Here is a 282,428-nt window from a genome sequence, read left to right on the forward strand (position 1 = left end):
AACTTGACCACATCGCAGCGGCTGCCCTGCGCCTCACGTTGTGCTGCTGTGGAAGGAGTCGTCCCTGGTTGAGGACCTAGCGAGACCATCGTGTGAGGCCCTGGGAAGCTTCCCATATGGGACATGCACTGGCTTCACGAGTGAGTCACACACCCTAACTGTCTTCCCTTTGACACATCACAAGGGAATTAAATGTTCTTCCCCCAGAATATCCAACTGTGTCTTCCTGAGAATTCATGTATAATGACATGAGGGACACCCTGGGGTCCACTCGGTTTTGCATCTACTTCCCTGATGATGGGAATGTTGGTCTGAGGGCCATGGTGGGTAGAGAAGGTAGTCGGGGCCCATGGACCCTCATGCAGGGATTTCCCCAGACAGACAGACCTCTTAAGCCTCAGAGGACACAGTGGGTGATGGGAGTCCATTCTCACTGCCAAGACCCATGAGGTAAACGTCATAGTTTCCGTGGCTGCAACGGCTCACACATCGTTGATGACATCACGTTGGCCAAAGGCGCAGGACGCCCTGCAGGAATAGGAAAAGAAGAGTGTGGGTGTCCTGTGAATGCCCAGGGACGCACGGGGCCGTGGGTTGTAGCTGGTGACGGATTCGTCCACAAGCAAGAGTTGGGCAGGGCTTCAGGGCACAGGGGTTGGGGGAACCTTAGGCTCCCATCTCCTGGGACTGAAGACAGAGGCCTATCCTGTGACCTCGCTGGGATAAGTAGCCCGGAGATAGCACAGGAAAGGAAGGTGAGCTATAGGGGACACAGGGCAGGGAGGGCGAGGGAGGAGGGGGGTGTGGGACCAGGACCTCCTTGTGACAACGATATCTATACTGCCGATTACCTGAGCTTTCCCAAATCACCTGGCCTCTGGGCGAGTAGACACCTGGTAGGTGGCATCCTTTGTTCTGCGACCCAGTGAGGGCGGAGAAATGAGGGCCTGCGCCCAAGTCGGTCCTGGTAGCGCCCCCCACAGGAAGCCCACCGCGCTGCCGTGGGCAGAGCCGCCTCGGGAGCCTGCGGGACTGCCCCCTGCTCTGCGCCGCAGGCCTGCTTCGAGGAGACACACTCAGAGCCCACTGGACGCAGCCGGTGGGGTGGGGGGACCCGTGAGCTTTCGACGAAGCAGGGCCAGCCTCCTAAAGCTGCTCTGGGTTTCCTCTCGCTGCTCTCAGCTCTCAGTTCTATGTCAAAAGGGTAGGAAGTGGGCCTTGTGCCTCCTCTGGGCCTCACCATTTCCAGGCCAGCGTGGACGGGCCCCTGGGCCCCCATGGCCGTGTCCCCAGCGGTGTGAGTGCGAGCATGCACAGGCACGTGCGCCAGCTGGGGGTCCCCAGGGCCATGCTGTGGTGGCGAGTCCTCCCATGGGGTTTCCCTTTCTTCCTGGAGGCTATGGACCAAATGTGTCCCCTCAAATGTACATGCTGAAGCTCTGCCCTTTACCGTGACGTTAGGAGGTGAGTAGGGTTGGACGAGGTTCTGAGCTGGGCCTGCACGGCGGGATCATGTCCTCACAAGAAGAAGAGTGATCAGAGATCTCTCTCCGCTACCCTAGGACACACAGCAAGGTGCCATCTATGAGCCGGGAAGGGGCCCTCAGCAGACTCTGATCTGCCAGCGCCTTCATTTGGATGGACTTTCAGCCTCTGGAACTGTGAGCCATGGATGGTGTTTAAGCCCCAGTCCGTGCTGTTTGCTATGGCGACTCAAGATGACCAAGCCCTTGGGACCGTCCCCCAAGGGACCAAGGAGAGGCCCTGGGTGAGGTGGGGTGCAGGGGGCCTAGCAGGTGATGTGGGCGGTCTTAGGAAGGCTGCCTTCTCCCTGTCTCCATGGCCCTGACCCAGGGACAAGTGTGGTCAGGGTGCCAGGCTGCCTGGGGAGGCAGGTGGGCTCGGCCTAGAGTCGGGGGGGCCACCGGTGGGAGTCCTGGGCCTCTCCTGGGAAGAGGCCAACCGCTGCCCTGAGGGGCCCATGTCTGAAAGAAGAGGCCCTCCCTGCAAGGAGCCTCCTCTAGGGCAGAGCCAAGGCAGGGCCCTGAGGCAGCCCCTGCACCCTGCCCGGGCCCAGGGCCTTCCCTGCAAGGGCGACCATGGGTTAGGCCCCACCACGGGTGCTGATCTGTTCCCTACCTGCGCCCCGCCCCCACCCCTGCCCGGGCGTGTGTCCCAGCCCGCACGCAGCCCGGGGCCGCCACCCCTGCGGTCCCTCCGCACAGGGTGGGTGGGGAGGGTAACCGCGGTCTGAGCGCACAGGAGTCATCCAGGTGCCTGGTGTCTCAGCTCAGCCAGCGGTTTGCCCCTGGATGGTCCCTGATCCCCTGGGCGTGACCCTGGGTTCCCCCCGGGGACGGTCCTTGCTCTCCTGGGTGCCTTCCCAGTCTTCACTCCAAGATGCTGGTCTGAGGAGGGGTCTCGACCAGTGGCGGCCCCCGCCCTACCCGCACCAGCGCTCCCCCTTCCCCCAGCCACCCCGAGCCTCTGCCCTTTGCCTACCTAGGGCCCGGGGTGAAACCCAATCAGGGCAGTGACAGCCAGGCTATTTTGAAGCTGGGCTGGGCTGCCTGGCCACTGGTGGGGGCAGGGTAGGGGCGGGCCCAGCCTTCTCCAGCTGACAGCGTCCGCCTGTCCTCTGTCCCTGTCCAGTCTGAGGACCGGCCAGAGTGCAGGTTGCTGGGCAGGAGCCGTGCCGGTCCTGGGCCCTGAGAGGGAGGGAGACCCGGTGGCCGCTGCCCCACCGTCTGAGCCCTTGGCCTGGGCGCCACTCCGAGTCCGCGGTTGAGACCGGTGAGAAGGCAGAGCGGGCAGGGGCACGGGCCATCCCGTGCGCCCTCCCAGCAGGGTAGCTTGGTTGAAGGTCACAGCTCTGGGGACAGAGGGGCCTGGGGCAGGGTCTTGCTGCTTGGTGCTGCTCTCGGTCGGGGGCCTGGGTCCCAGCCCAGGCCCCATCAGCGACCTGAGCTGGGCCCTCACTGCACGGAGGAGCGGCCAGGCCGGGAGGTTGCGGCTCTGCACCCCATCTCGATCCAGGGTGGCCTGGGGGGTCTACCTAGCCCTGCCCCCAGCTTGGCTGAGATGGATGCCCGCTGACAGCTGGGGCTATTTTGGGCCTGTTGGCTCAGTAGTGGGGACAGCCAGAGGGGCAGTGACACCTGACTCCAGGAAAGAATTTCCCCGTGGTGAGCAGGAAGCCCGGCTCAGGGGTCTGGGGGCGCAGATCCAGGAACTGCCCTTGAAGCCTTTTCTGGAAGGGCATGGGGGCGGCAGGGAGGCGAGAGCCGGGAGGGCTCCGCTGTCAGGCCGGCGCGGCGGGAGGTCCTGGGCGTCCAGGCCCCGCGAGGCGTGAGGGATGGCGCCCGGGGGGCTCCGCTCTGGGGCGGGCTGTCACCACTGTCTGCTGGGGCCTCTGGGATCCACGGGAAACCCCCTTTCCAGGCAGGTGACGGAGGGAGGAGGGGCATCCTGGGAGGCTGGGGCTGAGGCCCTGCAGGGCCCCTCCTGAGGCCTGTGTCTGCCCGCGTGGCAAGGGAAGGAGGAGGCCTCTGCATGCGTCCCTGTGCCCGGGGGCTGCCTCATGTGGTCCCTCCCCTAGTGGACCTGAGCGCGGGCTGCGGAGCCCTTGGGTACGCGCTCGGGGCCCTTGGCCCCGCTTGCTGGTGGGGTCGCCTGCCCTGCAGGGTTGCCGTGGGGCTCTGAGGTGGTCGTGCCTTCGTGTGCTCCTCAGACCCTGCAGGGCCTGCCGCTTCGCGTCGTGGGTAGGGAACGCAGGTCCTGGGTGGGGAGCGGGGCATCGGCATCGTCCCCAGCGGCCTGAGAGAACCTCAGGGTCTCTGCCCACCCTTGTCTGGCCAGGGTAGCTTGCACATCTGCCGAGGCTGGGGCGGGCTCCCACTAAACACGTGAGAGATGGGTGCGTTCTCCCTGACCTTCTGGCCCCAGAGGCCCGGGGGGGGGGTGGCTCCCTGTCCCCCACCCCCGCATGCTCTCTCAGGAGCCGGGAGCAGCTTCTCTGGCACCTGCCCCGGGTGTGTGGGGTGGGGGAGGTGCCGCGTCCTGCCTTGGGGAACCCACACACTGACTGTGTGATTTGGGGTCGCCACTTGGAATAGCTCAGGGTTCCAGGAGACCTGGTATCAAAGTGACCCTTCCCCAGAGGAGTGCTGAGGCCGGGGCGTCCATGGGGGCGGGGTTTCAGCGGCGCCGGCCCAGGTCCTCCCAGGCCCTCAAGGCCAGGCGTGCGGGGGGTGGCTGGAGGGGTGGGGGACGGCCGTGCTGACTGCACAGTGAGTCAGCAGGCCGGTCTGGGCTCAGCCACCTCGAGGGGGATTAGGGGATTAGGTCCCGAATCACAGGGCCAGGGGCAGAGGGCCCGCAGACACCCCCTCTCCTCCAGGGTGAGCGGCCCACGCCCGGAGGCTGGGAGGCTCAGCTCCCGGGATGGAGGGGGTCAGAGTGCTTGGGGCCGGCTGGGGCCTGCCGAGGCCCACTGTGCTGGCTGTTCTTACAGAAGCCCCTGCAGGAAGGGCCCTGTCTCACCTCACTGCCGTGCTGGGAGGAGGGGGCGACCCCGGGTAGGTGGATGCCAGCATCACCCGGGGCCTTCCACACTGATGGTGCCAGCCCTGCCCACGTAGGGTACCCGGGAGGTGAAGCCAGAGTCAAGGGTCGCCTGCCGTCGCGGTCACCGGGCTCGCTGACTCCAGGTTGCGTCCGGCTAGCCAGCCTGGCTGTCTCAGCCTGGAGCTCCCTGGCTCTTCCTGGGGGCGCCTCCACTGTCCGCTGCAGGCGGACTCCGACTGCGCTGCCCGACAGTCCCGCTGCGAGCTCCAAAGGGAGGAGAAAGGGGCTCACAGCGAGGGGCCCGGCAGCCGGCCCGCTGGGGGCGCTGTCTTGTTAGGAGGAGCTCGCCTGGCTGCAGTGTTTCCATTTCTTCCCTGCTCACGAATGGGCACAATCCCCCTGGGGTTGAGGGGGTGGGGGACCCCAGAAGAGGTGAGGTGCCCCCTGGCCCAGGGTGGCTGCAGGTGGGGCAGACCTGTGTATAAGGCTCCCTGTTGTGGGCACCACTGGGCAAGGGGGCCGGAGTGGCCCATAGCCCCATGTGGGGCCCAAGGTCTCGGGGGGATGGAGGACAGGGGCAAGAGCAGGTGAAGGTGGCATGCTGGGCCCAGGGCTTGAGGAAAGCCCGTGACCTCTGGTGGGCCACAGCCGGGGAGCGGGGACGGGCCAGCGGTGGGCGCCCGCGGCGGGCCTCCCGCAGTCGCGCCCACAGGCGCGTTGCAGTTTCTGGCCCCAGGAGGCAGCAGTGTGTGTAGGGGGAGGAGACAGGACAGTTGGAATGGCTGGAGGGGACGCAGCAGGTCTGCGTGGCAGGTGCAGGAGGAGGCTGGTGCCACAGCAAGATGCCGCGCGGGGAGCGGGCAGCCTGGATGTTGGTGTGGTGTCCTGGGACAGGTGCTCAGCCAGACCTGGGGGCGGGGCAGAGAGACTGAAGGGGGGAGAGGCTGGAGATGCTCACCTATTAGGAGAACCCATTTGGGGTGCAGCTAGACCCCAAGGGCTCAGAAAGAGGTAAACCTGCACTTCTGAACCGTGGTGCCTTCTGATGATGCCGCCTGTGCTGCGGGGAGGGGTGTGTGCAGGCGCCTGCTTGGGCTAAACTGGGTTCTCCAAGCGGCGCTGGGTGGGTGAAGTAGGCGGGTAGAACAAAGGTGATGGGTTGAGAGCGCGCCAGGGGCTCATCTCACCGTGACCTTTCGCACCCATCTCTGTAGGTCACCGCCCTCCCCCGCCCCTTCCACCATGGATCACTCCTCATTCAGCGGCGCACCCCGATTCCTGACCAGGCCTAAGGCCTTTGTGGTGTCTGTGGGCAAGGACGCCACGCTGAGCTGCCAGATCGTGGGCAACCCCACGCCACAGGTGAGCTGGGAAAAGGACCAGCAGCTGGTGGAGGCGGGCTCTCGCTTCCGCCTGGCCCAGGACGGCGACCAGTACCGCCTCACTATCCTGGACCTGGCCCTCGGCGACAGCGGACAGTACGTGTGCCGCGCGCGCAACGCCATCGGCGAGGCCTTCGCAGCCGTGGGCCTTCAGGTGAATGCAGAGGCTGCGTGCGCGGAGCAGGCGCCCCACTTCTTGCTGCGGCCCACGTCCATCCGCGTGCGCGAGGGGGCAGAGGCCACCTTCCGCTGCCGCGTGCGGGGCTCACCTCCTATGGCAGTGAGCTGGGCCAAGGACGGGAGGCGCCTGGGAACGCCTGACGCCCCACGAATGACTGTGGAGGCCAGTGGCGAGGCGAGCGCGCTGCGCATCCAGGATGCGCGGCCGCGCGACGGCGGCACCTATACAGTGCGCGCCGAGAACCCACTGGGCACCGCCAGCGCTGACGCCGCGCTTACGGTGGATGCGGACGCTGACTCGGCAGGCCCACCCGGAGCCTCTACAGCCGCGCTCTTGGCGCACCTGCAGCGGCGGCGCGAAGCCATGCGGGCTGAGGGAGCGCCAGCCTCGCCACCAAGCTCTGGCATGCGCACCTGCACCGTGACTGAGGGCAAGCACGCGCGCCTCAGCTGCTATGTGACGGGTGAGCCCAAGCCCGAGACGGTGTGGAAGAAGGATGGGCAGCTGATAGTCGAGGGCCGGCGACACGTGGTGTACGAGGATGCGCAGGAAAACTTTGTGCTCAAGATTCTCTTCTGCAAGCAGTCAGACCGTGGCCTCTACACCTGCACAGCATCCAACCTCGTGGGCCAAACCTACAGCTCTGTGCTGGTCGTTGTTCGAGGTGAGCTGGGGCACCGTGCACCTCTGCCGTAGCAGGGAGTGGATGCGGAGCTGGAAGCCCTGGCGGCTCTCCCTTTAACCAGCCCATGAAATGCGGGTTGCTGGGGTTGACCCTCATCCCATCCCCCTGTCTTTGTGAGTAAAAAGAGTGGAGGAGAAGAGGAGAATGAGCTTTGTCACCAGCACTCCCTCCCGGGGAGACAGTCAGGATGCCCGGGAGCTGAGCCTGCCCTGGATGCTAACGGGATCTCCCTGTAGAAGCGTGAAGGAGAGCGGAGTTCGCGCGGCGGGGGCCGCCGGGCAGCGGGAGGCGGCTCTGGTCGATTTGCAGGCTCTCGTCCAGCCCGGCAGGCGTGGGCAGCAGGGCCCGGTTTTGTCGGGAGGCCAGTTTATTCTTTGCTCTTAAAACACACCGGCCTCTCTCGGGGTGGAAGTCCTGCCTCCACCTAACAGGCAGCACCACTGCAGGATCTCTAGCGCGGAGGAGGGTGCATTGATCTTGCCTGAGTTTCCTCATTCTTGAGGGGTAAATGCCCCCCCAAGGGTCTCTGGGAAGCTGCACCGGGAGCAGGCATGTGGTGGCAGGGCCTCGGCCTGAAGCCGGTGGCCGGAGAAGGAGCGATTTCGCGGAGGGTCTTGGCCCTGCTGTGCGGCTCCTGGGCTGGAGGCCGGTCTGCCCCAGGGGCTGCAGGCCTCACCGCTTCTTTTCTCTTCGATTTCATATGTTTTAGGGGGAAGGGCTCTTTCCTTTAATTTCTGACCCCTCTCCCTGTCCTCCTCAGCTCTCCCACTCACTCCCTGCCCTGCAGCCCCTCCAACACCTGCCTCCGGCCCCCACCGCAGCCCCTGCTTGCCCTCAGCCTGCCCGCCCCTTTCCCTCTCCCAGCCCCACCCACCACACTCCAGGCACCCCCTTCCCTGCCCAGCCCACCCGCCGGCCCTGTCCATCCTCTCCCCACAGAACCCGTGGTGCCCTTTAAGACCCGGCTGCAGGACCTGGAGGTGCCGGAGAAGGGGTCGGCCACGTTCCGCTGCGAGGTGCCGCAGCTGGCCACGCAGGCCCTGTGGTACAAGGAGGATGTGAGGCTGTGGGCCAGCGCCAAGTACGCCATTGAGGAGGAGGGCACAGAGCGCCGGCTGACTGTGCACAGCGTCTCTGCCGACGACGACGCCGTGTACATCTGCGAGACGGCCGAGGGCAGCCGCACGGTGGCGGAGCTCGCGGTGCGAGGTGGGCGGGCAGGCCGCCTGGGAGGGGTGTGGGCTGCGGGCAGGGCCCACGCGTTTGCAGGGGGTGGGCAGGCACAGTCGGCTCTGACCAGCCCCTGGCTCTGCCCCGCCCTAGGCAACCTCACCCGAAAGCTCCCGAGAAAGACAGTGGTGCGAGTAGGGGACACGGCCCTGTTCTGTGTGGAGCTGGCCAAGCCAGAGGGCCCTGTGCACTGGCTCCGGAACCAGGAAGAGGTGGTGGCCGGGGGCCGCGTGGCTATCACCACCGAAGGCACGCGCCACACGCTGACCATCGCCCAGTGCAGCCCGGAAGACGTGGGTGAGGTGGCCTTTGTGGCTGGGGACTGCCGGACGTCCACACAGTTCTCCGTGTCGGGTAAGGGCCTGGGCAGCACCGCGCTGAGGAAGGGCCCGGGGCACGCTGAGTCAGGCTGTGGCCCTCGGTCCGCAGACCCTGAGCTGTTTGCAGCCTCCCTTTGCTGTGGCCTCCCCAGATGCCGGCGAAGTGGGTGTCTTGGTAGCCCCTCATTCCACCAACCGCATTAGAAGGTGCAGATTGTTCTAGAAGCACAGTGTATGTGTGTGTGGCAGGAGGCTGTCCTGTGTGAGCATGTTTTCCTTCTGTGGCCTCGGTGTCTTCATTGTGGACTGGGTGGCAGCTCCCTGCTCTGCCGGTCCCGCAGGGTCAGTACTTGGCAGGGGCAGAGTGTGCCCCGCCCCCCACGGCCTCAGCACCCTGCCTCAGTCACTGTCCAGCCAGGACCCCAGTGAACTCTTGGGGTCAAGGCTGTGCACTGGAAGGTGTCTGTCCCCAGGCCACCCGGGCAGCTCATGCTGGCCATGGGCCAAACGTGGCTGCTGGAGCCAGGGTGCCCCTTCTGCTTCAAGTTCAGGAGAAAGGGCCACAGGGTGGGGCCGAGCGTCACGGGCCCCCAGCGTCCGCTCAGGCCAGCCTTCTACCTCAAGCCATCGGAGCAGTGCTCCCTAGTGGGATTGGGGGTTCTTTCACTCCTCCCTCCTCCGAAATGATCGCGGCCCTCGGGCTGGGGGAGGGCTCCGGCCGGTGATGTGGGCCTGCATGCTGCTCAGTCCCCAGGAAGCCGCCACTGCACCCCCCGGAGGCCCCTGTGGTGAAGGCCAAGACAGAGAGTTCCGTGACCCTCAGCTGGTCCCCGCCCCCCCTCGGGGACCGCCCCGTCACCATTGATGGCTACCTGGTGGAGAAGAAGCGACTGGGCACCTACACCTGGAGCCGGTGCCACGAGGCTGAGTGGGTGGCCACCCCTGAGGTGACCGTGGCCGGCATGACCGAGGAGGGCGACTTCCAGTTCCGGGTGTCGGCTGTGAACAGCTTCGGCCAGAGCGCCCACCTTGAGTTCCCAGGGACGATCCACCTGGGTGAGTGCAGCAGGCCTGTCCCCAGGGCTGCCAGGGCCTGGCCTGCGGGCCCCGCCCCAGACGCACCCACGCCTAGAGCCCGGCCCAGCCTTGGTGAGGCCACAGTGACTCAGGGAGCCTCTTTCCCGGGGGTGGGGTGCCCGGAGTCCGGATGCTGTTGGAGCCTGTGTGGGAAGGGGCTCTGAGACAGAACTTAGGTCCCATAGGGACCTGTCTGTGTCCTCCAGCCCCAGGGGGCCAGGCTGCCCAGCTGCACCCTCCAGCCCTGGGTCTGTGAGATCCGGAGGGGATCTCGGGTGCTCTCACCTGACCCCACACAGTCCCGAGCCCTGCGATCTCTCGTGGTTGTTGTGTACCTGTCTGAGGGGCTTCCTGGAGGAGGGGGCATTTGGGCTCAGGCTCTGGGGGAGGAGGTAGGGGGGGAGGTCAGGTGCCCTGCTCCTCCCTGAAGCCCCCACCCTGCAGCTCCCCAGCTAGCCGTGAAGACACCCTTGAAGGCGGTGGAGGCAGTGGAGGGCAGTGAGGTGACCTTCTCCGTGGACCTTACTTTGGCCTCGGCGGGCGAGTGGTTCCTGGACGGGCAGGCCCTGAAGGCCGGTAGCGCGTACGTGATCCGCTGCGATGGCACCCGGCACACCCTCACCATCCGCGCGGTGCCCGCCAGCTTGCACGGTGCTGAGCTCAAGTTCGTGGCCAATGGCATTGAGAGCAGTGTCCGCATGGAGGTCCGAGGTATGGGACCGGGCCCCTGACCCTGGGGCCTCTCCAGTTCTGCTTCCCTTGGGGGTGAAGAGCGGGGCAGAACCTGGGCCCCAGGCCCCAGAGCTCCTGGAGAGCGCTGGGGGCCGCCGGGAGGCAGCCCCGCCCAGCAGGGCCGGGTGGTGGGGTGGGCGAGTGCAGCAGCACCCGGCCTGGCCGCGGTCCCCAGCCTCAGTGTGTGTGTGGATGAGGGGCCGGGGGCTGCTGAGGACACTCACCACATGTCTCCGTCTGTCTGCTCCCCTTTCCCTTCTCCCCCTGCACCCTCTGCCCATGTCCCCCTCTCCCTCTGACCACACCCCCCTCCCTCCACACCCTCCCTCTCCACCTGTGGGGCCCCCAGTGGCCCCAGGGCCGACCACCAGGTGCCCAGCAGCGGTTCGGGAGGTGCTGGCCCGGCTGCACGAGGAGGCGCAGCTCCTGGCCGAGCTGTCGGACCAGGCGGCGGCTGTGACGTGGCTCAAGGATGGCCGGGCGCTACCCCCAGGCCCCAAGTACCAGGTTCAGGCTTCGGCAGGGCAACGGGCACTGCTGGTGCGGGACGTGGCGCGGGACGACGCCGGCCTGTACGAGTGTGTCAGCCGCGGGGACCGCATCGCTTACCAACTGTCGGTGCAAGGTGCGCATGTGTGTCTGTGTGTGCCTGTGTCCTCCCGGCCGCTGCTGCAGCCACAGCCTTCTGCGCCCCAGCTCCGGGCAGGCTCTGCGGGGTCAGGGCCTCGGGAGCTGATGTGCTCTGTTGGGGGATTGGTTGCGGGTAGGCTCCGGTGCCTCTGCGGGGACAGTGGGGACGGGGTTCTGTTCGGTAGCGGGAGGTACCCTGCAGGGAAGTCCTGACAGTTTGTGGGTGGTTGGAAGCCAGCAGCTGGCCCCGTGGGAAGGGACCGCTGGTCTGGGGCGAGCCAGGGCTCCATGTGGTTCCAAAGCCCTGAGTACGCGCGTGGCGAGTTGTGGGTGTGCTGGTGGCTGAAGGCCTTCCCGCGCCTGAGCCCCGCTGCCCTCGCAGGGCTCACACCCTTTCTGCACAAGGATGCGGCTGGTGGCTGCGTGGACACGGTGGCCGGGGGCCCGGCCCGCTTCGAGTGCGAGACTGTGGAGGCCCATGTGCCTGTGCGCTGGTTCAAGGATGGCGTGGAGCTCGGCCCCTCCTGCTCGCGCTTCTCACAGGAAGATGTGGGCACGCGGCACCGGCTGGTGGCCGACTCGGTCAGCAGGCAAGATGAGGGCACCTATTCATGCCGCGTGGGCGAGCACTCCGTGGATTTCCAGCTGCGCGTCTGCGGTGAGCAGGCAGCTCCCAGGCTTGGTGGGTGGGGAGCAGGCCCAGCTGCCTCTGGCGCCTGCAGGGCGGAGCTGCCCGGCTCTTCATTGCTTGTGTGAATGCTTGGGGAGGGGCCATTGCTTCAATTTGGGAAAAGAAATGACCTGTAAAACTACCATAGATATGGACGAAAGAATTTGAGATAAAAAAGAAATGTGAAGTCCTTGTTCCCCTTTTAAAGATCAGAGGAGGCTGAGAGGAGCAAGAGGCGCTGGAAGCATCCTCAGCAGCATAGATTCGGACCTCGGTGAATCTGAGGTTCAGGCTCTTACTGAAGCCATGGGGGCCTCTTGGAGAATTCCCCGAGACCTGGCCCCCAGAAGAGTCTCTGCCATCCCCTACGCCTCCCTCTCTATCCTGAGGCACCAGTCAGGACAGCTGTTCCAGGGAGGGCTGCGCTGCAGCACCTGGCCCAGAAGTTCTAGCAGGGGCCCCATGGTCGCCCGGGGTCAGAGCCTCTGTGGCGGCTTCAGTGCTCACCTCTGCAGGGCCCTGACTGTGCGTCCCTCCCTGTCCCCAGAGCCCGCGGCGGTGTTCGCCAAGGGGCAGCCGGCACGCAGTCCCGTGCAGGCCGTGGCGGGGGCCATGGCGACGCTGAGCTGCGAGGTGGCCCAGGCCGAGACGCAGGTGACGTGGTACAAGGACGGCAAGAAGCTGAGCGGGAGCTCGAAGGTGCGCGTGGAGGCCGCGGGCTGCACCCGGCGGCTGGTGCTGCCGCAGGCGGGGAAGGCGGACGGCGGGGAGTACAGCTGCGAGGCCGGGGGCCAGAGGGTCACCTTCAGCCTGGACGTCACAGGTCAGCGGCTAAAGCAGACCACCATGGGAACAGGCCTGGAGAAGTGCTTCAGTGTGGGTGGGGGACAGCGCAGCAGCCTCATCAGGGGCCTCGTCAGCTAGCTATTTGGTGCTGAGTAACAAACATTCCCGAAACCTAGAGACCCCGAAGAACAGATGAGCACTGTCACTGTTCTGTGGGGCAGGGCTGAGTGGGGGAGGTTCACCTCTTTTCATGAGGTTGGGTGGGCCAGGTGGAGGCAGCCTGGTCTCAGTCATGCATCTGATGCCCTGATTTCGGTGGCTTCTAACGATGGGGCTAGTCGGGGTACAGGCCTCTCTGTTCCGTGATGTTGGCTAGGCTGGCTCCTCTACCCGAGACCCTGTTCTCTCTTTCTGACATTTCACCGCAGGCTGGTTCCTCCACGTGGGCAGCCTGGGCCCCCTCAGGTGCAGGAGACACTTCAGGCTCATTGGTCCCTCCCTGTGTGAGCTGTCCCAGAATGTTACCTCCTCTGGGTCCTGTTGTGCAAAGCCAAGTGCAAGACCAACCCAATTCCAAGGGGGTAGCTCATGGGGGGCCACATCCGTCTATCCCAGGGATGGCCCAGGCACTCAGGCTCTCTTTGTCTCTAACCACTGCCATCCTGAGCATGTTAACTTTTTCTTTCTAATACTTACTGTGTCGTGGTCACAAGGTGGCTTTGATAGCTCCAGCGGTCGAGGGCTGTTTTTCAACTTCTGTTTTTGTTTTTTGCTTCTGTGCAAGAAATGATCACAAACTTGGAGGCTTAAAGCAATGCCTCTTGATTGGCTCACAGTTCTGCAGGCGAGAAGTCCAGGAGCGGAGCGGCGGGGTGCTCTGCCCAGGGGCTCAAGACTGGGGGAGCGGGCCTGTGGGTGAAATGTCCCCAGGCGAGGATGGCGTCTCAGTTAGAGGAGTGAGCCCAGCCAACATCTCGGAAGAAAGAGGCCTGTCACCCGTCCCTGCCACCGGCTGAGCACTCTGGGAGTCCCCTCCCAAGCTCCTCCAAGTTGTTCTTTCCCTGTGGTTCTGGGTCTGGGGCTGTTCCCTGGCTGGCTGGGGGCCACTTTTGTTCCTTTGCCCTGTGACCCCTCACATTCAGGCCAGCTGTGGAGAATCCTCCTGTGTCTAATCGCTCTCAGGATTTTGGCTAGGAGAAGCCGTTCCTTTCAGGGTTCACCTGGTTAGGTCTGGCCCCTCCCCCAGGGTCATCTCCCTTTTGATGAACTAAGAGTCAGCTGACCTGGGACCTAAATTCCTTCAGCAGAACCCCTTCACAGCAGCAGTACACACGTGGATTAGTGTGCTTGGTGGGCCAGCTGGCAGGAGCTCTGTGCACACCCTGGGATTGGGACCTTGGGGCATGTCTATGTAGCAGAGAGCTTCACCTGCTGTATCTTCTGCTTGGGAGACAAGCGCTTTCCTCCCCGGGAGTCTGGAGCAGACTTTCCCTATGTCTCCTGCCCGGTGTGGGTCCCACAGCTGCGCCCTGCTCCCGGCAGCCAGGGAAGCGAGCTTCTGGCCTTCCTGCCCCGGCACTGGGGCGTCGAGGGTGAGGGCGGCGGGTCTACTGCAAGGGCAGTGCTGCCGGCCGGCCACCTCCGTGCCGGGGTGGCCAGGCCCTTCAAGGCTGGCTGTGGAGAGGTCAGAGTGTGGATAAGGTCAGACCTCACTCGTGCCCCTTAGTCGCTGGGCGGCCTTGTGCAAGCTGTCGGTGTCGTGTCCCCTGAAATTCACACCCATCCAGAACCTCAGAATGTGGTCTTATGAGGAAGTGGGGTCTCTGTAGATAGCATCACGGTAGGGATGGAGATGAGACAACCCTGGGTTAGGTCGGCCCTGAGCCCATGGACAGAGGTCCTTATACAGCAAGAAAGCAGAGATCTGAGACACAGGGAGAGGCCCACGTGACAATAGAGACAGAGATGGGGTGATGTGGCTGCAAGCCCGGGGGTGCCAGGGGCACCAGCCACTGGAAGGGGCCGGAAGGACCTTCTCCTGGAGCCTCCAGGCGGAGCATGGCCCTGTGGCATCTTGATCTTGGACTCCCGCCCTCCAGACCTGGAGAGAATAAACGCATGTTGCTTTGAGCCCCAGCATGTGGTCACTTGTTCTAGCCGCCCAGGGCCTCTCGCAGTCCTCTCCTGCGCCTCAGTCTTCTCATCTTGCGGGGGTAGGCGGGGAGATAAGGCTTGCAGGGCTGTCCTGGGGGACTGCCCTGCCACGGCGCTGTGAGTTTTGGCTGCTGGACTGGGGTTCTGGGGGTGAGCCTGCTTGGTGGGGCAGAGGCCCGGGCAGTGGACTGTCACGCTGGGTCCTGGAGGATGAACCCGAGTGTGCTGGGCAGGTGGCACTCAGGGAGCGAGCGTGCGTCGGGGTGTCCAGGACGTTCTGGATGGCAGCGGCTGGCTCTGTGCAAGGGCCAGGCAGGAAGCTGAGCAGGACCCTGTGCTGGGCGGATGAGGCCAAGCTTCTCAAGCTGTGGCTTCTCCTTAGGACATGCTGCTCAGAACTGGGGCACAGGCCTGCGTGGTCTCAGGCCCTCCTGGCTTGGTGCTGCTGATGCACAGAGAGGTGATGCCGTCACATCTGGCCTGGAGGCTTCCCCACGGCCATGTAGAGAGGCTCCAGGAGCCCACAGGCCCCAGGCCTTCACCCCAACCAGGAGTTTTTGCATAGAGTTTTCTTTCAATTGAGTTCTTGAAAAACTTTAAGATGCTTCTTCAAACCCTCCTTAGCAAGGACTTCTATGCGGTTTGCATTTGAGAGTCTAATTCTGTTTTCTTCTGATATTCATTAAACTTCACATGCTCCTGTTAAGGTAAAAACCCCACTCTCATTCCCCTGGAGGCCTGTCACCCACTTCAGACACCTGGGCCCCTCTCTCCCGCCCAAGGAAGAGGAGTTGGGGGGGGGCCCTTGGAGACAGGAAGGCCCAAATTGCTAGTTTCCAGTAGATGAATTTGACATGTAACAAACATGACAGAGATTCTCCTGTGCTGTTAACTCTACTTCCTGCCTTTCTTTTGTCCTTAAGATTTTACTTATGAGTGCACCACGGTTTGCTCCACCCACTCGCCTTAGGGAGGTCTTTGTTAATGCAGAGTACTAGAAAATTCGGGTTTCCTATCTATAGTATCATGTCATCTGCAAATGATGACAAATTATTTCAGCATCACGCTGCATTTCAATTAAGAAAAGAAAAGAAAACCTGTAAAGGCGATGGAAAGCAGCCAGCGTGAGGGTAGACTGGGAAGCAGGGGAGTCACCTCTGTGTCTCCTCGCGGCCAGTGAGCACGGGCTGCCGTGGGCAGCTGGGCCATGTGGAGTCGAGTGTGCCAACGCCCGTGTGGGGTGCCTTTGGTCCACCTCCCCCGGTGAATCGTGAGGTGTCTACTTTAGACGATTAACATGCTAGAAAACATCAATTGTTTTTCTAGCATGTTAGTAATTCATGTGGCATAAAATTCATCCTTTCACAGTGTACAATTCTGTGGGTTTTGGTATATTCACAAGACTGTGCAACCACAGCACAGTCTAATTCTGAGCATTTTTAAGACCCTCAGAACAAACCCTGAACCCAGTAGGAATCACTCCGACTTCCTCTTCCCCAGCCCCTGGCAACTGTTGACTCCCTTTCTGCCTCTGTGGATTGGCCGTTTGTGTCTGGCTTCCCACCGAGCATGACAGTTTCGAGGTCCGTGCACACTGGCGCATGGGCCAGAGCTCCCTTCCTTTACGTGGACAAGTGGGAGTCCATTGTGTGGACAGGCCATGTTTTGTCTGTTCTTTCGTCAAGCAATGGACAGTTGACTTGTTCCCCCTTTAAAACAGTATTTATTTATTTTAAAATTTAAGTATACTTGGTATACAATGTTACCTCGGTTATATTAATTTCATGTATACAATATAATGATTCGACATTTCCGTACCTTACAATGTAATCAGCCCATTCATTCTAGTAATCATCTGTCACCAAACAAACTTATCCCAATATTATTGACTGTATTTCCCTCCACTTTTTTCACTCATTCCCCACCCCACACCTCCCTTTGGTCTCTGTTTCTATGAGTCTCTTTCTGTTTGGTTTTGCTTGTTTGTTTTGCTTGTTTGTTTTATTTATTTTTTAGGTTCCACACACAAGACTTGTGTCACTTGGCATAATATCCTCTAAGTCCATCCATGTTGTTGCAAACGGTAACATTTTTATTTTTTATCGCTGTGTAGTATTCCGTTATGTATGTGCACTGTGTCTGCTTTACCCCTTTGTAAATCGAGGGACCCCTAGGATGCTTTCATATCTTGATGACTGTGAATAATGCTGCAACGTACATGACTGTGTGTGTGTCTTCTCATGTTAGTGTTTTTGTTTTCTTCAGATAAATTACCCAGGACTGGAATTGTTGGGCTGTATGGTATATCTATTTTTAGTTTTTTGCGGAATCCCCACACTATTTTCTGTAGTGGCTGCACCATCTGCGTTCCCGTGAGGAATGCACAAGGGTTCCCTTTTCTCCACATCCTCGCCAACACATATTTGCTGGCTTTTTGATGATGGCCCTTCTGACAGGTGTGAGGTGCTATGTCACTGTGGTTTTGATTTGCATCTCTCTGATGTCCAGTGACACTGAGCATCTTTTCATGTGTCTGTTGGTCATCTGTATATCCTCTTTGGAGAAGCATCTTTTCATATCCTCTGCCAATTTTTCAATTGGATTGTTTATTTTTTTGTTATGAGTTGTATGAATTTCTTATATATTTTGGATATCAATCCCTTATCGGATGTATCATTTGTGAATATATTCTCCTATTCAGTAGGTTCCCTTTTCATTTTGTTGATGGTTTTCTTTGCTGTGCAGCTTTTTAGCTTAAGGAAATTCTATTTGTATTTTTGTTTGTTCCCTATGTATCCAAAAAGATATTACTCACGCTGATGTCAAATAGTTTACTATGTTTTTTCCTAGGATTTAAAAAAAAGATTTTATTTATTTATTTTTAGAGAGAAGGGAAGGAAGGAAGAAAGAGAGGAGAGAAATATCAATGTGTGGTTGTCTCTCACATGCCCCCTACTGGGGACCTGACCAGCAACCCAGGCTGAGCCCTGACTGGGAATAGAACCAGTGACCCTTTGGTGTCCTCAATCCACTGAGCCACAGCAGCCAGGGCTTTTCTAGGATTTTTTATGCTTTCACCTTACATTTACGTCTTTAACCCGTTTAGAGTTTATGTTTGTATATAGTGTCAGAGAGTAGTCCAGTTTCATTTTTTGCATGTATCCATCCAGTTTTCTCAAAATCATTTATTGAAGAGACTCTTGTATATTTTTACCTCCTCTGTCGTAGAGTAGTTGACCATATAAGTGAGGGTTTATTTATAGTCTCTCTGTTCTATTCCATTGATCTCTGTGTCTGTTTTTGTGCCAATGCCATACTTTTGATTTTTATAGCTTTGATTATTATAGCTTTGTAGTATAGTTTGAAATCAGGGAGTATGATACTCTGTTCTTTCTCATTCATGGTTGGCTATTCATGGTCTTTTGTGATTCCATATAAATTTTAGGATTATTTGTTCTAGTTCTAAGGAGAATGTAATTGATATTTTGATAGGAATTGCATTGAATTTGTATATTGCTTTGGGTAGTATGAACCTTTAACAGTGGTAACCCTTCCTGTCCGTAAGCATGATATGTTACTCTTTATCTGTGACTTCAATATCTTACAGTTTTCAGAGTACAGGTGTTTTACCTCCTTGGTCAAATTTATTTCTAGGTATTTTATTTTTTTGATATAATTGTAAGGGATTGTTTGCTTATTTTCTCCTTCTGATTGTTTGTTATTAGTGTATAGGAATGTGGTGCATGTCTGTATATGAATTTTATATCCTGCTCCTTTACTTAATTCTTTGATTAATTCTATTAACTTTTTAGTGGAAACTTTCAGATTTTCTATCTATAGTATCGTGTCATCTGCAAATAATGACAATTTTACTTCTTCCTTTCTAATTTGGGTGCCTTTTATTTCTTCTTGTCTGATCCCTGTGGCTAGGACTTCCAGTACTATGTTGAGTAAGAGAGGTGAAAGCAGACATTCCTATTTTGTTCCCAATCTTAGATGGAAAGCTTTCAGTTTTTTACCATTGATGAAGTTAGCCGTGGAATTGTCATATATTGCCTTTGCCAAGTTGAGGTAACTTTCTTCTATACCCACTTTGTTGAAAGTTTTTTTAATCATAAATTGATGTTGAATTTTGTCAAATGCCTTTTCTGCATCTATTGAGATAATCATATAATTTTTATCTTGGTTTTGTTAAAGAGATGAATCACATTTATCATTTTGTGGCTGTTGAACCACCCTTGTATCCCTGTTATGAATCTCACTTGATCATGGTGTATGATTCTTTTAAATTACCTTTGAATTCAGTTTGCTAGTGTTTTGTTGAGACTTGGGGCACCTATGTTCATCAGGGATATTGGCTTGTAATTTTTAAAAAATATTTTATTTATTTATTTTTAGAGAGGGGGAAGGGAGGGAGAAAGAGAGAGAAAGAAACATTAATGTGTGGTTGTCTCTTGTGCACCTCCAACGGGGGACCTGGCCTGCAACCTGGGCAAGTGTCCTGACTGGGACTCAAACTGGTGACCCTTTTGTTTGCAGGCTGGCGCTCAGTCCACTGAGCCACACCAGCCAGGGAGAAGCTTGTAATTCTTCCTTTCATACGGTGTCTTTGTCTGGTTTTGGTATCAGGGTGATGCTTGCCTTCTGGAATGAGTTTGGAAGAATTCTTCTTCAACTTGTTGGAATAGTTTGAGGATAGGTAATAATAATTTTTCAAATGTTTGATAGAATTCACCTGTGAAGCTGTCTGATCCTGGGCTTTTGTTTGTTAGGAGTTTTTAAAATTACTGCTTCAATTTCATTGCTAGTAATTGGTCTGTTCAGATTCTGTTTCTCTCTGATTGAGTCTTGGAAGGTTGTGTGTTTTCTAGAAATTTATCCGTTTCCCCTAGCTTGTCCAATTTGTTGGCATATAATTGTTTATAATATTCTTTATGACCCTTTATATTTCTGTGGTGTCAGCTGTACTCCTTCCTCTTTCATCTCTGACCCTATTAATTCACTGTCTCCCTCTTTTCTGCTTGACGAGTCTTGATGGAGGCTTGTCAGTTTTATTTATCCTTTCAAATAAACAGCTCTGTTTCATGATCTTTTCTATTATTTTCCATTTTCTATTTTATTTCTTTCTGCTCTGATTTTTATTATTTCTTTTTTTTCTTACTTTGGTTCTTGTTTGTTCCTCTTTTTATAGTTTATTTAGGTGTAAATTTAGATTGTTCATCCGGGCTTTTTCCTGCATTTTGAGGAAGACCTTTAAAGCTATAAACTTTCCTTTCATAGCTTCTTTTGCTGCATCTCATAAATTTTGTAAGGTTGTTTATTTCATTTTCATTTTTTCAAGGTAGTGTTTTATTTCCTCTTTGCTACATTGGTTGTTTAGAAGCATGTTGTTCCGTCTCCACACATTTGTGGGTATTTTTTTTTCAGTTTTCTTCTTGCAGTTGATTTTTAGTTTTGTGCCATTGTGATTAGAAATATGCTTGATATAATTTTAATCTCCTTGAGTTTATTGAGGTTTGTTTTGTTATCTCTCGTAATATTCTATGAGTACTTGAAAATATTCTATGTGTACTTGAGAAAAATGTGTACCTTCAGTTTTTGTATGAAATGCTCTATAAATGTCTATCAAGTCAAACTGGTCTAATGTGGGTTTAAGGACATTATTTTCTTATTAAATTTATGTCTGGATGATCTAGTGATTGAAGTAAGTAGAGTATTCAAGTCCCCAACTGTTAGAGCATTACTGTTAAGTTCTGTCTTTATGTTCATTAACATTTACTTTATATACTTAGGTGCTGCTGTGTTGGGTCTGTAGATGTTTGTTACACTCTCCTCTTGGACTGGCCTCTTTATAATTATATAATATCTTTGTTTGCCTTTAAAAAAAATTTTGTGTTATGTTTCTTCTCATCTCTTTCTTTTTGAATTGGTGGTTTTCCTTAGTATTTTGATTGAACGCTTTATTTTTTTGGCAGATTGTATTAAAGAGGCTCATATATACACATCTATACCTATCACAGGCTATTTTAGGCTGATAGGCATTTAAATTCAAATGTATTCTAAAAGCACTATAGTTTTACTCCCTCTCCACTCTTTATGTTTTTGATACCATGTTTTATGTCTTTTTGTTTTTCATCTCCTGATTATTTATTGTAGTTACAGTTAATTTTACTACTATTGTCTTTTGACCTTACTATTATCTTTTTAAATAGTTGATTCACAGTGATTCTTGCATATTTGCCTTTGCCAGTGAGGCTTTTTTTCTGTATTTCCTTATTTTTGGTTATGGAATTTTCTTTCCTGCATAAAGAAGACCCTTAATACATTTTTTGCAAGGCTGGTTCAGTGGTTGTGAACTCCTTTAGTGCCTTTTGTTCTTGTCTGGAAAACTTTATTTCTCCTTCAATTCTGAATGCTAACCTTGTTGGGTATAGTATTCTGGGATGTAGGGTCCTTTTTTCAGCACTTCAACTATCTCCTGCCACTCCCGTCCAGTCTGTAAAGTTGCCTCCGAGAAGCCCCTTGGTAGCCTTGTGGGTTTTCCCTGTATGTTACTTGGTTTTTCATTCTTGCTACCTTTAAGATTGCTTCTTTATGTTTAACTTTTGCCATTTTTAATTCCAATATGTCATGGTTTGGATTTCTTTGGGTTTATCTTGTTTGAGACTCGGAGTGCTTCGTGGAACTGGAGGTCTGCTTCCTTCCCCAGATTCAGAAAGTTTTCGGCCATTATTTCTTCAAGTACTCCTTCTGCCCCTTTCTCTCTTCCTTCTTTTTTGGAATATCTACAAAGCTTAATGTTGTTCCAGAGGTCCCTTATACTATCCTTATTAAATTTTTTTTTTCATTTTACTATTCTGATTGGGTGCTTTCTACTATTCTGTTTTATAGGTGGTTAATTCATTTTTCTGTATTAATTAATTTGCTGTCAGTTCCTTCTAATGTTTTCTTCATTTCAGCTGTTGTATTCTTCATCTCTGATTGGTTTAAAAATCTTTAAAAATTTACTGAGGTGACATTAGTTAATAACAATATATAAGCTTTAAGTGTATAATTCTATCATACATCATCCATATATTGCATTGTATACTCACCACCCAAAGTCTAGTCTCCTTCCGCCACCGTAGATTTTGCCCCCTTTACTCTCTTCACCCTTCCCCACTCCCTTCCCCTCTGGTAAACACACTTGTGTTCTGTCTTTCAGTTTGTCTGCTTTGTTAGTTCATTTGTTTCTTTCTGCTTTATAGATCACTTGAGCGAAAACATATAGTTCTTGTCTTTTTCCATCTGACTTATTTGCTTAGCATGATACGCTCAAGATCTCTCCAATTGTTGTAAATGGCAGTCATGTTTTATTTCTCATGGCTGAGTAGTATTTTATTGTATGTATGTACCACATATTCTTTATCCAATTATCCACTGAAGGACCCTTGGTTGTTTCCATGTCTTGGCCGTTGTGAATAATACTGGAAGGAACATAAGGATGCATATAGCTTTGTGAATAAATGCTTCCAAATTTTTCAGATAGATACCTAGAAGAAAGATTGCTGGCTCACATGGTATCTCTATTCTTAATTTTTTGAGGACCCTGCATATTGTTTTCCATAGGGACTGTGCCAATTTATATTCCCACTAGTAGTCTGTGAGGATTCCTCTTTCTCCACAGCCTCTCCAACACTTGTTATTTTTACCTTATTCATAATAGCCGTTCTAACAGGTGTGAGGTGGTGTATCATAGTGGTTTTGATTTGCAGTTCCCTTATAGCTAGTCAAGTTGAGCATCTTTTCATACATCTATTGTCCATTTATATGTCTTCTTGGGAAAAGTGTCTGTTCCAGGCCTCAGCCCATTTTTGATAGGTTTGTTTGTTCTTGTTGTTGAACTGTATGAATCCTTTATATATTTGGGATATTAGCCCCTTATTGCAAGTACTCTTCGCAATTATCTTCTCCCATGTGGTTGCTTGCCTCCTTGTTTTGTTGATGGTTTCTTTTTATGTGTAGAAACTTTTTAATTTGATGTACTCCCATTCATTTATTTTTGCTTTTACTTCTCTTGCTTTTGGGGTCAAGTTTATAAAATCCTTTCTGAGACCAAGGTCCATAAGTTTAGTACCTATGTTTTTTTCCTATGTATTTTATTCTTTCAGGTCTTATGTTTAAGTTTTTAATTAATGTTGAATTAATTTTTGTGTATAGTATAAAATAGGAGTCCAGTCTTATTCTTTTACATGTGGCTTTTCAATTTCCCTAATGCCATTTATTGCAGAGGCTTTCTTTTTTCTGTTGTATATTTTTGGCTTCTTGGTCAAAGATTAGTTGCCCGTATACGTGTGGGTTACTTCTGGGTTCTCAATTCTGTTCCATTGGTGGTCTGTGTGTCTGTTTTTCTGTCTGCCATGCTATTTTGATTATCATCACTTTGTAGTATGTATGTATACATGTATTTATCATCCTCACCTGTGGACATGCTTATTGATTTTAGAGAAGGAGGGAAGGGAGGGAGGGAGGGAGAGAGAAAGACAAACATCGATGGGAGAGAGAAACATCAACCAGCTGCTTTTCATAAGCACCCTAACTGGGGACCAGACCCACAACCCAGGCATGTGTCCTGACCGGGAATCAAACCCACAACATTTTGGTTTGCAGGATGACACCACCAACTGAGCCACACCAGCCAGGGCTGTTGTCAGGAAGTATGATACCTTCAGCTTTGTTCTTTTTTAAAATCAAGATTTCTTTTTTTTTTTTCCCCCTTTGGATTTTATTTATTTATTTTTTCTTTTTTTCTTCATTTTTTAAATTTATTTACTTTTTAAATACATTTGTCTCTGCCTCCCCCCCACCTCTTTCCTTTGCCCCCTCCCACCTTCCCTCCCTCAGCTCTTCCCCTTTGGTTTTGTCCATGAGTCCTTGCTATATGTTCCTTGACTTTCCCCTTCTCTTCCTTTCCCCGCCCCCCCCTTCCCTCTTGTCTCTGTTGATTTCTTTTCCTTTCAGTGTTGCTGGTCATATTTTCCTTGCATCTTTGCATTGTTGGTTAGGTTCTGCTTATAGGTGAGATCATATGGTATTTGTCTGTCGCCCCCTGGCTTATTTCGCTTAGCATGATTTCTTTTGCTATTTGGGGTCTTTTGTGGTTCCATACAAATTTGATGATTTTTGTTCTATTTCTTTGAAAAATGCCATTGAAATTTTGATGGGTATTGCATTAAATCTGAATATTGCTTTAGGTAACATGAAAATTTTAACTGTGCTGATTCTTTCAACCTATGAACATAGAATAAATCCATCTTTTTGTGTCTTCTACAGTTTTTTCAACAATCTTGTAATTTTCAGTGTGTAGGTCCTTAGCATCCTTTGTTTATTCCTAGGTATTTTATCCTTTTTGTTGCAAGTGCAAATAAAATTGTTTTCTTCATTTCTTCTTCTGATATTTCATTGTTAGTATATAGGAGTGTGATGAATTTTTGTATATTGACTTTTTAAAAAATTGCATCGATTAAGGTGACATTAGTTCACAAAACTGTAGCGGTTTCAAGTGCACAGCTCAATGAAGCACCATCTGCACACCGCACTGTGTGCTCATCGCCCCAGCAAGTCTCTTTCTGTCCCCGTTCCCCCTCCCATTTTGCTTTCCTCCACCTCCCCACCCTCCCTCCCTCCCTCTGAGTCCCACAGACGCCGGCCACAGTTGTCCGTGCCCATGGGTCCTGCAGATGTGCTCTTTGGCTGACGCCTTCGCCTTCTTTCATTCAGTCCTGCCCCCCTTGGACAGCTGCTTGTTTGTTCCATGTGTCTTGCCTCTGTTTCTGTTTTGTTTGTCAGTTTATTTTGTTAATTAGATCCCACATATTCTTAGTGAGATCATAAGGATTTTTGTCTTTCTATGAATGGCTTATTTCACTTAGCACAATAATCTCCAGGTCATCTGTGCTATCACAAAATGTAAGATTTTCTGTTTATGGTTGAGTAGTATTCCATTGTGTAAATGTACCACAGTTCTTTTATTCACCCATCTACCTATGGGCGCTTGGACTGTTTCCAGGTCTTGGCTATTGTAAATAATGCTTCTTTGAATATAGGGTTGCATAAGTTCTTTTGAATTAGTGTTTTGGGATTCCTAAATATATATTCCCAGAAGTGGGATTGGTGGGTCAAAGGGCAGTTCCACTTTAATGTTTTTAGGGAAACTCCACACTGGTTTCCACAGGGGCTGCACCAGGCTGCCTTCCCACCCACAGGGCACTAGGGTTCCCTTTGCTTGACAGCCTCGCCAGCAGCTGTTGTTTGTTGATTTATTAATGATGGGCATTCTGGCAGGTGTGGGGTGATATCTCATTGTGGTTTTAATTTACATCTCTCTGATGTTGAGCATCTTGTCATATGTCTATTGGCCATCTCTGTGTCCTCTTTGTAGAAGTGTCTGTTCAGGTCCTTTGCCCACTTTAAATTGGATTGTTTGTCTTTTTGGTGTTGAGTTGTGTAAGTTCTTTATATATTTTGGAGAGTAATTCCTTATCAGATGTATCATTGGTGAATATGTTCCATACAATGAGTTCATTCTTTATTTTGATGATGGTCTTCATTTCTTTTGCTGTGCAAACCTTCTTAGTTAGATGTAGCCCTATTCGTTTGGTTGTTTTCCCTACTGTTTTCCTTGCCCTGGAAATATATCGGCAAAAGTATTGCTACATGAGATGTCTGAGATTTTACTACCCATGTTTTCTTCTAGCATTTTAATGGTTTCATGACTTACATTTAAGTGTTTAATCCCTTTTGAGTTTATTTTTGTGTATGGTGTAAATTGGTGGTCTAGTTTTATTGTTTGCATGTACCTGTCCAATTTTTTCCATACCATTTATTGAAGAGACTGTCTTTACTTCATTGTATGCTCTTGCCTCCTTTGTCAAATGTTAATTGACTATGCCAATTCTTATGTCAGTACCACACTGTTTTGATTACAATGGCCTTGCAATATAATTCAATAAGAGGTAGTACGATATCTCTACTTTGTTCTTCTTTCTCAAGATTGCTGAGGCTATTTGGGGTCTTCTTAGGTTACATATCGGTTTTTGAAATATTTGTTCTAGATCTGTGAAATATGCCATTGGTATTTTAATAAGAATTGCATTGAATCTATAGATTGCTTGGGTAGTATGGACATTTTAATGATGTTAATTCTTCCAGTCCGTATGTTTCCATTTATTTGTATCTTTCTTAATTATTTTCTTCAGTGCCATATAATTTTCCAAGTACAGGTCTTTAAGTCCTTGGTTAAATTTGTTTCTAGGTATCTTAGTTTTTTTTTTTTTTTTTTTTTTGCAATCTTAAATGGGATTGTTTTCTTGATTTCTTTTTCTGCTAGTTCATCACAGATTTTTGAATTTTAATTTTGTATCCTGCCACTTTGCCGAATTCATTTATCAGATCTAGTAGTTTGTTTTTGTGGAGTCTTTAGGGTTTTCAATGTACAATATCATGTTGTCTGCTAATGACAGTTTTACTTCCTATTTTCCATTTTGGATGCCTTGTATTACTACTCCTTTTCTGATCACTGTGCCTAGAACTTTCAATACAATGTTGAATAAAAGTGGTAAAAGCAGACACCCCTGTCTTGTTCCCCGTCTTAAAGAGAAAGCTTTTAGTTTTTGCCCTTTCAGTAAGATGTTGGCTGTGGGTTTGTCATATATGGCTTTTATTATGTTGAGGTATGATCCCTCTATTCTCACTTTGCTGAGACTTTTTATAAATCAGTGCTAGATTTTATCAAATGCATTATCTGCAACTATTGAAATGATCATGTCCTTTTTATCTTTCATTTGGTTTATGTGGTGTGTCATGTTTATTGGTTTCTAAATATTGTATCAACCTTGCATCTCTGGGATGAACCCCAGTGCTCCTCCAGCTCTGCCACTCTCCCGTGTTGCAGGCCTGTGCCATGCGCTGCGCACGGCTAGTCCTGCGCCCTCCGAGCAGCACGTCTCCTGTGTGCTCAGCCGGGCCCCTCGCACTCTGCCAGGGAGCCCCACCCGTCCGCTCTGGTGCTTTAACTGTTGGCAGTCACAGCAGGTTCTAGGTGGGGTCGCTCTGCCTGTGGGAGGGACCTTTTCGAGGAGGGGCAGGCTTACGGGCGTGTACAGCCACACCTGGTTCGTTCTGCACTCTGAGGGCGGTGCAGCTGAGCGTGCACACAGCAGCACCCCGTTCACTTCCTCATGGGGAGCCCTGCACGTGGGCGCCACAGAGCTTTGCTAGCTCTGCACTTTCCGTGGGCAGAGCAGCCGCATGTGCGTGTGCAGCGGTGCCCCACTATCTCTGCACTTTCTCACAAGAGTAACTGCAGCATTTTGTTAGTGCCACACTTTCTCCAGGAAGGGAGCCCCACGTGAGCACACAGTAGCATCCAATACCTCTGTGCAGGGAAGCCCTGCAGGTGGTCACCGCAGCGTTTTGTTGCCTCTGCAGTTGCTCCAGGTCGGGGAGCCCACTGCGTGCAGCCCGGCAGGCATGTGAAGCAGCATCCTGCCTTGCCCACTGGACCGGTCTCCTGGTGGAGGGCCCCCATATACGTTCTATGGCACTCTCCTGTTTCTGCAGGGTCTCGTCCCCGGAGGACTAGCTGGGGACACGCTCCGACAGCGGTACAGGTTAGCCAGAGAGCCTGGATGGAGCTCCGCCTGCTGTGTCCATGCAGGGGACGCACGAACAGTGGCACTTGGCACTCACTCGGTCCTCTGCTCCTGGGGGGAGGCTGCAGCTCCCGGGAGCTTGAGGCTCCACGTGGTTCCTCAGCCTTCTCGAGCAGCCCCCCTCTCGCGCGCTTTTTGTACAGAAGCTGTTCAACTGGTCCTCAGCTGTCTCTCAGGAGGACTTCCTCTAAATAGAGGTGTACATTTGATGGGTTCTTGGGAAGGGGCAAGATCAGCGTCCACCTGCCCTACCACCTTGGACCTACCTCCACGTTGTTCCCACTTTTTCACTGCTGTGAACATTCTTACACAAGGTTTTCTGTGACATTCTATTTTTTTAACTCTCTCAGGAGTGCTGGGTCATAGAGTGATTTTGTGTTTAATTGCTGCGCTGTTTTCTACAACAGCCACCCCATTTTACTTCCCACCAGCAACGTGCAAGGGGTTCGTTTTCTCGACACCCTGTCAACACTTGTTATTTTCAGTTCATTTAAAAAAAATAACCATTTTAGTGGGTGTGAAGTGGTATCTCACTGTGGTTTTGGTTTGCATTTACTTAATGAAGTAAATAACATTTACTTAATGTTAAGCATCTTTTTCTTTTCTTTTTCTTGAAGATGAGAAACAGAAAACTGAAAAAGAAATGAGCAGAGGGAGATTTATTTGTGGTGAAGGATATAAAGAGCCTACACTCATATTTTCAGGAGTTTTCATAGAACATTATGACCCATAAAGTTAAGGTGTCAATATTCTCTAACAAAAGTTATTGATCTGAGTAAGAACAGTGTGGACACATTCTAATGCAGTGCAGCCCCGTAGAGTGGCCTGTGATGTTGGAAGTGCCCCATTGTCCCTTCCCTGTCTACATGGGATCCACGAGCCACATGGATACTCAAAATGTGGCGACGGTGCATTTGAAGAAATAAACTTTCAATATGACGTAAATCATTGACATATAGGTCCTTTTACCCTCTCACCTTTATGATATCACTTGTGTTATGTTATCTGTACATACATTTAAACCTCTTCAGACACTGTGATAATTTTTGCTTTCAACTATCAAACATATATTAAAATATTAAGGAGGAGAAGTATGGTCTATTTTATTTACCCAGTGTATTAGTCCATTCAGGCTGCTGTTACAAAATACCACAGATCACGTGGCTTAAACAACAGACATTTATTTTCTCAGAGCTCTGGAAGCTGGATTTCCAAGACCAAGGTGCTGGCAGGACGGGTTTCTGATGAGACTCTTCCTGGTTTGCAGATAGCTGCACCCTCACATGGCCTTTCCCGTGCGGGCACGTGGGCACAGGGAGATCTCCGGTGTCTCTTCTTTTTCTAAATCATGTTTTACTAATTATGCTATTACAGTTGTCCCAATATTTCCCCCTCTGCCCCCTCCACCCCACTGCCTACCCCCATAGGCAAGTCCCCCACCTTTGTTCATGTCCAGGGGTCATTCATGTACGTTCTTTGGCTACTCCATTCCCTGTGCTGTACTTCACATTCCTGTGGCTATTCTGTAACTACCTATTTGTGCTTCTTAATCCCCTCACCTCTTCCCACACCCCTCTCCCATCTGGCAACCATCAAAATGCTCTCTGTACCCATGATTCTGTCTCTGTTCCTCTTGTTTGCTTAGTTTGTTTTTGATTCACGTGTTGATAGATATGCATTTACTGCTATTTTATTGTTTATAGTTATGATTGTTTTCTTAAATAAGTCCTTTTAACATTTCACATAAGAATGGCTTGGTAATGAGGAAGAACTTTAGTTTTTCCTTGTCTGGGAAGCTCTTTATCTGCCCTTTGATTCTAAATGATAGCTTTGCTGGTTAGAGCAATCTTGGCTGTAGGTCCCTGTATTACATGACTATTTCTCACTAATCCCTTCTTGCCTGCAAAGTTTCTTTTGAGAAATTAGCTGACAGTCTTATAGGAGCTCTTCTGTAGGTAACTAGCTGCATTTCTCTGGCTACTTTAAAGAATCTCTCTTTATCTTTAAACTTTGACATTTTAATTATAATGTGTCTTGGTGTGGTCCTCTTTGGGTCCAACTTGTTTGGGACTCTCTGTGCTTCCTGGACTTGTATATCTATTTTCTTCACCAAGTTTGGAAAGTTTTCCTTCATTATTTTTTCAAATAAGTTTTCAATTTCTTGCTTTTCCTCTTCTCTTTCTGGCACCCCTATGATTTTGATGTTGGAATGTTTAAAATTGTCCCAGAAGTTCCTAAGCCTCTCCTCATTTTTTTTGAATTGTTGATTCTTCATTCTGTTCAGTTGAATGTTTATTTCTTCCTTCTGCTCCAAATCATTGATTTGAGTCTCGGCTTCCTTCCCATCACTGTTCATTCCCTGTATATTTTTCCTTATTTCACTTTGTATGGCCTTCGCTTCTTCCTTTATTTTGTGGCCATACTCAATCACTTCTGTGAGCGTCCTGATTGCCAGTGTTTGAACTCTGCATCTGATAGATTGGCTATCTCCTTGTTGCTTAGTTCTTTTTCTGGAGTTTTGATCTCATTTAGGCCATATTTCTTTGTCTTGGCACACCTGTTATGTTGTAAGGGGTGGAGCCTTAGGTATTCACCTGGGTGGGGCAACCCACATTGCTACATTGTGGTGCTGTCTGTGGGGGAGGGGTCAGAGAGGGAACAATGCCACTTGCTTGGCTCTCACCCTGCTTTCAGTCACTTCATCCACTACCCACCAGTGAGTTGGGCCCTTTTGATGCTAATTCCCGGGTGGGTGAGTTTGCATATTTTCTAGGACCCTGTGGGTCTCTCCAATGGACTCTCCTATGAGCCTGGCAGTTTCTCCTGTTGCTGCAACCCCCATGGTTTTTACAGCCAGAGGTTTTGAAACTTTCTTTTCCTGGTGCTGGAACCCTGGGTCATGTGGTTTGTTTTGCTCCCTAGTTGTTCTTCCCAGTTTATATGCATGTGAATGTGGGACTTCCCGGTCTGCCAGCTGCTGCCTTGTCCCATGTCCTCTCTGCTCTTGGCTGCCCATCTCTGCCCCTCCTACCAGTCTGGATGAATTTTTGTTTTTACTCCTAGGTTGTTGAACTTCCATACAGTTTGATTTTTGGCAGTCCTGCTTGTTATTTTTGTTTTAAATTGGTTGTTATCCTTCTTTTGGTTGTGCGAGGAAGTGAGGTGTAGCTACAGTTGGCTGGAAGCCCCTAATGTTTCAATTTTCTTAGTTATAATCTATTTATTAAAGTTTCTGATTCTTCCTGATTCAGTTTTAGAAGATTGTATGTTTCTAGGAATTTATCCATTTCATCCTGAGTGTCCATATTGTTGGCATATAGTTGTTCATAGTATTTTCTTATAATCCTTTGTATTTCTGTGATGCCAGTTGTAACTTCTCTTCCATTTCTGATTTTATTTATTTGAGTCCTCTGTCTTTTTTCTTGATGTGTCCGGTTAAAGGTTTGTTAATCTTGTTTTTACTTTGAAGAACCAGCTCTTATTTTCATCTTTTGTATTGTTTTTATAGGCTCCATTTCATTTATTTCTGCTCTGGTCTTTATTTCCTTTGTTGTTCTTTTTCAAGTTTTTAAAGTGTAATGTAAGATTGTTTATTTGGCATCTTTCTTGTTTCCTCAGATAGACCTGTGAAGCTATGAATTTCCCTCTTAGGATAGATTTTTGAGTTATTGTGTTCTCATTGTCATTTGTTTTAAGGTACCTTTTAATTTCTTCCTTGATCTCACGGTTGAACAATTCATTGCTTAGTAACATGTTATTTAGCTTCCATGTGTTTGTGTGTGTGTGTGTTTTACTTCCTTGTGATTGATTTCTACTTTCATACCATTATGTTGGACATGATTTCAATCTTGTGAAATTTATTGAGATTTGTTTGTGTCCTATAGTGTGGTCTATCTTCAAAAATGTTCTGTGTGCACCTGAAAATAATGTATATTTTGCTGCTTTGGGTTGAAATACCCTGAAGGTATCAATTAAATCCATCGGATATAATGTCTCATTTAAGGCCACTGTTTCCTTGTTGATTTTCTGTCTGGAAGATATATCCATTGATGTTAATGGGTTGTTAAAATCCCCTACTATGAGTATTACTGTTGATCTTTCCCTTTATGTCTACCTGTATTTGCTTTATACATTTATATGCTCCTACATTAGGTGCATAAGTCTTTATAAGAGTTATATCCTCTCGTTGGATTGATCCCTTTATCATTATGTAGTGTCTTGTCTCTTCTTATAGATTATGTTTTAACATTTATTTTGTCTGATGTAAGTATTGCTCTCCCAGTTTCTTTTTCTTTCATTTCCTTTTGCATGAAATATCTTTTTCCATCCCTTTACTTTTAGTCTATGTGCATCTTTCATTTGGAGGTGGTTCTCTTGTGGACAGCGTATATATGTATTTTGTTTTCTTATCCATTCAGCTACACTATGTCTTTTTATGGAGCATTTAAGGCACTTACATTTAAAGTCATTATTAATGGATGTGTGTTTATTGGCATTTTATCTTTATAACTAAGTTTCTCTCTCATTTTTTTGTTTCATCTTCTTAAAGAACACCCATGGATATTTCTTTTTTAATTTTTAAAATTTTTTTAATTTTTATTTTTTCCTGTGTCTCTGGGCTTGTATATGTCCTCCTTCGAGAAGTGTCTGTTCAGGTCCTTTGCCCAATTTTTAATTGGATTGTTTGTCTTCCTGGAGTGGAGTTGTGTGAGTTCTTTATATATTTTGGAGATCAAACCCTTGTCTGAGGTATCAATGGCAAATATATTTTTCCATGTGGTTGGTTCCCTTTTCATTTTGCTGGTGGGTTCCTTAGTCATGCAGAAGCTTCTTATTTTGATGAAGTCTCATTTGTTTATTCTTTCTTTTATGTCCCTTGTTCTAGGGGACATATTGGTGAAAATATTGCTGCGTGGCATATCTGAGAGTTTCTTCACTATATTTATCCTCTAGGACTTTTATGATGTTGCGACTTATATTTAAGTCTTTTATCCATCTTGAGTTTATTTTTGTGTATGGTGTAAGTTGGTGGTTAAATTTCATTTTTTTCATGTAGCTATCCAGATCTCTCAACATCATTTGCTGAAGAGGCTATTTTTACTCTATTTTAAGCTTCTGCCTCCTTTGTCTAATATTAATTGACCATAGAGACATGGGTTTATTTCTGGGCTCTGTTCTGATCTACGTGTCTGTTCTTATGCCAGTACCAGACTGTTTTGATTACAGTGACCTTGTAATATAGTTTGATGTCAGGTATTGTGATCCTTCCTACTTTGTTCCTCTTTCTCAAAATTGCTGCAGCTATTCAGGGTCATTTGTGGTTCCACCTTTTTAAAAAATATATTTTATTTATTGTGCTATTACAGTTGTCCTAATTTCCCCCTTTGCCACCCTCTGCCCAATACCCCCACTTCCTCTAGCAATCCCCCTACCCTTAGTTGATGTCTGTGGGTCCTGCATATAAGTTCTTTAGCTACTCCATTTCCTATACTATTCTTAACGTCCCCCTGTCTGTTTTGTACCCACCAGTTATGCTTCTTAATCCCTGCACCTTTTCCCTCATTCTCCCCTTTACCCCTCCTAACTGATTACCCTCTTAATTATCTCCACAACTACAATTCTGTTCCTGTTCCAGTTGTCTGCTTAGTTTGTTTTTTAGATTCAGTTGTTGACAATTGTAAATTTGTTGTCATTTTAATGTTCATAGTTTTGATTTTCTTTTTCTTAGTTAAGTCCCTTTAACATTTCATGTAATAATGGCTTGATGATCATGAACACCTTTAGTTAAATAAAAATCTACAGGGAACCAACTGTGGAGCGGAGGAAGCCGAGATTCAAATCAATGATTTAGAACATAAGAAAGAAATAAGCATTCAACTCAAACAGCAAGAAGAAAAAATAATTTTAAAAACTGAGGATAATTTAAAGAGCATCTGAGATGTCTTCAAATGTACCAAAATCCAAATCATAGGTATGCCAGAGGTAGAACAGGAAGAGCAATAAATTGAAAACTTATTTGAAAAATAATGAAAGAAAATTTCTCTAATTTGGTGAAGAAAATAGATATACAAGCCCAGGAAGTGCATAGAGTCCCAAACAAGTTGGACCCAAAGAGGACCACACTAAGACATATCATAATTAAAATGTCAAAGGTTAAAGATAAGGAGAGATTCTTAAAAGCAGCAAGAGAAAAGCAGGTAGTTACCTACAAAGGAGTCCGCATAAGACTGTTAGCTGATTTCTAAGAAGAAACTTTGCAGGCTATAATGGATTGGCAAGAAATATTGAAAGTCATGAAAAGCAGGACTGTACAGCCAAGATTGCTCTACCTAACAAAGCTATCAGTTAGAATTGAAGGGCAGATAAAGTGCTTCCCAGACAAGGTAGCATTTCTTTTAATACTGGTTTGGTGGTATTGAACTCCTTTACCTTTTTCTTGCCTGGGAAGCTCTTTAGTTCACCCTCAATTTTGAATGATAGCCTTGATAGGTAGAGTGGTTCTGGTTGTAGTTCCTTGATTTTCATCACTCTGAATATTGTATGCCAGTCCCTCCTGACCTGAAACGTTTCTGTTGAGAAATCAACTGACCGTCTTATGGAAGCTTTCTTTTAAGTAAGTGACTGTCTTTCTTTTGCTGCTTTTTAGATTTTCTGTTTTGGCCTTGGCCAGGTAGCTAAACTGAGCTGGTTAAAGCATTATCCAGATAGTTCAAGGTTGTTGGTTTGATTCCTGGTCAAGGCACATACAGGTATCAACCAGTGAATGCATAACTTACTGGAACAACAAATTGATGTTTCTCTCTCTGTCTCGTATCAGTAAAAATAAATGAATAAATAATTTTCAAAAGATTCTCTCTTTGTCTTTAACTGTTGCCATTTTAATTATGATGTGTCTTGGTGGGAGTCTTTTTGGTTTCATCTAGTTTAGGACTCTCTGTGATTCCTGCACTTGGATGTCTTTTTCCTTCATCAGATTAAGGAAATTTACAGTTACTATTTCTTCAAATAGATCCTCAGTGCCTTGCTCTCTATTGTCTCCTGGTATCCATATGGTACAGATGTTGCACTTCATTTTGTTACATAGTTTTTTTAAAACTATCCTCATTTTTTAGAGTTCCTTTTTCTTTTTGCTGCTTTGATGGGTGTTTTCTGCTACCTTGATTTCCAAATCGCTGATCAATCCACTGCTTCATCTAACCTAGAGTTCATTTTTTCTGCTTCACTCTTCATTTCAATGTTGTAGTGTTCATTTTTGACTGTTATTTTTAATGGTGTTATGTCCCTTTTCATGCCGTTGAAATTCTCACTAAGTTCTTTAAGCATCTTTATAATTACTTTTTTGAAAACTATATCTGGTAAATTGCTTGCCTCGATTTCATTTAGGCTTTTTCTGGGGATTTCTCCCGTACTTTCATTTGGAGCAGGTTTCTTCCCTCCCCATTTTGGCTGCCTCTTTGCATTTGTTTCTATGGATTAGTTAGATCTGCAATGTTGCCCAGTCTTGGTAGGGTGGCCTAATGTAGTAGGTGTCCTGTGGGACCCAGTGGCGCATTCTCCTTGATCACCTGAACTGGGTGCTCCAGGAGTGTCCCCTGTGTGGGTTTGTGAGCCCTCCCGTGGTAATTGAGTCTTGATGGCCACTGGCCCATTTGTACGTGGGGCCAACCCTCAGGTCGGCTGAGTGTGAGGATTGTCCACGACTACAGTGTGTGAGTTGCTGTGCAGGTCGTGACCACACGAGGTGGAGTTCACTTCCGCAGGGCCTGGTGCCTGCTGAGAGCTCCCTTTAGACGTGCTGTTTGTGAAGGTAATTGAGTCCCTGTTTGATGTTGTTTGGATCTCACCACCGAGTGTGTTGGTGCTGGATCCTCTTGGGAGGACTCTGGTGCAGACCAATGTCAGATGCTGCCTGTGTTGGTCCATGGGCAACCTGTTTGGAGCTATAAACTGATCCACAGTTTGTGGCTACCTGAGCTTGGCAATCTGGCGTCCATGGGAAGGACCAAGCTGCGCACCAAGGCCAGATTCTACCAGCAAGGAGCATGGAAACAGGTCAGCAAAAGGCCAAAGGCACCTGAGACCTGCCTCCACCTGCCCATGTTTGCTGGATACCTGTAGTCTCAGTCACTGAAAGAGCCTGTGGTGGGACTTAAGTTGCATGAGGTATGTTCTCAGTGAGTCACCAGGTAGGGATGAGTGGTGATCACCAGATTGATATAGGTTCAAACTTGATGCCAAGGATGGGTCTGAGGCCACTTGGCAGAAGTCCCAGGGTGTTCTAAGCCTAAGTGCCACCTGCTGGGTGCCCACAGACCTTTGTGGTGGGATGAGGTCTCAGGGGTTTGTCAGGGAGAGGGCAGCAGGGTTTATCAGGCCCAGACAGACCAAGATCTGGCTGTGCAAAGGGAGAGGTCTGCAACTCTTGGGCTTGTAATGGGAAAACGCCCTGTCCTAGAGCCATACTGCTCAGTCTGACCCAGAATCTGCTGGCAGCTTGAGCTGAGTAGAACAGAGCTGCTGAAAGCCAGGAGGATGGGGCTATTGGATCTCCCATCACTGCAGGCACTGGTCAGGCTTGGGTGAAGTTGGGGGGAGTGACCTTTGTCCCCTGTGTGGCACGTCACAGGCTCATCTGGATTTTTCCCAGGACTCTTGAGGAGCCTGAGCTTGGCTGGGTGGGCCTTCCAGATCCAGAGGGAGGGTCTAGTGGATCTTCTGTGAGGGAGAAGGGCGGCCAGGCTCCTGGGAAGCTGGGGCAGTGGCCCCCGCCCCTGTGCCACACGACTCAGTCACGGACACCCCTGCGTCTGCCCAGACCTCTGCGCCCCAGGCCCAGGCAGCTGACTCCTCTGCACGCGTTAGGGCTGCAGGGTGGGGCACCAGGGAGTCCAGACGCGGGGCTGTTGCCTCCCCAGGCTGCAGGGCAGTTCTCCACCCAAGCAAGATGGCCTCTGTGGTGTGGGAAAGGCGCTCAGCACAGGGGACCCTGCGTCTCTCCCTTCAGCCTGTCCCCAGAGCCACACATCCCAGTCAGCCTTTCCTCACACAACTCTCGTCACTCTGCCCTTCCTTCCCGGGAGCCCAGGACGAGTAGCTGTGAATGAGGCCCTGTGCACTGGCCTTTTGAGAGTGCGCCTGTGTCTCCATCAGGCTCCTGTTTCTCCCTGGCAGACAGAATTTCTGTGATTTTCACAGCCAGACGCTATGCGGGTGCCTCTTCCCGGCCGTTGGTGCTTTGGGTTGGGGAGCCCAGTGCGGGGTTGAGACGGCACACTCCTCAGTGGAAATCTTTGAAGCTGACATATCCCTCCAGATTTCAGCCACTGCCTATGGAAGTGGGGCCAACCCTTTCTGTGCCTCTGCCCTTCCCATCAGTCTTGAAGTGGACTCTTCTTTAAATCCTTGGTTATTAGACTTCTGTTCAGCTAGTCTTCAGCTGTTTCTTCTGGTTATTTTTCTGATTTTGGTGGTTTTTCTAGTTTTTTTCCTGGGAGTCGGTGAATGTAACTTCCACTTTGCCGCCATCTTGGATCTCTGCGTTTTCTTTTGACACATCATCTTTAGGTTTCTTATATTCCGTCGAGAGTTACGGCTTTTGTTTTGTCCTATTGCTTTTAAGATTTACTTTTGGTTTTGATTTAAGCAGTTTTGCTTTCACCAGGTGTAGTTTTCTTTGTACGCATACAGGGGTGGTAGAGCATCGTGAGCCTGTGGGTTTATGTCTTTCATCAGACGTATACTATGAGTTATCACCTACCTGATATGCATCTCACCTTCTCTTTTCCTCTTAATTTTTTATTCCCTCTGCTTTATCACAGATAGCGTCTTTTAGCCTGTCTTCCGATGTTCTGCCTTCTGTTCTGCTCTATCTGATCAGCTGTCAAACCCAACTTCATTGTGTTTCACTTATTTTATTTTCCAGTTCTATGATTTTCACTTCATAAATGTCTTATGTATTTTACACTCCGTAGTAAAATTCTCACATTTGATCCATTTTTCTTTCATTAAAAAAAAATATTACAGCTGTGTCATGTCTGATAACCATCAAAACCAACATCTGATATTGCATTCTCCTCTTGTATTTCTTTTTACGCCTCTCCTTGCCATGCCGGTGGGTTTTCGACTGACTGCCAGACACTGAGCGAGAAAATGTGTTAAATTGGACGCTGTTATCTCATTGCATACGGAGGACCTCTCTCCCCTTTGCTGGGCAGGGAGAGGATGAGTAAGCACTTCAGTCCCTTCGCTATCGTGCTGACTCAAGGCTGCAGTGCAGTTTTGTCCAGGGTCATCTGTGTTAGGTTTCCCCCTGTCCTGGTCATCTTCCTCGGAGGATTTCCGCAGAGACTGGGGGTGCGTCTGGGGGTCCCTTTGCCCCAGACACTCAACTCTAATGTTTGTCTCCCCGGTTATGCAAGATGCTAAAATTCTACACCCGCCGACAGAGATTTTCTGCTTGGCTCTTTAGTCTGCCACCCCCGGCAGCCTTGGAACGCATCTGATCGCTTGAGGTGAGCGCGGCCGAATGTGGGGAGCAGTGCTGCGTGGTCTCCTCTGTCTGGGACTTGGCTCCTCCATCTCTAATTTCATCGCGCTGTCTACACAAGATGGCCACAGCTTGGCTGGTTTTCCTGTGCCTTAGTAGCAACTGCGTGGCTGGGTTTCCATCGCCACTCCACTCCTCGAGGCAGAAGCGCCATAAGGGGAAAGCAGGTGGCCATGTGGCCCCATCTCTGAGCAGCTGCCTTTTGCCCTCCTCGCTCGCTTCACCCCTGCCCGGGCAGGAGAACTCTGGCCCTACTCTCACCGCCATTAGACTGTCTCCTCCAAGGTCTAATCGGGACAGCAGCCCTTTGATCGCTTAGCAGTGCCCCTAGATGTCCCTCCTAACTGAGGTCCGCTCTGACCGTCACATGCAAGTCACCAGTCCGACCCTTTTCTTGAGCCCGCCGCCTGTTTTCTTTCATCACGGCACTCAGCACAGCACTATGCCAGTGCTGTCATGGGTTATGTGTGTTTGTCTCTGTCGTCGCATTAGAAGGCAGGCCTGTGGACCGGAGGCTGTGCGGGTCACCATAGCACCCCCCCGCCACAGCGCCTGCACCCTATGGGCCATCCACTGGTTCGATCTGGGTCAGTGATCAAACGGGTGGACGAACGAATGCATGAACCTAGAGCATGAACCCCTGAGATCCTACATGTATTCCATTGAGTTTAATGGAACATATACACCTGAAAATTGACGATGTCCAGCGTGGCAAGGATGTAGAATTGGAGCTCTCAAACACGGTGGTGGGAGTGTGGATTAGTACAACGATTCTAGAAACTCCTTAGAAAAATGTGCTAAAGCCCAAATGCAGGCCTTCCTATGTCCCCGCCCAAGTGAGCCCAGAGATGAATACCATAGTATTCATAGCAGCTTAACTCCTTGTATCCCCGAATTGGAATCAACCCCAATGAACCAGAGGAGGGAGAGGAAAAATAAACGGTGGTGGGATGCAGCAGAAGCCTGACCACGCCGGCAAGGGCGCAGAGCATCGCTCCGTGGAGCGGCACGATAGAGCTCCCAGGCAGTATGCTGAGTGGAAGGAAGCCGGTCCACGGGACACATAATGTGACCCATCCATGCGAGGGCCAGGAACAGGCCACAGCGGCTGTTGGTGACAGAGGGCAGGACGGCGCTTCCTTTTGGGGGTGGGGGAGGTCGCCAGCAGACGAGGAGCTGGAAACGCTGTACGGGGTGCACGGGGAGAAGTAGGCTTGCACTTCAGTAGGCTGTACAAACGAATTCATGCTCTTTACATGCAAGGCGTACCTAGAGAAATGTAGGGAGGTGACTTTGTGGATGACATGCCACGTGGCAGGCTCTGTGCATACAAGGGTGACGGAGCCCCCGCCCGCAAGAGCCAACTGTCCTGTGGGGAAGCCAGCACCTGGCAGTGCAGGCGCTGGAACAGCCTGGGTCCTTCCTCCAGTCTTAGGGTCGCTCCTGGCCAGGAGCCTCTGAAAAGTGCACTTGAGGTTCTGTGACAGCAGACATACGTGTGTAAACACAGCTCTAACACCACGAGGCCCTATCGCCCCACCTGGCGCGTGGCTCCCAGGAGAAAATTGACTGAACGATGAGGCATTGGTGCCTGAGTCAGAATCTGGTCTCAGCATTGTGTCTCTACCTGTGCGTCCCTCCCTGTCCCCAGAGCCCGCGGCGGTGTTCGCCAAGGAGCAGCCGGCACGCAGTCCCGTGCAGGCCGTGGCGGGGGCCATGGCGACGCTGAGCTGCGAGGTGGCCCAGGCCGAGACGCAGGTGACGTGGTACAAGGACGGCAAGAAGCTGAGCGGGAGCTCGAAGGTGCGCGTGGAGGCCGCGGGCTGCACCCGGCGGCTGGTGCTGCCGCAGGCGGGGAAGGCGGACGGCGGGGAGTACAGCTGCGAGGCCGGGGGCCAGAGGGTCACCTTCAGCCTGGGCGTCACAGGTCAGTTCTTCGGTGGCACTCTCGCAGCCTTGTGTGTGGGTAATGACAGCAGCCCGATGCACTCCAGTGCTCTTGGCCCTGGTCCTCTCTCTCTGAGGCTCCGCCCTCCACCTTCCACTCCACACCCGTGGCCGGGCCAGAGGAGGCTGGACGGGCAGAGCGTGAGCAGAGGGACAGGCGTTCCTGTACAACCTGGCTTGGGCCCCACCCAGTGCTGCTCAGCCATAGTTCCCAGTCCCTGACGCGAGCCTGCCCGGGGAAGCTCGGTGTCTGGGCCCCTGGCTCTACCGTTGACTCGGAGTTGGAGGTGGACCAGGCGTGTCTCAGCTGTGCTGTGTGAATGCCCACCTCTCCATGTCTGGGGATGCCCACAGCCAGCAACGTGTGCTGTTCGCTCTAGGATAAGGGGTGGCTCCTGCCACCCAATCGTACTTGGATGTACCTCAAGACTGGACAGTGGGTTCGCAGATTTTAGTAGTTTGGGAGACTTCTTGCACGTGGATGTAGAAGTGACTGTACACTCGCATGTTGCAAAATTCTAGATGCATGAACTCTTGCCGCGTCTCGGCAAAGCAAACAAAGACGAGAGGATTGGCGCGTGTGTGTGAGGGCCGTACACCTAGGGGTCTGGAATTCTCTTTCTGAAGTGCACCTTGGTCTCGTCTTGCCTCCTGTTTCCCTTCATCTCCTGGGCTGGAATCCCCAGGAGATGACGTGTACGGTTGGACGTGGACTGGACTAAGGCAGCTGGCCCGCACTGCACGCTCTGTTGAAGACCAGTCCCTGTAGTGAGAGCCCCGACTGTAGAGACAGGGTTTATTTCACAGCGTTTCCCAGCGACTCGCGCGTGTCCGTCCCAAACTGTGTTTTCCTTTTCAGAGGGGCGTTTAACCTCGGATAAGGGTTGGCCGTGGTCGCACATCGACTCCCACGTGCCAGCGCGTGACCGCTGTGATTGGGCATGATTTGTAGGGCGTAGGCACGCCGCGCCCCTGCACGGGGCAGCGGCCGACATGCAGATGAACGTGCTCCCCGGGCTGAGAAGGCGCTGGGGCTTCGCAGGCCCCGCAGCGGGTGCAGAGCCCCGAGGGGTGTCCAGCCTCCCCGCCCCCTGCTCAGTGCCCCTTTCCCCGTGCCGTGCTCCTGACCTGGAGGAAGGCTCTGACCCCGTGCGTCCCTCCCTGTCCCCAGAGCCCGCGGCGGTGTTCGCCAAGGAGCAGCCGGCACGCAGTCCCGTGCAGGCCGTGGCGGGGGCCATGGCGACGCTGAGCTGCGAGGTGGCCCAGGCCGAGACGCAGGTGACGTGGTACAAGGACGGCAAGAAGCTGAGCGGGAGCTCGAAGGTGCGCGTGGAGGCCGCGGGCTGCACCCGACGGCTGGTGCTGCCGCAGGCGGGGAAGGCGGACGGCGGGGAGTACAGCTGCGAGGCCGGGGGCCAGAGGGTCACCTTCAGCCTGGACGTCGCAGGTAAGTCTTTGCGGTGCTCGCTCTGTCTTGTTCGGAGATGGGGAGTTGGGTATGTTCTCGGACATAGACCCTGGGGCTCTCTCATTAGAGCTGGTACCCACTTTGGCCAAGTGAGGGCAGAGGACGTTGGGCGCATGGAAGGGGGAGGGCTTTCCTGTAGACACCTGTCGTGTGTCCTTGTGCTAGAGCAGAGCAGTGCGTTCTGACGGCCTCCTTGGGACCCTTGTCATTTCCGGGTCCAGGACTGTGGCTGTGTCGGGTGCTTGTTCTGTGAGGTGGACTAGGCATCTCCGACATGGGTTATGTAGCTGTGCTTCTGCTTAAGTTACTCATCATTGTAGTTACACACAATGTCATATTAATCAGGTTTGCAGCATAGTGATAGAACACTGATACACCTCGCATAGCGACGGAAGTGCCATAGTTAAGTCGCACTTTGCATATTGATTAAGATACTCGTGACTACGTTGCGTAGGCCGTGCAGTAATCCCAGAGGCTTATATTCTAACAGGAAGTTAGCTCTTCCTCGCCCCTTCCCCTTCGCATTCATGCTTTCAGCCCCTCCTGTCTGGCGTCATCGGGTTATTCTCTGTATGTGTGAGTTTGTATCTGCTTGGTTTTTTTTTTTTGATTACTTGTGTTGTTTCTTAGATTCCACATGTGAGTGATTCCAGATGCCTTTTGTCTCTCTCTGACTTACTTCACTCAGCTTGTAGTCTCTAGGACCGTCCATGTGTTTGTAAATGGCAAGGTTTAAATTTTAATGGCCCAGTAATATTCCACTGTATAGTTTTATACATTGGAAGTATAATTTACAATTTATTACATTATATATTTAATTTTTTAATTACTCTTTATCCATTGTACCACGTCTTCTTTATCTACTCATCTCTTGATTTGCACTTAGGTTGCTTCCATATCTCAGCTATTGTTAATAATTCCGTCATAAACGTCGGGATGCATATATCCTACTGAATGTTTATTTCATATAAGCACTTATAAATTGGATTGCTGGGCCATATTTCAGTTCTATTTGTAATTCTTTGGGGGTCATCCACAGTGCTTTCCACAGTGGCTGCCCCAGTCTGCGTTGCAACCAGCAGTGCACGATGGGTCCCTTTTCTCCACAGCCTCGCCAGCACTTGTTTGTTGATTCATCAACGCTGGCCATTCTGACAGGTGTGAGGTGAGAGCTCATTGTGGTTATTACCTGCATTTTCTAATGATTAGTGATTCTGAGCATCTCTTTGTTTGCCTGCTTGCCATCTGTATGAAATGTATGTCGTTTTTGGAGAAGCATCTATTTAGATCCGCTGCCCATTTGTAAATTGGATTCTTTCGGTGTTTTTGGCTTTAAGTTGTACACGTTTTATATACTTTGTGTATTAATCTGTTATTGGATGTGTTACTTGGAAATATCTTCCCCCATTTACTAGGTTGGCTTTTCATTTTTTTTAATGGTTTCTCTCACTGTGGAAAAATACTTTTCAGTTGTTTTAGTCCCATTTGTTATATTTTCTTTTGTTGCTCTTTACCCAGGACATATATGAGAAAAATATTACTAAGAACCATGTGACAGTGTTTTCTGCCTGTGTTTTCTCTCAGAGTTTTATGGTTTCAGGTTATATGCAAGTCTGTAATCTACTTTGAATCTATTCTTGTGTGTTGTATAAGATAATGGTGTAGTTTCATTTTTTGGCATACATCTGTCACATTTTCCCAACACCATTCATCAAATAGATTGTCCGGACCCCATTGTATCTTCTTCCTTCCTTTATCATAGCTTAATTGACTGTAGAGGTGAGGGTTTATTTCTGGGCTCTCTATTCTATTCCACTGATCTGTGAGTCTGTTTTATGCCAGTACCATGCTGTTTTGACTTACATAGGCTTGTAGTATAGTTTGATATCAGGTAGCATAATACCTCAAACTTTGGTTTTCCTTGTCCTTATTACTGAGGCTATTTGGTGTCTTTTGTGGTTCTATATAAATTTTAGAATTATTTCTTCTAGTTTAAAAAAAAAGTCATTGGTTTTCTGATACAGAGTGTATTTAATGTACATATTTCTTTGGGTTATGGACATTTGAACAATGTTAATGCTTTCTAGCCATGGACATGGTGTGTCCTTCATTTATTTGTATCCTTCATTTTTTCTTTAATGCCTTATAGTTTTGTAGGCACAGGTCTTCTACGTTTTTTATTACATTTATTCCTAGGTATTTTGTTGATTAAATTATAATGGTATAGTTTCTTAATTTCTCATCCTAATTGTTTATTATTAGTGTATAGAAAGGGTACATATTTCTATATATCAATTTTGTATCCTGTTACTTTGCTGAATTCATTTACTCGTTGCAATCGATTTTAGTGAATTTTTTAGGGTTCTGTATATAAAGTATTATGTTATCTCAAAATGAGGCAATTTTAATTCTCTCTTTCCAATTTGGATGCCTTTTATTTCTTTTTCTTTCCTAATTGCTCTGGCTTGGGCTTCCAGTACAATGTTGTATAAGCATGGTGAGAGTGTCCATCCTTTTATTTTTCTGATTTTAGAGGAAAAACTTTCAGCTTTTTCCCATTGAGTATGATGCTGGCAGTGGGTTTGTCATATATGGCCTTTATTATGTTGTGGTATGTACCCTGTCTTCCCACTTTGCTGAGAGTTTTTGTCATAAATGGGTGAGGGATTTTATCAAATGCTTTTTCTTCATCTGTTGACTTGACCATATGATTATATCTTTCATTTTGTTTATGTGGTGTATAATGTTAATTGATTTGCAGATATTGAACCATCACCCTTCATCTCTGGAATAAATGCCACTGATTGTGGTGTGTCATCTTTTTTAACGTATTATTTCATTCAGTTTGATAATAATTTGTTGAGCATTGTTTTCATCTATGTTGATCAGAGATGTTGGTCTGTCATTTTCTTTTCTGGCATATTGGGACAAGCGCTCTAACCAACTGAGCTCCCTGGCCAGGGCTAATTTTTTTTCTCTGTAGTTTGTTGTTTGGTTTGCTATAGTGGTGATGGTGACCTCATAGAATAAGTTTGGAAGCTTTACCTCGGCTTCAATTTTTGGGAATAGTTTGAGATGTGTACGTATTAATTCTCTATTAAATGTTTGAAAGAATTCATCTGTGAAGCCATCTGGCCCTGTTTGCGTGGAGTTTTTTGATTATTGATCAGTTTTGTCACTACTAATGAGTTTGTTCAGATTTTTTGCTGCTTCTTCATTCAGTCTAGGAATTCGTCATTATATTCTAGATTTTCAATTCGTTGGCATATAATTTTTTATAGTAGCGTCTCATAATCCTTTTTATCTCTATGGTGTCGGTTGTCACTCATCTGTCATTTCTGATTTTATTTATTTGGGCCTTCTTTGTTTTTTTTGATGTGTGTGCCTAAAGGTTAATTTATTTTGTTTTTCTTTTAAAAGAACCCGGTCTTAGAGTCATTGTTGATTTCTATTTTTTCAGTCTCTATTTCATTTATTTCTGCTGTGGCTGTGCTCCCCAATGCCCTTTCTTAGCACCACATGGGGTTCTTGCCAGGGCTAGACATTCAAATTTCTCATATAGAGTATGTAGGGAAATTTCAGCCATATGATATACTTGGAAGTATCCCAACTAAACTTTGGATTATCAATGGTCTAGGTGTTCTGGGACACTTTTTCGCCCTTGAACGTTGATGTGGAAGTTATCTGTGCACCAAATGTAGCAAAATCTAGAAGTTTCCTTGCAGTATCTGTGCCAAGTAAATAAAAACCAGCGGATTTGTAGATATGTGTCAGGGGTGCGCACACATGATGTTGGGAGTTTTCTTTTTGAAGCGAATCTTATTTTCTTTTTGTCCCCCGTAAAACCGTTCTGTGTCACAATTCCCTTTGGAGTTTGATTTATAAATTTAGACAAGGAACAGGGGGATAAGGAGCTTAAGCTACACAGTTGTTAAAGATTAGTCCCCACTGTGACAGCTGCTGCCTGTGATAGCTTCATTTGTGTCACATCATCCGCTAGTGATCAAGGCATGTCTGTGCCCCGCTGCTGGTTCAGGAGACACCTGAGGGCTAAATTTATTTCCTTTCGTTATGGAGGTCTCAACATGAGAGGGCTTGGGTGTCGTACCAGAGTGACTCCTGAGTGCCAGTGCAGAACTGCGTGGTTGTGTATCAGTATATAATGAAGTGCGAGTGTGTGCAAATACCAAAATTATGTATCTTTCTAAAATGTTTTTAAAGAGAACATGACAAGTTATTTTATGGCAATAATTTTGAAAATTTTTGACAAATTGTTGAACTGTTAGAAAAGTGTATGAAAAAGTGACAAAAGAATGAGAAAACTCAAATAGTCCTATGACTTTTATTTTTTACTTTTTTTAGATTTTATTTATTTATTTTTAGAGAAAGGATGGGAGAAAAAAAGGGACAGAGACATCCATGTGTGGTTGCCTCTCGTGCACTGCACCCTCTACTGGGGACCCGGCCCACAACCCAGGCCTGTGTCCTGACTGGGAATCGAACCAGCGACGCTTTGGTTTGCAGGCCGGCGCACAACCCACTGAACAACTCCAGCCAGGGCAAATAGTCCTCTGACTTTTAAATAAATGACACTAGTAGTGAAAAATCTTTCCATAGAGGAAGATTTTACTCCAGTGGCTCTACTGATTTATTATATCAAATATTCTGGAAAAAAATTATTATATTTTCATGAAGATTCTTCTAGAGCAGCAATTGTCAACCGTTGTCATCTCATGGCACACATAAACTAGTTACTAACATTATGTGGCACACCAAAATATATATATATGTTTGCTGATCTGACCAAAAATAGGTGTAATTTTGATTTATCCATACCAGCTGGCTACTATTGTGTTGGCTGTTGTCATTTTTTTAATTTGACAATCTAAGTGAAAAGAGGTCAGTGCCCCTGACTAAATAGTCAGGTATTGCATGTTTTAAAAAGTCTTGTGGCACACTGGTTGAAAATTGCTGTTCTAGGGAATAAAACAAGGAGATACAGTCTGTCATTTGATTCATGTCGGTAGCATAACATTGATACAAAAATCTCACCAGGCAAGTAGGGATAAGTAAAAGTATAGGCCAAAATCTTATGGATATCAAAACGAGCATATTCAACAAAATTGGCAAAGTCATCTGAATACTCTGTCAAAATGAAGATATAAGGCCTGTCCAGAAGATATCCAGCCATGTAATATGAAAAATAGAGATATTTTTTGATGAAGATAGAAGAAACATTGTACATAAGACAATGATGCCTTAGTCTCCTTCGAAGTAGGCACCTTGGGACCTCACCCAGTTCTCCCAGTCGCCGTCAGCTGCCCCATCGTATTTTTCTGAACCTGATCAACAATCTGAAATCTCTTCCCTTTCAAAGGTGATTTTAATTTTGGGAAAAGACAGAAGTCACAGGGTGCCAAATCTGGGTTGTAGGGTGGCTGAGCCACCTGGGTGGTTTGATGTGTGACGGAAAGACTGCACGAGACATGATGTGTGAGTGGGCGTGTGGTCACGATGAAGCTGCCGATCACCAGTTGCCCAGAGCTGCTGCCTTCTGAGTCATCCAGATAGTTTCCAAGGAGGAATGTTCAAGCTTAACGCAAAATTTGATGCAGACTTGTTGCTGTACTCACTCATTTTTTTTAATTTTTAATATGTGTTAACTGTATTACAGTTGTCTCAGTTTTTCCCCCTTTGCCCTCCTCCACCCATCCCACCCCGCCCGCCTCTCCCACAGTCAGTTCCCACTCTGTTGTCCGTGTCCATGGGTCATTCATACATGTTCTTTATTTATTCCCTTCTCCTTCTTTCCACCATTGTCCTCCTCCCCCGTCCTCTCTGGTCACTTTCAGTCTGCTCCATGTTTCCACATCTGTGGTTTATTTTGTACATTAGTTTATTTTATTGAATAGATTCCACTTATAGGTGAGATCATATGGTATTTGTCTTTCACCGAGTCATTTTGAATGTGACGGCCACACAGTGCACATGCTCACTCAATGGAGTCCACCGCCCCCACTGACTAGTACAGTGGAGTCGTCACTGTTCACACATGCGCCTTCCAGTCCACTCTCCTTGGCCGCCAGGTCACATCGATGTTGTGTAAACTCTTCTCATTATATCAACAATGGCTGGACTTTTTCCAGCTAGACCTCATACACTCCAACAGAAGTCACAGTCCAGGAATGCAATGTTGGTTTAATATTCAAAATTTTAGACTATCAATATAATCCATGACCCGCTGATTGAAAGAGAAAAATATTGTGATTATTCTCAATAAATGCAGAATAAAAGTTTGATAGTGTCAACATCATAAATTCAGAATAAATGTCTGATAAAATTTGGCATCAGTTTGTCCATAAATTTTGAACCAACTATTAATAAATGAATTCTTTGTTACAGATATAAATGGTACTACAGAAAACACCTATGAGATGGGGAACAAGAGAAGGAGGCCCCTATCTCACTGCTGTTTAACACTGCCTAGCACAGGAGGGAGGAAACGTATATAAAATCATAAAACTTGGGAAAACAAAGTAGAGTTCACAGATGTCATGATTATCAATTTTAAAATTCCAAGAATAAATGATTAGACTTGGAGCATTCAGAAAGATGACTCTACAAATATCAATATACAGAAAATACTCCTATGTTTATATGCAGGCAACGAACAGTTGGAAATGAAATTTTAAAAGATTCCCAATAGTACCAGAGGTATCATGTTTCTAATTCCAAATCTAATACAAGATGCTTAGTGACCCTAGCGGGGGGGACATTATTGAGCACTTTTGAGAGAGAGAGAGACAGAGAGAGGGAGGACCCAATCCCAACCACTAGACCACCAGGGAGCGGCTTAATGAGCACTTCTGAGAGATGATTAAGAAGGTCTAAATAAATGGATAGAATCCATGGAAGAATCTCAGATATTTATTAACAACTCAAATACAAACAGATGTTCTTTGGGAAGGTGTGAGGTGTTGACAGTCAATGAGCAGATTCAGCGTGAACATTTGTTTTTACCAATGTCGAGAATTGCTGTAAGTTACAGTGATGTAGGCAGCTGGGCCTCAATGCCAGGACACGCACCAAGGCACAGAACAGGGAGCTCAGAAACTGACCTGTCTCTGAATGGACCTCTGTCACATTCCCACTTGTTTGGGGTTTTTTTTTTGTTGTTTTTTTTTTGTACATAGCACCTGTGCAAAGATTGGGAAAGGAGGGTTTCTTCATAAAATTAAACAAATTGGTAACTTACACTGTACACAAACCCAACTCAGGTGGGTTAGAGACCTCAGGGTAAGAGGTAACAACAGAAAACTCTTAGATGATGACATTGATTCCTTAAAGACTCCAGGGTAAGAAGGGCTTTCTGACAGAATGCAAGTGCACTAACCACTGTGGAACAAGGATGACATAAATGATACCGGTATAAGGAAAAACTTTCATTCCTTAGAAGACACTGTAAGAGAGTGCAAAGGCACGTCACAGGTGTGGAAGAGAAAGGCTGTAGCATGCAAATGAGCTCCTAAAAATGAATATGAAAAACGCAGACGACGTTACTGACAATCAGGCAAAACCCTTGAACAGGGACACCCCAGAAGAGCAAACAGAAATGGCCAAAAGATTGAAGCTGCTCTACTTTGTGAGCCATTAAGACCGTGCAGGGGACTGCCACAGGAGTTACAGTTCACTCCTCCAGCTGGCCAGCCGCGACACAGGGAGAGCCAGAGAGCAAACAGGAGGAGGCGCCCTAGGCACTGTCCTGCATGGAAAGAGAACACTTCCTGCACGATCTGGAAAGACCACACTCGCTGACCGGGTGCACACTGCAGAGTGTGGGGTTCCTTGCCTAGAGGGGGTGCACACGGGAGAAGTCCTCCACAATGTCTCCCCTGGAACTGCCACACAAACAGCGGCCGACGTGCAGATGAACGTGCTCCCCGGGCTGAGAAGGCGCTGGGGCTTCGCAGGCCCCGCAGCGGGTGCAGAGCCCCGAGGGGTGTCCAGCCTCCCCGCCCCCTGCTCAGTGCCCCTTTCCCCGTGCCGTGCTCCTGACCTGGAGGAAGGCTCTGACCCCGTGCGTCCCTCCCTGTCCCCAGAGCCCGCGGCGGTGTTCGCCAAGGAGCAGCCGGCACGCAGTCCCGTGCAGGCCGTGGCGGGGGCCATGGCGACGCTGAGCTGCGAGGTGGCCCAGGCCGAGACGCAGGTGACGTGGTACAAGGACGGCAAGAAGCTGAGCGGGAGCCCGAAGGTGCGCGTGGAGGCCGCGGGCTGCACCCGGCGGCTGGTGCTGCCGCAGGCGGGGAAGGCGGACGGCGGGGAGTACAGCTGCGAGGCCGGGGGCCAGAGGGTCACCTTCAGCCTGGGCGTCGCAGGTCAGTTCTCTGGGGGTAGAGGGTGCTGCTTCGTCCGTGTGGAGGCCTTGCTGTGATTGACTTAGAGCTGTGACAGCCCTTCTGCTCTTTCCGTAGACCCCACCCGTGCCTGTGTCCCACCCTCCCACTGTCTACTTTTATGCCCGTGGCTGAGTCCGGGGAGGCCGGGATGGAGGGCGCGCAGAGCGGGAGGGGCCCCCACTGGTTCCCCGGTGCACCCCGAGTGGCGTTGCCACAGAGTGATGCTGCTGGCTTTCCTTGGTACCCAGGAGCCCGGCTCTGCTGTCTCTGGGGCCGCAAGAAGCCCGGCGTCTCTCACCGCGGGCACGTGGACGTCCGTGAGGACGTGTGAGCGGCTCCCGGGGCCTCATCCAGGGCCCCACGCGGGTCTCCAGAGTTAGAGGCGTTGGGTTTCCCTGCCCTGAGAAGGCGCAATTTCAGCCCCACACTCACACACGACATTTTCTGAAGCCTGAAGTTAGGATCCGCAACCTTAGCCGTTTTGGAACCCTCTTTCTTCCTTGGGCACGGGCACAGAGGTCACCAGGGCACCCGGTTCACAGTCTAGGTCCCAGCTCTGATTCCGTGTCTGTGCAAAGCAAGCCCAGGACCGAGGGCTGGCGGACGCGCGCCTGCGATGTGCTCCTGCGAGGAGGGAGTGGGTTGTTCCCTTAGGCGCACACCTTGCCTTCCTTCTGTCTCCTGTTCGGACCTCCGGTGTCAGCGTCCCTTGGGGTCCGCCGGGTGGAGTCAGGCACAGCGAGGAAATGGGAGCAGGAGCCGAGCAGCGCGGTGTGTTAGAGACGAGTCCGTCGAGAGCAGCCCCGGACTGTAGAGACAGGGTTTATTTCACAGCGTTTCCCAGCGACTCGCGCGTGTCCGTCCCAAACTGTGTTTTCCTTTTCAGAGGGGCGTTTAACCTCCGATAAGGGTTGGCCGTGGTCGCACATCGACTCCCACGTGCCAGCGCGTGACCGCTGTGATTGGGCATGATTTGTAGGGCGTAGGCACGCCGCGCCCCTGCACGGGGCAGCGGCCGACATGCAGATGAACGTGCTCCCCGGGCTGAGAAGGCGCTGGGGCTTCGCAGGCCCCGCAGCGGGTGCAGAGCCCCGAGGGGTGTCCAGCCTCCCCGCCCCCTGCTCAGTGCCCCTTTCCCCGTGCCGTGCTCCTGACCTGGAGGAAGGCTCTGACCCCGTGCGTCCCTCCCTGTCCCCAGAGCCCGCGGCGGTGTTCGCCAAGGAGCAGCCGGCACGCAGTCCCGTGCAGGCCGTGGCGGGGGCCATGGCGACGCTGAGCTGCGAGGTGGCCCAGGCCGAGACGCAGGTGACGTGGTACAAGGACGGCAAGAAGCTGAGCGGGAGCTCGAAGGTGCGCGTGGAGGCCGCGGGCTGCACCCGGCGGCTGGTGCTGCCGCAGGCGGGGAAGGCGGACGGCGGGGAGTACAGCTGCGAGGCCGGGGGCCAGAGGGTCACCTTCAGCCTGGGCGTCACAGGTCAGTTCTTCGGTGGCACTCTCGCAGCCTTGTGTGTGGGTAATGACAGCAGCCCGATGCACTCCGGTGCTCTTGGCCCTGGTCCTCTCTCTCTGAGGCTCCGCCCTCCACCTTCCACTCCACACCCGTGGCCGGGCCAGAGGAGGCTGGACGGGCAGAGCGTGAGCAGAGGGACAGGCGTTCCTGTACAGCCTGGCTTGGGCCCCACCCAGTGCTGCTCAGCCATAGTTCCCAGTCCCTGACGCGAGCCTGCCCGGGGAAGCTCGGTGTCTGGGCCCCTGGCTCTACCGTTGACTCGGAGTTGGAGGTGGACCAGGCGTGTCTCAGCTGTGCTGTGTGAATGCCCACCTCTCCATGTCTGGGGATGCCCACAGCCAGCAACGTGTGCTGTTCGCTCTAGGATAAGGGGTGGCTCCTGCCACCCAATCGTACTTGGATGTACCTCAAGACTGGACAGTGGGTTCGCAGATTTTAGTAGTTTGGGAGACTTCTTGCACGTGGATGTAGAAGTGACTGTACACTCGCATGTTGCAAAATTCTAGATGCATGAACTCTTGCCGCGTCTCGGCAAAGCAAACAAAGACGAGAGGATTGGCGCGTGTGTGTGAGGGCCGTACACCTAGGGGTCTGGAATTCTCTTTCTGAAGTGCACCTTGGTCTCGTCTTGCCTCCTGTTTCCCTTCATCTCCTGGGCTGGAATCCCCAGGAGATGACGTGTACGGTTGGACGTGGACTGGACTAAGGCAGCTGGCCCGCACTGCACGCTCTGTTGAAGACCAGTCCCTGTAGTGAGAGCCCCGACTGTAGAGACAGGGTTTATTTCACAGCGTTTCCCAGCGACTCGCGCGTGTCCGTCCCAAACTGTGTTTTCCTTTTCAGAGGGGCGTTTAACCTCGGATAAGGGTTGGCCGTGGTCGCACATCGACTCCCACGTGCCAGCGCGTGACCGCTGTGATTGGGCATGATTTGTAGGGCGTAGGCACGCCGCGCCCCTGCACGGGGCAGCGGCCGACATGCAGATGAACGTGCTCCCCGGGCTGAGAAGGCGCTGGGGCTTCGCAGGCCCCGCAGTGGGTGCAGAGCCCCGAGGGGTGTCCAGCCTCCCCGCCCCCTGCTCAGTGCCCCTTTCCCCGTGCCGTGCTCCTGACCTGGAGGAAGGCTCTGACCCCGTGCGTCCCTCCCTGTCCCCAGAGCCCGCGGCGGTGTTCGCCAAGGAGCAGCCGGCACGCAGTCCCGTGCAGGCCGTGGCGGGGGCCATGGCGACGCTGAGCTGCGAGGTGGCCCAGGCCGAGACGCAGGTGACGTGGTACAAGGACGGCAAGAAGCTGAGCGGGAGCTCGAAGGTGCGCGTGGAGGCCGCGGGCTGCACCCGGCGGCTGGTGCTGCCGCAGGCGGGGAAGGCGGACGGCGGGGAGTACAGCTGCGAGGCCGGGGGCCAGAGGGTCACCTTCAGCCTATACGTCGCAGGTGAGTTCTCTGGGGTGGGGGGCGCTACGGAGTGTTTGGAGAAGATGATTCAGTTGACCAATAGATCCAATGGACTTCAATGCTCCTCCAGTTAGTCTTCATATCTTCAAGTCTCCCATCCCCTCGTTTCCTATTTTCATGCCCTTGGCTAAACCCAGGGATTTTGGATGCGGAGAGTATGGGTGGAAACAAAGGCCCTTCTTGTGCACTCTGAACGGTATTTTCATGTAATTATGCTTTATCCCATGTTCCTGCCAGCTGTGCAGCATCTTCCTGAGATTCCCTAGTATCCAGGACTCTTACTGTACTTTGTGCTTGGGGTCTGAGGTAGACTGCAGTACATGAGATCCTCTGTTGAGCACTTTGGCAGTGCCCCCATTCCCTCGCCAGCACCACTGGTAGATTTCGCTAGTGAGAGATGTTTGAATTTCATTGCACCCAAGTAAGGGGTAAATTTGGCCACTTAATCATTCTTGGAATTATTTCAAAACTAAAATTTGGTATATCATAGTTTTAGGCATTTAGGGAGACTCTTCTTTTTATTCCATGTATAAAACTGTAGATCTATATTTTGTTGCTATTGTGTTTCCCTTTGTCCTCAGTTAAACCAGTTTATGTCAACATTCTCCTTGGAGTTTGATTTGTAAATTCAGAAGTGGAAGAGAACAAGTATGTGATACTACATCACCACATACTGTTAATATTTAGCTCCTCCTGTAGCATCTACCACTGCCGTATGAAACGGAATTTATTTTATAGAATTTTCCTAATAGTTAGTGAGTCTGTTACTCACCAGCTGTTTTATAGAGAAATCTCATAACTAAATTTATTTCTCTCTTATTAAGACAGTGCTGGTGTTAGATAACAGTGACTGGCAGCCTGTGCTGAGTGGTGTGTGCCGACACAGGACAGTTTGGCTCATGTCAGGATATAGTGGTTGGTGGGCATGTATAGATACCTCAGAACTCACTGTGGTTTGTCAAACATTATTTTAAAAGAATATGGCAAATTATTTTATGGTAATAAATTTGAAAAGTTTTAACAATTTTAATAGTTCTTAAAACATTATCCTAAGTGACACAAAAAGAAACACCTCTATTAGTTATATAATCTTTTAAATAATGGAACCATAATAAATAATCTTTTCAGAGAGAGAAATCTAAGCTCAGTGACTCTACTAGTAAATTACATAAAATGTTCTAGAAAGAAATTATTTCATGTTCATGGGGAAATTTTTAGAGACAGAAGGAGATAGTCTCCCGATTGTTGTCTGTAGATAATATAATATGGGTATTAAAATATGATAAGGAATGAAACAGTTAAAATTACAGGCCAGTCTACTGTAGACAAATACTAGCAACCTGAATTTAGTGAGGTATCAGATAGAATGACGGGGGTCATCACTCCAGAGTGCAAATCTGCTTTAGCTTTAGAAACATACGCAGATCAATGTAAAGCATGACACTAACATACTGAATTTAAAAGTGATGTGATTATCTCAATAAATGCAGGAAAAAAAACGATAAAATTTCATGTTACAAATCCTAAAGTAATCTTTGATAAAATTTAGTATCAATTCATGGCATAAAATTCTTTAAAATCTATGAGAAAAAAATTGTCCTTAATTTGATGAATGGTGCTTCAGAAGGCAGCAGGCACTGTTCACGAGAACCTTGAAGATGTGGCCTTTGAGACAGAGGACAACACAGAAGGCCACGGACTCCACTTCCACCCATGATTTTAGAGCAGAAGAAAGAGGAAAACCAAGTCAGAGTTGTGGAAGTTGGAAGAAATAAATGCGGTCCACAGATTATATAAATGTTAATTCAGACAATCTAAAAGATTATTAGGATTACCAAGAGGCTGCAGAAAAGTTACTGTGTAAAAAATTCAGTATGCGGAAATCACTTCTATGTCCATGCATTATAATGCAGTTGGAAAATGAAATTTTAAAAGATTTACAATAGCATGAAATATATCACATTTCTTGTTTTTTAAATTTTTTATTGTTGTTCAGTTACACTTGTACCAACTTTTCCTCCTTTGCCCGCCTCTGCCCAGCCCACGCCCCGCTCCCACGGTCAGTTCTCACACTGTTGTCCAGGTCCACGGGTCATTCATACCTGCTCTTTGACTAGTCCCTTCCCCTTCTTTCCACTGTTATCCCCCTTTGGCTGCTGTTAGTCTGTTCCATTTTCTATGCGTCTGGTTTTGTTTTGCTTCTTAATTTATTTTGTTCATTAGATTCCTCTTATAAGTGAGATCAGATTTGTCTTTTACCGCCTGGCTTATTTCACTTAGCATAATAATCTCCAGTTCTCTCCATGCTGTTGCGAAGGGTAGTAGCTCCTTCTCTCTTTCTGCTGCGTAGTGTTCCATTGTGTACATGTACCATAGTTTTTGATCCTTTCATTTACTGATGGGCACTTGGGCTGTTTGCAGCACTTGCCTATTGTAAATAGTGCTGCTATGAACATAGGAGTGTATATATTCTTTCGAATTGGCATTTCAGGATTCTTAGGGTATATTCCCAGCAGTGGAATCACTGGGTCAAAAGGCAGTTCCATTTTTAATTTTTTGAGGAAATTCCATAATGTTTTCCACAGTAGCTGCACCAGTCTGTATTCTCACCAGCGGTGCACTAGGGTTCCCGTCTCTTCACATTCTCACAAGCATTTATTGTTTGTTGATTTATTAATGATGGCCATTCTGGCAGGTGTGAGGTGATATCTCATTTTGGTTTTAATTTGCATCTCTCTGATGGCTAGTGATGTTGAGCATCTTGTCATATGTCTATAGGCCACCTGTAAGTCCTTCCTGGAGAAGTGTCTATTCAGGTCTTTGCCCATTTTTTAAATGGATTATTTGTCTTCTTGGTTTTGAGTTGTATGAGTTCTTTATATATTTTGGAGATTAAATCCTTATCTGAGATACCACTGGCAAATATGTTATCATATGGTCAGTTCCATTTTCATTTTGATGATGGTTTTTTTTTTATCTGTGCAGAAGCTTTTCAACTTGATGTAGTCCCATTTGTTTTTTGTTTTTTTCCTTTATATCCCTTGCCCTAGGAGATATATTAGCAAAAATTGCTACATGGGATATCTGAAATTTTACTACCTATGTATTCCTCTGGGAGTTTTATTGTGTCATGACTTATATTTAAGTTTTCTATCCATTTTGAATTTATTGTGGTATATGGTGTAAGTTGGTGATCTAGTTTCATTTTTTTTGTACCGGTCCTGTTCTCCCAAAACCATTTGTTGAAGAGGCTCTTTTAACTCCATTGTATGCTCATGCCCTCTTTGTCAAATATTAATGGTCTGTAGAGACTTAGGTTTATTTCTGGCCCCTCTATTCTGTTACATTCATCTATTTGTCTGTTCTTATGCCAGTACCAGACTGTTTAGATTATAGTGGACTTGTAGCATAGTTTGATATCAGGAATTGTGATCCCTCCTACTTCGTTCTTCTTTATCAAGATTGCTGAGGCTATTCTGGGTCTTTTTAGGCTCCATATAAATTTTTGAAATATTTGTTCTAGATCTGTGAAATATGCCACTGGTATTTTAATAAAAATTGCATCGAATCTATAGATTGCTTTGAGTAGCATGGACATTTTAATGATGTTAATTCTTCCAGTTCATGAACATTGTCTATGCTTCCATTTATTTGTATCTTCCTCAATTTCTTCAGTGTGCTATAGTTTTCTGAGTACATACAGGTCTTTTTCCTCCTTGGTTAGGTTCATTTCTAGGTACTTTATTTTTCTTGTTGTTAGAGTTAATGGGATTTTTATCCTAGTTTCTGTTTCTGATATTTCATTTTTGGTATACAAAAATGCCTTGATTCCTGAATATTACTTTGTATCCTGGTGTTTTGCCAAATTCATTTATTGGGTCGAATAGTTTTTTTGGTGGAGACATAGGATTTTCTATGTACACTGTCATGTTGTCTGTGAATTGTGTCAGTTTTACTTCCTCCTTTCCAATTTAGATGCCTTTTATTTGTTTTTCTTGTCTGATTGTTGTGGCTAGAACTTCCAGTACTATGTTGAATATGAGTGGTGAAAGCAGATGCCCTTGTCTTGTTTCTGATCTTAAGGAAGTAGCTTTTAGTTTTTGCCTATTGAATATAATGTTGGCATTTGGTTTCTCATACGTGGTCTTTATTATGTTGAGTTATGCTCCCCCTGCTCTCACTTAGCTGAGTGTTTTTATCATAAATGGGGGCTGGATTTTATCAACTGTTTTTTCAGCCTCTACTGATACGATCATGTGATTTTTTTCCCCTTCATTTTGCTTATTTGATGTATTATGTTTATTGATTTGCAAATATCATACCACACTTGCATCCCCGGGATGAATCCCACTTGATCATGATGTATGATCTTTTTAATGTATTGCTGGATCCAGATTGCTAATATTTTGTTGAGGATTTTAGCATCTATGTTCATCAGAGATAATGACCTCTAGTTTTCTTTGTTGTGTCTTTACCTGGTTTTGGGATTAGGATGATGCTGGCCTTATAAAAAGAGTTTGGGAGCCTTCCCTTTTCTTGAATTTTTTGGAATAGTCTGAGAAGGAAAAAGAGTTAGTTCTTCTTAGAATATTTGGTAAAATTTGCCTGTAAAGCTAATGGATCCAGGGATTTTGTGTGCTGGGAATTTTTTTGATTACTGCTTCAATTTCATTAGTTGTTATCTGTCTATTCAGGTTTTCTGCTTCTTGATTCAGCTTTGGAAGATTGTATGTTTCTAGAAATTTATCCATTTCACTCAGATTGTCCAATTTCTTGGCATATAGTTGTTTGTAGTAATTTCTTACAAATCTTTGCACTTCTGTGGTATTAGATATAACTTCTCTTTCATTTCTGATTTTATTTATTTGGGTCCTCTCTCTTCTTTTCTTAATGAGTCTGGTTAAAGGTTTGTCAATTTCATTTATCTTTTCAAAGAACCAGTTCCTGGATTCACTTACCCTTTGAATTTTTTTTTCTTTTCTTTTAGTCTCTGTGTCATTTAATTCTGCTCTGATACTGATTATTTCCTTTCTTCTACTTGCTCTTGGCTTTGTTTGTTGTTGTTCCTCTACTTCTTGTAGATGTAGGGTTAGTTGTTTATTTGAGCTTTATTGCCTTTGCTGAGTCCCATAAGTTTTGGGTTGGTGTGTGTTCCTTTTCATTTGTTTTCAGATACTTTTTGATTTCATCCTTAATCTCATTGTTACCCCATTCATTATTTAACAGCATGTTATTCAGTCTCCATATGCTTGGATGTTTTTGAGTTTTTTCCTTGAGGTTGGTTTCTAGTTTCAAGCCATTGTGATCTGAGAATTCCTTGATATTATTTAAATTTTCTTGAATTTGTTGAGGCTTATTTTGTGTCCTACCAAGTGGTCTATCTTTGAAAATGATCCATGTGCATTTGAGAAGAATGTGTATTTTGCTTCTTCGGGGTGAAATGTTCTGTAAATACCACTTAGGTCTATTTGATCTGGAGTGTTGTTCAGTGCCACAATACCCTTATTGATTTTCTTTTTTGGACGATCTATGCATTGTTGACAGTGGGGTGTCAATATCCCCTATAATGACTGTGTTGCTGTCAATCTCTTTCTTGAAATCCTCCAAGATTTTCCTTATGTATTTAGGTGCTCCAATGTTGGGTGCATTTATGTTTACAAGGGCTATATTCTCTTGTTGATCTGCTCCCATAAATACTAGATAGTGACCTTCTTTGTCTCTTGTTATGGCCTTTGTTTTGAAGTCTATTTTGTGTGATATAATTATTGCTACCCTAGCTTTTTTTAATGCCCGTTTCCTTGGACTATTTTTTTCCATTCCTTCACTTTATGCCTGTGTAGATCTTTTGTTCTGAGGTGGGTTTCTTGCAGACAGTATAAATCTGGGTTTTGTTTTCTTATCCATTCTGCTACCCTATGTCTTTTCATTGGAGCATTTAATCCATTTACATTTAAGGTTCATCACCATTTTTGCCTTTTGTATCTGTGTTCCTCATCTCTCTCTCTTTCTCTTTCTTCATCTTCTTTAATGTATTCTCTAAAGTATATTTTATTGATTATGCTATTACAGTTGTCCCATTAGGTATTTTTCCCCTTTATTCCCCTCTGTCAGGTAACCCCCATTCCATCCAGCATGAACTGATCCATGGACAGTTCATGTCCATGGGTTGTACATATAAGTTCTTTGGCTTCTCTATTTCCTATACTATTCTTAATCTCCTGTCTATTTTGTACCTACCAATTATGTTTCTTACTCCTTGTACCTTTCCCCCCACTTCCCCGTTTCCCCCTCCCCACTGATAACCCTCCGTGTGATCTCCATGTCTGTGATTCTGTTCTTATTCTAGTTGTTTGCTTAGTTTGTTTTTATTTTAGGTTCAGTTGTTGATAGTTGTGAGCTTGTTGTCATTTTACTGTTCATAGTTTTTTTTTTTTAACAGTTCATAGTTTTGATCTTCTTTTTCTTACATTAGTCCCTTTAACATTTCATATAATATGGGCTTGGTGATGATGAACTGCTCTAACTTTACCTTGTCTGGGAGGCACGTTATCTGCCTTTCCATTCTAAATGATAACTTTGTTGGATAGAGTAATCTTGGATGTTAGTCCTTCCTTTTCATGACTCTTAATACTTCTTTCCAGCCTCTTCTTGCCTGTAAGATTTCTTTTGCGAAATCACCTGATAGTCTTTTGGGAACTCCTTTGAAGGTAACTTTAGTTTTTCATCTTGCTACTTTTAAGATTTTCCCCTTGTCTTTAATCTTTGGCAATTTAATTTTGATATGTCTTGGTGTGTTCCTCTTTAGGTCCAAATTGTTTGGGACACTCTGAGCTTCCGGGACTTGTACGTCTAATTCCTTTGCCAGATTGGGGAATTTTTCCTTCATTATTTTTTAAAAATAAGTTTCCAGCTTCTTGCTCTTCCTCTTCTCCTTCGGGCACCCCTACGATTCGGATGTTGGAACATTTAAAGTTGTCTCAGATGTTCCCAAGCTTCTCTTCATTTCTTTGAATACTTGTTTGTTCATTCTGTTCCAGTTGAATGTTTATTTCTTCCTTTTGTTCCAAATCGTTGATCTGAGTACCAGTTTCCTTCCCTTCACTGTTGGTTCCCTGTATATTTTTCTTTTTTTCACTTTGTATAGCCTTCACTTCTTTCTTTGTTTTGTGGCCATACTCAATCATTTCAGTGAGCATCCTGTTTACCAGTGTTTTGATCTCTGCATCTGATAGGTTGTCTATCTCCTCATCGCTTAGTTCTTTTTCTGGAGTTTGGATCCGTTCTTTCATTTGGGCTGTATTTCTTTGTCTCGGCTCACCTGTTATGTTGGAAGGGGTGGAGCCTTAACTATTCGCCAGGACAGGGTAACCCATTTTGCTGTGTTGTGGAGCTGTATGTGGGGAGGGTTCAGAGAGAGAACAATGCTGCTTGCTCAGCTCTTGCCCTGCTTTCAAGATATTGACAGTTTCTCCCACCACCACAACCCCAATGTGCTTTTACAGCCAGAAGTTCTGAGGCTTTATTTTGCCAGTGCTGGAACTTTGGATTGTGCCATCTGTCACGTTCCCCAGCTGTTCCTCCTGATTTATTCACACGCAAAAGTGGGACTGCCCAGTCTGCCAACCGCTGCCTCACCCACCTGGTCCTTTACCTTGCAGCGTGTCTTCTCCTCCCCGGCTGCCTGTCCCCACCTCTCCTACCAGTCTTGATGAATGTTTCTTCTTTAACTTTTTGGTTGTTGGACATCGACACAGTTCAATTTCCTGGCAGTTCTGGTTGTTTTTTTTTTAAACTGGTTGTCTCCTTTTTTTGGTTGTGTGAGGAAGCGAAGCCTATCTACCTATGCCTCCATCTCGGCCAAAACTCCTTTCTTCATCTTCTTAAGCAGTCCCTTTAGCATCTATTGCAATGCTGGTTTGGTTGAGATGTACTCTTTTAGTCTTCTTTTGTCTGGGAAACTATTTTGTCTTCCATTTTAAATGAGTGACTTGCTGGGTAGAGTAGTCTTGGTTGTAGGTCCTTACTTTTCATTTCCTGGAATATATCATGCCATTCCCTTCTGGCTTGTAGTGTTTTTGTTGAGAAATTAGCTGATAGCATTATTGGAGCTTCCTTGTATGTTACTATCTGTTTCTCCCTTGCTGCCTTGAGATTCTCTCTTTGTCTTTAAAATTTGCCATTTTAATTATGATGTGTCTTGGAATGGGCCTTTTTGGATTCATCTTAATTGGGACCTTCTGGGCTTCCTGGGCTTGCATGACTTTTTTCCTCACCAAGTTAGGGAAGTTTTCTGTCATTACTTTTTCAAACATTTTTCCTGTCCCTTGTTCCTTTTCTTCTCCTTCTGGTATCCTTCTGATGCAAATGTTGTTATGTTTCATGTTGTCCTGAAGCTCCCTTAAACTGTTTTTTTTTTTTCAGTCTTTTATCATCTTGTTGCTCTGACTGGGTTTTGCTACCTTTTGTTCCTACTCATTGATTTGATCCTGTTTTATCTGGCCTGCTTTTAATTCCTTCTAGTGTATTCATTTCAGATGTTGTATTTTTCATTTCGTCTTGGCTCTTATTCATAGTTCCTATGACCTTTTTTTATGCTGATATAGTTCCCACTAAGTTTCTTGTAGCTCCCATAGATTTCCTTGTAGTTCTCACTGAGTTCCTTGAGCATCTTTATAACCATTTTTAAAAAATTATATGTCTGATAGACTGCTTGCCTCAATTTCATTTAGCACTCTGTCCAGAGAGTCCTCCTTTCTTTTTGATTGAGGTTTGTTCTTTGGATCCCCATTTTGGGTGACTGACTTTGTTTCTTTCTGCATATTAGATTGATCTGTTTTGACTCTCTGTCTTCATGGGGTGGCCTTCTGTGGTAGGAGACCTGTGGGACTCAGGGGTGCAGTCTCCTTGATCTCCTGAGCTAGATGATCTTGAGATGCCTTTTATGATGTTTATGTGGGCTATCTGGTTGTCATTGGGTTTTGGATGTTGTTGGGTTGTTCTCTAGTGGCTTCTTCTCTCTGGTTGGCTGACTGAAAGTCACACCACCCACCACATCTTGTATGCTGTTGTACAGGTGTGGTCAGAAGAAGAGAAGACAATACAAGAAACAAAACCTATACCTGAAAAAATAGCCTCCAACCACAACCACGGTATCAGCAACAAATGAGCAAATATTAATAAAAGTGGAAAGAGATTAAGACTACAAGAAAGGAAAAGCAAATATGAGATAACTAATGGAATGAAAAGTGATTTTGAGAGGGTAGAGGCAGGAGAAATAATAAGAGTAAGGACTAGAAACAAGGTCAAGAAAGAAAGGAAAGAAAATTTACAACATAAGTTAAAAAGAGAGGCAAAATGGAGTAAGAATAGGGAAGAGTATAATATGAGGTTTCAAAAAATAATAAAATAAAAATAGTGTAAAAATGGAAACAGAATTGAAGAAAGACAACCTCCACAGCAATATCAATGTCCAACAAGCAAAGATTAATAAAGGTGGAAAGAGAATAAGAAAGAAAAAAGAAAGAAAAAAATTGATGAGATGTCTAAGGGAAAGAATAGTGATTTTGAGAGGATAGAGGGAGAAGAAATAATAAAAGTAAGAAATAAAAACCAGGCTAAGAGAGAGAAAAAAATAAAATTTAAAATGAAAAAAAAGAAAGGGCAGGAGGAAGACAAAATGGAGTAGGAGAGAGGAACATATTTGATGTTTGAAACAAAAAAATAGTGAATATCCAGGAATAAAATTGAAGAAATTCAACAACCACCACCATATCAACAGCAAACAAGCAAAGGTTAATAAAGGTGCAGAGAGAATAGGATATTACAAGAAAGAGAAAAAGAATGTGAGATGACTAATGGAAAGGACAGTGGTAGAGAGGGGCTGTGGGAAGGAGCAATAGTAAGAGTGAGGAATGGAAGCAAGGCATAGAGAGGGAAAAATAAAATTTAAAACAAAAATAAGAAAATGAAGGAAGCAGGCAAAATGGAGTAAGAGAGCGGAGGAGTAAAATACGAGATTTGAAATAAAACTAAAATTAAAAAAACAGTGAAATAATAGGAACAAACTTGAAGAAAAAGGAAAAAAAATGTTAAAAATCTGTGCTGGAGAAAAAGAATGCAAATAATGAAGAAGACCGAGGTGGAATTTGTTTCAGCAGAGTCCAGTGTTTGCCACTGTCTTCTGTTTTCGGATTGGCCCCTGGTGATGTCAGATGGGGTCCTGGTCTGGCCCCAGGCAGCCTGGTTGAGACTAGCGATCCCCAGTCTGTGGCTGTCTCCTTCAGGCGTGGCTGGTCCTCACTGTTCTGCCCTGTTGGTTTTCCGTCAACACAGGGCCGGGAGTGGCTCACCTACTTCCTGAGAGCACTGCTATTCCACCTTCACCTGCCCCCACAGGGGGCCTCTGGTGCACTGGGAGGTTGGAATCCCTGGGCCACCACCCAGGAGTGTTGTTGGTAGGAGTGTTTCCCCCTTCCCCACTATACTTCTTGGTCTGTCTCAGATTATTTCCGATAAAGTATGGTTTCTGATGAACCAGCTGTCTGTTTCCTGTGATGGGCCAATCTGTGTAAAAGGGTCAGCTCTTTCTTGCTTGGGGCTGATGGCAGCTCTGTGTGAGAGCTGAGGCTGGGTGGGGCCCTGAACACGCCTTGTTGTGCCCCTCTCTAATCTCTGTGCTTTGCTTATTTCAGTGGATCAGCGCCTGAGGAGCCTGTGCAGCTTGTAGTATCTGATAGAAGTTCAGAAAAGGCTCCTTTAGAGCTTCTTCTCCTTTCCCCTGTGGATATGCACTGGGCTGGGGACTCCTGAGCCTGGCCTTACTGGTCTGCAGAGCCTGCAACCCTGCAGGTGGTGGTTAGTATGCCTGCCTGTAAGGGGGCCTGCCTGGCTGCCACGAATCTCAGGTGCTCAGCTTTGGCCAGTCCAGTCCCCAGCCTGCTGCTCTCGCAGGAGACTCAGATCTGAACTCTCCACTCTGAGCAGCCCCCTGCTCACCTGCCACATTGGGTTGGGTCCCCTAGTCCCTTTGCTGGGCCACTTTCTGTTCTTCCTGCGCATCTGGACTTAGTGGGGACAAATTGTGCTTTCACTTTGGTTTCTTATTGGCAGAGTTGGTGCACATGCAAGCACGGGGTCCCTCCCAGCCATGCTTCAGCGCCTCTTTTAAAAAAGTCTCTGTGGCACCCACCCTGCAGCGCTGAGCCATGTGCGGGTTCTCCATCTCCCTCACAGCAAAAAGCCTTCCTCGGTCAGGGCTGTCCACGGCCTTCCAGTGCCTCCAGACAGTTTTAGGAGATAGTTTCTCTCTGGCACTCTCCTGGTTGGCGCGGCAGCTGTGGACATGCTGCTCACTGTGTGTGTGCAGCCTGAGTCTCTCAGACTCTGTACATCCTTCCAAGGCTCTCCCAATTAGGGCTGGGGGTTTTCCTGTGTGGGACCAGGGCCCTGCTCTGGAAGGGGAGGGAGCCGCTAAGCTACATTTTCTTTCTGGTCTCTCCTCTGCTGCAGGCACCTTTCTTACAAAATCTTACCCCTCTACTCATAAAATCTCTAACCAGATGGTGCAAAGCATCCTCTATGCTCCTTGGTTTCAAAAATTCATATCAGCTGAGATTCCATTGATTGTTCAGGTCCATGTTGGAAGATCAGCTGAAAATTAGTGCCAGCAACATGAACAAGTGGGCTCAGCTTCCACCTACTCTGCCACCATCCTCTGTCCCACATCTATCACGTATCTAATTCTCAGTGTAATAAAGATGCTCAGGGCAACAGTGGAGGAAAATTGTTAAACATTTTTGAGAGACAGCAAAGAAAATCAAAAGAAATGGGTGGAAGCCTATGGAAGACTTAAACATGTTCACATTCAATCAAACTTCAACAAATGTGTTTCCTTGGGGAGTTGAAAATTGAGAAGGAGGTTTTAAAGGCCAAGTAGAGCCAGCACGCTCTTGAAGAAGAGCCAGATGTGAACATTTATCTATCAGATATCAAGAATTATCAAAATGCTACAGCAATAAAGACAATGGGGTCATAGAGCAGGGACAGTGATCATATGGAAGGACTAGAATAGTGAGTTCAGTAGCAGACCGATGAATGAATGGACTTCCCTGTCCCCATTGTTTGTTTGGTTGTTTGTTTGTTTTTACCATTAAGCTTGCTATCATTTTTTCATAAGTGGTGATTTCAATATTTAATTAAAAATGTACAGTTGATGCTTGAACAATGTGGGAGCTAGGGACCCCCAATCTTTGTGCAGTCGAAAATTCTCATATAACTTAATTCGGCCCTTTGCCTCTGCGGATTCCCCAGCTGTAGATCAAAAATGTTTTCAGTCCTTGATTTGTTGAATATGTGGGTGTAAAACTGGGAATATGGAGAGTTGATGGTATATTTATTGAAAAAATCTGCATGTAAGTGGACTTTTGCACTTCAAACCCATACTGTTCAAAGGTTAACTGCATAGGTAATTTGCAGGACACTCAAAAGTGAAATCCAGTTGGGTGAGGGACCACAGTCCGAGAAGTAAAACCACACCCTCAGATGATGACAGAGATCATTTCAAGGCTTCAGGATAAGGAGAGGCTACTTAAACAGAGCATTGGAGTAACTTCTCATATTTTAAAAACTAGAATTGTGAGTCTTTCAAAGATACCAGATGAGTGAAAAGGCAACTTCCACAGATGAATAAGATATTTACAAGATACTTAATTGTCAAATCTTTAGCACTTAAACTTTTTTTGAGCTCCTAAAGATGAATAAGGAGGAGACACTGCTATTGAAAATTGGGCAAAATCCCTTTTACAAGACAGGAGAACTGTAAGAAAGGCACAGACGGAACCCCCTGGGCCCCAGAAGTCTTGACTATGTCCTAGAGGAAGAGCAGCTGTTCCAAGGCGCTGTGCAGAGGACATTGTGACAGTGTGCGACATCTCCAAACAGGCAGCTCAGTCATGAGAACGATGTGCTTTTAGAGCAGAAAAGAGCTCTCTGGCAGATGATACTATTGTTTGCCTTGATTATTGTGACAGAGGACTATGTCAGGAGACCAGGGGTTTTGCCCCAGCACCACCTCTAACCAGGGACAAGCCACTTAGAACCTCTGTGTTTCAGTTGCACATGTGCGAGAGCGAGCCCCCTGCCCCAGGTCCCCTTCCGACCACAAGAACACTGTCCTTCCCGGCGTTCCAGCCTCCTTGCACGCACCCCAGGCTGCCCTGGGTCTGCCAGGGAGAGAGGGGTCAAAGCAGTGAGTGAGCCATGAAACAGCCAATTCATTGGGCATTCTAACAACTGTCACCTCCGGGTGTTTCCTTGGAGTCCGAGCGGGGACTGAGGAGGTGGCTGGGGCAGGTGGCGGTGTGGCCAGCACCGACCTGTGCCGCTCTCTGGGGACACCTCCTTCTCTGGCCTCAACAACACAAGTCCTGGCACTTTTCAGTTTTTGCCTCCCGCCCAAACACCATGGAGCACCCACCCCTCTGGCTCCTGGTTACCTCAGAAGGCTCTCTATGAGGGAAGAAAGAATGAAAGAAATGCCTCCAGCCCTTAACAGCATCCTCAGTGTGTGTTGTAACAACAGGAAATGTACTGGACACGTTCTCCTGGTTTGTTCCTGTAAAAAAAATGAAGTGAGTCCACTCATCTACTGATGAGCATTTGGTTTGTTTCCAACTCTCGGCTACTATTAATAACGCTGCGATTAATGTAAGGGTGTGCATATTCTCTAGAATCACTGTTTTGGTTTCTTTGGATATATTCCCAGAAGTGGAATCACTGGACCATAAGGCAGTTCCATTTTTAACTTTTGAAGAAATTTCATACTGTTTTCCACAGTGGCTGCACCGGTCTGCATTCCCACCAACAAGGTATCAGGGCTCCCTTCTCTCCACAGCCTCGCCAGCACTTGCTGTTTGTTGATCTGTTTATGATGGCCATTCTGACCTGTGGGAAGTGGTATCTCACTGTGGTTTTAATGTGCATTTCTGTGATAATTAATGACATTGACCATGTTTTCATATGTCTCTTGGCCGTCTGTAAGTCCTCTTTGAAGAAGTGTCTGTTCAGGTCCTTTGCCCATTTTTTAATTGAATTTTTTTTTTGTGTTGAGTTGTTTCAGTTCTTTATAAATTTTGAATATCAACCCCTTATCTGTTGTATCATTGACAATTATGTTCTGCCCTTCAGTGGGCTGTCTTTTAATTTTGTTGATGGTTTCCTTTGCTGAGCAAAAACTTTTTGATTTGATGTCCCACTTGTTTATTTTTTATTCTGTTTCCCTTGCCTGTGGAGACATATCAGAAAAAACACTCCTGGGTGAATTAAAAGGGCTATGATACATTTACAGAATGGAAGACTACTCAGCCATAAAAAAGAAGGAAATCTTACCTTTTGTGACAACATGGATGGGCCTGGAGATTATTCTGCTAAGTGAAATAAGCCAGTCAGAGAAAGACAAACACCATATGATTTCACTTATATGTGGAATTTAATGAATAAAATAAACAAACAAATTAGAAACCAGACTCACAGATGCAGAGAACAGACTGACAGCTGTCAGAAGGGAGAGTGGTTGGGGGCTGGGTGAAATAGGTAAAGGAATTAAGCAAAAAAAAAAAAAAATCATAGACAAAGACAACAGTACAATGATTACCAGAGGGAAGGGCGAAGAGGAGGAGGTAGTAAAGGGTAAAAGGGGATAAATGGTGACGGAAGGAGACTTGCCTTTGGGTGGTGAACACACAACACAATGTACAGATGAGGGATCATAGAACTGTACACTTGAAACCTGTAAATTTTGTTAACTAGTGTCACCCCTATAAATTCAATACAAAATAAAATAAAAAAAATGAAGTGAGTCCCTAAAGAATCTTCCTAAAAAGTCTTTCAGGAGGCCTTGAAACTCTTCCCTGATCCCCCAGAGCAGACTTTGCTAGGGTGGTTTTCTTGCCTTTGGTGTCTGAAGTCTTTATGACCTGTCCTCTTGTCTGTTGAGACCGAAGGCCAAAAAGAGTCAAGGGGCCATTTTCACAGCGCCAGCAAGTCCAGCCACTACCTGCCATGACCACTGGGTGGAGCTGGCTTTCCTTTCCAGCTCCCTGCTCACCCCTATGAGTGGGTCCAAGCAACCCATCCTCCTAAGCATGTCTTCCAAAAGCTTCCTTTTCCCATGTAACCCATGGTTTTGATTCACATAAACTACACACATCCTCTTTCAAAGACCTTCTGTGTAAGCCCTTAATTAGACCTACTGCAGGGAAAGATTTCATTGGGCAAAATGCGATGGTACTTAGGAACCATATTATAAGCCACTCATAGTGGCACAGACAACATATAACGCAGTTCAAGGCCAGTCCTGAAGGCTGGAGGGGACCTAGATGCCACCTGGTTGCTTTCACATACAAGGGAAGAAAGCCAGGGACTGATTTCCTCCAGTTTTCTATGCTTGAGAGCTAAACAGTGTGGAAATACCAGCTGGCAGGGAAACGACATTCATGAAAGAATGCAATAACACTTCTAAAAACTCTCCATCACAGGGGAAAAATCTGAGGCCCACTAACCAGAGTACTAAGCCCAAAGGCAAAGGTCTGTTTAAATTCAGAGGAGCCCACGGGGTCCATAGGCAATGTTTTGATAAGCTTTACATCATATTGGGGACAAACTTCAAATGCTATGCTCTCACAGAATTAAATATTTTTTTGAGCTTCCGCAGGCCCCGCAGCGGGTGCAGAGCCCTGAGGGGTTTCCAGTCCCCATGCTCCCTGCTCAGTGCCCCTTTCCCCTTGCCGTGCTCCTGACCTGGAGGAAGGCTCTGACCCCGTGCATCCCTCCCTGTCCCCAGAGCCCGCGGTGGTGTTTGCCAAGGAGCAGCCGGCACGCAGTCCCGTGCAGGCCGTGGCGGGGGCCATGGCGACGCTGAGCTGCGAGGTGGCCCAGGCCGAGACGCAGGTGACGTGGTACAAGGACGGCAAGAAGCTGAGCGGGAGCTCGAAGGTGCGCGTGGAGGCCGCGGGCTGCACCCGGCGGCTGGTGCTGCCGCAGGCGGGGAAGGCGGACGGCGGGGGAGTACAGCTGCGAGGCCGGGGGCCAGAGGGTCACCTTCAGCCTGGGCGTCACAGGTCAGTTCTTCGGTGGCACTCTCGCAGCCTTGTGTGTGGGTAATGACAGCAGCCCGATGCACTCCGGTGCTCTTGGCCCTGGTCCTCTCTCTCTGAGGCTCCGCCCTCCACCTTCCACTCCACACCCGTGGCCGGGCCAGAGGAGGCTGGACGGGCAGAGCGTGAGCAGAGGGACAGGCGTTCCTGTACAACCTGGCTTGGGCCCCACCCAGTGCTGCTCAGCCATAGTTCCCAGTCCCTGACGCGAGCCTGCCCGGGGAAGCTCGGTGTCTGGGCCCCTGGCTCTACCGTTGACTCGGAGTTGGAGGTGGACCAGGCGTGTCTCAGCTGTGCTGTGTGAATGCCCACCTCTCCATGTCTGGGGATGCCCACAGCCAGCAACGTGTGCTGTTCGCTCTAGGATAAGGGGTGGCTCCTGCCACCCAATCGTACTTGGATGTACCTCAAGACTGGACAGTGGGTTCGCAGATTTTAGTAGTTTGGGAGACTTCTTGCACGTGGATGTAGAAGTGACTGTACACTCGCATGTTGCAAAATTCTAGATGCATGAACTCTTGCCGCGTCTCGGCAAAGCAAACAAAGACGAGAGGATTGGCGCGTGTGTGTGAGGGCCGTACACCTAGGGGTCTGGAATTCTCTTTCTGAAGTGCACCTTGGTCTCGTCTTGCCTCCTGTTTCCCTTCATCTCCTGGGCTGGAATCCCCAGGAGATGACGTGTACGGTTGGACGTGGACTGGACTAAGGCAGCTGGCCCGCACTGCACGCTCTGTTGAAGACCAGTCCCTGTAGTGAGAGCCCCGACTGTAGAGACAGGGTTTATTTCACAGCGTTTCCCAGCGACTCGCGCGTGTCCGTCCCAAACTGTGTTTTCCTTTTCAGAGGGGCGTTTAACCTCGGATAAGGGTTGGCCGTGGTCGCACATCGACTCCCACGTGCCAGCGCGTGACCGCTGTGATTGGGCATGATTTGTAGGGCGTAGGCACGCCGCGCCCCTGCACGGGGCAGCGGCCGACATGCAGATGAACGTGCTCCCCGGGCTGAGAAGGCGCTGGGGCTTCGCAGGCCCCGCAGCGGGTGCAGAGCCCCGAGGGGTGTCCAGCCTCCCCGCCCCCTGCTCAGTGCCCCTTTCCCCGTGCCGTGCTCCTGACCTGGAGGAAGGCTCTGACCCCGTGCGTCCCTCCCTGTCCCCAGAGCCCGCGGCGGTGTTCGCCAAGGAGCAGCCGGCACGCAGTCCCGTGCAGGCCGTGGCGGGGGCCATGGCGACGCTGAGCTGCGAGGTGGCCCAGGCCGAGACGCAGGTGACGTGGTACAAGGACGGCAAGAAGCTGAGCGGGAGCTCGAAGGTGCGCGTGGAGGCCGCGGGCTGCACCCGGCGGCTGGTGCTGCCGCAGGCGGGGAAGGCGGACGGCGGGGGAGTACAGCTGCGAGGCCGGGGGCCAGAGGGTCACCTTCAGCCTGGACGTCGCAGGTAAGTCTTTGCGGTGCTCGCTCTGTCTTGTTCGGAGATGGGGAGTTGGGTATGTTCTCGGACATAGACCCTGGGGCTCTCTCATTAGAGCTGGTACCCACTTTGGCCAAGTGAGGGCAGAGGACGTTGGGCGCATGGAAGGGGGAGGGCTTTCCTGTAGACACCTGTCGTGTGTCCTTGTGCTAGAGCAGAGCAGTGCGTTCTGACGGCCTCCTTGGGACCCTTGTCATTTCCGGGTCCAGGACTGTGGCTGTGTCGGGTGCTTGTTCTGTGAGGTGGACTAGGCATCTCCGACATGGGTTATGTAGCTGTGCTTCTGCTTAAGTTACTCATCATTGTAGTTACACACAATGTCATATTAATCAGGTTTGCAGCATAGTGATAGAACACTGATACACCTCGCATAGCGACGGAAGTGCCATAGTTAAGTCGCACTTTGCATATTGATTAAGATACTCGTGACTACGTTGCGTAGGCCGTGCAGTAAGTCCCAGAGGCTTATATTCTAACAGGAAGTTAGCTCTTCCTCGCCCCTTCCCCTTCGCATTCATGCTTTCAGCCCCTCCTGTCTGGCGTCATCGGGTTATTCTCTGTATGTGTGAGTTTGTATCTGCTTGGTTTTTTTTTTTTGATTACTTGTGTTGTTTCTTAGATTCCACATGTGAGTGATTCCAGATGCCTTTTGTCTCTCTCTGACTTACTTCACTCAGCTTGTAGTCTCTAGGACTGTCCATGTGTTTGTAAATGGCAAGGTTTAATTTTTTATGGCCCAGTAGTATTCCATTGTATATTACATCCTCTTTATCCATTGTACCACATCTTCTTTATCCACTCGTCTCTTGATTTGCACTCAGGTTGCTTCCCTATTTCAGCTATTGTTAATAATTTTGTAATGATCATTGGGGTGCATATATCCTGTTGAATTATATTTGTATTTGCAAAAACACCAGAAGTGGGTGTTTTCTGTGGAACCTCCACACTGTTTTCCACAGTGGCTGCACCAGTTTGCAATCCCCCAACAATGCATGACAGTTCCCTTTTCTCTACAGTCTCTCCAGTAGTTATTTGTTGATTTAATGATGTTAGCCATTCTGATAGGTGTGAGGTGATAGCTTATTGTGGCTTTAATTGGCATTTCCCTAATGATATTGATGTTGAGCATCTCTTTATATGCCTGCTGACCATCCGGATGATCTGTATGTTCTGTTTGTAGATGTGTCTGTTTAGATCCTTTGCCCACTTTAGTATTGAATTGTTTTTTTCTTTCTTTCTTTTTGGCATTAAGTTGTATGAGTTCTCTGTATATTTTGGACATTGACACCTTATTGGATGTGTCATTTCAAAATGTATCTTTTTCCATTCAATATTTGGTTTTTCTTTTTTCTTTTTCTAAGATTATTTATTTATTTATTTTTAGCGAGGGGAAGGGAGGGAGAAAGAGGAGAGAAACATCAATGTGTGGTTTCCTCTTGCACGCTCCCCACTGGGGACCTGACCCCATCCAGGCATGTGCCCTGACTGGGAATTGAAACAGCGACCCTTTGGTTTGCAGGCCGGCACCCAAGCCACTGAGCCACACAGCCAGGGCTTCAGTAGTTTGATTTTTCATCTTGTTAATGGTTTCTCTCAATGTGGAAAAAATTTTTAGTTTGATTACTCCCATATGTCAGTTTTTTTTCTCTTGCCCCAGGACATATATCAGAAGAAATTTTACTAAGAGCCATGTGACAACAGTCACTGCCTGTGTTTTCTCCTCAGACTTTTATGGTTTTCAGTCTTACATTTAATCCTGTAATCTATTTTGATTTTATTCTTGTGTAAGCGTAAGAAAGTGGTCTAGTTTCATTGTGGGCAGCATACACTTATCCAGTTTTCTCTAAACCATTTGTTGAATAGACAGTCTTTACCCCATTGTATATTCTTGCCTCCTTTATCATAGATTCCTTGACCATATGGGTGTGGGTTTTTCCTGGATCTCTATTCTGTGCCATTGATCATGAGTCCGTTTTTATTCTTTGTCAATATTACTGGGGCTATTGGATGTCTTCTGTGATTCCATATAAATCTTAGGATTATTTGTTGTAGTTCTGTGAAAACAGCCATTAGTATTTTAACTGAGATTGCATGAATGTGTAGATTGCTTTGGGTTATGGACATTTTTAACAATGTTAATTCTTCTTTTCTATGAACACGTTATTGCTTCCACTTATTTGTATCTTTCTTCAACTTCTTTCTTCAGTGTCTTATACTTTTCTAAGTACAGGTCTTTTACATTCTTGGTTAATTTTATTCCTAGGTACTTTTTGATGTAATTGTAAATGGAATGATTTTCCTAATTTTCCTTTCTGAGAGTTCATTATTGGTGTATAAAAATGCAACTGATTTCTGGATGCTTATTTTATATCCTGGTACTTTATTGAATTTATTTATCCGGTCTAGTAGGTTTTTTTTTTTTTTTTTGGAGTCTGTATGGTTCTCTATAAACAGTATTATGTCATCTGCAAATAATGACAGTTTTACGTCTTCTGTTCCAATTTGAATGCATTTTATTTCTTGTCTGATTGCTATGGCTAGGACTTCCAGTACTATGTTTAATAAGAGTGGTGAAAGGAGACATCACTGTCTTGTTCCTGATCTTAAGGGAAATGCTTTTAGCTTTTGCCCTTGAATGTGATGTTGGCTGTGGGTTTGTCATTTATAAAATCCAAATATGGCTTTTATTAAATTGAGGAATGTTCCCTTTATTCCCACTTTGCCAAGTGTCTTTTTTAATCATCATAAATGGGGGCTGGATTTTATCAAATGCTTTTTCTGCATCTAGTGATATGAACATGGGATTTTATATTTTCATATTGTTTATATGCTGTTTTTATTTAAATTTTGGATATTATACCAACCTTACATCCCTGGAATAAATTCCACTTGATCATAATGTATGATCTTTTAATTGCTGGGTTTGGTGAGCTAATTTTCTAGTGAGGATCTTAGTATCTATGTTCATCAAAACTATGTTCATGCAATTTTCCTTCATTGTAGAGTCTTTATCTAGTTTTGGAATTAGGATAATGCTGGCCTTCTAAAATGAGCTTGGGAGTTTTTCTTCCTATTGAGTTTTTTTGGAATAGCTTGAGAAGGATACATTTGAATGCTTGGTTAAAATCTACCTGTGAAGCCATCTGGTCCAGGATAGTGTTTGTTGGAAGTTTTTTTGTTACTATTTCAATTCAATAGTTGTAATTAGTCTACTCATATTTTCATACTCTTCCTGGTTTTGTTAAGTGGATTGTATGTTTCTAGGAGTTTATCAATTTCGTCACCATTGTCCAATCCATAGTGTTTTCTTATAATCCTTTGTATTTCTGTGGTGTCAGTTATTATTTCTCCTCTTTCATTTCAGATTTTATTTATTAGGGTCCTCTCTCTTTTATCTTGACGTGTCTGGTTAAAAGTTTGTCAATCTTGTTTATTTTTTCAAAGGCCTGGCTCTTAGTTTCATTGATCTTTTGTATTTTTTAAACTCTATTTTGTTTATTTCTGGTCTGATCTTTATTATTTTCTGTCTTCTAATCACCTTTACTTTTCTTTTTTTTTTTTCTCCTCTTTTTCTTTTAGGTGTAACGTTAGATCGTTTACTTGAGAATTTTCTTGTTTCTTGAGGTAGGCCTGTAATGCTATGAATTTCCTTCTCAGGGCAGCTTTTGCTGTGTACCAATGATTTTGGGTTGTTGTATTCTCATTTTCACTTGCTTCAAGGTATCTTTTGATTTTTTTCCTTCATCTGATTGTTAACTCATTCATTGTTTAGTAACATGTTATTTAGCCTCCATGTGTTTGTGTGCATTTCTGTTTCTTTCTTGTAACTGATTACCAGATTCATACCATTGTGGTCAGAGAAGATGCTTGATATGATTTTAATCTTGTGAAATTTACTGAGACTTGTTTTATGTCCTACCATGTGGTCTATCTTAGAAAATGTTCCATGTGCACCTGAAAAGAATGTGTATTTTTCTGCTTTGGGGTGAAATACTCTGAAGATATCAATTAAATCCATCTGATCTAGTGTCTGACTTAAGGCCACTATTTCCTTGTTGATTTTCTGTCTGGAAGATCTATCCACTGATGTTGTTGTGATGTTAAAATTCCCTACTGTAAATATCACTGTTGATCTCTTCCCTGTGCTTCTGTGTTGGTATGTAGTTGTTTACCAGGGTTAGATACTCTTGTTGGATTGATCCCTTTATCATTATGTACAGTCCTTCTTGTCTCTTCTTATAGCCTTGGTTTTAACTTCTATTTTGTCTGAAATAAGTACTGCTATCCCAGGTTATTTTTTAAAATTTCCATTTGCGTGAAATATCTTTTTCCATCCCTTTATGTTTAGTCTGTGTGAATCTTTTGTTCTGAGGTGTATCTCTTGGAGACAGCATATATATAGGTCTTGTTTTCTTATCCATTTAGTACACTGTCTTTTGAATGGAGCATTTAAGCTATTTACTTCTAATGTGATTATTGATAGGTGTGTGTTTATCAGCATTTTATTCTTTGTAACTATGTTTCCCTCTCTCTCTTTTCCTTTTCTTAAGGAGAACCCTTTAACATTTCTTATTATACTGGTTTGGTAAAAGTAATGAACTCCTTACCTTTTCTTGTCTGGGTAGCTCTTCAGTTCACCTTCAGTTTTGAATGACTGCCTTGCATGTACAGTGATCTTGGTTATAGGTCCTTGCTTTCATCATTTTGAATATTTTATTCCAATCTCTTCTGACCTGAAGTGTTTCTATTGAGAAATCACCAGGGAGTCTTATGGGAGCCCCCTTGACGGTAACTAACTGTTTTTCTCTTGCTGCTTTATATTTTTCTCTTTTGACCCTGGGAGGGTAGCTCAGTTGGTTAGAGAATCATCTGGATGTGCCAAGATTACAGGTTCGATCTTTGGTCTGGGTACCTACCCATCAATCAATGAATGCATAATTAGTGGGACAACAAAATGATATTTCTCTCTTTCTCTCAAAATCAGTAAAAATAAATAAATAATTTTAAAAAGGATTCTTTCTTTGTCTTTAAGTTTTGCCATTTTAATTATGATGTGTCTTGGTGTGGGCTTTATTGGGTTAAACTGTTGGAGACTCTCTGTGTCTCCTGGATGTGTATGTTTTTTTTCCTTCATCAGATTAAGGACATTTTCAGTTATTACTTCTTCAAAGAGTTTCTTGATTCTCTGTTCTCTTTTATCTCCTACTGGTAGTCTTACAATGCAGATGTTGTTATACTTTGTGTTGCTCCAAAGGTCCTGTAAACTATGCTTATTTTTTAAAATTCTTTTTTCTTTTTGCTGCTCTGATTGGGTGTTTTCTTCTACCTTGCTTTCCTAATTGCTGGTTCCATCCATTGCTTCCTTGAACCTACTGTTTATTTCTTCTAGTGTATTCTTCCTTTCAGATATTGTATTTTTCACTTCTGACTGTTATTTTTAATGGTTTTGAGTCCTTTATCATGCTTTTGATGCCCTGATTTCCTTAAGCATCCTTATAACCATTTCTTTTTGAACTCCATATCTGGTAAATTGCTTGCCTCCATTTCATTTATCTCTTTTTTTCTGGAAATTTCTCCTGTTACTTTATTGGGGGAAATGGTATTTTTCTCCCCATTTTGGCTGCCTCTTTGTGTTTGTCTTTTTGCTTTAGGTAGCTCTGACATGACTCTTAATCTTGGTAGGGTGGCCTATTGTAGTAGGTGTCCTGTGGGACCCAGTGGCGCATTCTCCTTGATCACCTGAACTGGGTGCTCCAGGAGTGTCCCCTGTGTGGGTTTGTGAGCCCTCCCGTGGTAATTGAGTCTTGATGGCCACTGGCCCATTTGTACGTGGGGCCAACCCTCAGGTTGGCTGAGTGTGAGGATTGTCCACGACTACAGTGTGTGAGTTGCTGTGCAGGTTGTGACCACACGAGGTGGAGTTCACCTCCACAGGGCTTGGTGCCTGCGAGGTCTCTCTTTGGACATGCTGCTGGAAGGTAATTAAATCCTCCTCTGTTGTTTTGGGAATCTCGCCACTGAGTGTGTTGGTTCAGGGGTCTATTGGGAAGTGCTCTGGTGCAGACCAATGTCAGAGGCTGCCTATGACGGTCCTGGGCAACCTGTTTGTAGCTACAAAGTGACCCTCCTTGTATGCCTGCCATTGCTGTTCCAGGGTGTGTGTGGGAAGGACCAAGCTGCACACAAGGCCAGCTTTCACCAGCACTGAGCCTGGGGACAGGTCAGCAAGAGGCCCACGGCACCGGAGATCTGCTTTCGCCTGCTTTTGGCTGTCAGATCTGTTAGGCTCAGTCACTGAAAGAGGTTCAGGTGATACTTGAATTGCATGAGATAGGTTCTCAGGGAGTCACAAAGTAGGGGTGAATAGTGATCACCAGATTGATACAGGTTCAGACTTGGTGCCAGGATGGCTCTGAGGCCGCTCAGCAGAAGTCCCGGGTGTTCCAAGCCTAGCTGCAATGGCCAGGTGCCCACAGATGTTTATGGCAGGGCCGAGTCTCAGGGATTTGTCGGGTGAGGACAGCAGAGTTTATTAGGTCCAAAGAGACCAAATTTTGACTGTGTGAATGGAGGGGTCTGCAATAGTCGAGCGTGTGATTGGAAAGGGGCTTCCATCTTAGAGCCATACAGTTCCATTTGTCCCAGATTCTGCTGGGAGCTCCAGCTCGATAAGGCGGGCTCACCAAGAGTCAGGAGCATGGGGCTAGTGGGTATCCCTTTAGGGGGAGGCACTGGCCAGGCTAGGGCGAAGGTGGGAGTACAGGACTGAGCCCTATAGTTACACAGCTCAGATGGACCAGGAATACTCCTCAACTCCTCGGTGGCCGGCGTTCTGCAGTGCAGGGCACCACGGCGCAAGTGGGTGGGATGATGGAGAATCCAGAGGGAGGGTCTAGTGGATCTTCTGTGAGGGTGAAGGGCGGCCAGGCTCCCGGGAAGCTGGGGCAGTGGCCCCCGCCCCTGTGCCACACGACTCAGTCACGGACACCCCTGCGTCTGCCCAGACCTCTGCGCCCCAGGCCCAGGCAGCTGACTCCTCTGCACGCGTTAGGGCTGCAGGGTGGGGCGCCAGGGAGTCCAGACGCGGGGCTGTTGCCTCCCCAGGCTGCAGGGCAGTTCTCCACCCAAGCAAGATGGCCTCTGTGGTGTGGGAAAGGCGCTCAGCACAGGGGACCCTGCGTCTCTCCCTTCAGCCTGTCCCCAGAGCCACACATCCCAGTCAGCCTTTCCTCACACAACTCTTGTCACTCTGCCCTTCCTTCCCGGGAGCCCAGGACGAGTGGCTGTGAATGAGGCCCTGTGCACTGGCCTTTTGAGAGTGCGCCTGTGTCTCCATCAGGCTCCTGTTTCTCCCTGGCAGACAGAATTTCTGTGATTTTCACAGCCAGACGCTATGCGGGTGCCTCTTCCCGGCCGTTGGTGCTTTGGGTTGGGGAGCCCAGTGCGGGGTTGAGACGGCACACTCCTCAGTGGAAATCTTTGAAGCTGACATATCCCTCCAGATTTCAGCCACTGCCTATGGAAGTGGGGCCAACCCTTTCCGTGCCTCTGCCCTTCCCATCAGTCTTGAAGTGGACTCTTCTTTAAATCCTTGGTTATTAGACTTCTGTTCAGCTAGTCTTCAGCTGTTTCTTCTGGTTATTTTTCTGATTTTGGTGGTTTTTCTAGTTTTTTTCCTGGGAGTCGGTGAATGTAACTTCCACTTTGCCGCCATCTTGGATCTCTGCGTTTTCTTTTGACACATCATCTTTAGGTTTCTTATATTCCGTCGAGAGTTACGGCTTTTGTTTTGTCCTATTGCTTTTAAGATTTACTTTTGGTTTTGATTTAAGCAGTTTTGCTTTCACCAGGTGTAGTTTTCTTTGTACGCATACAGGGGTGGTAGAGCATCGTGAGCCTGTGGGTTTATGTCTTTCATCAGACGTATACTATGAGTTATCACCTACCTGATATGCATCTCACCTTCTCTTTTCCTCTTAATTTTTTATTCCCTCTGCTTTATCACAGATAGCGTCTTTTAGCCTGTCTTCCGATGTTCTGCCTTCTGTTCTGCTCTATCTGATCAGCTGTCAAACCCAACTTCATTGTGTTTCACTTATTTTATTTTCCAGTTCTATGATTTTCACTTCATAAATGTCTTATGTATTTTACACTCCGTAGTAAAATTCTCACATTTGATCCATTTTTCTTTCATTAAAAAAAAATATTACAGCTGTGTCATGTCTGATAACCATCAAAACCAACATCTGATATTGCATTCTCCTCTTGTATTTCTTTTTACGCCTCTCCTTGCCATGCCGGTGGGTTTTCGACTGACTGCCAGACACTGAGCGAGAAAATGTGTTAAATTGGACGCTGTTATCTCATTGCATACGGAGGACCTCTCTCCCCTTTGCTGGGCAGGGAGAGGATGAGTAAGCACTTCAGTCCCTTCGCTATCGTGCTGACTCAAGGCTGCAGTGCAGTTTTGTCCAGGGTCATCTGTGTTAGGTTTCCCCCCTGTCCTGGTCATCTTCCTCGGAGGATTTCCGCAGAGACTGGGGGGTGCGTCTGGGGGTCCCTTTGCCCCAGACACTCAACTCTAATGTTTGTCTCCCCGGTTATGCAAGATGCTAAAATTCTACACCCGCCGACAGAGATTTTCTGCTTGGCTCTTTAGTCTGCCACCCCCGGCAGCCTTGGAACGCATCTGATCGCTTGAGGTGAGCGCGGCCGAATGTGGGGAGCAGTGCTGCGTGGTCTCCTCTGTCTGGGACTTGGCTCCTCCATCTCTAATTTCATCGCGCTGTCTACACAAGATGGCCACAGCTTGGCTGGTTTTCCTGTGCCTTAGTAGCAACTGCGTGGCTGGGTTTCCATCGCCACTCCACTCCTCGAGGCAGAAGCGCCATAAGGGGAAAGCAGGTGGCCATGTGGCCCCATCTCTGAGCAGCTGCCTTTTGCCCTCCTCGCTCGCTTCACCCCTGCCCGGGCAGGAGAACTCTGGCCCTACTCTCACCGCCATTAGACTGTCTCCTCCAAGGTCTAATCGGGACAGCAGCCCTTTGATCGCTTAGCAGTGCCCCTAGATGTCCCTCCTAACTGAGGTCCGCTCTGACCGTCACATGCAAGTCACCAGTCCGACCCTTTTCTTGAGCCCGCCGCCTGTTTTCTTTCATCACGGCACTCAGCACAGCACTATGCCAGTGCTGTCATGGGTTATGTGTGTTTGTCTCTGTCGTCGCATTAGAAGGCAGGCCTGTGGACCGGAGGCTGTGCGGGTCACCATAGCACCCCCCCGCCACAGCGCCTGCACCCTATGGGCCATCCACTGGTTCGATCTGGGTCAGTGATCAAACGGGTGGACGAACGAATGCATGAACCTAGAGCATGAACCCCTGAGATCCTACATGTATTCCATTGAGTTTAATGGAACATATACACCTGAAAATTGACGATGTCCAGCGTGGCAAGGATGTAGAATTGGAGCTCTCAAACACGGTGGTGGGAGTGTGGATTAGTACAACGATTCTAGAAACTCCTTAGAAAAATGTGCTAAAGCCCAAATGCAGGCCTTCCTATGTCCCCGCCCAAGTGAGCCCAGAGATGAATACCATAGTATTCATAGCAGCTTAACTCCTTGTATCCCCGAATTGGAATCAACCCCAATGAACCAGAGGAGGGAGAGGAAAAATAAACGGTGGTGGGATGCAGCAGAAGCCTGACCACGCCGGCAAGGGCGCAGAGCATCGCTCCGTGGAGCGGCACGATAGAGCTCCCAGGCAGTATGCTGAGTGGAAGGAAGCCGGTCCACGGGACACATAATGTGACCCATCCATGCGAGGGCCAGGAACAGGCCACAGCGGCTGTTGGTGACAGAGGGCAGGACGGCGCTTCCTTTTGGGGGTGGGGGAGGTCGCCAGCAGACGAGGAGCTGGAAACGCTGTACGGGGTGCACGGGGAGAAGTAGGCTTGCACTTCAGTAGGCTGTACAAACGAATTCATGCTCTTTACATGCAAGGCGTACCTAGAGAAATGTAGGGAGGTGACTTTGTGGATGACATGCCACGTGGCAGGCTCTGTGCATACAAGGGTGACGGAGCCCCCGCCCGCAAGAGCCAACTGTCCTGTGGGGAAGCCAGCACCTGGCAGTGCAGGCGCTGGAACAGCCTGGGTCCTTCCTCCAGTCTTAGGGTCGCTCCTGGCCAGGAGCCTCTGAAAAGTGCACTTGAGGTTCTGTGACAGCAGACATACGTGTGTAAACACAGCTCTAACACCACGAGGCCCTATCGCCCCACCTGGCGCGTGGCTCCCAGGAGAAAATTGACTGAACGATGAGGCATTGGTGCCTGAGTCAGAATCTGGTCTCAGCATTGTGTCTCTACCTGTGCGTCCCTCCCTGTCCCCAGAGCCCGCGGCGGTGTTCGCCAAGGAGCAGCCGGCACGCAGTCCCGTGCAGGCCGTGGCGGGGGCCATGGCGACGCTGAGCTGCGAGGTGGCCCAGGCCGAGACGCAGGTGACGTGGTACAAGGACGGCAAGAAGCTGAGCGGGAGCTCGAAGGTGCGCGTGGAGGCCGCGGGCTGCACCCGGCGGCTGGTGCTGCCGCAGGCGGGGAAGGCGGACGGCGGGGAGTACAGCTGCGAGGCCGGGGGCCAGAGGGTCACCTTCAGCCTGGGCGTCACAGGTCAGTTCTTCGGTGGCACTCTCGCAGCCTTGTGTGTGGGTAATGACAGCAGCCCGATGCACTCCAGTGCTCTTGGCCCTGGTCCTCTCTCTCTGAGGCTCCGCCCTCCACCTTCCACTCCACACCCGTGGCCGGGCCAGAGGAGGCTGGACGGGCAGAGCGTGAGCAGAGGGACAGGCGTTCCTGTACAACCTGGCTTGGGCCCCACCCAGTGCTGCTCAGCCATAGTTCCCAGTCCCTGACGCGAGCCTGCCCGGGGAAGCTCGGTGTCTGGGCCCCTGGCTCTACCGTTGACTCGGAGTTGGAGGTGGACCAGGCGTCTCTCAGCTGTGCTGTGTGAATGCCCACCTCTCCATGTCTGGGGATGCCCACAGCCAGCAACGTGTGCTGTTCGCTCTAGGATAAGGGGTGGCTCCTGCCACCCAATCGTACTTGGATGTACCTCAAGACTGGACAGTGGGTTCGCAGATTTTAGTAGTTTGGGAGACTTCTTGCACGTGGATGTAGAAGTGACTGTACACTCGCATGTTGCAAAATTCTAGATGCATGAACTCTTGCCGCGTCTCGGCAAAGCAAACAAAGATGAGAGGATTGGTGCGTGTGTGTGAGGGCCGTACACCTAGGGGTCTGGAATTCTCTTTCTGAAGTGCACCTTGGTCTCGTCTTGCCTCCTGTTTCCCTTCATCTCCTGGGCTGGAATCCCCAGGAGATGACGTGTACGGTTGGACGTGGACTGGACTAAGGCAGCTGGCCCGCACTGCACGCTCTGTTGAAGACCAGTCCCTGTAGTGAGAGCCCCGACTGTAGAGACAGGGTTTATTTCACAGCGTTTCCCAGCGACTCGCGCGTGTCCGTCCCAAACTGTGTTTTCCTTTTCAGAGGGGCGTTTAACCTCGGATAAGGGTTGGCCGTGGTCGCACATCGACTCCCACGTGCCAGCGCGTGACCGCTGTGATTGGGCATGATTTGTAGGGCGTAGGCACGCCGCGCCCCTGCACGGGGCAGCGGCCGACATGCAGATGAACGTGCTCCCCGGGCTGAGAAGGCGCTGGGGCTTCGCAGGCCCCGCAGCGGGTGCAGAGCCCCGAGGGGTGTCCAGCCTCCCCGCCCCCTGCTCAGTGCCCCTTTCCCCGTGCCGTGCTCCTGACCTGGAGGAAGGCTCTGACCCCGTGCGTCCCTCCCTGTCCCCAGAGCCCGCGGCGGTGTTCGCCAAGGAGCAGCCGGCACGCAGTCCCGTGCAGGCTGTGGCGGGGGCCATGGCGACGCTGAGCTGCGAGGTGGCCCAGGCCGAGACGCAGGTGACGTGGTACAAGGACGGCAAGAAGCTGAGCGGGAGCTCGAAGGTGCGCGTGGAGGCCGCGGGCTGCACCCGGCGGCTGGTGCTGCCGCAGGCGGGGAAGGCGGACGGCGGGGAGTACAGCTGCGAGGCCGGGGGCCAGAGGGTCACCTTCAGCCTGGACGTCGCAGGTAAGTCTTTGCGGTGCTCGCTCTGTCTTGTTCGGAGATGGGGAGTTGGGTATGTTCTCGGACATAGACCCTGGGGCTCTCTCATTAGAGCTGGTACCCACTTTGGCCAAGTGAGGGCAGAGGACGTTGGGCGCATGGAAGGGGGAGGGCTTTCCTGTAGACACCTGTCGTGTGTCCTTGTGCTAGAGCAGAGCAGTGCGTTCTGACGGCCTCCTTGGGACCCTTGTCATTTCCGGGTCCAGGACTGTGGCTGTGTCGGGTGCTTGTTCTGTGAGGTGGACTAGGCATCTCCGACATGGGTTATGTAGCTGTGCTTCTGCTTAAGTTACTCATCATTGTAGTTACACACAATGTCATATTAATCAGGTTTGCAGCATAGTGATAGAACACTGATACACCTCGCATAGCGACGGAAGTGCCATAGTTAAGTCGCACTTTGCATATTGATTAAGATACTCGTGACTACGTTGCGTAGGCCGTGCAGTAACCCAGAGGCTTATATTCTAACAGGAAGTTAGCTCTTCCTCGCCCCTTCCCCTTCGCATTCATGCTTTCAGCCCCTCCTGTCTGGCGTCATCGGGTTATTCTCTGTATGTGTGAGTTTGTATCTGCTTGGTTTTTTTTTTTTGATTACTTGTGTTGTTTCTTAGATTCCACATGTGAGTGATTCCAGATGCCTTTTGTCTCTCTCTGACTTACTTCACTCAGCTTGTAGTCTCTAGGACCGTCCATGTGTTTGTAAATGGCAAGGTTTAAATTTTAATGGCCCAGTAATATTCCACTGTATAGTTTTATACATTGGAAGTATAATTTACAATTTATTACATTATATATTTAATTTTTTAATTACTCTTTATCCATTGTACCACGTCTTCTTTATCTACTCATCTCTTGATTTGCACTTAGGTTGCTTCCATATCTCAGCTATTGTTAATAATTCCGTCATAAACGTCGGGATGCATATATCCTACTGAATGTTTATTTCATATAAGCACTTATAAATTGGATTGCTGGGCCATATTTCAGTTCTATTTGTAATTCTTTGGGGGTCATCCACAGTGCTTTCCACAGTGGCTGCCCCAGTCTGCGTTGCAACCAGCAGTGCACGATGGGTCCCTTTTCTCCACAGCCTCGCCAGCACTTGTTTGTTGATTCATCAACGCTGGCCATTCTGACAGGTGTGAGGTGAGAGCTCATTGTGGTTATTACCTGCATTTTCTAATGATTAGTGATTCTGAGCATCTCTTTGTTTGCCTGCTTGCCATCTGTATGAAATGTATGTCGTTTTTGGAGAAGCATCTATTTAGATCCGCTGCCCATTTGTAAATTGGATTCTTTCGGTGTTTTTGGCTTTAAGTTGTACACGTTTTATATACTTTGTGTATTAATCTGTTATTGGATGTGTTACTTGGAAATATCTTCCCCCATTTACTAGGTTGGCTTTTCATTTTTTTTAATGGTTTCTCTCACTGTGGAAAAATACTTTTCAGTTGTTTTAGTCCCATTTGTTATATTTTCTTTTGTTGCTCTTTACCCAGGACATATATGAGAAAAATATTACTAAGAACCATGTGACAGTGTTTTCTGCCTGTGTTTTCTCTCAGAGTTTTATGGTTTCAGGTTATATGCAAGTCTGTATCTACTTTGAATCTATTCTTGTGTGTTGTATAAGATAATGGTGTAGTTTCATTTTTTGGCATACATCTGTCACATTTTCCCAACACCATTCATCAAATAGATTGTCCGGACCCCATTGTATCTTCTTCCTTCCTTTATCATAGCTTAATTGACTGTAGAGGTGAGGGTTTATTTCTGGGCTCTCTATTCTATTCCACTGATCTGTGAGTCTGTTTTATGCCAGTACCATGCTGTTTTGACTTACATAGGCTTGTAGTATAGTTTGATATCAGGTAGCATAATACCTCAAACTTTGGTTTTCCTTGTCATTATTACTGAGGCTATTTGGTGTCTTTTGTGGTTCTATATAAATTTTAGAATTATTTCTTCTAGTTTAAAAAAAAAAGTCATTGGTTTTCTGATACAGAGTGTATTTAATGTACATATTTCTTTGGGTTATGGACATTTGAACAATGTTAATGCTTTCTAGCCATGGACATGGTGTGTCCTTCATTTATTTGTATCCTTCATTTTTTCTTTAATGCCTTATAGTTTTGTAGGCACAGGTCTTCTACGTTTTTTATTACATTTATTCCTAGGTATTTTGTTGATTAAATTATAATGGTATAGTTTCTTAATTTCTCATCCTAATTGTTTATTATTAGTGTATAGAAAGGGTACATATTTCTATATATCAATTTTGTATCCTGTTACTTTGCTGAATTCATTTACTCGTTGCAATCGATTTTAGTGAATTTTTTAGGGTTCTGTATATAAAGTATTATGTTATCTCAAAATGAGGCAATTTTAATTCTCTCTTTCCAATTTGGATGCCTTTTATTTCTTTTTCTTTCCTAATTGCTCTGGCTTGGGCTTCCAGTACAATGTTGTATAAGCATGGTGAGAGTGTCCATCCTTTTATTTTTCTGATTTTAGAGGAAAAACTTTCAGCTTTTTCCCATTGAGTATGATGCTGGCAGTGGGTTTGTCATATATGGCCTTTATTATGTTGTGGTATGTACCCTGTCTTCCCACTTTGCTGAGAGTTTTTGTCATAAATGGGTGAGGGATTTTATCAAATGCTTTTTCTTCATCTGTTGACTTGACCATATGATTATATCTTTCATTTTGTTTATGTGGTGTATAATGTTAATTGATTTGCAGATATTGAACCATCACCCTTCATCTCTGGAATAAATGCCACTGATTGTGGTGTGTCATCTTTTTTAACGTATTATTTCATTCAGTTTGATAATAATTTGTTGAGCATTGTTTTCATCTATGTTGATCAGAGATGTTGGTCTGTCATTTTCTTTTCTGGCATATTGGGACAAGCGCTCTAACCAACTGAGCTCCCTGGCCAGGGCTAATTTTTTTTCTCTGTAGTTTGTTGTTTGGTTTGCTATAGTGGTGATGGTGACCTCATAGAATAAGTTTGGAAGCTTTACCTCGGCTTCAATTTTTGGGAATAGTTTGAGATGTGTACGTATTAATTCTCTATTAAATGTTTGAAAGAATTCATCTGTGAAGCCATCTGGCCCTGTTTGCGTGGAGTTTTTTGATTATTGATCAGTTTTGTCACTACTAATGAGTTTGTTCAGATTTTTTGCTGCTTCTTCATTCAGTCTAGGAATTCGTCATTATATTCTAGATTTTCAATTCGTTGGCATATAATTTTTTATAGTAGCGTCTCATAATCCTTTTTATCTCTATGGTGTCGGTTGTCACTCATCTGTCATTTCTGATTTTATTTATTTGGGCCTTCTTTGTTTTTTTTTGATGTGTGTGCCTAAAGGTTAATTTATTTTGTTTTTCTTTTAAAAGAACCCGGTCTTAGAGTCATTGTTGATTTCTATTTTTTCAGTCTCTATTTCATTTATTTCTGCTGTGGCTGTGCTCCCCAATGCCCTTTCTTAGCACCACATGGGGTTCTTGCCAGGGCTAGACATTCAAATTTCTCATATAGAGTATGTAGGGAAATTTCAGCCATATGATATACTTGGAAGTATCCCAACTAAACTTTGGATTATCAATGGTCTAGGTGTTCTGGGACACTTTTTCGCCCTTGAACGTTGATGTGGAAGTTATCTGTGCACCAAATGTAGCAAAATCTAGAAGTTTCCTTGCAGTATCTGTGCCAAGTAAATAAAAACCAGCGGATTTGTAGATATGTGTCAGGGGTGCGCACACATGATGTTGGGAGTTTTCTTTTTGAAGCGAATCTTATTTTCTTTTTGTCCCCCGTAAAACCGTTCTGTGTCACAATTCCCTTTGGAGTTTGATTTATAAATTTAGACAAGGAACAGGGGGATAAGGAGCTTAAGCTACACAGTTGTTAAAGATTAGTCCCCACTGTGACAGCTGCTGCCTGTGATAGCTTCATTTGTGTCACATCATCCGCTAGTGATCAAGGCATGTCTGTGCCCCGCTGCTGGTTCAGGAGACACCTGAGGGCTAAATTTATTTCCTTTCGTTATGGAGGTCTCAACATGAGAGGGCTTGGGTGTCGTACCAGAGTGACTCCTGAGTGCCAGTGCAGAACTGCGTGGTTGTGTATCAGTATATAATGAAGTGCGAGTGTGTGCAAATACCAAAATTATGTATCTTTCTAAAATGTTTTTAAAGAGAACATGACAAGTTATTTTATGGCAATAATTTTGAAAATTTTTGACAAATTGTTGAACTGTTAGAAAAGTGTATGAAAAAGTGACAAAAGAATGAGAAAACTCAAATAGTCCTATGACTTTTATTTTTTACTTTTTTTAGATTTTATTTATTTATTTTTAGAGAAAGGATGGGAGAAAAAAAGGGACAGAGACATCCATGTGTGGTTGCCTCTCGTGCACTGCACCCTCTACTGGGGACCCGGCCCACAACCCAGGCCTGTGTCCTGACTGGGAATCGAACCAGCGACGCTTTGGTTTGCAGGCCGGCGCACAACCCACTGAACAACTCCAGCCAGGGCAAATAGTCCTCTGACTTTTAAATAAATGACACTAGTAGTGAAAAATCTTTCCATAGAGGAAGATTTTACTCCAGTGGCTCTACTGATTTATTATATCAAATATTCTGGAAAAAAATTATTATATTTTCATGAAGATTCTTCTAGAGCAGCAATTGTCAACCGTTGTCATCTCATGGCACACATAAACTAGTTACTAACATTATGTGGCACACCAAAATATATATATATGTTTGCTGATCTGACCAAAAATAGGTGTAATTTTGATTTATCCATACCAGCTGGCTACTATTGTGTTGGCTGTTGTCATTTTTTTAATTTGACAATCTAAGTGAAAAGAGGTCAGTGCCCCTGACTAAATAGTCAGGTATTGCATGTTTTAAAAAGTCTTGTGGCACACTGGTTGAAAATTGCTGTTCTAGGGAATAAAACAAGGAGATACAGTCTGTCATTTGATTCATGTCGGTAGCATAACATTGATACAAAAAATCTCACCAGGCAAGTAGGGATAAGTAAAAGTATAGGCCAAAATCTTATGGATATCAAAACGAGCATATTCAACAAAATTGGCAAAGTCATCTGAATACTCTGTCAAAATGAAGATATAAGGCCTGTCCAGAAGATATCCAGCCATGTAATATGAAAAATAGAGATATTTTTTGATGAAGATAGAAGAAACATTGTACATAAGACAATGATGCCTTAGTCTCCTTCGAAGTAGGCACCTTGGGACCTCACCCAGTTCTCCCAGTCGCCGTCAGCTGCCCCATCGTATTTTTCTGAACCTGATCAACAATCTGAAATCTCTTCCCTTTCAAAGGTGATTTTAATTTTGGGAAAAGACAGAAGTCACAGGGTGCCAAATCTGGGTTGTAGGGTGGCTGAGCCACCTGGGTGGTTTGATGTGTGACGGAAAGACTGCACGAGACATGATGTGTGAGTGGGCGTGTGGTCACGATGAAGCTGCCGATCACCAGTTGCCCAGAGCTGCTGCCTTCTGAGTCATCCAGATAGTTTCCAAGGAGGAATGTTCAAGCTTAACGCAAAATTTGATGCAGACTTGTTGCTGTACTCACTCATTTTTTTTTAATTTTTAATATGTGTTAACTGTATTACAGTTGTCTCAGTTTTTCCCCCTTTGCCCTCCTCCACCCATCCCACCCCGCCCGCCTCTCCCACAGTCAGTTCCCACTCTGTTGTCCGTGTCCATGGGTCATTCATACATGTTCTTTATTTATTCCCTTCTCCTTCTTTCCACCATTGTCCTCCTCCCCCGTCCTCTCTGGTCACTTTCAGTCTGCTCCATGTTTCCACATCTGTGGTTTATTTTGTACATTAGTTTATTTTATTGAATAGATTCCACTTATAGGTGAGATCATATGGTATTTGTCTTTCACCGAGTCATTTTGAATGTGACGGCCACACAGTGCACATGCTCACTCAATGGAGTCCACCGCCCCCACTGACTAGTACAGTGGAGTCGTCACTGTTCACACATGCGCCTTCCAGTCCACTCTCCTTGGCCGCCAGGTCACATCGATGTTGTGTAAACTCTTCTCATTATATCAACAATGGCTGGACTTTTTCCAGCTAGACCTCATACACTCCAACAGAAGTCACAGTCCAGGAATGCAATGTTGGTTTAATATTCAAAATTTTAGACTATCAATATAATCCATGACCCGCTGATTGAAAGAGAAAAATATTGTGATTATTCTCAATAAATGCAGAATAAAAGTTTGATAGTGTCAACATCATAAATTCAGAATAAATGTCTGATAAAATTTGGCATCAGTTTGTCCATAAATTTTGAACCAACTATTAATAAATGAATTCTTTGTTACAGATATAAATGGTACTACAGAAAACACCTATGAGATGGGGAACAAGAGAAGGAGGCCCCTATCTCACTGCTGTTTAACACTGCCTAGCACAGGAGGGAGGAAACGTATATAAAATCATAAAACTTGGGAAAACAAAGTAGAGTTCACAGATGTCATGATTATCAATTTTAAAATTCCAAGAATAAATGATTAGACTTGGAGCATTCAGAAAGATGACTCTACAAATATCAATATACAGAAAATACTCCTATGTTTATATGCAGGCAACGAACAGTTGGAAATGAAATTTTAAAAGATTCCCAATAGTACCAGAGGTATCATGTTTCTAATTCCAAATCTAATACAAGATGCTTAGTGACCCTAGGGGGGGGGACATTATTGAGCACTTTTGAGAGAGAGAGAGACAGAGAGAGGGAGGACCCAATCCCAACCACTAGACCACCAGGGAGCGGCTTAATGAGCACTTCTGAGAGATGATTAAGAAGGTCTAAATAAATGGATAGAATCCATGGAAGAATCTCAGATATTTATTAACAACTCAAATACAAACAGATGTTCTTTGGGAAGGTGTGAGGTGTTGACAGTCAATGAGCAGATTCAGCGTGAACATTTGTTTTTACCAATGTCGAGAATTGCTGTAAGTTACAGTGATGTAGGCAGCTGGGCCTCAATGCCAGGACACGCACCAAGGCACAGAACAGGGAGCTCAGAAACTGACCTGTCTCTGAATGGACCTCTGTCACATTCCCACTTGTTTGGGGTTTTTTTTTTTGTTGTTTTTTTTTTGTACATAGCACCTGTGCAAAGATTGGGAAAGGAGGGTTTCTTCATAAAATTAAACAAATTGGTAACTTACACTGTACACAAACCCAACTCAGGTGGGTTAGAGACCTCAGGGTAAGAGGTAACAACAGAAAACTCTTAGATGATGACATTGATTCCTTAAAGACTCCAGGGTAAGAAGGGCTTTCTGACAGAATGCAAGTGCACTAACCACTGTGGAACAAGGATGACATAAATGATACCGGTATAAGGAAAAACTTTCATTCCTTAGAAGACACTGTAAGAGAGTGCAAAGGCACGTCACAGGTGTGGAAGAGAAAGGCTGTAGCATGCAAATGAGCTCCTAAAAATGAATATGAAAAACGCAGACGACGTTACTGACAATCAGGCAAAACCCTTGAACAGGGACACCCCAGAAGAGCAAACAGAAATGGCCAAAAGATTGAAGCTGCTCTACTTTGTGAGCCATTAAGACCGTGCAGGGGACTGCCACAGGAGTTACAGTTCACTCCTCCAGCTGGCCAGCCGCGACACAGGGAGAGCCAGAGAGCAAACAGGAGGAGGCGCCCTAGGCACTGTCCTGCATGGAAAGAGAACACTTCCTACACGATCTGGAAAGACCACACTCGCTGACCGGGTGCACACTGCAGGGTGTGGGGTTCCTTGCCTAGAGGGGGTGCACACGGGAGAAGTCCTCCACAATGTCTCCCCTGGAACTGCCACACAAACAGCGGCCGACGTGCAGATGAACGTGCTCCCCGGGCTGAGAAGGCGCTGGGGCTTCGCAGGCCCCGCAGCGGGTGCAGAGCCCCGAGGGGTGTCCAGCCTCCCCGCCCCCTGCTCAGTGCCCCTTTCCCCGTGCCGTGCTCCTGACCTGGAGGAAGGCTCTGACCCCGTGCGTCCCTCCCTGTCCCCAGAGCCCGCGGCGGTGTTCGCCAAGGAGCAGCCGGCACGCAGTCCCGTGCAGGCCGTGGCGGGGGCCATGGCGACGCTGAGCTGCGAGGTGGCCCAGGCCGAGACGCAGGTGACGTGGTACAAGGACGGCAAGAAGCTGAGCGGGAGCTCGAAGGTGCGCGTGGAGGCCGCGGGCTGCACCCGGCGGCTGGTGCTGCCGCAGGCGGGGAAGGCGGACGGCGGGGAGTACAGCTGCGAGGCCGGGGGCCAGAGGGTCACCTTCAGCCTGGACGTCGCAGGTCAGTTCTCTGGGGGTAGAGGGTGCTGCTTCGTCCGTGTGGAGGCCTTGCTGTGACTGACTTAGAGCTGTGACAGCCCTTCTGCTCTTTCCGTTAGACCCCACCCGTGCCTGTGTCCCACCCTCCCACTGTCTACTTTTATCCCCGTGGCTGAGTCCGGGGAGGCCGGGATGGAGGGCGCGCAGAGCGGGAGGGGCCCCCACTGGTTCCCCGGTGCACCCCGAGTGGCGTTGCCACAGAGTGACGCTGCTGGCTTTCCTTGGTACCCAGGAGCCCGGCTCTGCTGTCTCTGGGGCCGCAAGAAGCCCGGCGTCTCTCACCGCGGGCACGTGGACGTCCGTGAGGACGTGTGAGCGGCTCCTGGGGCCTCATCCAGGGCCCCACGCGGGTCTCCAGAGTTAGAGGCGTTGGTTTTCCCTGAACCTGAGAAGGCGCAATTTCAGCCCCACACTCACACGCGACATTTGCTGAAGCCTGAAGTTAGGATCCGCAACCTTAGCCGTTTTGGAACCCTCTTTCTTCCTTGGGCACGGGCACAGAGGTCACCAGGGCACCCGGTTCACAGTCTAGGTCCCAGCTCTGATTCCGTGTCTGTGCAAAGCAAGCCCAGGACCGAGGGCTGGCGGACGCGCGCCTGCGATGTGCTCCTGCGAGGAGGGAGTGGGTTGTTCCCTTAGGCGCACACCTTGCCTTCCTTCTGTCTCCTGTTCGGACCTCCGGTGTCAGCGTCCCTTGGGGTCCGCCGGGTGGAGTCAGGCACAGCGAGGAAATGGGAGCAGGAGCCGAGCAGCGCGGTGTGTTAGAGACGAGTCCGTCGAGAGCAGCCCCGGACTGTAGAGACAGGGTTTATTTCACAGCGTTTCCCAGCGACTCGCGCGTGTCCGTCCCAAACTGTGTTTTCTTTTTCAGAGGGGCGTTTAACCTCCGATAAGGGTTGGCCGTGGTCGCACATCGACTCCCACGTGCCAGCGCGTGACCGCTGTGATTGGGCATGATTTGTAGGGCGTAGGCACGCCGCGCCCCTGCACGGGGCAGCGGCCGACGTGCAGATGAACGTGCTCCCCGGGCTGAGAAGGCGCTGGGGCTTCGCAGGCCCCGCAGCGGGTGCAGAGCCCCGAGGGGTGTCCAGCCTCCCCGCCCCCTGCTCAGTGCCCCTTTCCCCGTGCCGTGCTCCTGACCTGGAGGAAGGCTCTGACCCCGTGCGTCCCTCCCTGTCCCCAGAGCCCGCGGCGGTGTTCGCCAAGGAGCAGCCGGCACGCAGTCCCGTGCAGGCCGTGGCGGGGGCCATGGCGACGCTGAGCTGCGAGGTGGCCCAGGCCGAGACGCAGGTGACGTGGTACAAGGACGGCAAGAAGCTGAGCGGGAGCTCGAAGGTGCGCGTGGAGGCCGCGGGCTGCACCCGGCGGCTGGTGCTGCCGCAGGCGGGGAAGGCGGACGGCGGGGAGTACAGCTGCGAGGCCGGGGGCCAGAGGGTCACCTTCAGCCTGGACATCAGAGGTTGGTGCCAGCCGGGGGAGAGCAGAGAAGTGTCTGTCCAATCAAGGGATAGACTGTGTCCTGAAAGGCTTGTGCCTGTTCTGTCGGATGGTTGTCCTTGCGTGGGTTCTCTTGACATAGCCTGTCCCAGGGCTCAGCTCTCTACTGAGCTCTTGGGTTGAGAACAATGGCTGCAGACCGTAGTCCAGCATATATGAGGCTTCCTTTGTCACACATTCTGCCTTTTTGTTGTACCCATACCTTCCGCAGCATGAAACATGCCCCGAGGCTTCTGTGGGTGAGGTCTGTGGAAATGCCTGTTTGCTGTCTGTGACCGGGAGCAGGCGGCTTTCCCGGTTTATGTCCTCCTGAGCACTGTGGAGCCTAGCGTTGCTCTGGGGAACCTTGGTGGAGGGGCCTGTGGCTTTGGATGTCCTCGTCCTCAGTGGAGCTTGGGTCCTTGTCTCTGGCTCTGGGGTTCTCCCTCTCCAGCTGTTAGTCATTCAGCCCTGGGAGTTGGCTGGTGGTCAGATTCGCAACCCTGGTCTGGTGCTGGCCCTGTGGGGGCGCTGCCTGTTCTTTGCACTCCCCCAGCTGATGGCAGGGCCACTGGGTGCCAGCGTCCTGCTCCAGGTGTTTGCGCGGAGCCGTCCCAGTCTGCCCCATCCCCAGCTGCGGCCCTCGCCCACCGGTCGCCCGCTGTACAGCCAGTGCGGCGTTCGGGTGCTCACCCAGCTCACCTCTCACAGGGGCCCTCTCGGCCCCCGTCCTGCGCGTTCACCCTCCCCCACGGTGCCGCTGCGCACCCCTCCCCCTCTGTACTTAGCTGCCTGGAGCACTCGGGCTGTTTCACACTTCTCAGCCTTTGACCCCAGGGTCCTGAACCCAGGCTGCCCTCTCCAGCTACCTTCCTTGCTCTGTTCCCTGCTGTCCTTCCGGACGTGGGCTCAGCTGCCAGGGGGCTCCGCCCTCCCTGCAGCATCAGCTGACGGGTCCATGCTGCCCTGGAGGGTAGGCACCCTGGCCTCTGATTCTTGGTCAGACAGAGCCTGCGGCCCTCAGGCCTGTGGTTGCCTGCAGCTCGCTCCTCCTGGCCACTCCTCGTGGCCCTTGGGAACCTGGACGGTGGCCATCAGGTGGTGTGGGGCCCTGCTGTGTTCATCTGCGAGCCTGTTCAGTGGAGGTAGCAGCTGAAGGTGGGACAAGCAGAGCGTTGCCGAGCCGCTGGAGCTTGGGGCAGCCCCATGTTAGGTCTTTGCTTCATGGCCTGAGGGGGACTGGCTGAGGCCAGGAATGCAGAGTCCCCACTGGCTCTCTCGAGCTGACTGGGCCTCCTCTCCTTGCACCTGCGCCCCAGAGCCAGAGCCTGAGCCGCCAGCCCTGGACAGACCAGGCCGTAGGGAGCTTCTGGTGGTCCGGGAACACGAGGACATTGTCCTGACTGCCACGCTGCCCACACCCTCTGTGGCTGTGGTGACTTGGCTCAAGGACGGCGTGGAGATTCGGCGCAGCAAGCGGCATGAGACGGCCAGCCTGGGGGACACTCACACCCTGACCGTGCGTGGGGCGCAGACCCTGGACAGCGCGATCTACAGCTGCCGCGTGGGAGCTGCGGGGCAGGACTTCCCGGTGCAGGTGGAAGGTCAGCGGCATGTGCGGTCTTCCGAGAACCGCACCTGCTGGGGTCTCACGGGAGTGGGTGCAGGCCGTGTGCGGAGCGGATCCAGGTGGGGGCTCAGGGCGCAGGACCCCAAAGCGCAGACATGGTCCCCATGGCCCCTCCCGGCTGACGTTCTGCACCCCCCACAGAGGTTGCCGCTAAGTTCTGCCGGCCCCTGGAGCCCGTGAGCGGGGAGCTGGGTGGCACAGCGACGCTGACCTGTGAGCTGAGGCCCCAGCAGGCCGAGGTGCTGTGGCGCTGCGGGAGCACGCAGCTCCGGGCGGGGAAGCGCTTCCAGATGGCAGCCGAGGGGCCCCTGCGCTCGCTCACCGTGTCGGGCCTGAGGGCGGAGGACACGGGCGAGTATGTCTGCGAGAGCCGCGACGACCGCACCAGCGCCCGGCTCACAGTCTGCGGTACGGCAGCCTTGGCGCGCAGCCTGGGGCGCGGGGTGCGGGGCCGGGCGGGCAGCGGAGCCTCCCCGGCAGCATCCCGGAGGGGGCGCCCTTCTGCGGTGTCTTCCGGGAGGCTTCGCCCCTCCTGCCCACCTCTCAAACGGAGCTCCTGTCCATAGTCCCCCGCGAGGTCAAGTTCACGTCGGGGCTGAGCGCCGTGGTCGCAGAGGAGGGCCGCGAGGCCATCTTCCAGTGTGTGGTGACCCCCAGCGACGCTGCCGTCACGTGGTTGCGGGACGGTGCCCAGCTGCAGCCCTGCGAGAAGTTCCTCATGTCGCAGAGCGGCACCAGCCACAGCTTGACCATCTCGGGTCTGACCCTGGAGGACGCAGGCGAGATCACCGCGGAGGCTGAGGGCATCACATCCTCAGCTGCCCTCCGGGTCCGCGGTGCGTGTGCGTGTGCGTGCGTGCGTGCGTGTGTGTGTGTGTGTGTGTGTGTTGGGCAGGGGCAGGCAGCAGGGAGCTGGGCGGCAGGGAGCTGGGTGCCCAGGAGCTGGGCGCCCCCTGGGTGGGCTGGCTCCTGGCCGGCTCCCTGCTGCTGACCTCAGGGGGCAGGGTTTGCTGACTGCAAAGGGGAGCCTGTGATAGGACTGAAGGGCTGGGCACTGTATACCTGGTCTGAGAGGGGGGTCCCACACTGCGCTCCATAGATGGTGAGGCTGGTGGGGGTGGGGGGGCGGGGGAGTGTAATGGGCAACCAGTGCAAGAGAGACAGATGAGAATGCACTTTGCTCACTGAAGCCAGACTGTGCTGGGGAGAGCCAGGTGTTACCTGAGGGTAAGTGGGGGGCATGGCAGGCTTCCGAGTCAGAGCAATGTGGGCAGACTCACCTTCTGGGGTGGTCGTGGTCCAGCCTGGGCCTGGGAGGCCCACTCCAGCTAGACCCTCTTCCTTGCTGTGTGTGCTCCCGGGGCTTCAGTGGGGCGGAGGTGCTCATGCTGAGGGCCTGGGCTCAGAGTCCACCTGTCTCCCCAGCTCCCTGTGTCCTGAGGCTGCTGGACACCGGCCGCACCTAGGAGCTCTGGGCACTGGGCCATGGCAGGGTTGTGCACAGCGGGGCAGAAGATGTGGGAGGGTTGGGGAAGGAGAAGCCTCCTTAGTCTCCGGTTCCTCCCACAAAAGCACATTTGTGCACATGCACAGCGGGGCCTGAGCTTGGCTCAGGCCTCGCCTGGCCTGCAGTCAGAACGTGGCAGGGCCCCACCCTGCCTGCTGGGGGCTGGGGTGGATGGGGACTCTGTGCGCCTGGCTTCCCTGAGTGGCAATGGCTGCGTGACTGCCTTTTCCCTGACCCCAGAGGCTCCCGTGCTGTTCAAGAAGAAGCTGGAGCCACAGACGGTGGAGGAGTGGGGCTCTGCGACCATGGCGGTGGAGCTGACCAGGCCTTGGCCAGAGGTCAGGTGGACGCGCAATGCCGTGGCCCTGGCCCCAGGCGAGAAGGTGGAGGTCCGCGCGGAGGGCACGAGTCACTCCCTGGTCCTCCGCAGCGTCGGTTTCGCTGACCGCGGCTTCTATGGCTGTGAGACGCCAGATGACAAGACGCAGGCCAAGCTCACGGTGGAAAGTGAGCTGCAGGGCAGCTGGGCCCGGGGGCCACACCCAGGCGGGCGGAGGGAGGGCAGGGGGGCAGGCGGGGAGCGGGTTGCCCACTGGGGACCGGGCCCTAGGAAGGGGATGGGAAGGGCGGCTGGGGGCGGACCGCCAACCCCGAGGGGCCGGCTACGAGAGGGGCTGTGCGGGCAGGCGGGGCGGGCCTTCCATGGAGAGCCGTTGCCGTCCGGTGGTGGCTGGGAGTGGACCTTCCCCTCTCGGGCCGCAGGCTGGGCTGAGGCTGGGACCAGGGCCCTGGTGTGGTGGCACACCCGTCCCGCGTCTGCCCTGCAGTGCGCCAGGTCCGGCTCCTGCGGGGCCTGCAAGCGGTGGAGGTACAGGAGCGGGGCTCGGCCGTCATGGAGGTGGAGCTGTCGCATGCCAATGTGGAGGGCAGCTGGACGCGCGACGGCCTCCGGCTGCAGCCAGGGCCCGTGTGCCAACTGGCGGCGCGAGGCCCCACCCACACACTCACGCTGTCTGAGCTGCGGCCACAGGACGGCGGTCTCATCGCCTTCAAGGCCGAGGGCGTGCACACGTCTGCTCGGCTTGTGGTGACCGGTGCGTGGGGGAGGGGAGGGACCTGCTCGAGAGCACACCCGTCCCTGTCCCTGAGGTGGCCCGGGAGGCAAGTGGGTACAGGGAGGTGGAACCTGGGGATGAGGGGAGCATCCACTCCTAGAGCCCGCTGAGGGATCTGGTCCAGCTCAGTCCCCTCCGCCCCTGCCCAGGGCATATGCAGGACCTGCCTCTCATCTCCTCCTCCTGCCTCCCCAGAGCTGCCTGTGAGGTTCAGCCGCCCGCTGAAAGATGTGGTGGCCACAGAGAAGGACAAAGTGACCTTGGAGTGTGAGCTGTCCCGTCCCAATGTGGATGTGCGCTGGCTGAAGGTGCCTCTGTCCCTGGACCCTTCTGCTCCATCCCACCCCTCCCCGTGGGAGGGCTGGAGGAGGTTGGGGAGGCACCCCCAGCGCCTGACCTGGCCTCGTGCCCCTACAGGATGGCGTGGAGCTGCAGGTGGGCAAGACAGTGGGCCTGGCAGCCCAGGGCACCTGCCGGACCCTCACCATTTACCAGTGTGCCTTGGGGGACCAGGGCGTGTACGTGTGTGACGCCCACGAGGCTCAGACCACAGCCTCCCTGAAGGTGCAAGGTGAGGACCGGGTGGGGTGGGGGTCAGGGCCAGGTGCAAGGACCTCTGGGACCCTGCGTCCCCCATCGAGGTACGTGCCTTCTGGTCCTGAGCCCGTCCTGTGCTCAGCAAACTGGGAGTGGGGGCGGGGTGGGCCGTCTGTGTGTCTGAGTGTGGCGGGGCCTCCCTCCATGCCCTAGGCCGCAACGTGCAGATCCTGAGGCCCCTGGAGGATGTGGAGGTGGCAGAGAAGGAGAGCGCCACCTTCTCCTGCGAGCTCTCCCATGGTGACGTGCCAGCCCAATGGCTCCGGGAGGGCAGTAAGCTTCGGCCCAGTGACAACGTGCGCATCCGCCAGCAAGGTGTGAGGGCAGCGAGTGGCAGTGGGAGGGTCTGCCCTGCCCCGCGCCCCTCCCCCAGTGCTGAGTGGTCTGTGTCCCCAGAAAGGACATTCACACTCATCTACCGGAGGGTCCTGGTGGAAGACGCGGGAGAAATCCGATTCGTAGCTGGAAATGCAGAATCTCGAGCTCAGCTCCGAGTGAGAGGTGAAGGGAGGGTGCAGGCTGGACACCCAGTGAGAACACGCGTGTGCGCGGAGCCAGCCGGCCCGACGCGGGCCTGACAGGGCGGGTGACCCGGGAGGCAGGAAAGGGGCGTTGCCTCCAGGGAAGGAAGGCAGGGCTCTGGGGAGACAGCCCCCCTTTGTTTAAAGTGAGGGTGCCAGTGAACTCTCCCTCCTGGGACTGCAGCAGGGGCTGGAAAGGAGGGGTGTGAGGCTGGTGGACTTGACAGGAGAGAGGGGAGACCAGGCACAGGGGAGGGAGAGGGGGGCTTGCGGACCAGCAAGGCGACCACACAGGCTGCAGCGATGCGCAGGCCAGGGCGGGGCAGCTGTGGGGCAGCAAGGGGGTGCAGCAGGGCTGCAAGGGGTAAAGGTGTGTGAGCGTGCCTACCTTCTTTGTGGCCAACTGTGCAGAGGGTCCCAGCCCCGAGGGTGACACTTGGCTTAGCCTGGCTGGTTGGGGGCTGCACAGACAGAGCGCCCAGTCCCAGAGGGTTCAGGTGGCTGAGTGCCCACCCTGAGCCCTCCTGGCCTCGCCCACAGAGCTGCCAGTGTCCATCCTGCGCCCGCTGCGGGACAAGATCGCCATGGAGAAGCACCGCGGTGTGCTCGAGTGCCAGATGTCACGGGCCAGCGCCCAAGTGCGGTGGTTCAAGGGCGGTGTGGAACTGTGGCCGGGGCCCAAGTATGAGATGGTCAGCGATGGCCTCTACCGCAAGCTGGTGATCAATGACGTGCAGCCCGAGGACGAAGACACTTACACATGTGACGCTGGCAATGTGAAGACCAGCGCCCAGTTCTTCGTGGAAGGTGAGGCGGGGCCGGGGTGAGGCGACAGCTGTCTCCTTTGCCTGGGGGCGGGCCTAGGGCCCCTACCATTGGTCCTCATACTTGGAGGCATCCAGGTTGACTGGGGAGCTTTGGGGCAGGAGGGGCAGGGAGGGTGAGAAAATGAAGTGTGGGGGGAGGGTTTGTGCTCAGGAAGGAACAAGAATGGGGGTGCGGCCGTCCTCCCTTCCCCGGGAACTGCCTGGTGACACGCCCCTCCCCCACAGAGCAATCCATCAACATCGTGCGGGGCCTGCAGGACGTCACCGTGATGGAGCCCGCCCCTGCCTGGTTCGAGTGTGAGACCTCTATCCCTTCCGTTCGGCCACCCAAGTGGCTGCTGGGGAAGACGGTGCTGCAGGCCGGGGCGGACGTGAGCATGGCGCAGGAAGGCACCGTGCACCGGCTGACGCTGCGGCGCACCTGCTCCAGCATGACCGGGCCGGTGCACTTCACCATCGGCAAGTCTCGGTCCACCGCCCGCCTCGTCGTCTCAGGTGAGCTGCACAGCCGGCCGGCGGGCGGAAGGAGAGGCTGAGCGGACGGACGAGGTGCTGGACAGGGGCAGCTGATGGCGGTGTCTGGGGCTTCCGCCCGGCCCAGCCCGCCTGGCAGCGCTGCGCTCTCTCGTCCTGCTCAGACATCCCTGTGGTGCTTACGCGGCCGCTGGAGCCTAAGACTGGACGCGAGCTGCAGTCAGTGGTCCTGTCCTGCGACTTCAAGCCGCCCCCCAAGGCTGTGCAGTGGTACAAGGAGGACACGCCCCTGGTGCCATCGGACAAGTTCAAAATGAGTCTGGAGGGTCACATGGCGGAGCTGCGCGTCCTGCGGCTCACGCCGGCCGACGCTGGCGTCTACCGGTGCCAGGCGGGCAGTGCCCAGAGCAGCGCCCAAGTCACCGTGGAAGGTGCGTGGCAGGGGGTGCAGGGCCACCTGGTGGGCTCTGGTGCAGACGGCGGTGGTGTAAACTGAGCCCACCCCCCCGTGTGCTCTTGGCAGCGCGGGAAGTGACGGTGACGCAGCCGCTGCAGGACATAGAGGCCATGGAGGAGGGTCGCGCCTGCTTTTCGTTGGCGCTTTCCCACGAGGACGAGGAGGTGGAGTGGTCGCTCAATGGGACGCCCCTCTACAATGACAGCTTCCACGAAATCACCCACAAGGGCCACTGCCACACGCTGGTGCTGAAGCGGGTCAGGCGGTCCGATGCGGGCACTGTGCGCGCCTCTTCCCCCAAGGTGACGGCCTCTGCCCGCCTGGAGGTCAGAGGTGAGGCATCCCAGCGGGATCTGTGGGCGTTCCCCCAGGGGTCCCCAAATGGGAGGTGGCGGCTCTTTCGCTCACCCGCTCACACCCTGTCTTGCAGTGAAGCCAGTAGTGTTCCTGAAGGCTCTGGACGATGTGTCTGCGGAGGAGCGGGGCTCTCTAGCCCTGCAGTGTGAGGTCTCCGACCCCCAGGCCTGTGTGGTGTGGCGCAAGGACGGCGTGGAGCTGGGCCCCAGTGACAAGTACGAATTTCTGCAAACGGCGGGCACGCGCGGTCTAGTGGTGCACGACCTGAGCAGGGACGACGCAGGCCTGTACACCTGCCACCTAGGCACTGAGGAGACCCGGGCGCACGTCAGCGTGCACGGTGAGTGGGGGCGTGGCCGGGCTCTGGGGGTGGGTAGGGAGCGGCACCTCCCGAGGCCCCGCCTGCTCCTAAACCGGGGCTGCTGGGTTGCACCCCTGAGCTAGGAGAGGTCAGGCAGGCTCTGGGGGGAGTGGGCTTGACGTGGTCTTTAGGAGGCCCAGGTGCAGGCAGGTGGGCGGGGACTACGTTAATGGAGTGAAGCGTGGGAGACTCGGCGGGCCCTGCCCCATGGAGTCCCAGGTACCCGCGTTCCACCAGGGCCTGGAGACGGCCGCTGTGCGCCAGGGGTTGCATGTGGGCAGGTGTAAAGCCGGTCAAGGGAGCCCCTTGGAGGGGGAGTGACAGAGGCCTAGGTGTCAGGTGGAAGACGCCAGGTGGGTTTCAGCCTGGGTCTTGTTCCCCAGCCAGGTGGTTGCTATCCTGGCTCAGCTCCACTAGGCTTGTCCCCTTCCACATGCATGGCAGGCCTGTTCTCTATGAACCCATGGCGGGGGCGGGCGGGGGGGTCCCTGACATCTGGTGGGTTTTGAGATGAGACAGGAACGGTTGGAAGTACAGTGAGTCCCAGAGCTAGATGGCCCCTTCACTCGAGATGGCCTGTCCTTTCTCCTCCAGACCATGCGAGCTAGTGAAAACCTCTGATACTTTGTTCTCTGCCCCTTGTTCTGTAGCAGATGGGAAGGTGGCTGCCCTGGCTGGTACAGCTCTTGGTCATCCAAACACCAGGGCTGGGCCAGCTGGAGGCCAAAGGGGAATTTACTGGGGGGCCGGGGAGGGTGAGCATTTGAGCCTCTGGGACACTTTGGCGCTCAATGGTGTTGGCCTTGAGAGGCAGGCATCTGGGGTCCAGCCAGAGTGATGGCTGCCTCCCGTGGTTCACAGACCTGCACGTGGGCATCACCAAGAGGCTGAAGACGGTGGAGGTGCTAGAGGGTGAGGGCTGCAGCTTTGAGTGCGTCCTGTCCCACGAGGACACGGGCGACACCGCCGTGTGGACGGTCGGCGGGAAGACAGTGGGCCGCTCCGGCCGCTTCCGGGCCGCGCGCCAGGGCCGGAAGTTCACGCTGGCTGTGCGAGAGGCGGCGCTGGGCGACTCTGGGGAGGTGGTCTTCTCCGTGCGGGGCCTCACCTCCAGGGCCTCGCTCGTCGTCAGAGGTGAGCACCACGCGCGTGCCAGGGGCAGGCGAGGCGCCTCTGTGTGCTGAGCTTTGGGCTCCCCGCAAGGCGCTGCCAGGGGCACTCGGGCTGGGCAGCCTGCCGGGGGTGTCTCTGGGGACTGTCTCCCTCAGCCGTGGGTGGGGACCCAGAGGCTCCTGTTCGGAGGCTGGGGGTTCCTGGTTGTCCAGGGACTCAGTCTCTGGGCAGGAGCAGGGCGTCTCGTCTCCCACCCCTGGTCCAGCTACCGTGGTGGCTCCAGGGCACGTGGTCACCAAGCAGTGCAATCAGTGAGCAGGTGCCCCAGCACAGACACTGGTGCAGGTCAGTGAAGCGTGTTCACAGTGGGCACCAGCCCTGTCCACGCTCTGAGTCATGGGCTCTGAACGACGCTGGAAGCCTCTGCTCTCACGTCTGCCCCTCGAAGGCTCCTCGCTTGCACCAGCGGGGCTTCTGGCATCCCAAGGCCCCGCAGCCCCTGGGCCCGAGGTCCTAGAGCTCCAGGTGGCACGTCTGCGGCCTCGGCCCCCGGAGCCTGAGGTGCGGAGGCCGGCCCTGCCGTCACCTCCGGCATGGCCGCGCGCATGCTTCACAGGCTGTTTCTGCCCCTTCAGAACGGCCGGTGGACATCACGAAGCCGCTGGAGGACCAGCGGGCCGTGCCAGGGGCGGACGTGATACTGAGCTGTGAGCTGTCGCGGGCGGGCGCCCCGGTGCGCTGGCTGAAGGACGGGAAGGCCGTTCGCAAGAGTCAGAAGTATGACCTGCTCAGCGAGGGCGCACGGGCAGTGCTGGTGGTGCGTGCAGCCTCGCTCAAGGACTCTGGAGAGTACACGTGTGAGACAGAGGTTTCTAAGAGCACAGCGAGGCTCCACGTGGAAGGTAACGCCGCGGGAGATTCTGAAGCAGCCCCCGTGGCCTCTCCCCTCAGCACTGCGGGCCCAGCTGGGAGGGCGGGGCCCAGAGGGAGGGGCTTCCGCTCAGTCCCTGAGGTTGCGTCGGTGGGGAGGGGGGCGTGAACTGCTTGTGTCCCAAGGGTCAGAGTGCGGTTTCAGGCCTCACCCTCAGCCCTTTTTGCCTCTTCCCCCAGAAACGGCAAACCGGTTCACAGAGGAGCTGGTGGATCTGCGGGTGGAGGAGAAAGGCACGGCCGTGTTTACTTGCAAGACAGAGCGCCCTGCAACCACGGTGACCTGGCGCAAGGGCATCTCCGAGCTGCCTGCCTCGGAGAAGCACACGCCCAGCCAAGAGGGCGTGACCTTGAGGCTCACCATCAGTGCCCTGGAGAAGGCCGACAGTGACACCTACACTTGTGACATCGGCCAGGCGAGGTCGCAGGCTCGGCTCCTGGTGCAAGGTGAGGCTGGCGTGTTGCACAGCTTTCATGGCCTGTGATGTGGCCCGTGGGCTGTGGACAAGCCCAGCCTTGGTTTCCCCAACTCCTGGAGGGGTTGCCTTCGGTGCTCTTGTCTTTGTGGCCCTCCTCATAGGACCTTGTGCAAATGAGTCAGTGGCCTCCATTTATTGCTGCATGTGTGTTCCCTCCTATGTGCTGACATGTGCCCGAGCCCCTTGCATGTGCTCTGAGTATATTTGCACACACAGGTACCACCTCTGCACGTGAAGGTCCCGGGTTTGAGCAACAGCTTGTGTCTGGCAGTCAGGGTGAGGCTCATCATTGTCTCCATCGCACTGATAAGGAACTGGGGCTCTACCTGGGTCGGAGGCCGGCCCCAGGCTGTCGGGCCTGTTAGCATCTGGAGGGCTGGGCCGGGCCTTCCTGATCCCCGTGCCCGCATCCAGAGTGGGGTCAATCGGAGGCCTCTCCTAGGGTCTCTCTGCAGGAGGGCAGAATAACAGTGCCTCACTCTGGGTTTTTCTCTCCTTTCCAGTGGAAATCTGGTGAGTCTATCGAGCTCAGTGCAAACATTTAGTTAATGCAGCAGGAGCTCTGCTGGCTAATAAGGTGGATACCTAACCAGGAAGTCAGTCAGTGCAGTGCCACGTGGTAACAATACATGCTCTTTAGAAAACCTACACCACACACCGGTGAGTCTGTCTGGCGTGTGGCCAGCACCGTTACGCTGTGTGTTGGTCCTTGAATCAGAATTTCTTGTCTCTGACCAGTCAACTCCTGATGCACCATCTGCGCTTTCTGGTGCCTAGTTCCCGGTGCCCAGGGCCCAGTGTCCTGTGTCTGGTATTTGGCATTGGTGTCCGGTGTCCGGTGTCTGGCATCAGCTGTCCAGCATAGGTCAGCTTCCAGACACCTGTAACTGCAGGGAAATCTATTGCACACCTATTTCCGCAGTTCACTTTTTTCTAAGTGTCCCTGACTTAAGTTGGCGGGGGAAAAAAATGAACAATTCATGTTGTCAAACCTCCAGAGCACTGAATTTAAATATTAACACAGTCATGCCTTTTTTTTACACTGTGATATCTTTTGTTAATTCGAGATTGGTTTTGTTACATGATCCTGGGGACAGGTGCACCGGCAGGGACAGGTTGGAAGCCCAGCCTAGGGAGGAGCCCTGTGGGTCACTCTTCATGTGCTGCAGAAAGACTGAGCAGGCCTGAGGCCCCCCCCACGGACCTAAAACAAACACTCTGTCGGTTCACCTCTGACGCACTCACTGTTTCCTTAGTGTCATCATCCTGGACCTGTTACAGTCACCAGTTTGTTCGGGCCGTGAGCCCACACCAGGTCTAGGGGAGCGCCCTCTTCCCTCCGTGGGGTCCTGACATACCCACCCTGCCCCCCAGGCCAGAGAGTGCTCATCCTGGAGGAGCTCGGGGACGCCGAAGTGCAGGAGGGCTGCTCGGCCACCTTCAGCTGCCGCATCGCCCCCGCTGACTACGGGCCTGTCCACTGGTTCCTGGACAAGACTCCCCTGCACGCCAACGAGCTCAATGAGATGGAGGCGCAGCCGGGCGGCTGCCACGTGCTCACCCTGCGACAGCTTGCGCTCAAGGACTCCGGCACTGTCCATTTTGAAGCAGGCGACCAGCGGTCCTCAGCCGCTCTGCGGGTGACAGGTGCGCTATGTGCCCAGTGCCGTGGTGGGAACCAGTCCGTGTGGCTCCAGACACAGGGCGATCCTGGGCTCACAGAGAAGGTGCTGTGGGCTGGGCCTTGGATCCAGGGTGGGCTTGGGAGGCTGGGTGTGGGGGTTTCAGGATGGCTCGGTGCACGGGGTATGCAGAGGCGATCCCACGGTCAGTGTGGCCTACGCCTGGCCATGCCCCTGTGGTGGGGGAAGCCACTCCGAGCCTGGATTGTCTGTGTCCCTAGCCTGGGGTGGACAGATGGGCCCTGACCTGGGCTGTCAGCTGGGTTGCAGCAACACCTGGAGCTTCTCCTGCGGAGCCTACAAGTGCCCTGTCTTCCTCCCTTTGTCCCCAGAGAAGCCGAGTGTCTTCTCCCAGGAGCTCAAGGATGCCACAGTCACGGAGGGGGAGGATCTGACCCTGGTCTGTGAGACCACTGCCCCAGACACGCCCGTGCACTGGACAAAGGACGGGCATGCCCTGCGGGCCTCGGCCCGATGCCAGCTGAGCCGTGAAGGCCACCGCGCCGAACTGGTCATCACTGGCACCACCCTGCAGGACGGCGGGCGCTACAAGTGTGAGGCTGGGGGTGTCTGGAGCAGCTCCATTGTCAGGGTCCACGGTGAGCCCCCAGCCAGCCCGGCCAGCCCCCGCGGTGCGCCGGGTGTCTGTCCCTTTCACCGTGCTCAGCGATGGGGAGGCTCGGGACCCGCCCAGCTCCCTCTCTCTTGGCCTGGGCCCTCTCAGTGTCCGTGTGTAGAGGTGAGGGGGGTACACCCAGCTCTGTCCACCTGGTCTCTCTGAAGCTCATTCCTGTACCTGCTGCTTCCTCTCTCTGGGTCTCTGCTGCTGAGAGAGCCCCCATGTCTCTCTGTTCATCTCCTGGGGTTGGGGCTCCACTAAGTGACGGGGTCACACTATAGCTCTTGACACTCTACTTTTCTTTGTTCTTCTGTTTGGCTCCCCTTTCCGGAGGGTCCGAGGTCTCAGGTCACTGTCACCAGCCCTTGATGTAGGAGGGGTGAGGCAAGGCCGCCTGCAGAGCGCGCACGTGGCCCCAGCCCTACGCAGCTGTGGGGCAGACCCAGGGGGACGCGGGGCTGAGGACGCGCTAAGCCTGTGCCTTCCGCAGCCCGGCCGGTGCGCTTCCAGAAGGGGCTGAAGGACGTGGAGGTGCTGGAGGGCGGGGCGGCCACGCTGCGCTGCGAGCTCTCGTCTGTGGCTGCGCCTGTGGAGTGGCGCCGAGGGGATGAATCCCTGCGGTCCGGAGGCAAGTACAGCATGCGGCAGAGGGGCGCCACCCTGGAGCTCGTGGTCCAGGACCTGCAGCCCAACGACAGCGGCCAGTACTCCTGCTGTTTCGGGGACCAGAGGACCACAGCCACGCTCACAGTGAGGGGTAAGACAAGCCCTGCCAGACATAGACACATGGGGGGCCTACATCCTCGATGGAGGAGGAAAAGATATGTCCTGGTTTTGATGTTCCACAGCCCAGCCAGCGGAGTTCATAGGACGATTGAGAAACAAGGAGGCGACGGAAGGGGCCACGGCGACGCTGCGCTGCGAGCTGAGCAAGGCGGCCCCCGTGGAGTGGCGGAAGGGGCCCGAGGCCCTCGGAGCCGGGGACAGGGTCCGCCTGCGGCAGGACGGGGCCGCGTGCGAGCTGGAGATCCGGGACCTGGCCCCGGGCGACTCTGGGGAGTACTCGTGCGTGTGCGGGCAGGAGAGGACGTCGGCCACGCTCACCGTCCGGGGTAAAGACCACGTGTGGCCCAGCGGAACGGCGTGTTGGTGTCCGGGTCGTCCCCGTCGTGGCCGCTGTGTGCACCTGTGCCGTAGCCCACGGAGGGCCCCCTCCCCCTCGGGCTGTTGTTGGAGCCACGGGGAGCCAGCACCTGGGCCCCCGGACACCGTCCTGTCCCCGCTGGCTCTGTCCTGTCGTCCTCTCGGAGTCCGTGTCGTGTCCTCCGTCCAGTCGTGTCCTGCCGCGAACTTCCCCGCAGAACCTGCCTCCCGCGCCTGTCCCAGCCTCCCCAGCCGCGGCCGCCAGGTTCCCGGGACGCCCGAGGCGGAGGCGTCCGTGACGGGGGGCCTCGGTCGCTCTGTTCGGAGGCTGCGCCGAGGGCAGCCTCCGTCCACGGCGGGGGCTGGGCCCAGCCAGCACGAGGCCCCTGTCCGGATGGCGTTCGCGTCTTCTCTGCGTCGTCCGCGTGGTGTCTCCTCTGTGTGCTGAGGTGCGTGACTGTGTCTGTGTGTGTCTGCCCCCGCACCAGCCCTGCCCGCGAAGTTCACAAAGGGCCTGCGGAAGGAAGAGGCGACGGAAGGGGCCACGGCGACGCTGCGCTGCGCGCTCTGCAAGGCGGCCCGCTGCTGGGCGGAAGGGGCCCTCGGCCCTCGGAGATGGGGGCGTCAGGGCGGGGGCCTGGCCGCGGCGCGGTGTGGCTGGCAGCCGGGCGATGGGTCAGGTCCCCGTTCGGGGGGCTCTGGTCCCCAGGGGCCCTCATGAGGCCCCGGTCACTTCCGGAAGGGCAAGCAGATGGCCAGGAGCAGGGAGAGGCCGTCCCGTGTGCCGGGAGGGTCCCGGGAGCCACGCGGACGAAGGGGTGCAGGGGCGGGGTGGGGAGCCTCGGACGGAGCAGAGGGCAGGCCGCCTCTGCTGGTGTGCGGGGCCTCGGCGTCCGAGGCCCTGGCCAGGCCCGCTCACGAGACAAGGTGGGCAGCAGAGCAGAGGATTTTGGGGGCCGGGCAGGGCCATCACGCGCAGAAGCGTTCAGAGCCCGGGGGAGCAGCCACCGCCACGAGCCCCAGAGCTCCGCGGACGGAGACAGAGCGCCGCGCCTGCGGCGGGCAGGACCCGGGCCGCGGTGCCGGGCCGCTGTGCCGGGAGAGCGCAGGGCATGGGCTCCGAGGGCCGCCGCTCAGCCCGTAGGCGGGGAGAGCCGGAAGTGACAAGCTGCAGGCGGCTCGAGAGAGCTGCTTCCAGAAGCGTGGGGGTCCCAGGGACCCCCGTTCCAGGGCGGCAGGCCTGGAGGAGGGCGCGCGCGGACCCTCCCGCCCGGGGTGTCCCCTGCTCGGGTCTGTCCACGTCAGCCCCGGGGAGCCCGGGGCTCTGGCCTCCGGAGCGGAAGGAGGGGACAGTCCGTGAGCGCCGATGCGAACTAGCGGGAGAGCCTTAGGCCGCCTTTCCGGGTCTCCTTCCTCCAGACACACCCGTCAGGGCCCCAGATTGCCAAGAAACGGGGAGGCCGAGAGGGGCGGTGGCCACGGTTCGGTTCGGCGAGCCGTGTGGCGTGTGGAGTGAGGGCAGGGGCCTGGGCCCTCGAGCCTGGCGTCGGGTGCCTGTGAGTCGGGACGGGCGACAGAAGAGCCTGGAGCACCTCCTCCTGGCCCCGATACCCGCCTGCAGGCCGAAGGCCGCGACGGCCTTTCCCGGTCCTCGCGGACGATTCCAGCCCTTTGGCCTCCTCGCCGGCCTTCACCTGGCGGGGCCCCACGCCCCACGCCCCACGCCCCACGCGACGCACGCGTGCCCACGCTTTCAGTCCTGCTTGCTCCCGGCTGTGTTTCCTTGTCGGGCGTCCGTGTCGGGCGCACACGGCCCCCAGTTCGCCCCAGAGCGCCTCCGGCTCCATGTCTCTGTCCCGACGTGCCGAGGAGCCCGTGCCGTCCTCCGTGTCCCGAGTTCCTCTTGTTCCGCTCGCCCCGTGTCCCCACGTGTGCATTTGTTCACCTGTTCGTGCCGTGCCCGACGGCAGGGTGTGCGGTCCCCGTGGTGTCTCTGTCCTGGGTGCAGGGCCCCGCCCCCGGTCTGACGTCCCCTGTGTCCTCTACCCCCGCACCAGCCCTGCCCGCGAAGTTCACAAAGGGCCTGCGGAAGGAAGAGGCGACGGAAGGGGCCACGGCGACGCTGCGCTGCGAGCTGAGCAAGGCGGCCCCCCGTGGAGTGGCGGAAGGGGCCCGAGGCCCTCGGAGCCGGGGACAGGGTCCGCCTGCGGCAGGACGGGGCCGCGTGCGAGCTGGAGATCCGGGACCTGGCCCCGGGCGACTCTGGGGAGTACTCGTGCGTGTGCGGGCAGGAGAGGACGTCGGCCACGCTCACCGTCCGGGGGTAAAGACCACGTGTGGCCCAGCGGAACGGCGTGTTGGTGTCCGGGTCGTCCCCGTCGTGGCCGCTGTGTGCACCTGTGCCGTAGCCCACGGAGGGCCCCCTCCCCCTCGGGCTGTTGTTGGAGCCACGGGGAGCCAGCACCTGGGCCCCCGGACACCGTCCTGTCCCCGCTGGCTCTGTCCTGTCGTCCTCTCGGAGTCCGTGTCGTGTCCTCCGTCCAGTCGTGTCCTGCCGCGAACTTCCCCGCAGAACCTGCCTCCCGCGCCTGTCCCAGCCTCCCCAGCCGCGGCCGCCAGGTTCCCGGGACGCCCGAGGCGGAGGCGTCCGTGACGGGGGGCCTCGGTCGCTCTGTTCGGAGGCTGCGCCGAGGGCAGCCTCCGTCCACGGCGGGGGCTGGGCCCGGCCAGCACGAGGCCCCTGTCCGGATGGCGTTCGCGTCTTCTCTGCGTCGTCCGCGTGGTGTCTCCTCTGTGTGCTGAGGTGCGTGACTGTGTCTGTGTGTGTCTGCCCCCGCACCAGCCCTGCCCGCGAAGTTCACAAAGGGCCTGCGGAAGGAAGAGGCGACGGAAGGGGCCACGGCGACGCTGCGCTGCGCGCTCTGCAAGGCGGCCCGCTGCTGGGCGGAAGGGGCCCTCGGCCCTCGGAGATGGGGCGTCAGGGCGGGGCCTGGCCGCGGCGCGGTGTGGCTGGCAGCCGGGCGATGGGTCAGGTCCCCGTTCGGGGGCTCTGGTCCCCAGGGGCCCTCATGAGGCCCCGGTCACTTCCGGAAGGGCAAGCAGATGGCCAGGAGCAGGGAGAGGCCGTCCCGTGTGCCGGGAGGGTCCCGGGAGCCACGCGGACGAAGGGGTGCAGGGGCGGGGTGGGGAGCCTCGGACGGAGCAGAGGGCAGGCCGCCTCTGCTGGTGTGCGGGGCCTCGGCGTCCGAGGCCCTGGCCAGGCCCGCTCACGAGACAAGGTGGGCAGCAGAGCAGAGGATTTTGGGGGCCGGGCAGGGCCATCACGCGCAGAAGCGTTCAGAGCCCGGGGGGAGCAGCCACCGCCACGAGCCCCAGAGCTCCGCGGACGGAGACAGAGCGCCGCGCCTGCGGCGGGCAGGACCCGGGCCGCGGTGCCGGGCCGCTGTGCCGGGAGAGCGCAGGGCATGGGCTCCGAGGGCCGCCGCTCAGCCCGTAGGCGGGGAGAGCCGGAAGTGACAAGCTGCAGGCGGCTCGAGAGAGCTGCTTCCAGAAGCGTGGGGGTCCCAGGGACCCCCGTTCCAGGGCGGCAGGCCTGGAGGAGGGCGCGCGCGGACCCTCCCGCCCGGGGTGTCCCCTGCTCGGGTCTGTCCACGTCAGCCCCGGGGAGCCCGGGGCTCTGGCCTCCGGAGCGGAAGGAGGGGACAGTCCGTGAGCGCCGATGCGAACTAGCGGGAGAGCCTTAGGCCGCCTTTCCGGGTCTCCTTCCTCCAGACACACCCGTCAGGGCCCCAGATTGCCAAGAAACGGGGAGGCCGAGAGGGGGCGGTGGCCACGGTTCGGTTCGGCGAGCCGTGTGGCGTGTGGAGTGAGGGCAGGGGCCTGGGCCCTCGAGCCTGGCGTCGGGTGCCTGTGAGTCGGGACGGGCGACAGAAGAGCCTGGAGCACCTCCTCCTGGCCCCGATACCCGCCTGCAGGCCGAAGGCCGCGACGGCCTTTCCCGGTCCTCGCGGACGATTCCAGCCCTTTGGCCTCCTCGCCGGCCTTCACCTGGCGGGGCCCCACGCCCCACGCCCCACGCCCCACGCGACGCACGCGTGCCCACGCTTTCAGTCCTGCTTGCTCCCGGCTGTGTTTCCTTGTCGGGCGTCCGTGTCGGGCGCACACGGCCCCCAGTTCGCCCCAGAGCGCCTCCGGCTCCATGTCTCTGTCCCGACGTGCCGAGGAGCCCGTGCCGTCCTCCGTGTCCCGAGTTCCTCTTGTTCCGCTCGCCCGTGTCCCCACGTGTGCGTTTGTTCACCTGTTCGTGCCGTGCCCGACGGCAGGGTGTGCGGTCCCCGTGGTGTCTCTGTCCTGGGTGCAGGGCCCCGCCCCCGGTCTGACGTCCCCTGTGTCCTCTACCCCCGCACCAGCCCTGCCCGCGAAGTTCACAAAGGGCCTGCGGAAGGAAGAGGCGACGGAAGGGGCCACGGCGACGCTGCGCTGCGAGCTGAGCAAGGCGGCCCCCGTGGAGTGGCGGAAGGGGCCCGAGGCCCTCGGAGCCGGGGACAGGGTCCGCCTGCGGCAGGACGGGGCCGCGTGCGAGCTGGAGATCCGGGACCTGGCCCCGGGCGACTCTGGGGAGTACTCGTGCGTGTGCGGGCAGGAGAGGACGTCGGCAACGCTCACCGTCCGGGGTATAAAAGTCCCTGTGCTGTTCGAGACTCTAACGCGAATTGAGCCTTTACCTTCTGTCGTGTCCATCCCGAGTGTGTGACGTTCTCCTTCTGCCCGTTCTAAGGCTTTTCCCTCGGTTTCTGTCTCTTGCTTGTCGCTCCCTATGCCACGCTAAGAAGCCATGTAGTGAGTTTCATCTCAGTTCCCTCCCTTGGGCTGTCCCAGTTCTCAAAGGAATGGCAGTGTGTCCTTCTCTCTGTCTGAATGTGCTGATATATCCCCTTCCCTCCCAGCCTGCTGTTAGGGCCGAGCGGTGGGTGTCCTTGGAGCCTGGGGCGACCCCAGGCCCTCAGGGTCGGTCCTGGCGCGACACAGCCCTGCCTGCATGAGAGTCACATGGTTATCCAGCATCCCCTCCCACAGCTGCGGCCATAGACCCTCCGTCCCCTCGATGGGGGCCCCAGCTCATGAGGCCCACCCCTCCCCCAGTGTCCTGGGACCTGTGGCCACGGGCCCTTCCCGCGGCCAGGCAGCTGGGTTGAAGCTGAGGAGCAGGCTTGACCTAGGTTCTCAGTGGAGCCGACTGGTGTGGGGAGCCCTGTCTCCTGGTGGGGTGTCGGGGGTCCTGTGTTTTCCCTGGGTCTCTGGCCTGACCCTGAGTCCTCTCGGCCCGCCCCGCAGCGCCACAGCTGGTGTTCCGAGAGCCCCTGAGGAGCCTGCAGGCCGAGGAAGGCACGGAGGCCCGCCTGCGGTGCGCGCTGTCGGCGCCCGGCCCCGTGGTCTGGAGCAAGGGCGGCCTGGAGCTGCAGGCCAGCGGGCGCCGGGAGCTGCGGCAGCAGGGCTGCGCGGTCGAGCTGGTGCTGCGGGACCTGCGCCGGGAGGATGCGGGCGAGTACACCTGCGCCTGTGGCTCCCAGGCCACCAGCGCCACCCTCACTGTCACAGGTGGGCCCCCAGGTGGGCTCTGCCCTCTGCACAGGCCCGTCCTGCTTTTGGGGGTTCACTCTGGGCTGGACTCCCAGTCCAGGAGTCCCATCTGGGGGGGACCCTGGCTCTCACAGGGCTGGTGGGCGGACCTGACCTGAGGCTCTGTTGACCTTATGTTCCCCCTCTGCCCCACCGCCCAACAGCTGCACCTGTGCAGTTCCTCCGGGAGCTGCAGGCCCAGGAGGTGGAAGAGGGTGGGACCGCACGCCTGCGCTGCGAGCTGAGCCGGGCGGGCGCCAGTGTGGAGTGGCGCAAGGGCCTGCTGCAGCTCTTCCCCTGTGCCAAGTACCAGATGCTGCAGGAGGGCGTGGCGGCGGAGCTGTGGGTGCACGGTGTGGAGCAGGAGGACAGCGGCTACTACACCTGTGACACAGGCCACGCGCAGAGCACCGCCCGGCTCTCAGTCCGAGGTGAGCGGCCCCTGGCCCCTGCCTCCCCCAGGCCCCTCGGGCCCACAGCGTGGAGTAGGGGTGCCTTGCTCAGCATCTCTAAGTGCCCCTTCTGGTCCCTCAGTCCCCAGGCCCGTGTTCCAGACGGAGCTGCAGGGCACAGAGCAGGAGGTGGGCAGCCTGGCCCGGCTGTGCTGCCAGCTGAGCCAGGTGGAGCCTGGGGCCCCCGTGCAGTGGCTCAAGGAGGGCGAGGAGCTGCACGCAGGCCCCAAGTATGAGATGCGTCACCAGGGGGTCGTGTGCGAGCTGCTGATCCATGGGCTTGAGGCCAGGGACTCGGGCGAGTACGCCTGCGTGGTGGGCGGCCAGAAAACCGTGGCCTCTCTCAAAGTCAGAGGTGAGCCCTCCCCGAACAGCTGTCCTGTGACCCCTCTCGCCAAGGGCCGGCTGGGGTGGCTCTCAGGCCCCTGGGGCTGTGGGCTCTCCTCATTTCTGTGCCACTCCCCTGTCGACAGTGGGAAAGAAAGCTGAGGCTGCAGGGGTGCTGCCTTGGCCCCGGCCCCCAGCCGGCAGGGGCGCAGCCTGGCCTGGGCTGCCTCTTCCGAGCTCCTGCCTGTCCGTCCGAAGGTCTTGCCTCCTTGATGTCCCGGCCAGGGCGGGGCTGGCCACAGGGTGCAGATGGACAGAGGCAACTCGCCACCCTGCAACCCCTTGCTCACTTTCCCCTAACAGAGGCATCCTCAGCCTATCTTTGCTCCCAGAGGTCCGTGTTTATAGCGAATGGGCTGGCGAATGTCATATGAGGCAATAGAGGCCATAGCAGGAGGAGTTTAAGAATATCCGGGAAGGCTTCCTGGAGGAGGAGTGGGACGTTGGCTGGGGTGATCAGACCTGGTTGGTAAAAGGCCCCCCTCACTCACACCCCAGAGTCCAAGGCAACCATGCTGCGGGGCCTGTTAGACGTTGAGGTGCAGGCCATAAGCGATGTGGAGTTCAGCTGCAGAGTGTCAAGGGCGGAGGCCACAGGCGCCCCGTGGTCTCACAGAGCAGTGAGGTGATGGGTGGCCATGAGGGATGAGCACACCCACATACTGAGGCTGCAGGGCGTGACGCCTGAAGGCGCAGGCACAGTGTCCTCCCACGTGGGCCTCCACAGGTCCCCAGCCCTGCTCACCGTCCAAGGTGGTGGGTGAGGGCGGCTGCCCCCTCACTACACTCGGAGCCAGAACGTCCAGGCCCTGATTGGGGACAGAAGTGGACTACAGGCGCCCCTGTTTGGGGGTTGGGGGCTAGCCCCACACATGGGTGGGGCCTTGGGGGCAGACTCCAGGACCGGAGGTGCTCCCGACAGTGGGGCGTCCCCAGGGCCGGGGCTGACGCCACACCTCCCCTGGTGCAGCCCCCGAGGTGGCCATCCTGGAGCCCCTGCAGGACGTGCAGCTCAGCGAGGGCCAGGACGCCCACTTCCGATGCCGGCTGTCCAGGGCCTCCAGCCAGGAGGCCCGCTGGGCCCTGGAGGGGGTGCCTCTGCAGGCCAACGAAATGAACGACATCACAGTGGAGCAAGGCACATTCCATTCGCTGATCCTCCACAAGGTGGGACCCTGGGACCTGCCTCCACCCACACGCTCCCAGGAGCGGGGGAGGGGTGGCTCCAACTGCAGCTGGATTGCCCTGAAGGCTCGCCGGGAAGGACGGTCCGAATGGGCTGCCAAACTGGACCCCGTCTCTGCTCCCCCAGGTGACCCTCGAGGACGCCGGGACCATCAGTTTCCAAGTGGGCTCATGCAGCTCAGAGGCCCAGCTGAAGGTCACAGGTGGGCAGCCCCTCCCATGCCCGGCAAGGTGATGCCTCCGTACTCCGCCCTGCCTGCAGAGCTGTTGTGGGTGGTGAGGTCAGAAACCCAGGTCTTCCAGCAGTGGTCTTGCCCTGGGGCGGCCCTTTTCCAACCCCTGACCGCGAATCCCATGAACCGGATTGCCCACTGAGGTGGGCTGGTAAAGATCAGCTTGAGAGATTCCGGTGTGCATACCTGTGTTTCTATAGCTCTTTTTCTCATGGCGGTCAGCTGTGTGGGGCTTGTGCTGTCTGCAGGAGGGAGATGGGAAGCTGGGCCGTGGGGGGAAGAGGCTGGGTCCTGAGGGGGAAGCCCTCTGTATGGCTAATCCTATGATACAGGTCTTCTTAACACCCATGTGCCCACTCGGCAGGCTCCCACGTGATGGTGCAATAGTGTAGTGTGCTTGGCCTCTGGCATGCAAACAGGATTTCAAGGGCCTTCAGCTCGGGTTATACCTTGTCTGCAGAGCTTGCCATTCCTGAGTCTCCCTTACTGCCCTTCTCCTGAGTCCCACGCTGATCCCACCTGTCTAACCAACTGTTTACTATCCACCCACCACTGATCCATCATCAACCCACCTACCATCCATCCATTCACCCACCATAGATCAATCCATCCATTTGCCATACTCCATTATTCACCCATCCATTCATCACCCACTCATCGAACATGTAGCATCCATTCACCGTCCACCCATCTGTCCACCACCAATCCATCCACCATCAATCCATCTTTCGTCTGTCCACTAACCATCATCTTTTGTTATTGACCCGTTCATCCACCTACCACCCATTCATCCATTCACTCACCCATCATTAGTCATCTATCTGTCCATCCATCCACCATGCAAAATCCTCCATTATTGATTCATCCATCCACCCACCATCCATTTGTTCATCAATCCAACTACCCATTCATTCATTCACTTAGCTGTCATATGCTTACCGAACCGCTCGCTTCTTCACCCTCCTATCCATCCACCACTCACCATCATCCATATGTTCATCCATCCACCGTTTACCCACCTATCCATCCATCTAACATCCATCACTCATCCACTATCCACCATCCATTCATTCATCAATCAACCCATCCATTCAGCCATTTATCCATCCATTTATCTATCACCCATTAACCCAACCGTTAATCTGTTCATCTATACATTCATCCATCCACCCGTCACCTCACCATCTACTTTTGTCTACATCTCAGACCTTGAGAGGGGCCAGGTGCAGCTCTGCCATTGGGGAGTCCCTAGTGCACTGGGGTAATTGGGCACTGGGGACAAAATATGTCCTGGGTCTTCAGTGGTGGACAGACACAGTCAGCTCTGTGGTCCCTGGGGCCAGGAGAGGCCTCAAGTTGAGTGGGGGGAGAGAGACAGTGTCCTAGGTGTCCCGGTCAGGCCAGACCAGGAAAGGCTTTGTGAGTTCATCAGGATGAGTGCCTCTGAGGGGAACATGGAGGTGGGTCCCCCTCCTGGAGCTGGGTTGGGCCTTATAGGTCTTCTTTAGGGCTGTGCCTTGGCCCCTGTCAGCCATCCTGTGCCAACTGGCTTGCGTACAGACACCTGGCCATGTCCTTGGGGGAGGGCAATGGGCATGGGGTTGTGCTAATGGGTGTCCTTGTAGGTGGTGTGTGGGTGGTGTGTAGGTGGGGTGTGGGCACCATGGGAATGGTGCTGGAGCTGGGGGAGCAGGCAGAGACTCTCGGGTGTGCCCTCGGGAGAGAGCTGGGGCAGGTGGAGGACTGGCGCTGGGGCTTCGGTGGCGCATGCCCAGGAAGGGCCTGGGGGGCTTCTGAGGAGGGCCTGGCTGGGGCACGTGTGGGGGCACAGCCGCCGCACCTGGGAGGCCCTGGCCCAGGCCTGCTGGGTGGCGGGGTAGGGAGCAGTTGCTGTGGGCATTAGGGCACTGGAGTCTCAGGGCCAAGGGGAGTGCAAGCGGCGTCTGGACGAGTGGTCTTCTGGGACTCGGAGAAGCATCTGCTTCCACACCTTCAGGGACAGAGGGCTTACTCCCTGAGGCAGGCCCCCACTCGGAGTGGTGGCCCACAGGCTCTCCTCCTCACCTCACAAAGATGGCAGCCACGGGGCTGGTTCATTCTAGCTGCGGATGAGGCCGTGGATGTGTGGCTTCTGTGTGCTTCTGTGGAACTGGGTGTATTTCAGAGAGGGGCGTGGTTGCAGGGGCCTGAGCCCGCTCTCTGCGAGCGGTGTGAGTATAGCATTCCCTGAGCAGGGTGGGGTCGCCGGCCCAGGTGGGTCTCTAGACCCAGCCCCAGGGATCCCCCAAACGGTAGACCCCAGCCTGCCCTCCTGTCGCCCTCTTGTGCAGAGGCAGCGCCATACCTGGTACGTGGCTTGCAGAACGTGGACGTGTTTGCGGGGGAGGTGGCCACATTCTCCTGCGAGGTGTCCCGTGCAGGTGGGCCCACAGCCCACTGGTGGCTGGATGGGACCCTGCTGCAGGACAGCGCCCAGAGTGCCATCTGCGTGCGCGATGGGACCTTCCACTCCCTCACGCTGGCGGGCCTGGGGGTTGCTGACTCAGGCACCGTCACCTACCGTGCGGGGGCCCTGGTCTCCACGGCCAAGCTGTTGGTCAAAGGTACCAGCGACGGGACCCGCCCACACCGGCTTCTGCCCCCGCTGCTTCCGCACACCTCCTGTGGCTCCCGGGCTGGGTGGTGGGGGCCCGCGTTGCCCGCACAGCCCGCGCCTGAGTGCCCAGGCCGCTGCCACCCTGCTTCCTGGGTGAGGACGCAGGCCTGGCTCAGAGCGGGGAGCTGGAGGCCAGCTTCCCGCCTGCCTGCTGGTGGGCCCTGCGTGGCCCTGCCGCCGGGCCGCCTCTCTGTGGCTGCACAGATGTCAGGCGCACACCCAGAGGGCAGCCTGGAGGTCAGGGCAGCCTTCCCGCCGGCTGCCTGCCCTGTCCCTGCTCGTGGCTGCTGCCACTGCTGTGGTCTGGGCTGCGGTCCGTGCTCCTCCGGGAAAGAGCTGGGCACTGGGGAGGGCCGCGGGCTGTCCGGGGACTCGCAGAGCCCTGCCAGCGCGGGCGACGCGTGCTCCGAGGAGGACCACTTGGTGTGGCTTCGCCTGGCGCGTTTGCCGACAGGTCTTCTCTGCACTGTTGCAGAATAAACAGACACCCGCTCTGGGTCCAGAGGGCAGGCCATTTGCTGAGTAGGATTTCCCGAGGTGGAGGTGGGACAGAGCACTCTGCAGAGGCCCCTGGGAAGGAGCAGGCAGGGCTGGGGCTGCTGTGTGCCCAGCAGAGGCTGTGGACCCCAAGGGGGCCCTGGGGCTTTTAAAAGGGAGCGTTATGTCCCTGCTGGAGCAGCATGCTCCCCGGGGTTCAGGGGGTGAGAGGGGCCAGGAGAGGCCCGGGGGACAGGGGACATTCACCATGGGGAGGGCGTGTGGGGGCGAGGCCCGCCCTGTGTGGAGGGTCCTGGGCTGCCATGGCCAGTTCTTTCCTGCTGAAGGCTCTCGCTTGCTTGCTGATGAGCCGCTGCATTGACTGCAGAGGACGGGTGGGCGCGGGCCACGCTGCGCAGGCTGACACGTGCCCGGCGTGTTGGCCGACAGACCCCGCGGTGGAGGTGGTCAGTGCCATGCAGGACCTGCAGGTGGAGGAGGGCGGCGCGGCCGAGCTGCTTTGCCAGTACTCGCGGCCCGTGCCGGCCACGTGGAAGAAGGACGAGCAGGAGGTGTGCGCTGACGGGCACCGCGTTGTCCTAGAGCAGGACTGGACCGTGGCCAGGCTGTCCTTCAGGCCGGCCTTGCCCTGCGACAGTGGCATCTATTCTTGTGAGGCCGCGGGCACCCGTGTGGTGGCTCTGCTGCAAGTGCAAGGTGAGCCCCGCAGGCAGCCCCGGCCGGTGCGGGCCAGGGCAGGAGGGGGGCCTCAGGCGGAGCCGGGCAGCGTGGCGCGACCACGCCTGCCCTGGAGAGACGGGGTCTGCGTGGGGGTCCTGCTGCGGCCGACTGGGCCCTGAGCCCACCCCCGCCCAGACCTGCACCCCTCCCCGAGCAGCTTGACTAGACAGGGTGGCTGGACAGATCCTGGGCAGGGACTGAGCCTCAAGAACTTGCGCCCAGAATCCTGGGGAGGGAGAAGCGGACAGGGAAGCAGTGTCTGGGCGGGCGAGCAGGCCTGGGCCTCAGGGCACTCGGCAGGGCTCTGGGTGGGCTGTGTCCCCTCGCGTCATGTGCTCAGGTCCCGGCTCTGCCCCTCCCTCGTCTGGTCGCCCAGAGGGTGCACCAAGCCCCATGTCCCTGAAAGGATCTGCAGCTGGGGGACCAGGAGCAGGGGAAAGACAGTGGGTCGCCCACTGTGGGGAAGGCGGGGGCCACTTCCTCTTTGGGAAAGTCTGAACCGGGCCGGTGGTGCGTGCGCTGGAGGGTGGGGACGGCTGTCGGGGGCGGTCTGCGCTGGCAGGCGGGTGTGCGCTTGTGCGAGCAGGCGAGACCAGTGTCCACGACTGATCACCGGGGGGCACCCCCACCCCATTCAGTCCCTGGCTCAACAACCGAGTTTTGTAAACCCTTTTACGGTGCTTAGGAGCACCTCAGGGAACGCACAGAAAACCCTCCCTGCATGGCAGCCCCAATGTCCCTGCTGCAAGAGTGACAGGACCCCTGGGGAGGCACCGCTGGGTAGGGGCCGGAGCGTGGGGGCAGGGCTCCGGGACACGGGGCAGGGCCTTCCGCCACAGGCAGGTCCCAGCGGAGCAGCAGGCACGAGAAGGGAGCGGGGCCCCAGGTGCTCGGGGGCTTGCCGCTGCGCTGAAATCTGGGATTTCATCCAACAAGCAGCCGTGGCACCTAGACAGGAGCGGAGGGTGGGCTCCCGCCGTGGTCTCTGGGCCGCCCCGCCCCGGCCCCACGGTCAGCAGGCAGACCGCGGCGACTCCTGAGCTGCTGTCGGATCCCCCGCGGGGAGGCAGGGGCTGGCCATGGCACGCCTGGGCTGTGGGCGAGCAGCTCGGGGTGGGGGGTGGCCCAGTAGAGGGGTGCCGGTGGCCCGCGAGGCCTCTGCTCCAAGACACCCTCTGCCTTCACTCCCTGGGCTGCTGTTCGCAGCAGACGCCCTGCCTGCAGGTGTGGGCCTGGGCTGCCAACGAGCGGGCCGGACCGCCGGGGCCGTGAGCTGGTTCCGTCCGGGCCACGTGACCAGACAGCACCGGGTCTTTGGGCCCGGGCCCCCGCCTCAGCGGCTGCATGGGCCCCTTGCTGTCTTGTGCATCTAGGCCAGACCCTCCCTGGCACCCAGGCCAGCCCTGGGCCACCGGACGCTCTTGTGCTGCCTGACCTCGCCACCTGGCCCCTTGCACCCGGCGCCCCGCCAGCCTGACTCCCTGCTGTCCGCCGTGCGTCCCTCTGTCCTTCCCTTGCCAGTGTCCCCTCGTGTCACTCCTTTTGGCTTGACACCTGTCCTGGGAATGGCGTTAGGAGGTGGCAAGCCAGCACAGCCAGGCACTGAGGTCCTGGCTTCCACGAAAAATGTGTGGCCATGTATTACACTCACAGACTTTGTAGGAGAGAACCCGGGGTGGGGGGATGTGGGCAGAGGCGTCTCTGGCCCCAGCAAGCGAGGGAGCAGCCCAGAGGTCTGAGAGAGTTCGCGGGGGGACACAGGGCCAGATCCAGGGCCCCCCCTGCAGCCAGGGCAAGGGGTGGAAGCCCCAGGCCCGTTGGGAGCCCAGCCGTGGCTCCAGTGAGCGTGGGGAGCACCGGTGAGACCGCTCACCTGGCAGGCGGGGGACCGCCTTCCAGGCCATGAGCCCGGGGTCAGGGCCGGGGGTGGACGCGCAGGACGGCTCCGTGGGCACACCGCCCTCTCCGCCCTGGAGCCCCGCTGCTCGCGTGGACGGCTTGGCGGGGGTCCCGCCTCGACGGTGGGGGACTCTGTGCAGTGGAGGCTCCTGGACTCTAAGCCAGCTCTCCATCCCCCAGCCAAGAACACTGTGGTGCGAGGCCTGGAGAACGTGGAGGCGCTCGAGGGAGGGGAGGCCCTGTTCGAGTGCCAGCTGTCCCAGCCCGAGGTGGCCGCCCACTCCTGGCTGCTGGATGACGAGCCGGTGCGCAGCTCCGAGAACACAGAGGTGGTCTACTTCGAGGGCGGCCTGCGGCACCTGCTCCTGCTCAGAAACCTGCGGCCTCAGGACAGCTGCCGCGTGACCTTCCTGGTGGGCGACGTGGTGACGTCGGCGTTCCTCACCGTCAGAGGTGCGGTGCGGCGGGGTCTCTGCGACCCCTCCCGCTGGACCCCCGGGCCCCTCCCACCAAACGCTGTGTCCCGAGCCCCTGGGAATCGGGCAGGGTCCAAGGGGATGAGGCGTGGCCCTGGGTCTCTGCGAGCCCTGCCACCGGCGGCCGGGGGTGCAAGGGGAACCTGGTCTGCAGGAAGCGGGGGTCTCTCAGACCCTTTCCCTTGACCCTGCGAGTGGGCAGAGCAGGAAGGGCTGCAGCCACCAGGCTGTGGGCCTGAGGGTCTCGGTCTCAGAGGCCCCGCCAGCAACAGCAGCAGGCTCGGAATCCCAGCCTGGGGTAGAGGGAGGGTGGGGGCGGTAAGAAGGGTGGCGTGGGGGTCTCCGAGCCCCCGGAGACAGTTCCTGGTGCCGAGCTCGCACCCTGGCCCCTACCACGCAGGCTGGCGCCTGGAGGTCCTGGAGCCCCCGCGGGATGCGGCCGTGCGGGCGGGAAGCCAGGCCCGCTTCAGCTGCACGCTCAGCGAGGCGGTGCCGGTGGGCGAGGCGACCTGGTACACCAACGGGGCAGCAGTGCCACCGGATGACCCCGACTGGACGGTCACCGCGGACGGCAGCCACCACACGCTGCTGCTGCGCCATGCCCGGCCGCGCCACGCCGGCGACATCACCTTTGCCGCCCGGGACGCTGTGGCCTCCGCGCGGCTCGCTGTTCTTGGTGGGTGGCCCACTGGCCTGCCGGAGCTCTGGTGCCAGACCCTTGCCTGGGTGGCTGGGTGGGGCCAGAGGTTCCAGCCCCAGAAGCTACTGGGGGCTCTCCGTGCCCCCTCCCGAGGGTGGGCTGCACACACAGCCTTTGTGACCAAACACGGGGCCCTTGCTCCCTGAGACAGGCGCCCCTATGCTGCGGCTCCCAGGCTGCCGGCACGGTCTGCGCGCACCCTCGCTGCGCCCAGGATTAGACCCCAGGGTGCACGTGGTGGTGCCCCCGCTGCGTGGACATTGGGCACCCCCTTGACTGCCACCCCCACCACACAGGCCTCCCCGACCCGCCGGAGGACGCCGAGGTTGTGGGGCGCAGTGACCACTCAGTGACACTGTCCTGGGCAGCGCCCACCAGCGACGGCGGCGGAGGCCTCTGCGGCTACCGGGTGGAGATGAAGGCATCCGCCACCGGCGAGTGGCGGCTGTGCCACGAGCTGGTGCCTGGGCCTGAGTGCGTCGTGGGCGGCCTGGCCCCGGGGGAGACCTATCGCTTCCGCGTGGCGGCTGTGGGCCCTGCGGGGGCTGGAGAGCCCGTGCACCTGCCCCAGATGGTGAGGCTAGGTGAGCTGCCGCGGCCCTCTGGGCCCAGCCCGAAGCACTCAGCCCTCCCCAGGCCGGGGGCGGGGCGGGGCGGGGCGGGGCCAGCCCTGGCTGACATGCTTGTCCCCAGCAGAGCCCCTGGAGCCTGCGCTTGCGCCCTCCGCTCCCGAGTGTCGGCAGGAGTGTCGGCAGGTGGCCGCAGGCGAGGACGTGCGTCTGGAGTGCGAGGTGGCAGAGGCTGGTGAGGTGGTTTGGCTGAAGGGGACGGAGCACATCCAGCCGGGCGGACGCTTCCAAGTTCTTGCCCACGGTCAGAGGCAGACGCTGGTGATCCGCGGCTTCTCGTCGGAGGACCAGGGCGAGTACCGCTGCGGCCCCACCAGAGACCCGACCTCTGCCGTCACCGTCGCCTTCCAAGGTGTGTCTTCAAGGCCCAGCGTGTGGCGGTGGGAGGGCGGCCCTGGGCTGTGGGTGACCTCCACAGTAGGAGTCCCCGGGGGAGGCCCGCCTCGCAGCAAAATGGCCTGGGGCTTGCTGGGGAGAGGCCCAGACCTTGCGTGGCTCAGCCACATGTCACAACCCATATCTCTGGGGTCTTAGGCTGCTCCCCCTCTCTGAGGGGGCCCTGGCCACACAGCCCTTGGTATCCACTGCTGGTCCTTTCAGGCCTCAGGTCCCTGTGCTCTGAGTCCCCCGCCCTGCAAACCTCTCTATGGCCCCCGGGCACCCCCCCCCCCCCCCCCGAGGACAGAGGCCTGGCCTGGCCTGGGGAAGCTGAGGCCCAGAGACAGCTGTTTGGAACCTCTGACACCTTGTGAAAGCTGCCAAGCTCTCTGCGGCCAGGCAGGCAGCAGGGGCCTCCTGGGGGAACCGCGGCTGGCGGCCCAGGACAGCCTGGGCCGTGGCTCTGCTCCTGCCTGGCTGACCAGTCTCCTGCCGTCCACAGTGGCGCTGACCCCAGGACCCGGGGGTGAGGCCCCCGCACAGCCCAGCCTACCCCCCGAGGCGGCCCAGGAGGGCGACCTGCACCTGCTGTGGGAGGCCCTGGCCCGGAAGCGCCGCATGAGCCGCGAGCCCACACTGGACTCCATCAGCGAGCTGCCAGAGGAGGACGGGCGCCTTCCGCGCCAGCGGCAGGAGGCGGAGGACGCGGCCCCTGAGCTCTCCGAGGGTTACTCCACAGCCGACGAGCTGGCGCGCACAGGCGAGGCTGACCTGTCGCACACCAGCTCTGACGACGAGTCCCGGGCGGGCACCCCTTCCCTGGTCACCCACCTCAAGACGACCGGGAAGCCTGACCCCTCTCCACCGGCCGGCAAGGTGAGCCCCCAGCCTGGCCGGCAAGGGAGGCCCGGGCGTCTGAGGTCTTGGCCCCCAGGCTCTGCCCACCACCCACCACCCAGCCAGCCAGCCTCCTTCCACCTGTCCGCCACCCACCGCTTGCCCACCCTTCCGCCCCCGTTCACCCCTCTGCGCGCCCCCCGCCACCAGCGCATCCGTCCGTGCTCCTCCTCGTCGGCGGCCACACACTCCGCCGCCCACCCGCCCATCCGTTCCCTCCCTGCCCGCCCATCTGCCACCGCCCGTTCATCCTCCACCGTCCATCACCACCCGCTTGCCCGTCCATCGGCCACCCGCTTACCCACGTGTCCATCTGTCCGTCCAGCCATCGCGGCACCTACCCATACGTCTGCTTATCTGTCCATGTGCTGATCTACCCAGCCGCCCGTCCATCCATTCACCGTCCGTCCCCCATCCCCCGTCTCCCGCTCGCCCTGTTCACCCAGCGTTACAACCCCTTCCTGGGGAGCTGGGGCTGGCCTCTCCACAGCGGTCCCCACAGCCCCGTGAGTCTGTCCGGCGGCTGTGCGAAGGGATGTCAGCGAGGGTGGGCTTGGTGTGCGTGACCACAGGGGCCGTCAGGGATCCGCCTCAGGGCAGTGGCCAGCAGGTGGAGGCAGCGTGGCCTGCTGGAGCTGGGGTGTGGACGGGGCGCCGCCTCCAGCCTGCCGCCGGCGCCCCGCCCGCCTCTCCCTGACCCAGGCCTCGGTTCCCTCGCCTGACCTGTGCACGCAGGTCAGGGCCCCAGCAGCCCCCTCTGGAAAGCCGCAGAAGCAGCCGGCCACAGTGCGCCCGCCGTCGGGGGTGCTGCGCGGTGAGGACCTCGGCGACCCGTCCCTGGACAAGGCAGCCGTGAAGATCCAGGCTGCCTTCAAGGGCTACAAGGTGCGGAAGGAGATGAGGCAGCAGGAGGGGCCCGTGTTCAGCAGCACATTTGGGGACACCGAAGCTCAGGTGGGGGACGTCTTGCGTCTGGAGTGTGTGGTGTCCAGCAAGGCAGACGTGCAGGCTCGCTGGCTGAAGGACGGCGTGGAGCTGACCGACGGCCGACACCACCACATCGACCAGCTCGGGGATGGTACCTGCTCTCTGCTGGTCACTGGAGTGGGCCACGCCGATGCCGGCTGCTACACCTGCCAGGTGAGCAGCAAGTTTGGCTGTGCAGTCCACAGTGCCCGTGTGGCCATCAGCGGGACGGAGAGTGAGGCTGAGAGCTCCTCTGGCAGCGAGCTGGACGACGCCTTCCGCCAGGCAGCCCGGCGGCTGCACCGTCTCTTCCGCACCAAGGGCTCGACCGAGGTTTCGGATGAGGAGATCTTCCTGAGTGCAGACGAGGGCTCGGCAGAGCCTGAGGAACCTGGGGACTGGCAGACGTACCGTGAGGAGGAGCACTCGGTCTGCATCCGCTTCGAGACACTGGCTGAGGCGAGCCGGGCGGCCACCCACTTCCAGGAAATGTTCCGCACGCTGGGCATTGGGGTGGATGTCAGCCTGTCGGAGCAGGGGCGCCGGGGGGTGGAGCTGCGCATTGCCAAGGTGGCCCGCGCCCCCGCAGCGCCTTCGGGGCCCGTGCCCGGCCTGCGCACCACAGAGTCCGGTGAGTCTGCGAGCGGCCGGGTGCAGGGCAGGGGTGGGGGGCAGGGCTGGTGGGTGACCAGGGTCCGCGGAAGGGCCGAGGAGTTGGCTGGGCTGCAGCTTCTGGCTTTTGGCAGATACCACCCCCTGAGCTTGGCAGAGCCTGACTTCAGGGTGCAGAGCACTCCGTCTGCACCCCAGTTCTGCCTGCTCCCAGTTAGCGTCTCAGAGCCTCGACGTTCTCATCCAGGAACTGGCTGAAGGGAGGCTAAACGTTTGTATCTTTCCTCCACGAGGGTTTGAGATGCAACCCATAAAAAGGTGGGGTTCCATGGGGTCTGGTCTGCACCCCATTTCCTGCTCCAGCAGTTACAGTTAATTAAAAAGACATCCCACTGTTTACTTACACGTTCCTAGAAATGACACAAGGGGTGTCTGTTAACCCGCAGTGTCGTGTCTTGAAATTTTCTCCCTCCAGTTCTGAGCATGAGGCCTCAAGGCCTGGACGCCCGGGCGCACTGCCGCCATCCTCCCTCCATGTCCCTTCGTCCCCGCTCCCTGCCTGCTGCCGTCCCTCTGGCCACAGGGTGGCTCGGGAGCCGGGCTGATGAAGGGCGAACTCTCCCAGAGAACGGGGAGGAGGGCGGAGGTGTGTGGCTGCCGGCTGCCTGCGTACTCTCGCTGGAATGGGGGCCTCCGGGCCACACGTGTGGACCTGCCGCCGCGGGGTGATCGGGGGCCGGGGCTGGGACTCACGTGCATGCCCTGCCTGTCCCTCCCAGCCCCAGTGTTCCTGACTGAGTTGCAGAATCAGGAGGTGCTGGACGGGTACCCTGTGAGCTTCGACTGTGTGGTGACAGGCCAGCCGGGGCCCAGCGTGCGCTGGTTCAAGGACGGGAGGGTGCTCGAGGAGGACGACCACTACATGATCAGCGACGACCAGCAGGGCGGCCACCAGCTCATCATCACGGCCGTGGTGCCGGCAGACATGGGCGTCTACCGCTGCCTGGCCGAGAACAGCGTGGGCGTGTCCTCCACCAAGGCGGAGCTCCGAGTGGACCGTGAGTGCGGCTGTCTGCCGGCCGGCCCCGGGTGGGCGGCTTGGGCGTTTCTGTCTGGGAGGGCAGTGTGGCATGGGATGGTGGTCCGGATTCGGGGCCTCAGGGTCCTGTGGCTGATGCAGAGCTCTCTGGGAGCCCTGGGGTGGGCCTGGGGGCCTTAACTCCTTGAGAAGCCTCAGGGAGTTAAGAAACCCGGGAAGGTTTGGAGGAGTCCAGGGGTGTGGCAGGTGATCGATGGCACTGTGGCCAATTAGGAATACGTGTGAGGCCCTGTCTCCGGTTCCTGGCCTAGAGCTCCTAGATCCCTTGGAATTCTTAACCGACAAGTCACTAGAACGGTGACTCCTGGCAGGCCCGCCCCAGCTTCGGGACGGAGGGTCGTCAACTGCAAAAGCCACGTGACGATCCCTGCACAAACGTCTGATTGATTTTTGACAAAAGTGCAAAGCAATTAAGTGGAGGAAGGATAGAGTTTCCACAGATGGTGCTGGAGTAATTTGGACATTTATAAGCAAAAAAACCCAAACAAACCCAGAACCTAGACCTTATATGAAAATTTACTCAAATGGATTACATACCTAAAGGTAAAATATAAAGCTCTAGAAAAACAATAGGAGAAAATCTTCAGTACCTACACCTAGGCAAGGCCTTTATATACTTGACCCATAAAAGAAAAAATTTGTAAAATGGAAGTCATCAGAGTTAAAAAACTTCTACTGTGAGAAAGGCTTGTGTGGAGAATGAAATGCTACAGGCTGGGAGAAAATATCTGCAAACCACATATCTTGTAAAGGACTTTATCTAGACTATATAAAGAATGTTCAAGAGTAAAGAGTAAAAAATGTATAACAATCTAATTAGAACAGGAGCATGGGCAGACATTTCATGGGAAAGGACAGAGATGGCAAGTAAGCGTGTGGACTGCGTCCAACAGGAAAATGCAAAGCGGGGCCCGCGGGAGGCCCACGCGGCGGCAAGGCCAACCTAGAAACGGTGCTGCCGCCCTCCGCCTGAGAGGCAGAGGCGGGCCCCAGGGACGCTGGCGGGGAGGGAGGACCGGGCGCCACTCTGCAATGCCGTGTGGCTGTTTCTACAAGACTAGTCACGTACTTACCATATGGCCCAACAGTCATTTTGTTGGGCTTTTATTCAAGAAATGAAAACTCAAATTCATAACACAAGCTTCACCCAAATGCTCACAGTGGTTTTATTGCTAATAGCCAGACACTAGTAGTGCACTGCCCTTCCGGGGTGAGCGGTGACCGTGTCCTGTGGTGTGCCACTCAGCGAGGTAAAGGAACATGTTAGTGACACGTGCGACAGGTGCCATAAAGCTGCATGTTTTGCACAAACACACGAAGCCTCGATGGAGTTCATGTGAACCTTGTAAAATGTGAACGAGGTTGGTGGACGGATCAATGGCACCATTTATAGTTCAGAGAAAAGTTAACTTTGCCAGAAACTGGGTGAAGGTGCACGGGGGTCTCTCTGCCATTTCTCAGGATGGTGTGTGAATCCATCGTTCTCTGAAAACAAAGAGGAAAACAACTGTTAAGAACACAACAGTAACAAGTCCGTTCTCTTAAATAAGAGGAGTGTACACGTGTCCCCATGCGTGACAGCCCTCTTCCCAAGCTCTCCCTTCTGCTGTGTGGGTCTGGGCTTCCACCCAATGCCACTCTCTTCTGCCTGAAGAGCATCTTCTAGCATGTTCAATAGGCTGTGTATGCTAGAATTCTTTCAGCTTTTGTATGTTTGAAAAAATGTCTTTATTTTGGTTTTGTTTTGAAAGGTATTTTTGCTGGGACAGCTTTTTCTGCCCACACTTTAAGGACGTAACTCCGCTGCCTGCTAACTTGCATTGCTTCCCTGAGGAATATGGCATTATTCTTCATTTCTCTATACATAACTCGTCTTTTCTATGGGGCCTTAAATTTCTTAGATGTTGCACACCATAAAATTCAACATTTAAAAATGTATAAAGAATCCCAGACAGCAGGCAGCCACGGAGCATCGCCCGCCCCACTGGAGGTCCCCGCCCCCCCGCCGGCGTGGGGCCGTGCGGCCGCCCTGGGCAGACGCCGAGGAAGCCGGCGCTGGCTCAGAGGCCTCGGCGCCCACGGGCACCCAGGCGAGATGGGAACTCTCCACAGGCCCGTTACCCTAGGAATGCCAAGGGGCTCCTGTGCACACAAAAAGCACTGGGCTTGTGTGGCTTCCGCAGGATTCTCCCCAACCCCAGACTAAACAAATTGCAGTTACTCTAGAGAAACGTATAGCTCGTTGGTTTTTAGTATATTCACAAGGTTGTGCAACCATCACTCCCGAGCATTTCCAGAACGTTTTCGTCAGCCCAGATGAAACCCCGCGCCCGTCGGCCGTCACGACCCCGCTGCTGCCCCCGCCGCTGCCCCCGCCGCTGGAAACGGCAGGCCCGCTTTCTGCCTCTGTGGGTTTGCTCATTCTGGACTTCTCGCGTAAATGGGATCCCACAGTACGTGGCCTTTTGTGTCTGGCTCCTGTCACTGAGCATGTTTCTAAGGTCTATCCATGCGGTCACGTAGGTCAGCACTTCATTCGCTCTTATGTAAAGCTGAGAAACATGCCGCCGCGCATGGACGTCCCAGCCGGCCACTGTTGGCGCTTGCCCCGTGGTGCTGCTGGCCGTTGGGAATCATGCTTCTGTGGACAGCCATGTACGAGTGTTTGGTGGACATGTTTTCAGTGTTCTTGGGTGTGTAGCTACGAGTGGAATTCCTGGGTAACACGGTGACTGTACCTTTAGCTTTTCAAACTGTGTGCCCACAGCAGCTCCAGGCAGCGCTCCTGGCCGCGATGTGCCAGCCCTTCCGTTCGTTTTCTTAGTAACAGCCGCTCCCAGGGGTCTGAAGTGGTATCTTGCTGTGATTTTTATTGCATTTTCTGGTGATAATGACTTCAGGTGTTTTTCTCATCTGCTTATTGGTTATTGGTATATCTTCTTTGGGAAAATGCTATTTAAATCCTTCGCCTATTCTTAAATTGTGTTTTGTTTTTTTTTTAATTTTGACTTGTAAGAGTTCCTTTTATATTCTGGGTACTAGATTTTTATCAGATGTATGATTTTTGAGTGATTTCTCCCATGATGTGGGCTATCTCTTCATTTTCTGTATGGTGTCCTTTGATGCATGACTTCTTAATTCTGATGAAGTCCACTTCAGCTACTTTTTCTTCAGTTGTCATGTCTAAGAACCCATTGCCTAATCCAAGGACATAAAGATTTACACCTATGCTTTCTTCTAAGAGTTTTATACTTTCAGTTCTTACATTTAGGTCTGTGGTCTGTTTTGTGTTCATTTTGCATATCGTGTGAAGTAAGGGCCAATTTCATTTTTTTTTTTTTTCCAATCTGGAAATCAAGTTGTCCCAGCAGCATGTTGAAAGGACTATTTTTCGCCATAAAATTATCTTGGAATTCTTGTTACTCTTGTTTCAGACTAGTTTCCATTACACTGTGGGTTTATTTCTGACTTGCATTTCTGCCTACTGGTGTAGATGTCTGCTGTTACAACGTTGCCACACTGGAGCTTTGTAGTAAGTTTTGAAATACGGAAGTGTTAGTCTTCCACCTTTGTTCTTTTTCAAGATTGTTTTGAACAGCCTGGATCTCTTGCATTTTTCTTTATGAAGTTTAGAATCAAGTTGTCAATTTCTGCAAAAATGGTCCCTGGATACTTTCAAAGATTTTCTTTGTATCCCTAGATTTGAATAATTGATTTTGATATCCTTTGATGCACTTTTCTTTATGTTCATTAAGCTTCTTGGAATTTAGGGTTTATAGTTTTCAGTAAGTTTGGATTTTTTTTTTGCCATTTTTTCTTCAAATGTTTTTCCTTTTCCCCTTATTTGGTGACTTCAGTTACATGTATATCAAGCCACATGAAGCCATAGTGCTGCTCTTTGATACTCTTAAGTTTTTAAAACTGTTTTTTCATTGTGCACTTTGTTGGGATTTTTCTACTGTATTGTTCTTTTCTTCTTCGTGTCTAACCTGCTGTTAGTCTCATCTACTGCTTTTTGGGTTTCCAGAGCTTCTACTCGAGTCTTCTCTCCATGTTCTGTGTCCCCACTTAGCTTTTCGAGCACACGGAACACGGGTGGTGCCCACGCGTGACGTCCTCCCCTGCCAGTCGCAACATCCGTCAGTTCTGATAGGCCCTTCCCCACGTGGGGGACCCTGTTCTCCGGCCCCCGCGTGTCTGGCGACCGTGCCTGGCGCTGCTGGGAGACGACGTGGTGCGCCTGCGGGTCCCCTTGAGCTGGGCTCTGGGAACAGTTGGCCCCTTGCGGCCTGGACCTATGACCCGTCGGGGGGAGCCCAGGCAGCGCTCCCTCCGGGGCACCCTTCCCCCTCCCCCGGGGGGAGAGGTCCGAAGCCACGTCCAGTGCGGCCACGGCCCTGTGCCCCTCCCGCACGGTCCCCCAGCCTCTCCAGGGACTCTCCCCTCCCCGGGGCACGTGCTGATGACTTCTTGAGGGAAGGGCTCTGTGCAGCGGCCTCGGCTCTGGTTTTCTGTCCAGGGGACTCTGGCTGCCTTCTGTCTCCTCAGCTCGAGGTCTGCCTGGCTCTGCCTCAGTTTCCTCTCCAGGGCCTGGAAACTGAAGGCAGGAAGCTGGGGCGCTCCCAGGGCTCACCTGTGTTTGCTCTCTGTAAGGGACCAGTGTCCGTACGTACTTGATGCGAAGTGACTTGAGAACTGTTCTGATGATTCTGTGCATGACCCAAGTGGGGGGCCTTCCCAGCAGCAGGCAGCTCTCCCGTGCCAGCTGGGCGCCCTGCCGTTTAGCTCTGTCCTGACATTACCTGCCCAGAGATGGCATCAGGTCTCACAGGTGAAGGGCTCAGTCCCACCAGAGCGCCCCCTTTCAGATGCGGATGGGAAGTCCAGGTGGTCCCCTGTGCTTCTGATGGATCAGCCACCTTCTCGGGTTCCAGTAATTTGCCAGAGTGGCTCACGGAACTCAAATATTTACTCACTAGATCGCCAGCTTATCCTAAAGGATTAGCCCAGGAACAGTCAGACGGAAGAGGTGCGCAGGGCCAGGTGTGGGGTGGGGGCCAGGGGCTTCCCTGCTCCCTGAGCCCCCCCTGCCCCCGCGCCTCCAGCGTGCACCGACCCGGAAGCTCTCCACGCTGCGGCCCTTTGGGTTTTCACAGAGGCGCCATTACACAGGCACCACTGACTCAACCTCCAGCCCCTCTGTTCTCCCTCCAGGGACTGAAGCGTCCCACCCTCTAATCACAGGGTTGGTTCCCCTGGCAACCAGCTCCCACCCGTAGGGGCTTCAGAAATCGCATTCTCAGGAACTCAGGTGCAGGTGATGGGCTGGCTCTGAGCATGAACGAAGCCCTGCGGGTTTCAGGGGCGGCCCAGGAGCGGCCGGAGCTGAGGCACATCCTCACTCTGAGTCCGAGCAGCACGGCCGCTGCCGCCCCGTGACGCTCGCTCGCCAGTTCTCTCCGCCGGAGCTGCCTTAGTTCATGCTGCTCGGACAACGTGCCGCTGCCCGGGTGACTCGGAACGGCTGTCAGAGCACCCTCGGTTTGAGAGGCTTGGAAGTCCGCGGTCAGGGTGCCAGCCCAGCTGGGTTCTTCCTGGTAGCAGGCGGCACCTCCTGGCTGGGCTGCGCCCTCACATGGGGGCCCGGCGGGGGGGGGGGGCGGTTAGGGCCCTTTCCCAGGCACTAACACCATTTCTAACGGCCCTGCCCCCATGACCTAGCCACCGCCCCAAGATCCCACCTCGAAATACTATCACCTTGGGGGCTAGGTTTCAACGCGTGAATCGGGGGGCACACAAACATCCAGTCTATGGTGCGCCATTGTGGCGACGAGTGGAAGCCGCGAGCCGAGGCCCAGGTACACCAGTCGCCATCCTCCAGTGGAGGAGAATGGGGAGAGAGGGTCACTGTCCCTGCCTGCCATTTATGAAGCCCAGAGTCACCCCGTGCTTACAGTCTGTTGGGGCTTGTGGTTAGTTACAGGCCAGGAACTGGGGCTGGTAACAGCCTGGAGCAGGGAGGGGCCGCAGGGCAGCTGTGTCCCCATAACCCTGACTCAGGAGGATAGGTGGCTCCCAGGGACAGCCCTGCAGTGAGAACCAGGCGGCCCCAGGGGTGGGGCCGCGCCCGGGCAGAAGGGCACAGCCTGGCCCCAGCTTCGCGCTTTGTCCCCAGTGACCAGCACTGACTATGACACGGCCGCAGATGCCACGGAGACCTCGTCCTACTTCAGCGCCCAAGGCTACCTGTCCAGGTGGGAGCTGTACGGGGGCGGGCAGTGCCCAGCACGCTGGCGGCCCCAGTCCTGGAGTGGGGGTGGCTGTGCTGGCTTGCGCCGATGGAGCCCCAGTCCTGGGGGCTCCGCCCGGCCGCGCGGCCTCCTTCTGGCATGTTAACGGGGGGCCTGGGAAGCCGTCCGGTCCTGACCCCGGCCCTCCGGCCCGGGCCCCTCGCCCGTCCACATCACGCTGCCCCTCTGATCTCTGCCAGCCGCGAGCAGGAGGGCGCGGAGTCTACGTCAGAGGAGGGCCAACTGCCCCAGATAGTGGAGGAGCTGAAAGACCTCCAGGTGGCCCCCGGCACACGCCTGGCCAAGTTCCAGCTCAAGGTGAAAGGTGAGGGGGATAGGGCCGGAGGGCCAGGCGGTGCCTCCTGCCAGCAGAGGTCAGGCCATGACTGTGGCCTGCGGGGCGTCCAGGGACCCTTTCCCTGGGCCAGAGGGAGGGGGCACAGTGCCCACTGGGTGGTGGCCTGTGCTGACCACTCCCCCGGTGGTTTCAGGCTACCCGGCGCCCCGCCTGTACTGGTTCAAGGACGGGCAGCCCCTGGCGGCTTCCGCACACATTCGCATGGTGGACAAGAAGACGCTGCACTCCCTGGAGGTCCTCTCGGTCACCGGCGAGGATGCCGGCCAGTACTCGGCCTACGTCAGCAATGCTGTGGGCGCTGCCTACTCGTCTGCTCGGCTGCTGGTCCGAGGTGGGTGCTGGGACTGGAGTCTGCCCCCCTCCCCCACAGCAGGTGTGGGATCGGGCCCACGGTCGGCTGTCCCATGTGCAGAGGTGCGTGGGAGGGCCGATGGCTGCCTGCCTGGATCCCAAAAGGTGATGGGTGCAGGGGCGCGAGGACATCCTCCGGACCCCACCCTCCTGGCAGGCCCCGGCCGAGTAGGAGGCACCACCCCACTTCCGGTCTGACTTCCCTGTCTCTTTCAGGCCCCAGCGACCCAGAGGAGAAGCCAGCAGCAGGTGAGTCCAGATGGGCGGGCAGAGGGGCACTAAGGCCCCCAGGGGTGTGTGGGGATGCCCGTCAGGTGGAGGGAGGGGAGCGCCCTGGGAACAGGCTGCAGGGGCAGCCGCCGGCTGGGGGGCGCCGGGCCTGGGGGAGGGGCAGAGTCCAGCCACCACGCAGGGCTATGGCTCTGCACTGGTCACCAGTGGCTGCCTGTGTCTCCCCAGATGTGCAGCAGCAGCTGGTGCCGCCCCGATTCCTGGAGAAGTTCACCTCCAAAAAGGTGAAGAAGGGCTCCAGCATCACTTTCTCCGTGAAGGTTGAAGGTAGGACACTCTGTCCTCCCCACCCAGGACCCCCAGGGAGGCTCAGAGCAGCCCCCTTCCAACTTGGGCCCCCCAGAGAGGATCGGGGCGCCCCACAGAACCCCGTTCTCAGTGGGGGCTGACTGTCCACCGCCCGCTCTGCCGCAGGTGTGCCGGCCCCGGCTGTGCACTGGCTGCAGGAGGCGGCGGAGCGGGTGCTGTGGATCCGCCCCGACACACCGGGCTACACGGTGGCCAGCTCAGCGCAGCAGCACAGCCTGGTCCTGCTGGACGTGGGCCGGCAGCACCAGGGCACCTACACCTGCATCGCGGGCAGCGCTGCCGGCCAGGCCCTCTGCTCCGCCAGCCTGCGTGTCTCTGGCCGTGAGTGGGCGTGGGTGGCCTGGTGGGGGAGGGAGGGAGCTGCTACTGCCGGGGATTTGTGCCCTGTCGCCGAGACCCCACCGAGACCCCTCCCCAAGCACAGGCCCCGCACAGTCTCTTCCTGGCCCTGCCCAGCCCCTCTGGGGGCGGAGGCACCCAGTGCGACCCGTTCCTGCCCCTTCCACTGGGGGGTGGGTGTGGGCCGAGTTGGGGTGCCGGCACAGGCTTCCCTTGGGGCTCTAGACAGATAGGCAGGGGCCCCCAGGTGGGGGTGGCCCCAGTATCCCAGGCAGAGGTCCCAACCAAAATCACCTTAGCAGGGTGGGTGTCATCCTGGCAGTCACCTGTCCTTCTGACAGTGCCCAAGGAGGCGGAGGCCGTGGGAGAGACAGCCGGGGTGAAGGAGGCCCTCATCTCCACCTTCCTTCAGGGGTGAGTGAGGGGCCGCGCCAGAGCTAACGGGGGCGGCTTGGGGGCCCGGCCCTGGGGGGGCCCGCTGCTGGAGAGGGAGCCCATCCCCGGACCTGGCCTGGCTCTGTCCCTTGCAGGCCGTGTGGCTTGGGCCAGCCCCCAATTGCTCTGTGCCTCAGTTTACCCTTTGTAAAATGAGGACTCCCCAGGGCCTGCCTGTGGCACCTGGCCCACAGCCGTCAGAAGCCCCCCACCCCAGGGTACGGCCGGTGGGTGCACCCCAGGTCCTCAAGACATCCCACTGTCTTTAGGACCCAAGCCATCTCTGAACAGATGCTGGAACCTGCAGGTTTCACTGACCTTGCTGGGCAGAAAGGTACGGGGGGCACCGAGGGCCTGTTCCTAATTAGGGGTGGTGTGTGGAGGAGGCTGCCCACCCCCAGGTGGCCTGAGCACCCGCCCTCCCAGCTGTGGGCTGGGGCTCCCCAAGTGCCCCTCTGGGCCCCGCTCTGAGCTCTGCTTGACTTGGGCCCGGCCAACCGTCAGCTCGGCTCTCAGTCCAGCCGCCCAGCCGCCCCGCTGGCTGGGGGGTGCCCCAGTGCGGGCCAGCGGCCAGGTCAGGGCTGGGGTGCACGTCCAGCCCCTTCCTGGGCACCTGCACATGTATTCTGGAACCTTGGTGTGTTTTTAACTTTTTTATGAAAAATGTGAATCTGCACAGAAATACAGAGGACAAGACCGTGTGTCCATCACCCACCTTCAGGTCACTTCTCTGGTGACCAACGCCTACCCCCTCAGCGGCCCTCATTCACCCCAGACAGTGAGGCTCACCCCCCTGTCTCCACACCCTCAGGCCAAATATCTGGGTTCTGCCCCTTGCCCCACCCAAACCCCTTCCCGACCAGCCACCCAGTTCAGGACCCCAGGGAGAAGGCACGAACCCCACTGGGGGCCTCAGCGTCTTAAAGCTCCTCCGCCATCCTGGTCTCTGCCTGGCTTGGCCCTGCCGCTGCCCGCGCTCCTGCCCACCTGCTGCCCCTCTCCTGGGCCCGGCTTCCCTGTGTTTGTAGGCCTCGGTCACACCTTGACTTGGACACCCCTGAGCCGTTACAGCCCCCCCGTCCTGGTCAAACTCTCGGCTTCCGGCAGCAGAGCCGCGAGCCTGTGTGTTCCCGTCTCCCCTGGACCCTGAGGTCAGGGTGGGCCCCGAGGGGGTGCTCGGGCTTGTCTGCAGTGCGCGCTGGCTGACCTAGGGTCTGGCCACCAGCAGAGCCCCTGGAGCCCACGGCCCGTGGCCACCTGCCGCTGGCTGAGGTGGGCACGGAGGAGTTCCTGCAGAAGCTGACCTCACAGATCACGGAGATGGTGTCGGCCAAGATCGCCCAGGGTGAGGGGCGTCGCGGAGCCAGGCCTGGGGGCGGGAGGTGGGGCCTCCACGCCTACACCCCGAGGCCCATGGGGAGGGGCACAAGGGGCTGTCCCCTCCCAGGGTCACATGCCCTGTGCCCCCAGCCAAGCTGCAGGTGCCTGGAGGCGACAGTGATGAGGAATCCAAGACCCCGTCCGCATCCCCTCGGCACGGCCGCTCCCGCCCCTCCTCTATTGTCCAAGAGTCGTCCTCAGAGTCGGAAGACGGGGACTCCCGCGGAGAGGTGTTGCAGGGGTGGGGGTGCTGGGCGAGCTTGCAGAGCTGCGGGGGAGGGGATCGAGGGCGAGGAAGGAGCGGGGCCTTCAGGGAGCCGGGTGGAGGAGGCTGGAAGTGCACCTCTGAGCATCCGACATACTACCACAGCCAGGACCGCTCACACCCCCGAGGCTCCCCTTTGTCACTCAGGGGTGGCCGTACATAGCACCTCCTATCCTGTCTCCATCAGCAGAAGCCAGTTGGGCCTGTTCTGTAATTTGATGGACCCTCAGCATGACTCCTTCCTCCCGACTTACTGTCAGGGGTCCTGTGGCTGGGGTTGCGAGAGGCCCAGCTGACCCCCGTCTGGGTCTGACTCGGCACCCCCTCCCCCAGATCTTTGACATCTACGTGGTCACAGCTGACTACCTGCCTCTGGGGGCCGAGCAGGACACCATCTCTCTGCGGGAGGGCCAGTACGTGGAGGTGCTGGACTCAGCCCACCCTCTGCGCTGGCTTGTGCGCACCAAGCCCACCAAGTCCAGCCCCTCGCGACAGGGCTGGGTGTCCCCCGCCTACCTGGACAGGCGGCTCAAGGTACCTGGACTGCCAGGCTGGGTGGCTGTCCTGGGACTGTTGTCCCCTGATGCGTGGGGGACCCTGACACCAACAGGGCCAGGCCAGCGCCTGCAACCCGCTCTGTCCCTCACCAGCTATCGCCAGAGTGGGGGCCTGCCGAGGCCCCCGAGTTCCCCAGGGAGGCCGTGTCTGAGGATGAGTACAAGAGGCGGCTGAGGTGAGGCGCCGCGGTGCGGGGGCGGGGCGCGGCCTTTGCCTGGCGACTCTGTGCGGCGGGCCCCCTGTGAGCCCTGTCTGGCCCCAGGCTGCCTGTGAGGGCAGGTGCCTGCTCAGCACCTGAGTCCCCGGTGCCCTCATGCTCTGCCTGCAGCTCCGTCGTCCAGGAGCTGCTGAGCTCCGAGCAGAGCTTTGTGGGCGAGCTGCAGTTCCTGCAGAGCCACCACATGCAGCACCTGGACCGCTGCCCCAACGTGCCTGTCGCCGTGGCCAGCCAGAAGGCCATCATCTTCCGGAACGTGCAGGAACTCAGCCACTTCCACAGCAGGTGGGCGAGCTGTGTGCACACAGGCACATGTATGCACGCATGACCCATACCGCACACTGCACATGCAAGCACACACACACTCACGCGTCCGTGGGCCCCCAGGGTTGGGCCTTGGGGTGGGCAAGAGCCAAGAAGGGAGGGAAGCAGGTGACCTGGTTTACTTGTGGGCACATGCCTCCCCCCGGGAACACAGGCGTGTGAGCCTGGCTTATCCCTGGAGCGCCTGCTGCAGCCTCTGTACATAGGCACACCCGTATGTGTGCACTCACATGCCCTAACATGCATGGACATAGGTTACATGGGAACCCACATATACATATATATGCACACACATGCATGTCCTTAACTGCCTGGGCATGGGTTATGTGTGCACAGACACCCAATATGTACAGCACACAATGCACATCCACATATGTGTGTGCCTATGCACGTGTGCCCAAATGTACAAATGTACATGCGCTTCCTTGCATGCATGCACACATATGTACACACATACCTGCATACACGTACACACCCTCAAATATCCCAGACATGTGTCCCTGTAGCCACGCCCACTTCCTCCCAGGAGCCACTGGGGCGAGGCCCTGTCAGGAGCCTGTTTCTTCCCAAACCTGAGGACTGGGGCTGGGTTGTGGGTCGTGGGTCGTGGGTGAGCTCCTGAATCTGTCCCCTCCATGGCAGCTTCCTGCAGGAGCTGCAGAGCTGTGACACGGATGACGATGTGGCCATGTGCTTCATTAAGAACCAGGCGGCCTTTGAGAAGTACCTGGAGTTCCTGGTGGGCCGAGTGCAGGCCGAGTCGGTGGTGGTCAGCACAGCCGTGCAGGAGTTCTACAAGGTGCCCGTGCCCCGCCGTGGCCGACCCTGTCCCCAAGATCCTCTCCTCTGACTGTGCCCCTCCTCCCCCCACCTGCCAGGGACCCCCCACCGGCCTGCCCAGGTCCCTGGGCCCTGGCTTCGTGAGGGAAGCAGGCACATTCCCTGGAGTTTTTCCCGCCTGTTGGTGACCAGCCATTGAGGGGAGGGGGCCCACCATGGAAGGAGAGGCTATGTGCTTGCCCTCAGGCTCTGGGTGACATGAGCCATCCCTGGGCCTGTCCCCCGACACCCTGCTGCCCTGAAGCCCACCCTGTGTTCCCACAGAAATACTCAGAGGAGGTGCTATCGGCCGCTGACCCCTCACAGCCGCCACCGCCCCCGCTGCAGCACTTCCTGGAGCAGCCAGTACAGCGGGTCCAGCAGTACCAGGCCCTGCTCAAGGTAGGTGGGCTGTGCCGTGCCCTCGCTGCCTCGCCCGGCCCCGTGGTGGGTGGGGCGCGCCCTGACCTGCCGCCTCCGCAGGAGCTGATCCGCAACAAGGCCCGGAACCGGCAGAACTGTGCGCTGCTGGAGCAGGCCTACGCGGTGGTGTCCGCCCTGCCGCAGCGCGCCGAGAACCAGCTGCACGTGTCGCTCATGGAGAACTACCCAGGCACCCTGGAGGCCCTGGGCGAGCCCATCCGCCAGGTCTGGGGGGTGCCGCGCGGGGTGGGCCTGGCATGGGGTGGGGGCGGCCCCCAGGCTGACCGAGGGCTGACCGCTCTCCCAGGGCCACTTCATCGTGTGGGAGGGGGCACCAGGCGCACGGATGCCCTGGAAGGGCCACCACCGCCACGTGTTCCTGTTCCCCCACCACCTGGTGGTCTGCAAGCCCAGGAGGGACTCCCACACGGACACCTTCAGCTATGTGTTCCGGAACATGATGAAGGTGTGTGGGCAGCGGACAGCCTGCGGGGACGGGGGCCTGCAGGGTGTGGGGGGGAGGCCTAGGCCGGCCCCCCGGCCACACCCAGGGCAGTCAGCCTGCCTCCTCCCCCCGCAGCTGAGCCACATCGACCTGAACGAGCAGGTGGAGGGGGACGACCGCGCCTTCGAGGTGTGGCATGAGCGGGAGGACTCGGTGCGCAAGTACCTCCTGCAGGCGCGCACCGTGATCACCAAGAATGCCTGGGTGAAGGAGATCTGCGGCATCCAGCAGCGCCTGGCCCTGCCCGTCTGGCGTGAGTGCCGGTCCTGGCCTTGAGCCAGGCGCGGGCTCGCACCCTTCAGCCTGGCCATCCAGCTCGGGGACACCCTGGCCCCTGGCGGGGGCAGGCACCGCCAGGGAAGGGGCTGCCTCCTAGGGCAGGTGGCTGGCTCTCCCCTCGACCAGCTCAGTCTCTCCATCTGCTGAACTGGGGTGCTGGGCTGGCCCCGACTCAAGTGGGGCCACTGGCTTTCACTCAGGGGCCCCCAGGGCAGAGTAAGTGCCCAGGGCGTTAGAGGTGTGAAGGCCCGATCCCTGGGCCTCCTTTCCCACCTGGAACGGGAGAGGCCCCCTTTCAACACACTGACCTCTCCATACTCCACCCCCGACTCCCCAAGGACACCCACCCTGCCTCTGATCCAGATTCCCATTCGGGCCCCGTGTGGAATTGCAAGGGCTGGTGTTTGTAGCAGCTGCACCCCTCGGCCTTGGGACTTTCAGCCCTGCCAGGGGTGCGCTGAGGGCCCAAGTGTGTGGTGTGTGTGTCCCCAGGCCCCCCAGATTTCGAGGAAGAGCTGGCCGACTGCACAGCTGAGCTGGGTGAAACAGTCAAGCTGGCCTGCCGTGTGACGGGCACACCGAAGCCCGTCGTCAGCTGGTACAAAGGTAGGTCCCCATGGCCTAGGGCTGCTGGCCCTGCCACAGCGAGAGCCTCCCAGAAGGAATCGAGCGGACTGGGGACCTAGGGTGGGGCCTGGTCAGGGGCTGGGTGCGAGGAACAGGCCTTCTGCCCCAGTTACCTGCCCCCAAACGAAGGACGGCGGGGCCAGGGCAGAGGAAGCAGGACGGGGGCAGCCCTGCCCGAGGGAGCTGCCTTCTGGGGGCGGGGCAGGCGACGGCAGGGAGACAAAGGAGTGTCGTGGCAGCCGGGGAGCTGAGGCAGAGCCAGGCAGCCCGGGATGGTCCCGAGGCAGCAAGGTGGCCAGGAGGCTGGCGGAGGGAGGGGCACGGAGGCAGGACAGTGGGACAGTGGGGAAGAAGGGCTGCCTGCCACGCGGCCTCAGGCCGGGTCCGAGTGCACCGGGGTGGCGGAGAGTTCAGGGACACCGAGGCCGGCGTTGCACGGCCGCCTTTCGGGTCAGCAGTTCACCAGGAGGGCCCGCAGAGCTCAGCGGAGCCTCTCCGCCGAGGCTCCAGTGCCCTGCTGAGGCAGGGGCAGGGCCCGGGTGTGCGGACGGCACTCTCCGCGGCGGCGGCCGCCTCTGCCCCCTGGCTGGGGGCGTGTCCGAGTCCAGTCCTGGGTTTGGAGGCGCCGTCCCAGGGCTGTCATTCTTCTTGTCCTGCTTGTGTGCAACCAACCTGGTGCTCGTGCGCCCGCGAAGGCCTGAGGGTGGGGCTGGAGAGGACGTCGGGACCTTGTGCTGCGTCACACAGCAGGGACCGTCGCTGTGGCCGTGGGCAGGGCTGCGCAGCGGGGCTGGCAGGCGCAGCAGGCGGAGGCCCGTGCCGGCTTCTGAGAGCTGCCTGCCAGGGCCGGCCTTCAGGAGGGAGGCCTGCGGGCCCGTGCCCTGGGGTCTGCAGAAGTCCCCTCCCACGCACCTCGCCTTGCGACTCCATCGCCCTCCCTGCCACCCCTCCGCACCCAGCACTGTCCCCTGAAGGATGGGCCCAGAGGGGCAAGGCCATTCACAGTCGCCCAGAAGTGACTCTGCACCCCTCGGGCCCTCCCTTCAGACTTGGCTGTCACCAGGCGCGTGTGCCGGCCGGCCACCTGTGAGGGGAGGGAAGGACCCCCCTCGCCCAGGAGGTTGAGGCGGGATCCTGGGTTCTGACGGCTCTGGGCAGCCTGCCGTCTCTTTCACCGGTAATCACCCGGCGAGACCCTGGAGGGGTGTCTAGTGAGTGGGGGGGCGGGCAGCGGGACAGTCGGCCCATGCTTACACAGTGGTCAAACGGCACGTGGTCCGGGTGGCCCGCAGCCATGGTGTGTGGCCAGAGCTGGCCGTTGAATGACCCAAAGCAACATCGCGGTGGGAAACACCACAGTAGCCCGGGAGGCATGGACCTGCCAGGATGGGGGTCCTCCTCACGCGATGTGCCCCCGCCCGGCCTGGCATATTTCTCAGCCGTCCTCTGCGTGGCACGCAGCAGGCTCACCGGCACGCGCCCCGTGGCGGCTCTACGCAGAACCCTGGTGACTTGGGTGGAAGCCCCTCCACGGTCTCTTTGCCTCCATGGCTCACGCCCTCGAGGAGGGGCTGTTGTTCACCAGGCCGTCTGTAGTTTGTTAAGAGGGAAAACAAACGGTCGGGCCGTTCGCAAAAGCTCTAGGCCAGGAAGAGCAGCATCGGGCAGAAGCCAGGTCGGTTGGCAGACAGAATGTCCTCACACAGCAGGAGCTGAGTGTCGGGGGCAGAGGGCCCACCCCCGCCCACCCGGGCAGCTGCCAGGGGGCAGGGAGCACTGGGGACGTGGTTGGAAGCCTCACTGTGTGGAGGCGCCACCGACCCAGAACAGCCAGGCTGCCTCCACCGGCTGCAGCGACAGCAGCAGGGGCCAGATCGGGCTGGGGACAGTCTCCTCCCTCTGGTTGTGCCAGGCCACTGACGTGGGCCGCAGCCTCTCCCTTTACCCCAGCTACTTCATGTCCCCCAGGGGGCCCAGAACCTCCTTTCTCCCCAGAGATCCAAGCACCAGCCTGAAAGAAACAGGCTGCGGGGCCAGGGGGTACGTGTTCCCTGCATAGGCATCCCCCTGGGCAGTGCCTGCTCCCTGTTTGGAGCAAGGAGTTCCATGGCACACCTCGGGGTCTAGGGGCAGGAGCCACAGCTCCAGTCCCCTGAGTTGGCCTCAAGGTGACACTGGCTTCCTGGAGGACCGGCAATCCTGTGCGGGTTCCATCGCCGGGACCCAGGCCCCGGCGTCCAGCAGGGCCGTGCAGGTGTGTGCCCCCCCGCCCTGCCCGAGGGCCTGCTGTGGGGGACGGGCACGCAGGGCCTTGGGTCCCTCGGCGGCAGGGGCACGGATGCCTGCTCCCGACCGCTTTTCTCCTACAGCTGTGCAGGCTGGGTGGAGGGGGGAGAAGGGGCCAAGTGTCGGGGATGGAACCGGACGCCTCTGCAGTCGGTGGCCCGCAGGGCTCTGGGCCCTCCCAAACCCGAGCCCGGGCAGCTCGGCCGCTTCTGCCGACGCAACGTTTGCCTCCTGTCACTCTCTGGTCCCCGTGCCCCTCGGCCTGTTGGGGTCCAACTTGCATGGCACTGGCCTTCTCACTGGGGGTGTGCACTTAGCAGGACGTCTCAAGCCTCTCTCCTTGAGGGCTGGGCCGCATTGCTGCGGAGGCAGGGCCACCCGTCAGAACGCTCTCGTGGGCCACCCCCTCCGGCTGCCGCCAGCGTTCCGCTATAGATGCCGCGCAGGCTCCACGGCGTGCGTGCACGGCTGATGCCTCCCCATGGGGCTTGTCCGCACACAGAGTGCCTGCTGCACGCCCCCGCTCCTTCACCGTCACCTCTGAAAGAACCCTCCACGCGGGTGTGCCTGGCGCCCGTCCCCGTGCCAAGTCCCTGCACGCCCCTGCCCTCTGCCCACTGAGGCTGGTCGTGGCCCAGCTTAGGCTGTAGTGTTTGCCGATGTTTGGGAAGTGGGCTCTACAGGCAGAGCTCTCCGGGGTCCTGACGGAGCCAGGCGACCCGTGAAGGAGGCGGACCAGCCTCGCCCGTCGGTCAAGGGGTTACACAGGAGACCTGCATGCAGAAACGCGGGATGGTCAGGTGTCTGCTCTCCACCTCCCCGACTATTCTATAGCCGGTGGCTGGACGTATGCGGAAAGAAGTGTTTAAGGGGCGGGGGACTGGCAAGTGCCAAGAGGGTCTGGCACCGAGCTGGTTACGAGACAGACAGGTCAAGGGCAAATCATTCCAGAGGCAGAGCGTGGAGCTCCTGGGGCGGAGCCCGGAGCCAAGGCGGCTCCTTAGCTTCAGTGACAGCCAGCCCTGTCTGCACAGCCCAGCCGGGAAGCCGGGTGACCTGCGGCTGACCCAGCAGCACCACGGGGAGAGCGAGGCAGCCCAGGCGCTAACCTGCAAGGGCTGTCCCTGAACCCACCTCTCAGCGCGCAGATGGCAGCCGCCCACCCAGAGCCTCGCCACGCACAGGCCGCAAGCAGGGAGCGTGTGCTGCCCAGCTGGCCCGTGACCTCGCTCAGGGCCTGTTAACTGTCCACCTTCTTTCTCTTCTGAAATGATGTGTCTCTGACAGTGTCCCTTTCTGGTCGCCAGATTGAGTATCAGGAGCTGTTAAGGGTCTGCCTGCCAGACACAGGCACAAGGCTCCCGTCAGAGCCAAAAACTGCGGGTCGCAGACAAGCACAGTGTTTCAGTCAGTCAGTCTGTGGGGTGTACGGAGGGAGAGGGCTGCGTCCCCGCTGCCTTGGAGGCCACACGCACTGGGCCGCGGCGCGGGCCGCGCGGGGACCTGAAAAGGCACGGAGAGCTCTTTTCTGACAGTAGGGTGGGGGCTGAGAACGGACTCCAGCAAGAGCCGTTCTGCGGGGGACGGAAGCTGAGGGGAGGGGGTTGGGAGACAATGAGAAGGCAGCACTGGAGGTGGGGAGGGAGTGGGAGCAGCCAGGAAGGAACAGGCACAGGGCCGCGGCGGAGCCGGGGCGGGTGGAGGCTTTTTGGTATGTGTTTAAGTCATTTCTTTATGCTCCCTGTGAATTAAAGGCCAACATGCTGCTTATGAACCATTGTAATTTAAACCACACATGCAGAGTTATAGGAAAGTGTTTGTTTATGGAGTTTTACATATTTATGGAGGAAAGAGCTCTTCGGAGTGGAAGGTGCACATTTCCCTATTCCTTACCCAGGAAAGGAACACAGTGTGGGCGCAGATGTTAGGCTGGGTGGGTATTTGGACAAGAGTGATTATAAAGAGATGGGAAGTGTCCAAGTGTGTCTCTTGGGGGAGGGGGCAGCCAGAGCCTTGGAGGTGCCCGGAAGTCCCACTTCACGGGCAAGGTGGCTCAGGGTCTGGTCGTTGGAACAGGACGTTTTCTGCTTTCAGGTAAGAGCCCGCCCTCCAGAGGCCACGCTGTGCACACGGAGGTCTGGACCAGTGTTCAGGGCCCCTTGGCTTGGCCGGCCGGGCCCCCTGCGGGAAGCTGTGTCTGGCCCTTGTGCTTCGGGGCTCTCTCCACACCCTATCGCCACCTCGTGACCCCCGGGCGAGCCTGCCTCGCATCCCCATGGGGCCCCTCTGTGACAGCCCCCCTCCTTTCCAGATGGGAAGCCAGTGGAGGTGGATCCTCACCACATCCTCATTGAAGACCCGGATGGCTCATGCACCCTCATCCTGGACAACCTGACCGGCGCTGACTCTGGCCAGTACATGTGCTTTGCAGCCAGTGCCGCCGGCACAGCCAGCACCCTGGGCAAGATCCTGGTGCAGGGTGAGCCTGGGAGGGAGGCCAGGTGTTGGGCGGCTGGGCCACACTCACCACAGCAGCGCCGGGGTGCGCCGTTCGGGCGGAGCTGGCAGGTGCCCGGCCCTCGGGCCCCGGTCTGGGGCTCACTGTCGGGTGGGGTCCTGCGTGTTATGCCGTCTCTCTGTCTCTCTGGTTTCTCTCCCTCTGTTGCCCCATCTTTCCCTGTCTCTCTCTCTCTCCCCCTCCTCTGTCATTCACTCTCCCTGGGCATGTCTCCCTCTGGGCCTATCTCTCCATCTCTGTGTCTCTCCCTGTCTCTCTCCCTTTCTCCCCCACGCCCTGCGGCCCCACAGTCCCTCCGCGTTTTGTGAACAAGGTCCGGGCAGTGCCTTTTGTGGAAGGAGAGGACGCCCAGGTGACCTGCACCATCGAAGGTGTCCCACATCCTCAGATCAGGTGGGCTGGGGCGATGAGAGGGCGGGCCAACCTGGGGCAGCCTTTTCTGTCTGAAAATCAAAGGTGGGCAGCATGTACGTGGGGTCTAGGTGGGTGAGACAGAAGTTCAGCCTTTTGGGTGAGAAGTGGGGGTCTCGGGGCCGGTCCGTCCTGATACAGACGCCGCTTAAGCAAGGGGGACGCTGCCAGCTGGACACTGGACAGGCGGCACCCAAGAGGCCGGGTGCTCAAAGGACAGCCAGACCTGAGGCCCGGGTGAGGGAGGGTCTAGTGCACGGGGCCTCTGGAGAGGCCCCCACTGACCCCCAGGGCTGGCTTCAGGTGGTACAAGGATGGCGTCCTGCTGTCCCCGGGCGGCAAGTACCGGACCCTGAGTGAGTCACGCAGTGGCCTGCTCAAGCTGGAGATCCGGGAGGCCGGCAAGGAGGACATGGGCCACTACGAGTGCGAGGTAAGAAGAGGCGCACAGACGTGGTGGGAGGCTTGTTATCACCGTCCAGGACACATGATGACAGGGGACATCGGACTGACTGTCACCACCATCCATGACAACAAAAGGAACACCAGGCGCACGGTCACCCACCACCCCGATGACCCAGGGGACCCCCGTCCCCGGTCACCCACCACCCCGATGACCCAGGGGACCCCCGTCCCCGGTCACCCACCACCCCGATGACCCAGGGGACCCCCGTCCCCGGTCACCCACCACCCCGATGACCCAGGGGACCCCCGTCCCCGGTCACCCACCACCCCGATGACCCAGGGGACCCCCGTCCCCGGTCACCCACCACCCCGATGACCCAGGGGACCCCCGTTCCCGGTCACCCACCACCCCTGGTGACCCAGGGGACCCCCGTCCCCGGTCACCCACCACCCCTGGTGACCCAGGGGACCCCCGTCCCCGGTCACCCACCACCCCGATGACCCAGGGGACCCCTGTCCACGGTCACCCACCACCCCTGGTGACCCAGGGGACCCCCGTCCACGGTCACCCATCGTTGTGGTGTGGGAGGAACCCCAGATCTACTGTCCGCCAGCAGCCGCGGGAGCTACCGGGACCCCCTGAGGGCCCGGGTAGGGCTGTTCTCTGCGGGTGGGATGGCCATGCAGGCTTGGCTCCGCCTGCCGCCGCCCCCGAGCGGCTGCAGCCGGTGCTGGGGCTGGGCCAGGATGCGTCTGGTCCCTGTGTCAGGTCCTGAGGAAGCAGATTGTCTTTCTGTTTGGGCCCTGTCCAGTTCGGTTGCTCTTGGCCACACGTGGCGATTTAAATTTAAATCTTTTAAAGTTAACTCTAGATAAAGATTTAGTTCATTTCCTGAGTTCAGAGCCCGGAAAGCTGCCGTTTGGGACAGCAGGGCCGGAGCGTGCCCTCCGTCACAGGGTCTCCCAGGCAGTGCCGCGTCCCTGGGGGCACGCGGCGGCTGGTCTGGGATGCTGGGGCCAGGCTGCAGGGCCCTGAGACACAGCTGGGCTGGGCGCCCCATGCTCTGGCCTGTCCTTACACCCCCAACGAGGCAAGCCTGGCTCCTCGGGGAGCTGGGGCCCTAAGTGGCCTTGCTGTCCGTCCGCAGCTGGTGAACCGGCTGGGCTCGACACGCGGCGGCGCAGAGCTGGGCCTGCAGAGCGCCACGCTGCGGGCCGAGGAGCAGCACCACCGCCGGGGCCGCGCCGCCGTGGTGGAAGGTAGGTGCCGCCGCTGAGGGCCGGGCCTGGCTGGGTTCTCTGCACCCTACGCCAGGCGGGGGAGCCCGGAAGCCTTCTGATGAGGGCGGGGTCCCCGAGAGGAGGCAGCGGGGCTGTGGAGGGGCTGCGAGGCCCAGTCCAGAATAGGCGGCGTGCGGGGCCGTGGGTGGCGGTCTGCACACCCAGAGCCCGGGCGAGGCTGTCTTGGGGTCAGGGGCTCGGGACCTGCCCGCCATCCCCGGGGAGAACGAGTGTGTACAAAGGGCCAGACGCGGGCCGGCCGGTCCTTGTCGGGGGCGGAAGGGTCGGTCGGTCGGACAGCTCCGCCTGAGGGCCGCTGCCAAGGGCCAAGTGCGGGCTGCTGGGTCCCGGCCTGGCTTCCGGAGAGGGAGTGGGCGTCAGAGCCGGGCCCCTCCACGCCAGGCGGACCGTCCGTGTTGAGCTCAGGGTGCCACGGTCAGGCCTCCCCTGGGGCCGCCCCTGGGGTCCTGGGAGGGCGCGGGGGGCCCGGCGGCAGGATGGGCCTCGTTCGGGCGGGTGTGCTGTGGGGCAGGAGGTGGAGGGCAGGGGGGTGCCGCCACCTACACACGCAGTGGTTCCGGGCCCCGCTGGGCCTGGCAGGGGGACACCGGGATCGGGGAGAGGGCAGCTGGCACCTGTCCTGGGCCGGCTCGGCCCGAGGGAGCAGCCTTACGGGGCTCGCAGAGCAGGCTGCCACCCTGGGAGGGCTCCTCGCAGTGGGAGCTGTGCCCCCTGGAAGCACTGTCTGGTAAGGCGGGGAGCCTCCCGTCCCTGGGGACGTGCCACACAGGCTGGGCCAACGCCTGGTGGAGCGGCAGCTTTCATAGCAGGATGAGATGAAATATGTGTCCTTCCAAGTTCTGAAAGTTGGCTTCCATGATCCTCAAGCCACTGGATCCAGTACCTCCCAGGGCCCAACGTCTAGGGGCGACTGTCCGTCTGGGTCCTCACAGGTTCCCGCCATCTAGTGCTCAGAGCTTGGCCTTGGGGCCTTTGAGGCCCTCCAGGGCCCTCATGGGGACCCCATCCTCCCTCGCGGTCTGGGGTCCGGCTCCTCGTCCCCCAGAGGGCGGCCTGCACTGGCTGAGCGAGCCCCCCTCGGAGGAGTGTCTGTGGCACTCCTGTGTCCCGCTGGGGGGCGTCTCACGGGGGTGCGCCGAGCAGGGGCTGGGGCCACGGCGCCCCTCTCGGCCGGCGACGAGCGTGTCCGACAGAGCTACTCACTTTGCTCTCATGGTGGATCTTTTTGTGTCAACGTTCCGTGACCGGCCAGCGGTGCAGGCAGCAGGGCCGCGCCTCACTCAGGGAGATGGCCGTCCTCGTGGATCCTGGCACTGGAGCCTGCCACCTCCTGCTTCCTAACCCTGTCCTGCTGCTTCATTGTTAACCCAGTGGCCCCGCAGCCAGCTGGCCCTGTGGGGTGGGCACTGCCCCCTCGCTTGCGAAACTGCGCTGGGCTGGAAGCCTTGCTTCGCACGGCTGCGCCTCCCTGTGGTCGCCAGCACTCACGGGGCCCAGGGCCTGTCAGGCTGCACTCAGGTCAGGGACCAAGGGCAGGGTGCCCGGCCACCCCTCCGCAGAGCAGCAGGACAGGCCCCCGTCAGGGAGGGTGACAGACAGGGCCCTGGTTCCCACGCTGCTCTGTGCACAGGGCCGGGCGCGCTGTGGGCGCCGCCCAGACCGCGCACGCAGCGCTTCGGCTGACCCCATTCTCTCCTGGTGGGCTACGCGCCCTCCAGGGAGCCCCTTACGCACACACAGACCTGCACGCAGGATGCACATACCTGTGTGCCTGCTCATGCAGGCACACACCCACACATGAGTGCACACGTGCAGTAGGTGTGACTCCCAAGTGCCACACAGACACTACTGGTACATTCACTTCATGTGCACTTAGTGGGAGACAAGGTTCAATGCTCTAGGTCACCCAAGGCTGGCCTCGCTCTGTGTAGCAGGGCAGCAAAGCCGAAACCCTTCAGGCCAGGCGCCGGAGGCCGTGCGCCCTGGGCGCCGCCACGGGGGTGTTGAGCCTTCTCTTCAGTCCCCTGCAGGTGGGGGCGGGGGTGTTGAGATGTGAGGGTGCCGGCAGTGGCGGCGTGCTTGCTGTCCACACCGGCGAGGCCAGGAGGACATCTGTGAGCCAGGCCCGACCCTGCCCAGAAGCTGCAGAGAGAGAGGCCTTAGGGTGCCCGTGCTGCCTGGTCCTGTCTCCGGGACTTGGGTCCTCCCTCGCAAGACGGGGACCACAGGCCCTTCCTGCTGGCTCCAGCGGGGAGAAGGCTAGGCGCTCCAGCGGGAAGACGCAGGTTTCCCAGCTCCCCCAGAGGCCAGGGCCTTGCCAGGCACCTGCAGGCTGTTCCCGGTGGGCTCCGCGGGCTCCTGCCACACAGCTCAGATGTGCTCCTCCGGAGCTCCGGTCATTCTCTCCCCGAGATGCCTTGGTCTCTAGGATTTTTTGGGGGGTGGGGAGGCATCAGCCATCCTGGTGCCAGCTTGGCTGCTCACTCACTGCGCAGCCGCAGGCTATTTCTTCCCTATCTCTCGGCTCGGTGCCTATGTCTAAGAAGTCAGGCTTCGGGCCTGGCAAATCCCCAGGGCACCCTAGCCATGTGGCTGAAGGAGAAGCTGGGGTTCCTCTGTGTGGGCAGCCTCGGCAGAGCCCTGGCCCTCCCTGAAGCCCTTGCAAGACCCTCAAGAGGGACATCGGTGCTGCCCTCCTGTGGCACGCATTGTTGACACGCCACCAGAGGCAGGCACGGCCGCCATTTCAGAGGTGAGGGAGCTGGGGCTGTAGGCGGAGGCAGTGGTCCCAGCGCAGGTGGCCAGGCAGGGCTCAGAGCCAGGGCTCCCAGGCTGAGCGGCTTATTACACTGCCATGCCACTTAGATAGCTCGGCCCCCAGCGCTGGCTGACCTGTAACCCTCGCTATTCCGACTGTTTTCTTTGTAGTCACTGAGCAGGAGACTAAAGTCCCCAAGAAAACCGTCATCATGTAAGTGCAGGCGTGTTCCTAACCTTCCTCTGACTGCGGTGCCCCTGCATGCCCATTAACCCGCCTGGGCCTTGCCCGTGTGGTCCGACCGCCTGCTTGCCTGACTGCCTGCCCCCGCGGCCTGCGCTCGCTGCACAGAGGGCAGCGCCTGCAGACAGCCCCAGGGAGCTGCCCCCACCCGGGCCCTGCGCCTTTGCCTGTCAGAGCCCCCTCCAGGGCCTCCGAGCCCTCGCCTGGCTGCCCTGCCGCTGGGGGTGGGCTCCCTCCGCTCACTTCACAACGTCTCACCCAGGGCTCGGGCCCAGAGCCACACCAGTTAGGGTCGGCCTGGGGCCCACAGCTGTGTCCCGGGGGCTAGCGGCATGTCCAACAGAGCTTCCTGAGAGGATGGAAACGGTGTACACCGGGGTCGCCTCCCGCGGCGGCCACTAGCCACATGCGGCTGCTGAGCGTTTAAAATGTGTCTAGTGCAACTGAAGGACTGAATTTTATTTAATTTTCACTAGTTTGACTTTAATTAAAATAGTGTGATCATAGTAGACAACACAGCTGTAGGGCCGTTGGAAGTCTCCAGGTCCCACCCTCACATTTAGAAGATGGAGAAACTGAGGTTCAGGGAAGAGAGGAGGGCTCCTCAGGGAGGCTCGTGATCGGAGGCCAGCGGGGAGCCTGCTTCCCTGTGCCACACCCCTGTCCTTCCTCATTCTCAGTGCCTTCGGGGCCGAGGAAAACGCCACAGGGCTGGTCGCAGCTAAACAGCGCCAGCGGTCCAGAGCCAGCTGAACAGTGAGGCAGGGCTGGTTCTGAGCTGGACCCTCCGGGAGGATTTCCAGTGGGAGGTGTGTGCCGGTGGAGGCGGCGGAAGAGCTGGCAAAGCCGGGAGGCAGGGATGGCTGCTGCCTCCAAAGGCCCCGCAATGAGACCCCGGGGCGGGCCGCCTCCAGCTCCCCGGGGCCTCGGCCCCCTCAAGGGGCCGACCGCCGGCCCCGTCTCCGGAGAATCCCATCTCAGACCCTGATGGGACCCTGGGTTAATCCTTCCTTGGCCTCTCTCCTCCTGCCGCAAAGCAGGCCACCCCCGCAGGAGAAGGGGCCGCCTGGGGCCGCCGCGAGCGCCCGCGGCTGGTGCTCCACAACCCGTACGGAGGGGAGCCTTGTTCTCATTTGCATTCAGTGAAGACAGATGGAGGAGAGGGGGCCTAGGGAGGCGGGCGGGTGGCCCCAGGCCCTCGGGTCCTTGTGTACCAGGCCCCTGGAGGTTGCCGCCTGCCCCGCGGGGAGTGTGCCCCCTCAGCTCGAGGAGAGGAGAGAGGCAGCTGCCCGGCATCATGCCCCCTGCCCGGGGCACACTGTGCCGGGATAGGCGCTGGGGGGCCAGGAGGGCCAGAAGGAAACTGGCTCAGAGACAGGCCCCCACCACCCCTGGGGGCCCTCAGGCAGTGTCAGTGGCCTCGGAGCAGGGTGCCCACATGCCCTCGTGGGGTCAGCAGTGAGCCCAGCAGGAGGGTGGCTCTTTAAAAAATCTTTACCAGAGAATGTTAGAGAGAAAGAGAGACAGACAGACAGATGGGCAGACAGACATTGATATGGGAGAGAAGCACCCATTGGTTGCCTTCCTTACGGTTCCTGACCGGGCATCCAACCCGCAACCTTTGCTGTGTGGGATGACGCGCCAAGCAACCGAGCCGCAGGCCAGGGCTGGGGGTGGCGTCCAGAGCAGTGAGCCGGAGGCCCGGTCGCACCTGACCCCCTGTCCAGTCTCAGCGTGAGACCAGAGGGGGGGCGCGGCCCAGGCCTGCCTGCCCATCGCTGGGACGAGCCCGGAACCTCGGGGCCTGGGCGTGAGGCCAGAAGGCAGGCCGTGGCCCGGAGCAGGCCGCGGCCGCACACCCCAGCTTCCTGCCAGTCAGGTCGAGGCAGCATTTCCCCTTTGCCAGGTGGGGGCTGGAGGGGCAGGACCCGTGACTGCTCTGCACCCGGAGCTGAGGCCACACATCTCCGGGCCCTGCCTGGGCGTCACTGCTCCCGGGTGCAGCCCCGCGTCACACCAAAGCAAAGCTGGAGAGAGGCACCACACCTTAGTCATGGCAGGCAGCTGGCGACAGCACTGGGTCATCACCACCCACGTGCTGAATCCTGAGAGGAGGTGCAGGGCCCAGGAGGGAGGGCTGTGTGGCACTCAGGCCGCTGCGGCCTCCCGCCCGTTACTCACTGTGTCGGCGGCACCCAGCCAGGCGGGGGCGCTGGGTGGCCGCGGGGAGCCTGGCTGGCGGGCTTCCGACTCTCGGACCTGGGTGATGTCTGAGCCTTTTGCAGCCTTGTCTGCTCCTATAAAACGGGGATGGACGCCCCCTGCCCAGTGCCGCTGCAGCGTTCCGGTCAGCACCGCAGGCGCACGCCTGTGCGCTGGCCTTCAGTTCTGCCTCCTCCCTCTGCCATCCCCCATGGCGGGAAACGAGGCCCAAGAAGGGAAAGAGCTAGTCCGAGGTCACAAAGCCTGTTGACAGCAGAGCCACCCTTGCTCAGTGTCCCAGCCCAGACCGAGAGGCCAGGGACGCAGGCCGCGTGCTGGGGCTGCAACTGCCCTCCCACGCCTGCACCACACCGGCGGCATCGGCCACCCAGCCTGTCCCTAACTCAAGACACGGAGGCCCCTGCCCTCTGAAAGCTCCCTGGGGACCCCCCCCCCGTTCCCCATGATGCCAAGCAGGAAACACTGGTGGGACAGCCAGGGAGGGCTGCAGGGTGGTGCCCTTGTACCTGCCCGCCAGCTGTTTGAGGCCTGGCGTCCCCCGGGTCGGGGTGCTGTCAACAGGGCTGGGCACCGGCCCCCCGGGACACTGCACAGTGGACTTGCCTGGGGTTTGGGGGCACCGGTGTGATGCAGCGATGTCTCAGCTCTTGTTTGGAGGTCTGCAACCTGGGTGGGGCCTGTGGCTGAGCAGATGAGACTTTGTGTCTGTATCTTTGGTTCTCTGGCTGGGTTTCCAAGAACGGGCTCCAGCGCATGTATAGGAGCTTGTGCAGTCTCACCATCTGCTTGCTGGCACACTGACTCGACTCTCGCGCCCGCCCTGCACGTGCTGGTGTCATGGGTGGCAGGCGGGCTGTGGGTCTCTGTGCCATCCCCTCTCGGCCCTCTCCCTGCAGAGAGGAGACCATCACCACCGTGGTGAAGAGCCCCCGTGGCCGGCTCCCAGCCCCCAGCAAGTCTCCCTCCCTCTCGCCTTCCCGCCGCCCTGCCAGTCCCTCCAGGCCAGGCCTGTCGGCCCCCGAGCGGCTGTACTTGCCAGGGGCCGGCCAGCTCCGCAGGCCGGGGGTGGAGCCGGGCTGGAGGCCCGCTGTGCCCACTCTGTACGTGACGGAGCCCGGAGCCCACGTGCCGGCCCTGCCCGGGGACACTGGGCCCCTGTCCAAGTGGGTGGAGGTCGAAGAGACCATCGAAGTCCGGGTGAAGAAAACAGGCCCAAGGGGTGCATCTCCGGCCAGAGAGGTGCCCAGCAGCTCGGCGGGGCATCTCTTCACACTGCCTGGCGGAACCCCAGGAGGAGACCCCAACACAAACAACTCCAACAACACGCTGCTGGCCCAGGAGCCCCTGACCCAGGGCAGAGTCTTCTGTGTGGACACTGGACTGGACAGCCCTGAGCTACCCCCTCCCGGGGCTGCTGAAGACGAGGCCCCCCTGGAGGTGCAGGACGGGGCAGGCGTCTGCCTGATGGGGGGGCCCCTGGGCGCCCACGACCTTCAGGGCTGTGACCGCAAGATCCTCACGCACGATGGCCGTGCGCTGACACTGGCCGACCTGGAGGATTACGTGCCCAGGGAAGGGGAGACCTTCGGCCGCGGCAGCCCCGTGACCAGTGCTTCTGACGCCCCGCCCTGTGAGGTCTCAGTGCTCCAGAGAGAGATCCGCGAGCTCACTGTGGGACAGCCCATCCTGCTCCCCGTGGGGCGCCCGCCAGGCCCCCCAGGTCCCCTGGGGTTCTTCAGCCGCCTGCCCCAGGAGGCAGCTCCGTCAGGGCCTCTGGCCTCTGGCCCGCCTGGCGCCGCCTGTGTGCGGGAGGCCCAGGCTGAGGGGCGCCCGCTCTGGGTGCCATCCTCCTGCACCCAGGTCCGTCGCTCGGTGGACAGTGGCCAGAGCAGCTTCAGAACGGAGGTTTCCACCCAGAGGGTCAGCTTCGGGACAGTGGGCGAGACAGTCACCCTGCACATTCGCCGGGACGAGGAGGAGGGCCCCAGCCCCTCCCAGGGCTGAGGCTTTGATCGTGGGCACAGGCAGCTGGGGGTTGAGACAGGGACTCTCTCGGAGCCAGGAGGCTGCTGACAGGGCTGCAGGCCGCTGTGGCTGCAGGGGGCAGGGAAGAAGGGGCACGGCCTTGGGGTCCGCGGCCCTGCCTGGCTCTGCGCCTCCCTGCTTCATAGCGGCCCTGGGCTTGGGGCACCCGGGAGGGGCCTGAAGCCAGCACCTCAGGACGTGTGCTCTGACCCTCCCCTTGTTCTCCAGTGACTCAGGACTTGCGCTGCCCCTCCTGCCACCAGGTGCTTCCTACCTCACGGTGCGGGGCAGGGGGTCCCCAGCTGGGGACACTGTGTGCACAGCTCCAACCCGGATTACCGGGGGCTCTGCGGGAACAGCAGGCAGACGGCTCTGGGCTGTGTCCCACCTCCTCGTTGGCCGCGGCACAGCCCTGCCCCGCGCCCAGGAGCTCTGTGGGACGTCCCCGAGGGCACGTCTTCCCCCTGGACGCTGTTCCCAGTCTCCGGGGAGCCCCGGGGCCTCCCCTGCAGAGCAGGCCAGGGTCTGGGGATGGGAAGCAGCCCCTGTTAGCTGACTCCATAATGCTAATAAACTGGCTCCTGCACCCCATATTCTGCTCCTTCTTTCTTCCTCCGGGGGCGCTGGCAGCTTGGGTGGGAGGGGCCCTTGAGGCCCGGCCGTCTGCCGGCAGCCGGGGCGGGGGCGGGGCAGCTCCTCGGACAGCCTGCCCGCACGGCCGCCCCCAGCCCTTCTCGGCCCCTGGGCAGCCGGGCTGCTGGAGGGACAGACAGCAGCGGGGTGCGATGTGTGTGGGGTCCTCCTTGGAGTGGGAGAGGACAGGTGGGCGCCCCAATGTGGGAGAGGGTCTTGGGGCCAGGGAGGGCTCCAGGCCAAGGACCTGCCGGAAACCGAGCAGTGGGAGCGACTGGCACACCCCGCCTGGGGCTGGCAGCCGGGCGGAGGGCGGGGCCGTCCTGGGGCTGAGGGCTGGGAGGGTCGGGCGGCCCCTTCAGGAAGGGGGTGGGGGCTGGATGAGGGTGTGGTGACCTGGGTCCAGTGGGGCTGCACTTGGCGGGAAGGGCAGCTAGGTTTTCAGGGAGAATCCCCTCCAGGGCTGCAGACAGGGACTACCACGGGAGGGCAGCGAGGGGGCCGACCCCAGAGGATCCCCAGGCTCCTGATTCGGCGTCAGGCTGCATGTTCCCCTATGACTCTGGGCTGGGTCCACCAGGCCTGGGGTCCAGAGTGAGCCAAGGGGGAGGCCGGTGCAGGGTGAAGGGATGGGAAGAATGAAGAGGGAGGGGCAGGCAGGGCACAAGGCCGGCGTCCAGGCTCTGCTGCCGTGCAGCTGACCTTCTCCTGACCTCCAGGGCTCCCCACTCAGGCCCAGGAGCGCCCTCTGCGCCCCGCCCACCCCCCAGGCCCCTTTCTCTGTCAGGCCCCTGCCTGCGCCTCCTGAGAGTGGGGGTGGACAGGCAGCGGGGGCGGTGGGAAGGGCAGCCCGGCCCCCGTGGGTGTCTCTGAGGGCCAAAGTGAGCTTCCCGGAGCCCCTCCCAGCCCCAGGCCGTGGCACACCCCTACACGCGACCTGCTTTCCCCACAGGCGCTGCCGTCCCGCCCCCCGCTGCCCTGGAGCAGGAGGACCAGGACATCAGGCCTGAGGCCCCACAGACCTCCGCGGGGGGCCGCCTCGGCCTCGGCCCCGGGGAGCCCCTCACTCTCCAGGAGGCCAGCTCCCAGCTCCCGGGCGCCGAGGCTGCGCCTGAACCCGGTGAGGGGGAGCGGCGGCTGACTGCAAATGCCCCGCTCCCAGGACCCCTCCTCTGTGCTGCCCCCACCATTGGTCATCATGGGTGCCCATCCCATGGGAGTGAACTGGTGGAACCCCAGGGACCAGACCTCACGGGGGGGCGGTCCTGGGCAAGGCCCACCCCTTGCTCAGGCTGTCCAGGAAACTAGGCAGGGGGTCGTGTGGGGAGGCTGTGTCCACCCTGAGCACATCCGCCCGGGGCGTCAGAGGCCTGCTGGTTCAGACCCCTGGCAGGCAGCCTGGGCACCCTGTGCGCCAGGGCAGGAGAGAAGGGAGGGGCGAGTGGGGGAGCGAGAGGACAAGGGGGAGGGGACCCCTTGTGCCTGTCGGATGTGGTCCCAGGAAGGCTGCTGAGGCTGCTGCATCCGTTTGCAGATGGGGGTGGGGTGGGGGACAGGCGACTCAGGGCCGGTGGCCCAGGCTACTGGCGGGACAGGAGGGTGCCCTGGAGGAAGTGCACACGGCGGCACGCGGCCACGTGTGGGGGCACAGACCCCGCGCCCTGCTCTGCCTGTGCTCCTGCCCTCTGGGCCCTCGCGGGTGGTGCAGGGACCCGTCTTGGGGGCAGCCCCAGCCGGCTCCATCTCACGAGGCCCTGACCTCCCCCCAGCAGAGCCCGGGAAGGCGCCGCCGTCCCTCTGGGGTCAGGGCCCTGGGTCCCCCGCCGCGGCGCACGGACGGACTGTTCCCATCAGGTACTGTGCCTGGCACGCTGGGTGGGGCACCCCACGAGGGCCATCTAGGGGCAGGGCAGGAGCCATGGAGGGGCTCACAGCACCCCAGGACCCTCCCAGTCAGCTCTACCCCAGTCCAAGGCAGTGCGAGGAGAGGCCACTCCTGAGTGAGGTGCTGGGGAGCCCCCCACACCCAGGACCAGGCCCCGGCTCTGCATTCCTCCGCACTGTCTCCCTCGGCCCTGGGCGGGGGTGTGGCAGGGACCCGATTTTCTGCAGGGTCTGTGCCCACTCCCAGCAGTGAATGGGCAGGCAGACAGCTCAACCCGCTGCCTGGCTCCAGGATGGAGACTGCGGGCTGGCCAGAGGCAGGGGCCTCGGAGCTCTGGAACGTCTGCAGCCACGTGTTCACAGAGACCACTCACCGGACATACGTGTACCAGGCCGGCGATGGGGGAGCCACAAGTAGGTTGTGTGTGTGACCCTGCGCCCTCGGCGGGGGAGGCTTGCCCGGAGGGGCCCTCGGATGTGCGCCGGCCCTGGCCCCTGAGCCCCCGAGAGAGCTTCGCTGGGTGGGGCAGGCAGCATGCGAGGCAGCCTGTCCGCAGCCTGCGTCCCTGCGCTCTGCGCTGCCCGCCTCCGGGGGTTCAAACAGGAGAGGTGGTGCTCAGATGGAAGCAAGCACCTACCAGAGGGCAGGAGCCTGGGCGGAGGGGCGGGGGTCGCCTCCGCTTGAGAGGCGCGGGGCTCTGTCACCCTGGGGTATCTGAGGGCCTCGCAGTTCACCGAGGACACCAAGACACGCCTGGACTTCCTGCCAGCCCACCGGGGGCCTCTGTGGCGCAGGCCCCAGCTCCTGGACTTGGTGCCGTGTGGGCTGCAGCAGATGGCCAGTCTGTGCTGCCTGGACTCCTCCCCATGGGCTCCCTCCCCCTCCCCAGGGCCCCCATCCATGCAGGTCACCATCGAGGACGTGCAGGCACAGAGGGGCGGCACAGCGAAATTCCAGGCCATCATCGAGGGCGACCCGCAGCCCACAGTGACCTGGTATAAGGTAGGGGTGTGTGGGGGTGAAGGCCTTGTGCCGGGAGGGGCGTGTGAGGTCCCCGCTGGACATGGTGGACATGCCGAAGGCAGGCTGGGCCCTGCGCGGGGCTGACGGTCACCCTGGCGCCTGTGCCTCCAGGACAGCGTCCAGCTGGCGGACAGCACACGGCTCAGCCAGCAGCAGGAAGGGACGACCTACTCCCTGGTGCTGAGGGACGTGGTGCAGCCTGACGCCGGTGTGTACACCTGCCTGGCCCGCAATGCGGGCGGCCAGGTGCTGTGCAAGGCAGAGCTGCAGGTGCAGGCCGGTGAGTTGGGCCCAGGCTGGTCCTGGCTCCGTGTGGGCCGGGTCCGTGGGCTCCTAGGCTCGGACTCCGGGGACTGTCGCCGCTGATACTACAGAGGAGGCAGGGGGGAGAGGGGTCTTGGTCCACACTGATGACCGACTCCTCCCTGACTGTAGGGGACGGCAACCTGGACTTGGAGAAGCCAAGCTATCGGAGAAAACTGCACTCTTTCTACGACGTCAAGGAGGAGATTGGGAGGTACCCCCCAGCCTACCCCAGGGGCCTCGCTTCCAGCCTGACCAGTCCTGAACCCCAGCCTCCCAGAGTCCCCAGCCCTTGGGACCCCACACTGTGGAGCCCCATCACCCAGAACCCCTGCTCCTAGGAACCCCACTTTTCTGAGGCCGCCCTTCAGTGCTCTCTACCTAAGTCCGTCCCCACCCTGGAGCTTCACACCCCCAACCCAGACCCTGTTCGCCCAGAACCCTGGCTCCTCAGCAGCTCCGCCCCTCAGCAGCTTGAGTCCTGGAAGGCCCCACCCACATCCCATCCCCCGGGACTCTGCCCTCCTCCTCCAGGACTCCCGCCTGGGAGCCCCACCTCTAGGGAGCCCGTGCCTCCCCAGCAGCCACTCCCCACAGCGGCTGCCCGTGCAGAACCCCCGCCGGCCACGAACACTGCCCCCCATCCCCGTCCCAGGAGCCTGGTCTTAGGAGTCTGCCGTGGGCTCCCCTTTTCCCAGGGGTGTGTTCGGCTTCGTGAAGAGGGTGCAGCACAAAGGCAACCAGATATCCTGCGCCGCCAAGTTCATCCCCCTGCGGAGCAGGACGCGCAGCCAGGCTTACCGGGAGCGAGACGTGCTCGCTGAGCTGAGCCACCCTCTGGTTACCGCGCTGCTGGACCAGTTTGAGACTCGCAAGACCCTCATCCTCATCCTGGAGCTGTATCCTGCCCGCAGCCCCAGGGGACAGCGGTGGGGGCGGGGCCGGGGACAGCAGGAGGGCAGGGGACACAGGGCCGCACGGGGCCTGTGGCTCTCTTGTCCTTGGCCCGGTCCTAACGGGGCAGCCGGCCTGGCCGCCCGTGTCCCTGCTAGGGTGCCGTGGGGCTAACCAGCTCAGATGTGGCACTGCCCTCATAGCTCGCTGCCCCTGGAGCCAGGGCAGGGCCCTCCCACGCTCCACGTGGCCTCTGTCCAGCAGGAGGTCAGGCTGCTGAAGTGGCAGCCCCAGACCCCCAGCGCTGGGGCTCTTAGTTCCCCACCCAGGCTTCAGGGAGGGGCACACCCCTTCCCTGTTCCCTCTGGGCCCCACCTGACCGCCTGCTGCCAGGCCGAGGGTCTCTGAGGTCACAGTGCTTGTCACGCCCCACCCCTGCGCCGCGGGCAGGGCCTGCCTCCACTCCAGCTCTGCGGCTGGCCGCCGGCCTCGGCCCCTCTCCTCAGGGTCTGCGTCCCACACACCCTCCTCAGCCTGGAGGTCCCACCAGCCCAGCGTGGACCCCCGCCACCCCCCAAGATAGCACTCGCCTTGGGTGTGGAGCGGGTGGGTCCCCGGCCTCAGAGCGTCCCTTGACCGGAGCCCCAGGTGCTCGTCAGAGGAGCTGCTGGACCGCCTGTTTAAGAAGGGCGTGGTGACAGAGGCTGAGGTGACTTTGCAGCCTGGCTTGCGTGCAGACCCCTGCGGGACTCCCACTCCCCCAGCCCCACCCCAGCTGCCTGGCCCAGCAGACACAGCCTCCCTCCTGTGCCGTGTGCTCCAGCTCAGAGAACTTTTGGAGGCCCCCAGGGCCTCACGAGGTGCCACCGCTCCTCGGTCGCCTCTCAAAGCCCTGCCAGCCAGCCAGGATCACCACCTCCCTTTCCCAGCCTGCACCTGGCCGGTGGGCCAACCCTCACCTGCTCTGGAGCCCTTCAGCTTCCGGCTCTGTTCAGGCTGCTTCACACACCCAAACCCTCGCCACCTCCCAGGCCCAGGGGCATCCCTGGGCCCAGGTGCCTGGCGCTGGGGAGGCCCTGACTGTGCTGCCCGTGGGACGGTCCCAGGTCCCCAGGGTGCGAGGGGCGGAGCGGGGCAGGGCAAGGAGGAGGGCGGCCGGGCAGGCCGGACGGGCTCTCTCGCCTGAGCGGCGGCCGTGGCCTCCACAGGTCAAAGTGTACATCCAGCAGCTGGTGGAGGGGCTGCACTACCTGCACGGCCGTGGCATTCTCCACCTGGACATAAAGGTACTTGCCCCACCTCCCTGGCGCCCCCAGAGCCCAGGTGGAGGGGCTGGTGGGAGCCTGCAGGCTGGAAAGGCCCAGGCCCACCACTGCCAGCATCAGGACTTGCTCACTTTTGGGGGCGGGGAGTTCACTGCTTTGCCAGCAGCCCCTTCAGGTGGGGTGTGGCGCCGACAGGGGGAGGCTGTCCCCAGGTAGGGCCAAAACCCGCTCCCTGGGCAGCCCCCGCCCTCCCCCGCTGGCCTCTCCGTCGCCGGGGGCTCCCTGGCGCCGCCCCCAGCCCTGGCCGCCCAGGAGGCGCCTCCTCGGGTGGAGGCCTCACCCACTTCCTGACTCCGCCCAACAGCCCCCCAACATCCTGATGGTGCACCCTGCTCGGGAAGACATTAAAATCTGCGACTTTGGCTTTGCCCAAAAAGTCACCCCGGCAGAGCCGCAGTATAGCAAGTACGGGTCCCCTGAGTTTGTGTCCCCTGAGATCATCGAGCAGACCCCTGTCAGCGAGGCCTCTGACATCTGGTGAGTGGCTGGGCCGCCACGGGCAAAGCCGCTGCGCCGGCCCCTCCTCCTGTTCTCTGCCTTCCTGCCCCTCTCGGCACCCACCCCCCGCCCCGCCCCGGGGCCCCGCGCCCGTGGGCCAGGCCTGGAGTGACTCACAGCTGTGGTTTTGTTCCCACAGGGCCATGGGGGTCATCTCCTACCTCAGGTGAGCAGGCCCGGCACCCGCCCGCTGTCCCCTCGCACGCCGGTCTCAGGTCCTCCCAGCAGGCCCGCAGGAGGTCGCAGGCGCTGCAGGCCCTCCCTGGATCAGAGACCTGAGACTCACGGGGCAGCTATTCTGGGAACAGGCAGTGGGCCTGCTCTGATAGGAGGGTTTAGAGCAGCGCTTTGGGTCAGGAGGCGCGGCCAGCGCTGAGCTGTTTCTCCAAAGGGTCTGCTGGTTTGCCCGGGGCCCTAAGAGCAGCTCCCGCTGCCCTGTGGGCACTGCTGGTGGAGACTGAGGCTGCCGCTCCGCTGCAGGGGGAGCCCTGCTCCCACCTCAGGCTCGGCTGGTGCCCCCCGGGAGCACGCTCAACCCCTGTTCCGGGCCGCGCCCAGGTCTGACACTTGCTGGGATTCTGAGGGTGTTGAGAGGCCATGCCAACCAGGGCTCTGCCCAGCCGCCCCATGGGACCCAGAAACCCGGGGTCATTTCTGCATGCTGACCACTCTCTGTGCTTTCAGCCTGACCTGCTCGTCCCCATTTGCCGGCGAGAGTGACCGCGCAACCCTCCTGAACGTGCTGGGGGGGCGGGTGTCCTGGGGCAGCCCGGTGACCGCACACCTCAGCCAGGACGCTCAGCACTTCATCAAGGCCGCCCTGCAGAGGGCCCCGGAGTGAGTGTGCCTGCCCCTCCCCACCCCCCCACCTGCTGGGCCGGGGCGGGGGGGGGGGGCAGCTGACCCCTGGCCTGACCCCTGCTTGGCATCCCCGCAGAGCCCGGCCCAGCGCGGCCCAGTGCCTGGCCCACCCCTGGTTCTTGGTGAGTAGGCTGAATCCGGCAGGCCCAGTGAACCGGGAGGGGCGCTGAGGCCGAGAGGGGTGGGTCCTGCCTGGCCACGGGGTGCACCAGGCTCTCCCCCGACGCGGCTTTCTTGCCTGGGTCCCCCAGAAGTCTGTGCCTGCAGAAGAGGCCCACTTCATCAACACAAAGCAGCTCAAGTTCCTCCTGGCCCGCAGCCGCTGGCAGGTGAGCCGGCTGCAGAGCAGGGCGGCCGCCAGGGGCACGGCACGCGGGGCCTGGGGGCAGGCGAGGGGTTGGGCCCCGCGTGCTGGTGGTGCCCCCAGGCCTGGGGGGGCAGGGGAGCGGGGGGCTGATGCCCCCTGAGCAGCCAGGATGAGGCAGGAACACAGCACCGAGCCCTGGTGTGCGGGGGTGAGGACGAGGGCTTCGAGGCCCCCATCTCCTGGGCGCCCCGCTTGGGGCACCCTGGGAGCTGGAGGCAGAGGGCCGGCTGACGCCCCGCCCCCATGCCGGCAGCGCTCCCTGATGGGCTACAAGTCCGTCCTGCTGATGCGCCCCATCCCGGGGCTGCTCCAGGGCCCGCCGGACAGCTCGTCTCTCGGAGTGGCCCGGAGCCCGCGCGGCGACACCAGCACCTCTTCCAGCGGCACCTCGTCCTCCGACACTGAGCTGGCCCCCTTTGCCCGGGCCAGGTCGCTGCCGCCCTCTCCGGTGACCCACTCCCCCCTTATGCACCCGCGGGGCTTCCTGCGCCCGTCTGCCAGCCTGCCGGAGGAGGCCGAGGCCTGCCCGCCCGCGGAGGCAGCGCCTGTGCCTGTGTCACCCCGGGGCTCAGAGCCCCCCGCGGCCCCAGGCTGTGTGCCCCGGCAGAGCATCATCCGCAGCCTGTTCTACCAGCAGGCCGGTGAGAGCCCGGCGCACGGGGCCCTGGCCACGGGCGGCAGGCAGGTCCCGGCGCGGCGGAGGCACCTGCTCAAGGGCGGCTACTTCGCGGGCCCCCCGCCCGGCCTGCGTGAGCCGCTGCTGGAGCACCGGGCGCTGGAGGAGGAGGCCGCCCGGGAGGAGCAGGCCGCCCTGATGGCGAGGGCACCCTCCTCCGAGGCTCCTCTGCGGCTGCCTGGCACCGGCGCCCCCGGAGGCCCCCGCCGCAGTCTTTGCCCGGACTTTGACTGTGCAGGCTCATCGGGCCCCTCTGCAGAGGCCTGCCGTGAGGGGCAGTGTCCTACCCCCGCCCTCTGGGGCCACCCCGCGGCCTCCGGAGGAGAGAGTGTGCCCAGAGAGGTCAAGGATGCCACGGATGTGGGGTCTTCAAAAGGACAGGGACTGTGTCCATCTACTGGTGGAGGTCCTGGCCCTGCTGAGCAAGAGGGGCTTTCCCAGGGCAGCTGTGGGGGACAGCTGGCCCCTTTCTGTCACCCCCAGCAGGGTCCTTCCCCCGGGAAGGGTTGTGACCCCCCCGCGGCTGTTGCGCCCCAAGCTGCTGGCGCGTTTCCTCCAGGGCACTCTCTGGAGGCTCTTTTGGCGACCGCGAGCCCCCTCCTCCCTGGAGAACTCCAGGCTCCCTTCTCGCCAGCTCTGGCTTGCCTCCAGTCTGGCTCTAAGAGGGGGATGGAGGCCACCCCTCCCCCTGGGAGGCCCGGTCCTCCCAGCTCTCCAGGGCCAGCCTCCCCATCTGGCCCGGAGCCTGGCCTGCCCCTGGACACCGAGGCTCTGGCCTGGGAGACAGAGGACCTGTGTGAGTCTGAGCCCAGCCCCCCTCGGCCTCGGGAGCGGGCAACCTCACGCAAGTTCTCCCTTGGGCACCGTGGGGGCTACGCGGGGGTGGCTGGCTACGGTGCCTTTGCCTTCGGTGGGGACGCGGGAGGCATGCTGGGCCAGGGGCCCCTGTGGGCCAGGATGGCCTGGGGCACCTCTCAGTCCTTGGAGGAGCAGGAGGAAACAGGGGCACAAAGCGCACACCCCCAGGCCCACGTGGCGTCCCTGCCAGAGGGCAGTGGGGCTCCCACAAGGGCCTCCCCGGAGCTGACCTTGTGCGAAGACTTCAGCAGGGGATCGCAGGTGTCGCTGGTACAAATCCAGGACCTGTCGGGGGACATGGAGGCCGCTGACACCGCGTCTCTGGATATATCAGAAGTGGAGCCAGCCTACCTCAACCTGTCGGACCTGTACGACATCAAATACCTCCCCTTCGAGTTCATGATCTTCAGGAAGGTCCCCAAGCCAGAGCTGCCACCCTCCCCAGTGCTGGAGGCCAGGGAGGCGCTGGCTGAGCTCCCAGAGGTCCCGTGGCCCTGGCAGGGCCTCCCTGCCGGCCTGGAGATCAGAGAAGAGCTGGAGGACACGGAGACCCTGCTCGGGGAGGCGGGCAGCAGCAGGAAGCGCAAGTGGTCACCCCCCTCCAGGGGCCTCCCGCGTCCCCCCTGGAGGCAGGCGCTGCTGGAGGCACCCGTGGAGCTGGGACTGCGCCAGAGGATGAGGGCATCGGTGGCCCACATCTCCCGCCTCCTGAGGGGCAGGCCCCAAGGTGACTCCCCGCCCCACCACGGAGGCTGCTGCGCTCCGCTGGGGTGCCTCCTGTGCCTTGGGGCTTCCGCACCCATGCCCGCAAACCGCAGCTCGGGCGCCCGCTGGACGCAGGCAGCCTCTGCTGTCCTGCCCCCGTGACGCCCATGCCTCAGGCACACAGGGGCTTCTGTTCCCGAGGCCCACCCCACCCCCCGCCCGTGAGCATCTGAGACCCAGTACTGGGACGCGGAGCTGCCGCAGGGGTTACAGCCCCATGGAGAGGGAGAAAACAGGGCCAGTCTCCCTGACCCCCGCCGCTCAGCGACCCCTCCCAACCCCAGACCCTGGCGAGGCCTCCTGGGCACGTGCGCCCCTTACCTGCCGGAACTGGCCCCACCCGGGACGGGTCTATGCTGATGGGCTGGGGAAGGGGTAGCCCCCACAGCAGATACAGCTTGTCCCCCTCCCCTCAAAAAATGCCCCGGGTCCAGGTTTTTCAGCCACATGGGGGTCTGGCGGGGGGTGGGGAGTAGCTCCAGGGTCCTCCTCCCATGCTGCCGATGGCCGTGCCAGGCAGCTGGCTGCCAAGTGGCGTCTGCCCCTGATACGACCTCCCTCTGCCCTGTCTCCCTGCAGGCCCAGAGAAGGAGGGGCCCCCCAGGAAGAAGGCAGGCCTAGCTTCCTTCCGGCTGTCGGGGCTGAAGAGCAGAGAACAAGGTGAACGTGGTACCCGGGGCTGGGTCCCCGCTTCTCAGGGGGCCCGGCTGTCAGTGGGGGGTGGGGGGAGCCCCTCCACAGTGCTCAGACCAACGGGGCGAGTTAAAACCCACAGTGGCTTGAGCCCAGATGTGGGGCGGTTGGCTCCCCGGCTGTCAGGACTGAGCAGTCCTGGAGGCCTTCCTGACAGAGGTGCTAGTGTTGATGAGCTGGCTGAGGATGGGCTTCTCTCCAGTATCCCCACCTTCGGCTCCACCTCTTTTCTAGCGCCATCCTTCCTGAGGGAGCTTGCGGACGAGACAGTGGTCCTGGGCCAGTCTGTGACTCTCGCCTGCCAGGTGTCGGCCCAGCCACCTGCACAGGCCACCTGGAATAAAGGTAAGGAGCTCTCCTGGTGCTGGGGAGGGGGGTGGGGCATAGGAGGACGGCGGGGGGTTGCTCGCTGAGGTCCTGGCTCTCAGCCGGCAGAGAGAAGCTGAGGCCCAGGGAGTGTGGGGGCCTGGGTGTGTCGAGCCTCCGGCCTGCTCTGCCCCGCTGCAGACGGGGCCCTCCTGGAGAGCAGCAGCCGCCTGCTCATCTCCTCCACGCTCAAGAACTTCCACCTGCTGACCATCCTGGTGGTGACCGCCGAGGACCTCGGTGTGTACACGTGCAGCGTGCGCAACGAGCTGGGCGTGGCGGCCACCACAGCTGTCCTCCGGAAGGCAGGTGGGTGGGCCTCGCCAGGCTGTCTCGGCGGGGCCGGGGCCAGGGGCCACGCAGGCCATCCCTCCTCCCTGGGGTTTGCCGTGGGGCGGGCCAGCCTAGCTCTTAGACCCCCAGCCTGAACCCCAGGGGGCGCCAGGCCTCAGGCGACCAAGCCCAGGTGCCCCTCCAGGCTGAAACATCTTTGACCGAAACCTCAGATGGGCAGGGGGCTGTGAGTGAGGGCCACTCCACGGGGCTCCCGTGCACGCGCCGCATGAGGGGGCCTGCAGTCAGGCAGGCGGACACCCCTGGGCTCCCACCAGGAGAGGCACCGGGTCCCTCTCCGGGCGGGGGCGGGGGTCGGAGCTCTGTGGGCTGCCCTGGGAGCTGATCCCAGCCCCCGTCTGCGGCCCCGCAGAGCGCCCCCTGTCCTCCCCACGCCCAGACATCGGGGCGGTGCACCCAGACGGGGTGCTGCTGGTCTGGAAGCCTGTGGAATCCTGCGGCCCTGTGACCTACATCGTGCAGTGCAGCCTGGAAGGTAGGGCTGCGCAGGCGCCCTCGGCCCCTGGGGCCCGTGGCTGGCGGGGAGAGCGCCTGGTCCCCTCTGCGCCCCTGAACGCCCAGTGGGGATGCCTGGGACCCCCTGCGCTGCTGAGCAGCCTCACTGGACGCGGGCCGGGAGGCCTGGGGCTGCCCTCACCTGCTCCATGTGGCCAGGTGGCAGCTGGAGCACCCTGGCCACGGACGTCTTTGATTGCTGCTACCTGGCCAGGAAGCTTTCGGGGGGCGGCATGTGCACCTTCCGGACCGCCTGCGTCAGCAAGGCCGGCATGGGTCCCTACAGCAGCCCCTCGGAGCGGGTCCTCCTGGGAGGGCCCGGCTACACCGGTAAGCCTCTGCAGGGCCGGGCGGGCAGGGGCGGCAGGCGCCCGGAACTGCCCTGCGGACGAGTCACGCGCACTCTCTGGGAAGGCTTGTCCTGGCTACTGTGCTGCCCCTCCCCACCCCCAAACGGTCCAAGGAATGAGAGGCCAAGTGTGGGTTTAAAGAGGGGCCCCTTCTCAGGGTGACAGGGAAGGGGTGATGGGGACCAGGTTGGGGAGCTGGGACTACGAGGGACACTGCCGTCACCGTCTTTCCTTCTCACAGCCTCTGGGCAGGAGAGCGGCCTGGCTCTGCCGGCCCACCCGCTCCCCAGCACGCAGACCTTCGCCTTCCAGACGCAGATCCGCAGGTGTGGTGCCTTCTCCCCCACCCCCCACCCCCCCGCACTGCCTGGGAACACCCTTCTCCACGGGGTTCCGTCCTGCTGCTCTGAGAAGGGGCGGCCCGAGGGTGCGAGGGGGCCTGCAGGCCAGGGCCGGAGGGGCTCTCAGGAGCCTGGCCTGTGCCTCCTCGCCAGGGGTCGCTTCAGCGTCGTGCGGCAGTGCCGGGAGAAGGCCAGCGGACGCCCACTGGCCGCCAAGATCATCCCCTACCGCCCCGAGGACAGGACGGCCGTGCTTCGCGAGTATGAGGCCCTCAAGGGCCTGCGCCACCCGCACCTGGCCCAGCTGCAGGCCGCCTACCTCAGCCCCCGGCACCTGGTCCTCATCTTGGAGCTGTGCTCTGGGCCGGAGCTGCTCCCCTGCCTGGCCCAGCGGTGAGGGGCCGCCTGGCCTGGGGGCAAGGCTCAGGGAGGGGGCGCCCCCTGGGGCCCGGGTCCTGCCCACTTCCACCAGCTGGGCCCTGTGCAGGAGCGGGCTCCGCAGAAACCGGATGGAGCTGAGCCCCTCTCCATGTGCCCTCAGGGCCTCCTACTCGGAGTCCGAGGTGAAGGACTACCTGTGGCAGATGCTGAGTGCTGCCCAGTACCTGCACGCCCAGTGCATCCTGCATCTGGACCTCAGGTCCGAGAACATGATCGTCACCGAGTACAACCTGCTCAAGGTGGTCGACTTGGGCAACGCTCAGAGCCTTGCCCAGGAGAGGGTCCTGCCCCCAGAGAGGTTCAAAGACTACGTGGAGACGACGGGTGCGTTGGGGAGAGGGGTGGCCGGGCGCAGGCCTTCCTCCGGTCCTGCCCCTGCGCTGCGCCACTCAGCCCGCACCTTGTGCTCCCCTCCCCCAGCCCCGGAGCTCCTGGAGGGCCAGGGTGCCTGCCCGCAGACAGACATCTGGGCCATCGGTGTGACGGCATTCATCATGTGAGTCCTCCGCGCGTGCAGGGGCGGGCACGGAGTCCATGCGGGTGACCTCAGGTCCCCGTGTGACCTGAGCCCCTGCGCCCCACCCACGCAGGCTGAGCGCCGAGTACCCGGTGAGCAGCGAGGGCACGCGAGACATGCAGAGAGGCCTGCGCAAAGGGCTGGTCCTGCTGAGCCGCTGCTACGCGGGGCTGTCCGGGGGCGCCGTGGCCTTCCTGCAGAGCACGCTGTGCGCATACCCCTGGTAAGGCGCCCAGTTCCCCGCCTCCCACCCGGCCGTCCTGCCCACCCCGCTCCACCCTGCGCCAGCCAGGGCCGCTGACCTGCCTCTCTCCTGCCAACCCTGTGCTGCAGGGGCCGGCCGAGCGCTTCCAGCTGCCTGCAGTGCCCATGGCTGACTGAGGAGGGCCCAGCCTGCTCCCAGCCCTCCTCGGTGACCTTCCCCACGGCGCGGCTGCGCGCCTTCGTGCGCGAGCGTGAGAAGAGACGGGCACTGCTGTACAAGAAGCACAACCTGGCGCAAGTGTGTTGAGTGCTTGGCCCTGGGGGGCGGGGGGGCGTGTGCACGGGTTGCACGGCTGGCCGGCCGCACACACGCCAGGCCTGGCCTCCGCCGGTTGTGTCCGCCAATAAAAACCAGTACTGCAGGAGGCATCTTCTGTTTCACTGTTTTGTTTTGGGCAGGAGAGTGAGGGCCCCGTGCCTTTCTGGGGTTTGGGGGGCCATCCAGTTAGCAGAGCTGCCCGTCCTTGGTTCATGGATTGAAAGAGCCTTCAGGGCAGCCTCACCGTGTATGACAAGCTCGCAAACAGAAGCCCCTTCCATCCCATGCAAACTGGCACAGCCGGTCCCTCAGCCTCTCCCTGCCTGCCACCCTCTGAGGCGTCCCCACTGGGACTCCTGTGCCTAGAGGAGCATAGATGTAATGGTGCCCATGGTCGTCTTCCTGGGCCGGCCCTCCATCAAAGCCTCTGGGAGAGGCCACTGCAGCCCTCTCTTGGCCTGGGTCAGAAGGGGCCTCGCGAGTGACTAGCCAGGCCACCCGAGGGAGTCGAGAGGTGGGCTTGGAGCTAGGGGAGGTGTCGCAGACGCTGTGGCAGGTGCTTGAGCCACAGTCGCTGTCCCCGGCCTGGCTCCTGCCAGATGTTCCTGCTGCCCACAAGGAAAGTCCTGTTGGGAAAGAGTGAGTGGTCCCGAGGCCGCATGAGCACAGCTGCCTTGTTCCAGGTCCACGGCTCCAGCGGTACTTATGAGGAAGGGTCTCTCACCAGCACCTGTGCTCCCTTTGGGGGCAGTCGCCCAAGTCCAGGGACTGTCTCTGAGCTCTCCGCTGAGGCGCCCTCCCACAGGCACCTTCCCGGACCCTGGCCGCTGCTGCGCGGCCACACAGCGAGCAGCCTCCAGCTGCAGCCGCCGCGGTGCCCCGGGCAGCTGCATCAGCGCCCACGCCTTCCTCTCCATCGTGTGCTCTCTCAGCCCCAGCGAGCCGGGCTCTGCCTGCGGGGCCCAGGTGACACTTAGCACCTTGTCTCTGGAGGATGCATTCCTTTGCTGACCTCCCCTGTGCTGCGTGCTGGGATGACTTGCCCTTGTCTAAGCCTGTAGAGGTCATGTTCTGCAGGCTGAGCCACTCCGCCTCGTGCCCGGAGAGACCATTGCTGGGGCTGCCCGGAGGCCATGCCTCCTCCAGATCCTGCAGGGGCCCTGCTCCCTGGTTCTCGGCTGGCCTGGCCTTGCTCCCTGCAGGCCCAGCTCTCCTCGTGGGCTCTGCCTCGAAACACTGGGCGAGCGCTTCTTGTGAAACTGCTGGTGACACCGCCCGGCCCTGCTTAGGACTCACCCTGCGAACACTGTGCCGCACGGGCCGTGCTGCATCGTCACTCGTTTCTCCCATGGCCCTTGTCCCTTCTCATTCAGGGCGGCCTTCCTCCCAGACTGGACTTTGCGTGATAAACCCACTCAAATCCAAATTCCCTCTGTGTGTTGTAAATATTTTATTGGTAATCTGTTTCTAACAATCAAATAAAGCGTACTGCATTTTTATGGTGCATATTTTATATGTTTCAATTAAGCTTTTATTTTCAGATCTTGGTTGGATCACAGGCAGTTGAAAGAAATAATACAGAAAGAGCCTACGTACCACTTACCCAGTTTCCCCAGGGATAATTGTTTTGTACAATGCTAGTATTGATGCACTATGACAGCCAGGATAGCGAAATTGAGACAGTGAAGCTGCAGAGCATGTTCATCATGACTCAGGTCTCTCCCTGATCTTAGCCCTCCTTTTCAAACAGCTGCACCCACTTCCTTCTCACCCTTAATTAATGCTCTTTAAGCCTGGCAACCAACAGTTTGTCTTGAATTCTTATACTTTCGCCATTTTAAGAGTGTTACAGCTCCTCCGCAGGGCCAGTGAGCCGCCTCGCTGGCCCCGCGCGGGAGCTCCCTCCAGAGGAGGGCTGTGGGGCACCCGCACCACTCGGCTTCTTGGTTTCTCCTTTCTCGCCCTCCTTCGATTCCAGCTCCGGCTCCGGCTCCGGGCTCCGGGCTCCGGGCTCCAGCTCCTGCTCCCAGGTCAGCGCCTGCCCAGGGCACTCTGTGCTGAGATTGTCTCAAAGCCACAGGGAAAAGGGTGGAAAGTTCACTGTCGCTATTGCCAGCGAGAGAGACTTATGGCTTTGTTCTTAAGCTCCCAATCTGGCTTCATACTGTGTCTCATGTGAGCTTTTATCCCTGAATCTTGGCTAAACGCCTTAAGCTTAATTGACTGGCTTCCGAAGTATTGGGCAGCTGCATTGCCCGTCTACCCCTCATCGGTACAGTAGGCGGGTACGCACTCTTACGTGGAGTGAACGTGGCGAGTACCTGGCCACTCAGCTCTGTTCACACAATCACACGGAACTATGCTGAAGTCAACAGTAGAAGAAATACCAGGAAGAGGCCATACCAACATTAAGAGATATTCCCATTATTGAAGTAAACCAAATGCTCTTTCTTAAAGCCAAAGAATTTTGGTGTAAAATTCTTTGGTGTACCTCTTTGCACACCAAACTTTGTACAACTTTGGTATAGAATTCTTTACTACAAAGAATTATAGTATTATAGACTATCTTCAAACATTTATTATAAGTTTTGGCATAATAATTTCGACCATAATTCTCTTAATACCCAGTATTAAAATATTTTGAAAAATGTAAGTTGAACTTCTCTTAGATTAAGTTTCATTAATATTGTAAATGTTCTTAAATATTAGTTGTGAATGCACATAATAAATAAAATACTTCATTTAAAAAAGAGTGCTGTATAAGTAGAGTGACCGTGTATGCGGCCTTTTGGGACTGGCTTGTTTCACTCGGCCTAATCCTCTAGCAATTCATGAATGTAGTTCCCTCTGTCATTCCTTTTTATTGGGACATAGAATCCATGGTGCACAATTTATCTGGCTGTTCACCTACCGAAGGGCATTTGGGTCGTTCCCAGTTTTTGATTATTTCAGAAAAAGTTGCTCTAACATGTATGTACAGATTTCCCTGTGGACATGCTTTCCTTGCCCCGGGGCCGACGCTCAGGGGCGCCCCTGCTGCAAATGCTGCGATTCCGTCCTCCGTCCGCATCTCCTCGCAGGCGAGGTGTCTGTTCGCATCTTTTGCCCGTTTTCTTTTTGGGTCGTTTGTTTACTGACTGTTGAGTTTTGAGAGTTCTGTATGCAGGGTCCAGCAAAAGGAACGCCTGCTTGAGTGTGGTTGGTAGGGTAATAATATGGGTGTCATAATTTATCGTTTTAATTTGAACATTTCACCTAAAATGTCATACGGTGTGCTTGAGTGTGATATTGTTATGTTACAGAATGACATGCTTACGGTTTTGTAATAAAAAAGGGGCGTTCTTTGTACTGGACCCTGTATATTCTAGACACCAGTCCTTCCTCAGATATGTAGCTTACAGATATTTTCTCCCATTTGTACCTGTTTTTTGTCCTCTAAGCAGGGTCTTTTGAAGAGCAAAAGTTTTCACTTTTAAAACCATTTTAATAACATAAAATTTACCACTTTTAAGTGTGAAGTTCCGTGTTGTTCATGATGCACACATGTTGTGCAGCCATGACCACCGACCGGCTCCAGGGCTTTTGCACCCTGCAAAACTGAAACTCTGCCTCTGTCAAACAACAGCCCCCTCCGCCCACCCAGCCTTTGGCCGCCGCCAGCGGCTTTCTGTTTCTATGACTCATACTGTATCTTTTTTTGTGGCTGGCTTATTTCACTTAGCATCATGTGCTCAAGATCCACCCATGTTGTGGCATGTGTGAGAATGCCCTTTCTCAGGCTAAATGATACTCCACTGCATGGATAGGCCACTTTTATTTACCCATTCATCTGCCAGTGGGCACTTGGATTGCTTCCACCTCAAGCAACTATTGTGAATAGTGCTGCAATAAACATGGGTGTACAAATATCTCTTTGAGGTCCTGCTTTAAATGCTTTTGGGTGTAAATCAAAATATGGGTTTTTGGGGGGATAATATGGTACTTCTATTTTTAACTTTCTGAGAAACTGCCATACTGTTTTCCATAATGGCTGCACCACTTTACATTCTAACAGAGTATAAAGGTTCCTGTTTCTCCACATCTTCATTCAATATTTATTTTCACTCTGTGTCAAGATGGCAGCATAGGTAAACACAGCTCTCCTCCTCGCACAACCATATCAAAATTATAACTAAAATACAGAACAACTGTGTTGCAACCGGTCAAGGCCTGGCAGGCCCACTCCAGACTCAGGCAGACAGAAGAAAATGCGTGGAGCTGTGGAGAGGCTTGGCACACCTCTATTCACGGGCGGGCGAGCCCTGCACACTGCAAGCTGCATGTCTATGCACCCAGTGAGAAGCCCCTACCCCTTTAAGTACTAGGAACAACAAAGCCAGCAAAAAGCCAAAAACAGCGTGACTCCACGCATGCGAGCCCACTTCATGTTATGGGAACTGTTTATTGGACCCAGACTCTCTCAAGGCTGTGAGAACACTGCTTTATCAGGCCTCTTCACAGTTGTGAGAAACTACTTCCCTTAGTGACCCAGACACCCGGGTGAGGAAGCCATATTGCCTCCACTTACCCTACAACAACCATCACTCAGAACCGTCAGGAACCAAGTTGAATGGAAGTCTGAAAACTATGGAATTAAAGAAACCCCATCCATCCAGACTGGTAAGAGGGGCGGAAATGTGGAACAGGCTGGTCCCACATCCACGTGTGGTGGATAAAAATTTGGGAGGGATTATCTCAAAAGCAAGGAATTCCAGCTCCTCACCCGGCCCCCCAGCCCAGGGTTCCAGGGCCAGGAAGGTAAGCCCCCATAACTTCTGGCTGCAAAAACCAGTGGGGATTGAGTCAGTGGAACAAACTTCCAGAGTCCCAAGCAGTTCCTCTTAAAGAACCCACACACAGACTTAATCAGACTCACTCTCTCTGAGCTCCAGCACCAGGGTGGCTGCTGAAAGGCATCAGCAGTATTCATGGAGGAATGGAAGTGTCTGGTATCAAGGTGAGAGCTGGGGGACAGCTTTCTCCCAGACAGAAAGGTGGGCCATTGTCCATTTGCTGAACTCTCCCCTCACAGAGCCACAGAGCCAGGAGGCAGGTGCCATATCTGAGACTCCAAAAGCTGGCTAACTCTGTTTGCCCCGCTCTGGAGATCCCTAGAGACTCCACCCCACCCAACTTACTGTCCTACCGAGGCTGCTTTTCCATATGAATGGCTGGTCTTGGCTCAAGCTTAAAAACTTCCTAAATCCCCTCAAACAAGCAACAGCTGGCCTCAGTGAGCCCCAGGCCTTGCAGATTGCTGTTTATTTCCAGATTGCTTTATAGCTCAGGCAGGGTGCCCCAGGCAAAACACAGGTGGGTGTGGACCTTGCCCTACACTACACAGTATACCCCGGAACCTGTGTCCCCAGTGGATAGCTACAGACCACGTCAGAGCACCACCACCCTGCCCCTGCACAGCTGACCTTCCATGGAGGGCAGAGGTCGGTGGTCAGTGGTCACAGCCAGTCCTTGCAGCTGACTGGTCTGGGTAAATCCCTCCCATTGATCTGCCAACAGCAACAAATCTCAACCACAAGAGGAGGGTGTACTCAGTGAGAACACATGAAGGGAGCACCTTGGGTACCCAGCTTGGATGGTAGGGGAGGCTGTGCCACTGGACCCTACAGGACACACCTACTACATTAGGCAACCCTATCAAGACAAGAAGTCATAGCAGCTCTACCTGGTACATAGAAACAAACACAAGGAGGCTGCCAAAATGAGACAAGGAAATGTGGCCCAAATGAAGGAACAGATCAAAGCTCCAGAAAAAGAGCTAAACAAAATAGAGATAAGCAATATATCAGATGCAGAGTTCAAAACGCTGGTTATAAGGATGTTTGAAGAACTTAGTGAGGACCTCAACAGCATAAAAAAGATATGATCAGAAATGATAGATACACTAATTAAAATAAAGAACAATTTATAGGGAAACAAGAGAAGAGTGGATGAATCCGATAATCAAATCAATGATTTGGAACATAAGGAAGCAAAAAACAACCAATCAGAACAAGAAAAAAAAAGAATTCAAAAAAACGAGGATTGTATATGCAGCCTCTGGAACAACTTCAAGTGACCCAATATTCACATCATAGGGGTACCAGAAGGAGAAGAGAAAGAGCCAGAAATTGGAAATCTATTTGAGAAGATAATGAAAGAATCCTAATTTGGTGAAAGTAATAGACATGCAAGTCCAGGAAGCACAGAGAGTCCCAAACAAGCTGGATGCAAAGAGGCCCACTCCAAGACACATCATAATTGAAATGCTAAAGGTTAAAGATAAAGAGAGAATCTTAAAAGCAGCAAGAGGAAAGCAGTTAGTTACCTACAGGGGAATTCTCTTAAGACTGTCAAGTGATTTTTCAAAGGAAACTTTGTAGGCTAGAAAGGATTGGCAAGAAATACTCAATGTCATGAAAGGCAAGGACCTATAGCCAAGATTGCTTTACCCAACAAAGGTATCATTTGGAATCAAATGGCAGATAAAGAGCTTCCAAGACAAGAAAAGTCTAAAGGAGCCCATCATCACCAAACTATTATTATATGAATGTTAAAGGGACTTAAGAAAAAGATCAAAACTATGAACAATTAGATGGCAACAAATACATGTCTATCAACAACTGAATCTGAAAAAAACAAGCTAAGCAAACAAGAATGGAAACAGAATCGTGGATACAGAGAGCATCTTGATGGTTGGGAGATGGGCGGGGGTTGTGGGAGATGGGTGAGGAGGTGAAGGGATTAAAAAGTACAAGTAGGTAGTTACAGAATAGCCGTGGGGGTGTAAAATACAGTACAGGAAATGGAGCAGCTAAAGAACCTATGCATGACTCATGGACATGAACAAAGGTGGGGGGAGTGCCTGAGGGAGTGGGGGGAGTGCTGGGTAGATGGGGCAAAGGGGTAAAAATTGGGACAATTGTAACAGCATAATCAATAATATATAATTTGAAAAATAAAAAAATAAACATTTATTACCTATATATTTACTGGTAGCTATCCTAATGGGTGTGAGATGCTATCTCATTGCATTTCTCTGATGTTAGTGAAATTGAGCATCTTTTCACATATTTTTTGTCATTTGTATATCATTTTTGGAGAAATAGCTCTTTGAGTCCTTTGTTCATTTTCTGCTTGGGATATTTTTGGTGTTGCTGAGTTGTGAAAGTTTTTAAAAAAATATATTCTGGGTTCCAGTCAAGGTGGAGGTGTAGGTAGAGATGCCTCACCTCATTGCACAACCATAAGAAGGAACACAACTAACTTAAAAATGAAAAACACTCAGAGCTGCCAGAAAATCACCCAGAAAAACACCCAGAACTGTATAGAAGTCCAACAGCCAAGGATTTGAAGAAGCTATATTCATCCAGATGGGTAGGGGGCACTGAGACAGGGAGTCGGGATGGAGAGGGCTTGGTGTGGCGGCGGTGAGCCAGAGGCAGAGAGACGGAGAGGCAGTGAGGTGGAGGCCAGCTGAAGGGGCAGCCCCACATTCATGTGTGGTGGATAAAAATCAGGGAGACACCTTGTGAGCAAGCCCAGCCCCAGGCCAGACCCCACACTCCAGGGCTCCAGCGCCGGGAAAAAAGACCCTCATAACTTCTGGCTGTAAACCCAGTGGACACGGGGGTAGTGTAAGACACTGCCAGAGGACCTGGAACACATGCAAACCCACCCACTGTGGGAACCACAACCAGGACAGCAGCTGGAGGGGCACCAGTCACACGCGGTGCCCAACACGGAAGTGGGTGAAGTGATTGGAAACAGGGTGAAGACCAGGTAAGTCCCCAGATGCCAGCCAACAGTGACATTGTCCCCTCTTTGACTGCTCACCCACAGACAGAGCCACAGTGGCCCCACGCTGGCAATTACCCAAGGCTCCCCCCATATGACTTAACAGGTGCATTGAAATGGAAAGAAGGCATCTCTACCTAGTACACAGACACAGGGAGGCTGCCAGATTCAGGAGACAAAGAAATGTGGTCCAGATGAAGGAACAGAACCCCAGAAAAAGAACTAAGTGATGAGGAGATAGCCAACCTATCAGACGCAGAGTTCAAAACACTGGTGGTCAGAATGCTCAAAGATCTCACTGAATATGGTAAAAGCATAAAGGAAGAAATGTATGCTCAACTAAGGGAATAAAGAAAAATCCACAGGAAACCAAGAGTGAAAGGAGGGAAGCCGGATTTAAATCAACAATTTGGAACATAAGGAAAAAAACAAACATTCAAACAGAACAGAATGAAGAAACAAGAATTCAAAAAAATGAGGAGAGTTTAAGAAAATTCTGGGACATCTCCAAAAGGACAAACATCTGAATCATAGGCATTCCAGAAGGAGAAGAGGAAGAGCAAGAAATTGAAAACTTACTTAAAAAATAATAAAAGAAAATTTCCTAATTTGGTGAAGGAAATAAACATACAAGTCCAGAAAGCACAGAGAGTCCCAAACAAGTTGGACCCAAAGAGGTCCACACTAATAAACATCATAATTAAAATGTCAAAGATTAAAGATAAAGAGAGAATCTTAAAAGCAGCAAAAGAAAGGCAGAGAGTTACCTACAATGGAGTTTACATAAAACTGTCAGCCGATTTCTTAAAAGAAACTTTTCAGGTAAGAAAGGACTGGCAAGAAGTATTCAAAGTGATGAAAAGCAAGGACCTACAACCAACATTACTCTATCCAGCAAAGCCATCACTTAGAATGGAAGGGCAGAGAAAGTGCTTCCCAGATAAGGTCAAGTTAAAGGAGTTCATCATCACCGAGCCCTTATTATATGAAACATGAAAGGGACTTATTTGGGAAAAAGAAGATCAAAACTTTGAACATTAAAATGACAACAAACTCACACCTATCAACAACTGAATCCAAAGAACAAAAACAAAAGCAAACTAAGCAAACAACTAGAACAGGAACAGAATCACAAGAATGGAGATCACCAGAAGGGTTATCAGCTGGGAGGGGGAAAGGGGAGAATGAAAAAGAAGGTGCGGAAAATAAGAAGCATTATTGGTAGGTACAGAATGGACAGGAGGAGGTTAAGAATAGTGTAGGCGAGGGAGAAGCTGAAGAGCTTGCATGCACAGCCTGTGGACATGAACTAAGGGGGGCAATGCTGGAGGGAGGGAGAATTGGGCAGAGGGGGGAAAAGGAAAAAATTGGGACAAATAACAGCATAATCAATAAGATATACTTAAAAATAAAATGTATCCTGGATATTAACCCCTTATCAAATATACAATTTACAAATCTTTTTTCCCTTTCCATAGGATGTCTTTTCACTTTGTTGATTTTGTCCTTGGATGGAAAGAAGTTTTAATTTTGATGTCAATAATTTATTTTTACTTTGGTTGTCATGAAAAGTTTTTTAAATGTTATTAAGTCAAATTTGTCAACTTCTTCTTATGAATCATGCTTTTGGTGTCAAGTCCAAGAACTCTGTACTCAGTCCTAGATCCTGAATATATTCTGCTATAATTTTTTTTCTAAAACCAGGGTTATATATTTATAATAGTACATTTTATATTTAAGTCCATGGTCCACTTTGAGTTAATTTTTTGTATATGGTCTGAACTTAGCTTGAGGTTCATTTTTTGCTGGTGGATATCAAATTGCTTCAGCAATTGTTGGAAAGGCTCTTTCCTTCATTGTGTTTGTACTTTTGTCAAAAATTAGGTGGGCATATCTATGTGGGTATGTTTCTGGGTCTTCTGTTCTATCCCATTGATCCACATATCTATTTCTCCACAAATATCACATATCTTTAGCTATGTACTAAGCCTTAATATCAGATAGGGTTGGTTCCTCCCAATTTATTCTTCTTTTTCAAAATTGTTTAGCTATTCTAATTCCTTTGCCTTCCCATATACATTTTAAACTAGCCTTGTCTATATGTACAAAAGTGTTGCTGGGATTTTGATAAGAATTACATTAAACCTGTACACCAGTTTGCAGAATGGACTTTTTACTACACTGACGCTCCCTATGAATGAGCATGGTGCATCTCTAGATTCACTTAGGTCTTTGGTTTCTTTCATTAGGCTTTTGTAATGTTTATCATAGAGATCACACATTTTGTTAGAGTGATTTTTTTGAGTAATTGTAAATGGTATTGTGCTTAAATTTTGGTGTCAACATATGTATTGCTGGCATATACATACACGATTCATTTTTGCATGTTTATCTCATACTGCACAAACTTGCTGAATTCACTTAGCTCTAGGAGATTTCTTTTGGTACGTTCCTTGGGATATTTTATGTAGACAATAGTGTCATTTGCAAATAGGGGTAATTTTATCCTGCAAGCCTTTTATTTCCTTTCTTGCCTGATTGCATAGCTGGAACTTTCAGTGCTCTTGCATAAAAGGTGTGAAAATGGACATCAGTACATTTTCCAGATCTTAGGAGGAAACACTCAATCTTTCACCATTAAGCAGAGGAACTTTGTACATGCTGTATATCAAGTTGAGAAATTTCTTTTCTATTACTATTTTTCTGAGAGTTTTTTTATAGAATGAGTGTTCAAATTTTTTCAAATGCTCTTTCTGCATCATCTTGTGGTTTTCTCCCTGTTCATATGTGGATTGCATTATTGACTTTGCATATTGAACCAGGATTGCATCTCTGGAATAAACCCCATTTGGTCATGCTGTATATTCTTTTTATATACTACTGGATTTGACTTGCTAATATTTTAAAGGTATGTATAATTCATGACAGTTATTTGTTTTTATCTTCCTTTATGTGTAGTGTCTTTGTCTGGGTTTTGGTGTCAAGGTAATACTACTAGCTTTATGAAATAAATTGGGCGTTGTTTCTTCTTGTTTTCTGAAAAACATTGTGTAGAATTTGTGTTAATTCTTCTTTAAGTTTTTGGTAGAATTCTCCAGTGAAACCACTTGGGCTGGAAGAATTTCTTTTGAGAGTTTTTAATACATATTTAATATTCTCAATTTCCATAATTTCATAATGAATGAGTTATGGTATTTTATGTTTCTTTGATGGAGTGGTCAATTTCATCTAACTTGTCAAATTTATGTGTGTAGGTTGTTCATAGTAGTCTCTTATTATGTTTTGATGCCTGCAGGGTGTGTAGAGATAGCCTCTATTTCATTTCTGATATTGGTAGTTTAGATCTTTTGTTTTTATTTTTGTCAGTCTTATTAGAGGTTTTCCAATTTTATTATTGATCATTTTGAGAGCGAGCTCTTTTTCATGGATTTCTTTGATATTGTTTTTCTGTTTTCAATTCCATTAATTTTTGTTCTTTTTACATTTTCTTTTTTTTTGCCTGCTTTGGGTTTATTTTGGTCTTCTTTTTCTAGGTTCTTGCAGTGGGAACTTAGATGGCTGATTTGAGACATTGTCCTCTTTTGTAATGTATGATTTTAATGCTATGATTTTTTTCTCTAAGTATGGCTTTAGCTGTTTCTCTCAAATTTTGATAGATTTTACTTTTATTTTAGTCCAGTTCTATGTATTTTACATTTTCCCTTAAGTCTTCCTCTTTGACACAAAGATTAACTAAACAAGTGTGTTGTTTAGTTTCTAAATGTTTGGAGAGTTTCTCATTATATTTTTGTCATTGATTTCTAGCTTGATTCCACTGTGGTCAGAGAACATACATAATTATGATACTTTTAAATTTGTTGAAGTTCATTTTATGACTCAGGATGTGGTCTATTTTTGTATAAGTTACATGGATACTTGAATAGAATGCTTATCCTGTTTTTGTTAAATAAGTGGAATGTTCTAAAAATGTCAATTAGGTGTTGTCGGTTGATGGCATTATCAAATTCTTCTAAATACCCTTACCGAGTTTCTGGTATTTGTTCCATCAATTGCTGATAGAGGAGCATTTAAGTCTCTTGCTGTAATTGTGGATTTGTCTATTTTCTCTTTCAGTTCTATCTGTTTTTGCTTCACATATTTGGTAGCTCTGTTCTTTGTTGTGCATATGTTTAGAATTGTTATGTCTTCTTGCGAGGCTGATTCTTTCGTATTTATATAATGTCCTCTTCTGTCTCTGGTAATTTTGCTCTCCCTGAAGTCTACTTTATCTAACATTAATGTAGCCATTATGTAACTTTCCTTTGATTAATGTTTGCAAGGTATATCTTTCTTCATTTTTAAACTTTCAACCTTCCTTTATTGTTATATTCAGAGTGAGTGTCTCGTAACAGTGTGTAGTTGAGTTGTGTGTTTTACTTTATTTAATTTTTCCCACCACCACTTTCCCCCGCTCCGCCCACCGCTCCCACCCTCAGTTCTATCCTCTTTGGCTTTGTCCACGGGTCCTTTATACATGTTCCTTGACAACCCTGCCTCTTCTTTTCCCCACTATCCCCCCTTCTGTCTGGTTACTGTCAGTTTGTTCTTTATTTCCATGTCTCTGGTTCTATTTTGCTTGCTTGCTTCTTTTGTTGATTAGGTTCAATTTACAGATGAGATCATATGGTGTTTGTCTTCCACTGCCTGGCTTATTTCACTCAGCACAATGTGCTCCAGCTCCAGCCATGCTGTTGCAAAGGATAGGAGCTCCTTCTTTCTTTCTGCTGTGTAGTATTCCACTGTGTAAATGTACTATAGTTTTTTGATCCACTCATTTACTGATGGGCACCTAGGTTGCTTCCAGCCCCTGGCTATTGTAAACTGTGCTTCTATGAAGATTGGGGTGCACAGGTTCTTTTGAATTGGTGTTTCAGGATTCTTAGGGTATAATCCCAGCAGTGGAATTGCCGAGTCAAAAGACAGTTCCATTTTTAGGTCTTTGAGGAAGTTCCATGCCGTTTCCCGCAGCGGCTGCGCCAGCCTGCCGTCCCACCAGCAGTGTGCAGTGTGCGTGCTCCGCAGCCTCGCCAGCACCTGTTGTTTGTTGATTTGTTCATGATGGCCATTCTGACCAGTGTGAAGTGGCATCTCGTTGTGGTTCTAATTTGCATCTCTCTGCCAACCTCTGTCTTTTTATTGTTGTATTTGGATCATTTTTATTTAATGCAGTTATTGTTGTATTAGGACTTAAGCCTGCCACTTTATTTTTGTTTTGTTTGTTTTCTCTCTGTTTCTCTTTATTTTCTTGCATTCTTGTGTGTTACCAGAACACTTTTAGAATTTGGCTTTAATTAATACAGTGTTTTTGAGCGTATGTCTTTGTGCAGCTTTTATTGGCTGCTCTAGTCTGTACATTTTACACTCATAGCTGATCACAGCGTGTTGGCATTATCATTTACCAGAGTGAGGGAAGCACAGACACATTAACTCCATTCAGGCCCCCCACCTCTTGTGCTTATAATACCATTTTCTCCAATGTTTTTCCTATATACATTTAGAACTATACCAGAGCGTGTCATAACTTCTGCATTTTTTATCAAAGATAATTTTAAAAATTCAAGAGGAATATACAATTCTGTTTTATTTAGCCATATTTTTTTGCTTCCTGTGTTATTTCTTCCTTCCTTATCATTCAGATCTCTTTCTTATATCATTTCCTTTCTGTTAGAGAACTTCCTCAGCCCTTCCTCTAAGATAGGTCTACTAGTGACCAATGTTCACAGCTTTCCTTCATCTGAGAATGATTTCCCCCTTCATTCCTGAAGGGTATTTCCTATGGGTGTAAGATTCTGGTATAAAAGACCTCTACTTACAACATTTGAAAATATTTTTCTATTTCCTTTTGGCGTCCATGATTTATGATAAGAAATTCATCATTTGAATTGTTTTTCCTAAGTAAGCCAGGTATCATTTTTCTTTGCCTGATCTCAAGGGATTTTCCTGTTTCTTAATTTTTTAAAATTTAATCATGATGTATATTGACGTAGATTTTTAGGGTTTATCCTACTTGGGATTTTCTCAGCCTCTTGAATTTGTAAGTTTGTGTCTCTTTCACAATTGGGGAAACTTTCCGTCATTACTCCTCCAAGCGCCGTTTCAGCCTCACTGTTTTTCTTGTCTTCTTCCAGGACACTGATGACACTGATGCTCGTCCCAAAGGTCCCTGAAGCTCTGCTCATATTTTTCTATTTTCTCCATATGTTTTTGCAAATCACATATTTTCTGTTATCCCATCTTCAGTTCACTGACTGATTTTTCTGCCCCTGCCATTCTGTGGTTAAGTCTATCTTCTGAGTTTTTAATTTTGGTTATTGTACTGTTTAGTTCTAAAGTTTCCATTAGGTTATTCTTTACACCTTTACTCCTTTGCTAAGATTTTCCATTTCTTTGCTGAAGCATTCAGGTGTGTTTGTAATTCTTTGGTGAAGTGGTTTTTCTGTTTTGTTTTTTATCATAGCTGCTTTAAAACCTTTGTCAGATAATTCCAACATCTTTGTCATTTCTGTGCTGCTGCCTATTACTTTTTTCCACTCAGTTTGGGATCTTCCTGGTTCTTGGTTATGATAAGTGATTTTTTTAAATAGAAACATAGATATTTTCATATCACATTATGAAACTCTGTTTCCTATTTTAGGTTTCTGTTTTAGCTAGCTGTGGTATAATAAGAAATACATTTGGTCCTTGTTTCAGGTTCCTGATACAGAGCTCCTAAAACCTTGCAATTTCCTGAGTGGTAGGAATGTCTCCTGTGACTCCTCATGGACTCCTTCGGCCACGCCTGAGCTTCTAGTAGTGAGGAAACTTCAGACAGGACTCCGAGGTAGCCTCAGCCTGGGGCAGGTTACCAGAAAGACCATGTGATTGAAGGGTGGGAACTTTTTTTAGAGATTGAGCCTATGAAAACAAACTAAGATTTGAGGAGCTTCCAAGTCAGTGAACACATCACCTTGCTGAGAGAGCAGTGTGGGAACTCCGTCCCCATTCCTTGTCCTTTCCACCTCTTTTCCATTTGACTGTTTCTGAGTTTTATCCTTTATAATAAGCCAGTAAACTTAGGTAAAGAGTTTTCTGAATTCTATGAGACAGTCTAACAAATTATCGAACCTAAGGAGGGGGTTGTGGGAGCCCCTAATTTATAGTCAGTTGATTAGAAGTACAGATGGCCCAAGACTTGCAACTGGTGTCTGAAGCGGGAACAGTCTTGTGGGGCTGAGCCCTTAAATTGTGGAACCCGGTGCATTCCAGGTAGTTAGTGTCCAATCAAAAGGAATTGTTGGACACCCTGTTGGAGTGGGAGAATCAGGGACTCATAACCCAGGTTGGCTTTCTTCTGCACTCCTCTGGCACGGGAAAGGTTGGTGCCCCTGTATTCCTGCCAGGCAGCGGTAGAAGTTCAGGCACCCCACTTGGACCCCACTGACATTGGTGGCCGGTCCTCATCCTGCTGAGCAGAGGTGGGAGTTCCAGCTCTTCTCTGGCCTTCACTGGCGCTCAGGTATGGGATGGCTGGGCTAACTGTCCAGGTCCCTACTTGGTCTTTGGCGACACCACCCTTTTGTTGGGACATGTCATTACAGTAATAGTAGAGCTTACGGTATACAAGTTTTCTGTCCTGCTAAGCTACCTCTGTCCTGGTTCCATGGTAGAGGTAGCAGGCTTTTATTAGGCATTCTTGTCTGTGCCCATTAGGGTTTCAGAGTTACCGGCTTCTTCTATTCGAAGTCTGCGATGTGTGGGGACGGGCCACCCGAAGAGCTCCCCATGGTGTGTGTTCCAGGGTCACGAATTCCTCGCCTACTGTGCTCCAGTCCGCCTTCTTGTCTCTGCCTTTCAGGCTTGCTATGGGCTGAATTGCGTTTCTCCAAAATTCGTTTGTTGGAGTCCTAAGCCCCAGGACTATGTCAGAATGTAACTGTATATTTGGAGATGGGGCTTTTAAAGAGGTGGTTAAGGTAAAGTGAGGTCAATGGGGTGGACTTTGGATCAATATGACTGGTGTCCATATAAGAAGGAAAAATTAAGGGAGGGAAGAGCATGCAAGGACCCAGGGAGACAGTGGCTGCCTACGAGCTGAGGAGAACAGCCTCGGAAGAAACTAACCCAGCCGACACCTTGATCTCACACTTCTAGCCTCCAGCACTGAAAATTAACAAATTAACAACTGTTACTTAACAGGGAAAATTGACAACTCTTGTTTAAGCCCCTCGTGTGTGGTATTTGTTATGCAGCCTGAGCTGACTAATACAAGGGCCTTCTTATGTTTATTTCATAAAGCCTGGGTTTTTTTTATTGAGCTTAGTTAAAAGTTTACGTACTCCATTATTTTTTTCAGAAGGGAAAACCCCTCAGTCATATTTTTGGATTCACCATCTCTCTTTATTAGTTTTCTTCTTTTGTATACACCATCCAACACAAGCCATGGCATCACAGTCAAGTCTCAATATCTTCTAGGAACTCTCTCATTTTGGGGGACTCTTGACCTGTCTGTGTTGCATTCTCATTGAGTGTCTCCCACACATGCTGATTCAAACCTCTCTTTGATCACACCAACTTGGATTTTATCTTTTGAAATAAATTTTGCATTTTAATAACTATTGAGAGATAGGTAGAAATGTTCTAGGATGTCTTCTGTTTTCCTTTTCCTTAATACTTGGTTCCTGTTTATTTTTATTCATGTTCCCTAATTTACATGTTTCATATTGTCTCAGTTATCTGAGCAAAAATATCAGTCTATTCATCTTAAAAGATTCTTGCTTAGTTCTATATTTTTCTGTTTAGAAGTTTCAGCCACCTCAGTCTGCCATCACAAAATACTGCAGACATTGATGGCTCATGCTCTGGAGGCTGGACGTCTGAGATCAGGGTGCAGGCGTGGCTGAGTCCAGGGAGAGTTCTCTCCTTGTTTATGGACAGCTACATTCTCACTGCGTCCTCACACAACAGGGAGAGTGAGCGAGAGAGCTTTGATGTCTTTTCCTCTTCTTATAAGGACACCAACCCCACCATGGGGTCCTTTGTGACTTCATGTAACCCCCATTACCTCCCTCAGGATTCACCTCCTAACACCATCTCCAGGGTTAGGACTTCACTGTAGCAGTTCAGGGGGGACACGCTCAGTCTATAACGATAGAATTCCTCTCCTGATTATTTCGTTGCCTGTGTTGGCTCCGTTGTGCGTCTTGGAGGTCCAGTAGTGTTCCCACCTTGCCGCGGGGATGCTCAGGGGCACGAGGGCCAGGCGACTGCCTCAGTCTGGATTTGTGGGGAGCCAGCACTCTCTCACAGCCTTGCCAGCTGCTCCTTTCTTTCCTGGTTGGTTCTTTAGACAGAGAAGAACTGATCTTTTTTTATACCTTAATCATTATTATTCTTCTCTTATTTATGTACTTTACTTTTCATGCTATGAGTTGAGGAATTTTTGTCGTCCCCTGGGCCCCAGCTGTGCCTGAATCATAGGTGGACAGACTTCTAGATGTTCATTGTTATTCAATCGACAGATATACACGTATATGTTTGTATTTGTTGATTGAAAAAATCTATATCCATCTATATATCACTGTATATCCTTATCTATCTGTATCTATATATTTGTATGTATCTCTATATACCTGTATCTAAATCTAATCTATGTCTACACCTTTCTCTGTCCCTTTCCTTGTCCGTACCTATTTCAGATCTGTAACTGTCCATCTCTATGCCTAGTTATACTACACCTACAGCTCCAGCATCACATGCTGCGTCTTTCTGGTGACCAGTCTCCATGCTAAAGGTATCTAGGCGGCACTGTGGGACACCTCATTAGCATAACACAGACCACATATATAATGTGCAATTTATGTATATAATATATGTGTATATATGTTGACACACACACACACAGAAGAAAAATATGTAGCCTACAATGCTAAGAACTGTTATGGACAATGAAAACACAGTAATGAGAGATCTACCGAAATCCTAACCTCGTAGTGGTTCCATTTCCTTTTTATTATAAATTTGGTTTGGTTTTCTGTTGTTGGAAGATACGGAGCTTAAGCAGGACCAGGGGAGACTCAGTGAGACTAGAGAGGCAGGCACAGGAGTACCTGCTTTACCTGAAACCTGAAGAAGAACGTGGGGCACTTTGCGTGGCTGGATGAGCAGTCACCAGGCGAGTAGGTTACACTGGAGTTGAAGGAAGCAGGGCTCTTGATAAAAGAACAGTGAGGAGGCTGCTGGTCAGGTGGGTTTGAAGGTGTAGAGAGTGGGTTTCCAGGAACAGCGGCCACTGGGCCCTGACCCGCCGCTCGTGAGAGTGGTGCCCAGTGCAGGTGGCGCCGGGCAGGGAGGGAAGGGGAGGGGAGGCTTGGGGTCGGCCCAGCACCGGGGCTCTGCGTCTGCGGGGTTCCGTGCGGGGGTGGGGTGAACACTGTGGTCCTTGTCTCCAGCTCCTGGCACAGGGTTCCAAAACCCCTCAGCATTTCTGGAATGACGGGGCATCTTGTGATGTTAGTGAGGTGACTCCTGGTGACCCCTAAGTAGCTCCAGAGGGATGCTGGTCACCAGGAAGACCAGGCGTATGACAGAGGGTTGGCACTCTGATCCCCTCTATCTGACCTCCTGGGTGGGGAGGGGCTGGAGCCTGAGTTTTCATCACATGATTGGCGATTTAATCAGCTGCGCCTGTGTAACAAAACCCCCCAAAATGCGGGGCCCTGAGGCTCTGGGGAGCCTCCTGGTTGGTGGCACAGTGATGTGCGGGGAGGTGGACATGAGCGGTTCCACAGGAGGGCACAGGTCTTGCACGATCCCTGGCTCATCTTTTTCATTTGGCTGTTCTTGAGTTGTATCTTTTATGATAAAACTATAATCATTATGATTATACAACAAATCAGGATTGCACGTTTTTACCACTCAGAACCATACAAATTTGGATGCCACATTCGCATGAAATTGGACCAATCAGGAATGGGACCAGGAACTTTCTCTACAGAAAGGCAGTCTCCCCTCTGTCTCCGTGGAGCACACCCTTGGTTTCCACCAGAGGCTGTTTCCCATGTTTGCAAACTGTTCACCTGAATAAAGTTTCTCCTTTTCCCCACTTCAGACTGAGAATTTTTATTGACAGTAGCTAGATGGATTAAATAGATAGATCAATAGATAGATTAGATCATAGATATATTAATAGAGTAGATCAATAAATTGATGGATTAGGCAGTGAGGTAGATATGACAGATATATAATAGAGAGGCAGATTACAGATAGAATGATAGATAGATTGATAGATCAATAAATAAATGAGTTGATGGATGGATAGATGGATGATATAGATTAGATAGGTAGATAGATGTGACAGATAAATGATAAACAGATTATAGATAGACCAACCAATCAATAGGCTAGATAAATTTTTAGATCAATAGATAGGTTAGTCTGTTTAATTGGTCAATTGATATCTTGAAAATTCTTTATGACTCATAAAGTGGAAATTTTTTTTATGTAATTTACCTGAAGCAAATTACAGTGGGTACACTGTACTATGGTAGAGTTCCCAAGTGAAAGGATTCCTAGGTAAAGGCAAAAAGGAGGAGGCAAGGCCGAGCACAGCAGCGGCACACCGGTGCCACAGCAGTGCCCATGGCACAGCGCTGACCAGGTGGGCGAGTAGACAAAGGCCTCCTGCTTGAATGGGAACACTCGGTCTCACTCTCTCCGTAGAAAGCTGGGCGGCCACGAATCAAGACCAGGCAAACAGGAGCGTGGACTCTGAAGTCACGAGGCACCAAAGGGAGCCAGCCACCAGGAGGAGGAGAAGCCACAAACTTAAGGGACTCCTGATAATGGACTCAGGAGTGTGTCAAAAGGTAAAAAGAGGAGTGAAAGATAAATCAAAATCATATGAAGAGAGAAAGATACCATATAAAGCTAACCAGACAATTTGGAAATACCCAAAAAATTGAAAATAGGAAACTATAACTAAAATTAAAACTCAAGGTGTGGTGTGGAATAAACATTAAATTAGGCTCAGCTAAAAAAAAATTAATAAACTAGAAAATTAAGGTGCATAAACCTAGTCAAACCGCAGCAAAGACATAACAGAAAAGAAAACACAAAATTGCATACAGATGATGAAAAGAAGAAAAAGAGGCAGATGTAACTGGATTTTCAAAAACAGAGAAAACTTTTTTAAAAAGCAATCATGAATAAAATAACAAATTATATATTTTATGAAAATGAAAATAATCCTGAGATTCAGAGAAACACAAAAAGAGGTCAAACCAGCTACTTACATATGTGAACCTAGTGAAATATCTTTAAGAAATAACAACACAGCACAAATATTTTCAAAAGCGCAAAAACAGAATTTTATGAAGAGCAGGAACTTCTGGAGCATATATGGTTAAAAGAGTGAAAAGAATTATACATCTAAGAGACTTGTAGTAATTTCCGAAGGACTACATGGCCAATAGGAATAGTAAGAAAGTGAAAGCGTGGAAAAAAATCTATCGATATGGACATTGGGAAAAAATGACCCACAAAGCTGCCAAGTTAGAACAGATGATGGTGCTGTGCTACATAAATAATTTATCAACCAAAAGGCTTTATTTAAAACAAATGTCATCCCTAGCCTTTTTTTTTTTAAATGGATGGTCTTTCCCTAACCATTCTTCAAAACCTTGGTAATCTTTTTATCAGTTCTAATTAGCAACAAAGGACTGAGAGCAGCCCAGCCATTGACCACAAGCCCCTGGACACTCAGGATGAGCGGGTGTTCATCCATGATATAGTTGAGTGGGAAGAGATGACGAAGCCCACCCGGGACATGACCACCACAAGACACGCAGCAGCAGCAGAATGGTCTGGGTGGCCCTTTCCTCTGGGGGGACTCTCGGTGAGGAGCTGGCGTTGTGAAGGTGCTGAGATCCCCTCTGATGTCTGAATAAGAGAGTCACCCTGTAGGCCCTCGACAGCAGCCTGACTGCTGCAAAGAAGACGTCTCTGCATGTTGTCCGAGTGACAAACGGGCCCCTGGTGGCGGACTCCCTGGGGGAGAGTGAGCAGTGTTCACTGATAAACACGGCTCAGGGCCCCGGGTGAAGACACGGTGTGATAGCCAGGTTGCTACAGAAGGGCATATTTAAGAACCGGAAGAAGGAGAAGGAGGAGAAACGGAAGCTGTAATTCGTGGAGGTGAATTTGAATCTGGCCAACCAGGAGGTGCTGAGCGTGGCCCGGAGCGCGCCCAGGAGGCAGACAGTGCAGACGGGGGGCCTCTCGTGACCCTTTGAAGCCAGTTTGGAAATCTGGACTCCAAACATCTCTGTCAGCATTAAGAGCACCGTGGCGAGGGGCACCACCGTGGGGATAAAGGGGAGGCGACAGATGCCCGGGTCTGTGGGCTTACGCCTGACACATACAGGGGCTGCGAAGGTGCAGAGGAGGAGGAGGAAAACGTGGATGGAGAGTCCGGGGCTGCCTTGGGACATGAGGCCCTTTCCATTTGCGGAATGGGAACGTTTTTCATTTTGAAGGAAGAGCTAAAACATAATGTGTGTATCTGGAGAGAGCCCAGACCGCCGGTGGTACGTCCATCCCCACCATCACCACCTCCGGCACCGCCGGCCAGCAGTAAGTTCACCAGATTGTTTTATCAACCGTGCTTGCCCTGAGATGAACAGGCTGCTCCTGGGGCCCAGCTCCCAGGAAGCCAAAAACTCATTGATCTCCCCTAATGTCTTCCGTTTTTCTTATAGACAATTTGAAGCTAGACTAAAGGACACTGCTGTCTGTAAGATTTATTTTGGTGGGCTTAAACAGTGCTTCCTTACTCGCACTGTTAGCATAGGTACCTAGATATTAATAAAGACAAGGCAGCAAAAGGAATCAGACATTATTATACCAGGGAGCTAAACTGGACAATAAACTCGCTTCACCTAAAAGTTGCAGCATTTATAGGCTTCCCAAGTTATCACAGCTTTTCCCCACGTAGGGAGGAAGAACCAGCTTTCAAATTTCCCCAGAGTACAACTTGCCGGTACTATGCGGGGGAGGAACAAACAGTAACAGAGAAATTTCTCTGCTGGGCACATGTCCAGTAAAAGCCACGGGGGTGCGGGGGAGCTGAGATAGTGTCCATGAGGCCCGGAAGCCAGCCTGGGAAAAGGACTGACCTGGATAAGAGACACAGAACCCCAGGAGATCCTAAGAAATGTATCGATTAGCATCAGCCTGCAACAGATTGGGAAGGTGATTGATTTGAAAGGGCGCCTGGTCTTTCCCAAGCCCAAGATAATATGATCCAAGCTTAACAAAAGCAAGCTCTTACTCGCTCAGTAACATGCGCTCGCCCTGTTTGTTTGTGCATTCTCCCTCCATAGCAGCCATGTGGGGCGAGCAGCCCTGCAGCCTGGCAGCCATGAGGACCCCAGGTGCAGGCTACAAGCGTGAGCCTGGGTATGGCAGGGCAGGCCAGCTGGAGCGCAGCGGGGAACAGCACTATGCTAGCCAGACAGGGACAGAGGCTGAACTGGACTAAGCTTTGGCTTGGCACAGAATTTCACACTGGTCCTATTTCTGGGCCTGATGAAAAGGAGGCTGGAGTTTTTCTATGGTGGAACAGACAAAGATGAGACACTGGGAACCTGGGCGCAGCAGCATTCTATTTTTATTTCAGTAAACCTTACCACCACATCTCATCCTCCTATGTGTGGGTCCTTCGAAATGCTTTTCTTGCAATTCCATGAAAAGACCCCATTTTTTGCAGCAAAAACATATACATACTAACAAGAAAAGCTGTCTTTTTGGTGATGTTCCCTCATTTAAATGCTAAAAAATACACCCTGGGTGGAGATGTAACATGTTAATGAGGCATGAGATGCATGAAGAAGCATGTCATTCCACTTTGCAAAGAGTACCCGCCTCTGCCTACTTGGCCATCACACTTAGACGTCATCTTGTAACAGAAGGCAGGACAGGCTGCCTGCCGCTTTGAAAGCCAACACCCGAGAAACAGATGCTGATGTAAAGGAAAGTGGTTTATTTTCAGGTGCCCGCAACCTGAGAAGATGGGGCACTTTTGTTTCAAAGCCCATCTTAGCATCTCAGTGCAGGCAGAAGTTTTTATAAGGAGAGAGAGGGGAAGCAGAACAAAGAGATCAACAGAGGGAGTTGAAAATTTCTCTACATGTAGATGGGAAAAAAAAAAAAATGAAGTCCCAGTGAGTACCATTCTGATTTAGTCACCCGGGCTTCACGTCATTCCTATAATGACCTCCTGACTCCAGCACTGAAGGACAACAAATCTCCCGAAACTGGGATGTCTGAAAGTCAAAGTCTGTCTCTTTTGAAATTAGTTCCTAGGATTCTTAAACAAACATGCTGTGTATCTACAAGCTACATATTATTCAGAAATAAGGTCAAAAGAATGGCGGGGTGGGTGACAATCCCCCACTGTTACAGTCTCTCCCACCTCAACTTTTTCTAACTGTTTTTTGGGTTCTTGTTCAGGGAACGACAGCCATTTCTTTCTCCCTTTGGATGCTATTACAATCAGTGCACAAATCTTTTAATAACCCTCTCACCTGAATACTCTTCTTGTGTGCACGCTTTTGATCTCTCTCAGGAGTATCCAAGACAGTGCGGTGGTAGACTTCCCGCCTGCCGTGCAGGAGACCACAGAAAAACCTCAGGGGTCAGGTCCACAGAGCTCCTTCACGCTGGTTTACTTTGCCTCAGCAGTAGCTTCAGAGAGATAAAGGAGCCCGTCAGGATTTCCCAGGAAGGGGAAATTCCCAGGCAGAGCGGAAGACTGACTGCCTGAAAGTCAGTCTCTTTAACGATATTGAAACTTGACAATCGTTGAGTGTTTTTTACCTGCACGACTGCAAGATGGCTCCAGCTGCCACATGTATTCCACCGTCAGAAAAACTGCCGTAGGAGTGCCTGAGACTGGGGCTGCCACGGTCCCCCACCCGACAGTCAGCCTGTGACAGTGGGGAATTGTAACCCACCCCACTGTCTTTTTGACCTTGCTTCTGTAAGTGCGGCCTCTGGCTAATATGTAGGTTGTAGGTAAACAGCACGTTTGTATAAACAAACTAGGAACCCACTTCAAGAGATACGGACTCCCACCTTCAGGCACCCCAGCTCCGGAGATTTGCTGACCTTAGTCCGTGGAGCCAGGATGACATGAAGCCGGGGTGACCAAACCAGGATGAGGCACACCGGGCTGTCACCTGCATTATCAGAATGGATGGTGCTTTTCTGCATGTAGAGAACTTTTGAACCCCCTCCTTCCTTACAAAAAACCCCTGCCTCCACTGAGAGGGGGAGATGGGCTTTGTGACATGAGCCTCCACCTTCCAGGAGATGGGCTTTGAGATGTGAGTCCTCTAACTTCCTGGTGCCTGGCATCTAAACAAACCACTTTCCTGTTACACCAAAAGCTGTATATCAAATACTGGCTTTCACAGTGGCAGGCAGCTGGACCTGTATTAGTTATAGATTTTGGCGACTCTGGTGGGGTAACGCGGACCCCTGTAGACCCGGAGAAAATGGGCTGGGGTCCCAGCTGCTTGTGGCCGGCTGGCCCCGTGGCAAGGATTGCAGGGGTTCCCAGCAGCGGCCAAAAGCTCTTTATCTCACGGACTCTCCCTGCTCCTCCTCTCAAAGCATCAGCTGCTTTGAAACACTTTGCTAGTGAAAGGGAACAGGTCTCTGGGGAGTCTATGAGCCTTAATCTGGGAAGTCAGCGGGCTCCGATGTGGGGAGTTGATAGACTCCAGTCTGGGTAAGTCCTTGCTTTGCTGCCTTCAACCGTGGAGCTAGGGTGATGTACAGCCAGGATGACTACGCCACGGTGGTGCACAATAGACCACGCACAGGGGACCAGGAGCCCCTGCCCTGCCACTTGGGCTCTTTGAACCATTTGGGATTCTGTGGAAATCAATAGGTGCCACTCAGGAGTAGGCACAGCTCAGTGAAATAAAAACCCCAGTTCCCCGAAGTGCGATGTGTTAAGAGTACTCTGTCTGATCTGGTTATGTAGATTTCTGGATACTAAATGCTTTATTAATTGCTTATGTGTCGTGGGTGTCCTTACAATTGTGTTTTTGATGTGAGCTTTACATGTCTGTCAGTTTTGTCCCGCTGTTGCTCCAGGGGAGGAAGTCGGTTTTAGTTGGAGAGCTCTCCTCTGTGTTGGTCACACTTGTTCTTGTCATCAGGGTCATCTGCGGTGCCTTTTGGTGTGAGGTAAGATTCGAAGGCTAGTCCCAGTCCCTCCTTTTAGAAAACCTGGTTCGAAAGTACTCATTTGTTTGGACTTTGTTTTTACTTTAGATACTGTTTTTGTTTCTGCTTTGAAAAGGAGTGGCTTGGTCTCAATCCCATCAAAATATCCAATAGGTCACATTTTAAACTAATTAAAAAAAATTTTTTTTTCCAAAACTGGTATACAGGACAAAATATCTTTTTTAGTTTAATCTTTATTTATTTTTTAAATACATTTGTCTCTGCCTCCCTCCCACCACTTTCCCTTGCCCCCTCCCTCCTTCCCTCCCTCAGCTCTTCCCCTTTGGCTTTGTCCATGAGTCCTTGCCATATGTCCCTTGACTTTCCCCTTCCCTTCCCATTCCCTGCCCCCCCCTTCCCTCTTACCTCTGCTGGTTTCTTTTCCTTTCAGTGTTGCTGGTCTTGTTTTCCTTGCATCTTTGTTTTGTTGGTTAGGTTCCGCTTATAGGTGAGATCATATGGTATTTGTCTTTCACCCCCTGGCTTATTTTGCTTAGTATAATGCTCTCCAGTTCCATCCATGCTGTCGTGAAGTTGAGTAGTTCTTTTTTTCTTTCTGCTGCGTAGTATTCCATTGCGTATATGTACCATGACTTTTTGATCCAATCATCTACTGATGGGCATTTAGGTTGCTTCCAACACTTGGCTATTGTAAATTGTGCTGCTATGAACATTGGGGTGCATAGGTTCTTTTGTATTGGTGTTTTGGTGTTCTCAGGGTATAGTTCCAGCAGGGGAATCACGGGATCAAAAGCAGTTCCATTTTCAGCTTTTTGAGGACATTCCACACTGCTTTCCACAGCGGCTGCACCAGTCTGCATTCCCACCAACAGTGGACTAGGGTTCCCTTTTCTCCACAGCCTCGCCAGCACCTGTTGTTTGTGGATCTGTTTATGATGGCCATTCTGACCGGTGTGAGGTGGTACCTCATGGTGGTTTTGATCTGCATTTCTCTGATGGCTAGTGAGGCTGAGCATCCTTTCCAATGCCTCTGGGCCCTCTGTATCTCCTCCTTGGAAAAGCGTCTGCCCAGGTCCTTTGCCCATTTTTTGTTTAGTTTAATCTTTATTGTGTTTTTTCCATTACCACTGAGGCCCCTTGCACTTCTCCCCGCCCCCTGGCAGTTGCCACACTGCGGTCCGTGTCCGTGAGTCCTTTTCTCTTTTGCTCAGTCTCTCCAGCCTCTAGCCTCGCTGTCCCCCATTGCTGTCATCTGCTCCCCATCTATGTGTTGTCCCCATTTTCCTGGTTAGTTCAGTTTGTTCATTAGATTCCACATATGAGTGAAATCACGTGGTTTTATTTCTCTTAGCATAATGTTCTCTGGGTCCATCCACACTGTCGCAAAGAGTAAAATTTTTTTTCTTTTTATGGCCAAGTAGAATTTCATTATGTAAATGTCCCATGGTTGTTTTATCCATTCATCATGGACACGGGCTGCTTCCACATCTTGGCGATTGTAAATAACGCCGCAATGAACATAGGGTTTCTTTCGAACTAGTGTTTCACGTGCCTTTGGATGTATTCACAGAAGTGGGATTGTTGCATCAAAAGGCAGATCCATTTGTAATTTTTTGAGGTCTCTCCACACTGTTTTCCATAGCGGCTGCATCATCTGCAGTCCCACCCACAGAGCACGAGGGCTCACTTTTCTCCACATCCACCAGCACTTGTTGTTTGTTGATTTATTGATGGTAGCCATTCTGACAGGGGTAAGGTGATATCTCATTGTGGTTTTAATTTGCACTTCTCTTATGATTAGTGATGTTGAGCGTCTTTTCATATGCCCGTTGGCCATCTGTATGTCCTCTTTGGACAAGGACAAAATATCTTATATGCAAATTTTCACATTGTTGCAGCTGAAGGATCCTACTCAGAAAGGATCTAAATGTATGGTTCAAAGAGGGGCAAAGATCTCACTCCCTTCTCAGACTGTAAAATTCAGAAAGAAGAAAATAATGAGGAAATAACTCTTATAAACTCCCTAAACCCTCCTTCTGCAAGTTTGGTAGCTCCTGTGGTCCCAGGAAAAGGCCAAGCCTGATATATCCCTCACCCTGTCTCAAACCTCCTAAAAGTTTTCAAGGATGCTGGGTAATTATACAGCTCACTTTTGAGCACACTAAAGGAATGCAATAGTCACCAGGAATCCAAATGGGTGATTTAAATTAATGTCTTCTGAAGTGATTAACGTAAAATATATTTTTTCTGGGTTTACAAAAAAAAGTCCGTGGTATCTCTGTATGCCTATTAAAAAGTGTGAGTGTATTTGCCAAGGAAAGTTATTTCTGAAAGTTATAAAATGTGTTCAAAATTTGTCAAACTAGGCATGCGCAAACCTAAACCACTGCAGTACAGGGTAGACTCCGGGGGCTCCGTTGCTCCAAGGGGGACACTAGTATCTCCAGGAGAGATGGACCCCATTTGTAGGCTCCTTGATCAACACTGTTTCTTGGCTGGATTTCTAATGAGTGCTCAGCAGGGGGACTTTGAGGTTGTCACCTCTGGCAAGGACCTGGAGCGGCACTACCTTGTATTGTAATTAGGTGCCCTCATGTTGTCTGGTAGCCAGATATGGGTTGGAATTCACCATCCACTTGTGAAAATTAAGACCAGATACCTTGAGGACACTACCTCCAAAGAATGACAGAGAAAAACGTGGCTTCTGGAAAATCAAGATGGCGGAGGAGTGCGTGGAAGTCACACTGACCTCCTCCCAGGACCAACCTGGAATTACAACTAAATTGGGGAGAAATCACCTGGAAGAAACAACTGAACAATAGCGAGAGAGAAGCCTCATAACGGACAGACAGAAGAATCAGCTTTAGCGCAATCTGGCTGGTAAGGAGTGTGGTGGAGACTCAAGAAGGCGGGCGGGGCACCCACGGGTGGCAGCACCAGAGGGACATTGAAACAGCCAGTTGGATCCCCCTGAGAAGAACAGGGTCTGAACCATAAACAGGGGCCCCTAAACTACAGCAGCTGAAACCAGGAAAACACAGACAAAATGCAACCCCAAAAATCTTAGGGGCCCTCTCTGCCAGAGACAGGCAGCTGGAGATACAAAGAGACATTTAAAGGGCCAAAGCAAAAATTTGCAGTGGCATCCACCTTCCTTGATCTCTGCGTAGAGGTGGCAGCAGAGTGGGCTGGTGCCTGAGGAAAGATTGGTGAGAAAAACTTTGTGAAGAGAACTGAGACAGTGGCCAGCGGAGCCCCGGTCGTAACTCACCTCCCACTCTGCAGCTACCATCTGGCTCAGGCATAAGTGAATCAATAAACCTGCCTTCTGCGTGTGTGGGCTGGGGGCTGAGTGCAGACTGGCTGGAAGAAATAGAGGCTCCCCGCCAAAGAAGACACAGAGCCGCCTAGAGACCTTTGAGGAGAGGCTGGAGATAGAGGTGGTGGGGAAAGAACTGGAGGAGTAACCGGGGAGTCCCGGAGCTGACTCCTTCCCCTTTCCATAGTCTCCATTTTGCGCAGGCAGACCACGCCCCAAAAGAGGCACCAGCGGGAAAGGAAGTAATAGTCCTGCCCTCAGGACAGTCTGGCCGGAACAGGAGTTGCATGCTGGCCTTGGTACTGAGTGCAAAGCTGCCTGAAGAGATAGTAGACCCCCAGCTACAGGGGACACAGAGATGCCTAGAGACTCTTAAGAAGAGACTGGAGGTGGAGGCATTTGGGAGAGAACTAAAAGAGTAGCGGGGTGGGGAGGGGGGATCCCAGTGTTGACTCCTTCCCAATCCACATTCTCTATCTTGCTCAGGCAGACTACTCCCCTGAGAGACAGCAGATTATAAGGATATGATAGTCCTGCCATCAGGAGGCACTGCTCCGCCCTGTGGTGCTAAGCCTGACAGATGAGGGCAGAATGACCAGACTGACAATTGCAGGAGACAGACACAGACAGTAGATTCCTGGGAGGCTCAAACAAATGGCCCAAGGTCAGACAAGGTCAACAACTGACAGCATCAGAGGCAGACTAAGAAAGAAAGGAAAAGAAAAATAAATAAATAAATAAAAAGACCCACATACTACCATAGAAGTTTAATCCACAAAGTCAGGAAATCTAGATGGATCAATTGAAGCAGAAGCAGCAAAAAAAAAAAAAAAAAAAAAAAAAGACTTTCACAAATAATGGGAAGAAAAAGAAGTTCCCTCCCAAATGAGGAAAAAGGAGGAATCCCCACAAAGAGAGCTAAATGAAATGGAGGCGAGTGAACTATCAGATATTGAATTCAAAACAATGGCTCTAAGGAAGCTCAATGAGCTCATCCAGCTCAAAGAGAACTATGAGGAACTGCAGGGAAACTATCAGGATCTTATGGCAAATTATATCAACCTGGAAAAGGACATAGAAACTATCAAGAAGACACAAGAGGATATGAAGAATACCATTTCTGAATTGAAGAACACAGTAGAAGGAATCAAAAGCAGGCTCAATGAATCTGAGGATTGAATCAGTGAGCTGGAGGACAAGGTAGAAAAAAAGCTCCCAGAAAGAACAAGAAATGGAAAAAAGACACAAAAAGAATGAAGAGGCATTGAAGGAAATGCAGGACAACCTGAAACGCAATAATATCCCTGTAATAGGGATACCAGAAGGAGAAGAAGAGGAGCAAGGGATAGAGAACCTGTTTTAAAAAGTAATGATGGAAAATTTCCCCAATTTGAGGAGAAAAAAGGTCTCACGGGTCCAAGAAGCACATAGGGTCCCATTCATGAGGAACCCAATGAGGCCCACTCCAAGATACATCATCATTAAAATGGCAAATATCAAAGGCAAATAAAGAATCCTAAAGGCAGCAAGGGAGAAACAGGTAGTAACATACAAGGGAGCCCTGATAGGGCTAGCAGCTGACTTATCAACAAAAACACTACAAGCCAAAAGGGAATGGCAAGAAATTTTCCAAGTCATGAAAAGCAAAGATCTGCAACCAAGGCAGCTCTACCCAGCAAGGTTCTCAATTAAAATAGAAGGGGATATAAGGAGTTTCCCAGACCAAAGAAGGCTAAAAGAATACATCTCCACCAAACCAGCACTACAAGATATGCTAAAGGGACTGGTTTAAGAAGATGAAGAAAAAGAGTGAGAAAGAGAAAAACACAGGTACAAAGAGAAAAAAATGAGTAAGTTTCGATCAATAATAACTCTCAATGTAAATGGACTAAATGCCCCAATCAAAAGACACAGGATAGCTGAATGGATAAGAAAACATGACCCACACATATGCTGCCTAAAAGAGACCCACCTCAGAACAAAAGACCTACACAGATTGAAAGTAAAGGGATGGAAAAAAATATTCCAAGCTAATGGGCAAGAAAAGAAATCAGGGGTAGCAATACTTATATCAGACAAAATAGATTTCAAAACAAAGGCCAAGAAAAGAGACCCAGAGGGACACTTTATAATACTTAAAGAAAGAATCCATCAAGAAGATATTAACATTGTAAACTTATATGCATCCAAAATAGGAGCACCCAAATATATAAAGAAAATCTTGGAGGACTTCAAAAAAGATATAGACAGCAACTCACTGATAGTAGGGGATTTTAACACCCCACTGTCAAAAATGGACAGATCTTTCAAACAAAACATTAACAAGGATATTGTGGAGCTGAATGATGCATTAAATCAAATGGACTTAACTGACATATATAGAACCTTACATCCCAAAGAAGCAAAATACACATTCTTTTCAAATGCGCATGGAACTTTTTCAAAGATAGACCACATGATAGGACACAAAGCAAGCCTCATAAAATTCAGGAAAATTGAAATAATACCAAGCTTTTTCTCAGATCACAAGGGCTTGAAGCTGGAAATCAACCTCAAGGAGAAACTTCAAAAACTTGCAAACTCATAGAGACTGAACAGTACACTATTAAACAATGAATGGGTCAATAATGAGATAAGAGAAGAAATCAAAAAATTTCTGGAAACAAATGAAAGTAAACATACAACAGTCCAAAACCTATGGGACACAGCAAAGGCAGTCCTGAGAGGGCAGTTCATAGCAATACAGGCCTACCTAAAAAAGACAGAAACATTTCAAATAAAACACCTACCACTACAACTTCAAGAACCAGAGAAACAACAATAAATAAATCCCAGAGCAAGTAGAAGGAAGGAAATAATTAAGATCAGAGCAGAACTGAATGACATAGAGATGAAAAGAACAATTCAAAGGATCAGCCAATCCAGGAGCTGGTTCTTTGAAAAGATAAATAAAATTGACAAGCCTTTAAGCAGATTCATCACGACAAAAACGGAAAGGACCCAAATAAATAATATCAGAAATGAAAGAGGAGAAATAACAACTGATACCAGAGAAATACAAAGGATTGTAAGAAACTATTATGAACAATTATATGCCAAGAAATTTGAAAACCTCGATGAAATGGACAAATTTCTAGAGAAGTATAATCTTCCAACACTGAAGGAAGAAGAAGCAGAAAGCTGGAACAGACCGATAACAGCTGGGGAAATTGAAGCCGTAATCAAGAAACTCCTGGCACACAAAAGCCCTGGGCCAGACATTTTCACAGGAGAATTTTACAAAACATTTAAGGAAGAGCTAACCCCTGTCCTTCTCAGACTATTCCAAAAAATCCAAGAAGAGGGAAGACTCCCAGACTCTTTTTATTAGGCCAGCATCACTCTAGTGCCAAAACCAGATAAATACCCTACAAAGAAAGAAAACTACAGGCCAGTTTCACTTATGAACATAGACACGAAAATCCTCTACAAAATATTGGCAAACCACACCCAGCAATACATTAAAAAGATCATCCACCATGATCAAGTGGGATTCATCCCAGGAATGCAGGGATGGTTCAATATATGCAAATCAATAAATGTAATACATCACATAAACAAAAGGAAAGACAAAAACCACATAATTATCTTGATAGATAGAAAAAGCATTTGATAAGGTACAGCACCCATTTGTCATCAAAACACTCAGCAAAATGGGAATAAATGGGGCATTCCTCAATGTAATAAAGGACATATATGAAAAACCTACGGCCAAAATCATAATCAACGGGCAAAAACTAAAAGCTTTCCCACTAAGATTGGGAATAGGACAAGGATGTCCGCTTTTACCACTCCTATTCAACATAGTATTGGAAGTCCTAGCCATAGTGGTCAGACAAGAAAAAGAAATAAAAGGCATCCAAATTGGAATGGAAGAAGTAAAACTGTCACTGTTTGCAGATGACATGATAGTGTACATAGAAAACCCTGTAGACTACACCAAAAAACTACTCAACCTAATAAATGAATTTGGCAAAACTGCAGGATATGAAGTCAATATTCAGAAATCAAAGGCATTTTTGTACACCAGCAATGCAATAGAAGAAGAAGAAATCAGAAAAAAAGTACCATTCGATATAGCAACAAGAAAAATAAAATACCTAGGAATAAATTTAACCAAGGAGGTAAAGACCTGTATGCAGAAAACTATACAACACTGAAGAAAGAAACTGAGGAAGACACAAATAAATGGAAGCATATGCCATGCTCATGGATTGGAAGAATTAATATCATCAAAATGTCCATAATACCCAAAGCAATTTATAGATTCAATGCAATCCCTATTAAGATACTAATGACGTATTCCACAGAAATAGAAGAGACATTTCAAAAATTTATATAGAACCATAAATGACCCCGAATAGCCACAGCCATTTTGAGAAAGACTAACAAAGTAGGAGGGATCACAATACCAGACATCAAACTATATTACAAAGACACTATACTCAAAACAATCTGGCACTGGCACAAGAACAGACCCATAGACCAGTGGAACAGAATTGAAAGCCCAGAAACAAGCCCATGTCTATATGGGCAACTAATATTTGACAAAGGGGGCAGAAGCATAAAGTGGCGTAAAAATAGCCTCTTCACCAAATGCTGTTGGGAGAGCTGCAGCTACATGCAAAAAATTGAAATTTGATCATCAGCTGACACCATACACAAAAATACACTCAAGATGGATAAAAGATTTAAATATAAGGCGCAACACCATCAAAGTCCTAGAGGAGGACATTGGCAGGAAACTCTCAGATATCCCATGCAGCAATTTTTTCACCAGTATGTCTCCTAAAGATCAAACCTCATAAAGGAAAGAATAAACAAGTGGGACCTCATCAAAATAAGAAGCTTCTGCACAGCTAAAGAAAACATCAGCAAAATGAAAAGGGAGCCAACCCTATGGGAAAATATATTTGCTAATGATATATCACACAGAGGTTTGATCTCCAAGATATATAAAGAACTCACTTGACTCCACTCCAAGAAGACAAATGATCCAATCAAAAAATGAGTAAAGGACCTGGGCAGACACTTCTCCAAGGAAGAGATACAGAGGGCCCAGAGGCATTTGAAAGGATGCTCAGCATCACTAGCCATCAGAGAAATGCAGATCAAAACCACCATGAGATACCACCTCACACTGGTCAGAATGGCCATCATAAACAGATCAACAAACAACAGGTGCTGGCGAGGCTGTGGAGAAAAGGGAACCCTAGCGCATTGTTGGTGGGAATGCAGACTGGTGCAGCCGCTGTGGAAAGCAGTGTGGAATGTCCTCAAAAAGCTGAAAATGGAACTGCCTTTTGATCCAGTGATTCCCCTGCTGGGACTATACCCTAAGAATCCCAAGACACCAATTGAAAAGAACCTATGCACCCCAAAATTCATAGCAGCACAATTTACAATAGCCAAGTGTTGGAAGCAACCTAAATGCCCATGAGTAGATGATTGGATCAAGAAATTATGATATATTTACACAATGGAATACTACACAGCAGAAAGAAAACAAGAACTACTGCACTTCACGACAGCATGGATGGAACTGGAGAGCATTATGCTAAGCAAAATAAGCCAGGGGGCGAAAGACAACTACTGTATGATCTCACCTATAAGCGGAACCTAACCAACAAAACAAAGATGCAAGGAAAACAAGACCAGCAACACTGAAAGGAAAAGAAACTGGCAGAGGTAAGAGGGAAAGAGGGTGGGATGGTCAGGGAAAAGGAAGGGAAGGGGAAAGTCAAGGAACATATAGCAAGGACTCATGGACAAAGCCAAAGTGGGGAAGGATTGAGGGAGGGAGAGGGGGGAGGAGGGCAGGGGAAAATGGTGGGGGGTAGGCGGAGACAAATGTATTTGAAATTAATTAATTAATTAACCAGGAGGAAAAAGGGCCAAACTACAAATTTTGTTTGTAGGGGGAAGTGGTGGGGGGGGGGGCAGGTGGAGACAAATGTATTTGAAATAAATAAATTAGTTAATTAATTAATTAACCAGGAGAAAAAAGGGCCAAAGCATAAATTTTGTTTGTAGCCACTTACCCTGGTCTCCAGCAAAGGCGGGGGCAGAGTAGGCTGGAGCCAACTGTGGAGAGACTGGGGAAGGAGGCTTTGGGGAGAGAACTGAGAGAGTAGCCGATGGGATCCCAGTGCTGACTCCTCCCCCATAGGAAAGCAGCCATCTTGCTCAGACAGACCGCTCCCCAGAGTGGCAGCAGTGTGAGAGGACCCAATTACCCTGCCCCCACCAGGGACTCTGTCCCACCCTGTGGTGTCTAAGCCTGACTGCTGAGTGCAGAGTGACTAGATTAACAGCTGAAAGAGACAGCCACAAACAGTAGATTACTGGAAGTCTCGAACAGACTGCCTAAGTTTAGACAGGGTCAACAGCTCACATCATCAGAGGCAGATGGAAAAATAGTAGTCTCCTACCATAGAAGTTCACACCACGAAGTCAGGAAATCAAGACAGATCAAGGTAAGAAGCAGAAGCAAAAAGTAAGAGTCTCACAAATAATGAAAAGACAAAGAAACACCCCCCACCCAATTGAAGGGAAAGGAGGTATCCCCACGAGACCTAAATGAAATAGAGGCAAATAAACTATCAGATAATGAGTTCCAAACAACGGTTCTAAGAAAGCTCAATGAGCTCAGTGAGCTCAGAGAGGATTACCAAAAACTACAGGGAAACTATGAAAAACTTACTGCAAACTATGCCAGCATGAAAAAGGACATAGAAACTATGAACAAGAACAAGAGGAAATGAAGAATACAATTTCCAAATTGAAGAACACAGTAAAAGGAATCAAAAGCAGGCTAGAGGAGGAAGCCAAAGATTGAATGAGCAAGCTGGAGGACAATGTAGAAAAAAGCTCCCAGAAAGAGCCAGAAAATGAAAAAAGACTCAAAAAGAGCGAAGAGACATTGAGGGAAATGCAGAACAACCTGAAATGTAACAATATCCATATAATAGGGATTCCAGAAGAAGAAGAAGAGGAGCAAGAGATAGGGAACCTGTTTGAAAAAATAATGATCAAAAACTTCTTTAATTTGAGGAGAGAAAAAGTCGGACCGGTCCAAGAAGCACAGAGGGTCCCATTCAAGAGGAACCCAAAGAGGCCCACTCCAAGACACATCATCATTAAAATGGCAAATATCAAAGACAAACCAGGAATCCTAAAGCAAGCAAGGGAGAAAGAGGTAGTAACATATAAGGGAGCCCAAGTACAGCCAGCAGCTGACTTCTCAACAGAAACACTACAAGCCAGAAGGGAATGGCAAGAAATATTCCAAGTCATGAAAAGCAGAGGCCTGCAACCAAGACTGCTCTACCCAGCAAGGCTCTCAATTAATATGGATGGCAAAATAAGGAGTTTCCCAGACAAAAGAAGGCTAAAAGAATAGACCTCCACCAGACCGGCATTGCAAGATATGCTAAAGGGGCTGCTGTAAGAAGACGAAGGAAAAGGGTCTATGAATACCCAGTTCCTTTCACAGTCACCAATATTTGATATTACCAATATTTTTAATACTTATGAATCTGATTGATTGTGATGTGTTATTTTGTTACTTTATTATTTGTTGAAACTAAACCTGTTTTTATATATTTCTTGCCTATTTCTATTTTTTTAAAAAGTTTTAAATGACTTCGTGATATTCTTTATCCATTTTTTGATGAAATGTTTGTACAATTTTTTCCCTAAAAAAAACTATTAACCCTTTTTCAGATGTGTTGCAAATACTTTCCTATTCTATTACTTGTCTTTTAACTTTTTTATACATATATTACTGTATCATCTTAAATGTTTAATATAATCATATTGTCAATATTTTACTTTATCGATTCTGGGTTTGAATATTTTACTTCAGGGTAAGAAAAATATTATTTTGTATTTTCTCCTAAAACTCCTTAGATTTTACATATTGATTTTTAACTCACCTGAATATTTTTCGTACAGCGTGTGAAATAGGACTCTCTATTTGTTTTCTTTCAAGTAATAGTGGCCCATGCACCTTATTTGTTGAATAAGCCTTAATTTCCCCATTGATTTGAAATATCAATTTAATCATATAGTACACTGTTAGATATAGCCATTTGTTTCTAGAATGTTCATTTTATTTCATTGATCTACTTGATTATTTTTGTGCTGGTTTCATGTTGTTGTAATTACTAGGACTTTATAATGGATTTAAATTTTTAAATATTTTATAATGTATTTTCACATTAAAAAATAAATAAATAATATCAACCTGCATTTAAAAACAAAGAAAGAAAGAAAGAAGGAAAGAAAGAGAGAAGTCCTATCTTTTGTGACAACATGAATGGAACTGGAGAATATTATGCTGAGTGAAATACCATATGATCTCACCTATAAAGGGAATATATTCAACAAAATAAACTAATGAACAAAATAAACCCCAGGCATGGAAACATGGAGCAGACTGAAAGGGACCAGAGGGGATGGGGAAGGAGGACAATGGTGGAAAGAAGGGGAAGGGACTAGACAAAGAACGTGTATGAATGACCCATGGGCATGGACAACGGAGTGGGAATTGACTGTGGGAGTTGGGGGTAGGGGTGGGATGGGTGGAGGGGGGTAAAGGGGGAAAAACTGAGACAACTGTAATCAAATAAACATGATATAAAAATAAAAATTAAAAAACTTGCTTTTAACTGTCACTAAAAATTGTTTCTCAGAATTAAGAATTCTAATTAATTTTAGAAAATCATATGGTTTTGGTAATAAAAGGTATACATTATGGCAATACAATTTGAAGGAAATAGAATTGTTCTGAAGTTGGTTATTTCTAGATGAGTTAAGAGGGCAAACTAGAAGGGTCGATGAATGTTGAAGAATGATTGTGTTGAGGGAAGAAGCAAAAGGAGAAGAAATCAAGGAAGTAGAAAAAGGTGGTAAAAGATAAAGGAAAGAGACTTATGTATTACAGAAAGAAAAGACATTGGAGGAAGAATACTCAAGAAGGGAAATAAAAATAGAAAAAAGAAATAAAAAAAGAAAAAGAAAAGCATATATAAGGTAAAAACAAAGTGATAATTTTAATAATAAATGAAAAGGCTGGAAGTTCTCTTTGATTTTTTTTCAGAACCAATTGTAATTTCCCCATAGGATCCCCAGGTACAATTGACAGTGGAGAACAAATTATTTAATTTCTTAGTCTGATACACTTTCATTTGTAATTTTGAGCATTGTCTTAAAATGTTGTTACAAAATAGCACAATTCTTTGTCAACTGCATTGTAATCTGATCTATAACTATGTCATTTTAAGTTTTCTTGTCATTTAGAGACAGTCATTGTTTTACTGTCATGTATTTGCAAACATCTAAAAAACTCCAAGGAATAACTGGATTCATAGAAATACTGGTAAATAATCAGGATAAATATGAATTAATTTTGGGACTAATAAACTGCAGATAATTATTATTCTTATGAATTTGTCCACAATATTGCAAATTTTGTTTTTCAGATAGAAGGCATTTATTTTTTTTTCTGAAAGCAATTTGTTAAATTGTCAATATTGAAGTAATTATATTTTTCTCCCCACTTAATTCCTCCAGAATTTAAAAACTCTTAATGAGTATTATTATTTTCATGGCAATATGTTTATTTTCATGAATCCAACAAGAATCTGATTTCTTTAAAACAGGACACATAAAGCCAATTTCCAACTGTGGTTTTATTCACTGAGACTTTGACTGGAATTTCATATCTGAGAGGGACATGACTACACTCTGGATATCAGCAAAAGCTTTAAGGAATAAAGAATTGATTTTGAAAGCCAATAAAAGTTCAATGGAGAAATGGCCTGGTACCATGCTTATTCACATGGATCAGGGTAGTCTGTCTTTCCAGGTAAGGAATGAAGGTTGCTGTCCTAAGAGATGTCAAAGAAAGAACCTCAAGGCCTTCTGGGGGACCTCAAGAGCTTGAGGAATTTACCCAAACTGATAGGTATTGTAGGCAAAGCCTTATGGCCACTCTGTAGGTTGGCTTTTTTGCTCTGTGAGCTTAATTAAAGCTCAATCTAAAAATTCCTTATAAGATTCCAGCAACGCAGATTTAAGAAAACCTATATGTTTAATTGCTATTCTTTGTGTTTATACAAATAATCAGGCCAAATAGAAATTGGGCTTAATCCAGTAAATGAATTGGTTTTGATTTGGCTCTTTGATAAAAATGAGGGTGATTTTAGGGAAAATTTTTTGTTTTAATTGACTATATAACACAAAATTATGGAAATTATACTGTAATCCAGTTACTCGACTGTAAAATTTTATTTTTCACTTATGAATTAGAATGAATCATAAATTTTTCTAGTTTTCCGAAATATTTTGGCTACACCTCTCTAACTTCCACGGAAATGGCAGAAAATTTGACAGTGGGGACTTGTGACAGTGGGGAACTCTAACCCACTCCACCATCTTTTGCAATTGTTTCTGTAAGTGCTGACTCTGATTAATATGTAGCTTGTAGATAAACAGCATATTTGTATAAGGATATTAGGAACTAATTTCAAAAAATACAGACTCCTCCCTTTAGGCATTCCAGCTCTGGGGGGTTTCTGACCTTCAGTCCTGGAACCAGGATGACGCGACGCCAGGAAGACTGGACCAGGATGATGCACACCGCACCATCACTTCTTTAAAAAATCAGAATGGGCTGTTTCCATCTGCACACAGAGAATTTTAAACTCCTTCGCCTGGTCTCTTTGTTCTGATCCCTTCTCCCTCCTTCTAAAAACCTCTGCCTCCACTGAGAGGTGGGGATGGGCTTTGTGACACGAGTCCCCATCTTCCAGGGGGCCAGCACCTGAATAAATCACTTGCTGTTAAATCAACACTTGTATCCTGAGGATTGGCTTTTGTAGAAGCTGGCAGCTGGACCTGCATTTGGTTACCAGGTGACTGGAGGTCAGAGTGTGTTTGTTGAAGTTAGTTCCTAGAATTCTTATACAAACACGGCTGTTTATCTGTCTGTTACATATTAGAGTCAGCATTTACAGAAACAATGTCAAAAGAATGGTGGGGTGGCTTACAATTTCCCCACTAATTTGTTTGCAAATTAAGTATAGTTTCAAAGTCTGATTATCTTCATAACTGCAGCAAGAATAGTGATTGACTATAAAAACTCTTTTATAGTTTTCTTTGCTGAAACTTTTTATAAGACATCTCAGGTTGAACTTTAAAAACTAGGAAGCTAAGCTAAGAACCTGCCATCCGATTTCTCTCACAATACCTGTAGATTTGGGTGAATTCCTCCCATCCTGAAGTCCCAAAAATATCTAGTGGTTCCAGAGCGTGCCAGGAAAAATTGTCTTTTTAGTAGATAAAAGAAAATTAAGTTTTAGTTTTACATGAGTACAATATTTGATATTAAAATGTCAATGTAAGAAATGTCCAAACAAGTAGAGAATTTTGTTGATAATTTATTTGAGCCAAACTGATGACAATTGCTTGGGAGCAAGATCTCAAATGCTCCAGAAAATAACAGTTTTGCAGTTTCTTTTATGCATTTAAAAAATTAAGGAGGGAAGCTAAGGAAGATTCCACAGAGGCTGGAGAAGCAAGGTGTAAGTGGATTACAGCGGAGTTAACAGCGTGTGCTCTCTTGAAGGTGGTCCCGCCCTCAAGGGACATTATTTTTGGCATTTGAAAGGCGTGTTAACCTAGATGCACAAGAACAGTGGACAGGGCTTGCCTATCAACCTTTCACTAAAGTAGTTAAAGGCCCAAGGTATGACTTGCCCAGTTAGAAAGTTATGATCAGATCACCCTGTGAGGTTACTTTCCATAAAATTCCTTTCTTTCTACAAAAACTTACATATATTATAATCCTCACCAGAGGATATTTTATTATTGATTTTAGAGAGAGAAATGGAGAGAGAGAGAGAGAAACATCGATGTGATTGAGCAACATTGATGGGCTGGTGCCCGTGCACGTGCTGACCAAGGGTGGAACCTGCAGCCTCCTGCCAACCGAGCCGCCGGCCAAGGACAGAAGCTTCTATTTAAAACCCTTATAATAACTTCACTCATTATTAGCCAGCCTGACCGCAAAATGTGAGGATTCCTCCTTTTCTCTCTTAATTCCCAACTGTGTATATCTGTTTAGTTTGTCCTTTATTCTGCTCCCTTATTTTGAAACAACCAGTTATTTTACTTTTGGAGAAAATTACTCTTTTTCCCTTAAAAAATGCATCTCCATTCTTTATACATTCCCTTCCCAAATAACATTCTATGGCTCTTGCACGGAGCTGTTCCCTATTACTTCTAGTAGTTCCATTACCAAACAAAAAAGAGGGCTCAGCTGCCTGCCACCACAAAAAGCAAAATTGAGAGGCAGGGGCTGGTGAGAAAGGAAAGGGCTTTTTTCAGTCGCTGAGCGGTCTGGGAGGATGGGGGGCTCCCTGTCTCAATGCTCGTCTCCTCTGCAAAACCCAGACAAAACCCAGCCGTCTTCTGCAAGGCCAGTGCAAACGGCAGTGCCCAGAGCTCCTGCTCCATTTTAAAGCACCAACCTTTGGAGCTTGAGGTGGCTGCCAGCAATTCTCCAGGTGGCTTAGCTTGTTCCCAGCTGCTGTTGGGCTTCAGGGTCCCTCCTGGAGGCTGCGTGTGAAGCTCACAAAGCCACAGGCCATGTGGCTTCTAAGGCCACAAGGCTGCACGCCCCCAAAAAGAGAGTGTGCAAACACTCTGGTGAATGCACCACCAAGCCAGCGAAAGAAAGAGAGAAGGAATCCCTTCTGGAGGCCATAGGTGACGTGACTGCTGAGGCCACATGACCCTTGGAGAGCACAGGCCAGCGTGCTATCTGGGTGCAGGCTCCAAGCAGTGAACGGAAGCAAGAGAGAAGGGCCTATCTTTGTTCCCCAGGAATTATACTAGCCTGGGTGTGGGACTGGCCAGGTGTTTCTCAAAAGGACAGGTCAGCGTCCCAAACCTTCATGGGCTTCAGGCCGGCCCACCCTCCGATCGACCCCTCTTTCCCAGGCTGCACTGACAGGCCTTTAGTCCAACACCTCCCCCTGCCGCCACCCTGACTTCTGCTGAGCATGTGCCTGGCTTGCTCTGGTCCCACCCCCAATCTGGTAGCAGAAGGGGGTAGGAGGGCTTTTTCCTCTGTCCAGTTATCTTCCTAGCCTTGCACGTGTTCAGTGTAAGCGACTCCTCCTGCTGCCGTTACGGCCAATGAGGGAGACTCCTACGGTGCTCAACCAACTCAATGCACGCCATGCCCTGGTCTCCACAGGCAGCGAGTTGCCCACACTCAGTGCCCACCAACAGAAAGCAATCAAACCAAAGGCCTAAGTAAAGGATCCTGGAAACCTTGCGTGGCCTCGAAGGCAGCACTTGGTGGCGGCCTCAGCAGGCGGGGTGGGGCATTGGCAGCCAGGAGCAAGACCTCCGCACCAGGGGCAGAGCATCTGCAAAGCACACACTCCATTTACTTGGGCAATGTGACCTCACAATCCCATGGAAGTGCAGCCTGGCACTGCAAAACTCCTTCTCTTTGCCGTGGTCTGGGCAGTTGGTGAAGGCATCTTTGCTGCACACCACACCCCCGGTACTCAGATCTCTGACCTCCATCCCGGAGAGCATGGTTTGGTGCACAGGCCGCTCCCAGGTCCCATCCCCATGGCCTAGCTCTATCTCTCCCGTGGCCCCTGCTCTTCCCCACCCTCAGCCCACTCCCAGCTGTCCAGTCAGCCTGTCTACTGGTATCAAGACCATGCCTCCTTCCTCCAGATTTATGGCTTAAAACCAGCAGAAACCAGCTCGACCCAAAATGATGACAAAAGGTAACCTCTAGCCTTATGATATGCTCCCTGTAATACATTAACATGCTAAATGACATAGCCCATGCAACTGTCCTCAGAAAATAAAGTTCATATAAGGACACAAAATGGCCCACAGAGTTCCCCTGAGAAATCTCCACTACTTTCCTGGAAGATCCTGAATATTCCTCCTCCTCATTGAATACCCTTCCTTTGATGCAATGAACTTTAATAAAGAAAGAAAATCCTGCCCAGGGGGCAGCGCTCGGCCTGTGGAGTGGCCCCCTCTCTGTCTCGCTGCCTCACTGTCCTGTCTTGCATGAAGCTAAGAACCCACAGTGTGTCACGGACCTTCGGGTTCCTGGACCCTGAGCGCGCCTGCATCAGGGTGGGGCCGGATTACAGGACAGTTAAGGCCCGGTGCTGCCTTGAGGGTGGCTCCCCGTGCAAGGGGCATGACTGCTGACATCCCGAGTGCGTCGAGGACAGTGACAGGGCTGGCTGGTATCAGTGACGGCAGTACAGTCCTGGACAGGACTCCCCACCATAACCTGCCCACTTACGACCTCCTAAGTTATTACAGCACCCCTTTCTCATCCAAATATGTAGAAGTATTATTCCTCAAGGAAAAGGAATGAAATCTTTGCATTTGTGAAACATGGACGGACCTGAGGGCACTGTGCTAAGTGAAATAAGTCCTACAGAGAAAGATGGAAAAATATTGTATGATCTCACTTATATGTGGAATCTAAAAAGGTAAAATAAAAATCAGAAAATAAAATGGTGGTTTCCAGGGACTGGGATGTAAGAATAGGTGGGATGATCAGTTAGAAACTTGCAACTACTGAATAAAAACTTCATGGAGCTCTAAGGCACAGTGTCAGGGCTATAGACAACAATGCTGTTTTATAATCACTAAACTTTCTAAGAGACTAGAATTTCATTATTCCCACCGCAAAAAACTAAGTGATAATTATATGATGTGATAGAAGTGCTAACTATCACTACAAGGTCAATTACATTGCAATATATAAATATATCAAACCAGCATGTTGTACATCTTAAATTTAATGTTATGCGTTTAACATATTTCAATAAAAATAAATTACTGATTTTAATCTCTTTTTTATGTGTCATTTATTACAGGAGTCTCAGCCAGGAACTCAGAGGATGGAGGAAAAGTGAATCCCCACAGGTTTCCTGGGGTTGGACACCTTCCATACCCTTCACCCCTGAAGATGTCTCTCACATGCCTGCTTTGTTATTTTCAGAGGCTCTCTTTCTCCAGGAATTTGCCATCCTTTCTTGTTGGGGGGTCAAAATACTCTCTGATGTCACAGCCAAAGGGGTGAGGATAGTACCTCATGTTGGCAGTCATATTGGGGCAGCTTGGACTGAGGCCATTGGCCAGGATTTCCTCTGATGAACTCCATTTCCTGCCAATTATCTTCCTCTTCTCTTGCTGCCCCTTCACTCTTCTCTTCTTCCATTTTTCTTTCTTCAGTGATCATTCCCCTCTAGTCCCCTTTGTGGTCATTACTAGGGAATATTATCACAGAATAAGGATTTCTGCATGGATGTTTTAGCCCCAGAACCTCCTCCCAAGCCCCCAGCCCCTGATGTCCCTGAACCTTAGCAATCATTAAGGTCTCCTGTTACTGAACCCAGCCAGTGAGGGAACGGGCTTCCTACTGCTCGCCTCCTACCAGGCAAAACTCCAAAGACAGAGTTCAAGGGAGAGGGAAGGAATCTTTTATTTACAGTCAGGTAATCTGAAATAATGGCAAGCTTCTGCCTCAAAGCGCATTTCCTCTAAGACACCTGAAGAAAATCACCCTGCCACCCTCTGCCAGCTGAGTTCAAGTTGTGCCAGGAACCTCTTCTCCCACCCAAAAGTATTGTAAACGCAGGTGGCTGAGCTGGTTTTCAGTCACTGCCTGGCTCCGGCATCTTTCCGAGTCTGTGCGTCCAGGCGTCCTGCTCGCAGCGTGCTCCCCTCTTCCCCCAGCCACTGGCCCTGGTGCGTCCGTGGGCCTGGACGGGCAGGCCCCAAGTAACACGGCTCCAGTTGCTGTCACAGCTTCCTGTGAAAGGTAGGAAAGCCTGTCACTCCACGCGTCGTTCTGAGGCCTGCCCGGGCTGGGGCATGTGGATGAGCAGCAGGGGAAACCTGCCCCTGACAGGCGCGTGCTGTAAGTGGGCATTGGGGCGGCAGCCACTGGCAGGTTCACACTGGGGAGGGGCATAGGGCCTGCCACTGACAGGCCCCCAAGGCCCATGGGAGAAGTCCTCTCCTTCTCTCTTACTGTTCCCAAGATCTGGGGCCCAGGAACTCCTGCCACTGATGGTGGAGAAGGATGAGAGATCAAAAAGGAGTGGCTTTTATGCACTCTCCTTTTAAAATGCTTCCCCCATAATCCTTTACATGGCCACTGTGTGTTGCTCTGGTTGGAAGGATAATGCACACATGTGAATCCCCCATTTCCAAGGGCCAGGGCGTTACAATTCCCCTCTTTTAAACATTCTGGACATGTGGAATCTTAACAAGGGCAAATGGATGAAGAGTTCGATCTTCTGTAACTACTTCCTGCTGGCCACGGAAATAGTCCTGTCTATCCCCTGGTCCAGAGGTCCCTAACATAGGGGGTCTGGAGAGGAGGGGAGTCTTCATGTGAGGACTTGCAAGGTCCAGGTGAGTTGGTTGTCCCTGGAAAGCAGTGTATGCAATGTCCAAAGGATGGCATTGCTGGACAGGTTGGCAACCTTGTTGTATTCTGGAGGCAACAAATTTGGCAAGAGGGTTAGAAGGTATAATCAGAACCACAACAACTAAATAACCAAAGTAGGTACTGTCACAATATTCCCCTTTAAACATTCCTGGAACTTTTCCATCTAAACCTTTAAGGCAGGAAAGAAAATCAGTTCCAAAATGAAGCCAATAGGCCACCCCACACTTCACCAACTCAACCATATAGTCCAGCCAAACCAGTGAGTCTTAGGAGGCAGCGATGCAGGTGGGCTTCTCAATTGGGGCCTATACCATCTCCGTGTCTGCTAGATTGTCTTTTGAGAAGATGTTCAGTTGCAAGCCCTTTGCTGGAATGATATCAAGCCATGACAATTTGACACATCTTTCATGTAGACTAGTTAAACTTCTAAATGAAAACAAACTTTGAGGACAGTTAGCTGCACTGAAGTCCAATATTCACAATTGAGCATTCTGATTTTCCTTAAAATCCATTTTTTCCTCCTTCAGATTAACCTCATTATCATCCAAATTCTAGCGGGATCAGGTAGAGAAAAAAATGCAAGTTAAAAGGAAAATCCTTGTCTTTCCAATATCTACCAAATTTTATCTCTATGCCTTATATCTTTTGTTACTTTCCAACTTAATGTAAAATTTTAACATTTAGGAGGCTCAATTTCTTTTCAAAACAGAAACAAAACAGAAATATAATGCAAGGACAGAGTTTCAGAAGAAAAGAGGGGGAGAACTGGAGCTAGCCTTAGAACTTGGTCTCTCACTAACTGATCCCACCAGCTGGTCACACAGACATCTTGAGGTCCAAATGGCCTGCAGCCTCAAATGGTAGAGACATTCTCTTACCCCAACCTGTACTGGAAATGACCCTGACAAGGTTCAAGTAGCATGAAGCCCAAATGGCAGAGACATTCTCTCACACCAGCTCGTACCACAAACCACCCTGACTGGGTCCAAATGGCATGAACCCAATTGGCAGAAATGTTATTTCACACCAACCAGTACCACAAATGATCTTTATGAGGTCGAAATGGCATGAAGCCCAAATGATTCGATCAACCTATTCATAGAACTCAGGTGAGAAGAGTTCACTTCTGGGACCTTCCAGGCAAGTCAGGAGCACCTGGAGCTGGAGAGCATGTTCCAGTGGGACCTCTATACCTAGTTGCTGCTTTTCAGGAGAAAAAGTTATTTGGGCATGCAGTTTGCAGAGTGAGTCTCTGCCCAGCAATGGAAGGGGACAGTCCGGCAGGCAGAGAAGGCGGCAGCCCTCTGGCCCCCGCGCCGGCATTCTAGGGGTCGAAGGGACGCCTGTTTTTGTGATCGTCCAGTCACTCCAGCAACTGTTACTGCATCTGAGCTTTTCGTGGTTACTTTTGTATTTGGCATTGAGTACATAGCTCCCATAACTACTAGGAAATCAATTGCTTGTTCCCCGCATCAACTGTACCCGGGGTTCCTGTGGGAAATAGTAATAGGTCGGGAGATGCCCAAGGGGGCCCCTGGGCCTCCCCATTCATCATCAGACTCCCCGGCCTTTTTAGCATTTCTCGGCGAGGGTTTCATGTGTACTTTCCCTTTTGGGCTCTGGGCTCTCCTTTCTCCAATGGCCCTCCTCCTCGCAACAGGCACATTGACTGGTGCCGAGCAGGCCTCTCTTTTTCCCTTTAGGGTCTAAACCCTTCTGCCCTCGCCACCCTGTTTCTAAGATTGCTGTGGTCTGCTTTATCTTCCTTGCTTCCTGGGCATTGTAGACTTTGGCTAAGTCTACCAGCTGAGAGGGATTCATTCCCAATGCCTTGTCTAAATGGTGGCGTTTTCTTCTGATACCCAGGGCACTTTAACCTGTAAATGTCATGTTCACCATCCACACATTTTCCAGTGCCTGTGGATCAGTATCAGTGTGCTTTCTATAGACCTTAGGCAGATCCTCTCTATAAATTCAGAAGAGACTTCATTTTGCTTTTGCTGAAGGGCTTGTATCATGTTGTCCCTTTGGTTTGCACACCCCTCTTAAGCCTTCCAGTATGCACTCTCTGAAATGTTCTAGGGAGGCTAGGTCCCCACCACTTGGATTCATGCGAGGTTCTGTCAGTGGAATGGCCCCAGCTGGGTTTCTATTGGGAGTCTCTTGGTGAAGACGTCGGCCTTATTTATAACCAGTCATCTCCCATCTGCAATTAGCAAGATAATTAGGAGAGCTTGTGCATCTGCCCAGTGTGGATGGCAAAAATGGGGGCGGTAAGGTGTGCCATTCTCTGAGGATCCTCCCTTTACGAGAGGCTGGAATTCTTCCAATCAGTAAGTCTGAAAGGGAGAACAGAGTAGGGGCCCAATAACAGCCAGTAGGCTGGACTTCCTGATTTGCTCTGCCTATAGGATATTGCCTCAAAGGCAACTGCCTCGCTCTGGAGAGTAATTCTGGAGAGCATCTGGGTGCCTCGATGGGTCTTTGAGGGGAGACCCATCATTCTTCATACAGGGGTGGGGCCGTTGGCTCTCTGGGCCCTATGTAAGGGGTAGCTACCGGTGGGGGTGGTGACAGAGTTTCCTCCTGCCACCAACCCTGGTCCCCTGGGTTCAGAGCACTAATGAGGTTTATCTCCTCATTCTCCTTTTCTTCCTGTGCCTTACTATCAGGAAGGGGCTTCAAGGCTCCTTCCCTTCTCTGCACCATCAAGTGGGCCTCTGTCTCTGGTGAAACCCTACTATGCAATGACATAAATGCATTGACATAGTGGATTTCATCCCATTTGTGCAACTATTGGCAATACAGTTCCAATTGCATGATAGTACAGTAATCCAGAGAACCATCCATGGGCCACCTTTTCCCACAATCCAAAACACATGTAGGCCACACATACTAGAATTACAATAATAAATCAACATCTCCTCGGACATTGGACAAGGACTGTACGTAGTCCAGCCTGCTAAAATTCCCCCCGGGTGCTCCCTCCAGGAGCCAATCCAGAGCAGCCCCGAGGGGCCTGAATGTAGAAGCCTAACACCATGACTGAAAGAAGGCAGGCAAACTGAATATATAAGCAAAACTTGAACCCACAACTCCAATATTCCAAACACGTGCTCACAAGCAAATGTTCTGCCAACCAATCCTGCAAACCATAGCCCCCAGACAGTGGCCTCCCCAAAGCTGTCCTCACCCAGACTCCACTTTGTGGCTCCTTCCCAGACCTATTTCCTTTCCACCTGCCAGGTGCGTTTGGGTGACCAATGCCTTGAAGAGGCATGTGAGGAAATTCTCCGAGTTGAGGAAATTCCACGGTCCCACTCCTGGGGGTGATCTACCTGCCACAAGCAGCTAGGGTCTCATCTGGGTCGCCATTTTCTGTTACCAAACCCAGCCGGGGCGTGGGGGGTGGGGGTGGGTGGGTGTGTGTGTGAGTGTGTGTGTGTTCGGCAGAGGGGGGTGGGTCCTACTGCTCACCACCTACCAAACTCCTAAGACAGAGTTCAAGGGAAAGGAATCTTTCATTTAACAATCATGTAATTTGAAATGACAAGTTTCTGCCTCAAAGCCTGTTTCCTCTAAGACACCCAAAGAAAATCACCCTGCCCCCCTCTGCCAGCGGAGTTCAAGTTTGTACCAGGAACCTCTTCTCCCACCCAAAAGCACTGGAAACGTAGGTGGCTTATCTGGTTTCCTGCCACTGTCTGTCTTCAGGCATCTTTCCGAGTCTGTGCGTCCAGGCATCCTGGTCACGGCCTAGGGAAGCCCCCGGCCCACCTGTGCGTTGGATGAGAGGCAGGGCCTTAGCTGGAGCGCGTGGCGCAGCAGCGGTGGTTCGCTGTCCCGGCAGGCCCGCGGTGCCGGCGGCAGTGGCAGCTGCTCCCAGCCCCAAGCTGGAAGCGGGTGGGCAGCTGGGCTGCCGGGCCCACGTGGGGGGAGGGGCGTGGCCTGCGCCTCCACTCTTACGGTCCCCAGGAACTCCAGTCCCCGGCACAGGCAGCCGGAAGGAGGCAAGATGAAAAAGCAGCGACGTTTCAGCGAGCTCTTTTTTAAATGCTTGCCCCATAGTCCCTTGTGTGGCCAGCGTGGGTCGCCCGGGTTGCCGAGGTGGCACATATATGAGCAGCCGAACCCCTCCCCCATTCCCATGGTGGGGGGTACCCCGTTACACTTCTCCATACGTAGAATATTAGCAGTTCAAGGATGTCATAGTAACAGAAGCACACAGTGTCTGACCCTCCGGGATGGGCCCTTTTCCCGCTCAGCATCATTCCCTGAGACCGTCCAGGTGGGGGCTGTCCAGGACTCCTACTCTACTGGTCTCGGATCACCCCCATACCCCACCCCAGCCCGTGGCTGCACCGCAGCTTGTCGAATTACTCACCGCTCGCGGGACATCTGTGCCATCTCCAGTTCTGTGTGGCCTCAAATAAGGCTGCGGTGAAGGTGTATGCGCAGGTTTCTGTGAGAACGTTGAGCGTTTTCCTCCCGGGGTGCGGAGGCCGGGCCACGCGGCGCGCGTGCTCGGTTAGGAGAGAGGCCACAGCCGGTTAACGCTCCCACAGGTTGCTCTTCCCCCGCGCCAGCATTTGGGGTTGGTACTTCTTAATACTCCAGCTGCTCTTACAGGTGCGTGGTGATGGGTCACCGGGGTTCAGTTTGCCGTTCCCGGAGGGCTAACCGTGTCCGACAGCGTTCACGGGCTAGCTTTCCATCGCTGTCTCCTCTTCAGTGTGATGCTGGGCACGGCTTCTATTTCTTTTCTAATTGGACTGTTGGTTTCTTAAAAATAAACGTTTAAATATATAAACATTTAAATATATTTATATTTAAACCCGTTGATTTAAATATCTTTAAACACTTAAATATATGCAAATATGTACACATTTATGTATTTAAATGCAAGCCCTTGATAAAATAAACGTGTGGCTTGAATGTCTCTCCTACGCTGCAGCGTGGCTTTCATGCTCTTAACAGGGCCTGTCACAGAGGGAAAGTTTTTAATTTTGGTGAAGTGTAATTTACCTTTTTGGGGGAGGGGAGTGATCAAGTCTGAGAACTCTTTGCCTGTTTTAGGCCTCAACAATTTTATTGTAGTTTTTCTAAAGTCTGATGTTTTACATTTAAGTCCGTAATCCATCACTTTCAGTTAATTTTCGTACCATGTGTGAGATTTAGGTCAAGGTTCATTTTGTCCGTAGGCTCCAGGACCATGATCTCGAGAGGCTCTTTCTTCCATTCCTTTGCCCTTGTACATCGATCAAAGGTCAGCTGGGAATGAAATTTGCTTGAGGTAGATCGTAAATGTTTTTTTAAGAGTTAACTATGTGAGGTGATGGATGCATTAATTATCTTAGTCTTGGTAATCATTCCCCAGTGTATACATGTATCAAATCATCACACTGTACACTTTAAATATATACAATTACAATTGTCAATAATTCCTCAGCACAGCTGGAAAAAATAAAAACATCAGTTGGGTGTATTTGTGTGGGTCTGTTTCTGGGTCCCTCTATTCTTCTGTTCGTCTGTGTGTCCTTCCCCTCCACTGACAACACCCAGCCTTGACTTCTGTAGCTATATAGTAAGTTTTGAATTTTGTTAGATAGTTCTAGTCAGTCGATTTTTCTCTTTCAAAATTGATCTAGATATTTTCTTTGCTTTTCTGTATACATTTCACAATAATTTGCTTTATGTGAACAAAAAAACCTCTTTCTGGGATTTTGACAGTAATCACCTTAAACCTGTATACCAATCCAAGAACACAGGATGTGTCTCCCTATTTAGATCTTTGAATTTTTTCATCAGTGTTGTGTGGTTTTCAGTACACAAGTTCTGGACATATTTTGTTAGCTTTATACCTGAGTGTTTCTCTTTTTTGTGGTTGTAAGTAGTTTTGTGTTTTTAATTTTGGTGTCTATTTGTTTATCGCTAGTGTATAGAAATACAATAGATATTTTGTGTCTACCTTGTGTCCTGCAACCTTGCTGAATTCACTTATTCTGGGAATTTTCTTCATAGAAAATTAAGTCCTCTGCAGATAGACAGAGTTTAATTTATTTCTATCTGATTCTTATGACGTTTATATTCTTTGCTTGTCTTACTTACTGGCCACAGGGGTGTCCAACTCACGGCCCACTCAGGACGGCTATGAATGTGGCCCAACACAAAATTGTAAATTTGCTTAAAACCTCTTTTTTGCTGCTTTCTGCCGGTGGATGCCTCTGAGTAGCATCGGTGAAATCTCCTCTCCTGCGGTCATTGTGTCTAAGTCAGAGTCCCCCAAAGAGCCGGAACCGCTACGGAAGCTCTTTATCGGAGGTCTGAGCTTTGAAACAACAGATGAGAGCCTAAGGAGCCATTCTGAGCAATGGGGACGCTCCCAGACTGTGTGGTGATGAGAGAGCCAAACACCAAGCGCTCCAGACGCTTCGGGTTTGTCACACATGCCGCTGTGGAGGAGGTGGATGCAGCCAGGAATGCAAGGCCACACGCGGTGGATGGCAGAGTTGTGGACCCAAAGAGGGCTGCGTCAAGAGAAGATTCTCACAGACCGGGTGCCCACTTAACTGTGAAAAAGATTTTTGTTGGTGGAATTAAAGACACTGAAGAACATCACCTAAGAGATTATTTTGAACAGTATGGGAAAATTGAAGTGACTGAAATCATGACTGATCGAGGCAGTGGCAAAAAGAGAGGCTTCGCTTTTGTAACCTTTGATGACCATGACTCTGTAGACAAGATTGTCATTCAGAAATACCACACTGTAAATGGCCACAACTGTGAAGTAAGGAAAGTCCTATCCAAGCAAGAGATGGCTAGTGCTTCATTCAGCCAAAGAGGTCGAAGTGGTTCTGGAAACTCCGGAGGTGCCGCGGAGGTGGTTTTGGTGGGAATGACAACTTTGGCCGTGGAGGAAACTTCAGCGGTCGAGGCGGCTTTGGGGGCAGCCGTGGTGGTGGTGGTTCTGGTGGCAGTGGGGATGGCTATCATGGATTTGGTAGTGATGGAGGCAATTTTGGAGGTGGTGGAAGCTACAATGATTTTGGCAATTACAACAATCAATCTTCAAATTCTGGACCCATGAAAGGAGGAAACTCTGGAGGCAGAAGCTCTGGCCCCTATGGTGGGGGAGGCCAATACTTCGCCAAACCACGAAACCAAGGTGGCTATGGTGGTTCCAGCAGCAGCAGTAGCTCCGGCCGTGGCAGAAGGTTTTAGTTGCTGCCAGGAAACAAAGCTTAGCAGGAGAGGAGAGGCAGAGAGGTGACAGGGAAGCTACAGGTTACGACAGATTTGTGAACTCAGCCAGGCACAGTGGTGGCAGGGCCCAGCTGCCACAAAGAAGACACGTTTTAGACAATACTCATGTGAATGGGCAAAAAACTCGAGGACTGTATTTGTGACTAATTGTGTAACAGGTTATTGTAGCTTCTGTTCTGTGGAAAGTGTAAAGCATTCCAACAAAGGGTTTTTAATGTAGTTTTTCTTTATTCTTTTTTTTTCTTTTTTTTTTTTTTGCACCCATGCTGTTGATTGCTAAATGTAATAGTCTGATCATGACGCTGAATAAATGTGTCTTTTTTTTTAAATGTGCTGTGTAAAGTTAGTCTACTCTGAAGCCATTTTGGTAAATTATCCCAACAGTGTGACGTTAGAATTCCGTCAGGGTGATGCCAGATTCCATTTGAAATTTATTTACAACCTGCTTGGGCACACAAGCCATTGTCTTCAGAAACCTTGGTGTAGCTGAATTCATAAGTTACTATGTTGTGACCTGGAGTTCACCATTAAAAGGGTCATCCAAGCAGAGTCATGGAGTCTATTTGGTTGTTAATGGTTGTTGGCATATCCTATGCGATATATCTAAATTGAATTATGGTACCAGATAGAATTATAGATGGGAATGAAGTTTGTGTATCATCCATTATCATGTGTAATCAATAAACGATTTAATATCCTCTTGAAAACAAAAAAACAAAAAAAACCCCTCTTTTTTGCTCATCAGTTTTCATTAGTGCTTGTGTATTTAATGTGTGGGCCAAGACAACTCTTCCAGCGTGGCCCAGAGACGCCAAAAGATGGACACCCTGAAGCGTGGTGCTGAGCAAGACTGGCGAGCGCGGGCAGCCTTGCTTCGCTCTGGACCCCGGGGCGGCTCTCAGCCTCTCATTATGAAGCGTAGAGTTGGCTGTAGTTTTGGTATATACTCTTCATTAACCGGAGGGAATTCCCTCTTCAATTCCTGTTCCCCAGAATTTTAGTATAAAAGGATGTTGAATTTTGTCAAATACTATTTCTTCATTTTTTATGTGACCAGTCTTCTAATTCAACCTATTACTCTGGTGAATTACATGAACTGATTTTTGAGTAGTGGAATACAGAAAGGCTTCCTTCTCTAAAACAGACCCCATTTGGTCATGTTTTATAATTTTTTAATTTATTGTTGGATTCTATTGGAAAATATTTTTAAGGATTTTTGAGTCTACATTCATGAGGGATATTGGCCTATAGTTTTATATATTTTTTATTTTCGGCGCTCTCTTGCTTTTGGTATCAGGGCAATACAGTGGCCCCCTCTTAACTGGGGTTTTGCTTTCCAGAGTTTTGGTCACCTGTAGTCAACCACAGTCAGAAAATATTAAATGGAAAATTCCAGAAATAATGCAGAAGACTTAAACTACATGCCGTTCTGGCATGTGAAATCTCACACCCCCCTGCTCTGTCCTATGCGGGGTGTGAATCACCCCTTTGCCTGGAATATCCGCGCTCTACGAGCACACGGCCGCACCTTGAGTCCCCTGGTGGTCAGTCACCTTGTCGATCAGACCGACTGTCGTGGTAGTGCAGTGCTATGTTCAGGTGACCCTTGTTTCACGTAATACTGTCCCCGAAGCACAAGAGTAGCGAGGCTGGCAATTTGAAGATATCAAAGAGAAGCTGAAAAGTGCTTCCTTTAAGTGGAAGGTGAAAATTCTTGACTAAAAGAAAGGAAAAAAAATCATATGCTAAGGTTGCTAAAACTTAGCAAAGAGCAAGAATGAATATTCTGTGATATTGTAAAGGAGGAAAAATATTTTTTTTGCTAGTGTTTTTATTACACCCCAAACTGGCAAAGTTACAGCCACAGTGCGTGATATGTGCTTAATTAGGTTAAAAGCCACCAAGATTGTGGCTGGAAGGCACAATCGGAAAGCACGTTCCAGCGACAGCATCGGGCCATGCCAGAAGCATCGAGCTTGCACGAGGACCTCAGTAAAGTGTCCCTGGGAACAAGTGCCCACATTCTCATCACTTCTATTACAGTTTTATTATAATGGTTTGATTTTATTATTAGTTGTTAATCTCTTACTGTGTCTAATATATAAATTACACTTTATCATATGTATGTATGTCTAGAAAAAAGCCTATTATTTGCCAGGTTCTATACCCTTCATGGTTTCAGGCCTCCACTGGGGGGCTTGAGATGTACGCCTGGCAGGTAAGGGGGACAGTGAGCTGGGAAGTGTCCTCTCCTATTTTGTGGAAGAGATTGTGTAAAACTACTGTTAGTTCATCTTTAAATGTTTGGATCCTTCCAGGCCTGGAAATTTCTTTTTCAAGAACTTTTAAATTGTGAATTTAATTTATTTGTTATATGGCTGTTCATATCATCAATTTCATCTTGGTTGGTTTTGGTAGTCAGTGGTTTTCTTAGGAACTGGTCCATTTTTTCCAAGGTGTCAAATTTATAAGTGTAAAGTTGTTTGTACTCGCTTACTATCCTTTTACTGCCTGTAGGATTTGTAGAGATATTCCTTTTACTTTATCCAGACATTAGCAATTTGTATGTTTTCTCTTTTTATTTTTATCAGTCTTGCTAGAAGTTTATCAATTTTACTGATATTTTTGAAGAACAAGCTTTTTATTCCATTGATTTTTCTCTGTTACTTTCCTACTTTTAATTTTGACTTTCTCTTTATCTTTTTTCTTTTTTTTAAATTTTATTTTATTTTTTCAAATACATTTGTCTCTGCCTACCCCCCACCACTTTCCCTTGCCCCCTCCCTCCTTCCCTCCCTCAGCTCTTCCCCTTTGGTTTTGTCCATGAGTCCTTGCTATATGTTCCTTGACTTTCCCCTTCCCTTCCTCTTCCCCGCCCCCCTCCCTCCTTCCCTCTTGTCTCTGTTGATTTCTTTTCCTTTCAGTGTTGCTGGTCTTATTTTCCTTGCATCTTTGTATTGTTGGTTAGGTTCCACTTATAGGTGAGATCATATGGTATTTGTCTTTCGCCCCCTGGCTTATTTTGCTTAGCATAATGCTCTTCAGTTCCATCCATGCTGTCGTGAAGTTTAGTAGTTCTTTTTTTCTTTCTGCTGCGTAGTATTCCGTTGCGTATATGTACCATGACTTTTTGATCCAATCATCTACTGATGGGCATTTAGGTTGCTTCCAACACTTGGCTATTGTAAATTGTGCTGCTATGAACATTGGGGTGCATAGGTTCTTTTGTATTGGCGTTTTGGTGTTCTTAGGGTATAGTCCCAGCAGGGGAATCACTGGATCAAGAGGCAGTTCCATTTTCAGCTTTTTGAGGACATTCCACACTGCTTTCCACAGTGGCTGCACCAGTCTGCATTCCCACCAACAGTGTACTAGGGTTCCCTTTTCTCCACAGCCTCGCCAGCACCTGTTGTTTGTTGATCTGTTTATGATGGCCATTCTGACCGGTGTGAGGTGGTACCTCATGGTGGTTTTGATCTGCATTTCTCTGATGGCTAGTGATGCTGAGCATCCTTTCAAATGCTTCTGGGCCCTCTGTATGTCCTCCTTGGAAAAGCGTCTGCCCAGGTCCTTTGCCCATTTTTGGATTGGATCGTTTGTCTTCTTGGAGTGGAGTCGAGTGAGTTCTTTATATATCTTGGAGATCAAACCTCTGTCTGATGTATCAATAGCGAATATATTTTCCCATAGGGTTGGCTCCCTTTTCATTTTGCTGATGTTTTCTTTAGCTGTGCAGAAGCTTATTTTGATGAGGTCCCACTTGTTTATTCTTTCCTTTATGTCCCTTGCTTTAGGAGACATACTGGTGAAAAAATTGATGCGTGGGATATCTGAGAGTTTCCTGCCAATGTTCTCCTCTAGGACTTTGATGGTGTTGTGACTTATATTTAAGTCTTTTATCCATCTTGAGTGTATTTTTGTGTATGGTGTCAGCTAATGATCAAATTTCAATTTTTTTTGGAGAATGAACTTTTTGTTTCATTGATCTTTCTCTGTTACTTTCCTACTTTTAATTTTATTGACTTTCTCTTTTTTGTCTTTATTATTTCCTTCCTTCTACTTCTTCTGGGTTTAGTCTGCTCTTCCCTTTGAATTGTCTTCTCCCCTCCCCCTTCCTTCTCCAACTTTATTGGATAGTTTTAAATTACATTTCTATTTTCTGGGATTCAATTGCTTTTTCCATCTGATTTTTAAAAACTGATTACATCAAATGGAATACAGCTATCTAAGTTATATAGTACACAGAAATATCATCTTGATTTCTTTGAAAATGCATTTCTCTGCAATTCCTGAGTAGCTCTAAATTACGCTCGCTATGAGCATAGATGTTTACTCTAGGTTTCAGGTTTAGTCATCCCCAAAACACATTTTCTAAACCTTTTCCATCACTACCTGAATACTCAGCATCAATTCTGTGAAGTTGTTCCTGTTTAGGCTTTGATTCCGACTTCTCTCGCATAAACATTGACGTGTATGCTTGTCTTTTTATTGTTTACTTCCACTCACTCTGTTCTATGCAGAGCCCCATACAGGTGTTACTTGATGTTATATAATGGATATTGAAGTCAGACAATCCAAGGCATTAAGTTTATAATGCTAAACTTAAGAGTTATTTATGTAGCTCACAAAAACTTTCAGAATTGGTTTTTACCTCCTACATGAGAACATATTCAAGAAACCCAGAACAATGGTGTGATTCAACTATTCCCATTCATCAATCCCTATTCACATGGGTGCAGAAAGGGTGTTCTTTAACAAAGCATGGTCTTGATTCTTATTTAGGTTTCTGATTTGAGAGCTTTCCTCTTGTCTAATGTGAGTATTCAGTGCTACAAAATGCACTCTCAGTACTACATTAGCTGCATCCTGTGTGTTTAATATATTGTATTTTTATTTTCATTTGGTTTTATGTATTTTTTAAATTCTCTTAGACTTTCTTTGATCTGTGCATTATTTAGAAGTGTGTTGTTTATTTCCAATTGTTTATAGATTTTTCTTGTCCCTTTCTATTATTGACTCCTCACTTGATACTGTTATGACCAGAAAAATATAATATGTAATTTCAGTTGTTTAAAAATATGTTGGGGTTTGTGTTCCTAAATACAGTCTGCCTTGGTGAATGCTCTACCTGCTGATGGTGCTGGATGGACAGTTCTATCCACATCATTTTAACTTGTTGATACATTGTGTTGTTCAGATCTTCTACATCCTTGCTAATTTTTTGTCTAATAGTTCTCTCAGTTGCTGAGAGAACGGTGTTAAGATCAACTACAATTGTGGATTTGTGTATTTCTTCATTGAGCTCACTCAGTTTTTGCTTCATCTGTTTTGAAACTCTGTTGTTAGATTCATACATATTTAGGAGCATTGTATCTTCCTGGTGGATTGATTATTTTATCATTATGTGATGCCCCTCTTGGTCTCAAGTAGTTATTTTTTTTACTCTAAAGTCTCATTTAACTTATGTGAATATAAGTACTCCTGATTTTTAGAATTAATGTCTGCATTGCCTTTTACTTGGTACATTTAGACCATTTACATTTAAAATAATTTTAATATTTTAGGTTTGTTTGTTATGTTGTATTGTTTCTTTCATTTTTTTGTTCTCTTTTGTGTGTGGGGGAGTTACTAAAATATTTTTTATCAGATTCCATTATCATTTATTTATAGTGTCTTTAATTATATATTTGTATAGTTTTATTAGTTATTCTCTGAGTTTGTGGGGGGGGGTGCGTATAATCACAGACTATTGACATCAACAGTCTACTACATTCTGTGCTTTTTAAATATTATTTTAGAGACAGAGATGCTTCCAAAGTTATTCTACGATGTCAGCATTGCCCCAATACCAAAACCAGTCAATGACGTTACAAAAAAGTAAATTACAGGCCACTGTCCTTGATAAACATAGATGCAGAAATTCTCAACAAAGTATTATCAAACCAGAAGGAAAATGGAGACATCTGTACTTGAACAACAATTTTTCAAAAAAAAAAGAATGAAGAAGAAAAAAATAAAAATAAAAATAACTACAAAAAAATACACTAAAAAGATTATACATTGAGAGATCCAGCCAAGATGGAGGCATAAGTAGAAACACTTCGTTTCCTTGCATAACCAAAAGAAGGATAACAACCAATTTAAAAACAAAAAACAACCAGAACTGCCAGAAAACCAAACTGCATGGAAGTGCGACAATCAAGGAGTTAAAGAAACATCCAGACCGGTGGAAGGGGCAGAGATGGGCAGCTGGGGCAAAGAGGAGGGGTGGCAAGGCAGCGGACAGTGTGGGTAAGGCAGGAGCTGGCTGACCGGGACACTAAAGACTCAAAAACCTCTGGCTGTAAAATTCTGTGGGGATTGGGAAGGCAGGAGAAACTCCCAGTTTCACAGGAGAGTTCATTGGAGAGGGCCACAGAATCCTAGAACGTACATAAACCCACCTGTCTGGGAATCAGCACCTGCGAGGGCACAATCCACTTGTGAGAAGTGAGGGAAGTTATGGGAAGTGGGGCAAGAGCCGAGCAAGCGGGGCACTGTTTCCTTTCTGGCCCCTCCCCCAGAGACCACACCACAGGACAGCAAAGAGGGTTGCCTCACCCGGACGAAAGCCTAAGTTTTTTCACCCTTACAACATAACAGGTACGAAAAAACAGATCAAAACTGCAGAAAAATAACTAAGCAACGAGGAGATAGACAACCTAGCAGAAGCAGAGTTCAAAACACTGGTAATCAGGATGTTCACAGAATTGATTGAATTCAGTCACAAAATGAAGGAAGAAATAAAGGCTATACAAAGTGAAATAAAGAAAAATATACAGGGAACTAACAGTGAAGGGAAAGAAACCAGGTCTGAAATCACCAATTTGGAACAAAAGGAAGAAATAAACATTCAACTGGAACAGAATGAAGAAACAAGAACTCAAAAAAATGAGGAGAGGTTTTGGAACCTCTGGGACAACTTTAAACATTCCAACGTCCGAATCATAGGGGTGCCAGAAGGAGAAGAAGAAGAGCAAGAAACTGAAAACATATTTGAACAAATAATTAGGGAAAACTTCCCCAATATGGAGAAGGAAATAGTCTTACAGGAAATCCAGGAAGCTCAGAGAGTCCCAAAGGAATTGGAACCAAGAAGAAATACACCAAGGCACATCATAATTAAGTTACCCAAGATTGAAGATAAGGAGAGAACCTTAAAAGCAGCAAGAGAAAAGGAGACAGTTACCTACAAAGGGGTTCCCATAAGACTATTGACTCATTTCTCAAAAGAAATGTTGCAGGCAAGAAGGGGCTGGAAAGAAGTATTCAAAGTCATGAAAGACAAGGACCTACATTTAAGATTACCCTATCCAGCAAAGCCCTCATTTAGAAGGGAAGGGCAGATAAAGTGTTTCCCAGATAAGGTCAAGTTAAAGGAGTTCATCTTCACCAAACCCTTACTACATGAGATGTTAAAGGGACTTATCTTAGGAAAAGATCAAAACTATGAACAGTAAAATGACAACAAACTCGCAACTATCAACTGAATGTAAAAAACAAAAACAAAAACAAACTAAGCAAATAACTAGAACAGGAACAGAATCACAGAAATGGAGATCACATGGAGGGTTATCAGTAGGGAGAGGGAGGGGGAAAATAGGGGAAAAAGGTACAGGGAATAAGAATCATAATTGATAGACACAAAATAGAGAGGGAGAGATTAAGAATAGTCTAGGAAATGGAGAAGCTGAAGACCTTACATGTATGACCCACAGACATGAACTAAGAGGGTGGGAAATGCAGGGGAGGGGGCGTGCAAGGCAGAGGGGGATAAAGGGGAGAAAAAATGAGACAACTGCAATAACATAATCAATAAAATACACTTTAAAAAACATTATACATCAATGTTATATATCACATTAACAATATGAAGGATAAAAATCATATGATACTTTGACGAAATTGAACATCTTTTTCTTAAAAGAGTTTATTTATTTATTTATTTATTTATTTATTTATTTTTAGAGAGGGGAAGGGAGGGAGAAAGAGATGGAGAGAAACATCAATGTGTGGTTGCCTCTTGTACACTCCCTGCTGTGGACCTGGCCTGCAACCCAGGCCTGTGACCTACACTGGGAATAGAACTGGCGACCCTTTGGTTCACAGGCCAGCGATCGATCAGTTCACTGAGCCACACCAGCTAGGGCCTGAACATCTTTTCATGATTAAAAAAAACTCCCAATTAAGGAACGTACCTCTACATAATAAAGGCCATATGTAACGAACTTACAGCAAATATTATAGTCAATGATGAAAAGCTGGAGTCGCTCCTCTGTGCTCAGGATGAAGACAAGGATCCTCTGTGACCACTTCCATTCACACAGCACTGGGGTCCTCGTCACAGCAGTCAGACAAGAAAAAAGAAATGAAAGGCATTCAAATTGGAAAGAAAAAAGCAAAGTTCACTGTTAGCAGATAACACGTTATATATATACAACCTTAAAGACTCTGCCAAAAATTTTGAAATAAATGAATTTAGTTAAGTTGCAAGACACAGAATTAATGTGCAGAAATCAGCTGTATTTCTATACTTCCATAAAAAATGATCAGGAGAAATTAAGAAAACAATACCATTTACAATTGCATCAAAAAGCGTCAAATAGTCCTGATCGATGTGGCTCAGTTGGTTGGGCGTCGTCCCACAAGGCAAAAAGTCACCAGTTCAATTTCTGGTCAGGGCACATGCCTGGGTTTGGTCCCCAGTGAGGGTGCGTATGAGAGGCAACTGATTGAAAGGCAACTAATCGATGTTTCTCTCTCACATCAATGTTTCTCTTTCTCTTTTGCCATCCTTTCCTCCCTCTAAAAGTAAATAAAATATTTTTTATTATTTTATTATTTTAAAAGCAAAATACCTAGGAATAAATTTAACCAAAAAGGTGAAAGACATATTCTGAAAACTGTAAAAGATTGAAAAGAGAAATGGAAGAGGGTACAAATAAGTGGAAGAATACTTCTTGCTCATGGAGTGAAAGGATGAATATTTTTTTAATGTCCTTACTACCTAAAGTAGTCTAGAGATTCAGTGCAGTCCCTACTAAATACTGATGGTGCTCTTCTCAGAGATAGAACAACTAATCCTAAAATGTATATGGAACCACAAGAGACCCTGAACTACCAAAAAATGTTTGAGAAAGAATAAAGTGGGAGATATCATGCTCCCAGATTTTAACATATAGTTAAAATAAGGCTACACATGGCTACCAAAATCAAAACATTATGGCACTGGCATAAAAACAGATATGTAGATAAATGAAATAGGATAGAGAGCCCAGAAATAAATCCTCACTTAATATGGTCAATTAATCTATGACAAAGGAGGCAAGGACAAGTTTTCTGAAAAAGAAGGAAAAAATAAAGGATTTTTTTACACTAACATTAAAACAATAAAATACGACTAAATTTAACCAAAGAGGTGAAAGATCTGTACTCTGAAAACTACTAGACATTGATGAAAGAAATTTTAAAAAATTCAAAACTACTAGGCATTGATGATAAATAAATGAAAAGATAGCCTGTGTTCATGAATTGAAAGAATTAATATTGTTAAAATATTGATAGTGCCCAAAGCCACATATAGATTCAATGCAATCCTTGTAAAGATTCTAATTTAATTTTTACAGAAGTAGGAAAAGAATGAAATTTGAATGAAACAACAAAGGACCCTAATAGCCAAAGAAATCCTGTGAAATAGAAGAAAGCACGATGCACTACACTTCTTGACTTCAAGCTATAGTAATAAAAACAACATGGCATTGGCATAAAAACAGATACATAGACAAACGGAAGAGAATAAATAGCCCAGAAATAAACCCATGTTTCTATGGCCAATTAATATTTGACAAGGTAGCCAAGAATAGTTAGTGGAGGGAAAAAAAACAGTCTCTTCCATAGATGAAATGAGAGCACTATATTACACTACTCACAAAAATTAACCCAAAATGGAGTAAAGACTTAAATGTAAGACCTGAAACCATAAAACTAGAAGAAAACATGGGGAAAAGGATCCTTGACGTCAGTCTCAGTAATGATTTTTTAGATGCCACACCTAAAACACAAGGGACAGTTTTTTTTTTAAAAACTGAGACTATATCAAACTAAAAAGTTTCTGTACAGCGGCAAAAGAAATTATCAGTAAGATGAAAATTTCCTACTGATGAAATGTTAGAAAATATTTGCAAATCATATATTTATAAAGAGTTAATATCCAAAATATATAAATAACTCAAACAACGCAATAACAACAACAATACTTAAAAATGGAGGAGAGCCTGAATAGACATTTTTTCAGAGACAATATTCAAATGGCCAGCAGATACATGAAAACATACCCAGCATCATTAATCACCAGGGATATGCAAGTAAAAACCACAATGAGACATCACCTCACGCCTGTTAGAGTGGCGATCATCAAAAAGACAAGAGAAATATGCTGATGAGAATGTGGGGCAAAGGGAATCCTTGTGCACGGCTAGTAGGATTGCAAATTGGCACAGGCACTGTGGGAAACAGTGTGGAGGCCTTTCAAAAAACTAAAACTGGAACCCCTTTATGACCCAACAATTCCACTTCTGGGTACTTATCTGAAGGTAATAAAACCACCATGTCAAAGAGACATTTGCACCCCCATGTTTGCTGCAGCATTATTTACAGTAACCAAGACATGGATACAACCTAATGTCCCCTGATGGATAAAAGGATAAAAAAGATATAGTGAATATATATTATGATGAAATATTATTCAGCTGTAGAAAAGAAGGAAACCTTGCCATTTGCAACAACATGGATGGACCTCGAGGGCATTATGCTAAGTGAAATAAGTCAGAAATAGAAAGACAAAAGCACATAATTTCAGTACATATGAAATTTAAAAACACCAAACTCATAGAAAAAGAGGTTAAGTTTGTGTTACCAGAAGTGGGAGGTCAGTGTGAGAGAACTGTATAAAGGTAATCAAAAGGTACAAATTCCAGTTATAAGATAAATAAATTCTGGGGATGTAATGTACAAAATGATAACTATAGTTAAAACTGCTGTATAGCATATTTCAAAGTTGCTAAGAGAGTAAACCCAAAAAGTTCTCATCACTAGGAAAAACATTTTTGTAACTATATGAGGTGATGGGTATTAACTAAATTTATTTTGTGGTAATATTTCATAATATATGTATGTCAAGTCATTTTGCCATTCACCTTAAACTTATACAGTGCTGTATGTCAATTATATTTCAATAAAACAAAAAACACTGTAAAACATGGCTGAAAATAATTAAAGAAGACACAAATAAATAGAAGGATACCATATTCACGAGTTAAACTTAATATTGTTAAAATGTCCATACTACCCAAAGTGATCTACAGATTCTATGCAAATCTTATTAAAATCCCAATGACATTATAGCAAAATAAAAAATATTCTAAAATTAGTATAAAATTTCCAAATACCCAAAATAACCAAAAAAATGATCTTGAGAGAGAAAATAAAGCTAGAGGCTTCACACTTTGTGATTTTAAGACATATTACAAAACTACAGTCAGAAAATATGTTACAAAATTGCAGTATGGTACTGGAATAAAGAGAGACATAGTCCAAAGTAATAGAATAGAGCCCAGAAATAAGCTCTTGTTTATATGATCAAATGATAGTTGACAGGGGTACCAAGGCTACAGAATGGGGAAAGTATGGTTTCTTAAAAAAAAAAATGGTGTTAGGAAAACTGGACGCTTACCTTTCACCATATGCATAAATTATCTCAAAATATGTCAAAGACTTATACTATACATGGTCTGTCTGGAAAAAGTCCAGCCATTGTTAATATAATGACAACAATTTGTGTGACATGGATGTAACCTGGCGGCCAAGGAGAGAGGGCTGGAATGCGCGTGCGTGAACAATGACCACTGCACTGTCCTCGTCAGTGGGGGCGGTGGGCACCGTTGAGTGAGCACCGGTGCTGTATGGCCAGCACATTCAAAATGACTGTGTGAGTAGAGCAACAAACCTGCATCAAATTTTGCATAAAGCCCGAACATTCCTCCATGGAAACGATTCGAATGATTTAGAAGGCAACAGCTATGGGCAGTTTGTGACTGGCAGCTTCATCGCGACAACACACTCACGCATCAGGTCTCATGCAGAGTTTTGTGGCAAGATGTCATATCACCCAGGTGACGCAGGACCCCTACTGCCCAGATTTGGTGCCCCGTGACTTCTGGTTTTTCCCAAAACCAGAACTAAATCACATTTGAAAGGGAAGAGATTTCAGACCATCGATGAGATTCAGGCAAATACATCAGGGCAGCTGATGGCGACAGGGAGAACTGTGTGAGGTCCCAAGGTGCCTGCTTCAAGTGGGGACTGAGGGGTCATTGTCCTATGGACAGTGTTTCTTGTGTCTTGTTCACTAAATGTCTCTCTTTCTCATAGTACACGGCTAGACGCCTTCTGGATGACCTTGTATTCCTGCCTGTGCTTTCAGTGTCACATCTAAGAAACCATTGACAAATTCAGTATCATGAAGCATTCCCCCATGTTTTCTTGTAGGAATACACAAAACAAATAGAAAAATTAGACTATGTCAAAATGCAAAATTTCTGCACATTAAAGGAAATAATCAAAAGAATTAAAATACAACCTATAGAATGTGAGAAAATATCTGATATTTTGATATTTTCATATCTGATAAGGCATTAATATTCAGAATACACAACAAATTACTACACATTAACAACAAAAATAACCAGACTAAAAAATGGACAAAGGACTTCAGTAGACATTTCTCCAAGGAAGCTGTCCAAATGGCAATAAGCACATACAAAGATGCTGAATATTATTAATCATTGGGGGAATGCAAATTCAAATCACAATGAGATAGGACCCCATACCCATTAGCATGGCCACTATATAAAACAAAAAACAAAATAACAAATGTTAGCAAGGATGTGGAGAGTAAGTCTTGTCCGTGGCAGTGAGAATGTAAAACGGTACAATTCCGATGTAAAACAGTAGGGAAAGTCCTAAAAAATAAAAACAGAATTATCATATGATCCAGAAAACCCACTTCAGGGTATATTTTCAAAATATTTGAAAAAAGACCTTGAAGAGATATCTGTACCCATGATAACCCATGTTCATTGTAGGGTTATTCACAATTTCTAAGAGGTGGAAAAACCCCCTATGTCAATTGACATGTGAATGGATAAAGAAAGGGTGATATATATGTACATATGTACACATATACATAATACATGCATAATGAAATATTCAGCCTTAAGGAGAATAAAACCTTGTTATATGATATAATATGGATAAACCTCGAAGGCATCATGCTAAATGATGTAACCCAGTCACAGGTAAACAAATACTAGTGAGTCCACTTCTGGGAGCCATCTAAAATAGCCCAGTTTTTAGAAAGAGTAAGGAGCATGGTGGCTGCTGGTGGGGGGAGAGGGAAGAGAGGAGGTGTTGGTCGATGTGTGCAGACTCTCAGCTTTGGAAGATGAAAAGGGTTCTAGGTGCTGTTGAAAAGGAGCACGCATGTGGCTAACACCACTGTGCCGCACGCTTAAAACGGTTAAGACGGGACATTTTATGTTACATGCACTTACCCCTCTTTTGAAAAAGCAGTAGACGCCTTAATACAAAAATAAAAAATTTAAAGGCAGTATGATGACAATGGCCCATTAAATAGAGAACATTAGCAAGAAAATAGAAATTATAAACAATAAACAAATGGAAATTCTAGAGTCCATAAGTACAAAAACTGAAGTGAATAAGTTCAAAAAGCAGTCTCAATAGCAGACTTGCAAAAGACAGAATTCATGAACTTTAAGATGTATCAATACAGGTGATTCAATCTGAAGAAAAAGAAAAAAGAATTAAGAACACTGTGAGACACCAACATATATACTCACATAGGTGTACATGGAAGTTCCAGAAAGAGAGGGGAGGTTAAAGACATGATGAAAGACATTCCCATGCACATCCAATAACCTCCATAAATTCCAACAGTTGAACACAAAGAGACCCACATCCAGACACATTACAGTCAATTTAATGAAAGCCAAAACAAAGGAAAAATCTTGAAAGCAGCAAGAGAAAACAACTTATCACATACAGGGGAACCTCAGTAAGATTAACAGCTGACTTCTCATTAAAAACAGCAGAGGGCAGAAGATACTGAGATAACATACTTAAAGAGCTAAAAAGAAACAAAAACTGGCTAAGAATTCCATAACTAGCAAAACTATCCTTCAACAATGAAGATAAAATAATGATATTCCCAGATATACAAAAAACTGAGAGAATTTGCTGCTACCAAGCTTTTCTTACAAGAAATATTAAAGGACTAACGGAAATTGAAGTCAGATGAAAACTCAAATGTACATGGAGAAATAAAAAGCATGGTAAATATAATTACATATGTAGATACAGAAGACAGTATCAATAAAATTTTCTTGACTGATTTAAAAGCCAACCACATAAAACAATAATTATAAAATTGTATTGCTGGGATTATAACCTATACAGATGTAACATACACACACACAGCAATAGCACAGAGGAGAGAGGACGGAATGCGTCTATTTGGAGAAGGGGGTTGGCGCCAGGCAGGAACGCGAACCCAGGGCTGCCTTGTTTCCCTGAGAATGAAAGTAATGAGTTCATCTTTCCAAGGTGGTGTCACTCAGTCACCTCTGTCCATTAAAATGCCATGGGCACAATCATTGACACAGCAGAACCCTGCTCCGAAGAGCAATAGGACACACATTCCTGCAAAGCGCACGTGGCTGTTCTCCCGGGGGCCGGGGTTCCAGGCTCTGGCACAGCTGCGTGTGGGTTTTCCCAACCGTGGAGTTTAACCAGAAGTCAGCGACAGGAGCAATTTGGGAAAGCCTCAAATATTTGGAAATAAACAACATATTTCTAAATAATCTGTGTCAAAAAAGAAATCACAAAGACAGTAAGTGTTTTGAGCTGGATAAAAATGAACGCAAAACGTCACAAGTGACGGGACGCAGCCCGAGCAGGGGGAGCTCGCAGCGGCCTGTGTTGGGGCGGAGGGGCCCCCGCGCCCGCCGAACCTCCGCCGGCGGGAGAGTTCGGGAGGAGAAGCAGCCTGGACCCCAAACAAGCAAAACGGGGCGGGGGGGGGGGCGGGCAATAAAGATGCGGTGGAAATCACTGAAATGGAAACAAGAAAGAACAAAGAATGCCAAATAAAATAAAAAATTGTTCTTTGAAAAGATCAAAATAATTTTCACAAAGTTTATGAAAGTGTTAGTTTGACGGATCAAGACAAAAAAAAAAAAAAGACACAAATCACCAAGATCAGCAATGACAGGCACATCACTGCCAACCTTTCAATAACCAAAAGGGTAATAAAATACTTTGAAGAACTTTATGCCAGAAAATTAGACCACGTAGGCTAAATGGGCAAATTCCTAGAAAGACTTAAGAAACGGAAAATCTGAACAGGTCCATAGCAATTAAAGAAACGGAAACAGTACTTTAAAATCTCCTGTGAGGAAAAGCGCAGCCACGGGCTCGGGGAGAGTCCCACGGAACTGAACGCGGAGCAGCCGCGACTCCGCGCAGCGTGTTCAGGAAGCAGGCGGGGGGACCGGGACCCCAGGAAAACCACAGACGGGTGCCCCCCACCCACGTATGAATGTGAAAATCTTGTACGAAACCTGAATCAAGTCTTTCTGAGGGGACGGAACGTTCTGAACGTGAACTGCCGTCATGACGGGGCTCCTGTAACGCCTTCAATGGTCCGCCTGAAACAGCTACATTCTGTGACGTGGAAATTCTTTCCCAACAAAACTGTTACCAACACAAAGAGTGATTGGGAAAGGGGGTGTGGGCAGAACAAGGGTCCCCGGCAGGGCGGGAGCGGGGGTCAGGCGGCGCCCAGGTGACGGCGCAGGGATAGAGGGAGGAGGCCGGTGCTGGGGGAGGTGCTGGGATGCGACGGGGGGCTGGGGGGCGGCGGGGGGGGGGGGGGGCGAGGGCGCGTGCAGAGGGCTGCGGGGGGGGGGGGGGGAGGGCGCGTGCAGAGGGCTGCGGGGGGTGGGGGGAGGGCGCGTGCAGAGGGCGGCGGGGGGTGGTGGGAGGGCGCGTGCAGAGGGCGGCGGGGGGCGGGGTGAGGGCGCGTGCAGAGGGCGGCGGGGGGGGGGGGGCGGAGGGCGCGTGCAGAGGGCTGCGGGGGGGGGGGGGGAGGGCGCGTGCAGAGGGCGGCGGGGGGTGGTGGGAGGGCGCGTGCAGAGGGCGGCGGGGGGCGGGGGGAGGGCGCGTGCAGAGGGCGGCGGGGGGGGGGCGGAGGGCGCGTGCAGAGGGCTGCGGGGGGCGGGGGGAGGGCGCGTGCAGAGGGCGGCGGGGGGCGGGGGGCGGGGGGAGGGCGCGTGCAGAGGGCGGCGGGGGGCGGGGGGAGGGCGCGTGCAGAGGGCTGCGGGGTGTGGGGGGAGGGCGCGTGCAGAGGGCTGCGAGGCGGGGGCCCGGGGGCGCCCGCGGTGTGCGGGGTTCGCGGGCAGTGGCGAGGGACCTGCGGGCAGGGGTGTGCGGAGCACGGAGGGCCTGGGGTGAGCGGCACGCAGGAGTGGGAGGAGGGAGGGCCGAGCTCATGGGGGCTGGGGCGCAGGACGTCGCACGCACTGCGGATGGACAGAGTGGTCCACCTTGAAAGCCTCATGGCTCCAGGCGCCTCCAGAAAGGCCGGCTGGGGCGCGGTCCTGGGGACCCCAGACACCGGGCCCCTCCTTAAAGTCTGGCCACAGGCTCCAGGCCTGGCGCATCTGGGGCGGGTTGGGCCTGAATCTGATGACGGGAGAGACCTGGTTCCTCTTGCATGGAAAGAATCACACATCGATGCAAGTCTATGAGCGTACAGAGTTGATTAGTGGTCCGTTCCTGTGGGAGAGAATGGGCCTCGCGAAGGCGGGGGAGGGGTGAAATGCAGAGGTTCAGGGCAAAGCAGGGCAGCAAAAGCAATAAAAGCTAAAGACGGCGGGGAGAGGGAGTGTCAAGCCCGCAGGGGGCCTGAGGCTGGCGCGGGCGCGCCGGGAGTGCCCAGCGGGGCAGAGCGCGCCTGTCCTTCGTTCTGAGGACGGATACAGTTGGCAGGATGGGAGTAAAAATGTTACTTGATGAACGAGTAAATGTGGTGCCAGCTTTCCTGGGGGGATGGGGGTGACTACCCAGAGTTAAGTGTGTGTGGAGGCCTGTCAGCCCAGATCCTTATCTTGCTCCAGACTCCATTTGTTCATCTTGTAAAACAGATACGCGACAGGAGGCTGTTAAAGTCGGGGCAGTCACCCCAAGGCATCTACGGGCTGCCCCTTTGGGCACTGCGGACCCTCTCCCGCGCTTCAGGCCTTGGGATGAAAGCGCAGTTGCAAGGCTTCCTCTCCCAGGCGGTGGAAACACTGCACAGAATTTCAAGGACTGCCCTCCCCCTGTGCTCACGTGGTGCTGCGTGTGGCGTTGGAACACCCGGCTCGGGGCTTCTGAGTTAGGGGGTGAGACTTGTCTCCCTCTGCCTCCCAGCCTTCGTTTACTATTCATTCCACCTAAGGGATAAAAGGCGTTGCCTGGCAACCAGGATGCCCGCCACTGGCCAGCAACAGCTGCGCAGTCTCAGACTTCTTCCCGTGCTGCCTCAACTCCACCCGCACCTGGAGTGACTGTGCAAGTTCTTCGGCTGGGAGTTTACGGAATTGTCCCTTTACAAGGTGGGGAGGGGGGCGGGCGCGAGAGAAGCAGAGAGTGAAGTTATTTAAAATCCAGCCCTGTTCTAGCGGTCTGCCTCCCTCCTGCTGACTCAGTGTGGAATCGGTGCTACTGTGCAGACTTGCTGTCAGATTAGCTAAGACTAGTGGACTGGGAACGAACAAATGAAGAACCCCCCCGCCCCCCGTCTTAACGCGATCCTGTGGAATGCCCAGGGAGGGGCAGAAGGAGCGGAAGAAAAAGGGACACCAGGGACAGACACCCATCCAGGCCCAGCAGCTGCTTTTGTATCTCAGATTTTCCTTTTGCCACACACACTGCCCTGGGGTTAGAGCAGTCACACACACCTGGGGTCCCCCACGCATCCTGGGGTTTCCTTCACAGCGCTGGTCACGCCTAGAACGCTCACTTAAAAATCACCCTCTTAAGACAGGTTTCTTGATTTCAGAGAGGAACGGGGATGCGGGAGAGGAAGAGAATCATACATGAGAAATATTGCTCAGTTGCCTCCTGCATGTGCTCCAAATGGGGGTCAAACCTGCAACCCTTTGGTGTTCCGGACGCTCCAACCAAGTGAGCCACTCAGCCAGGGCCAGAACGCTGGCCCTTCCAATCGCTTCCCTCAGGCTCCCCGCCCCGAGGCTGCGCCATCCCATCAGCTGGGGCCAGGGCTCCTGGGCACTCTGAACGCGGCAGGCTCTGCGGAGGGTGACTTCGGGATGGAAGCCTGGGTACCCGATCACATCTGACATCTGGCTCTCCACCTCCACCCAACTTCGTTTTCCTCGAGGCTGTCAGGACAGCCCGCGAGAGCCGACAAACGATGACCGCGGGACTCACCCGCTGCCGGCACAGGACGCGCCGGCTGGTGGTGTAAGGCAGCGTCCCCACCTGCTGGCAGCGGACCAGCACGTCTGGGCCTGTTCGGAACCGGGCTGCACAGTAGGTGAGCTTGAAAGTAATGCGGTTGAATCATCCCAAAACCATCCCCCCCGCCCTACCCCCATCCATGGAAAAGCTGTCTTCCATGAAAACGGTCCCTGGTGGCAAAGCTTGGAGACCACTGGTGTGAGAGACATCAGTTGCTGATGAAGGCGCTGCTAAAGACAGACAAACTCACTGGCGTGAAAACATGCCCTCTGTTCATGCAGGGGGTGCCTGTTGCCAGAGGAGACTTTCTAGTTTTCTAGCCATGCTGAGGTATCCTCTCTGGGCAGGATCTTTAGTTTACCGTGGTCTGTGGTGCCCGGCACAGTGCAGGACCACCACCCATGCAGCCCACTGGCTCAGCAGGTGGAACGCGTGCAGAGCGCACTCGGGATGTGCAGGGACGGGCAGCACAGCGGCTCGCTCCTCCTGTCACCAGGAACGGAGGCCGAGCGTCCCACCCCCAACACCCACGTGCGGCAACAGGACCGTTCGGGTTGGATGCAGCGGACAAGCAGCAGAGTGGAGAAGCTGCAAACCCTACAACCCTAAAACGTGGTGCCTCCTCCCCAGGAAGGATGGAGTCAGCGCAGAACTGGCGCGGGACCTTCAGAGCTCCCGACTCCGTCAGCCTTTCAGCCCTCCTGCAGCAGAGGCTGCGGACGCCGTTCTAAGCTGCTGCAGGAGTTGCTCTTTTCCCTGCCTCTCCCCCACCTGCACAAGGTGAATGTGTTAATACGCTGGTTTTTCTCATTAACCTCATTACAGGGGCACAAACAGGGATCACGTGGGTGGACAGGATCACCCGCCTGTCCACAGGCTCCAGGCCTGGCCACAGCCTTCAGCTTTGCTCCAGGGCCCTGGCAAGGTACCCGCCCTGCAGGTCTCAGGCAGCCATGCGCTCCTGTGCACTCTCAGCCCGAGGCTGCCCCGCCTCCTGCGTTCCGTGGCCATTTGGGAAGTCCCAAACTTTAAAGTCCAAATCTTGCTGCAGGCAGGAACCAACCAGTGTCCTCAGATTCTTGACAGGGAAAGAGTGGGCAGTGAGCTAGGAAAGGATGGGAAAACCCCAGCCAGAAAAGCGGCAGACTCCTGGCTCCATGGAGAAAATCCTCCCCTGCACATGGCACACACAGAAAATAACAAGTCCAATGGGAGAAACAAGAAACAAATAATCGAGTAATTACCTACTGAACACCATGGAATCTAGAACTGTAAATCAGGTTATTTGAAAAAGAATTCTGTGGTAGCTGCACGGGATGAACAGGCAGCCACTGTCTCCCCAACCAGGCTGTGAGCACCGGCCGCAGCCACCCCTACCCAAGGCAGCAGGATCACAACAAAACGTTTATTTACTGTGAGAGTGGTCCATACAACGGTTAAAATCTTCCTGGGGTGCAGAGATGCTGCACCATGACTTCTTGTGAAGCACCAGAACGAGCCCAACAAACCCCAGGTGCTATGGGGCGGGAAGGGAAGGGTCGGGGGATCTGTGCAGCCTCACCCCTTCCCCAGGCAGAGCCAGAGCATCTTTCCTGAGCTGGTGGTGCTCCGCTCTGCGGCGGGAAGGAGCGGCCTGCAGAAGCCCGGGGTGATCCGTGCTGAGGGGCTCAGGGGCCTGGACCCAGGTCCCTCTGCCCCCTTGTGTAGCACCTTTCGCAGAGCGCCCTTTCTCCGGCTCTTCCCATGCCCCTCCTCTCCCGAGGACTGCTGCATCCTGACTGATGAGGCAGCCGTCCTATTTTCTAGGCCCAGACTCGGAGGCTGTTGGGTTCGTCTCTGCCTGTGGCCTCACAGTCCAGCAGCTCTCTGGGGGTGCAGCCCTGGGGCTGCGGAAGGCTCAGGCTTCACAGAAAGTTCCACAGGCCCTGGTGCATCACTTCTGACCAGCCGGACTCGTGCAGAGCTCCTGGGACCCTGGCTCAGGCTCTGCAGAGGGATGTGAGCGATGCATCGGTGACGGAGTCGCAACACGGGATGACCACAGGTGGTCCCCTGGAAGATGTCGCCAGCCCTGCACATGCTTGCACACAGCTTCTCAGGAATAAGAGAGGTTTTACTGTGCACGCAAGACGGTGCTGGGAACTCTCACATGGCTCAGGACACCCGGAGAGAGCCAACGGCAGGACAAGGTCCCGAGAGGCCCGCTCACTGGGGAGCCATCCCGTCCCCATGCCCGCCCTTGGGTCGGCAGATGGTCATGGGGGTAGGGCTGCTGGACAGCGGTGAGAAGAGGGCCCGCAGCGTCCCTGAGAAAGGCGTCTGGGGGAAGGCATACAGGAGTGACCCATCGGTGGCGCTGTAGAAGGCCAGGTGCCCAGCCTCGTAGTCCAGGAAGATGCCCACACGCCGGGGTGGGTCTCGCAGGGGGGCAAAGGCCCGCTCAGAGGAGTTGTAGGAGCCCCCCAGGAACACCAGGATCCAGAACCCGTTGCCCGCAAAGAGCTCGCCTTTCTCCTTGCGGTTAGCGTTCTCCCTGCAGACGCCCAGGGCCCAGCTGGCCCGCTCGCCCACCTCCACCTCCCAGTAGTGCCGGCCGGAGCTCAGGGGCTCCCGGCCCAGCACACATGGCCCGGGGTCAAAGCGTTCGGGGCTGTCAGGCAGGGGCTGCCGCTGGTCCCCCCGCCGCACACTCTGCATGTCCTCCGACAGGACCAGTTCAGGGTTCGCGGTATCAGGATCCAGCGTAACGTCCCCTGCGGACAGAGCAGCGGTCACCTCTTGAGCCCCTTCTGCCAAGCTGCACCAGGTCTGCCCCCACACACCCTTGGAGCTGGCTTAGAGGGGCTGGCGGTCAACAGCTGCTCCCCCTCCTGCGTCTTCCTCAGAAAGACCTCGCCACTTGCGGCTGCAACTCAGAATGCTCTGCAAAGTGGCCCCACACACCTTGCGATTCATTCTCGGGTCAGGAGGAACCTGAGCGCGCATTCCATGCCCACTCTTCCAATCCTGTGTTCCAGCCCCTCCCCCACACTGGGCTCCCAGGCCCGGGCCCACAAGGGGCCCTGACACCCGCAGGACCAACGCCCACTTTTCCTGAAAGCACTGGGGTGGGCACTGGCTCTGGATCAGAGCGAGCTGCTGGCCACGTACCCCCACCACACGCCGCAGCACCCACCTTGGAACCTCCGCAGGGCCTGCACCAGCCCCGGGACCCTGCACACCGTCCTCATCTCCATGGGCACCACCTCGGGCGGCTGCAGCTTCACATCCTGGACCCTGGAGGGGCAACCTGGCATCACCCCCAGGGCAGGCCCCCCCCGCACCCGACCGCCTTCCCTAGGGAAAGGCCGGGCTCCTACCTGCGCAGGGTGTCCATGATGTCCTGTGGGAGAGACAGGTGGTGTCAGTGCTCGTCAATGGTCCCGGCCCCCCCCCACCCCCCATGCAGTCTACCTGTCCCTGGCCTGTGCCGAGTGTGCTGTCACGGGGACACTGAGAAGCCTGGGGAGCAGCCAGCCCTGCAGAGTCAGCCCCATCCTGTCTACATGCGGCGCCTGGCTGCCAGCTCGCCCACCCGGAGCCTGGCGTGCCCTTGGGTTCCAGGGACAGGCAGGGTGGGGCCCAGCTGCCCCCAGCTGGGAGCCTGGCCTGCATCTGTCCTGCCTTTCAAGGCTCCTGTCTGCTGGTGGCCTCACCTGCTCCCACGCCCTGTCCACCCCACAGGCACCCGCCTGGCCTCTACTCACGGCCCAGCCTCCAGACGCGGCCCCTTTGCCTAGGTGCTCCTCTCCCAAAACCCTGCATGAGTGCATTTTACTCAGTGCTGCCAGTTGACAGCAGCCCCCACATCCACCCGTTGGAGCCCCAAAGCACAGGACCTTGAACTGGGCTATATTTGGAGACCGGGCTTCTTAAAGAGGCGATTAGGTTAAAATGAGGTCACTAGCGTGGGCCCTAATCCCCATGACCAGTGTCCTTATAGAAAGAGGTGGTGAGGACACAGAAACACAGAGAGATGACCACGTGAGGACACAGGGAGGAGACGGGCGTCCACAGGCCAAGGAGAGGCCGCAGGGGAGCCAGCCCTGCCTCCACCCGGATCTCAGGGTCCAGACTCCAGGACGGGGAGAAATAAAGGTCTGTTGCTTAAGACACCTGCCTGTGGCTTTTGTTACACAGCCTGAGCTGACAGATACACTCTGTTATTTGGAATGGCAGCTCCTGGCAGCAAAGTTTGTCTTTCCTTTTTTTGTTTTTTAAGATTTTATTTATCTATCTTTAGGGAGAGGGAGAAAAACATCCATGTGAGATACATCCATCAGCTGCCTCTCACACATGCCCTGCCTGGGATCAAACCTGCAGCCCAGGCACGTGCCCTGACTGGGGACTGGAGACCTTTGCAGGACAACGCCCACTGAACCACACCGTCGGGATCTGTCTGTCTTTTAAGAACACTGCCTGGCAAATGGCAGGGACCCAGTCTACTTTGTCAATGAAATGAACCCCAGAAGTGGTCATTCTAACCACACCGCACCAGCTCCCGAGCCCGACGCCAGGACGCAGAGGCGAGTGAGACGCTAAGCCCGACGAGGACTTCCTTTGAGGGGGGAGCAGGTTTCACACACAGTAATTGATCTGTCTGGGGGACACGGGAACTGCCAGGCTTGAAAAGACACGGGAGGCTGGCGGGTTTCTGAAGCCCGAGGATTCATCAGGAAACAGTGCAGGCCAGGGGGACGGGGCGGGGGAGCAGGGGGTAAGGGGGACACGTGCGAAGGGCCTGGGTTGGGCTGCGGCAGAGCAGCGAGAAGTGGCCGTCCGTGTCTGGCTGTTTTACTGGGTGCTGGAGACACGGTGCTCTTGGCTGTCACAAGGCCAGGGCTGCCCTCACTACTGAGGAGAAGGATGGAGTCGGGGCGCCTCTGCCCAGGGGCGGGGTAGGGGGGCCTGGGCCTAACAGGAGGGGAGCTGACCTCCGTGGAGACCGCCTGGCCACTCTGGGCAACTCAGATACATGTCCCATTAGGAAAATGACCTGTACCCACGGACGATGGCTGGGGGAAGGCCTAGAGGGACACCCAGGGCCCTAGACTCTGGTGCAGCTGGGGCCCTGGGTGGTGGACTAAGTCACCCAAACTTTCACTTTCTCTGTCCCCCATGGGGTTCTTGGACAGGTGCCACGGCAGTTCTCAGGGAGGTTCAGGATTCATACCTACCCTCCATCCACGCCCAAAGGGACATGCAGCCACAGCTGGGATACCCTCACCCCAGTATTTCCCAGGTAGGGCACAGGAGGTCTAGGAAAGGCTACGGTCAGACGGCTTGCCCGCCCAGGGCTTCCTCTTCCGTGCCAGCACCCCATCCTGGCACCCCATCTGTTTGAGCCCGTGTCCCATTCCAGGCGTGCTCACCTGCAGCAGCCCTAGCGCCGGCAGCTGGCAGCGCCCCTCCAGCTCGGCAACAAGATCAGCCAGCTGGGCGCTCTGCTGCCCAAGGCGGGCAACGCTCTCCTGCAGAGGCGGCAGCACCTCCAGCTCCTCCTCCTCCAGCCTCTGCAGCAGCCGCTGCTCTTCTTCCACCAGCAGGCAGCGCAGCCGCTCAAACTCTGTGCGCACGTTCTGCCGCTGCGTCTCCACCATCTTCTGCATAGGGCAGAGGGGAGCGGTGAGCTGCCCGAAATCCACCACCAGGCCTCCCACCCAAAGCCACCTAGGGGTGGTTGAGGGTCTGGAGGAGGAGCGATGCCTTAGGAGGAACATCAGTGTGAAGGGCAGGCAGCTCCCAGCAGTGGGGGCACCCGTGCCCCACCCCTCCAGCCCTGGGACCTCGGCACCCAGCCACCTGCCTGCCACAGTGCACAGGTCTCCTTTGCCTGGGCCTGAAACAGCAGCGCGTCCTCCATCTGCTTCTGCAGGTGTTTCAGGGACTTCTCCAGCTTGCCCTGCAGGGAGGTGAGGCCAGCCGGTGACCCTGCCCAGCCCCAGCCCCAGCCGAGCCTAACTTGACAGATGGGAGCCACTCGTGGGAAACTGTCTGGGACACAAAGGACAGAGCAAACGGAATCTGCCAGGAGATGCCTGCTCACTGCTTGACCTCCTGCCTCCCAGGCCCCCCCGGCCCCTTTGCCCATTTTTCCCGTCCTCCCACCTTTCCTTGTTTCCCAACAATCTCTCCAGCCCGACTTCCTGCTGCATCGCAGCCTTCTCTCCTGCAAGTCCCTTTGCTGCTGTGCCTGTCCGAGGCTCACCAAGGTTCAGATTTGTTGGAAGAAACCCAGGGACACTTGGACCCGGCAGCCTCAGGCCTGGCCTCAGGCAACACCCCACTGCTGACCTCAACCCTATTCACCACCAGCTCGGGGGCATCCCAGCATCAAGACAAAGTGGGCACCAGGTGCGGGAAGAGCCCTCCACCTCCCTTCATTCTCCCTAAAGGCAGGTCAAGAACTTCCCACGAGAAGGGTGGCCTCCCTGTACCATGAAGCGGACACGCTCTTCGCCAGAGACGAGGAGGCATCCCTGAGTGAGCCTAAACAGACCTTCCTAGATAAAGCTGGTCCTCCCGTGGTTCCCCCACCTTCCCCACTTCCTCGTAAGTTACTGGCCCTAGAGCCCCACGTGTTTCCTTCATCTGCTCACTTCTCCACAACTTACTTTCCTCTCTTAATTTGGAATATAAGTCTTTGAGTCTAATCACTCATTTTGGTTTTCTGGTTTTCTACGAAGTCATCCATATAAAATTTAAAAGACTAAAAAACTGTTTTTTCATCTGTTAATCTGTCTGTTGTCAGATTTATTTACAAGCCTCATCGGGAACCTGAGGGCAGAGGAAAAGGTTCCCCAACCCCTGCCCCGCCCCACCCCGCCATGGGGTTCAGTGTTGCCCTCTGAGACCATCACAGCAGCGAGAAGGAGCCTCCGCAGAGCTGCCAGTCACTCTCTGTTCTCACAGTCACTTTTGCACCCTGATCAGGGTGTCGGTGACCAACCTGCTGAACATGAGCAGACACTCCTGTGTGCATGCAATACCTCAGAGTGAGAGGACAGACCACAGGAACCCACGTCAAGACAGGCTCGCTGACGGGGTTAGGGAACAGGCTCATTCTGGTGCCTCGCAAGCTTGTTCTATGGCAGCGACCAGCTGGCCGCCTACCGACTCGGACGCCCACTAAACTCTTCCAGGGCGCGTCTGGCGGACACAGGCTACCGGCTGTGGCACAAAAGGCAAGCGGGTCAAAAAGTTTGAAAAATGCCACCCGGGCATCAATACCTGGGTTCCAGAAACAAACCCTTCGAAGGCAACAGGCCAGGCAGGCCAGGGGGGCCAGGTGAGCTGTTTGCCCTGAGGCTCCCAGCGGAAGAGGGAGTGGGTTTGGGTTTGAAGGAAATGCATTTCTAGAACGGGCAAGCAAGGCTTCTCCTCCTGGGGCCCAAGCCCAGCGTGTCAGACGGCGGTGGTGGCCCCAAGCGCTCACTCCGAAAGCCGCCTAGCGTCTGCCTCCCAGGGCAAAGGCTCTGTCCCCCATCGTTCCCAACATGGGGCTCCGAGGTAGGACCCTGCCTGCCTCCCGGAGTCTCTTCCCACCAGGACCTCAGCACTGGCTGAGGCCCCACCACGGGCCCTGGCCACAGGGCACCCTCCCACCAGAAATAACAGTCTTCACTCGTCCCCACCTGAGGGAAAGCTGCCTCTGAGGTTTTCTTCCCGCTTTCTCCTGCTCTGGACTCCACGCCCCACCGTTCAGTTACACCTGTCCAGTACCGGCCCCAGGCGGTGGGCCCTTCCCCCGTCACCGCGGGACCTCGGCCTCAAAGAGAACGCCTATCCCCAGGTCCCCACGTCGGCGCCCCACTGGTGAGTGGTGCCCTAGCCCCGCGAAGGTGCTGGTCTGGGTCAGGCTGAGCCTCCCAAACCCTCAGGCCAGACCGCGTTCTCTCGACCTGAGCCAGGCTGAGCCCAACCCACCGGGCCCAGGCCGCGTCTCTGCCCCCGCCCCCGCCGTGCACCTTGAGGTCCTCGGCTGCGTCCTGCAGCGGGCGTACGCGGTGCGCCCAGTGCTCCCCGGAGCGCTCGCAGGCGGCGCACAGCAGGCGCAGCTCGTCGGCGCAGAAGGACGCCAGCGGCTCGCGGTGCGCAGCGCACACGCCCTGCGGGACGGGCGACGGTGGGTGCAGGCGCCGCGCCATCTCGGCCATCTTGGCCACAGCGCGGTTGGGCCTCAGGTTCCGCTGCGGGGACAGCTCGCGGCACTCGGGGCAGGCGTATGGGCCTTCGGGCTGACCCCAACAGCGCCGGATGCACTCGCGGCAGAAGTTGTGGCCACAGTCGGTCATCACCGGGTCTGTGTAGTAGTCGAGGCAGATGGCGCAGGTGGCCTCCTCCTGGAGGTTGGTGGACACGTCGGTGGCGGCCATGGCGCGGTGGAGCGGAGGAAGGCGGTGCTCTCCGCCGGGAGTTTGGGGAGCTGGCGGGGACCGGGGTGACACTGTAAACCTGCGGGCGCGGGGCGGCCTCGGTAACGGGAGGCGCAGGAGACGCGGGAAGAGGAGCCGCGGAGAGGAGCCGCGGCGGAAGCCGGAAGCAGCTGGGTTGGGGTGTTTTTTTTTTTGTTGGGTTTTTTTTTTTTTTTTTTTGGGAAACAACCCGCTTTAGTCCTGGATTGGTTGTGTTCTGTCACGCGGCCTGCAAGCGACACCGAATTGGAGGCTGTTCGCCCGCTGACCTTGCGTTGACGCTGCCGCTCACGTCCGCTTTTTTGTGGCTCCTGCTCTTTCAGCGATAGCGCAGCCTGCCCACTTCCTCAGGCCCGGGTAAGGATGGGGTGCAGCGGCGGGGACCCCCACACAGTTACTGGTGTCTCCGCGCAGTGCGGCGACCGCGAGGCCTAGGGTAGCCCCGAGTCGCCCCCGTGTGCCCTCTGGCGAGCGCCTCCGGCCGGACACAGTCAGAATGAATGGGGGGAGGGGCTTTGCCCGTGGGGATTCTGGTCCTGCTGGGGAAGGAGTGCGTGACTGGAACACTGGGGTGCTAGTGCCTGTTACAGGGCTGTTAATGTGCCTGCAACTGCGAGGGTGGGGTACAGAGTGAGAGGGAAGGGCTCCTCGCACACACCTATGGTCCTTACTCTGAATCTTACGCCCGCCTCCGCAAGTGCAACGTAAGGAAATGATGGGGAAGGCAGCTCTAAGGTTTTTAGGGGTTCAGCTTGAAAAGTCAACTTTCTTGTTTCCCCTGCAAAGGGCCCATACACGGAATTGCTGATGACAGAAGGGTGAACCCCTCAGGCCGCAGCTTTACCGGTTACAACCCAAACTCGGGCAGCCCCGTGAGTGGTGGGTGGAGGGGGACGTGACTAAAGAAAACCGCAGCGCGCGGCTCTGGCCTGCCGGCCTGTCCTTCAGGATTGGTACGGTTCCCTCTATGAAGCACCTCGGAATACAGTGTCAACATTTGACTGCTTTAATCACCACTATATTTCGGCTCCACGAGGCCTCCTGGAACTGCCATGGGTCTCCACAGGAGAAGGCGGGGCAGGGGGCCATGCTGAGCAGGGCCACCTCACCTTCCGGAGAAAGTGGAGCGCCTTCCCTCCCCACCAGCACGCCTATCCCCTCACCCACAGCGTCACGGTAGAGATGACCATCTGGCCAGATTTGGGTGCCCCGAGGCAGAAGAAGGGCTGCAGGGGGCCTGGGAAGGCGGCCTGGGCATAGGTGTGCAGGTGGGACCCACCGCTGGCGTTGTAGAAAGACACCTCCCCGGCTTCAAAGTCCAGGAAGACACCCACATGGCTGGGGGGCTCCGTCAGCGTGATGGGGGGCAGGGTGGGCACGGGGGGCACATACTTCTTTCCCTTGCACAGCTGCACCACCCAGAATCCGTTTTCGGGGGACTTGGGGACCCTGTCCTTCCGGCTCACGTTGTCCCTGCACACACCCAGAGCCCACAGCGCGTCCCCAGTGAGGTTCATGCCCACCTCCCAGTAGTGCCGCCCTGAGCAGAAGGTCTGGTGGCCCACTGCACAAGGGTAGGCCAGGAACCTGTCCTTGCTGCAGGGCATGCCTTCCGGGGGGGTGCTGAGGTAGCACCTCTGGCGGCTCTCGTACAGGAGGAGGTAGGGGTACGCCGTGGCCGGGTCAGGCACCACGTTCTCTGCAGACAGGCCCAGCAACAGGGGTGGGGCTGAGTCACCCCTGTTCTCCCTGACCACCCCTCCCGGGCCTCCCCTTGGCTGAATCCAGCTGTGAGCCTAGGTCCGCGCATGGGCTGCACCCCAGCTGTTGATATTGGCAGTGCCAAGGAGATGAGCTGGGGGCTGTTTGGGCATCTCCTGGGAGTGGCCGGTGAGGGTAGAGTGTGAATGTCCAGGGAATGTCAAGGCCCCCAGGGGTGGCTCCGGTTGAGAGAACAGGCCCCACGTACCTTGGAAACTCTTGAGCACCTCTATCTGCCCCGGGACTCTGCAGACAGTCCTCAGCGCAAGGGGGGTGGCCTCTGGGTACTGCACACTCACGCTGTTCCTCCTCCGGAAGGGACAGGTATACTGTCCCCTCTGGCCACATGCAAAGCCCTCCCTTCCTCCACATTGGGTGGTCATCTACCTGTCCAGTGTCTCCTTCATATCCTGCAAAAACAGGGAGATCCGCGATGCCTCGTTAGGAATCGAGGGTGTCCCCAAGCACCCTGTGTGGACATTTCTGACCTGCAGAGCAGGAATTTGTAATGTTTTCCCGTGAGCTCTTCCAGTTCCCAGAATGGATCCCTGTCTCTTGGCTGCCTGGGCTTCCTGCTCTCTCCTGTGTGGGAGCCAGGACACTGTCCTGCTTTCAACAGGCAGGGAGGGCATGGGCGACCCAAGGGGGTTGTCACGTTGAGGGCCTGCAGCTCGGCAGTGTTGGGGGTGGTGCACAATTTGCTTTTTACAAGAAGAATAAGTATTCCCCAAAGTTGGGGTGAGTGCATAGTCTTAACTAAACCAGGACACTTGCTGGGGACAAAATCCACGATGCCAGAACAATAGGAGTGAAACCGAGGCGGACCTTGCACATGGCATCTACTTCACTTGTATAAATGCACTGTGTGTGGTGGCTCAGCGTGAGGTGTGCTCTGAGCCCTGGGTCTCGTCATCTCACACAGTCGACCACCCAGCTGCCCACCCGCTGGCCCAGGCGATCCCTGCCCCTTCTCAGGCCTCGGCAGGCAGGCCCCTCCCCGGCAGGCCAGCTGTGCCTTCTCCCCCTTTCCAGACGGGGTCATGTGACCTGCCCCTGCTTTCCTTACCAGGCCTGACAGGGCTGGGATGTCCCTGCCTCACATCGCCCTGGGGGTGACAGCGGCCCCTGGGCCGCACCCCCGGGCTCGGGAGGATATGCAGAACACAGGTGTCTAAAACTGGGACCTGTCAGGCTGATTGTCCCCAAATCCACATGGTGGAATCCAGCCCTCAGGACCTCAGATGAGGCTGTGGGTGGAGATGGGGCCGTGCAGGGGTGATGAAGGTGAAATGAGGTCACTAGGAAGGGCCCTGATCCAGTGTGACTTGGTGTCCTTGGAGACCAGGACAGATGCGGAAGGGCGGCCATGTGAGGACACAGGTAGGAGATGGCTGTCCAGACACCAAGGAGAGATACCTCAGGGGGAGGTTTGTCCCCACCTGGATCCCTGACTTCCAGCCTCCAGGACTGTGGGAAACAAATGTCCATTTAAGCCCCCAGCCTGTGGTCCTTGTTACGCAGCCTTCCCTGTGGGCCTCTCTCTGCCCCGGCAGGCCAGCCACCCCCGGCCAGGTGCGCGGGCGCTCCTCACTTGCAGCATCTGCAGCGGCTCCTGGCGGCTGCGGTCCTCCAGCTGCAGCAGCAGTGTCTCCAGGGAGCAGCTCTGCTGCTCCAGCGCGGCCCTGCTCTCCTGCAGCCTGGCTGCTGTGTCCTCCTCCTCCTGCCTCAGGGCCTGCAGGAGGTGCTGCTCCTCCTCCACCAGGAGGACAGCCACCTTCTGAAACTCTGTGACAATGCGCTGTCTCCGCTCCTTCACCTTCTCCTGCAGGGCAGGGCTGGAGGTGAGGCGCTGCCACGGGAACTGCCACCCCGTGTCCACTCGTGCCCATCTACTTGAAGGGGCCACTCCAGGGAGGCTGGTTTGTCTCCCTGGGCCCCGTGATCCACAGAAAACCAGCACAGCAGGCAGGGGGGTGGGCCTCACATGACAGCCTCCAGGCCTCTGTGCACCCCTCAATCCCTGCATCTCCAAAGTGGCCAGCCTGAGCTGAGTGCACATGCAGTCTTGATTCCATGGGGAGTCCGAGCCTCTCCCAGGCCCTGCACTCTCATCCGCCTGTGACAGTGTGTCCCACCGGGGGTCTGCAGGTTCTGAAGGCCCGTGATGCCCTGGGGTCTGGCCGGGCTGTCCCGCTGGCTCCTCGCCAGCACTTGCCTGCCACTCGGCCAAGGCCTGCTGCTCCCTGGTCTGCAACTTCTGGGTCTTCTCCATCTCCTCCCGTAGGTGCTCCACAGCATCCTCCAGCTTCAGCTGCGGACAACAGACCAGGGGACGGGGGTCGGAGGCCCCTGCACACCCACATCGGGAGGTGCCCTCTGAGGCTGTATCCTAAGGGGGATGGAAATACACCACCCCAAAATATGCCCCTTGGGCAGGAGGATTATTTTGAGCTGGAGGCAAGCAAGAATCAACATGCAGAAATGCCTTCTGGGGCTCCCGATATGTGACTCAAATGGAAACTGCTGAGAACGGAGGGCGGCCATGAGTCCGCCTCCCAGGGAAGTTTTGTGGCCATGAAGGAGGTAGACAGTGGGTACCAAGAGGGAGCCATGCTGATGAACCTTATCTTTAGTTTCCCCCAAATATTTTCATTCTGTCATGCGAATGTTCATGTTCCCCCAAATTCATGTGTTAAATCCTAACCGCCAGGGCACAGGCAGTGGGGCCTGTGGGAGGTGCTGAGGCCGTGAGGGTGGAGCCCCCAGGAATGCACGGGGACGGTGCCCTAGTGAGACCTCAGAGCTCCCAGCCCCTTGCTCAATGTGAGGACAGTGAGAAGCTGGCTGGCTGCGAACCAGGAAGGGGCCCCACCCCACCCTGCTGGTGCCCTGATCGTGGACTTCCAGCCTCCAGAACCGGGAGCGCCTTGAAGTTCCTGCTGCTTATAAGCCACCAGGTCTTGAGTTCTGTGACAGCAGCTGGAATGAACCAAGACCCTCCCCCAGTTTGCTCCCCTTGGGAGCCTGTCATCTTTCCCTTGGAGGCTTCTGTCCAAATGTGCTGTTCCTTGTTCAGACTCTAGACAAGCCCGAGTTCTAGAACCACCTGCTACAATTGCTGTGGTTTCTCTCTGTAAAGTGCGTGGGCTATCCATGCATGTTAACAGTTGGCCTTCCTTCCCTTGATCTGTCTTTCCTCAGTCTCATTTTGGGTGGAATAGAAAGACTTTTTCCTCCCCTACAGAAGTTCATCTGGCCTGCCCAAACAGACCACTTCGAGGCCACCATGTCCGCCTGGGCTCCTGAATAACTGGAGGGGGTGCCCGTCTGGCCCAGGCACCTGTCTGCTTTGTTGTGGGGGTCCAGCATACGGGGCTATTTGTTACAGGATTCATTCTCCTGCCTGCCCAACACACCACTTGACACACGTGTACTTGGGCCTCGCTGGCCCCTGTAGCTCCTCATCCCCGGGCCCACCTTGTGCTCCTGCACGGCCTCCTCCACGGGGACCACCCTATGAGCCCGGTGTTCCCGAGACTCCCTGCAGACCACGCAGATGGGGCTCTGGTCATCTTCACAGAAGAGTTTGAGGAGCTCCTGGTGCACCTTGCACAAGTCCCTGCTCTGGAGGCCTGGGTGCTGCCGTGCCATCTCAGCCACCCTGGTCAGTAGACGATTGGGCCGCAGGTTCCTCTGCGGGGACAGCTCGCGACACTCGGGGCAAGGGAAGGTGCCCCTGCGCTTCCTCCTGCCCTTCTTGCCTTTGGCCTTCTCCCAGGTCAGCCGGATGCACTCACGGCAGAAGTTGTGGCCACAGGTGGTCATCACAGGGTCGGTGAAATAGTCAAGGCAGATGGAGCATGTTGCCTCCTCCTGCAGCTTTCTGGCAAGTTCCACGGCATCCATGGCTCCTGGGGAAGAAACAGCGGCCTGCCACACCCTCTGCCCAGAGCTCCAGGCCCTTGAGCTGTCTGTCCTCTTGCAGAGGGGGTTGACCACGGGGTCCTGTTAGGACACCTGACTTGTCCAGCAGGAGGCACAGGTGCCTCTCTGGAAGCTGACAAAGACCCTTTCCACAGCCAAACCAGCCAGACTCCCCTGCACTGCCCTGCTGCCGGTCCTCACCCAGCCACACCCAGTTTCATTCCATGTAGAGCCCCGGCCCCCACTGAGATTTCTGATCTAGTCCAGCATCACCCAAGCCCCTGCCCCCATGACGTGCGGGAATCCTGCTGGGCCAGTGGGCAAGGAAACCCCTCCTTGTGTCTCTTCCTAGTGACTTGCCATCACTAATTCCCTCTCTTGCCCTTGGCCAGCCATCCCCACTGTGGGGGCTGGATTTGGGGTGACCCCATCTTCCTATTGCAGTAGCTTTGAATCAAGTCTTCTGTACCAGTTTGGCAAGTGTCAGAATCAGTTTCTCTGTAACAGGACATCCATGCAAAAAGGAAAGGGGGACTCCAAGGGGAAAAATCAGAGTTTGGCAAAGTTCTCAGCTTGACCAAACTCTGCTCAGGCTCCCGGAACTTTCCAAACAGGCCCTGGGCTCTCGTGTTCGTCTCTGCATTGTCCAGGTTTAGTAAGAGTCCTGATCTGTGGGTTTGGACAGAAGCCCCCTACCCAGATGTTTCCTCTTAGTCATTTCATGTCCGCAACCCCATCCTGTTCAGTGGCCATTAATCCCCACTGGCTTACCCTATATTCAGAGTTGGGCTTTCTTTGGGGTTCTGTGTTTTTCCCCTACTGCAATAGTCCTGATTAAAATGTTTACTGCTCCAGTTGCCATCCAACTCTGGTTTTCTCTGACAAGGTGCAGTGCAGAAAAGACACATGACTTCATGCGTGCACACGTGCACACAGCACATGTCCACATACAGGCACACACAAACGGGCATGTGCACACACAACACATGTGCACACTGTGTGCGCGCAGACCCATGCATGCACACACTTTGGCGTTTGAATACCCACACCCTTACGTGGTGCAGATCCAAAGCCTCCCCGTGAGCCTCGGGGCGGTCACTGGGTGAGTCAGAGATCTCAAAGTTGTGTCTGAACCGCAGCGCTACCCCGGCTCCCGTTCCTGCCATCACCCAGAGCCGAGGCGCTGACCGCACGGACAGCGTGGGCTCGCCCTGCGGAAGCTGCCTCTGCCTGTGCAGAGCCCTTGGGGCCAGTCTGGCCTCCGCCGCCCGCCCCCCTGGAGGCGTGGGACAGCCTGGTGAGCACGGTCTGGCTCAGGCTCACGGGAAGCCGGCCCAGGAGTCTGGGCCAGAGACGCGGGCGGGGCGCCCTCGGTCGCTGGGAGCTCCTGTGTCATTCGGGCTGACCACGGTGACCCGTCTGTTTCCAGATGATAGCCGCCTTCAAAGCCGGGACCCCAGTGTACGGGGCAGGGCGCCCACACCCCCGCCCCTGGAAGGACTGGCACTCACGGGGGAGAGGGGTACCATGCCGCCCCGGCCAGGCGCTCCGGACAGCCTGCGTTTGTGCCACGGAGGCCGGCGAGGGTGGAGAGGCTGGTGGCCGCGGGGCGCGGGCTTTGTGGCGTCAGCAGGGACGGAGAGGCTGCAGGGGACGAGTGTGTGCGTGTCCGTTCGACGGGGGCGGGGCGGCGGGGTAGGGTTGCGGTGGCCTCAGCACCTGGGGACGGAGACCTCAGCCGCTGGACCGGCCGCGGCGGGAGCGGACTTGGCCTGGGTGAAAGGTGGAGGGCCCCCGTCCTGGGTGGGGGAGGGGTGTGGGGCCCCCGTCCTGGGTGGGGGAGGGGTGTGGGGCAGACCTACGCGGATGGGCCGGGGGGTAGGGACCGGAGCTCTGTCCCGGGACGCGGGGAGACGGGTTGGGGGCAGGGGCGGGCACGCGGCGTGGGTAGGGGGGAGAGCCGTGGGAGGAGGAGGAAGGGGCGGCTTGGGGGGGCGGGTTGGGAGGGAGGTGAGGGTGCAAAGGGCAGCAGAAACCGGCGCCCGCTTGGGGAGGTGGCAGAGGTCGTTGAGAGAGAGGATGAGGGTCGCGGGCCGCAGGAGACCCCAGAAGCACCGAGTGAGGGGAGGGGTCCGCGACCCGACCCCGGGTTAGGAGAGGCACCGGGCAGGGTGGGCCCCTGGGGGTCTTGCCAGAGCCTGGAGGCGGTTTCGCTGGGCTGCTGCCTCCCGGCACTAACCTGCCGTCGCTGCGGGCTGCGCGCACCCGGAGTCCGACCCCTGGGGAACGGACAGAGGAGGAAACTAAGTTTCGGGCCGCCGCAGGGGGCGGCGCAACCGACGGGCGTCCGGGCGCAGCCGGCCGGGCTGCGGGCGGAGGAGACGGCCGGCTTTCCCGGCGCCGCGCTCCTTCCTCGGACACAGGGATCCTGACGGAGGGACCGCGGTTTGTTAACAGCAATTCCCTGACTCACTCTTGCATGGGAGGGATCCTGGACTGAGGGTGACTTTTAATCTAGAAAAACTTGAAAACAAAAATTCAAGAGAACACTTGACTCCGTATACGAGAAGGGACCAAAAATAAACCGGAATTTATTTATTTAAAACCGTGTATTTATTCTTACACGTTTACACTTAAGTCACCTTTAAAGTTCTCTCCAGTTGATGAAATACACCCGAGACTTTTTTCCCGCGGCTCAAAACAGTTTTTTAACTCATCCATGTCGATGACTTTTAGTGCTTCTGTCGGTTTTTGTTTCACCTCTTCCACATCAGCAAAACATTCCCCTTTGAGGACTTTTTTCACCCTGGGAAAGAAGAAAAAAGTAGCTCAGGGCAAGATCGGTGAACAGGGAGGGTGGGGCCCAGGGGTCCGTCGTTTGGGGCCGAAAGCTGCTGAACACTCAGGGCGGTGAGGGCGGACGGGCTCCTAAATCGCCCGGCATGAAATGGGCAAATGCTTGAAAGGTCTTCAGAAAAATCCGCGGAAGCCCAGCGCAGCCTCCAGCCGGGGCACTGAGGCAGGTGGGCCCCCCAACACTAGCCCAGCGGGGGGCGCCTGCACACGGGGTTCGTCCTCCAGAAGGTAATTCCGGTTTTGGGGGAGGCCCAAATCATACAGATCGGTATTTCAGTTTATTTGATTCATTAGGCTGAAGATTAACAAAACAAACAAAAAAGAGCAAAAAACTCCAGACATCACTAGATTCACTTCTTGGTGCTTTGGCAAGGAAGAGAAAACTACCTCTCCTCTCTTGGTTCAGTGGCTGGGGCCTGCTGGTTAAACCGACAGAAGCCCGATTGACGGGAAAAAGACTAGTTTGTGGGTCTTTGCACGTCCACAAAGGAAGCCTGCTACACAGTTCAAGGTAAAGGCTCATGCAGAAAATTCAGGGAAAAGGAAGGAGGAGAAGGCCTCTGCGGGTAAAACAAATAGGCTTCCTTTGGGGAGAACAGAGGCCGTAAGACTGTGATAATGTTTGTCTGCACAGCTGTGAGCGGTCTTCCCACCGTCTTCAGGGAGCTTACGGCAGCCTCATTTCCCAGAAGTTGCTGCTTTTACTCAGGTAAGGGAAGCTTCCAGAGGGCTTTCTTCTGTAGCTGTTTGGATCTCAAATATCTTCATCCTAAAGTAATATTTATGGCAGTTCTGGGTTTCCGAGCGGGCCCCGCACTGCCCCTCATCTCTCAAACTGGGGGTGTTTCTTATACAGCCACAAGGCTTTGCCTGTCTCACACAACTGCAAATAATTTCTTCTTTTACCTGGCCTCTGGTTCATATCAGTTTTCACCTATTATCTCAAAAGCGTTTGTTTTAAAAGTTGGTTTGTTTGAGTCAGGATCCAAACAAGGTGATTAGGCTATCTGAACTTAAACTGGTATGGTTCCTCTTCTTTTCCGTACCTATTTTTCCTCGTCTCCTTCCACCACCACCTTTGAACACCACAGGCTCCAGGCCTTGGGCAGGCACAGGCCACGGCGCAGCCCTCCTCTCAGCGATGAGGGGCCCCACCAGCCCGGGGCCTCGTTCAAATGGGGAGCGGTCTCCAGGGACGTGCTTAGTCATGGGACTGCGCGTTAGGAAACACCTCGTCTCTCCCTGCGGGGCACGTCAGCATCTCTGTGCAGCTGGGACCCCTATTTCAAAACTCTGGAAAGCACTCAAATGTAAGAAAAATAAACAAGGGACTTAGTTTTCTCTGTGGGAAATAGACACCACCGTCTTCCGTTTCATGATTTCTTTCTCTGTCCTTTTCAAATGTATTCAAATCTTTTTAGCGGCTGAATAAAGCTTGTGGTCTGTCTCACACCTCAGGAACCTGGAATAATCTCTGAAGTGTAATTTCCCAGGGTCCTGGGAAAAGATGAGCTTAACTTGTCCTCTGACTTTAAAGCACCCAGGATCATAACTCCAGGAGAAAATCTGCGACTTTATGGACTTTATTATGAATACAGGGAAGTGATGGTTGTTTCCCCTGGGCCTCGCTGTCCCCTCAGCTGTTGCCTGTGGGCACCATCACCTCTGGCCGAAGGCTCATTCAGGAACAAACCTTTTGTTTTTCCCTCTTCCATTTTTGTAGAGCGGTTTCCCAGGTAGGTAGCAGATTTTGTTGTACATCCTATTTCCCCAGCTTAATGAGCAGCTAGAGTTGGGAAGTGCGGGTTTAGAGCCACGATATTCAACCGTTTCCATCGCAGGGAACACGGAAACTAATACTGAAATTCTGTGGCACACCAAAAAAATACTCTTTGCCAATCTGACCAAAAAACTGGGTGTAATTTCTATTCATTCACACCGAACAGCTATTCTGTTGGCCATTGTCATTTTTGTTATCTGACAATCTGAAACAAAAGAGGTCATGCTCCTGACTAAAAATAAGAACTGCAAGTTTTATAAATTCTTGGGGTGCACCAGTTGAAAACCGCTGGTCTAGAGAACAGTCAGATACTGGCAAATGCCTTTGATGAGCACGTGGTACGGTGGGCCCAGGTGCGGCCCAGGTGCTGAAGACCCAGAGTTGAAGGACCTGTGAGACTGTTAATTAAGCCTGTGCCAGGGCTGCAGACCCTCTGTCACTGGTGAGAATGGGAGGCTGGGCAGGTGTGGTCCACGGCGGGCAGGTGCGGAGCGTGGACGCCGGAGGGAGCAGGGTGCCGGTCTCTCCTGCCGGCTGGATGGGAAGTCTGAGAACTGCTGGGCCACTGGGCTCTCCCTCAGGACACGGGCACCCAGCCGTCCCTCCTGGCAGCACCGAACACACTTCCAGAAGCTCCTCGAGGCAGCTTGTGCCGCAGTGTGCCCCTAGCTTCCTTCCGGAGACTACGGAGCCTCTGGCCATTCGCTCAGAGCTCCCTGCAACAAGGAAGTTGGCCGCTGTCACGCATGAGAAGAGACACTCAGAGGTCTGTGCGGACGGGGTGGGGGGCTCCGGGGTGCCCTGACGGGGCTATGGGTCGCAGAGCAGGTGGCTGACTGGCCGCGGGCATCCTGCATGGGCACCAGAGACAGCAGCCTGACACCCGGCAAGTCTGACTCACAGCAACCAGCTTCCCTGGGTCGGCCGCTGGGACCACGGACTAGTTTCTCCAGCAGGGTTGCTGGGGCTGAATGGGAAACTGTAAACTTCGTCGGCTGGGATTCTAGCACCCAATGTGATGGTGCTGGGGGGCCGGATTTTCAGGCGGTGATTAGGTTACACAGCTGAGCCCCCATGCGTGGGATTAGTGTCCTTATCCCACTTATAAAAGAGACCCCTCAGAGGGCCCAGCCTGCTCCATCACGTGAGGGCCCAGCGGAAAGTCAGCCCGCTCTGAACCAGGAAGGGGCCCTCGCTGGACATCCACTCTGCTGGGGCCTTGATCGGTCGCAGACTTCCAGTCTCCGCAACCAGGGGAAAGAAAGCCGGCCCACAAGCCCGTGGGCGGCGGCGTTCCCTGCAGCCGCGCAGGCTGAAAGCGGCCGCTGCAGATGGTGAGGCGGTTCTGTTTTGTGGACGAGCCGGCCCTGGCCCGGGGGTGCAGCCTCTGTCCTGTTCCTGAAGGCAGCCCGCGGACACAGGCGGGGAGGCCAGGCGGAGCACCGCCGGCGACGCGGAGGGGCGCTGGGCTGCCGGAGCCCACGGCCTGCAGAGCCAGGCCCAGCCGTGCTGCCGGCGTTTCTAGCTCTTTTTGTCTACTTAGTTACTGTCATCAAATTTGAATTGTTTTCGATTTTTTTGTTTCTATCCATATGTGCCACTTTGATTCAGAGGGACAGAAACAAAATTAAAATCAAACAACTTTTATTCAAAATTTACAAGGTTATGTATGAAGGTAAATCTAAATAAACTTCCAAATGATAGTTTTTGAATGTTTGTGACATTTATCCTTCTGAAATGTAGGGAAGAAAAATCTTTTCCTCTATCCTCTTAGGTTCTAAAACTGAGAACTGAAAATTAAACTGAAAAAAGACAGGATAACAGAAGAAAAGCATACACAAGTAACAGCCTTGGGGGCTTACATACAACTTTAACACAGGGCAATACATCCCGGAGAGGTGGGTAGACAGAAGGAAGGGGGCGTGGGCTCCTCGCAGCGGCCCAGGGCGGGAGGGTGTGTCGGGGGGAAGGAACGCGAGCGCGCGCAGGCGCCGCTGGCTCGGGCATCCCCCTCAGGTGATAAGGGTCGTGCTTTTCTGGTGCAGGGGTGGGGGGACACCTTCCCAAGGGGGTCTGTGTCCTGCTTTTAGGCAGATGAGGGAGGACCGAGAGCTCCTGCTGATCTGCTTTTTCTCACTTGCGTTCAGCTCAAAATCATCTTTATGCCAAACTAGCTCTTTTGAGTGACAGTCTCATTCCCATCAGAGGTTATTGTTAAAGTTATAAAGCTGGACACTAGTTAAAGGTTGTAATTATAGATTTTACTTACTCAGTACTATTGTAAGAGCAGAAAGAGGCTCCAGTATAGAACTAAGATCAACTCCAAACATAGCAAAGACAGCTGAGAATTTATAGCCAGTGAGCAGAAAGAGGAGTAAGTGGATGGAAAATTACTAAGAAGAAACATTAGTGATAAGGGGCGATTCTCGATAAACTAGCTGTCTCGGTCCTTTCTGTATGGCTTAAACAAAAAATAATAATTATTTCTCACAAGTTCAGAGGCTGGAAGTTCAAGGTCAAGGCTCTAGCAGATTCAGTGTCCGGTGAGGACCCACTTCCTGGTTCACAGATGGTGTTTCCTCTCTGTCAAGGGGTCCTCTCAGTTCTGTTTTATAAGGTCACTAACTTCATTTATGAGTCTTCCACCCAATCACTTCCCAAAGGCCCCAACTCTTAACAATATCACCTTGGAGGTTAGATTTCAACAGAAGCATTGGGGGGGCAGGGATGGGCACAAGAAGTCTGAGCTTTGGCCTAAAAGGGTTCCTGCCCAGGCAGCTCAGGGACATCTGCGTACATTACCAGTGCAGCGTGAGGGGTCGAGGGCGGGGTCCCTCACAAAAGGAACTCAGCAGGGTGCTTGCTAGGCTGGGCTCTGCAGGAACAAAAGGAACAGGTGCGAAAGCCCAGGGTTGATGGGTGAGAGGAGGCCCCGAGGAGCCTGGCTGGGGTTTGGTCAGCAGAGCATTTGTCAGGATGGAAGCTTGAACTTGCACTGAGACCTTGGGGTGCTTCCCGCTGCCCTCCGGTTAGTGAGAGCTGAGCGGTGTTTGCACACTCCATGGTGACGTCCCGCAAGGTAGGGTGGTAGGCAAGGGACGACAGCATTCCTGTACACCGCAGGACAGTGTTCTGTGGGGTCCAGTCAGACCACACTCGGGGCTGAGGACAGAGGGGAGACACAGGAGGTCAGGAGACTGGGAAACCACCAGCGACAGTAAGGAGAGCATCGGTATTTATATTTTTAGTAAGTTTATGGTGTTGCCGTTAGACATAAAACAGGAAACATAGTAACCTCTGAAAAAGCAGGCATTGGTTTTAGGCAGGTGTGGGAAGACACACAGACCCAGCAGTGATTGTCATGAAGGAAGAAGGTTTTAATAGCCACAGGTCCCAGGACATGGGGACACGCACACCATGCAGGGGGCCCCCGCCCCGGGGAAGCACCAGAGGCCGGTCGGGGGAGGGGGAAAACGTGGGTAAGATTACCGTGGTTTCTTTGACAAGAAGTGGCCAAGGCAGGGCGAATGGATCAGGGCTGGCCAGCTTGGGTAACGCCGGGGCTGAAGGGCTGTCCTCAGTTTTCTGGCACCTGGCCCCGGAGTGGTCAGGGCGGGCGCGCGCGACCCGGATTGAGAGGTAATTGGACAGTGTGGGCTCCTTTCATTTCATATCAGTGCCCAGTTCTTTCTCTCTAGTCTTTTCTACAGTGTCAGTAACGTAGTGGGGGATGAGGGAAGAACATCAGATCAAGAGGGTGCTCCTAAGCCTTCAATAACTTCACGTGAGACTTACCTTGTCATAGCAGAAACGACGTATTTCAGAATTTACATTGCTGATTTTTGTTACTTAAAGATTTCTAAAACAGCAACTCATGGAAACCATATAAAATCTAAGAATGCTGAAAAGGTATATAATGAAAATTGGGTCTCTTTCAATTGAAAAATTCTTTCATCCCTGGTTTCCCTCTTGAGATGGAATTTTTTTCTTTTCTTTTGTGTGTGTGTTCACTTTCCTTTTTTTTAAAAAAAAAAAAAGCAAAACTGCTCGTTAACAATTGCTTACTGTTTGCTCATGGAACTAGAGAATGAATACTAGAACCTCAGTCCTCAGAAAATGATTTCTGTTAGCTATAATTTGTCTAAGAAGTGATAAACCATATAATTTACAAGAAGAAAACTACTGAATCCTTCAGAAAACACAACCTGGCAGTCTATCTTCAAAGCAAAATAATGAGGTGGCAGGAGTGTGCTGGAGAAAGCAGTCTTCAGGAGCATCACGTAAGGGAATCCAACTGTGCTCGTATGGTCTCTAGCTTGTTATAGAAATCAGACAGCTCCCTGTGACTGAATTTCACAAGAACTTTTTTCAGACTCCCAGTCTCTGGCAAAGGCGAGGGCAGAGTGGGCTAGAGACGCCTGAGGAGAGACGGGGGAAGGAGGCTTTGGGGAGAGAACTGGGAAGGTAGCCGGTGGGATCCCAGTGCGGACTCCTCCCCCACGCGGCAGCACCCATCTTGCTCAGGCAGACCCTTGAGATAGAATTTCTTGTATAAGGGGAGAAACCTCCCCCTCAAAAAACCCCTGGAATTATCTCCTGGAGGGCAGGCCCTTGTAGTACAGGCTCCCCCACTAGGTGAGTGTTCTGGGAACCTGTCTGTATTGGCGCACTTGCTGGCGTTGCCATGAGAGGCTGTGCTCGGCTTCAGTGATTTTTTTTTTTTGAAGATTCTTTCAACACGTTTGCCCATTTCACAGTGGGTGATTTAGGAGCGCACCTGCCCATGCCATGCTGAGTGTTTGGCAGTTTTTGGCCAAAAACGGCACAATCCCCATGCCCCACCCACCCTATTCACCTGATCTCTCCCTGAGAGACTTTTTTTGTTTCCCTGGATGAAAAAAGTCCTCAAGGGTAAATGTTTTGCTGATGTGGAAGAGGTGAAACAAAAACCAGCAGAAGACATCCTCACGGGTGAGCGCAGAAACTGTTCTGAGCAGTGGAAAACTCTTGATGGGTGTATTTCCTCAAGTGGAGGGAACTTTGAAGGTGACTGAAGTGTAAACATGTAAAAATAAATACACAACTTTTTATAAATAAATTCCGATTTATTTTGGGTCCCCCCTTGTCTTCTTTAAGAGGTGCATATAGTCATCTAATTGTTTTTCTCTAAATGGTGGCATATTGTGTACGTTCTACATCTTGCCTTAAAACTAATCATTTATCGGGGCGCAGAAAAGCTACATGAATTTTTCTTAATGACTACATAGTTTTCTATTTTGTAGCTATTGTTCCCCATTATTTTACTCTGAAAGTGATATACTTCTCAGCCCGATAACCAGGTGCCTCTAAATAGTGCATGAGTGAATTTCTAGGGCTGATGCCGTTTTTCCAAACACTTCTTGGACACCCCACAGGAGGCTGGCACGGGGGCGACAGGCACAGGCCTGGTGTGCAAGGACAAACGCAAATAAAGAACAAGACGCTAGTTCTCCCTGTTGGAATTAAGGGAAGGTACTCCCCCTTCTCTCTTTTCTGTCAAAATGCCTTCCTCTGTTCTTTTTAAATGTATGCAAATCTTTCCGTGACTGAGCGTGCCAGTCTCATCCTTCCGGAAGCTTTCCTCAAGGACTTGGGAGCCGTCTCTGAAATGTAATTGTGGAAGAGGAAAACACTTTACTATGCCCTCGTAGGCTCAGCATCTGGGACCTGTAAATCACCATGACAAGACATTCACAGGAAAAAGACATACAAATTTCATTGATGTTAATATTTTTCCATGCATGGGGGGCTCCAGAAAAAAAGTGAAAATCCAAGAAGTGGTGTGAAAGAAGCTTATATATCATTTTAGCAAAAGGCATAAATTAGGGGCAGGTGTCTAGGAAATATGTGGTTGGTGGGTGGTGTTTAGTATGATTTGTTGGCACATTGATCTCAGAGCCAACCGTCAGCCTTCTTTACGGCCCTGAATCTCCCTCAGGGAGGAAACTGATGGCATTTCTCATTTTTCAGGAGTTTCTGCTTTTAGTTGGATAAGGAAACCTCTAAGAAGGCTTCATTTTGCATCTGTTCATTCTCAAGTACTGTGAGCTCAAAATAACCCATATGCCGGAGAGACAAGTGTTGGGCGGTATATTCTGACGGCTTTTATAATCACCAAAGAAGGTGATGCCCACCTCCCAGCCTCCTGGGAGGAGACGGCCTGACCTCAGCTGCCACCTGGTGGAATGGGCTGCATCCACTGTCTCTGCAAAAGAGTGAGGCCTCTTGCTGCCTTTGCACTCTCTTAATGGGCTGCCTTTCATGTGCACCATATTTTCGTCTTGTGCTTAATGGAACTGTTTTCTTTCTCTTCTCACTTTAATTTTGTTTTTAGTTACATTTTCTTAGCAGGTATGGGTGTGTGTGATCAGAGTGGACACCTGGAGTTGCCACTGCCCTTCCTCTGGTGGGACCCCTCGGGACACCGGCCCCCGAGGCTAGCCATGCTAATTAATGTGTTAGAATGTTGGTTGTATTTTTTAAAAAAATATTTTATTTATTTTTTTAGAGAGAAAGGGAGGGAGAAAGAGGGAAAGCAATGTCGATGTGCAAGGGAAACATTAATTGGTTGCCTCTCACATGCCCTGAGCTGGTGATTTGACCCACAACCCAGGCAGGTGGCTCGATTGGGAACTGAACCTGCGAATTTTTGGTTCACAGGCTGGCACTCAAGTCACTGAGCCACACCAGCCAGGGTGGAACATGTTTAAGTCTGTTCTCTTCTGTCATTGTGAATCGTTAGAATAAATCAATCCAGTCACCACCTGTCACATTAAGGACTGTGTTGTTTCTTAGGATTCTTATCTGCAAGTGACAGAAACCCCAATCTGATTGGTTTCAAACTCAGGGCACATTTATACAGGATATTGGGGATCTTACCAGGCAGGGCCTTGGGAACAATATCACAGTCCACAGTGCAAGGTTCTTCCAACTCTTTCTCTCTCACCTCTGCTCTTGAGTGCCCACTGTTTAATTCTGGCATTTTCCATGTGACAATAAATGCTGAGACCAGCATTTCAAGAGTGTCATCGTTTAAAGTTCTATCCACCAGAGCAAGAGTAAAGCAATTCCTTCTTATCTCCAAATCCAATAATCCATCTGTGGATAGGAGAGAGAAATAACTAATATTAATGCTAATTTTAATTGTAACGATAGTGTGTCAGTCAGCTTGGGCTGTGTAACAAATGCCACAGCTTGGGCAGCTCAAGCAACAGACATTTATTGTTTCAGAGCCCTGGAAGCTCAAAGTTCAAGATCCAGGGGTCTGCAGGGTTGGTTCCTTCTGAGGCCTCTCTCCTTGGCTTGCAGATAATTCTTGCTATAGAATAACACACTTCTGTGTGTGGTCTTTACTCTCAATTCTTTAGTTTACTTCTGACACTTGTGATCACCAAATGTGTCGGGGTGGAGTGGGATGAGGTTAGTTTTTACAACAAGCAACTCTCCAACACCAGCTGGGTGACCTACAATCTAACTGTCCTGACATTACCTGCCTAGAGAGGGTGTCAGACCCCACAGGTTAAGGCCTCAGTCCCACAAGAGTGTCCCTCTTTCAGATGATGATGGTCAACCCATGCTTGTCACCTGTGCTTCTGACCTCCTGGCTATGAATCAGAGGTTCCTACAATCCCCTTCTCGGGTTCCATTAATCTGATAGAACGGCTCACAGAACTCAGAGAAACACTTATTTACTGGATCACCTGCTTACTATAAAGATTATAACTCAGGAACGGCCAGGTGGACGAGGGCAAGGCGTGTGGGGAGGGGTGAGAGGCCTCTGTGCCCTCTGAGCCCACCCCCCCGCCCCGCATCGTCAGCCGCCCACCAACCTGGGAGCTCTCCAAGTCAGTTTGTAGGCACAACTGCTAAAAGCACTGGCCACTGGCCACTGATTTACCCTCCAGCCCCTCGACCCTTCCCTGAGGCACTGGAAGTCCCAGCCCTCTAAGGGCCTGGTGGGTTCCCCTGGAGACCAGCCCCCATCCCTAAAGGCTTTCCAGTCACCTCAGCCACACAAATGCTGGTGGGTGACAGGGGTTTGTAATAAATATCAAATCACTTCAGGGCTCTCATCACGGGAAACTCCCAGGCTTTTAGGAGCTCTGTGACAGGAAGGAGGACAAATACCAAATTCCTTATTATAAATCACAGCAACACAGCCGTCCCCTCCTGGGCGCTCACACGATCACCCCTCCGTGTGTCTGTGTCCTGATCTCTTCTTCGTCACCAGATACCAGTCCCTGGCTGATGTGGCTCAGGGGACTGAGTGCCAGCCTGGGAACCCAAATCAAACCCAGGTTCGATTCCCAGTCAGGGCACAGGCCTGGGTACAAGAGGCAACAATGATGTTTCTCTCTCTTTTTCTCTCCTTTCTCCTCTCTCTGAAAATAAATAAAATCTTAAAAAAAAAAAAAAAAAAAAAAAAGACACCAGTCCTATGAGGTCAGGGCCCAGCCTAGTGACCTCTTTTATCTTCATCACCTCTTTAAAGACCCCACCTCCAAATACAGTCACATGATGAGACCCTGGGGGCTAGGACTTCAAAATGTGAATTTTACGGAGATACCACTTAGCCCATGACAGAGAGTGGACACGCGGAGCACCCCACCAGTTGGGTTGTCCCGTGATTTTCTGCGACAGCCCTCTGAGCCGGTTCAAACGTTCTTCTGCCCAGGAGCGCATGGCCCAACTCGTGACAGGGGTGCGCCCCGGCCACAGACTCAGGTGAGACGTGAGCATCTCCTGGCAACGTTCAGTGCGAAGTGTGAGGCTGGGGATTGCCGGTAGCGGCTCCGCAGATGATCAAAAATCATCCTGTTAAGGGCGGTGAGAGTGAGGCCGAGAGGGCCCGACCCCCCCACGGCTCCACGGGGGTCCTGGAAGCGGAGGCCACACCTGCACCCTGCCTGTGCCCCGTCCAGATGCAACCCCAGCTACGTGACCCCCGCCCTCTCCGCGCCAGCCCGCCCTCAGCCGCACAGGGCCTCCACACTCAGGAGCCGTGGTCTCCCCTCAGGATAGCCTGTCGGGGGCCCCAAGCAGGAAGCTGGTCAATCCCCCCACCGATCACCTGATCCTCCACGTCCCATCCTCTCTTTCAGTAAAGCACTTTTTTTGGTGGGGGAGGGGATGTATGCTGACAATGTTCCAGACACCGAGGATTCCTCCTGTCCCCCACCCCGCCAATAAGTTAGGGTACACATTCAGAGCCTCCCCGCTTCCCCACCATTAACCACTACCTTGACTTTTTCTCCCCCGGCTGTGATTTCCAATTCAACCACAGGTGTGTGTGTTCCCATCAGATATGTTGTCTGGTCTGTTTGAGCAGCTGCAGGGACCATGCCCAGGCCTCTTTTCTTTTACTTATTTTGAGAATTTCAGCTCCTGATTTGCTAACGGGCCAGTTCATTCCCCTCATAAACACTCCCTGTGATGGACCAGTGGCTCACAGATGTAGGTGCAAGGCCAACAGATGTAGGCTTTGCCGTTTCATTTTCCCACATAATTAGGCAGAGACAGAGGCTCAGGTCTTAATTGTAATAGTTTTGTAAAGACACTCAAGTCTTTCAGGTAATGCGAAACTGATTCTTGGTACAGGAACCGGGAAGCTCTTACTTTAATAAACAACTGTCCACTGTTCTGTGTCCAGATGCTCACTGATGGCTCAGTGACACCGCACGTGACAGAACTCCCAGCCTCCCGTCGCGGTGCTGTGTTTTCTCCATTTCCCCTGTTACCTCTCGCCTGCCGCCATCTTGGGCAGCTGCTGGAATGTTCTCTGGAGAGCAAGACTGCCCCTCCCGCCCCCCTGCCAAAGGATGCTGGCTGACGCATCCCCCTCAGTAGCCTCTTGTCCCGCCCAGGGCTCCTGCTCCAACTTTGGGGCCAAGTGGCTTTGCATAGAGGATTCAGGTGAGGACCAGCACAACCACAGCCATGTGTGATTAAACCCATGTTAAAGAGGCTTCCTGGACCATCCATTTATGTGAACCCGAGGGACTTCAGTTACTTTCTTTGAGTTTCTCTTTCTTCTGCTCCTCACCTCAGGTCTGCAACCAGGAGACCAACCAGTTATCAGACACCAGTCGCCTCCAGTGGCCCAGTTCCCACCTTTCTCTCTCCCTCATCCTTTCATACATGGCCCACCCACTGCAGAGGAAAACTTAGCAAACTTGGTGGAAGGCGCAATGCTAGTCCCCGGTCTGGATACAAAGGATAGCACGTGGCTCTGCCTGTGGCTTGTTCACCTATGAAAAGGTAAAGTTTTACTGTGATTGTCCAGCCTACCTGGCCAAAAATTAATAATCTGCATCCAGTTACCCCAAGTGTTGCAGTTGCCTGAATCCCTTCCTCCCGAGGCCACACAGGACAGGTAGGTTTAGCTCTCTGATGTTGGGCAAAACTTTGGCATGAAACAGAAACACAACACAGGCACAACATCCACACTCAAATGCATTGAAGACAAGTCCAGTATTGACTTTGAAACCAGGATGTGCTGTTCCTGAATACGAGGCTTTTGGGGTGGGCCTTCAAGGATTTGTAACCCATTAACTTATGTACACCCTAAAATTTAGAAGACAGTCTTTTAAACCATTAAAACACAGTTCTGTGTGTTGTATTTTAATTGAAGCTACTGGTATCAGATTGGTTCAAGGAAAGACCCTGCCCTGTGTACTGATAGCGTTGTACCCGCAGGGCATGTTTCTCAGCAACTGCTTTTCCAAGCAGGCCTCTCGGGCAGCTCCGAGTCAGCACCCTGAGAGCGCAGGCCTGGCAGGGATGGATTTTATTATCCCCTATCACCGCGCCGAGCGGCACTTGCTTCTGTTAACATGACTCCTTAATAAACCAGCCCCACCGAAGTAAAAAAATCCTTTCCCTTTTCCTCACAGCCGTGCTCAGGTTACCTGGACTCAGCCCCCCTACTGAGAGGCGAGTTAGCCTGCTGCCTCCTCTCTCCACAGAGCTCTGACTGCCTTAACCTTCTGGGGTTGAGAAGCCTGTCTGCAGGTGCGCTATGGGCCGGCTACTGCTCGGCTAACTTCCCGGGTGAAGCACCCTGTTTGACGGTCAGGTCTGCGGTTTCCCAAAGGGGCTGCACTTAATTAACTAAGCAACTTCAAGAACCTAGTTAACAAACACAACCAACCGGACCTCTGGGTTGAATGGAGGTGGAGGAGGCATTTCCAGCTGAGAGGGGGCCTGAGCGGCTACAGCACCTGCTGTGAGCAGATGGTGGCTCTGGAAAGAGCCTCCGGGGTAGACAATGGCAGTGCAGGCAGGGCGCCCGGCGCTGAGCCTAGGAGCGCGGGCGACAGGGGCCGCACGCCCGCGGCCTGCCCCTCGGCACGGCGGTGACGTGCTTGGCACGGACAGAGCACAGGCTGGTGTCCTGTAAGAGGCCCACCAGGTACGCCTCGCTCGCCTCCTGCAGAGCCATCCCGGCCGGACTCTGGAAGGTCCGGTCAGTCTTGACATCCTGTGCGCTCTTACATCCCTGGCGCCAGGACTGACGTTCGCGGATCGGCAGCTGGGCAGACTTCTGACAGCTGTGGATCTAGCGCAGGGCCACTGCGCCGCGGCCGCAGCAGCTCGTCTTCTTAATGCTGCCCCTGGTGGGCATGCTCTTGCGGGCCACCTCGGTGGCCCGATGCTCGCCCAAGGTCTTGCCGCCCGTGGACTCGCGCGCAGTCTGTTTGGTGCAGGCCATGTCCTGGGTGCCACTGAGCATAACACTGCTTCCCACCCGGTCACCGCTATGTCTTGCCACCACACAGCCAGTGCGATGCCTTCCGATTGGCCAGACGCCGGGGGTGGGGAGGTGCGATGGTAGGACGCGCTCTGATAGACTCGTGGGAGCCCAGCTCAACCAGCGGCCCCTTACCTCGCCTCGCTTGGGCTTGGCGGTAGGAGTTCCAGCCTCCAGGACCTGCTCACGGAGGCCAGCAGTCCGGTGCGGTTTGGAGCTGGAGTTCTGTTGCCATGGGCATCGTCATGGGTGGCACCTCTTTTTGCACAGCTCCCTCGTTTCCTCCCAGCACTTTCCGCCCACTCCTTCATAGCAGGAAGAACCCTCTAGAAGCCAGAACTCTGCATTTGGCCTTTACGTGGTGACCATGTTAAATTTTGTCCAACGTCAGATAAAGGAATATCCGTTCCTTAAGTCCTGCACAGAGACCCTTCCCCATATGACTCAGAGGAGACTCAAGATGTCACTTGGCAACCAATGACCAAACCAGGCACAGACCTTCCATTGTGGATAACTAGCTGACCTCTTGCCCCCACTGATCCACTGCAACAAGATGCGTTTTTGCCCAGCTTTGGCCCAGGGTCTCCCTCCACCCTGCCCCCAGCCTGGCCTTCGGCCCCTCCTGAGAACGGGCTGGCCTCAGGGTCGAGTCTCCGCGACCCGCTGACCTGGCGGCCGCACGGTCATCCTGCCCCCACACCTGGCTCTTTCTCCCTGTGAGAGACTCCTGCCTGGCCCCGGAGATGCAGACTTGACCCCCGGGCAAGGCTGACAGAACGTGCCATCCCCAAACATGCTGCTTCTGAGCTGCAGACGCTGGAAAGCGGCGGAGGCACGAACGTCCTCCCGATCTCTCCTTTTCTCCTTGTCTTCCCGATCCCACCTGAGAGACGCCCGCCCTGCACCCAGAGAGGAAGGAAATGTTATCAGGGGTGGAAGTAGAGACAGAACAGGATTCTGTACCGACAGGCCTTGGCAGCGTGACTCTTACCTTCCTTCGCCGCCCCCGTGGGCGGAGCGGCTTCCCCACGGCCGCCGTTCTCTGCGCCGCCCACGAGGAAAGCACGTGGGCTCGGCCGCTCTCGTGGGTCTTCGATTCCTTCTGAGGACTCTGTACACGTAAAACTCTTCGTGCTCTCCTGTCCATCTGTCTTTTGTTCCAGAGCCCCAGCAGACACTTAAGAGGGATAGAAGTAAGAATGTCCCTGCCCTGTTGCATTGTCCTTTTCCCTCCCTTTCACTAATGCTTTCAGATAGAAGTGGGACCTTACTAAATCTGGCTTTGTCTTCAATTTGACAATGGTTGTTACATGGAATCTCTGCCTGCCTCCCTGAGGGGAGTCTGGTTTAGCTAGGTGTCAGGTGGAAGCGCCCGAGGGATCAGCCCCGGGTCGCCCGGATGTACATGACGTGAGTCTGATCCCGTCTGACTGGCACTGTTACGGCAGATGGGGAAAGGACTCAGGCGACAACCTTCCGTCTGGAAGTCGCCAGAGGCCATTTGAGGTCTCCTGGCACTTTTCTTTCTAGGCCCACGCGACCTCCTCCAGAGCACATGTGAGTTCCTGGAGGCCTTGTCTGAGCAGGGGAGCGCTCGGGCAGGGTGGCTTCACCTCTCTCCCCACGCAGCCTGCTTGGCGGTCCTGTCTGTCTTCCGGCTTCCTTGTGCAGTACCTGTGTCCTTCCTCTGGTGTCCCTTACAGTGTATTACTGCTACTCCTTTTGGTGCCCACAGTGCTTCTAGTAGTTGTAATATTTCATCTTTATTCTATTTCCTTCCCTCCTGCCGTGAGGAGCCCTCTTTTCTTGCAAATCGTCCCGTGGACATGCAGGGTGGCGAAAGCATACTGGGAGTCAGTGTCGATGTTCACTGTTTTCCCCTCAGCTACCCGAAGGGCTCAAAGGAGGGCCCATAGTTCCCCTCGCTGTGCAGACCCCCCGACGGTAGGCCTGCTGCCTCGAGGACCTGGTCGGGGCTTCCAATGGCACAGCCGGCGTGCCGGACCCACTCTGCAGGTCACCCCTGCTGTCGGCATACAGGGTCAGATCCGGGCCAGCGAGCGGTGCATCCCGGAGGTCGGGCTGGCTTGCCTAGACCTCCCCGGTGACCTCAGTGCAGTCATGTCTGGCGGCCCCTTTGTCAGCCGGGAGGAAGGTGGCAGGGTTTAGTTTCGTATTGTCTCCACGGTGACTTGTGGGTTTTCGCACAGGAGGCCTTGGTACAGGGTGAGTGGGGGTTGGAGAGCCACGTGTGCCCATGTCAGTTCAGGAGGCTGGTGAGAGTCTGAGGGACGTAAACCTTGATGTTCTGACCCCGGGTCAGTGTGTCTGCCTTGCGGACGAGGAAAACTGCGGCGGCGGCGGCACGTGGTCATGGGGGCCTCCCAGCTGCCACCGAGTCCTGTTGCTTCGACAGGCAGGCGACCGGCGCTGCCAGGGCCCAGCTGCTTGGGTTAATACTCCTAGTGCAGTTTTATTCTTCTCGTGCACGAGCAGGTTGAATTCCCTGGACATGTCTTGAAGTTCTAAGGCGGCAGCCTGTTCCAGTAGGGTCTTAATAGTCCTAAAGGCCTCCTGCTGCTCCGGTCCCTAGCAGAGCGGGTCTGCATCTGTGCCTGTCAAGGCCTGGTATGGGGATTTAGCCAGGGCCGAGTAACCGGGGATCCAGGTGCAGCAAAACCCCTTGCCGCCCCAAGGCCCAGTCCTGCTGGGTCTCTGGAGCCGCTCCCCGCGCCCAGGCCTCCGGGTCTAGTGTCTGGACTGGGGCAGTGTTCTGTAAATATTTCTGAGCTTCTTGCAGAATTTGTCATCATTCCTCTGCATTAAACAGGGTGAGGAGGAGCTGGCGGCAGTTGTCCCAAGTTGGCCGATGGGTGTGCATGATGGACTCCATGAGGTGGACGAGGGCCGGGGGCTTCTCCGAATATGACAGGGTGTGGCGCCTCCAGTGCAGCAGGGGCAGCGGTGAACGGTTGTTAGCTCATGATCGGCCGTCCGGGCTGTGCCGGCCCATCGGGGCCTATCTGGGGCCGGCCCTGAGCCTCCCTGAGGGGCATCTGGAGGATGGGCTTCGCTGAACGCAGCCTCCCGGCAACAGAGCTCCCGGGGCTGTCTTGTCTCTCTGGGGCGGTCGGCAGGGAGCCCAATGGAGGAGGCGTTCCTGAGGGTGGGCAGACGGGCATCAGTGGCTCTTTGTCGGGGGCTCCCTGGTAGATGGGGTGTTTTTCTGGGCTGGCGGGTTGAGCAACTAGGATGCACAGCTTCCTGCATTTGGGGGTTGGCGTTGAGCAAACTTGATTCCGGCCTTGTGCCCTGTTCCCCTTTGCTCCTTTTCTTTCCTGCTGGGCTCCTGCACACCCTCGGAGCCATGCCGGCATTTGCTGGGCCAAGCCCTGCCACCAGTCTATATACTGAAACTGGTCCGGGTGCCCTGGCCTTCCTGATGTGGAGAGCACTGGTAATTCCGAAATCTAATGCTCCTTCCGAGGGCCACCCTGCACTGAAGGGGGGCCGTTCTAACTCACAGAGTATAGTCAGGGTATCTGGATCCAGGGGGGAGCCACGCCACAGTCTGCCTTGAATTTGTTGAAGTTCGGAACCCTGCAGTCTAGGACTGTGGGGGAAGACTGTCTGCCTCCCATGTTCCCCGCTATGGTGCAGACAAAGGGTCTGGGTGCCTCCGGTCGGAGACCAATTAGATGCCTGCCTGGCCTCTTTCTCTCGTGAGAAACAGGCCCATCTTAGCTAAGGCTGCCCGTGTAGAGTCTGGGTTAATCAGCTGTTGTGCTGTATGGCCACGGTGCCGAGGTATCGCCGGTTCAGGCCCACTCAGGCTCCGAGGAGTCACAGACTGGGTGCCCAGCTGCCAGAGGCCGGGGCCCCACGCTCGCTCGCTCACTCACTCACAGGCTATACAGTGTTCCCCTTCTCTTCCTCGGAAGGCCCTACCTGGTGGACCTCGGGATCCTGGGAGGTGATCAGCCTCCCCTTCCGTCTGGGGGGATGGGCCTGACTCGCGGCGCTCTCCCAGGGAAAACTCATCCGATCCTGATAGCACGTGGCTCCCAGGTTTTGTTTGCTCTCCTCGCGGCCCGGGGTCCGGGTTGAGGTTCCGAGCTCGGGGCAGCCGCTGGTCCCCCGCCGCGGACCGGAGGCAATTTGCCTGCGCGAATGGGTCGGCTTCCGGTCAGAGAACCAGATGTCCCCGCAGGTTGGGAACGGACTCGGCTGACACCAGGAGTAGCGAAGGGAAGGGAAGCTTTATTAATGCATAGGGGCCCAGTGGAGTACCCTCGCAAAGTCTGGGTCCCAAAACCAGGATCCCGTGGTCCTTTCATGCTTGGCTTAAGGGGGCGGATTCTACTGGGCGGGGCATTGCTTTGGGCGCGAAGCAGGCTACGGAAGGGGCGGAGGGCCCTGGCTGCCAGGGCAGGGGTCAAAAGGGGCGTTGGCCGCCTTCGCTCTACAGCACCATTGGTTAATCTTCCCAGAGCGGTCACGCACTCAGGGGGCTGTCCCGGTGTCCCGAGGATTAAAGGGGATGAGGAAGGCAGGGCAACAGGTTTTAGGAGCCTGCTGTGACCTCTGTAGGAGCATCCAGGGAGGAACCCTTTGCGGTGGCAAGGGGGCTCCGCGGGCGTGAGTAATTGGTCTGTTCTTTGAGGTCATGTGGGCCCATGTAGGAGGCCTCGCTTTTCCCGCCACAACAGCTTTAGTTTTGTTTTCAGATTCCCAGGGACCTGGAGACCCAGCCCTACCTGGACATAGGGCAGAATGTCACCTGCTTCTATATATCAGAGCAAACAACAAAACACAGAAAAACAAAATTAGGGGCTGCCTAAAGCTGCAGCCACGCACCTCCCCAGCCAGATCTGAAACCATAACTTACATTATGTGAAACCTCTTTTAGGTTGGGTCAGCTGACAGTTTTCGTGATCTCCACAGCTGCGTTCCGTGTGGTTCCTACCCTTAGAGGGACCAAGGTGCAGGAATAAATGTCCACCCAAAATAACTCCCCAAGTCCGTGGAGAGATTTCATCTGCAAACTGAAGGCAGCTTCAGATGCACATATTCCCCTAGGCTTGGCTTGTGTGGCGCACACCCATTTTATGCACCAGGTTGTGTTTGTGCTGTGTGTCCACGTGGAGCCGATCACTAGGAAGCTCCCGTGCTGCACCTGAGCTAGGACAGCCTTTGCCTGCTGTTGTTGCTCATGGTATTTGCATGTACAACTAAGGAGATAACAGGTATGTGCTGTATCTTGTAGGTTCTCGAGATTTTGGGGTCATGGCTGGTTGGCCTTAATTTATCATCTCTATGGGATCATTCCCATCAGCCAGCAAACATGCTGTCATTTTCTCCGATTCGAAACTCCTGCTGTCGCCAGGCCTGCGTGACAGCGAGACTGGACCCATCTGGACTTGTGAGCTCGCTCTATGAGCAGAGTGGGGCTCCCACAGGGATGGGTGGTTGCAGGTCAGCAGTGTTGAAGCCGTGGCGAGCCGTGTCCTCCCAAGGCTCTTCTGAAGCTAATGAATGCAATGGACACTTCGGCTTCGAGCTGTTATAAGGAATCCTGCTGACACCGCACTTCTCTGGCCCTCTTCACAGGAAATGCCTCCAAAGTCTACCATCTGCCTCCAAGTCCTGCTTTTCCATCCTCCGGGCCAGGAGCACAGCAAGCTGGTGATGGTCCCATGAGATGACTTTCAGGAAAGGGTTCATGGGGTCCACCGTGCTCAGCCATGTTTACACCCACAGCAAAGCACCCAGAGGGTGCGTGAAGCCCCAGAGAAGCCCCAGAGAAGCCCCAGAGAAGCCCCAGGGAGCCGCAAAGCTCAGCAGTTCCAGCCAGGCTTCCTGTAGCAGGGCCTCTGCCCTTATACCCATGCTATAAGAGGCCCGGCATGGGGTTAATTCATGAGGTCTGATGCTCTGTCCAGGCAGGCCGTGTCAGGAATGACTCCGTCGCTTTGTGGTGGGGAAAACCCACACCTCAGAACTGGGGATGGAATCGTAGTGTGAGGCCCCCGGCCCCAGGAGATTCTCCCTCTCAGGATGGTCTACAGTCATCAGAACGACCATCTGCCATCCTTCTTTTCAAGGACCTGCACTGTCTCCAACAGAAGCGGGTTCCTGCACCAGGGAGGGCTTACAGCCAAGTGTGGCTGACTTCAGAAGGACGGAGCAGGACCCAGTGACCATGTTTCCATAGTGCCCAGATCTCCGAGTTCACTAGCTGCAAGCAGGCTACTTATCTATTTCCTTTTTCTTTTGTAATCCTCACCCAAGGATGTGTGTATTGATTTTAGAGAAAGAGGAAGACGGTGGGGAGACACACACACATCAGTTGGTTGCCTCTTGTGCACATCCCCACTGCGGATGGAACCACAACCTCTCAGTGTGTGGGAAGCTCCAACCAACCAAGCCATTCGACCAGGGTCTGGCTGCTTATCTTTAAATTGAATTCCCAGAGCCTCTCTAATAACCAAACTATTCCAGCTAACTTTAAAACAGACTTCATGTTAGGTTTTTTTTTTTTTTGCTGCCATAACGTTACCTCCAATGCAGCAACTGAGCAACCCTCTATCATCTTCCAGGTCCGAAGGCTGCCAGTCCAGCCAGTGCGGCGCGGGGGCCTTTCTTAGCTCACAGGCTCAAGTCAAGGTGTCTGCCTGGATGCCTTCCTCTCTGGGGTTCATTGCAGCCCCAGGCTCCCTCAGGTTTTGGCACTCCCTCACGATACGGGATGAGGACCTCTGTCCCAGCCGGCGGAGTGGGGCTGTCTTGGCTTGCAGAGCCTATCCACATTCCTTCGCAAGCTCTCCGGGCGGTCCCCTCCAGCAAGGGCCAGCCAACCGTTGTCAGGGTCCAAAGGCTTCTGTGATTAGCCAGGATGTTCGGGGTGACCCCCTTGATGTCTATCACTAGCAATAGCTGCAAAGTCCATTGGTGTGCGACAGGTGGCTCAGCTGGAAGTCCTGACTAGGGCCTGGGGGCCTGGGAGGAGCCAGCGCAGGCCTCTGTAGCCAGATTTCCCCTCAGGACCTGCTTAGTTGTCCATTAATCAAATCACTGAGGATGTGTAATAAAAACGAAGCTTGTTCCCCACAGGTGGGCTCACAGGTATCGGCGGGGCTCGCATTCTCACCGTGGACACTCACAGATATGACAAAGCTAAATGGAAGGCTTTTGTTTTCTTTTTGAGAAAAATGACGTGATGAAATGGGTGTGCCGCTGAGCCCCAGCGCAGGAGCAGAACACGCTATTATTTCTCTGAGCTTTTTGAGGTAGGGATATCCGCTTGCTTGAATGAATGAACACGGACACCGAAGGGAGCTTTGGGAGGATGGGATGAGCAGATATTACAGTTATACACGGATATAAAGTGCGTTCACAGCAAAACACGTCTGCTCTAAGTGAAAAGAAGTGATAATGAAATCACGCCCTCCAGGATATATGCTAAACACATGCACGGCCATGACTGGTTATGACTATAGAGGCAGGGTCAAGGCATGATGAGCTGACCTTAAATTCTTTGTGGCTCAGATTCAAGAACAAAGCTGATGTGTTAAATAACTTTATTTATTTATTTATCTACTTTCCTCAACAGAGGACACTTTTTCATTGTTTTTATTTTATTTCTTAAGTATATTTTATTGATTATGCTATTAGTTGTCCTGTTCCTCCCCTTCATCCTCCTTTGCCCAGTACCCCCATTCCCTTCAGCACCCCCGCTTAGTTCAGGTCCCTGGGTCGTACATATAAGCTCTTTGGCTTCTCCATTTCCTATACTATTCTTAACCTCCCCCTGTCTATTTTGTATCTACCATTTATGCTTCTTATTCTCTGTACCTTTTCCCCATTCTCCCCCTGCCCCCTCCCTGCCGATAACCCTCCCTGTGATCTCCATTTCTGTGATTCTGTTCCTATTCTAGTTGTTTGATTAGTGTCATGGGGAGTGCCATGCAGCGCGCTCCTGGATCCGAGGGTCACTGTCTGGAGCCAGCTGAGGAGGGAGCGGGTCTCTTAGTCCCGCAAAGCCTGTCCCGGGGTTGTCACTGTTGAGGGGGAATAAACAGGAGTCAATGCAAACACTTCTCTGTTTGCTAGGAGCTTGGCGCTTCCCTCTAGTGGAGAAGGCCCTCCCCCAGGCCCTGTGTCCAAAGGCTTTTATTGGAAAGGCTTTTATTCATACGCACAGGGGTATACAACAAAGCTCATCAATCAATGTCAAAAGGTTATGTTTACAGAAAACAAAGAGATTATGGATAACAATTGAAGGAACACAAGAGATCTGCCTCAGGCCAGGGTCTATGAATAAAGTAAATTTACTTCCCAGTGTCAGTTGCTTATCATAGCTTTTGAGGGAATAACAAAGCATGCTTCAAGGAACTTATTTCTAGGACTGATTTCTCCCTGGGAACCACCCAATCCAGTTTAGGGCTGAACCTGCCTTTAGTATTGTTTCAAGCCTGAGCCAGGTGGGTGGGGAAGAGCCACCAAGAAATAAGGAGATTTCTTTCAGATAGAATGAGAACTCCAGCCATATCAAAGCTGAGGGTGAGGGTCTTTTGCCCTTTCTCTGTGTCCCCCAAGTCCTTGACCTGCTGCCCATACTGGCCGTGTCTGTCTTAGGTCATTCCTCGTTGTGAGAGATGTTACCTGTCTTTGACTAACCGACCATCACAGGGCCAAGCAGGGGGATGTGAGGGAGGCAGGGGCTGCGCCCCTGCCAGGGGGGCAGGTTCTGTCTCCTCAGTGGCCTGTTTTCCCAAGGCCTCCTCGATCATTTCCAGCCTCGGGGCCCTCTGACCTGTTGGCAGGGGTACAGTCCCTGAACCAGACAGTGCATTTCCCAACAGCTTAGTTTGTTTTGGTTTTTGGTTGTTTTTTTTTAGGTTCAGTTGTTGATAGTTATGAGTTCGTTGTCATTTCACTGATCCCAGTTTTGATCTTCTTCCTTTTCTTAGATAAGTCCCTTTAACATTTCATATAATAAGGGCTTGGTGATGATGAACTCCTTTAACCTGACCTTATCTGGGAAGCACTTTATCTGCCCTTCCATTCTAAATGATGGCTTTGCTGGATAGAGTAATCTTGGATGTAGGTCCTTGTCTTTTGTGACTTTGAAAACTTCTTTCCAGCCCCTTCTTGCCTGGAAGTTTTCTTTTGAGAAATCAGTTCATAGTCTTATGGAGACTCCTTTGTATGTAACTCTCTTCTTTTCTCTTGTTGCTTCTTTTTCATTGCTTTTTGAGAGACCAAAGGGAGAGAGAGAAACATTAACGCAAGAGAGAAGCACGTATCAGTTGCCTCCCATATGCATCTGGACCAGGGATCGCATGTGCCTGGACTGCTGATTGAATCTGCAACCTAGGTTTGTGCTCTGACCAGGAGTCAAACCCTGCAACATCGTAGCTATGGGACAATGCTCCAACCAACTGAGTCACACCGGCCAGGGCTGATTTCTTTACTTTTAAAAAATGGGAAGCTTCAGCCCTGGATGGGTAGCTTAGTAGGTAAGAGCATCATGCAGATATGCCAGGGTTGTGGGTTCGACCCCCAGTCAGGACACATACAAAAAGCAACCAGTGAATACATAAGTGGAATCACATATCAATGTTTCTCTCTCTCTTTTACTCTCTCTCCCTTCCTTTATCTCTCTAAAATCAAGAAATAAAAACATTTTAAAAAATTATTTTTAAAAATGGGAAATTTCAAACATATGCAAAGGTACACAAAACAGTAACATGAACTAGACTTCAGCAATTATCAGCCAGAGACCGATTTTGAGTAATTTACACCCCTATCCTCCTATTGCTCAGATTATTTTGAAAATGTGTCCAAAATATTTTATCTTTTCATGTGAAAATATTTACCTGACTTTCAGGCCATCCCAGTCAACTGAAAGAATTTTGTTTAATATTTCAGGGATATAATTAATCATACTTATTAACAAATGACAGATCCCGCCTTCCAGACGCTTGTCGCTAACACACCTGTCAAAAGCACACGACACAGGGTTTGCGAGCACCAGGGCTTTCGCTGTGGCCATAGCCAAGCAATGTTACGAAACCACAGCAGGAGCAGAGGTTTTACCCAGAGTCCTGGTGTGGTCGTCAGCGCAGGCTGATGCAGCCGAGTATCACAGGCTGGGGGCTTAAATGCCAGACATTTATTTCTCCCCGTCAGGAGGCTGGCAGTCTGGGTCCCAGCTTGGGGTAGGGCTGGTTCTCCTGCGGCCTCGCTCCTTGGCGTGTGGATGCTTGCTTGTCTCTTCCCTGTGTCCTCACATGGCCTGGACCTGCAGCACCAACTCTTGCTGGGCCTTTGGTGGCCCTGCAGACTTCAGACTTGCCAGCCAGTTCCTTAAAGTAAACCTCTCTCTATGCCATCAGTTTGTTTCTCCAGAGAATCCTGATGAATAAAACCTGGAATCCATATCCTTTCTTTTCTCTTGCACCTCTAGTTGTAAACTGGCCAAGTTCTTTTCTGAGCTTATCAGTTTTTTTGGTAATACCTTATCAAATGAGGCCAATAACTCGACCCATGCTGCCCACGCTCTACCGCACCGTGGGCGATGAGCCCACTGCAGAGGGAGAAGTGCAAGCCTCCATCCCGTTAAGCTTCCTGCCAGACGGCACAGGGACCACTTTCCTGTTCACCTTTTCTTCTGTAATAACCTTTCTTCTGAGCTAATGCTGCACAAAGACCGCCCCCCCCCCGCCCCCAGTGACCTCCAACAGCAGCCCCCGGGCTCCTGACTGCTGCCTCCAGGTGTCACTGAGTGACAAGTTGTCTCTGGTTTCAGGGAGCAGCTTCTCCCTGGGGTGTGCAGGTCTTGGGGTGCAGGAGAAGCGCACAAGGCTGGCGGTAACTCACAGCGCTTCCTGAAGCCCTTCCTCCAGAAATGGGGCCCTGTCCCTTCCACCCATTTGCCATTGGCCAAGGGGGCCCCTTGGTGTTAGCTTCTGGGGGCTGTAACAAAGTCCCCAACAGGGGGGCTGTGGGGACAGACAACAGGAATTTACTATCCCGGTTCAGGAAGGAGATGTGACTGTCGCACGTGGGCCCAGGTAGCCAGGTTCTTAGTGATCGCAGCAATGAACTGGACCGAACACACAGAGAGTTTATGGCAGGAGGAGAGAGTGCAGATTTATTAAGCGATAGTACACTCTACAGAACATGGGAGCAGGCCAACTCCGAGCAGAGGTGGACCTCAGGGGCTGGAGGGATTCTGTTCTTGCAGGGCGGGTATTTCCTGGCTAGTTTTGGTGGGCTTTTATGGTACATGTGTAAGCAGTTACATTCCTTTTAAGCTACTGGGCACGTGGTCTCCTCTGATTTTCCTTGACTGGCCACCAGAGGAGGAGGTCTCACAATGACAATTTATTGTAATGCTATTGTAATGACACAGGGGTCACGTAGCATCTTCTGCACAGGTGCAGTCATGATTCCCCATGATTCAGTGCTTTTCTAGAAAGCAGGGACAACTGGCCTTAGAACAGGGTCTCGGTCCTGTATGGATGTACAGGACCTTTGTCTTAGTCCTGGGGCGCCTCGGGAGTTTCCTCCCTCCTGACTCTCTTCTGTCTCAGGGCTAAGCCGAGCTCCCTCTGGACGTTTGGGGCAGATGCTTCCCCGCCTCTTCCAGCTCCTGGTAGCTCTGGCCATCCCTCAGCTTGTGGCCACACCAGTCTCTGCCTCCACTTTCACCTTCTTCTTGCGTGTGTCTAGTGCTCCCTCTGACTAAGAGGCCTGTCATCGCCTTCAGGGTGCCGGAGAGTCGGGGAAATTCCCCCTCTCGAGATTCTTGATGTACTCACATTTTTTTTTTCCACACAAGGTAATATTTCAGGTTCTGGGATGAGGAAGAGCCTTTGACCAGTCAGCCGTTTTTGGCGTCGACCACGCCGCGACCGTGGCAGGACAGTGTAGCCCTGGGAGTGGGGGGTGGGCTGCGAGATGGGCAACGTTTGCGCCCCGCTGAGGGCAGCACGGGGAGATTTAATGTGGGGCAAATCTCCCTCTTAAAATGCCTGGGAGCTAAGGGAAGGACACAGCACATCCGTGCCCTTTCCTAAAGCGGTCTGGTTACATGGCATGATTCAGATGGAGCAAAACATGCACTAGCCCAGCTGGCTCTGCCACAGAGAAGGACCACATACGAGTTACAGGAAAGGCAGTTTTTATCATCGGTGGTGGCCCCAGAGAACCACACTTTGACTCAGTGTTGCCTTGTGGCGGGTAAAGCCTGTGGGTGGCAGGAACACGATGCAGAGGTTTTCATGAAGTAGCCCTAATGCGTTTGCACAGGGAACAGTAGCTAGGACACTAGGTGGAGCCAAGTGCGTGCTTTTAGAAAAAGTTCTTCTGTTTCTACCATGTCCCGGCCTGGGAGCTGTGGAGCACCACCAGTGACCACAGGGACACCGAGATCACTCTGTCTCCACGGGACAGGTTGCCTACACCCCCGTTAGAGGGAGGACAGTGAACAGGAGAAGCGGGGAGTCTCAGCTCTCCATGCAGAACAGGAGCAGCACCCGCCCCTCCCGAGGCCATCGCTACATGCGTGTCCAGCTCTTCAGTTGTGCCTGTAATGCTAATTTTCACGAAGAGCAAAAAAAACTCTTTGGAATATAGTTGCATCTGTGCCTTGAGTGCAAAAAACAACATCTGATGTGTTTTCCAACATCATCAAGCAATTCTCCAATTCTTAGTGGACAAGTGCGCCACAAATTTAACTCAGTTCGGACCCTACCTACCTGGAGATAGCACCAGACCCCACAGGTTAGGGGTTCAGTGCTGCAACACTGTTCCCACATCAGACGCCAATCAAAGGCCAACTGGCACCTGTGCTTTTGACACCCACTCCTTCTCCCATTTGATTAATTTGCATTTCAGCTCACAGAACTCAGAGGAACATTTTACTTAGTGATTACTGGTGTGAACCCTGACAAAGAAGACAGTAAGCAGGGCTTCGGGTGGCTATGTGAGCTCAAGTTAAAACAAACAGCAACAACAAGAACAGCCTAGCAACCATTTCTGCACAGTGGTCCCTCCTACAAAGTGCACTTCAGGGAGAAGCCTGCGCTGAACCGCCCACCTGTGCGGTGTTTCCGCCCAGCAGCCTCCAGGAGCAGTAAAGGGGCTCCTGGAGTCCTGCTTCAGCCAAAGGAAGTGGGGCCTCCCCCATCCAATCAGAGCTGTGCAGCTCCAACCAAGCCGCAGTTCTATTCTGACCAATGAGACAGACAGTGCCCTCTCCCTTTAAAAAAAGGTTGTATTTACTTATTTATTTTTAGAGAGAGGGGAAGGGAGGAAGAGAGGGAGGAACACATTGATGTGAGAAAGAAACATTGGTTGCCTCTCCTTGGCGCAGGAAACCCAGTCGTGGGGCCCTGACCGGGAATTGAACTGGTGACCTCTTGCTTTGCGGGACTGTGACCGAAGGCACAGCGGACTGAGCCACAGGGGTCAGGGCAGGACGCTGCCTTCTGAACCAGCCCAGCTTCCAGGCCTCGGAATCCTCCTCCGCCCGAGAATAAACCAATCAGCAGGCGGGGT

General features: G+C 52.8%; 3 protein-coding genes and 1 pseudogene across 3 annotated transcripts; 2 read left to right on the plus strand and 2 right to left on the minus strand.

The window, feature by feature from the left end:
* Window positions 1–2,642: 2,642 nt before the first annotated feature.
* OBSCN (obscurin, cytoskeletal calmodulin and titin-interacting RhoGEF) lies at window positions 2,643–167,511 on the plus strand. The gene is given in 110 exon segments (XM_054584055.1): window positions 2,643–2,793; window positions 5,781–6,793; window positions 7,754–8,023; window positions 8,138–8,398; window positions 9,112–9,420; window positions 9,886–10,152; window positions 10,523–10,798; window positions 11,186–11,461; window positions 12,021–12,296; window positions 39,303–39,578; window positions 40,770–41,045; window positions 49,166–49,441; window positions 50,661–50,936; window positions 52,128–52,403; window positions 68,263–68,474; window positions 68,476–68,539; window positions 69,731–69,945; window positions 69,947–70,007; window positions 80,429–80,704; window positions 81,896–82,171; window positions 90,295–90,570; window positions 91,792–92,067; window positions 93,404–93,688; window positions 93,856–94,122; window positions 94,281–94,550; window positions 95,462–95,728; window positions 96,049–96,315; window positions 96,532–96,644; window positions 96,754–96,907; window positions 97,087–97,248; window positions 97,330–97,434; window positions 97,995–98,261; window positions 98,507–98,776; window positions 98,920–99,186; window positions 99,279–99,545; window positions 99,643–99,909; window positions 100,792–101,064; window positions 101,679–101,945; window positions 102,154–102,420; window positions 103,827–104,099; window positions 104,467–104,733; window positions 105,244–105,510; window positions 105,602–105,865; window positions 108,036–108,211; window positions 109,668–109,761; window positions 110,306–110,569; window positions 111,231–111,494; window positions 111,680–111,946; window positions 112,050–112,322; window positions 112,853–113,107; window positions 113,325–113,521; window positions 113,667–113,742; window positions 119,726–119,998; window positions 120,422–120,697; window positions 121,018–121,305; window positions 121,415–121,702; window positions 122,231–122,604; window positions 123,361–124,222; window positions 124,983–125,261; window positions 131,478–131,556; window positions 131,793–131,917; window positions 132,084–132,281; window positions 132,518–132,550; window positions 132,761–132,859; window positions 133,007–133,222; window positions 133,582–133,654; window positions 133,945–134,009; window positions 134,901–135,020; window positions 135,146–135,285; window positions 135,654–135,854; window positions 135,971–136,053; window positions 136,207–136,380; window positions 137,062–137,218; window positions 137,524–137,640; window positions 137,722–137,886; window positions 137,969–138,127; window positions 138,242–138,419; window positions 138,938–139,051; window positions 143,670–143,837; window positions 144,167–144,269; window positions 144,591–144,720; window positions 145,841–145,952; window positions 148,923–148,965; window positions 152,115–153,217; window positions 154,829–154,996; window positions 155,646–155,730; window positions 156,008–156,174; window positions 156,651–156,763; window positions 156,896–157,064; window positions 157,220–157,301; window positions 157,786–157,986; window positions 158,630–158,690; window positions 159,190–159,267; window positions 159,611–159,783; window positions 159,944–159,970; window positions 160,489–160,641; window positions 160,742–160,787; window positions 160,917–160,994; window positions 161,286–163,293; window positions 163,911–163,991; window positions 164,259–164,369; window positions 164,532–164,699; window positions 165,097–165,219; window positions 165,399–165,569; window positions 165,831–165,915; window positions 166,084–166,323; window positions 166,472–166,695; window positions 166,792–166,867; window positions 166,962–167,111; window positions 167,222–167,511. Coding segments are annotated over 109 exon segments (24,939 nt in total). The 5' UTR covers window positions 2,643–2,793; window positions 5,781–5,808; the 3' UTR covers window positions 167,400–167,511.
* Window positions 167,512–218,611: 51,100 nt separating this feature from the next.
* On the plus strand, window positions 218,612–219,616 carry LOC129079099 (heterogeneous nuclear ribonucleoprotein A1-like; annotated as a pseudogene).
* Window positions 219,617–239,502: 19,886 nt separating this feature from the next.
* TRIM11 (tripartite motif containing 11) lies at window positions 239,503–246,873 on the minus strand. Its single transcript, XM_054584034.1, has 6 exons — window positions 246,304–246,873; window positions 244,143–244,238; window positions 243,709–243,939; window positions 241,657–241,679; window positions 241,473–241,573; window positions 239,503–241,050 (listed from the first exon to the last, which is right to left on the minus strand). The coding sequence occupies exons 1-6, from the start codon at window positions 246,709–246,711 to the stop codon at window positions 240,503–240,505; spliced, it is 1,407 nt and encodes a 468-aa protein (XP_054440009.1). The 5' UTR covers window positions 246,712–246,873; the 3' UTR covers window positions 239,503–240,502.
* Window positions 246,874–247,901: 1,028 nt separating this feature from the next.
* Window positions 247,902–252,417, minus strand: TRIM17 (tripartite motif containing 17). Its single transcript, XM_054584074.1, has 6 exons — window positions 251,989–252,417; window positions 250,727–250,822; window positions 250,103–250,333; window positions 248,899–248,921; window positions 248,720–248,820; window positions 247,902–248,449 (listed from the first exon to the last, which is right to left on the minus strand). Exons 1-6 carry the CDS (start codon window positions 252,415–252,417, stop codon window positions 247,902–247,904), a joined length of 1,428 nt encoding a protein of 475 aa, XP_054440049.1.
* Window positions 252,418–282,428: the final 30,011 nt, after the last annotated feature.

This window comes from Pteronotus mesoamericanus, unplaced genomic scaffold, assembly GCF_021234165.1.
Source record: "Pteronotus mesoamericanus isolate MK-2021 breed Mesoamerican mustached bat unplaced genomic scaffold, CSHL_Meso_final contig_752, whole genome shotgun sequence".
NCBI classification, from domain to species: domain Eukaryota; kingdom Metazoa; phylum Chordata; class Mammalia; order Chiroptera; family Mormoopidae; genus Pteronotus; species Pteronotus mesoamericanus.

Bases quoted from the DNA above. Each gene is read 5' to 3' on its own strand.
- TRIM11 (XM_054584034.1), bottom strand. From the start codon at position 246,711: ATGGCCGCCACCGACGTGTCCACCAACCTCCAGGAGGAGGCCACCTGC. The intron at 243,940-244,142 runs GCAGGTGGCTGG...TGCCCTATGCAG, and splicing joins AGACCTGTGCACTGTGGCAG to AAGATGGTGGAGACGCAGCG. The intron at 241,680-243,708 runs GTGAGCACGCCT...TCTCTCCCACAG, and splicing joins CGGCGCTAGGGCTGCTGCAG to GACATCATGGACACCCTGCG.
- TRIM17 (XM_054584074.1), bottom strand. From the start codon at position 252,417: ATGGATGCCGTGGAACTTGCCAGAAAGCTGCAGGAGGAGGCAACATGC. The intron at 250,823-251,988 runs GTGGGCCCGGGG...TGTTGTCCGCAG, and splicing joins AGGCCGTGCAGGAGCACAAG to CTGAAGCTGGAGGATGCTGT. The intron at 248,821-248,898 runs GTAGATGACCAC...TCCCTTCCGGAG, and splicing joins ATGAAGGAGACACTGGACAG to GAGGAACAGCGTGAGTGTGC.